At 40.0% G+C, this 288,358-nt stretch overlaps 4 protein-coding genes across 13 annotated transcripts in view; 2 read left to right on the top strand and 2 right to left on the bottom strand.

Moving 5' to 3' along the window:
- PSTPIP1 (proline-serine-threonine phosphatase interacting protein 1) overlaps nucleotides 1-50,104 on the top strand; it is a 57,536-nt gene extending 7,432 nt beyond the window's left edge. The window contains exons 2-15 of one of the 2 annotated variants that reach the window (XM_063347101.1): nucleotides 13,053-13,153; nucleotides 16,932-17,006; nucleotides 28,851-28,885; nucleotides 29,950-30,056; nucleotides 31,919-31,981; nucleotides 33,016-33,114; nucleotides 34,912-34,957; nucleotides 35,784-35,863; nucleotides 38,503-38,601; nucleotides 39,244-39,340; nucleotides 42,482-42,566; nucleotides 44,115-44,185; nucleotides 45,748-45,845; nucleotides 47,824-50,104. In XM_063347101.1, the coding sequence (XP_063203171.1) occupies nucleotides 13,053-13,153; nucleotides 16,932-17,006; nucleotides 28,851-28,885; nucleotides 29,950-30,056; nucleotides 31,919-31,981; nucleotides 33,016-33,114; nucleotides 34,912-34,957; nucleotides 35,784-35,863; nucleotides 38,503-38,601; nucleotides 39,244-39,340; nucleotides 42,482-42,566; nucleotides 44,115-44,185; nucleotides 45,748-45,845; nucleotides 47,824-47,955 (1,188 nt within the window). In that variant the 3' untranslated portion in view covers nucleotides 47,956-50,104. Of the gene's footprint in view, nucleotides 1-13,052; nucleotides 13,154-16,931; nucleotides 17,007-28,850; nucleotides 28,886-29,949; nucleotides 30,057-31,918; nucleotides 31,982-33,015; nucleotides 33,115-34,911; nucleotides 34,958-35,783; nucleotides 35,864-38,502; nucleotides 38,602-39,243; nucleotides 39,341-42,481; nucleotides 42,567-44,114; nucleotides 44,186-45,744; nucleotides 45,846-47,823 lie in introns of both variants that reach the window. The other variant, XM_063347100.1, reaches the window with a different exon arrangement.
- Nucleotides 50,105-63,842: 13,738 nt separating this feature from the next.
- TSPAN3 (tetraspanin 3) lies at nucleotides 63,843-87,417 on the bottom strand. 2 transcript variants are annotated; one of them, XM_063345507.1, is made up of 7 exons: nucleotides 87,261-87,417; nucleotides 75,152-75,343; nucleotides 73,943-74,017; nucleotides 70,112-70,213; nucleotides 69,605-69,757; nucleotides 69,216-69,299; nucleotides 63,843-64,569 (listed from the first exon to the last, which is right to left on the bottom strand). In XM_063345507.1, exons 1-7 carry the CDS (start codon nucleotides 87,321-87,323, stop codon nucleotides 64,477-64,479), a joined length of 762 nt encoding a protein of 253 aa, XP_063201577.1. In that variant the 5' UTR covers nucleotides 87,324-87,417; the 3' UTR covers nucleotides 63,843-64,476. The 2 variants fall into 2 exon arrangements, with proteins under 2 accessions (XP_063201577.1, XP_063201578.1); XM_063345508.1 differs by lacking the exon at nucleotides 73,943-74,017.
- Nucleotides 87,418-105,526: 18,109 nt separating this feature from the next.
- Nucleotides 105,527-226,459, bottom strand: PEAK1 (pseudopodium enriched atypical kinase 1). Of its 6 annotated transcripts, XM_063345427.1 has the most exons (9): nucleotides 226,272-226,459; nucleotides 202,793-202,867; nucleotides 172,220-172,390; nucleotides 164,561-164,652; nucleotides 140,702-143,971; nucleotides 132,367-132,483; nucleotides 130,288-130,484; nucleotides 120,638-121,386; nucleotides 105,527-112,933 (listed from the first exon to the last, which is right to left on the bottom strand). In XM_063345427.1, the coding sequence occupies exons 5-9, from the start codon at nucleotides 143,857-143,859 to the stop codon at nucleotides 111,776-111,778; spliced, it is 5,379 nt and encodes a 1,792-aa protein (XP_063201497.1). In that variant the 5' UTR covers nucleotides 143,860-143,971; nucleotides 164,561-164,652; nucleotides 172,220-172,390; nucleotides 202,793-202,867; nucleotides 226,272-226,459; the 3' UTR covers nucleotides 105,527-111,775. The 6 variants fall into 6 exon arrangements, with proteins under 6 accessions (XP_063201497.1, XP_063201494.1, XP_063201500.1 ...); XM_063345424.1 differs by lacking the exon at nucleotides 202,793-202,867; XM_063345430.1 differs by lacking the exons at nucleotides 132,367-132,483; nucleotides 202,793-202,867.
- A 227-nt stretch (nucleotides 226,460-226,686) lies between these two features.
- HMG20A (high mobility group 20A) lies at nucleotides 226,687-272,248 on the top strand. 3 transcript variants are annotated; one of them, XM_063346534.1, is made up of 11 exons: nucleotides 226,841-227,023; nucleotides 229,323-229,441; nucleotides 253,056-253,148; nucleotides 255,256-255,403; nucleotides 256,770-256,985; nucleotides 259,792-259,924; nucleotides 260,304-260,335; nucleotides 265,167-265,242; nucleotides 266,123-266,338; nucleotides 266,967-267,110; nucleotides 269,476-272,248. In XM_063346534.1, exons 3-10 carry the CDS (start codon nucleotides 253,060-253,062, stop codon nucleotides 267,101-267,103), a joined length of 1,047 nt encoding a protein of 348 aa, XP_063202604.1. In that variant the 5' UTR covers nucleotides 226,841-227,023; nucleotides 229,323-229,441; nucleotides 253,056-253,059; the 3' UTR covers nucleotides 267,104-267,110; nucleotides 269,476-272,248. The 3 variants fall into 3 exon arrangements, with proteins under 3 accessions (XP_063202603.1, XP_063202604.1, XP_063202601.1); XM_063346533.1 differs by lacking the exons at nucleotides 226,841-227,023; nucleotides 229,323-229,441 and adding an exon at nucleotides 226,687-226,828; XM_063346531.1 differs by lacking the exon at nucleotides 229,323-229,441 and having other exon boundaries at nucleotides 226,843-227,023.
- The last annotated feature ends 16,110 nt before the right edge of the window (nucleotides 272,249-288,358 follow it).

Here is a 288,358-nt window from a genome sequence, read left to right as displayed (position 1 = left end):
ACAACTTTTTTTTTTCCTTTAACGTAACAACTCTTCAAACCAAGGTGCTATCTGGGGCTTCTCTCAATTTGTCCAGACCTAATTAATTCCTAAAGTGAAAGAAAAATAAAAAATAAAGGAAAGGAAAAAAGAAAATAGGTGGTGAAAGACACTGAGGTCTGAGTCTCATCGCTTCATCCTATTTGCAATAGACGCTGTAATTACTGAAGGATTATTAACAAGTCAGGACTGACGAACAGCCCTGGGGGCTGCTGCTCAGCAGGATGGAAATCCCCAGGAGCACCAGAAGGAAAAGAGGCACCTGCCATTGAAAGACCCCGGCCGCACATTTGGTTAGGACTCATGTTTTTGATAAAACCTTTTTTTTTTGTGGGAGATTTTTTTTAGGGGAGCTATTTTGGAAGATAAAGCTAGGTTTTGATGAAAAAGTTCACATCGGTGAAATCTTCCTCTGGAGATGGAGGCTTCAGGTGAAATTTCTAACCAAAGAGTTGAAGAGGAGGCCAAACTCATAAAAATAAGCCCTCTGGGGTCCTGGGAGCTCTGCAGTAGGGAGACATCATCTGGAACAGGAGCTGGAGCTTTTGTTGCCCACAGTCTACCCTACCTGCAGCCTGGAGTCCAGGCATGCCTTCCCTCCACTCCCACAGATTCATCCACGAGTAAAACAGCTAGAGAAAGGAGAGATTAAAATGAAATTCCTCTTCCTTCTATAGACAGCAGATGGTGAACCATGTGCCAGCTTAGGCAGAGGGATGTCTCAATCACATATGCCTGATTCAGAGCCAGTGTCTTCCTTATATCAATGTGAATGTCTTTTCTTTTTGTTTTCTGTTGCTGCTGTTGTCGAGAGGTGAAATGTGGGCTTTTAAAATCTTATATAAATTTGCAGGGCAAGAAAACTGTTTCCCACCCCACTCTAGAAGTGATAGTAGTTCGTTTCGTATGAGAGAAGCTCATGAGAACATAAAACACTCCTAAAGCAGATAATGGTGAGGCTCTTTGGGAGTGGAACAAGAATTTTATTCTTACTGGTTAACAGACAAGGCAGTTTTGAGTGAACAGACACCTTGTGCCTGACAGTTGGGCTGATGCAACGCTTCTAGCAGCTCAAGGGGTTCAAAAGCAGCTACGCTGCTGCAGTCCCTTAGTGTGCACCCAGTTACATAGATCTTGCCCATTTCCTATACCCTGGGAGCTTGCACCAGAAAGGGGGAACATCCAGCTGAATACCTCATTGATTCAGCAATTCCTAAAAAACCTCAAATAAGTCAATTTTTAATTATTTTTGCATAGGGCAGGAGGGACATTTATGCAAGTGGGAGCAAACACAGAGAAATGCCTCCCAGAAGGAGGCAACTGGCATGGTTGTCCTGCCTGGACAAACTGCTTAACTTTACTTAAATTAATCCTGCTTCCCTTTAAGAATTTCTAAAAGCCTAAAGTTGATTTTGTTCTGTCAGATTGCACAGTTCCCCAGGACTTTGTGATACACCATACTAACGGAGTGTAAGAATATCTTGCATCATATTGAGTAACAGGATGTGTCGAAAACGATTATTTAAGTGGTGAAAATCTCTTGTAAAATGGGAACGGTAATATGTAGCTATTGGAATAATCCTTACTAAGAAATGAACTAAATCTTTAGTTCATTGCCCTTGTACAGCAAGTCTCTGGCAAGATTTTGTGAGGCTTTACCCTTCCCTACGTGCCAGGAAAGCCCAACTAAAAACCCCTGGCTCATCTTACAGGGGAATCAGAGAGTGTGGGTGCAGCAGTATGTTGTATTTGGTGCCTTTTTCAGCACTGACAGGAAACGATTCTAAGTTTTCTAAGACAGGGAGGAGAAAGACAAGTAGGTTTTTTTAATGAATTAATGTACCAACTAAGCAGGTCTGGTTCCTGTGGCTCTATACGATCTTCTGAACAATTGTCCCTGTGCCTGAGGAAGTCAGGGCTGTTTGCACGCTGCCTCAGTCCCAGCGGTCTGGGACCTACCCCACAGTGCTCGCAGGAGGAGAGGAGCTCTCTCATAAAAGGGAAGAGACCTGGAAGCGGATGAACTAAAGAGGAATAGAAACAAAAATAAACTCTTGACTATTATTTTGTATAAAGCAGAAGTATCCTCTACTTTTAAGAATCTATTTCTCCTTATTTTACTTCCAGTTTCTCTTGTGTAGCTGATATTATTCAATAAGAGACTGAAGCAATATCTGATTTCACCATTGACCGTGGCAAAACGCTGCCGTGCCTTATGAAAGGCAGGTGCAAACGCTCACATCAGGCCCCTCTGCTGGGTCCCAGGAAGAGGCCACCTTACCTTATGGATTTAGCTGCTGTCTAACTACACGGAGAAAATACACACATTTATCTGTGTCTCACCACATGGAGAAAATAGAAAGGGATGCCACCACCTCAAGCTTGTGTCATATAGCCACATCAAGCTCTGATTTAAAACTAGCAAGGGATTTTCCTTCCTCCTGTTCCCATTTCTCACTATCCCCATCACAAAGGTGTTCCAGAAGTTTCTTATATCCAAATTTTCTGAATGGATTCCTAGCTTTTTGTCACGCTTTTTTCTTGTGATGCACATCTGGCTGCTGACCCCTTCTCCATTTCCTAGCACAGAAGCATCAGGGGTCTCAACTGCTGCGCAGTAGGAGCATGCCATGTCCTGAGGGTGGTCAGAAACATCCTGAGACTCCCACCCGCAGGAACTTCAGGTCGACGCTGAAGTCAGTGAAAGCCAGTGGAAACAGGCACATAAAAGCATGACCTCAACCTGGTGGAATACGTGCGATTCAAGAGAGGGTGCATTGTTTTTCCTGAGTGCTTTACAATACCAGACACTTGGAATAAAACAATAAGTGACAGCATCTCAAAGTTCTTCTCCTACTCAGGACGAAGAAGGTGTTCTTGTGAAAGAGGGCAGCACAAGGTTTCCATTTCCTGACTTCGCTGATGCCCTTTGTGGAAGGTTCCTGAACTGAATCATGAAGAGGGATGGGCAGATGGGCAGCTGAAAGGTGGTGATATGGCATGTCTCTGAAGCTCTATTTCTGCCTTCCAACAGGCAAAGCTCTTTCCGTGTAACTTTTGAAAGAAACTGAAAGTTCAGAGATCACTGTCACGTTCTCCAGTCCTCTGGCTAAACCTTGGGGGTCTGATTTTGTGATTAATTGATTAATCCTGTTATGAGATGTAGAAACACTGCTATGCAAAGAAAACCAGAACAAAACAAAACCACCATAAAATCTTGTACTCTTACAAAGAGAGCAAAAATTAAGCTACAGTTTTTCTTCCCTAGGATAAATACAATTTAACTAAAGTATTAAGAAGAGAAGCTAAAGTGGAGGTAATAAGCACCAGCAGAGTCCTTTTATTAGACTGGAATTGAGACTTTGCAAGTCTGTTCCCTGTGTGCCATTAGTTTGCCAGCCAACGAGCCCTGCAAAGGTTAAGAAGGCTTCTGTGCAGCCATCACTTTGTAGCTATGCAAATCATGGGAGGATTAAAACGTGAAGGGAGCCATGACTGTAAGAATGCCTAATACATAACAATGAGCAGTTCAGGACGCCAGTGAGGAGGGCGAGGAGCATATTCCTCTCATCAGCAAAACTCTAAACCAACCATTTTCTTCTCAGAGAAAACTCACAATGTCAGAGAGAGTGGGAAGCTACTGGTTTGCTCAATGTCACCAATTTTGCAATGCTACTGTGAAGTTTGTGAAATCTCAATTTCAATTAAATTCTGAACATCCTGGCTACTGCAGAATTGAAGTCTGATAAGAATCTCTGCTTTCATTTGAAGTTCTCTAGCCTACCTCATTGCAGGGGGAAGCCCAAGATGGCAATCTAGCAGCTCAGCAATTGGAATGCTACAAATGCAATGTTTTTTTCCTTCTGATATTTGAAGGTGTCATTCAAAGTTCACATTTATGTTATGTCTGGCAGTAAATACTGCTCGCTCCCCATTAAAAGTACTGCATTGCAGATTTAGGTAACAGACTGACATGAAATTGCAAACCAAGTCTCATGTTGATGATGCCCAAGTCAACTCCTGAAATTATCACAGAAAAGTCCCAAGATGGCCACCTACATCCTTAGCAAACATTTATGTTTCTAATGTGCAAAGAGTGAATTTACAGGAAATGACAGAAATGTTACACAGCCAGCTCCAGTCCACCTAACTCTTCCTTGCTTTTTTCCTGCTTATGTGGAGAAATCGTACACTTTTTAAACAATGTACTGTTTTTTAAAGTTTGTATAAATTCTGTAGTCAGTACGATCCTGGAAACCATAAGCAATATCCCATTCCTGTCCATTCCAACCAGTTCCAGCCAGTAAGAAAAAGGAGCTCTTACATGGTACAGCAGCACACAGCATGGACGTATCCTTTTAAACTCATTAAGCAGTTTGTTATCACATGAAAATTTATAGAAAAGGATTCTCATCACACCAAGCATTGATCAGAGGAGACTGTTTTGGTTAGAGGCTTCCACCACAATGCTCCTCTGTTCTGGTCACCAACAACCTTCCTTCATTTATGAGCTCACCTATTAGGTTGCACAGCTGGGTTTTCAGCTGTTAACACATTTCCAGGACAAGGCAGCAGAGGGTCAGGCTGGGAACCCGGGGTTTTGTTTTGCAAAAAGGCTCTTTCATGTCCCACTGGTGTAGAGCAGAACTAGGACAGCATCATCACCTTGTTGCACCAGGGCCATGTAAGGCAAGACACCCCTCCTCAGTACCACAGCTGAGCTGGAGCGGGGATTGGAACAGTCCCTTGGACATCAGATATACAAATTAGTGGTGCTTACTGCTATCCCATTTTATTTCGCTATTTATTTCAGGATAGCTTGAGTGGCACAGAAAAAGAGCAGTACACTTCCTAAGACACTTGGTATCATGTGAAGCTATTCCTAGAAATACTATGAAGTTTTAAAGTATCCCAGGGGAAATAAAAAGGAAACACAAAGCAAGCGATTAGCTTACAGTGAAAGACCATGACATGATAGAAAATATCCATCCCAGTCAAAGGTACTTTGAGATTATAAATCATGTTTGACTGTTGGCTATTAAATGTTTGCTGCTCATCTACAGTAAATACTGAGCCCTTGACAGAGCCCTTGACAAGGAGGCTAGCAGATCAAGAGATCAAGATCTAGAAACACTCTTTTTAAGCAGTGCCAGTACACAGCGGTATGACACAATGATATAATTCATTGATATAACACAGTCAGAACAACTTACTTTCAATCCAGGACTGAGATACCAAGTGTGGTACAACTGTGGACAGAAAGGATTTCTTTCTGACAGTTGAAAAAGACTTGCAGATGCTTGTTCAAAACTCACTATCCCCTGTTCTCTCTAAACTTCCTCCTCACACCAGTAGCTATTTCATTTTTCAACTTGGAAAAATGAATCTCAAGTTTTTGGTTTACTAAAATTGTCAAGTTTACTTTAACTAAGCAAGATAAGCTATGATGCACAAAAGTTGTGCATCATGAGATACCCATAAGAAGTTGCAATTTCTTTTTCTCTTTTGAAAATCTGTATGAACACTTAGCAACATTTATCGTTTTCAGTCCCAAACCAATCTTGATAATACTTTTGATAAAAGCCTTGGGAACGATTAAGAGCAAAGACAAGGAATGCACTTTTATATACTTAAATATTTTCAAACTTAAGAGAAGGTGTTTTGCTTTTTTAAGATTTTTTGAATATTTGCAGATAGTACTTTTCAAATAATTCCTAAATGAAGGATTGTTAGGCTAAAAGAATACCTGATAGCTATGCTGTAACTGTCAGTGCTCGCACCATTGGCTTGCAGCCAGGCCCACCTTGGTTGCGCAAACCAGTTAATGTGCAGATTTTGATAACAATCTTTATCACCACAGCAGCTCAGCACTATCCTGCCATGCACCAAGCAATGCACCCAGTGTCTGCACTGTAGTTATTTCTTTTCCAGCCTTTCTCCCCCATCAAGGTAGTGCTCTTGCTGTGCTGTATCCTGGGGGTTACTCTCCCCGTGTGCCACCTAGCACCTGGTTCCTTGCAGAAATCTAGTGAGCAGCTTTGCAGCTGGAGGCACTGGGAAAGAGGCCTTTTTTTGCTGACAGCCAGAATGGCAGCTCCCCTGAGAGCTGCAGTGGCACTTACCAAACAGGACGTATACCTTCAGCCACAAAGCAGCTGAGATGCTAAGCTGCTGACAAGCCAGCTTGTGATTCCATGATTCTGTGATTATCTATGATTATCCTGCAGGAGCAGGTAGAGGTATGATTAGTGGATGATTAGTGGTATGTAAACTACCTATAAAAAGAGTTCTGGGTAGGCAAGCCGGATCCAAGGACAGTGTTAGAAATGCTCCAAGAAAACCAGCCACAACAGAAGAGCCCACATTTCCTACAGCAGAACCGCGATGACTTGAGCAATTCACGTCACTTTCTGAATATGAGTAGTTGGACACGCAAGGGCATACAATCTAGTGAGAGCTTTGCTCACAAGCCTGGATATTTTTAGAATCACAGAACGGTTCAGGTTGGAAGGGACCTTAAAGATCATCTAGTTCCATCCCCCCTGCCCTGGGCATAGACCAGGTTGCTCAAAGCCCCGTCCAACATGGCCTTTTGCTTCAGTTCAGTCCATTGTAATAGCTATTTACCAAAACCATTCTTCAGTAACCAGTAAAGCATTTCAGTCTTTCCTACTTGATATTATTGCAATAATACCCTCATGACTTCAAAACGTAGATGCTTGGTCTTCAAAAAGCCTCGCAGCCCCCTCTGAGCAGCCGGTAGCACAAGGCTCAGAGAAGAGATGTGCTGTAAGGCTGATTCGCAGCTAGTTAAAGACACAAGACGTACCAAGAGGTTACTCAGCTTTGTGCAACCAGCAGGTAAGAAGAGACTATGTCATCCCCCAGCTGTCTTTGTTCTGAACTTTCTCCCCTCTGGGCAGGGAACTGACACCATCAGTCTTCCCACCTGCAGCCTTCATTACCAAACCAAAATCCTCAGAGCCTCTCCCTCATGGCTGCAGAAACCAGCTCAGAGCCAGCCATGAATAATCTCTCCCACAATTAACTGCTGATGTTTACCTGCATGATTGCCTATGGAGAAACTTCTGCCGGGGGAATGGAGCAGTCCCAAGGCGCCCATCTCTTTAAGAAAGTGCTAATGGGAGGGAGCAGCATCATTAAGCCTCAGAGGAAAAAAGAAATGGAAAGGAGAAAGCATATCCCCGTGTGCTTACTGTCAACACCTCTGCTTGCAGTCTTCCATGCTTCCCTTCAAATATTCTAGGAAAAGATATTCTGGTCAAAGTAGAGCATAAAAATTGTGGTTTTTTCAGTCACGTGCTCCCCTTAACATTTCTCTCATCTCTGGAGGAACAATGTTGCTCGTTGCACTGGAGGGAATCAACTTTAGTAAATGGGAAGAGGAGAGGAGATGCTGCCTCTCCCTTAGCTGTGATTCTTCCCATGAGAAGAAAATCCCCAGGCCCCGAGGCAGAGACCAACGCGCATGTGGAGTATTAATGGAAAATCTCAGGACAATACGAATCTGCTTGCAACACTGAAATCCCTTTGTCAGGCACTTTCTTACAAGTGATTATAGGTCTGCTGGACAACACAGATTAACTAATCCTTTTTATTAAAATAACAACGAGTAAATCCTCTTTCACAGCCGCACATGCTTTGACTAAGTGGAATCACTTTCTTGGCAATGAGAAATTACTGGTGGTGATTCAAATCACCCTCTTCCAAGCAACTACACAGTTTTTTTTATAAACAAATTATGTTTTACACATTTAATGAATACATTTGTTACTTAATTAAAGCATTTTTCCCTAATTTCATTTAAAAAAATAGTTCTTTGACTATTCATTAGTTTTTTTATAATCACTACAAAGTCCCAGCTGAGAGGTGCCCAAGCACTAGCTGGGTAGTGCAACTATAGCAGCCTTTACAAAACCATTTGATGCAAACGCTAAGTATAATATCAAATGGTAAATGGAAAATAGAATAAAGGCAAGGCAGCTTTATTAAGGCTAGATAGTTATTTAATGTGATACAATTGTGCTACCTTGATTGTCTTGACAAAGAAAATGTGTGGTCTGTTACGGTGCTACACAGGAAATCCTAAAGAAACTAGAGAAGAAAAACAAAACACGACTGAACAGACACCAGCAGGAGAAGAAGAACTGTAAAGCGGCCAAAGACACGTTGGGGGGAGATGCTGGCGGCTTGTGCCAAAATGGAAATGCCTGAGCTGGAGGAAGGGATCTTGAGAGCTGGTCTCATGATTAATTTTATTCAATATATTCATTGGAGATACTGGCATAAGACATTAAGAATCAGCTGGAAATAGCTGTTGTTGAAACAAATAGGTATAAAGAAAATATTGTACAGGAGGTATCTGGTAACCTTCCAGCCTGGGGTAACAGAAAGGAGATAAAATTAAAGTTTCAAAGTGCAAAATGAGAGTAAGAGATCAGTAGCAATACACTCTGGGACCTTGTTAAGTAACATTGCGGGAGAGGAGAAAATTGCAGGTCTATCAGTAGATTGTAGCTCAGTTAGGTGCCGCTGGTATGATTTGATAGGGGAAGGCGGCAAATACGATCCTCTGATATACCAGAAGTGCTTCTTAGAGAGCAGTCACTAATGACATGGTACAAAGAATCCATTAGTCTTTACTGGAGTAGCAGAGCATTATCCTCATCCAACAGGAATTTATTCAACCTTGGACAGGTACTATAGGAACACACGGGAATCAATGGAATGAAAAACCAGTACCTCAGGAAAGGGCAAAGGAGGTTAGTTTGGACTCACGAAGAGGCTGAGAGACAATATAGTTATACAACACATAAAGGAAGAAAAAGAGCTGTTGAAATGAAAGGGAAATGTTTGTGAAAGTCAACTTAACCTTAAATGATTTATGGATAAGGTGGTTATGGTTGTGGTTGGAAATGAAGAAGCAATGTTGCAGAATGAGTGACCGTAGCAGGTTAAACTTGTCTAAACCTGGGCTGTCACCTGGCTACGCTTCCTCTCCCTCCTTGCCTGTGACATGCTAGTGGTGCAAGCTATTCATAGCACAGCCATTCTGCTGCCTGGGAGGCTGAGGCAGCCCTGGTGTAGATTTCAGATGCTGTGGCTTCTGAAATACAGCTTCCGTGTTCTTCAGGAACACACAGTGAGGACAATAAAGCAAATTTTGAGATGGATCCCCCCAAAATGAAGACAGATTAAATGAGTGCCTGTGTTGGGAAGTCCTTTCTAGACTCCTTGGAGCCAAATCCCTCTACAAGGGTCAGCCACAGGGACAAAACCCAGACGAATCTAGCAGGTAGGAACTGATGCCTCCATCAGAGGAGATTCCAGCTCTCCTTCAGATGTGGCTGCAGTGGCTCCATTTTTAACAAGTTTAAGTCTTACTCATGTTAGCAGGCAACAGACAGAAAGCAAAACTGTTGAGTAAGGCCGTGGCTGCTGGCACTTGGCATACACTCGTGCACACAAGGGCACAGTGAGAACACTACTCCCATACCCAGCTTGGCAGAAAGCCTGCCATCTAGGAACGTGCAAGCACTACGACAGATTCCACATTTAAACAGCTGTCTTAGAAAGACAGCTTGCATTAAAGGGCTATGCATTAAAGGGCTAAAATATTTCTATAATTATAATAAGCAAAATCTGCCTTTTGCATTTCTAAATTAATTGCAGTAAGGAAGTAGGGAGGCAAAAAGGTGGAGCACAGAAAGCGTCGTGAGCAGTGGGGAGCAGCACGAACCCGTTCCCTCTGCATTAGTGCCAGTAAAAATGTGGGTGCGTGTCCTGGAGACAAGCCTGTTTGCAGAGCTCCAACAAGACTGCATGGCTGTGCTACATGGGCAGTGTAGCTTGCAAAGGATCCTTTATCTCAGACTGTGAGAGTATCTCGTTAGACGTGCCACAAAATTAATTCTCTTGGCCACAGAGTGAACCTTGACGCAGTTTTTAATATGGCATTGCTTCTTCCCTTTTATGGCTTAGACCCAGATGTTCAAATGGCTGAATCAAGTCCACTAGGTAGTTTTATCAGGGTTACTGGTCAGCAGGCTGGCCCCCGGTGCACTGTTGTGTTTGTGTGCATGTTTTTGGGTTGATGATGAGTTGATGCTGCTTTCTCCATTTAGGGAATTTAGTAAGTGGTTCTCTCAGACATACAGAATTTGCCATCCTTTCATCATAGCAACAGTTTAAAAGAAGCGGGGGAAAACCACTGAGTTTTAGCTTTTACTAAACAAAGAGATATGTTAAACATAAGCGGGAGAGTAACTTTACAGTGTGCTTATCACTCTCCGTTTGTTGCTCGTGGCCTGACTGGCGATACAAACCATATGATGCTTTCACTCACCTCTGGGCAGCATTTCTGGGACAAGGAAGCTGTGTACACAGCTATGGGATGTAGTTAACCACATCTGGAAACATACAACCAAAATGTTTGGCCTGTGGGTTGGTTGTGGGGCACCTGACCAGTGCGGTTTCTGCCAGGCAAAGGGAACACTTTATGAGAGTTTTTTGCAGCAGCAATGCCTTCTGCCGTCGGAATGTCCTCAAAAAAAGGGAGAGGGGGGAAGTGAGAAGTCCATTGTCAGGGTGCTTTCCTCTAAGAATGGCAAAAACTTGCTTCTTTTCACTTACTTCACAGCAGGATCCCTCCCTGGGATATGTATGTGTGTGTAATCTGCCTTGTAAGCATTAGGAAAACTGATGCTTTGTTTTTGAGATCCTGTTTCTTAAGGGGTGATCATATGCATCAGATGAGCATGTGTAATCCTGTCATTTTCCTGGGGTTACAACAGTGATAACAGTGGATCCATTGCACTCTCTCCATATTCTTTTATCTACATTATTATCTCACCTGGCTTTGTAGTGCAGACACTTTGCTGGTAGAGACATTTGTCTGTGTCTCTTGTGAACCATTATCCTGCTCTTTCCTTTCTCACCCCTGCTCATGGTAAGAGTGTCTATTAGGGAAGAAGGAATTAACTGCTGTCAAGAAACTGTAGCACTGGAAACGTTACTACAACCTGTAGGTTTACAAAGACTGTCTACAGAAATTTATCCTAGCTCTTGAAGAAGCAAAAAAACCCGCTCCCAGGTGTGCAAATCTCCACAGAAGCCCCAGGGCCTGGGTGAGCAGCACCAAGGCTGCCATCGGCCACCCCCATTCATCCCCAGAGCTCGCCCTGTTCCTCTTCAGTCCCAGCAATAAGGAAGCAAAGCCACAAGTTCAAGTGTCCAACAGTTGCTTGCCACTGGATCCTTCCCGAGTCCCAACACTTAAACAGCCGTCATCTTCACAGTCATGGTGGAAAGCCATAAACTAATGCAATTATTAAGCGATAACTGCTTAGGGGACAGTGGATAGATGGATAAACTGTATTCAGTTGGTATATAAGCACTTGTATAGTACATAAACTGCTTGAGGGAAGGAACTTATTCACTCTCTTTATGGTTACACAGTCCATGATTTTACCATAATGCTATAACATAAAGCTCAGGTAACATTCACCACTACATTTTCAATAACATTATCACCACGTACCAGTTAACAGAGGCTCTCAAAGTAAAAATGGCTTGTCCTGATCCTGTTGTGAGTCAGTGGGAGGACCGGGAGTAGAACACAGAAATCCTCCCCCAGAGCCACACTCAGAGCATGTTGCAACTTTATTCCTGTCCCTGTCTGGGCTCCCAGCATTTCCTCAGCAGCACTGACTTCGTTGTGACTCTGATTTACCATTGCTGCAGTGCAATCTGGAAGCTGGGGAAAAGGTTGAAGAAGTGCAAGACTAATTGTTTTTCTTCTCATTATTTGGATATTTTTATCTGAGATGCACCGGGGTGTGCTCTGATGGATTGTGTGGGCAGGGATGAGCCTGATGCATGGACTTGTCTGATGGGGAGGGACCTGTGGTCCTGGACCACAGCAGAGGAACGCGGCCCTCATCTGCAGAGGGTGCAGGGCCCTGGTGGGAGATGAGAGCCCTGGCTTTGGGGCGGCAAACTCCATGCAGCTCGGTGGTCTCGCCTGTCTAGTGTGGCTGTCTGGAAATCACACATCGCCTTGGCTGGCTCCATTTCCCACATGGGAACACAGGGCAGGAAGGCTGCCAAAATACCCAAAGGCACAAGTGAATCCCATGTATTGCACAGGAGACCGGGTGGCAAATGCAAAAGCAAGGGAAGCAGCACTCATTGGCAAACATCTCAGAAACACAGACTTTTCATTTTCTGCAGACCCAGTGTCCACGTACATAAGCTCTCCACATGCCTATCTTCTACTTTTTTTTTTTTTTTAAACCCTGTCATGTTGAATTTACACCAGAGACTGATTCAAACAATGAGAAGAGTTGTTACAGAAATCGCAAAGGAGGACATAACAGCACATCACAACCCAAGTGTTGTCTAACAGCAAACTGTCTCCCTGTGCTACGAATCCTCTCATTAAAACACCCCACCACTGACTGGGTGGCACAACCACTACCCCACGTATCGATATTTGTAGGAGCACAAGATCCCTTCACTTCTCCGCTCACATCTAGAGAGCGGGTCACTGTCTCACTGAGAGCCCTGTGGCAGTGAGTGAACCCTGACCATTCCTTTTTGAAAACATATGGGAGGAGGAGCTCTTGTCCTTAAAGAGCTACTATACATCTCTGCTCCGCAAAGATCCCATACCCAAAGCTAAACGTGACTTCCCCAAAAAGACAGCTAGTGCTGCTTTCCACGCAGGAAAATTTGCAACCCACTTCACTTTTTCAGTATTAAAAAAACCCCGCTTGATTTAATGAAAGCTTTTACAGATTTTCACTTTGGAGAAACCTCACCCATACCCGTGCCCTTAGCCCTGCCCCAGCTGCCATTGCTCTGGGCAATTCTAAGGGTCCATTTGGATTTTCCAGAAAGTTAATTTGCTCCATATGACTGACAGTAGGCATCTGGTAAACCTGCAAACTACACACACAAATTAACTGGCCTCTTTATCTTTCTGTCTTCAGTGCAAGGAGTTCACCTTCCACACTGGCTATGAGGTGCTTGTACAGCGGCTGTTGGATGGGAGGAAGATGTGCAAAGATGTGGAGGATTTGCTCAAGCAGAGGTAAGAAAATGAGGGTGAAAAAAGTGTGAACAGCCTCCATTTTCTCTCCTGCTTGGCACCTGGAAAGAACAGTAGGCTGTTTCTGAATTTGGTAGTGATACTAGTTCACACAGAAAAGCCTGAGTGATTTGGATCCCAGCCTTTTGATGTGATTTTTGAAAGTAGATAACAAACAGAAATGTCAAAGATTTGAGAAGAGAAGGTTGAAAGAGTCAGAAATCCAGAGCTCCATTAAGACCCAGGTCGTTATTGGTCCAGAATCACACGGTAGCACACACATCCACAAGTAGCGTTACTGAATTTTCCCCTTTTCAGAGAGCAAATGACTTGCACATTTTTCTTTCTCTTTGAACATGCTGTTGCCACAGGCACTGTTTCAGTTTCCTGCAACTACCAAAAATGGGCCATTTTTCAAATACAAAGCTATGTAAGATGCTACCAAAAGCCTTTCCCAGTCACCCAAGACAGCCCACACCATTTGTCAACCTTACCAGACTTTGAATAGCAATGTTGTAGTTTTTGTGCATCATTTACATGCTTCTTGGGTGCTGCTCAGCAACAGCTATGGAGAGCTGACACTTTTGTGGGTGAGAAAACACACACTATGCAGCTGCTATGACTCCTTTGCCATTCATTTTTGTACTTCTGACTTAGAAAAACGTATCCGAAATTTGGTTCTGTTTTTAAGTGGCGTGGGTTCAACAGTTTCAACGTGTAGTATGAGGCACACACATGCTCACGCATGACCTGTAGGAAAGATCACACAGTACGGAATATCCACTCAGCAGGTAATCCTAGAGCAGTTCATCTCAGAACTGTCTCCTTATGAATACTGCTCTGCCTTCCTCAGTCACAGCCTGCTTTTTCTTCCCATGCTGTCCCCGTCTAGTTTTCTGGTTTTACTCTGGATTTCTGAAGGCTACTTTTTCAAGCATTGGGATTTTCAAGGGGATATGAGCTGTCAAACTGGAAGTTGACTATTTCACAGAGTGTGAAGAGTCTCCCATCAAAATCTGAAGCTATTTAAATTGTTTTTCTTGACCACCAGTGGAAGCATATCACACAGCACTGGTCACACCTGTCTGATGGTAGTTTAGCTTCAACTGTTTAAAATAGCTCCTTTGTGACTCATAACTTGCAGAGATCAGAATTACACTGCAGGCTTCAGGAAGGCTCCACACTGCAGCATGCATCTGATGCTATACACGCCTGCGTTTCTTTCCAAAACACTACAGAGGTTTCTGCAAGCTGCAGGACAAGGTTCTTCCCGGTTTGTGGTGGAGGCACAAAGGACTTTCCACAAAGAAAAAATACACATACAGTTATTTTGCAGATCTGAAAGCTGCAAGAACAATTGTTTCCATGAACTTTTGCACACCCCCGAAACATTTCAGTGAGCATGTATATGTGTGTGTGCTTGTTGGGGGAGGACGAAAAGGAGAAAAGATAGTGGGCACTAAGTTGCTGAAAGAAGGTATTATCTCCAGTATTTCTGGAAAATGTTTGTTTTGGCTTGTCCTCATGTCATTAATAGGAATGACCTAGGAGGAGATCAAAGCATGGGATGAATCTCTGTTCCTAGAGGCTGCCCATATCATGAGCTTCATGCCAGATTTTCAAGGAGGACTCCTGCAGCAGCTGCCCCGAGCCCTGATACCAACTGCCCTGGCAACACTAATGCTTTATCAGTTTTCCACCCGGTCATTTTTGCTCACAAATATCCCTGCCTAGTCTAGAGGAGGGCCTAAGGGGCCGGGGAGTGAGAAAACAGTTGTATTTCAGAACAAAGCCCCAGATTTAAAATGCAAAATATGTTCCAGCTCTTGATGGCTGTGTGCAAGAGTACCAGAAAGTGGGAAAGGCAGCATTTGAGATGTGAAAATATGGTGTCAGCCTCCTGTCAGACTCCTCTGGCCCTGGGCTAGTCCAGTCTCATGGCTGAGGTTTCAAGAAGATTTGACCCAAGGGTTTTGCTGGAGCCGGGACCAGCTTAAGAGACGGCTGTGCTTTTTTCCTGTGATATACTGTGTCCTGAGCAAGAAAAATGGGACAGTAGCACTGGAGTTATTCTCACCGCTGTACATCCACCGACACCAAGCAAAGTCTCTGACATGAAAGTGTTTCTTGTTCTTAAAATCAAAAGAAAATTAATCTGTTCTACTTCTGCAGAGTTATGTGTCTTTGGCGTATATTTCCATTTTAATGACATTTCACTCATCAAACATGAAAATCAAGTGGTACCTCTGTGTGGCCTGTCACCATATTTTGCACCCCATTCTTCTAGGAGGAACCCCAAAGCAGTGATGTAGGAACACCCTGCTAAAATGCAGCAATATCTAGTGCAGCATCACAGCAATTAACTAACCCACGTGCAGCATTAGACATACGGGAGCCATGGACAGAGGCCAAGAGCAGCCTCCACTCCGGGCTGTGGCGACTGTAGGCTGCTGTAGGACCAGCACTGCTATTCCACCAGCCTGAGAGATCTCCTTGGACTGGGGGAAAGCCCCCAGGCCGAGCCTGCCTCAGGTCACAGAAGCTGGTTGCAAATCAGTGGAATTGCACCAGAGCCACCGGTACAGCTGGCTACAACGCAAGGTGCTCGCAGCCGTCACAGGAACAGCTGGAAGGGCGGTGGGATCTTCTCAGAGACCCACCCCAACAGCCGCCCCTCAAACCCCTGGAACTCAGCAAATACCAATAATAAAACACAGCGAGGCTGAGTGGGAAGATGGATGTGAGAACAAACCAGCGGGGTTGCACGGCCTTGCACCCACATCAGACTTCCTTTTTTGAACAAAGAGTACATTTCTCTAAGGTGCCAAGTTTCAGGCTCAAAACCGTTTGAAACGCTCTGAAACCCCTTTTGACAACCAGACTTATCCTAAACAACACCAGCCTCACCCCCAGTCCTAGCCCCAGGCTATCTGTTATTTGTTATTGGCCATTCAGTAGTTTTTAGCAGCTACTCACAGACTAAAAACTCAGTTCCGCCCTGGTCTTGCACCCAGGAGAAACGACATAAACATGTTTAGTACAAATACTGGTCTTCTTTTTAAACAGAGAATAGAAATTTCTTCCAGAGCTGAGGGAGGGGAAAATGGCAAAGAAATAATTGTATTTCTTTATTAACCGTAGCAACAGAACTACTTTCCTGAGTCACTAGTTACAGTTCCCCATTGGGTGAGACGTTGCATCATATTGTCCCCTCCACAAAACTACCACAGCCTCACCTTACAACTAGCCGAGCTCCTTCCCCCTCTGCCTCCACTGCAGCTCTTCAAGCAGCACCTCGTGTTTCTTCTAATGGTCGGAAATTTTCCTGCTGCTCCCGGATCCCATTTATTCACCACCTCGCTTAAATGGATCCTTTGGAACCTACTCTTTGCTCCCCTCCCAGCCTTCCTTTTGACGGGTCAAGCCATCATCTTTTAGGTTTCTTTTGCAAAAGAGGCTCTCTGATCTGAGCAGCTTCACTACGCTTGATGCACCTCTTTCTTCTTCTTCTAAGGACCCAACTTTTTGGGGACAGAGTTGTACATGGCACTCCACAGTAATCAAAGCCATGGAGACAGGCTTCATTTTCCCTCATTTCTTCTAGAAATAGCTCACCAAAAATATTTTAGAGGTAACTAATAGCACTAGATTTGAGGAGATAGATAGAGAAATTAAAGAAATTGTATCTGTCACGTTTTATACCTTGGATGCAATTGCAAGATTTGTGTAAACATGATCCTGGTACCTTTAAGAGAAATTGAATAAGTTTTTCTTTTATCAGAGCACAAGCAGAAGAGAGATATGGGAAAGAGCTGATTCAAATCGCCCGAAAAGCAGGAGGACAAACAGAAATCAAGTAAGGAATTATTTTATTATTAGTGCAAATGAAAGCATTTTGGAAGCATATCAGACTCCTGTGTTTTGCTTATGAATGGGGGCAGAAGCTGCTCACTTCAGCGCGTTACACAGCACTTCACAATGTACAGGAAAAATGGGGAAACACCATAGTCCTTCAAAGCAGGATTCACAAAAATCTCTATTTGGGCATTGACAGTAGGTCTTTACTGAGAAATTTTTTAATTTCAGGATTCCTAACGATGTTTAATATTTGCTTCCAAAAGCAAATGGAAAAAAAAGGGAAAGGAAAAGGTTGTGAAATGGTTAGGATGGTGGCTTGGCAATCCTGGCAAGCTGGTGGACACTGAGAGACTGTGACAGAACAAAGTGCAAAGACACCAAAATTAGCTTCTGCAGGAGGAAAAAGGCTTAGCTGAGGAATACAAACTTTAAACCTCTTTGAAGGGACTTAATTTGAAACAAATCAATGGAACTACTGAAATATACTAATATGACACATATTTTTCTGTCTCCTCTACTACTGTCTTAGATCATGTATAAATTGCATTGGGAGGGGAAGATATACGTTGGCATGGAATTTAACTTAATAAACACTGTTGATAAACTGCTGCTATTATTGATGGTAGCAGCAATAATGAGACATTTTGTCATTACTGTAACAAGTAATAACACAGTAATAAGGTGGCAGAGGATGAAGATTTGGGGTCACAGAAGACAAGTCTGAAAGTGAAGACCTCAATCTAAACACAAAACAGCTTTATTGATCCCTGGGGCCTGCTACCCTCATACATCCCATATCTCATTTCTTAATTGCAGTCTCCTTTTTACGTCGATTTATCATTCTCAGCGTGAGCAGGTTTTCCTGCTCATATTTTCTGGGAAAACTTGACCTCAAACCCTTGCACCACCATGGCATGCAAGTGCCAGGCAATCACCCGTAGCACTTGCCATCAATTGGGTGGTAGCATACCCAAGGTGACAGGGAAACTGTTGCATTAACCCAAGCGGAGAGCGCTGAGGCTCGCTCCAGAGAAGGTGCAAGCCTCTCCCTCTCCTCCTGCTCCATCTCTCCCTTGCCCCCGAGCAATGCAAATACAGCAAGGTTCTCAGCACAGGCTGCTGGAGAGGGCTTCTACCTTCCCAGTGTCCCAATTCACAGACCTAATCAGAGAAAAAGAAGGAGAAGAAAAAATATTTTGAAATTAAAATAGCTGATTAAGGATGGATGGCTTCTTCCCAAACCAAAGGCTAAGATCAGCATTCCAGGATTAACGAAAGGCTCCACCTAAATTTCTTTACTGGCAATGCAGGCAGGCAGAGCAAATGGGTTCAGAAGCAAGACAGCTTTGGCTGCCCTTCTGTGACTTAGTGGATAATTCATGGGTCTGTCTTTTCCTAAGAGATTATAAGAGCTTGATTTAGAGGCAGTGCCAAGTCCCAGAGTTGGGATATGGATCCAAGCTCCCCTCAAGTTGGGGGAAGTTTGGACTCGGGCCCAGCTCCACTTTGATCCAGCAATTTTATAGCTTGGCATAGAGAGAAGGCTGAATATACCAACAAAGCATGCAGCAGAACTGATTTACTATGTTTCCATAAACCCACGCCAGGTCTGGGTAGCGACCAGCTTTGCGCTGATATTTTTATCAGAGCAAATGTCTCACTGTATCTATTCTGAAGCAGAGAGAGGACACTTTGCTTTCTGTCACTCGGCATCCTCCGGTTGTTTCAGGAGTTACACAGATGGGCGGTGAAGGGCATTTATCCAAAGTAAACACTTTAAAATCAGAGAAAACGAGGGTCTATTCAGGGCTGGAACAACTCATGAAAATTAAATATTTGGTCTTAATGCCTTAAAATGTTTGACATGGTGTGAAGTTTCTGGTGATTGCTATCGTTGATTGCTGACAGTAGTTCTGCTCCCAATGTCAGTCTTTCAGGGAGACCAGAGGGAGGGAGCCTGGGTACCACCTATTATAAGAAAAGCTTGAAAGGACTATGCTACACCTATCCCCGTGCATTGCTCTAGCTGCTTCCTCTGCATAGGACTCCCTATTATTGATTAGCACGCTGAGTCCTGATAGTATTACAAATACTTGACAGGCTGAACTGGGCTGTTTGCATCTTTGAACCCAGCTTTGGGTAGCAGCATTTCTCAAATGAAGTCTAATGAAGGTGTTGTTCAGGTATTTGTATCTAAAACTTGCATTTGACACTCACCAGGAAAAAAGCAGTTTCCAGGGGAAACATGTTACAGAACTTGCTGTGCCACGTTATGTATTGCAAAGGAGCAGGAATTACTAATTTTAGACCACTCGCTCATTTTCTTGCTAATGCAGAATTCATAGAATCATAGAATCTTCATGTTTGGAAAGGACCTTTGAGATCATCGAGTCCAACCATACACACACACAAAAAACCCCTACACTCTCTGCCCCTAGAGCATGCCCTGAAGTGCCACATCTACACGTTTCTTAAATACCTCTAGGGATGGTGACTCAACCACCTCTCTGGGCAGGCTGTTCCAGTGCCTGACCACCCTTTCAGTAAAGTAATTCCTCCTAACATCTAATCTAAGCCTCCCCTGCCACGACTTCAGACCATTTCCTCTGGTCCTGTCATTATTCACCTGGGAGAAGAGGCCAACACCCACCACTCTACAACCTCCTTTCAGGTAGCTGTAGAGGGCAATGAGGTCTCCCCTCAGCCTCCTCTTCTCCAAGCTAAACATGCCCAGCTCCCTCAGCCTCTCCTCATATGACCTGGTCTCCAGACCTCTCACCAGGCTGGTAGCTCTCAAATTATTATCCTCTAGTCTCAATTATTATCCTCTAGTCTTAAATTCAGTCATCTATTAAACACCTCAGCTTCTATTAAACACCTCAGCTACTAAGGCTTTCTGTCACTTTTCCTGGGAAATTATTTCATACCTCAGTAGTTCTCAATATCAGGAAGGTACCTGATACCCTTGCAACAACTCGATCAACAGAACATAGAAAACCTGTCCGCAACAACCACCTCGAAACTTCCAGTATCAGAAAATACCCAGGCCAATCAGTTCTGTTTAGCACAACTTCCGAAGCTAATGAATTGGCTGCAAAATCCTCCCGTCGCTCCACCAGGTCAAAGCGACGCTCTGCAGCTGCTATGGAAAGCAGAACAGGAGAGAAGCAGCACAAAGCCCGTGCTTGGAGAGAAGAGGGGCTGCTCAAGGCAGAAATTAGGCAGCGGTGGGGGGGTACTGCCCAGGTTGTTACCTTCAGCACAGTCAGGATCGGCACAAAGCAAGGCGAAGAGAATAAAAGCACAATGAATAAATACAAGCCGCAGGGAGAAGCCTGGAGAAGTCTGTGGCATGCTGCTTCAGGTAGTGGCTGTTGCTCTAGGAAACAGTTCTCTCCCAAGCTGCCCCCATATTTTAACAGCTTTCAGTTTTGAATCAAAGAAAAACAATTTCAACCTTTTTTAGGCTCTTCCCTTCTCCCCGAAGATTTTGCTTCAGCTGGAGGAAATTGCTGAACTCAGCTAAACATATAAATAGATTCAACTGCCCTTTTTTATTTGACTGAGACACAGATGAAAAAATATGCTGCTGACTCAAAAGAAAGATAGTGGGGAAGGCTCGCTGAAATGTAACAGCAACTCTGGGACTGCTCTCCATAGCTTTGAGAAAAACCTAGGTGACAGCAGCCATCAGGTTTCCATCCCATATGCTGTCCAGTGCTTGTTCCCTCGGCATCGTTACAGCTCCTCTGATGGAGAACTGGCCCGGCAGGGCCCGGTACTGCTCGTGCTTGGCAGAGACAACTACAAGCCGAGAGTTACCAGGACACTTCACTACTGAATATCAGCAGGAATGTAACATCGTGACCTGGGAAAAGAGGGCAGCCTTGTGTCTCTACCTGCAGGCTCCTTAGCAGCAGAAATGTGAGAAATCACTTCAACCCGAGAGCTAGCAGGGGACAAGTTTTTAGCGCTGCGTCAGGAGGTGTGACTTCAAACCAGTGTTGGAAGTGGCCATGGTGAGCCTGTAGAAAAATTCTACAGCTGTAGAAAAATTTCTACCAAAACTAAAATCAGAGAGACAGTCATGCCATAGAGACACATGCTGGAACTACTTTTTTTTATTATTTATTTATTTAAAAAAAAAAAAAAAAGAAAAAGCAAAAACAGGGTTTCTAAAAGAAGCTGGTGCTGGTTACCATGGTCATAGCAAACAAACACTCCAGCTTCCAGCTCAAGAAATAAAAGTTCCCTGTAAGTGCTGCCTAACAGCCAAAGGACACAATCATTCAATAGTCCAGCCCGATTCAAGCAAATTCAGGCGTTCTGGCTGCTTGCCCTTGCCTCGAGCACTGCAGCTGGTAGAAACTACTTCCTATAGGGAAGGGAGATATCCTCTTTCCAACCCATGACACAGATCTAACTCAGCAGTTGCTTTAGGTCTCGGGGAGTTCATGCTAACGTACAGAAGGATGCACACACTTGAATCTAAGCGCAAGACTGCAAGAAGGGTCACATGGGCTCAGGCCAAAGTCAGCCTAATATTCTGTCCTCAAGAATAGATCCCAAGGGAAGAGTAGAAGAACAGGGCAAACATATGAGGATATTTCTCCTAAATAATCCTCTAGCCTTAGCAATTGGTAGTTCAAGGGCTGCTACCCCAGCAGCAGCTTTGTACGTAATAGCCTTCAGAGTCTTAAGCAATGTACTTTCCCGTTAATTGCAGAAATGCCTTTCTCTTTGTAGCTTTTTAGCCCACCTCACTACAGTTGCCGTGTTAGATCAGACACACGTGACAGAGGCAGATGGGCTTCCTTACAGTGGGGTTCCTCAACACACATCCGCACTGGTGAGCTCAGTCCCACTGCCTGTTCAACTTCTCACAAACACACCCATGTCCAAAATAACACCAAGACTATGGAAAAGGCTGGCTGCTGCTTTCAAGTTGGATGTGCCAGCAGAGTCATGGATGCAGGCTATGCCCGGGAATACAGGTAGCTGGGGAGTCTTAGGGAAAGCATTGGCGGGAGAATAGGTATTGGAAGGGACCACGGGGGAAAATCAGTTGCAAATGTACCTCTTGAGTGGGTCAGACCTAGGAGAGGTTGTAAGGACCGCAGCCGCCAGGATGGAAGGATGGATGCTGCACAGAAACGGAGCCCTGGAGCTCACCTACCAGAAGTCAGTGCTAAAATGAATTTTAGAATTGTCTTCATTCCTACTTTATACTAATTTTAAAGCTCTCTTATCCCACTTTTTTAATTACAAAAAAAATCTGAATCACAATTTCATCGTCTCTAACCATAAAAGAAATTATGAAAAAGATGATTACAAAGCCACAGCCATGTATTCTTGGCAAATACCAGGTTACACCAATATCCAGTGGGGGAGAAGGAACTGCATGTTATGAAGTTTAAACTGTTGTATTGTTTTTTACTCCGCATATTCTGTGTTGCACGCATGGGAGAAGATGCAGAGAAACCAGGATTTTCAGCTGAGTTACAAACTGAGATCAAGTTTGCAAGCGTTTGCTGGTAGCGCACACAGTAATGATGTCTCGACACACTATAGATGATTCTCAGCAGAGCTCACGCGCCTTTAAGAGGAAACACCTTTCAGGTTGCAAGGTGACTGGGAATTTCCACGCAGTAGCTTTGGGCACCTCTTCAGCAGAACAACATGAAAACAGAATACACTACAGAGCCCGGTTTTCAGATACATCCTCAGCTTCAGCTGAAACAGAGCCTCTGGGAAATCTGTTCTTTCGTAAAATAACTGATGTAAACACGCAGTAGCTGGTTAAATTCTGCCTAGTCTGACTACAGCTATTTTTGTCATTTGCGTGCCTTGTCTCTTCTCATGTATATGATTTCCTACTTTCTTCTTTCCCTCTTTTCCACTACCATCTCCTTCAGACCTCAGGAAAGGGTAGTTCCTTCAAGCCCGTGTCTGCTCTGCCCTTCTCTGCAATGCCTGAAATAGAATATTTCAGGGAGTGTGAGGTGAGGGCATCTGTAACAAAATGCCATTTGCTGCTTCCTGTGTATAAATATAGTGCATCTGTCACATAATATATAGAATCCTCTGTATTATTCACACAAAGCGGGCATTTTTGAACACAAGTTATAAGTCATTTTGGAAGGTCACATCCTTCCATGGTTACTTATTCTCCACTCAAATGTTCTGAACGCACACAGAGTTTATACACGTGTACTTTGAATTTTCAGGACTCTGAAAATGGACCCAGGCACATGCTCTGAAAGACCTAAGCCTCTGATCAGTTCTTGTTAGATCCAACCTGGTGATGAGGATAGGCATTTTTGAGCAGTGCTGCTCTCTTTCCAAGAGACATGAGGAAATTTAGTTTTATGTTAAAGGTATAAAAGTTGATTGTTTTATCCTTTGATTTGAATGGCATAGGTCATTCAGGAGTAACATGGGTCTAACTTGTAGTCTACGGGCACAGATTTACAGGGAAGTGAAGGCACTTGGAGACGTCATCCTGTTTGCATCCCTGCCCCAGCAAAGTCTGGCGTGATGTGTCTGTGCTCCCTGTAACCAGCCCTGGGAGCGACGATACAGCCCCCTTCCCATTCAGGTTGGGGCTGCTTCCGCTTCTAACATGTATCTGAAAACATCCAAGCACCAGAAGCAAAACACGTCCGCAGACACACCACAGCACTAGAGGAACTCTCCACATTTGATACTTTCAGGAAAGATACGCTACACTCAACCTGACACTAAGCCCAGCCTGCTGCACAGGACAGCCTCCTGGAAGAGCTGATGTGACTACTCACGGTAGCGAGTGCCTTGCTATCACTAATTTATAGACAGACAGAAACTTGTACTCCCCTGGTCAGAGGAAAGGTGCTGCTCACGCCTTTTCTCTACCACAGGTGGCTTAGACGTCACACCACAGCTGGACCCGTACAAAAACCTTCCCAGTTGCACTGAGTGGTTTTGCCTTTCTGTTTATAGTTCCTCTGAGAACAAGAAGAAAACATCCCATCAAAATTAATTCTTTGATGTCTCCACCACATCCCCACTAAGCAACGTCAGACACGATTCTCATGTGAAATACTCCACTATGTGCCTGGTCTAGTGACTTAATTACCTCCCTGTTAAAGGAGCACAACACCTCCCCCTTCTTTTCTTTTTTTCTTTTGCAATGAAGACAAGAGTCACAGGTGCAAATTATTTGAGACCAGATGCTTCTGAACTTGTTTCCCCACACTTTGCTACCAGCACTGGGCTTCATGGAAAGAAATATTGGTAAAACCACATTGGGTCTTCCCTATGCGGCAGGAGCAAGGAGAGATGTTAACTGTGGTCTCAGAGGAGACTGACGTTGGGTTGGTTTCTTAACCATGTTATCAGGATCTAAGTTCCTGGAAGTGCTGGAGAAGTTCCAGGAGTGCTGGAAAGCTGTCTGTAGACTTCATCTGGCAGAGACTCCTCTCAATTTCAGAAAGAATATTTTTAAAAATTACAATAAGAACAGAACAATGTACATCATGTTGATGTTAAAATGGAAACCTACCAGAAAAGAAGGTGGGGTTATTTCACACTGCTGTTCACCAAGAAAAGGTAGAGAAGAAAGAAAATTAAAAAAGCTGTGGTTTTCCGTTTAGAAGAGCCTGGTTTACCTTCCTGTGTACAAGATGTAAAGGGACTCTCTGAATTACTCAGTTAAACCAGCCTCTAAAGGCAAAGTACTGAAAAAAATGCCCAAATCATCAAGCCTACAGTTAAAAAAAGTAAAAAAAAATAAATAAATTGTGGTGCAACAGTGTATGTAGTGAGTACACCTGTGACCTAAGCCCTGCCACTGACAGAGAGCTCGGCTAATTATATCTCTGGTGCCATAAATTCAGCTTTTGATGACTGTGAAGCAGAAAGTGCCACAGCCCTATCTACAGTACATTTCCTGGTTGTCCTCGTGGCACTATTGGAAAGGTGCCCAGTGCAGCCTGTTCTCCAGCAACAGCACTGTTCTCGAACAAAAACAACGTCCAAAAATGAAGAGTGAGAAAGCAAACAGGGAGAGCAGCTAGGACAAGTTTGCTTTGAAGTGCTGTCATCCCACACTGTTCCAATCGAGCCCCCCTCCTGAACCAACTATAAGATGATTTTGCACAGTGAATAAAATAGATTAATGTTCAGATGCAGTGGTTCCCCATTGCTCCTCATACCTATACCATGGTGGTGGGTGAGTGCCAAACGAGGCTCCTCTGCCCAAATACAGGATGCATTTTCTGCCTTGAAAGTAGGGGACGGGTTCCGCTGGGAGAAAAATCAAACCAAGCTCCCAAATGATGCGTTCTGTAAATGTTTATCCTGTTAAAGGAGAGCCACTGGGACTAGTGGTCAGTGCCCTAGAGAGGCAGAGTTGCCTTTTCAGCTTTGGTGTGCTGGGTAGATTTGGATAAGTTCACTTTGGCAAGTATTTTGCAATCCACAGAGCAAGAATGCTAAACAATGGGTGAGCTTTATTGTGATGAGCTTCTCCCCTTGGTTCCCCTGTTCCCCTAAAGCTCGGCTATTCTCCTTCTCCCCCTCCACTTGAAAAAACAAACACTGAAACGTGCACATTTTACAAGAGCAGCTCGATTCCGCTCTACTCGAGTAGCGGGAGACTACAGCAAATGAAGCCAGGGTGGCTATTCCAGAAAACGGTAAGAATATTTTAGCCACTAGATGGCAAAAATCACCAGAAGTTGCTGCAGAGTGGCTGTTGCACAGGCTCTGCCTGGTCCCCGTTATTCCGGATTCAAAGTCAATCCTGTTTCCACCAGAAATTCATTTTGACAAATCCAATCTTTAAGTGTCCAAGGGGGAGTCGTTTAACAAACACGCACAGTAAATTTGTGTTCGGCCCCATTTTCAATGAGGCATCTGCAGGAGGCTCCATGTAGGGATGCCCAAAGGGAAGGCTGGTGCTCTGTCTTTAGCTGGAGCGGTTTAACAGTCTTCCAGAATTTACATGGAAATGTCAGAAGTGAGCAATTAAAAAAAAACAAAACTAAAATGAAAAAAGAAAAGAGGAAAATCACAAATTTTCAGTTTTGCTTGAATTATTTTCAACCCCAGGTTTTCTAATTTGGCCACAGAACAAACAAAAAAACCCAATTACTACCATAAAGCTAAGTGGCATGATATACTGAGAGGATAAAACACTCTTTTAAAGTATCCATGAGAGTGAGATATCCTCACTTTGGATGCTTCAGAATAAAGCCCTTATCAATCCTATTAGAAAGCCAAACCCCCCCAGAAGAAGTAGGTAATAGATACTGTACACACAAAACAGCACAGACAAAATTAAAACTTGCTTGTATGTCTGCTGCATGAGCTGCTTCCGTTAAAGTCTCCAAAGCACTGAAATGATATATTTCACTGATAAAATCAGAGCATCTAGCAGCAACGAGGAGCTAATCTATAGCACTGCTGGTGCAGCCAGCACATCCTCGCAGCCCAGAAGCCATCAAGGAATACCTGATGGATCCATGGGTCAAATTTTGATTTATTTGTTCTCTCCCACACATAACTTGGCACAATGACATATTTGCTACTCCCTTAAGCCCCATAAGGATGGGGGAGCCGATTCACTGATTTTAGAAAATTATTACAAAAATAAGGAAGGAAATGGCTTAAGCATATTTCAATCTATTTACGGACTGTGGTCTTGCCCCACTCAGCAGCTGGGGAGTTGGTTGGACAAATCTCTCATACAAGGAGCAAAAGGCCAGAGCTTTCTGAAAAGGCCATTAGAGACCATGCAAGGGGCAAATCAGTCTCTCTCCAGCTCATAGCCAGATGCATTATTATACCAGAAGACACACTGGTCCTTAGAGAGAGCCAGCAAAAAGGAGAAAAGCTTCATGTATGGCTTATGATCAGGAACTACTCTGGTAGCTCAGAGGCTTGGACCAAAAAAGAAGCAAATTGATTTTGTCCTTGATATATACTGAGAAAGCGCTATTTTTCAGTACCCACTACAGCAATTTTGCCAGTCTTTGCATAACCAGAATCACCAGCAGCAAAGGAAAAAAATCTCTGCGAACAACAGATCAATACAGCATGAAAAGTGTACGTGCAGTTTGCAACTGTCCCCTATTTTTAAAATTCCAGTATTTACCTATTTCAGGAATTTCAATTTTTTAAATTAACTTAGCTGGAAAGAAAACTGTTTATTTCCTTTGTGTTGTGAAAATTCGGTTTCCATCAAAATTTCATGCCAGACTCTTTTATTGTAAAACGAACCTTCAAAATGTTTAAGTATTATTAGGACGATACTGAAAAATACTCAATCTAGCATGTTTTCCCTGACTTATCTCAGGAGATACACCACAACAAATCTCGTTGAAAGCTGGAAGAATCAAACAGTTAGCTCAACACTCATCGTTTCTGGCTGAAAGTCTTTTCCCTATAGCTCTACAAATTTAGATTTGGAAGTGGATTGCAGGGCAGTTACTGCTGAGGACAGGCTCAGCCTTTCCCCTCGCCTGTGCATTTCTCTTACGCCTGGCAAGGCAGCCTTGCTGCTGGGAGAGCAACTTTGATTAGCAAACAGATGTCCAGCCTAAATTAACACAGGGCAATTAGGATCCTTCATGTGTCTCTTAAGACTTCTGAAATGGCCCACGAGATAGAGGATTTCCCTACCCATCTGCAGTTGCACATGGCTGGGAAGCATCCTCTTCTGGGCTCTCCTGGTAGCCAGCCTTCAGCCAGGGAGACTGCAGGGTCTTCATTACCAGGCTTTTCCCCTGGGCTCCAGCCTAGGGTAGACCAGGGCTCCACGGAGATCCCAGAACTGTCTCCTTCAGAGAAGAACACACTCTGGGTCTTGAAGAGATGATTTCTAAATCTGAAAAACCTCCAAATCACACCTCAGCCCTGGCTTCTGTGTATACAAATGCTCTGCCAGCCGGCAAACCCAGAGCTAGAGGAAATTATTAAGTTGAAAATGCCATTTACAGTCTATGCTCTTTCCTCTCCCATCAGTTCTACGCTGGTATCTCTGCTGCTTTCTCAAAATGGACTCTGGCTTGCCAAAAAACAGGACATAAGACAATCTATCGTTACCTTTTCGTGCTCTTCCGCAACTCTACATTATAGGACCACTTAGTTATGTAGGTCCATCAGGACGAGCAGCATAACATCTCTTTTTGCTCATCTCCATGCTGTGCTTCACAGCCCAGCACCGAGGCCGGATTTCACAGCATGGTTTATTCATACTGTGCTTCTGGGATGCCAAAATACCCTGGGAACATCAGGGTTTCAAAGCCTCCGCTGGCTGTCTGCATCATTTGTGTCTTTTAAAGGAGAGCCACATGGGGGTGCTCGGAAAGCATAGTAGGGAAGATGCTGCATAGCAGAGCTGCTCTAGCTTCAAGGGTGACTGAGGAGGAAAAAAATGCTGGTGCTGCATGCAACACGGAGGGTGGAGCTGGTTTCGCTCTAACCTTCAGACTAGTGCTCCAAAACCCAATTCCCCTTGACCATCTTCATTTCATTCCGTTGACGTGTATCCATTGGAAAGGTGCAAGAATAGAGACATGTCTGTTAACGTCCACAGTCACAAATACAGTGGGATTAAAAAAGAGGGTGCACATAAGGAGTAGCGCAATTCCTTGCTTCGTGGAGCATTTTATTGTGTTTCCTGATGGTAAACAGATTGATGCTATTGTACTTGTTAGCATGGTCAACCTTTATTACAAGACTATTAAGAGTTTTATCTCTATGTGGATCTTTGAGATTCTGAGGGACAGTTTTTTCTCTAGATTCACTACTCATCCTTAGAAGCCTATGCTAATAAAGTGCACTTGTTTCTGCCCCACAGCACCCTGAAGGCAGCATTTGAGAGGCTCAAGCAACGTGAGTATTTATATCTTCCTCTCTTACGTGGGTAAGACAGGCACACATATTCATCCCCTCTGGGGTCTTTCATCCTCTTCCCCCCTCTGTTTTCAACTATTCTATCCTAGTCTGTAAGTGTGGAGAGTGGAGGACACTCAACTGGGAGTCCTCCAAGGCTGGGCACTCAGTCCACTCTCTGGTGGCAAAGAAAATGGCTCGTTCCTCAAGTTAGTTTTATGTGTATCAAGCCACAAAACATCAGGCCTGTTCTCTCTTCTGCACACCTCTGACATCAAACCAGCATGTTTTCTAAATGTGCCTAAGGCTGAAAACCTTTCACACACAGGAAACGCAACACCGTCATAGCCAATAGGAAGTGTACCTGGCTACCGGCACCTGCTGTTTAGATAAAAACACCCTTTTGAAAAGCAGCTGGTGAATTAAGGTATTTTTAGAAACTGGGTGGGGGAGCTCAACATTTCTGGAAAACGTGGGATTCTATTTCAGAGGGCACCAAAGCCGACAAATGTGAGAAGTTACCAGCCACTTCAAACAGCATCAGCCAGGTGCTCTGAAATTCAATCCATCTTTCCTGGCCCTTGGAAATTCTCAGCTTGCAACCTCGTCTAATGGCATTTGTGCAAGGCTGAACGCAACTGGCAAGCAGCTCCCAAGAGCGATGGCAATCCAGCAGACACAGGGGGTGATGGTGGAGATCAGAGCTCCTTCCCTCCCGCTGCGCCACATCTGACCTCCAGCCCCAGAAGGAAGGGGGGTAAATGGGGCTACGAAGAAATGCAGCTGGCTCTGCACTTGCCAAAGCTGCTCTGAGTGGGTGCTCCAATTCCGCAGTGAGGAGCCTTGCCCATGCATTTTGCAAGCACTGGGAGGACCTGCAATAAGCCCTATTCAGGGATGTAGGCAATGTCAGTGCATGCAGAAACATAGGGAGGCCTTTTTTAAGGCTGCCCTGCTCATGACAACTCATACAGCAGCCACATCCCAGAAACATCTCCTAAAAAATGTGACTTCATATTTAAAGGCCTTTTCCCTGACTGTATATGAATTCTGATTTGATTTAGAAATCGAAAGTGTTGGAAACTCTCATATCCAGCTGGCAGTAATGCTGAAGGATGAACTGAAAGGAATAGAGGAGTTCCGAGAAAGACAGAAGGAGCAAAGAAAAAAGGTGAGGAACTAGAGAAATGTTGAAACAGATCGGGTCAACGGTCCATGCTGATGACCTGTCTCCAGCCATAGGCTGTGAATACTGCAAAAGATGATAAAACATGCCCAGTGTGCCCTGTTCACTCCATATACTAGACTGTGGAAGAAAATCTCTTTCTGATCCCAGCTGGAAATAAAGTAGTGTCCTGAACTCAGGAGACAGGCTTTAGTCACTTTTACTCTCTCCAGTGTAACTGCAGATACTATTATTATTCCCTTAAGAACTTAATCCTTCCTTTTCTCTTTTTTATACACTTGCTAATTGGGATTCTTTGGTATGATCCTGCATGATCTCCAACACGTACTAAAACAAAGGGGTAACACAAATGTTTAAAAACATAAAAGCAAATTATTATCATGCTGAATGCAACACCAACATCTGCTGAATTACAAATACGTGGAGTAAATAGCATCTAGTTCATGCTGTATAACAAAATTTTGAATATATTTAATGCCATTTCAACCCCCATGACCTTACCAAGCTCTAAGTCCCCGGAAAAAGCAGCTCTCGATAGAGACAACAGTGGTCGCCCTTACACCTTCTCTGGTCCCACAGGGTTGAAGGCAAAGATGAGACAGTCACTTAACACTGAAAGCACTGACTGATGGAGGGCTAAAATAAAACATCCACTTCTTTGCTAATTTTAAACAAATGAAAATGCATATGACCATTATCCAATGCCATAAAAATCTTGTGTCTACAACCCTGACACACGGGAACTTGTAATAGCAGAGAACTCTGAATATGAGAGTGGGTAAAACCAGTGCTGCTACTGAGATTTGGGTTCTCGGTGATCTGATGAAGCAAATAAGGCATACAAAGACAGTGTGCATCTAGTTCATCAGCATTTGTATCCCCCCTCCGACACTTTGCCACTAGGATTTGCAAAGACAGAGGCTTTCTCTCCTGTTGAAAACAATAATACTAGAACTGAACTGGAAAGAGTTAAAAGGGCCTGGAAAAAAGGGAGAAACTGCTTTGGAGTCTTAGGCAGGCTTTTTTTCTCTGTCCAGCATGTGGCTGTGAGAAAGTCAACATTAGACATGCTAGATGGTGTCATCATTTTTGGTAAATGCCCAAAATGCTGTGATTTGTGTTTCACTGTAGCTGCTCTCAGGACTGTGCTATTTATCCCAATGTGAGGCAAGCCTCTGGGTAGCCTTGGAAAGAGTTTTGCTTGATTAGAATATAAAGATTAAAGGGCCAAACACCCCACTGAAGAAACCCATACCCTGCCAAGTAAGAGCATATCTCACTGTCACATAAGGCTGAGCATATCACAACAAAAGCCACAAAAGAGAATTCAGCACTGTCCTTCCAACACCAGCCAGATGACGAAAAGGAAATCAAATCGCATCAAGCACAAATTTGCCAGAAGCAATGGAATATAAACTACACAGGAATTGTGTGTATTTAAAATGGGCAACTCCCCTTGCTCACGTGGGTGGGACAGTGGTTTGGTCTGCAAAGATGTGGGATCAAGCTTTTGATTGTGAATGGATGTTACGCCAGTTAATCTCCTTAAAAAAAAAAAGGGGGTGGGGGAAGGAAGAAAATGAAGATCTACATCCTCTCTGCTATTAATAGAAACAACTGAAGCAGAATTATCTTGGATTATTTTTTTACCTGGCACTTCTATGCTCTGTGTCACTTAGAAACCTGTCATTTATAAAAGCAGAAAAGCAGAGTGAAATCATCTTCCCCGCAGGCACGTGGCTCATAGAAAGGCGCTGACAATGGCTTTCCTAATGCTGCCCCTAAAAAAAGGGGGAGGGGGTGAAAGTCCAAAGCATAAAATGCTTAGTTCCATGTGTTTCTTACAGTATGAGTCTGCGATGGAGCGCATGCAAAAGAGCAAATTGTCCCATTATAAGAAAACAATGGAGGTAAGCAAGGAGGTTTTGTGCAGGTTTTTTCATGCAAACTGTCTCCAGTGTGAGACAGGGTGAAATCTCTATTACATGTACCTACATCAAGAATGTGTGAGTGTCAAAGAGTGCAAAAGCATGTGTGAGAGATGCCTTCTACGAGGAGGAAGCTAATCTTCCCTGCTGCGCACACTGAAGAGTCAGAATTAAATCAGAAAGTTAATGTGGAATGAACAATGCCCGAGGTCAAACAGGATTTCATTCTTTCTAGGCAAGAGTACTTCCAGGAGCAAATGCAATTTTTCAGTCTGTGTAAATACAATTTTAAAAACGGCGAGGGAATCTTGTAAACAGGAGGAAAGCTCTCCAGCTGGAGAGCTTGCAGGTACAGGAACTGCAGGCAGCTGGTTTTGGTTCCCAATGCCTCTAAAGAAAAGTAGTTGCAGACCCATCAGCGCTACAGCTGGAACTGTACTAGCAATTTTTATTTAAATGTGGTTGTTCTAAGTGAATCTCTAAGACAGGGAGGTCTTTTGGTGCAAATAAGGATTTCTTTTGCTTCTGAGGGCTGCACAGAGACTGTTACCTATGTGTGCTGGCTCTGTCTCACAGCTTGGAGCAATGGGCAAGGCAACACACCGACTTCGGCCACCTGATGCTCCAAGTCACACTGTGGAAATGACACTGGCACCCTGGGAATGTGTGCTCCTAATTTTGCCTCTACACTGTAGCTGGGACAGACGCCTGATGCACCGATGGTGCTAGCGCTGCCTGTGAATCCGTAACCACCCCTGCCAGGAGTTGGCTGCAATTGTACAAAGCAAACTATTTCGGGGCTGCAAGAAAAGGGCCTGATTTACGCCCAATTTCCCACGTCTATTGCTTCATCTCCTTACAGTGTCATTGGGAATTTTTTCTGTTGCCCCAACTTGGGCACTGATTTGCTCCCCCAGACTGACCGCAAACCAGAAAATGCCTAGAACATGACACTGGAAATAACCCAGCCTTGCTCCCTAACCCAAACCCTCACATTTGGTTTCATTTTGATACAGTCAAAGAAGACCTATGAACAGAAGTGCAAGGAGGCGGACGAGGCAGAGCAATCCTTTGAACGAACAAGTGCTTCAGGCAACCAAAAGCAAACAGAAAAGGTACCTTAGATAAAAGTACTATTTAGAAAGAAAACTGTGGTTTTTTTCCTCTTCAAGGTACAAGAGAATACAATTGAACAACCCATTCTGCAGGATGCCAGGGGCTGCTTTCCCTTCTAATTAACCCCTTAGAATCGAAATTAAAACAAAGCACCTTCCCAAGGAATTCTTCCTTCACAAACTCCTTTGGTAACTGTGATCTTGTTCTGCAATAGGCCAAGTGTTCTTAAAAACGCTTGGAAGGGACTCAGTTATCTAATTAATTTATCCCAGGCTACAATCTAATTGTTCTATGATTCCTGCAGGGAAACTGAATGACATTTTTCTCCAAAATTATTCATAAAAAAAGAAACAAGTCAGAAGTATGTCATGCAGTTAGTCTTGCCTTTTGGTCGCTTACATTTGGTAGGCATAGTATCTTACATTAAAATGCATATTTTTCTTCAACATTTTTCTCCTTATGGTTAGTTTAATTTCAACTAAATTTACAAACTCAAAAATAAATCATTGGAAATTAAGGCACTGCAGTCCTTCATTGCATCGTCTTGATACTTGTAGCTGACAATTCACTAACTTTTAATGGGAACATTTTACCGTGGAACAGATGGAGAAAACAAAATAAATGAACTCCCTTTGGCTCGATAAAAATCAGTGCAGTGTAAGCAAAAAGGATCAAAAATCATCTCAAGGAGCGGGGGGATGGAGATTCTAAAAACAGCATCAGAACTTTACATTTTATTTCCAGCATTCGCTCATCTTTGATGAACAAAACCCTCCACATCTTAGCTGCACAGAGGGGATGAAACCCTGGCCCTAGTGAAATTCTGCCAGAACACTTAGCGACTTCACTGGCGTCAAAATCTGACCCAGCTCCTTTCATGCAGAAGGATCCCGGGGTGCTTCATTGCCGTTACTTCCACACACATGCCAGCACATTTGAAATGCAGAGAGGCATCTGACAAGAAACATGTCAGCTGTTTAATTCTGCACAGCACTCCCAAACAGTTTGGGCCAGGAAGCAAATAAGAATGAAGCTTATGTTCCCAGCTTACTACACATTTTCCAACCAGCTGTGATGAGGAATATGGTCATAAGAACCCCTACCTGAGCCTTGTCTTGAAGGGCAGAATGGAAGAACGTGTGATACTGATGTCTAGAGCCGTGCATTAATGTACTGTCATCACCATCTGTGCAGAAAGACCCGGGAGTACAGAGCTGTCAGTAATAGCTGTATTTTCATTTGTTAAAAGCTGCAGGTTTTTTTTAAAAAGAGAAGTGCTACTTAGAGTGAATTTTGCTTTTAGGCTTCTGAGTTGTTACGGGAAATAATCTGGCATTTGCTAAGTATTTTAAAGGCTGTGTTCTTTTCATCTGTGTATTACACGAGGAGCTCGGAAGATGAAGAATTTTAACTCCTGTTTATTTCTGCTTATAAATATCTATTAGAAAAGCACATCAAACACTTGAGAAAAAACAACTCAGCCAGCAGACACAAGCTTCAGGCTGGATCACGCTAGCACTGAGCCCCTGTGGCAGGCGTGTCTGAATGGAAAGGTGTAAATTGCCAGATTTCCCTTGAAGTCAGTGAACCTGCGGCTGCATCTGTGAAATTCTGGTCCCTTCTTCTCCATAGCACACATTTGACAGAACTATACATAAAGGTGGGACAGCCAAGAAGCGTTTGCAAATTCAAGCCTTTTCCCTAGAAGGGGAAAGGGAGCAGACAGCAAAAAAACTGTAGCAGAAGCAAAAAAATATGGTCAGAAATTAATTTGGGTATTTCTTTTCCTCTTTCAGAGCCAGAACAAAGCCAAGCAATGCAGAGACGCAGCAAATGAAGCAGGTGATGCCATATTTGCAACTGAACTAAGATTTTTCTCAGCAAAGATCCACCAGCACACTGATTTTGATAGATGACCATGCAAATTAACCAGGCTCTGTTAGAAGTCCAGTTTCCCGAAGCCACCTACCCAAAGATTAATGAAGAAGCTTCTAAAAACCTTGCAATATGATAGTCATGTACCTTTATTTTTCTTTGTGAAAATGCAAGACTCCTGCGTTCGTTAAAGAATTTATAGAAGACTTCCTTTAGGGACTTTGCCCAGGAAAAAAAAGCTCTCCTTGAAGGAAGTTTGAAAGCACAAAAGAATGACACACAGATTGCCATCATCCAGCCCAAACGAGATACACAGTCCCCAGGTTCCCTGCACATGAACATGGTAGAATTCTCCATCCAGAAACACAGCCTGTGTCCACAAGGACAGGCCAGCAGACACCTGAGGTGGTTCATGAGTTCAGACTTGTCCCTCACTGCTCACGTAAATGTTTACACTAAATTCCATGGCTTACCTGGCTGGCTCAGCATGGAAAGAGCCTAAGGATGCTCAGCGCCCAAGCATGGTCCAGGCTCTTCATCTCTGATTGGCGTTATTTCCCACTGTAAAGTTTATAGATGAATCCTTACTCTGGTATAAAGTTGCAAAGAAAAAACCCCCAAATATCCTTGTGGCCCACCAGTTTCAAGCTCACACATTCTTGTGATACTCCAGAAAATCACAGGCCTAAAGTGCAAGAACCTCAGCAAAGTCCTAATAGAAGGAAAAAGAGAAAGACTATCTCATGTTTTTTCCTAACTGTTGGGTTTCTATTATGTGTGTCTGTGTTTACAGAGAACGTGTACAAACAGAACATTGAACAGCTGGATAAGGTCAGGACAGAGTGGGAACAGGAACATATCAAAACCTGCGAGGTAAACATTGACTTTTGCAGCAATATATTTGTGTGCTCTTTATTTTATCCTACTTGCAGATATCAGTCTGAGACCTGAGATATCGTCCCAAGGGTTTTGCTGTTTGCTTTACGTGGAGTCTCAGTAGATGTCTGCAAAACTACTGCAAAAACTAGAATTGATTTAGAAATAGCTGCTAGCTGTCTCACTTGCTTACACTGTCCTTGCTTGCTCAGCATATGTAGGTAAACATAAAAGAAAGGAATAAGTGCAGAGGTGTGAGAAGTGGAGCAATATATGAACTGGTACAATCTATTTGCAAGCTTTTGTTGCCAGTTTTCACCCACAACTTACCATAAGAATACACTAGCTTTAGGGATGGTCTTCTATCACAGCCAAGATAAGGTTGTTTCTCAAATAACTGCTTTGTGACAAAATGTAAATTGAGTACGAAAATCAACTGACATGAAACTAATATGAAAATTCATTTTTAGTTTAAAAGAATGAACTTCAAACGAAACAAGAAGAATTCAACAAATCCATTAAAAACGAACAAACAAGATTCCCTTTAGATTGTTTTCCAAGAGGCTTCCAGAATGGCTTCTTGTAACGCACAAGAGGTTTTTGTGTTTGGTTTTTTTGTGGGTGTTTTTTTTTTTTTTTTTGAATCTCACAAGTTCAATGGAGTCTAAAAATGAATTTTTCTGGCTAACCTAAAAAGTATGTACTGTAGCATTTTGAGAGCAAAAATATCCAAGCCACTCAGAATATTTTGCACAGCGCTTTACATTCACCTGCAAGAATATTTGCCCTCTGTCACAGAGCAATCTTTCAACTGAAAGGTGGTAGTGGAAAAGTCTCTATTTCCATCGTGCTGAGGATGGACAAGGAGATTTGTACTTGGCTACTAAGTTTTGCACAACAATTTACAGGAGCTGGTTGACATCCAAATCAGCCACACATTTGGTCATACTAATCCTTCAAATACATTTCACCATCTGCTAAAGTATGATTTTGCTATGTTTACTTGTTGCAGGCTTTATTTCCACATAAAATAAAATGCCAGGAGCATAGCTTTCCAGTTCTCTACTTCCTCTTAAATATTCCCTTATCTGGGAGGACTGGAAAGTCGCATGGCTGGCACAGCAGACTTTCCATAGAAATTGTGCCAAGCCTTAATTTTCCCAAGATGCACATTTTCCCCCTTCTTAAAATGCCAACAAACAAGCAAAGAGTTCCACAACCTAAACCACTTCGTTTCTCCCACATGGCTAAATTCTGAATAGCCCACAGAGCTTCTGGCCTGGCCAAGGGCATCCTTAACGCCTCCTTTCTGAAGTGCTTGTAGACAGAAGAACTGATAGATTTTTCTTGAGGCACTTAAAACTAGTAACTAGTACAAAAGCAGCTTAAGATCACAAACTCAAACTTCCGTCTGCATAGCGGGGAATCCGGAAGTCCCGAGGTCAGTTAGCTCTCTAGCCGAGTGCTGCACATCCACAGCCTGAAAATCTTGTCTGGCAAGTGGCAGCACTGGGACGACCTTTGTCACAGGGGCTGAGCCATATTCCTTGGCATGAGATGCCCAGGTTCACTAGCAGTCTGTTGCACAAGCTGACGGGGCTTGAGGGATGTGTCTAACACAATGTCCAGCTGCCCTTTGCAAAGGGCTCGACAAGCCAAGTCACTACACTTCCCTCTGATAAGCTGCATTTCCCGACAGGAAACCATTTACCTGGAAAATTCCCAGTCGGTTCTCGTGCTATTTCAGCAGACCCGAAGGGCCTAGGCTCCAGCCATAGGCTTTTGTTCAGAATGGATATCGAAATACTCATTCTCTACCCTTCAGGTTCTCTTTAAAAGCTTCTTCTCTCAGAAACTGGTCCCAATGACAGCTGACTCCCTGATGGACTTTTTTCTGGTTTTTTTTTCAGATGGTAAGATATTAGATGGCAGGCAGTGTACCCAACAATGTTATGCTGAATATTGTATACATTTGTGATGTTCTGGACATAATTACTAGCAAATGGAGATGGAAACAGATGGCTGAAAGCATCTGAGCTTTTCACACCTCATAGAAAACCAAAAATTGATGTTCTACTTATAACAGCAGAATTTAGAGATCATGGTCTTTTTTTTTTTTCCCCAGTGTTTTTAAAGAAAGAGTTTATCTGCCTCTTCCCCAAACTGAGTTCACACATCTCCTCTCTCTTCCTCCTTCATTCTTCCCAAGCTGTGCAACAACATGAGAAAAATCAGACCAATGAAGGAAAGGAATAAACTCTGAAGAAAGAAAAATGCCTTCTCTTTACCACGAAAATAACCTTAGAAATGAACAGAAAAAAGTCCAGAGAGCCTCAAATAGTTTTAAAAGAGAAAAGTTTGGAAAGAGGTTTTAGAAGGCAGAGATGTATATTTTTTGGCTCTACCTTTAGCATCAATACAACCGTTTCATGCCAGTACTCTGCTGATCTGTCAAACATCAAGACCTCAGTGCGATGGGCAGATAGGACCCTGACTCTGAAATCCTTTAAAAAGGATCCTTCAGAACGGTTTGCAGACATAGAAACTTGGCCCAGAGGACCCCCAGCCCTGCTGCTGCCTGCAATGCAAATAAATAACTACCACGAGGCTACCTCACATCTCCTCTTTGACTTTAGGTCTTCCAGCTCCAGGAGTGCGACCGCATCACCATCCTCCGCAACTCCCTGTGGGTTCACTGCAACCAGCTCTCCATGCAGTGTGTGAAGGATGATGAGGTAGGGGCACCTGCCAAGCAGCTTCACATGCGGAGGAGGAAGAGGAGGAGGAGGAGTGCTCTGGCAACACAGCACTATCTTGCCCTTCTCTGCACATGCTGGCTGTTGCCAGCAAACTGGCTGTTGTGCATGTTTAGTGAGAGGGGGAGTATTCTCAATCTAGCTTGTTCCCTCTAGATGTAAACCAGATATATGCCTGGATGTAGATGGTCTGTGTCACACTAGGTGACACTTAGATGTCTCCTCCCCTCAGTTTGTTGGAAAATGCTTCCAGCTACCAGAATGCTCAGTCAAGCATATTTGGGCTCAGGCACAACTTTCAGTCATGGTCTCAAAATTGGAAGACATAAAGAATACACTAGTTCTGCCTTTGAATGGTTGTTTCCTGCTAGTAATTTCCTAATTGCATCGAAAAGCCCTGGACTGCCTTTGTCCTCCTTGCTTAGAAGGATATCCAGAGCACAAACAAACAATTGTGTTCACAAGAATGTTTGCACAGGGGACAGGCCAAAAAGCCATCCAGGTCAGACATGTGCCAAGTATAAAGTGTCTCTTAAGGGGAAAAGTATTAGAAGAGCATTAATTGTTAATTCAATGTGAAATGTTAAAAATTAAATTAGGTTCTTGGGTTCTGTTTTGTAGCTGTATGAAGAGGTTCGGGTAAGCTTGGAGAACTGCATCATCGAGTCAGACATAGACTACTTCATTAAGACTAAAATGACAGGGACACAACCTCCAGGTAATTATTCGTATTGGTCTCACCAGATGAGTCACCCATTGGGCTGAGGCTGCAGTTGTGCAGTACACGTCCGTTGGGGGTGAAGCCAGTTGGAGGAGCTTCTGCTCCGGCTACTCATTCCCACCCACCACAGCTCACTTCCCCCTCACTGTGCTGCCATCACTCCCTGTGCGGCACTGCAAGTGGGATAGCTGAATGATCCAGGTTAAAAATAATCCTCCGAAAAAGAAGAAAAAGAAAAAAAAAAAAAGTTGTTTTGGTTTTTCAACCAGGCTCATTTCACAGTACAGCTGAACGGGCACTGCTGAGGAGGTGGCAAACTGCCTTGCAGAGATGGCAACCTCAATTTCCTGCAGTGGTGACAAGTCAGAGCCAACTTATGGTGTAACTGCGTCCTGGTGTCCCCTCAACAGTGGTGCTGCCTCTTCATTTGCAGCACAGAGAAGACCAGACTCTGTATTCTGTTTTGTTCCCCCTGCCCAATAGGAAATAACATCCTTTGTCCTTCTCAGGAAGTTGTTTGTGTAAGGGCAAGACCCTAGTTGGGGGAAATTTTGAATGAAATTGGCTTTTCTCCAGCATCCAGAAGCAATGTAAAGTTCACAGATGCTGCCCGTTCAAGCCAAAGCAGCCTTTTCAACGAGTTCAGTGATCAGAACCTCTGGGCTGAAACGGAGACTGGGACAGCAAGAGCTAAGAGCAGTTATAAAATGAAAACAGTTATAAAATGAAAACACGCTGCTCTTGGGCAGGAGTTCTCCAAAAACACCACCAGAAGGGAGACCTAGCTAATGTTTCAAATGTCCAAACACAAACCACACCCTCTTACTTCAACAAGCAGCACAAGATTTTTATAGACTGAGTGAATGCTTGCACTTCTGTGCAGCTGCTGCAGTAAAGAAAGATTCACAGCCCTTGTAAAAGGTGAGAAAAACCCCTGTTTCATCTCTTCGTTAGCTGATGACACATATCTATGCTGAAAAGATCTCTTCCTCCCTTTATTTTAATTTGTGCACAGATACTGTTTCACTTCCGCTATCTGCTCTAACATCACACTGCTATACCAAAGAGAAAATCCCTCCTCAGCAGCGTCAATACAGCTTACTTCCACTCTCAATGGGGAATAAACTATACTGGCATAAGGAAATTTTATACTGATAAAAACCTTCCATGCTAGGAGTTGTATAGGTACAAACATCAGCAGTATGAATACCCTGTCCCAAGGGATAATTAACTCGTACAGGAACAGCTTACACCCCTTTGGTTTCACCGCAGAGTTCAGAGCTGTCCGCAACTGCTCCCCAGGGACGTCTCCAGCAGAGCTGGATGCTGCCCCTAATGCAGCACTGAGCTATCTGGGGCCTGTTTTTCACTCATCCTTTCTGTCATTACACCTATGATGATTAAGAACTAGGATTTCGGGCATTTTTAAAAACAAATATATTGATACTGGTGCACTGGATGCCATTTTGCTGCTATAGTTTATTCTTCTTCACATAGGGGACTTAAATTCACTGATATAGGAGCATTTACCAAGGAAAAACTACATTTTCACTGTCAGAAGGGAGAACTGTGCCTTGCAACAGTGTGAAACAACTTCTGCATACTAAGAAATCTGCAATTCTCAGCCACAGTTGGTTCTTTTTTTCTTTTTCTTTTTCCTTCTCCTATGTGAGATTTCTCATTCTCCAGTCACCTAGGCAATTTTCTGCAAACAGCTCTTGGCTATGTCAGGACTCATTTCTAATAAGAAATAGGTGGGAAAAACACTTGAGAGCTGTATGAAAGGCAAAGAAACCACTGACTTGCTTTTTTGTTGGGTCTTTTTGCCACCTTCTAGAAGGTGATAACTTCTGGAAGTAACACCCTAGTACCTCCACAGCTCTGGCTAATGAGTTTGCACAGTAGCACATGGTGAGTTGTTGATGTATCTTTATTTGCAAAACGCAGGAGGAAACCCACGTGTGGTTTTGCATTGTGTGGCAGGAGACCCTCATCCTCACCAAAACTTTCTGTCTCTTGATGTTACTGTTCACTCCCCTCTTCTACCTATCTTACAACGCATTATAGACTAGAAACCATACCAAGGTGACAATCTAGAAAGGTAATAGGAGACCCTTAAATTAGACAGAAAAGTCCCTAATTACTGAAAATCTTCAGTAATTCTTCTGAGCGTAAGGATTCTTCACGCTCACTAGTTGAACATGCCTGCTAGGCTTCTGATCTTGGCTGAGCCAACGTGAGAAAGTCAACACAACCTTTAGCCCAAGTCCAATGTGTTTCTTAACTTGCTGGTATCAGAACTGAGGTAATACAGTATCCCGGAGTTTACTCATGTTTGTTTGGCTTTAACACAGAGCAGGCAGAAAGGGTGTGTGGCCACCAGCTCTAAGCAACTACACGGGGAGCTGTGAGACGAAAAATAAACAAATCCATCTGTAAAACTAGACTTGGAAATGGTCTCAATTTCACCCTTAATGACACCATAGGGGAGAGTGAAAGAACTGTAACATAACTGCGTTTGAGAGAACAAACCCAAATATCTCTGGGTAAACAGCAGATCAGCTCTCAGGAGGTGGATGGGGGAGATATGAAAGCTAGGGAGACACTCGAGCACAAGCATAGACCAGGAAATTGCTCGTTATTGCTGCTGGCAATAATGTTCAGAAACGTCCCCATCTCCGACAAAAATTCCTGACTCAATACATTAAGAAAAAAAGAAACAAAACACGCTGCAGCTAATTGTATCATGAGCACAGTCCCAGGCTCTCAATGACCATGCTCTGCTCCCTTAAATCCTGAGCTTTAAGGCAACAGAGGAAATAGTCATGGAGGAAACTGCCTTCTTAATTAGGGTTAGCCACAGCTATTAGAATAGATCTTCAGGACCTTGACTGTGCTCATCTCAGGTCAGGCATGCCTTTCTATCAAGGACATATCTGCTTACAATCACCTGAATGGCTTTTGTGGAGTCCCACGCTCCCCCTGAGCTGCTCCAGCCACATCGCAGGCGATCGCAGACAGGGGCTGTACTGCAGCGTGTCCGGCAGCCCCTGATGCTCGCAACTGTCAGTTGCATTCTGGTGGGCGAGAAAAAAATTTTGCCTGTTTGAACATCTCATTTTTATTGCCCTGGTGCAGATGCCATAGGATATGAGAACTACTACAGCAGAGAACCAAACAGAAGCAACAGCAGCCCAACCCAGTCTTGCGGGATGATGAAGAGGTGAGTGGCAAACCTTGCCTCCCAGAATAGGTATTTCTCCATATGAACAGCAACGTATGATGACAGGAAACAGGACCTGGAAAGTTACTACTTCCTGCATTGTAGCAACAGGCAGCTACATATCAATAAATATAACTTGACAGAAGTAAACCTATTAAAACCAGGGTCAGAGTAATTTTGCCATGGCCTAGTGGGAAGAGAGACAGGGGACGAGTTCATAAAACAATTAGTTGGCCAGCAATGGAGAGCATTCACTTATTTCCTCCTTCCTAGTGAGTCATGGCACGCAGAAACAAAACCGCTTTGTTCAGGAGAGGGCAAAGGTGAATCTTGCTGGGAGCAAAGGCTGGGGAGAGCTGTCTTTTCCAGCAATACCTCCTGGCTCACTGCACCACCCAGCTGAGCACAACAAAGAGCTGCTCTCTCCAGCTAGACCAAAGCGAAAAACACTTAGCGGAATAACTGTGATGATTAGGGAGGCAATTTTTCTTTTTCTGATCTATTTATACTGGTAAATGCTGTAGCATGGATGCAGTTATATCAGCAGAAGAGCATGGTAGATCTATTGGTTTAAATATTTTATACTTAAATGGCTATTTCACAGTGGGAATGGCATCGTATTTAAAGCAGAAGAGCTTTATATTTTGACAAGCCTTATTACATGGCAAAGACAAGGAGGGGGCTGTGGTCTCCCGTTTAAAATGTGGTGCAGGCTTGTTAGTGAGCTGATAAGGTTTATACACAATACTTTGTTTTTCAGTCGGAATCCAGATGTTCTATACTAATGAGTTCTAATGCTGCATCCTATACAGTTACAGAAGACAATTGTGCTGCCATTTAGAATACAACCATGCTCTGCATGAGTAAGCAGCCTAGAGAGACTCAGTCTGAGTTTTTCAGAAACCGCTGAGTTCGGATGTGCATTTTCCAGAAATATTGAGTGTTCACCAGCTGAAAAATCAGACCCTTTAAATATGCCTTAAGCATGCAATGCTATTTCTACCTATGCTTGAGAGTCCTAACCCACATTCTCACTTAGTCTCCTGTACCCAGCTGCGATATAGAAAATTACTAGGGATAGATTTAAAAAAAAATAAAAATTAAAAATTCACTTAAACTCAGAGTTTTTAAAAAGGTTCTTTACACAAGCTTTGCGTTTTAAATTGTATCAGAGTTTTCCCTAAAGACAAAGAGATGGTAATATCTTATAAACCACTGATAATTCTCATCACATTAATATTGTGAAATAATTGGAGTTTTGCATCATGAGCCTTTGGATTAACAACAAAATACTATCACCTGATGCGTTTTATGCACAATTTAGTGATGGCTGATGGTTCAGTATTCTGCTGTGTTTTTGAAATATATTTTTAACTGAAGATAAATATATCTACATCATAAATGAAAGCAGACAGCCACAGGAAGAGGTGACATCTACCCAGTGCTGCAGCAGATGGAGGGAAGGTTGAGTCAGGCAGCTGAGACGAAGGAATGCTCATACCCAGCCCTCTTCACTCATTTTGTCATTGGTTTCTCTTGGTCCTGCAGATTCTCTGGACTACTGCACGGAAGCAGCAAAAACAACACAGAAAGCGTCACTCCTTCAGCCCCTCCTCTTGGTATGCCTCTTCAGGAAATAAGTTTACCAGATGTGCTTGTTTTAGATCACATTGTTAAATCAAGCTTTCACACGGAGCAGAAATGGTACAGCAGATATTCACATGTTGGCAGTCAAGAGTGGTCTGGAAACAAATTTAGCTTGGATGGGTATTAAACAGATTTCCCAGTTTAAAGTGCCAAATCATCCATATAATCTTCAAAACCTCTGTCTAGGCAAGGGGGAACTGTACATTCAGAACAATGCAGTTTGACTTAGATGATAGTTTTCTCCTAAGGTAGAGTACGGTACTTCTGAAAAGCCCAAGGGAATACCTAAAGTTTTTAACAGACCAGATTCATGCCTTATGAATGCAAATATGCCTCTTGTTTCGCAGTTACACTGTCTTTATTGTAACCCTTGCAACTAGGCATTTATCAGACAACATTTAAAACAGTATTTTGACTACGCAGAAAGTAACAGCTTACAACATTTTTATTGGTTTGACTTAAACCAAAAACATTTCAACTGTGATTCTTACCAAAGGAAAACAAAAAGCTGATTTAGAACAGCTTTAAAACATACCCAAATCAATTTCCTTTGTCAGGCCTGCCTGGGCACCCAGAAACGAAGCCCAGGCTATGTTACTTGCTGCATTTGGTGCTCGGCCTGGGGAGACTCTCCGGCGGTATCAGACACCAGCTGGACCTGCCAGGCACCAGCTCAGGCTCCAGCAAATGTAGGGCAACGCAGCAACGTTGAGCAGTTGAGGGTAGTTACTGCTGAATTTTCATAGCCTGGGGATGGAGCAGAGAGCGTTCCCCGGACAAGACAGGAATGGCAAACATTCTCTGCCTTCAGCTTTTTCAGCTGCTCCCATGCTTGTCTATCAAAATCTGAAAAGTCAAGGAGCCGACAGTTCTCCCTAGAGCAGGACATGGGTTTAGCTGTCCCCACCAAGGAGTCATATGTGGGAAACCTCCGCTCACCTCACCGGCAGGGGAAGCTCCCAGGCAGATGCTGGGAAGGAATAAGAGGTTTCCCCAATTATGACAAGCTGGATTAAAACAACCTCTTCCCCAAAAGTTATGTGAGTGACAAATAGCTATCTGGGAACTATGGAAACTACTGGAAAATGTCTGGTGATGCATCAGCACAATATTTTCCATTTTTCTCAAGGGAAAAAGAAAAGCCCTGTACAAGTCACTGAATTGCTAGAATTTTATACCACCTGTAGCGACCATTTTAAACCAGTTTAGTCACAGCATTTCCCTCTTTGGACCATTTGGATTGTGCTTTAGCAGGGTAAACATTTTTCCCAACCTGGACAAGCCTAAAGCTAGTTTCTGACCTCCCACAAAGTTCAATGGGTGTATTGTCATCTAATCAATGGGACACAGTTTTTGTGCAAGACTTTACCTACAGTTCACAGCAGCTTTTCTATACATGTACATCTCCAGACAGAGAGAGAACAGAAACCCTTGTATTTGTGAACCCTTGCATATGATCCCATGCATTTATAAGCAACCAAACTCTTTGTTTCTGTGTGGGTTTTTTTGTTTTGTTGCCCCCCATCCCCAGCAGAGGAAACAGACGGAGTCTATGCGCCGATTTTTGTAAATGAACAAGCTGGAATCACGTCACCACGCGACTACAGAGTACTTTATGACTACATAGCCCAGGTAATGAAAGACTTCAAAATAAATATTTCATAGCGTCAGATTTAAAATAGATGATGTTGATCCAGACATCTTGAAAGTGATAATTCTGTGAGTGTTAAGGTGTTACTTAGAGAATTATTGGTCAAGGTCACATGCAGAAGCCAGCAATCCCAACTGCCAGTTCCTGGAGCACATCACTATACCATGCTGCCTCAAGATGAAACAATAACATTTTTTGCAAGTGATCACATTAGCATAATCCCTCCTAAATTAGTGCTGAGCTGTTACGACCTCCTTCTAGAAATACAGGAGACTGCAAACGCAAGGAAAACTTTATTTTTTAGGGGATGATGGCTAAGTATGCAGTATTGTGCATTCTGAACTTACATCTGTGAAATCTTCTCCTAGGGAAAATGGCTATAGATTCCTCATGTAAGAATATGAGAGAGATGCTTATCTAGGAACTCTTCTCCATTTGATCTCACCTATCATCTGGAGAGTCCTGCTCCAGTTTAACACCCTGGCTTCAACTGAGGTGCTCTCCATGCTGGAGAGGACTGAATCCCCATAAGTGACATTCTTTTCCTGTACTACCATATTGCAAGTTGCAGAATCACGGGGGACGTAGTCCATGTACCAAAAGACTGTTATAAAGAGCAACCTGCATCCTTAACTGGGATATTGAGCTCTCACTGGCTTCAGACCTACCTCGACATAGTACTAGTAGTAAAAGGTTATGAATGGACCGGTTATGAATATTTTCTTATTCAGATGGACTCCAGAACCTCTTGGTCTCTTGCCTCCCCTATTGGGACTTTTACAATTTAATTACATGCCAGTTTAAAGGTTTGTTTTATTAGCTTTAGACTAGCAGAAGGAGCAGCACTCAGAAGGTCTTACTTTACAGTCCAGAGAGACCCTCACACCAAGGGACCTGCCATCAATAGCCAACACTGAAGAAATGCTGGCATGTGACAAAATCAGATAGCCATATAAATTATGAAAACAGAGAAAGGTCTGGAAAGGAGAGCTTTCTCTTAGGTATAGCAGTATTCTGACACCTTTATCGTATGTTCTTTGTTTTGCTTTGTTCTAAACCCTCTTTTATTATTTGCCTGAAATTTCACCCAAGCACAGCTGAAACTACCTCACTGTTAATGGCAGTTCCCCTGAGGAGAATGCTGGATCTCTGTCAGATCTTTACTCCAGGATTTGCCTTAAAAATATGACACACATGGATTTTCCCTGCTGAGAAAAAAGCCTGTTACTACTTTTAGTATATTGTATATTGAGGCCTCTGACTTTTTGAGTCTGTTCTTACCTATTCAGGTACATTAAATTTAGATTTAGCTGATGCATCAAACATATCTGGAAGCCTCTCTTACCCGGTTTTCTATTTTACCACACTGCGGGTAGCAAAGTGGTTTCCTATGGAAAATAGGACAGCACCACTGAACGGACTGATAGCCGCTGGAGAGCTCAGCAATAGCTTACTTGCAACTATTCCATTTGCCTCGGAGATAAAAGTTACCTATCTCAGGAAGAGTCGCTGTACCTCCACTGGTCACCTCTGTTCCGTATTAAAAAAACCTGAGAAACCTATTTAAAGCCCGGATTAGTAGAGACAATGTTTTTATCTCCCTTGGGAATTAAGCTGTGCACTGTTTTATTTAGCAACACCTGCAGACTACAAAAGGGTCAAGGTTAGCTGGTTTAGGACAGTTGTATTTAACCCTTTCCAGCCTTTCCCAACGATACAACAGTCAAGTTGCTCCAGAGGAGACACCATGGAGACTGGGGAAATTTGAGGATTTTAAGGAAATAGCCATATTAGTAAGTGCTTAATCTCTCATTGTCTGGTATTCTAGGCTCTTTCCCAACCCAAAGGACACTGGCAGACTGTTGATGAAAGGCAGGGTAAAAAAAATCCATCAGATACATGCTTGGGCCCTCCTGTACTCTCAGGCTCACCACATTTCCTTTCCCTGTCTCCTTTCAGAACATGGATGAACTGGACATCAGTGAAGGAGACATTGTAGTTGTCATTGAAGAAAACGAGGATGGCTGGTGGACAGCAGAAAGGAACGGGCAGCGAGGCTTTGTACCAGGGTCTTATCTTGAAAAGCTTTGATGGAAAGAAGGCCCAGTCCCCAGACTTTACAAATATTCTATTATGGAAAACAAACAGCACACAAGGTCTGCTTCAGATGACCAAGGGCAACCCATAATACTGTCTTCTACAATTACCAGTCAGGAAATAACCAACTGACCACGCTTTTCTCTTCCTCCTGCCTCATCCCAGCACATCCTGGCCTACTCTGTCTGCAAAAACCGTCTTCACCTCAGAGGACTAGGACTTGCGCTTCTTACCACAGTTCTTCCTACCCTCAGCACACTGCGCTGCCATCAGTCTTGCAAAGCTTGGCAAATCTGGGAGGAAAATCCTGCCCAGAACTTAACTGCACTAAAGGAAAAAGATCAAGGAAGCAAGTGCTGTTTCTCCAGGATGGAGGACCACCTCCCGCCAGCCTATGAGCCACTCTCATGGTCACAGTAGCCATGTTCTCTGCCATGGATCCTCTCCTCTCACTGCACAGGCCATGCAAGCATTTTTGATAGTGGGGTGCAAAGCACACTCAAAAAGCAGATAGCTTTGATGTCGCAGGGTCTTAGCTGTACAAAGCAAGGAAGAAGCTCTCTTAAGTTCCTTTCAACAGCCCTCTTTCAGCATGTGGGGAACCAGGGAGAAAGGTGGGTAACCCTGCACTATTCTTTATCAGTCACTGATGAAAATATGAAAAACAATGAATGCAGGTAGAGAGGAGCACCCAAAGGACCGAGACACATCAGTAGCAAGAAAACGTAAGGCATTCCCCATCACGGACATCTCCTAACACAATGAAACTCATGCTATCCATGGCTCTCCTTTGCACTGGATTCCAGGGCAGCAAAATAAGGACAGATGATGAGCCCAAGGCTTGCTTTTGCCTTGGTTGGATAGTTTCCCTGATACCTCCCTGGGATTTTTCACACTTAAAAAAACAACAACAAACCCAACAAATAAGCAAAGCCTCCAGCAGTGCTGCACTGCCCTGATCCCTCTTCCTCTGAGCACTAGAGAGAAGTGCCAATTACCTCCTCTGCAATTTGCATACCCATGTCATGAGTGCATTCTCCTTTCAACTTCTCTTTCCCCCTGGCTGATCCTCTGCTCTTCTGTCCACAGGCTCTTCTGTCTCTAACTGCTATCTACAGCCTCTGCATCTCTGGGATTGCTGGCATAGACATGTCCTGGTTCCTTTCCAGGCACTTTTAATGTGCTTGTTCTTCAACAAACCCTCTTTAGAGAAGTCACACTGTGCAGGTTCACTGTATTTCACACATTTCAGCTCTATCAGTCTTTCTAGTTTAGCGTTTAAGAACGTTTCCAACTGCCACAGTACTTACCAAGGGATCGATAGGTACTTTCTGCCCCTCCTCCCTATTCAGTATTTCATGATGGTTAAAAAAAATAAAAAACAGTGATTTAATCTGAAGCAGAGCGCGCTGTTTCTGGGGGCAGAATAACCTTGTTTGCCAAGGTTTCAGGTCTTAAAACTGAACTGAGTCAATGAAAATTAATCAAATTGCTATCCAAAAGGCACGGAGCAGGGAAGAACTGTTGGCTAAGACACAGCAGGAAAGACAAAGAAAAAGCCATAATGGTCAATGCAATTATTCCTTAAATGAAACAGAATGAAGGTCAGAGGCACTTGCAATACCTTATTCTACTTTCTTGCTTCAAGAATGGAATAGAAGTTGCTGCAGGCCCCTTTTCTTTACTTCCCTGCAGTCCTTTGCACAAAACCACTTGTCTTTCCCACATTTCCCCAAGTTATTATGCAGCACATCTGCATCAGTGATGACGAGCTCTTAGTACCTCGCATTAGCACAGGCTCAGAGGAACTGCAGGAACTTCAATGGTAATTACGGCACTCGGTTGTATGAACAGTAGTGCTCATTCAGGCTGAAGATGTTAACAACAGGTTTCCGTGACCACATCTGAACTGAACAGTGACAGAGATGGTCCACAACAGCCTTCAACTAGGCCACCACACTGTAAATGGTAGCTGTCAGAGACAACTACAACATCGCTTCTTGTGTACAGCATGAGAGGAAATCTAAAGTATGAGAGATTTAATATATTTGCTTCTTGAACACTCAGTTTTCCATGAAGAGAACTATAATAAACCAATAACTACTTAAATAAATTTAGGTGGATATTTTGTAGTTTATCTTAATTAAAGGGAAAAAAATAAACCTTCGAAATGCATTGCCTCTAATTACGTGCGACACATGGATTTTTGCTAAGACTCCTCGCCTCTCTGGGGGCCCAGACAGCCTCACACAAGACACTGCAGTATCCAGTCCGGGTTACCCTGAAATCTTGTCACAGATCATCTCTGCTTACATGTGCTACATGGTCTACGTCACTGACAGACAGCTAGTGGAATGGTGACTGCTGTTTCTACCCCATCAAATCATTTCATATTTTTGTTGTTAAACTCAGGAAACTGGTTTCCTTTCTACCTATCTCTTCTTCAGTCAAGTAAATACTGTTGTAAGTGCAAGAGGCTATAGATATAGATATAGTGTAATAGCATTTGGGTCCCACTTGCTAACTCCAGACTGTTCAGGAAATGAAAAAGCAGCAGCAATGTTTTCTCATGATTCCTCTGCTTTACATTGAAGAATTCGGCTGATAAGCAGCTAGCAAGCCATAGGGCAGTTTGCCCTATCAGTGTGGCAGCACTTGTCAGAAATAGAAGTAGAGATATCAAGAAATACCCACACCCTTTGAGTACACCCACACTTTAGGTGCCATCCACCCCCCTCATCAGTAGGAAAAGCAGGAAAGTCAAACGTAGGTTACTGCCTTAATAATATTACCTTAATAACAATGTTTCCTCTCCAGTTTGGTAACACTTGAGCAACAACATTGACCCACTCAAGTAATCATTTAATTTTCAGGTAAGACGGGAAACTGAAATGGGCCCTTTCTAGTGGGAGACATTCTTAAACTAACTCCAACATTTTTGGCTGAAATTCTTTTTGGACAAACACTTCTGATATGCCTCCACTTTCATTTGGGCTACCATTTTTTGGCAAGGAGCTGCCAAACAACACGTAGGGAGAAAACAACAGTGGCAAACAAAGTTGTGCGTTTGTCAAGTTAATTCCTATTTCAGACTACTTCCTTACTGGCACTGCTCTGGCTCTGGGTGGGCTCAGACACAAGAAGCTGTTCCCAGAGAGCAAGGAACACCATTTGCCAGCTGTTCTGAAAGGGCGGAACCTATAGCCTGTGGCTAGTATGTATATACAGACAAACTGATTAAAGAGAAGTTACAATAAAGTTACTGAGCTGTTTTTGACTTGGCACTCCAGGACGTCAGCTTGTGCAACAGACGACAAGTATTTAATGCTGAACAATTTCAGACCTGTAACTGTTAACTCTAGAAATTTTGCCTAGGCCATAAGAAACGGGCATCATCTATCCATTAAACACAACCAGCAAGAAAGACTGGGAGTCATTTCCCCCACAAACCACAACAGAATAGAAAGGGACTGAGCTTGACACCTGCTGCTCTTCTAGACAAATTTTGGATTTGAGGAACATGGCCATGAGATTGATATGAAAAAGTGTAGCGTTAACCTGTTCTATTATTCTTTTAAGCTCAACAAGAATTCAAAGGTTGGAAGCAGGCAAGCCAACCCTTAAACCAGACTCAGATACGCATATTATTTTCTTTTACCATATTATTATTAATTAAGGAGCAGAACAGGAAAACCTGTTTGAAAATAACATTTAACCAACAACAACCATACGTAATTAGGAAACATTTACAACAGCAGAGTGAGGCCCATCTCTGCACAGAACAGATTTCAGCTGCTGCATATGGTATTAAGAGCCCACAAGCCAGTAGTAAAACTTGGTCAAAGTAGTGTCAGACTAGAAACAGAGAGATCCAGGAGACCCAGCTCTAGGACAGCTAACAGAGTTGGTGCTTAACCACAAAGAAGGGACCTCCTGCCAAGCTCACAGCTCCATTGCTACCGGTGGCTTGCTTCTAGCATTTTTTACAACTAGTCAGCTGAAAGGAAGAAATCAACGTCTTTACAGCTCAGCAGTCAGCAACACCAGGAGCACAGTGGCTGTTCAAGGTTTGAAGCATTTGCCACCTCCTTGAGGACCATGGCTTGAACTCTGTATTATGAATAACCCCGGCATACTTCAGCTGAAGTGTTGAGATATCATATACGCAAGATATAAAGAGTAGCAACTCTTACCTTGGATCCCTCCCTGTCTTGCTTCTTCAAGAGGTTTATTCGAGGCCTGAGTTTCCAGAGGTAATTTTCTACGCAAAGACTCCTGATTGCAGCTCGGACATCACTGATTACTGAATGCAGTTTGAGTGGAAGCACACAGATGCCAAAAGGAGATTCGTTACAAGCCAGGCATCAGGTGGTATCTAATAGGAGCCAGGTTGGGCAGTAAGAAACATCTAACCTAAGCACCAGGGGGTAACTAATACACTTTCTTTTCTGGTACTGCGTAACCTCTTGGCTGTATCATTGCTAGCTGCCTTAACTGTGCAGGCTTAGAGAACCCAGAGGACTTTACATCAGTACTATACAAATAGTCTGCTCACTGAAAGATTACTGTTAACCTTCACTGTGGACTGGCAACGACTCTGCGCAGTACAGAATAAACCGTAAAGGCCTGAAGAGCAGCCTCTGTTGCTCAGTACCATCCCTTTTCCCTTGCTTTGTTGTTCTCCAGCTTGCAGGGCTGGGGCACTGAAAAGCAATGGCAGTTACCAGCCACAGAGCTACCAATACTTCACGTGTCCTCAAACAGGAACCACGCTCGTTGCTAGTGAGCAAGGAGAGCAGGAAGGTGCCCTTATCTTGGCCTTCACCCTGAGATCCACAGCTCCTTGCTGCCATGGGGTTATGGGCACATCCAAGTGGCGAAGCTTCTGAAGTAAAACAGAGCTGATGTTACAAAACAAAACTAAAACCAGCATTAGGGCCAGTCACCGCCATCCACCAAGCAGCATTCACCGGTTTCCTAAATTAACAACAGTACCCATCACAGATGGTTCTGTAGTGCAGCTGTGATGCGTTGGGCATGCTCACTGTAGCTGAGGTGAAAGGAGAGAGAATAGCTGGGGTTTTGCTCCTCAGGAGGAGGAAGGAGATAAAGTTGTGATGCTAGGTCACATGGGGCTTCTGGAGAGTAAATGGCTGCTAGGGGCCTGCAGGGCTGATGGACTGGTTTTTATAGGGGAAAGGGGACTTGTGTAGAGTAACTAGATTTTGGAAGAGGCGCAGGAATGAGCATCCTGCCTGTGACTAGGTTATTAACAAAATGACAACACCCCATCTACTGAGAGAAAGCGGAACAATAGAAAGGGCAAAGAACTTTTAGTCAAACTGTTAGTCACTATCTATTCTTTGTTAGCTATTCTCTCATTTCAGTGGCTAGCTCACGTTTTGGATGAGGGAAGCTGAGAGCCATAGTTACTTCCAGATTTGTGCACTCCTGGATCATGCACGGTGCATATTTGAAAGGACAGATAATGATATTTCCATTAAATTAGCTAGTGCACATGGTACAGTGCTCATCCTGTCCTTCTACCAGCTATTAAAGGACAGCTGACACCTGAGCTGGCACAAAGCTGCTTGGTGCAACATTAAGAGCAGATTTGCCGCCCACCACTGCTGTGTGCCATGTGGCTGTGGCATTTCTGTCTGACACAAGGACCCAAAAGGCAGATTTACAGTGTCGTCGTATTCTGACTGAAAGCATAGACTAAATCTTACTTTTAGACATAAAACTCTCATAGAAATCATGAAGACCTCCCAGCAAAATTGCGAGAAATCAGACTCACCATCCCCAAAACTTCTAAGAGAAAAGACAAAATCCTCCAAAGCCACCAGGTGAACAGAACTGGGCTTAGAATGTACCATTTTACAACCAGGGGTTTCCACAGACCCTCTTAAGGATAAAGAGGGTATCTCTGGCGGCGGGGGCTATCCTAAGAGGTTCTTTGAAATCAGAAGAAATTTTACTTATTAGATCTAAAAGAGACAGTGTTGTACAGATATGAAAACACAGAACAGCACATATAATCCCAGCTTTGCTGCACTTACTATAATTCAACTAAACCACCAAATCAAGGGCAGAAATACGCAGAAGTAGCCAGCATGTTAATTGGTGCAATACTGAATGAACTATAACTGCATCAGTGGTGCTTTGACTTAAATTCTCTTTGACTTTGAAATTCTGGCATTTGCTGCAGTCCCTGCCTCAGGGTAGATGGCCACACAGTACAGCTAAAGAAATTCTAGCCTAAACTTGAATGAAATTTCCAGAGTGTGGGATTACACATCTGGATTGTTCACAGAGCCCAGGCTAAAGCCTTTAACAAAAAAGTGACTGACTTTATAAAGCAAAGGTATGACCTTGAAAAAGTCATGTTTCCATGCAGTTTCCCCATGCATCATGGGCAGTTCGTAAAGCACCTTGACGTCAGGAGCTGAAAATCCTTCTAGCACGCTAAGTATTTTTGTGATTATTCAATCCCAGTCACAGTCTAAACAAGCTAGCATTGGATGGTGGTCAGATCAATATTTACAATGGAAAATCTTGGATAAAAGGACAAATTATATTGTTGTACACAGTGTCATTGCCTGTTTTGTAATACAACTGGAGAGCTCTTGGGAAGGGGGTTGCAGACATGAGATAACACTCACACTCAATGCAGGGAGCGTGTGGGGGAGTTTAGTACATTCCCTTCCACTTTGCGAGGGCACAAATGCTCAACAGCTGCATCTATGGAAGAATTGTTCTGAAATTTTAAGCCGAACAGTCCATGGAAGAACTTCTTGGGAAACTGGTGAACTTTAACCTTCCCAGGATAAGAATGTTAACATAAGTGTGAATGAGAAAGCTTTCAATGCACTGATAGACGTGAGAAACGCTTTGTCTTTAGAGAAGGGCTGCACAGCCCTTCTTGTGTCTGAACCCCTCATGAGGAAGGCAGACATGAGCGACAGTGACTTTGTTCTGCTAAGTGGCAGCTAAAGGTTTTACTACGGTCACTGCTCAATTCAGCAGCCATGGGGGGATTCAAAACCAAAGAGAAGCTCTTATTCTAGGGATAGACAGGATCTTGAGAAACACATCCTCCCTGCTCTGCAGGGTCCTGTGCCAGCGTTTTGAACTAGAGCGCTTATCAGCACAGGCCCTAAATTTAACTTATGTTTGCTCAGTCTGTGTCCTGTATCCTCAACGCACCATTTCTTGATGCTGACACCTTTATTTCCCACCCATGTATACTAACACTGCCAGACTAAGATGATGGTTTTAAGCTTTTAAAATGGATATTGTATTCAAAGTGCAAGAGCTGTGGACTGCAGGACTATTAGCAACAAGCATGTTTGCCAAGGATGGGGCATTCTCAGAGTTCTAGAAGTGCCAGGACTGTCTAGTTCTACAGTATGCACCAAGAAATGAAGTCCTGTCTATTGCCTGTGTGGTGTTTGGTAGAGGCCTGGCACAGGACTACACAACACAGTCTTTGCTGAAGATGACATAGCCTTCTCTTGCTCTTACTTGAGAGCATGTGAACACTACCCCTGTTTACCCAATTCGCTGGCAGCCTCACACAGTGGCAAGCATGACTTAATTTCATATCTTCCTGCTTCCTTTGTCCAGGTAGAAAAAAATAATTCAGAACTTGTCACATGCATAGTGATTAACTTTACTCACAAGAGAGAAGTAGTTAAATATTTATTAATATACAACAGTGATTTAACAAAATTAGTAGTGAATGTGACAGTGTTTTATGAGATTTTATGGCAAGGTACACTCAATTATTTAGCGCATAGAGGGCAGGGTCAGACAAGCTGTCAGGGAGACCCTCCTCTTGAGTCACAGGATTCAGAAAGGACCCCCTTGCTTTCTAAACTCCTTCTCAGAGAGGAGTCTAGGTGTATCTGGATCCAATCCTAGGCCCAGACTTGGTCAACAGTTTATGTCTAAAGGATTATATATGCACAATCAATCCCTTATATCGCTGAGCTAAGATTTCAAAGTTTAGCACGCTATTAGTCACTTACCAAGGGTCTGTTGCTGCAAAGGAATGTCTCAACCTCAAGGAGTAGAGTCTTAAGCGACCGTCCCCACTCACGGGGAGATCCTGGTGTGCAGCTCCCTACCATGCAGGAGAGCTCAAAGGGCTCTTGGTCTGTCCACCATTTGTCAGGGTAAGATAATTGACCTACAGTTACATTCGCATGGGAACGAAATATCTAGGTCCCCACTCCAGGCAGTGTTTTGACTGTGTTGCCAGCCATCCCCCAAAGTCCAGGTGCAACTCATCACAGCTCCCACTGAGGGTTACGGCTTGAGCAGGAGGCAGGGGAGGGGGGAAAGGGGGAGAGCAGACCACCACAGAACTCTGTTCAAAAGCAGTTTCCTCCTTTGGTCTACAAAACAGACTGCTTTTGCACACAAGGCATCCTAGGTGCTCCCAAGCCCTCACCACCACCACCCCCCAGTCAGTGGTTTGCTTAAGCATTTTATTTGCATGGAAAAAAATGAATTTCAGTTCTTCAGTCATAGCCTGATGCTAGCAAAGGTCTGACACTGCAGTTATCCTGGAAAAAAGCTAGTTATTATTTGAAATGAGGCAGGAGCCCATTTGGTGAAAGGAGCTGCTGCCTGAAGCACCACAGGTCCAGGATGAAGCTGTCCATTCTCTGGAGCGTCCACAGGAATAGCTCTGTGGCCCCACACTGCTGTGGCAGTTACCAGTAGTAACCCGTGTTTGCAGGCTTCTCTCTGGCAAAGAGAGAAGAGGTTTGAACTCAAAACCTTTGATGTGAAGCATGACCATTCAGGGTCAAGAGAAGTAAAAAGGAAAAATGTTGCCCATTGCATACTGCTAAAAAGTTGTAACTTTTCAGAAGTGCTTCTTTGCTTGCTCCAGCAGGATCTCTAAGTGAGTCTCTGTTAGGTCACCAGACTTGAGCTCTAATCATCTCTCATTTGCATGGTTAAAGTTCGTGTCCAGGTTTGGTCTACAACACCCATCCATGCTTTCAGTTTATGGGTAAACTGTACTTGATGTTCATCTGCAGTGTAAATCCACAACACAATACAGCTGAACAGCTATCCTGGAGTCTAGACGTGGAAGGAAATAACAGCTGCTGCCAGGCACAGATCCGTCAGAGATCACTGCAGTCACAGCAAGGACTAAGTCAAGGGTATATGCCTGGACTAAATATGTTATCATGAAAACAAAACCTGTACCATGAAGGCAATTGCCATGGTGAGTAGGTAAAGAAACAGGTGGGCAAACTCTGCATCTCCTGTTTACCTCTGCTACCGCAGACAGCTGTCAGGCCATTAAACCTGCCTGGGGGGGAACGCATGGCCAAGGAGTAGCCCTACAGCTGTGCTTCCTGCTTCCCCAGCACTGCCTTCTCCTCTATCTAGTAACAAGTAGCCTGGCAATTTACCCTTGTTTTTGAGCACTAATCCTTGTGATACACTATATGAAGGGAACATGACTTGTTGCAGGACTACCTCAGTATTTTTTTTTTTTGCAGATATTCCTTTCACCTGGAAGTAGAAGGGCAAAGTTTACACCTACTGCTATGTAGGACATGGCAAATTATGACACTGCCCCATCAAAATCAGATCAGCCTAGACTTCCAAAAAGCAGCAACAATGCAATTCTGGTATTTTGCTCAGAGATTTTGCTCTCTCCTGATCAGTCACAATACTGAACAGTATCACCAAAGAGATGGACAAACAGCAAATCCAAGAAAGACAGCCCTATGATAGAAGTGAAATATTAGTGCTGAAGCAGTCCAGAAATATGAGAATGTGAGACACTGGGAAACAGGGTAAGAGTGCCAGCATCTTATCACCCAACAGCCACGCACAGCCTACAGCAACCAACAAATACTGTTGCTGCTTTGTAGGTTGCTGTATCATTTAGCAGTTTGGCAGACAGGAGAAGCTTTGAGCCAGCACCAGTTTAGATGCAGTATAGATGTCAGGTTGCTCTCTTGCCTTTTAGCAACATCCCAAGCATACATCATGTTTACTTGCCCCCAAAAGACCTTTCTATACCCAATACAGATCCAAAGGAAACAGATCAGCTATGAAAAGGTGCAGGGATCAGCAAGGAAAAGATTAGCAAGATGACTTTTAAAAAAGGATGTGGAAGTAGACTTATTATATGTATGAAGGGCAGCTGTTCTGATCAGCAAGGGTGGCACTGAAGAGCAAAAATTGAAAAATTTAGCAGCTCAGGTGACAGTCTGCTAAGCACTGCATTCATCCAAGCGTGTGCTTGTGCTACAAGGACATAGCACACAGGAAAACCCAAGATGCACTGCACTTGGAGACTTCTATTGGATTTCAGTGGGATTTATCTCAGGCATAAGATTAAGTCAGTTACAAGATCTATTAACTGTATTGTGAAGGCTATCACTACTACTATTATCACAAGTACTTATCTCAAATCTCAACTGAAACTTCAAGTACTGAAAAATCTCCTGAGCTGTCCTCTTGCTGTAATCGAGACAGATTTTTTACTAACTTCAATAAATTGAGCATGTTAGACCATTTTTTCCCTGTTTAATAAGACACACACCTGATCATGCCTTACTAGACTATAGTCTGAATGAGACAAATTCTCATGAGCCTTGTATTATGTTGCTGAAAGGCAGTAATCACAGGACTTGCACTGCAATGTACTGAGAAGTCACTTGAATAGCAGCAAGAAGAAACAAAGCTCAATTAAAAAACACCCTTAAGGCAATTCTAATCCCATGTGTTAAAAAGCTCTGGATCAGGTTAGGCTTGCTGCTGCAGGCAAGCTACACACTTGTGTGCTCCAGGAAGCATACACATGTTCAATCATTCTGTGAGTAATTTGCTATGCCCTCTGTACTGAGAGCTCAGTGACTCTTCAGCAGAAGGCACCAGACCCAGGTGGTTTGGATGAGCATCCACTTCAGCTGCGCAGCCAGGGTGAACTAAACATACTGCTAGCTGTTTGAAGCTGGAAATCAAAGTTCTGGCAAGCAACACACAGAAAATACCCAGCAACCACCTTAAATAGAAACACCAACCTTTCTCTCTCCCCAAATCACCCAGTGTTGCTAGTATTAACAGCTTCACTGGCTGAAGTAGTAACTGCTGAAAAGAAGTAGCTACACTTCGTAGATAGCATTATCAGCACTTGATAGCATAGTGAAACATGGAAGTGTAATCAATGTACTACAGCATAATCAGTCCTACAGAGCTTCTATCAAGCTTATCAACAGGTATCAAAGATTATTTATTGGTTCTGTATTTCCCGTGTTGCAAGATCTTACTGTAACAGAGCTAAATTTTTGTACATTCTGCACTATAGTAGACAAGTTGCATCAGATTAAGGAGGGGGGTAGGAACATCCTACATATTGCATAAAATACACAGGGGAAACCTCTTGGGAGCAGCCAGCTACATCTTAAAAACTAAGAAATGCAACACTTGGCTTGCTAAAATAGTAGCAGGATTGCCTTATACCCAGCTACAAGATAGCCAAGAGGAAATGCAAACAGGAACTGAAAATGTCAGACACAGAAGCCAAGGAAAAAAAAGCTGCAACGAAACTAGGTCATCCCCTGTCCCCTAAAAATCACTGGCAGATACAAGCATATCAGAAACTACAGTGACACTAACATACCTGGCCAACGCAATCCAAAGCTTATTCATTCTCAGTGGAAAAAAAAAAAAAGTATTTCCTGATGTAGCAACCTGACTTCACTTGCTGCAATTTAAGCCTATGATTTTTTTCTTTCAACAGTTACAGAAAATATATTACACAGAATCACAGAATGGTGGTGTTGGAAGGGACCTCTGGAGATCATCTAGTCCAACCCCCTGCCAGAGCAGGGTCACCCAGAGCAGGTGGCACAGGAACACGTCCAGGTGGGTTTGGAATGTCTCCAGAGGCGGAGGCTCCACCACCTCTCTGGGCAGCCTGTGCCAGGGCTCTGACACCCTCACAGGAAAGAAGTTCCTTCTCATGTTTAGGTGGAACTTCCTATGCTCAAGTTTGTGCCCATTACCCCTTGTCCTGTCACCCACCGGGCACCACTGGCCCCATCCTCCTGACACCCACACTTTAAGTACTTATAAGATCCCCCCTCAGTTGTTTTTTTTCCAGACTGAAGAGACCCAAATCCCTCAGCCTTTCTTCACAAGAGAGGCGTTCCAATCCCCTAATCATCTTTGTAGCCCTTTGCTGTCCCCTCTCCAGCAGTTCCCTGTCCTTCTTGAACTGTGGAGCCCAGAACTGGATGCAGTTCTTCAAATACCCGAGAGATTTCCCCAAAGAGGAAAGGAGGAAAACTAATATTCCCTTTGCTAGAATACTGACCTTAAACATTGTTAATACAAGCAGATGATGTGTCTGAAGAAGAAAGGTGGCAGCAGTTAATCAGTGATGCTAAAGTTGAAGGAGAAATTAAGAATTCATATTTAAAGCATTAATGAGAATGGTGTTCAAATTTAAGTTTCAAGAGTATAAACTAGCTAGGAAACACAGGAAAAGGGGCAGTGAGAAAGATGAAGGACAATAGCACAGATCAGAGATACTGAGCAAGTCAAACTAACACAAGGCTTAGATAGAGTCTACACTACAAATGATATTTTTGAGCACTATTTACTAAACTACACTATTGAGCAAACCAAACTAGCTGGTACTAGAAGCAATGGACCTGTGGTACTCCTAGCATTAATTAAGCACAGGTTGATTTATGGAATTTTTCTCATTAAACTTAAGTAGCCCATATTAAACTGCATGCTGTCTTTGTTACTTGAGCTTATCTCAAACTAGTTAGTGGAGGTAACTTGATGCTACAGTGCAGATTAAAGTCCTATGCTAAACAGGGTTCAACAGTAACAGCTAGAAAAACAACTAGCAACTGAAAATGCACTACAGGAAAGAAAAGCTCTTCTATCTTGCTTACACCTAAGTTTTTAGTTTTTTCTTGTTTCTTTTTTTTGGGGGTTGTTCACTATGACAATGAAGTTTGCACTGGAAAATATTCCTTTGAATGTTCACAGGAGCCCAAGTTTCATTATGGTATAACTTCATTTAACAGGAAGAAGTGCCTCCTTCCTTTAAGGTAACTTAAAAGCAGAAAACCTGCTTATCAAAGTATTACTTGATGGACAGGCCCATGTTGTTTAGACTTTTCCACTGTTCTTAAATACTAATGTGGTTCCTTGTTCAACATCAAAAAACACACCAAACTTAAAAAACAAAATCTCATTGCAATGCAAACCTTCTGACTCAGGTGAAGAGAAAGCTAGAATGCAAACCTTGCTTAGACTGTTCAGCAATGAACAAAGCAGAAAGGCATATGGATTCACCAGCTCTCTACAAGAGAAACAGTTTGTAATAGCACACTTTCACCTACAGAACAGAAGTCTAGTCTTCTACTGTCATCTTTCTTAGTAGGTGAATAGCCTGCTAAGAGCAGAGTTTTAGTAACAGTAGCAGGCAGCCTGGATCCAGCATACGTGGGAATTCAGCCAGAAGAGTAGTAGAAGCTCTTCTCAGACACCAAACAGGCTTTTGAAAATGCATACTTTAGTTCTAGGAGAAATCAAGGGTCTTTAAGTATAAGGAAGACATAGTCCTCACATGAACAGCAAGAAGCTCAGCATATCGAGACACATTTTAATATTAGTGTTTTAATATATTTACAATGGAGTAAGTTCTCTCTATATTCACCCAAATATAGTGCTGTTTTACCATGGGCAAAGCCAAACATTAAGAAAGCCACAGTTTCTACTGAAATAAGTACACAGACCAGCAGTTCCATGAATGGGTGTAACAAACTACACCTGCACTTTTACAGTCTATAACACACAGTAACAGCATTCCTTTGACAAGCAGAACAACCTGCTTTGTTTTCATTGTTTAAAGCTTTTAACAGGACACAGATATATGAACTAAAGCTAGATAAGCCTCACATTTGTTATCTGCCTTTAATATCAAACTGTCTCCTTTTCTACAGGAGTCAAGATTAAGAAATTCTCCAAAGTTATACTGGGACTGAAGACTGAATTTCAGAAGCCTGCCAGATCAGTTTGCAGTTCTGGAATTCTAAGCAGAACAGACTTATAGCCAATCCAAGTCTTGTAGTTACTATGGTTAACAGTCAACATTAACCAAACTAAACTATACTGAACCAGTAACAAGTATTTAAGCTGTCTGGCTTCTGATCACCTTCAGAATTCAGGAAGTCTACGTAACTGGAAGTGATGACAGAAGGTATGGTGTCAGAAACAAGCATTATATTTCAATCCCTACATAAAAACTTGCGTATGCCTCCTTATTTGAGTACAAATCCCACTGTTTGCGCTAATTAGCACACAGCAACCCAAGCACATGTACAATACAGGATATTCAAAGACTCTACAAAGTAAAACCAGTCAGCTCAGACATGAATACAGCTGTAGTATGACTACTAAGGACATACCTACCACTTGTTCCCAACTTCATACATACAAAATGCAATGTATTATACCCTTGCAAGTTTGGGGGTTTGGTGATCTACAAGCAAGTACTTGGTGCTACACTGTCAAATCATCTCTTCTACAAACCCATGTCTTTCAGCAAGATTAACAAATACATGGACTGTAATCTCTCCATAACTATCCTCACTTCAAAGAGGTATCTTCAGGCTCTTGACTGTGGAGCTTTTCTGCCCTGTAGCTAGTAAGAGCCGACTACTTTTTGAAGCATCCTTAGCTTTGTTTTGTGCAATACAGAAGCCTGTTTTAAAACCTCCCCATGTCTGATTCTTACAAACCAGGGTGGTCTCAATCTTATTAGACTGTGATCTCACCAAGTATCTCTAAAATACGCAATACAACAGGATTCAGATAATCCTTAAATTCATGAACGCTTCTGATAGCGGATTCTGTTAATAGGCTTGCTACCACTTCCAGGAAATTTAACACCAGAGTTCCAGGGGGCCCTTCAGGTTATTAAGCCACATACCACACTAAGAATGAAAATCTAAGCCCCAAGGGCACCATCATCTGAAACCCACCATTAGAAATTAATATAGAATTCCAGAAGTATACTTCTATAGCAGTGTAACAACTCTGATAAACTTAAATGCCCCACAAGATACATTGGCCTTAAGAACAGACCACGCATATTAGAAGTATCTTTTCCTGAGTGATGTTTCTTTGGGTATGCTGATGTCACTTTGGCTGACCAAGTCTACTTTGATAAAGCACATAAGCAACTAGTAGAAATTCTGAACATTCCTGGTTGCTGCAAAGAATGATTCAACTGAAGCCATAGAAAGCAAAGCAGTGACTAAGCATCTGAATAACACAGACACATTAATGCATAATTAACATACAGCAGTTATAGTACTGCTATTCCCCACTGCTGTTGGGAGGTGACAGATTCTTCCTTAATTGCATTCACATGATGCTAACTTTCCACCAAGTTCAACCAAGTTGTGTTTCTCTAGTATTGTTTCAAATAAAAAGAACACATATGATACAATCAAGCTTCCACCAAGCCTTAAATACAGATCTATTTAAGTGAAGCCACTTAAAACTAGTGCTTTCGTGCTAGAGCTTATGCTTCTAGCACACTGGGACTCCATTTGAACAAATACACTAGAATCATAAACAGAAAACAAGACATGTTTGTAGGGAGCATATACAGAGATTTATTTAATCAGGTTCACTATTTACAGTTGAGATCACTTTCACATACTACTTTGCTACTCTACACAGCTACATTGTTTCCAAACCAATTTAAGATCTACAGTCTAACAGTTCACTCAACACATAAAACCGCTCTTCATAGAAAAATGAAATATTTCATTATAGAACAGTAGTGCATACATTATACTCCTGAAAAGCCAGCTTGCATTTTAAACCACTAATGTCTGAAAGATTTGATCTCAAAAGGTCAAAACTGCAGTCACACAATCCTAAAATTTTGGTTAGTCTTTTTTTGTACTTTTTTTATATATATATAAAGTGTACTGGACTTAAGTGTTTTTTAAAAGTGACACTGGTGAGGGGCAAGATTAAAATGTTTTTTTCTCAAATTAAATACAGCTGGCTTCCTTTGTACAACTTTGGCCAAGAAAGTTCCATGTAGCGAAGGCTTAAAAAAATCCTCTCTCTATATGCAAGATTCAGCCAGTTAATGCTTAGAGGTAATCTACCAAAGTAGACACACATCCTTTAACTTTCCTATCAACCAAATTACACTCAACTTGCAAATGGTTCTGAAATTAGAGTTTTACTATTATACTAAAACATTTAGATACATGAATAGCTGGCTAGAACAGTGGAAGTCACAGGTAATTATATGGGTGTGTGTAAAGCTGAGTTGTTTTGCCCATCACCAGTGTACAGTACGGCTGTCCTCATCTGTGAAAGGTGTGCTTTGACTAAGCTGAGGGCAAGAAAGCTATCGCAGGAGACCCGGCCCATTCACCTTCCACATAAGTGAGATACGATCGAACTGTGTGTTCGCCTTCTCTTCTAGGCATAGGTTCCACCAGTGATGAGAAGTTCGTAGGCAGGATCCCGACTCCTCCTACATAGTACTATACAGGCACACAACATGCCCAGAAGCTATGGAGAGAAAAAACAGGGAACAAGCTGAGTACAACGTACTTCAAGAGATTTAACCTCAGCACAGAAGGTGTCAGCATGCTCTGAAAGACTGTAATTCTCCCTAAGGAAAATGGCAACAAATGCATTGCTCTTGAAAAAGCTTCTTTTCCTGATGCAAAAAAAGCAAGCGCCACAAACTCCAGCCTTATTTTCTTGCAAGATTGTCTTGGACATCCTTAACAAAAGTTTTTTGGGTCAATCACTTGTATTCTGCCTCAACAATTCAGATGGAAGAAATTAATGTTTTTTTTTCATGAAAGGTACCAATTTTTGGATACCATATCTAGCATGAAGAATCAAAGTGAAATTCAAATGCATTAGCCTCTAATTGCTATAATGAGAAAGAGGAAAACTTTATGAATCTACTTCACTACTGAAGCCTCTTTCAAGTGCTCAATCTCTGTTAACACAACATATTAGAAAGCTTACGTCCAATGTGAATTATTCACTTTTAGACATCTTGCTGATGTTAAAATTCACAGTACTAGGACTGTGCTGGCAAGTTTGCCAGGAATTTAGGCTATGATCACCAAGTATACATTTACAAGCTTTAAATCAGATGGATGTAATCAGGGATGTAGGACATCACATTTTGCAGAAGCTGCACGTTTACTGAAGGTAGAATAAGACTGTACCTACTAAAAAAAAAATAATCAGGTATAGTGTTGTGTTCTATAATCTGCAGTAACTGATACAGCAAAAACCCAGTGAATATACCAGTACTGGGACAAATAAAAGTTTGATGCAAACATCACATGTGTAACAAGTTTTAAAACTAAATGATGGTACATGCAAAATAGTACTCAAGCCTGCTGAAAGACTGAATAGAGAATGTTTTAAAACTCCTAACTCTAAATAGCAGTTATTAAAAAGAGGCATGATGAAATTCTAGTGTAAGCTTTTAATTTCCTGGAAAGGAACAAGCTGTAAAGATTAATAATACTCTTTGTCTGGAGTGCATTATCTGCTTTGGATCTATAGCAGAAACCATCTCAGGTTCAAAAAAGCACATGCAGAGTAACCTAGAGTATAGCACTTCAGCCTGTTGGTAAATACAGCACCTTTTTCACTTTTCATCAGTACTTGGGTGGTTCCACTTCAGGCTGACTCCAAATAGATCTTATCATAGAAGAGTTTGGGATGGAAGGGACCTTTAAAGGCCATCTATAGTGCAACCCCCCTGCAATGAGCAGGGACATCTTCAACTAGATCAGGTTGCTCATATTGGTATATCCGTAAGAGAAAAAACAGTTACATGAGAGAATGCCTCTTCATGGGCACAGCACTTCTAAATGAAGAGGTAACATCCACAATTAAAAAAAAACACCTTAAGTTAGACTTGTGAGATGGAGGGTTTATTGTAGCTGCCAGCAGCTACAGAACTCTGAAGAAGGCTTGCAGCCTGCAAGTACAAGAACTTCATCTTTCTCTCTGTTCAAAACAAGGATTATATGAAGTACGCTGCATAGAAACACTTCCTTTAGTCTTTTGCTATAATTCATTCTAGTCATGTATGTCAAATAAAAGTAGTTCCATCACATTTGCAGTTATTCACACAAAGATAATCCTGCTCAATGACTCAAAGACATTCAATTTATACAGTCTTGTGTAAAATCTGAAACAATCAGGTACTATAATAAAACCTCCTGTAATCAAGGTTTTGAGTTACTATTTAAAACATTTATATCCTTCAGGAGGCCACTGGGTATATTCCTAGAATTCACTTTAAATACAGAAATAACTCCCATATTTGAACTTTCTCTACAGAAATGATTTATTATATAATCTTAAAAAATGTCAGCACCTCTGCAACCTTTTCTAAGGCATTTGATTCTGTTTCTTTTCAGTTGCTACTTAATATTGTGAGGAAAAATATTTTAGAAGTCTGTATTGAGGAAGGATCCATGCATCCTCCTCTTCAATCCTCTGAAAAGTTTAAAAATATCCCACAGTCAGAAGGTTTGTTTAGTTGCTTTTATCTATTTTTTAAATTTGCCAGTTAGCAATAACTATATCCAATCTTTCAAACCAATTTGCTTTTTTCATACAAAAAGGCTCACTGGCTGTACGTACATATGTCAACCTCAGTATCTTGTAAATGATCACTAACTACAAAAGCTATCTTTAAGAATGAACTTCGCAGCTAATCAAGCAGCACTTCTATTGCACTGCAAAGCCTTTGCTCCCTTCAATTTGCCTCCTATTTATTATTAGTTCTGTGCTGTCACTGTAGTTGAGACCAGGGAACTATTGCACATGCGAAGATCCCCATGGTAACTGAAACATGAACATACCAAAAATTACTTCTATGCAGAAAAGACTTAAGTTTTCCACAAATGCCAAGCCTTGCAAAAATTCTCCTCAGCCTTTTCATTTTAAAGAAAGTACTGAAGGCTAAATTTGTTGAATGTAAGAGGTAATGAACTTCGGACAACCTTATTGCGTAACATATGAAATAACAATCAGTTCAGAGTGGACTCTATGCAGTGAGTATAGGAAGAGGTAGTAAAATTCACCAAGATGTAAGAAAAACATAATTACTCCTCTAAGTTTACAGGACATGACCGAGGTAACAGGTCATTTGCTGAAGTTGATGCTTTTATATCCATTTCAATTATTCCACAGACTATTTTGCTGAGAATCAGGCTAAGTACATACTTAAATTCTTTATTACAAGTAAGAGGATGTCAAAGTGTATGTCTTGAAGTTTCAGGAGATAAATAATAGAATGTCTGAATACTGTTCAGTATCAGCTCGACTGAAACTAGTGTCTTTTTAGAACATGTGAATTTACAACCATTTGAACTGTAAGCAAAGATAGAAGAATATAAACTCTGATAGACTTAAATGTGATTACCACTCAATGAATATTACTAGAAAGAAATTTCAAAGGCATTCCCAACACCCTGTATTCTATATTTAACTTCATTCTATTCATTTTCTAAACAGGTATCATGTAGCTTATTTTAAGCAAGAAAATTTCAAAATGCTATACTGCAGCACTAGCAAAGAAATTTCTCTGATTAATCTTATTTTCTTGACAAACTGTTTATACAATACGTAGTTTCTGCCAATAGCTTGATTACTGACAGAGACGCATCAAAGAGCACCCACTGCAGAAGGGATACAACACAAGCTTGCCTAGAATTGATGAGCCAGGAATAACAGAAGGATGCAAGCAGCCACATTTTCATTGCAAGCATGTGTCAGAAATTCTGGCCCAATCCCAGAGAGGATTATAACTGTGCCACATTTTGGGGCAGACCCATTAACCTGCAAACTGCAAAAGTAGGAATAATGCCTCCTCTTGGGATTTAGCTCACCCAGCCTCATAACATACATTGTTCTCCTACACAGAAAGTCTGCCACAGTAGCCATGGCTGTGGAAAATACATTCATTTACATTATACAAACATATTTCAGCATTCAAGCAGACTAAATACTGCTTCAACAGTTAAAGTTTTAACAATGGCAATTAAAAAAAAATACCTTCGTTCAGAAGACTAATTACAGATATCACCAAATTTAAAGTTCCATAGCTGAAGTAATCTGGTTCTGGACAATTCAACAATATTACTGTACACAGTGTTACCTATGAGTATATCCTTGTAGCATTGAAACAGAAAATCAATCATATTTCCACAAGATTGCTTACAAATGATTATTTACCTTCAAACACACAATCCAGCTCAAAAGCTGCTTTAGAAAACAAAAGTGTCTAAACTGCCTAACTCATGAGGAAAAGTGTTTTCTGAATTTAAATGCTATTAAGAGCACAAAACTAACTTTGAAATTAATTTTCAAGTCTCTTGGGATTCAGCATATGTACTACATTTCTCAGAAGCCGTAACACTGCCACAGTCTGAAAATAATGTGATTAATGTACTAAGCCGGTCAAATTGATAAGCATTCAAAATTCCAATTTTACAGATAAGTTTAGAAGACAGTCCTAGTCTTTTTAAAAAAATCCAAATAAATACTGAGATATACATTAGTGTATTTCCTCAGTTACTTTTTTATGGCCAGGGTAATTGTAACAGCTAAAGTTATATGGGAGACAGCCTGTGCTCAATTTTAAGTAGGCAGGGTCTACACAATGCAAAGCTCAGTTGAACAAGAGCACAACATGCTGTCAAAAACCCTGGTGTATCTCCTGGGTGGTCTCGACATTATTTGTATGTCATGAAGCACAGTTAAGATGATGTACCTCTAAAATGGCATGAAGTATGAGCTATCTGTTTTAAAGTTGGAAATGAAATAGTATGAAAAAGTGTGAAATGCCCTCAGAGCAGAGTCATAACACTTAGATAATCAGTTTTCAAGAAATATTTTACTATTTACATTCTAGTAGATTACTACATGTAACACTGACTGTTCAGCTATCTTCAAATCTAACAGAATATATATCCACAAAGGTTTTTAGACCATGCATGGTTGAGAAATTCTATGTTGAAGTGTTTAGAGCCTTTTGACTGATGCTCATTTATCCCCCAAACCAAGGAGGGACTAAGGCTGTCATCATTCTGTGCACACTTGCAATAACCTGGAGAGTAGTTTAGAATTTCATGTGAGAAAAAGTTTACAGCTAAAGAATGTTCTCTTACCTGAATAGCAGCAAATGCTAGTGCTGCCCAGATGACGTACATCATGATCTCTTGAAGCTTCTTCACAACCAAAGCCTCACACCCCTGAAACAAGCAGACTTCTTATATCCACCTGTCAACCACGTTTAGACACACACGTCCCCCAAAAAACACCCCCAAAAGCATCAAACAGGGCAGAAAGAGAATCCAAACACTAAAGACGTCATTACTTCATATATCGCAGATGAAAAAAGGAGGGTTCCACACACCCTCCCCCCCAATCTAGAAACCACATTTATTTCCTGATAAAAGTAAATACACCCAAAACTTCATGCTCCCACTAAAAATAAAGTTAAATTATTGTCAGCAAAAGCATGTGGCTACGTAAGTTCATACTTTGGCTGTCTTACCTCAGAATAAAGGTCCATGGGGCGGGTCAAACTGCCAGTACAATTGCTGAGGGTTGCTTTGCAACAGCTAAGCGGCACACTGTTATTTTTAGTTTGTTTGAACCAGACAGTATTCTCCCAGTCTGAATAGTTATGGATCCCACAGCAGCGCAACTGAAAAATCATATAGGTAAAGAGCCTTATCAGTTTATCAATCAAGAAGTGGGATGAGACAGCAATTCTAATTGCATTACTAAGAACACAAGCACATTAAGATTCTGTTCCATTGCAGAAAAATACATAAGTACTAAAAGTTTGAATCCAAACACTGATTCATAGATAGCCAGTTACACAAAATGCATCTCCCCATCAACAATGTCATAATTCTACTAATTTTAACTGAGTTAAGCTATTTATTGACTAATCAGCTGTTTCCTAGATCTGTCAGAATGGAGGATGATGTGCTACACAAGCAGCAGAGCAACACCGCATCTGACTGAAAAGTTCCCATGTGTCTTGCAGTCTCACCTGTCTCTGTACATAGTCAATAGCACGACTGGCTGCATCAGGGTTTGTCCCATTGTACCCATTGTATACTTTCCGAATGCTGTGATCAACTTCATCCTCCACCTGTGAAGTATTAGGACAGCATCTGCATTAGCGCACCAACGCAAGTAGTACAGGGCTAGGTAAAATAATCTTACTTCTAATTATAGCAACTCAGGAAACCAAGGTAATTCCCTATCACCTGAAGTCAGCAGACTTTGGTAGTACTGCTTCTTAAAATTCTAACTTGACTTTTGCAAAGATGCTGCTAGCTTGCAGCTAATGGATGAGAAAAAACAAAGCAGCCATCTTCTGTAAGATTTTAGACAAAGTAGCTTTGCAGTGTATCTCAGAAAGGAAATCGCTTTTATTATGACACTGTGGCAGACATTCCATGAAGTTAAGGGCTCTCCCTAAGAGCATGCATTCACCTTTCCACTTCCTCCTCCTCCTTCAAAGTTCCAAACCAAAACCAGTATAACCATCTGGACTAACTCGTTCCCTTTGGGACCACAAGAATATAACTAAGTCATAACACCTGCTCTCCCCATTCTGATTGAAGAACAGGTAAATTCTCAAAGATGAGGTCTTTTGGCTCTCTGTTCAGTCCCAGTCCCCCCACACCTCCTGAGAAATGCTGATGGCAGTATGTTGTACATAGCAACAGCTACTGCAATAGCTCCTAAAGCTACTGCGGATGAGTCAAGCTGCTAAAGATGCTGTCAAGTACACGTGTTGGAAATGGATGCTACACAAGAATCACCACTTGTCACCCAAAAAGGCATCTTATAATGCCCATTTTGGAGAATATCTTACTAGAACCTTTTAAGTAATATGTTTCACTGTAAACTGTAACTTAAATGCACAGAAAGTTTGGTGTAGCTAAACATTCATACAATAGGAAGATTAGCTCCAATTTGTTTTTTTTTTTTTTCTATCACATTCAACCAGAATTATGTACAAGGAATGTCATCTTAGGGCTGAGCATTAACTAAGCATGCATACTGTTTAAATTTGCAAGTTACAGTAGGAAGGTCTTGCGAACACATCATTCCCTTCAATGCTTTAAGGGAAGAAATTTCTGCAGCAATAGTACAAGCTTCATCCCCCACCCTCCCCCAAGAGTGCTGGTTCTCTTTACAAGTAACACTGTATCAAGACAGGTATGATTTGAAAGTCATTGTAGCCTGCACAGGCAACTCGTTTCAGACTAGCTTAAAATCAATTGTTTGATGATTTAACACCTTTGATTCATATAACAAAACAGCTGTTCAATTTGTCACATAGGTTTTTAAATCATTTATTTCAGTGTTTGCTTGTATATCATTTGGCTTATGGTTCAATTAGGGCAACATTATGCCTGAAAGTCATGCAAATTATATACAATCCAAACAGAAGTCACTAGCTCTAGCTAACTGGCAGGTTTTAAGGAAAAATGGAGAGAGTGAACTACTCTACCCAGGGGAAAAAAAGCCAGTAATCCCTCAAACTGCTGACAGCCTGTTTAATCCCTACTGCCAGTTACTGAAAGCCTTACTTTTACTGGTAAGGTCCATTGCTAGCAGATTCTGCAGCAAGTCAGTCTATCACATATGACCTAGGCATGCTTCATGTTGTTCGTGTTGTTCTGAAGGAATAGAGTCTCAATTGGGTCCACACATGCAAGAGGCATGTTGGAAAATTAAGCGATTTTAGATCAGTCATTGTATCTTAACTTACAAGGGCACAATGCCACTTTGAGGCACTATACTCAGTCTATTGGTACCAATGGTTTTGATGAACAACTGCCATGACTTCAATTTTTCCTTTTGTTTGGAAGTTTGTGCAGTCAACACTAAAGTAATTCTAAGATGATCTGGGTGCCTTTTAAAAAAAAAAAAAACCACAAACAAAAACCAACAAACAACCAACTACCAACAACCAAAAACCCCACAGATCTATACATGCCATGTCAGAAACAACAGAACAAAATTAGGAAAGCACAGAGCTGCATTATTTATCCTGGCAAAAATAATGAGAAATCTAAACAGATTTCACCTTCCAGTTCACTGGTAATAAATCTGAGTTATTTCTGACATTCCTGCTGCACTTGAAAACAATAGTTTAAGATGCTAAGTACTGCAGGGTAGTAGAAAACTGCCATCTTTACTAAAAACACCTGTCTGTCCTTTCAAAAGATTTAAGGTTTAGTTTTCAAATACTGACTCCCAGAAATGGCTTAACATAAGACCATGCCATCACCAAGAAGAAATTACCCTTCCCTCTTCCCCTAAGCTCTGACCCTGTATTACTTACAGCTGTGAAACTATGATAGCAAGACAAAAATGAGAGGCAAGAGGAACGAACATGCAGCTGGGACCAATCCAAACACTTAAGTGTTTCAAGTGTGTGATTTCAGACGGGCTAGGGAAGAAAGATCTATGCATCTGATTTTATCTGCTCTGAATGCTGTTAACTGGAAAAGAGTGAGAAACTTTAAGACTGGAATGCAGAAGAGAGTAAGATGACCACAGCTTAGTACAGATCAGATCCACAGTAATTCCTGAATAACTACACTGTAATACACTATGTCTCTGCAAGTATTGGAGCAGAAGGCAACCATTCAAGTTAACATGTAAGAATTCAACATGTTTCCCCATTCTCAGTTGTACTTCCTTCCACTACAAGTCTCAGTCCCAAATGATCTTCTCAGTGCACTGCCAAGACACCAGAAATCAAGTACAGACCATGAGAAAAACATAACCTGAATTTAAGCACCACCGATAGAGCATTTCTGTTGAGGCAACCTATTCTAACTTATCAAATCAGATTTATAATGCGTAGTTCAAGGTCCTCTTGTTAGCTGTTTATTCAAGGCAGCCTTCCTTTGTAAACCGAGCAAAAACTCTATAGATTTTTACTTAATGGTTGTCTCACTGATTCTTCCAGGATAGCAGGAGAAAGCAAGCAGGAGAGAATACTGAACTATTAAGACCTGGGATGTTTAGAAGGCCAAAAAAAAGGCAATTGGTGTAATAGTTCAGCTTGCTCTTAAGATATCACTGGAATCTCCTATGATGTGATCATACTACACATTCACAGCTAAAAATGCCTTTTCTACTAATATTTTGGCAAAATTTGGTTGTAGACATAACAGAAGCCAGTGAAACTGTGCTAGCTAGAAGTTTCTTTTCTTCAAGCTACATTGTGGTATCTCTAATACCACGTGGTATATTTCTGCCACGTATTATGCTGGTAGAAACACAATTTTATTTCCCTGGTCCTTAACTTCCAGCAAACAGTGGGAGAAGTCATAATTTGTTTAGCCGTAACCCTTGTCAACAACATGTATAAAGCTAGACAGTATACATTAACACATTCAATCTATTTGATTTTATTATTATGCAGTGTTAGTTTGTACACCAAAACATAAGACATTTAAGTTATTGCGTATCAAAACAATACACCCTATGTTCAAATATTGCGTAATCTAAATAATTCATAAAGTCAAAGCATAAATAAATTAGAAGACCATCTGGAAAATGGAAAGGTACCAATTACCAGAATTCCCCTCTACTGTTTTACTGTTAGTGATTAGTATCGTTCAACTGTATAGGTATTTCTTTTGCCTCTGAGAAAACTTTTTGCTTTGAAGAATATTTATGTTTTAAATTTTAAGACACTGATATTTCAAATTAGCCCACTTAGAGGTTTAGTTTTATTCCCTTAAATACCCATTAACAATTCTACAGAATCAAATACAGTAAAGACTATATCTCTGTATTTTGGTCACAGTTCACAACAAAACATTTACTGAAATTGAGAAGTTATTACCTTTGCTCTGTAGATGTATCCAAGAACCACCACCACAACTTCAGTGACAAAAACCAAGAGCAGGATGATCACAAACTGTAAAATATAATCAAGTGTGGCTGTGCAAATAGTTTATACCTATTTGCTTTCCATGTAGATTTTGCTATTTAAAGTAATTTTTCAGGTAAGGTTTTGATTTAACAGTAAAGCAGGCAGCTGACTAAATGAGTTCAGAATTAACTTCATTCAATAAACTAGTGTCATGGCTTCACCAAGTATTAAGAAGCTACCCAGCCAGGCAAGTGCTGATCATTAGGACTGAAAACACCGCACTGGAGTGCTTTAATCAAGTGCTTCTTTCAATCTTTTTTCTATCAGATAAATAGGAATGTCACATCAAAGAAGCTACCCAGTCTGTTACTAAGAGCAGTAGATGGACTAAGGGAACATTTCTTCAGATTAAGCCCTGTAAGAACTGACAGAGACAGCAAGATATACATTTGTCTTGGTAAATTTAGGAGCACTTTAAAAGAAAACTGTTAAAGAAGTCTACACAGTATCAAAAACACTCTGACACCCCGCTGCCCCCATGGGGACAGTTTAAATACTGGCCTCTCTTCTACCTAATTCTCAAGACAAAATTACAGTTAAAATGCTTGGAAACACATGACATAAAATACTGCAGACCAAGTGTCCAAATTAAGCCATACAGAAAAATATTTAGGCATCACCAGGTCTAATGGCAAGTGTCCCTGCCCAGGGCAGGGGGGGTTGGAACTAGATGATCTTTAAGGTCCCTTCCAATCCAAACCATTCTATGATCATAACAACTCTCAGTTAAACTTGATGCAAGATACTTAAATCAAGAAGGCTCCTGGCTCACCATTCTCTGTCCAATTTCAGCTTTTCAACCAGAACAGATAAAGGTGAGATTTTAAAACACTTACGACTTAATGATATGGTTTCAAGTTTTTTTTTTTTAATGAGATAACCACAGTTCTAAAAAAGGTAAAACTGAGGAGCCTTCTGCTGCCAGAACCAGCTAATTTAACATCATTATTCAGAACAGAAAACTGAAATAAGATGTTCTTAACAAAACATAAGGGGAAAACACTTAAGGCCATAAAGTAAGATTAGAACAAACTTAAAATATTTTAGAAGTCTATTAAAAGAGAAGGCAGCCAAATATAAAACAGGCAAACACCACCATATAAAAACTTTGTAACTTACCGTAGCAAGTCCACAGCGACTTTCACGAATTGTGGCACAGCACCCAATGAGTCCAATAATAAAAAGAAGTGTTCCCACAGCTATGATAATAACTGCTGGAATTAGTGTGTAGACATCTTCAAAGAAGTGATCATAGTCATCATATGTGATGAACACATAGGCTCCCACGTAGCACAGTATGCCTGCTGCTGCCTACAATAAACACAATAACATGACAAGTTTCTTTGAACACCAAACTCTCCTTTCAGAAACGCTATTTTGCAACATTTATTTTCTCAAACACCATAAAGTGGCCTTCCTCAGAAAATAGATTCTTTTTTTTAAATTTAGACATCTTTGATAGGTTGTAGCATATGTTTATTTGGAACATCTCAAATGCAGGCTAGCCGGTAGTTTTCAAGCTACATTTAATCTAAGCAGATTTAGTTTTGACTACACTCTGGAAGTATTCTCAGGCATGTAGTCAAGAAAGGAGGGTAACCATGCTATGAAAACCAAAATCTTGCTCTCTGTTCTCAAATACTTCCCTCCCATGGATTCCAGCCCATCCAAACAGCAAGTTATTTGCTATTCAACAGTTTTTCACAACAGGTATGCAGCTCTTATCTGCCATTATTTACCTACTACTTCCATTTTGCTGATTACTACCTATGATTTAATGTTAGAACAAATAGATACACACATTACGAACTCTAACCTCTGCTAGGGAAAGATGAACTGCTAGAAACAACAGCCTTTCTGAAGCATTCACAGCACTAGAAAATCTGATTCTAACCAACAAAGCAGGTAGGAACAAATTTAAAACACTAATTATTTAGAAAGAACCAAATACCTAGAGACACATGCCACAAAACTTTTAAGAGATATTCTCAGAAGGCTCATTGCAGAAAATAGTCTTTATTACAAAGAAAAAAAAAATCACTTAAAGTTACTGCAAATAAGAACTGCAGGATGGATCTACCACTATATAGATTTAAAAACACTAAGCCAAAGCACTTATATCAATCTGATATGACCTTACCTCCCTTATAGTTACACACACATCAATAACCAACACATCAATACCTTCATTAACTTTAAGCTGAGCAGACCTAGTGAAGGACAGACAGCTGTTACTTGAGGAGCCAGCTAACATACAATTATTTCAAAATAAAAGGCCCTTATCAATATTTGCTTGACAGACAACATAACTTGAACATCGTACACACTTTTCTGGTGTCCCAATACAAGGCTAAGCTAAAACAATTCACTCAGAAGACGCAATGACTAAGATGTGATCTGGGGAATTTCATTCTGCTGTAAAGGGTAGTGTCACCATTACAATACAATCCTAGACACAAGAGTTCACTCAACTGCAATATTACACACTTCAGCTCTCACCTGAAGAACACTGCAGGCTGCCTCCAGCCCTCCTTTCCCACTCAGTGGCCTTGTAACTAACCCTATCCCCGCACTGACAAGAGGAGGGCAGATAGACACACACATAGCTAATTCCAGTAACTATAATACTACAGGACTGGGTCATGCTATTGTAGAATCAAAGAGTCAATTAATAATTCAGGCCAGGAGGGACGTCAGAAGATCATTTAGTCTTATTTCCTGCTCAAAGCAGGGTCAACAATGAATTCAGACTAGGCTGCTCAAGGCTTTGTCCGAAGTCTTGAAATTTAAGGCTGGAGATTCCACAGGCTCCCTGGGCAACCTGTTCAGTGTGGCACAGAACAAGACAAGACATAAGACGACTGGTACCTAGTATTTCATCACTGTTTGCTACTATGTACTAGATGTACTGCAATATTACTGCAACTACTTCCTATAAAACAATACTCCATGAACACTACTAGAATAATACTTTACGTATGGAACATCCCCTGCTGCGTGTTACAGAAACACTATGTCAAAGAAAAAGGTACTAAGAGCCAGCTCAAAAGTATCATCAGTTCTGCATGGATTTGAGCAATATATTTCAACTCTCTGCTTCCCTTTCTGCAGTGAAGGTAAGCGTGTACTCCGCAGGAATCTTAAAAGCATCCAGGAGGCTCACGTTCATACAATACAAGGTGCTATGTAGATACAACGGTACTGAAACTGAAAATTCATTAACAGCCAGAGACCAACAGCAAGACATCTTCTCCAGAAAAGAAAATCTGAAGTGAACAAGCTATTACAAAAATCGCCCCTTTGCACAAAAGATGCTGAAATGCTAATCCAACTATACAAATCCTGGCATGTTAGGTACAACATAGCAAAATGCAGACATACAATCTCTGTACACAAAGCAAAGATTCAAAGTAGTGTCACTGAACAATGGAATTACATTAACTGTTGCCTAGCAATGAAGCATGTGAATGACAGGACAGTGATGTAATCTCCCATTTCTAAGAACTAAAATGCTTGTTAAAAATACAGTATATTGCAAGGTGGCAGATGAAAATGCACAGCTGTGGCTAGCATCAGGCACAGAAAACATACCATAAAACTGAAATCAGAACCATTTGTAAACCCCTTTGTCCTTCTCTGTTGTGTGACATTTAAGTGGCTTCCTTCATTCCTAAGAAAAATTTGGTTCATAAACTGCATATAGATATATAGGTTCCCCTATAACCTTTTTAAAGATTAACTTTTAAAAAAAAACCACCTGTCTACAGGTGTTAGATTTGCTTCCCTACTTCAAGAAGTATATACCTTTTAAGAAACTTTGCTCTTCCAGTATTATTCCAGATAAGATGAGTCTGACAAATACAGAGATTAAATATTGTCTCAGAAACCAAGGCCACACTCTGTGCTTTTTATCAAAATTAATATTTTATAATGACTATCAGAAATGCAGATTTTTCTTTAGACTTCTCAGATTAAAGCAGCCTGGTCTGAAGACTTCACTAAATCCTTTCCCCACATGGTACTACAATGACTAATCAGCCATGACAGCATTTGGCCTTAGGTTTTGCTTCTAAAGAATGTTGTGGAACTGGTGTTTCTGTGGAAGAAGCTGCAGAATTTTGGGAACAGCAGTGTGCATTCATATGTCTATAAACCTTGCACTAGAATAATGAGGAAGCTGAAGATAAAGACATGAAGCAACCAAACCCTTAAAAATTACTGCTAACCCTTCCTCAGAATCACTTCAGCAAGTCCTGGAAGCTAAGGTGCCTGCTGGAGCTTTCATAAATTTTAAAAGCTATGAAGATTAAAAGTCCTTTCCTGTGTGTCACAGTTAAACATTATCTTTGAACAGATACAATACCTAGTCTATCACAGAACAGTGAAAACAGCAACACTATCCAGTTCATCTACAGAACAACAAGTTTCAAATGCCTTCTCTTTTCCTTTCACACCACAGCCACAGGATGCTTGGTGCTTTCTTCAGCCTGCTCTAAACCGGGGAGGGGGGAGGTCTCTACATCAGCATTTTAGCTGGGATTAGGAAAGTGCTTTTGAAGCAATCCTTTTGATTTTCACTTACTACCTTCTGGTTTGCATCACTGAAATCATGTTAGGAATGTAAAACAGGACTCGCTTTGGATGAAACTAAACCAAAGATAACTGCAAATAGGTGTTCAGTCATTGGGACCAGACTAGCCTGAGGTCCTTCCTCCCTTCCCACAATTCAGTAGTTTCAACATCCAGTCCTGAGCACAATTTGGTTTTGTTCCACATCCACAGCACCATGTTATGTTAATGTAAAGAAAGCATAAACACTGTGACTACAGATAAAGAGCTAGTTTTACCTGTACAAAGTATACAATCTACACTGATCATTGCTGCACCAGTTAGATGAACACTTGTTACCTGTTACAACCCAAGAATAAAGTTGAACGCGTGCTTTTTAAAAGAAAACAAAACCAACTCCCCAAAACAGTACCATCTGCATAAATCACTTGCATCTCAAAAAGGGAATCACCTAGAGAAACTGAAATCTGTATTGCAAGTAAAGACACAAGGATAATAAAAAAAAATAATCCAAATCTCAATGCTTATTATCCTGCAGAGTAAACAGGAAATCTGTAGAAGTCCAAACTCGCTCAAGTCGAAGATATTTGAATAAAAAGCTAACACATTTACAATCATGCATCTCCTGACACTAAATGGAAGCCAAATATATGAACTGTGCACAGTTCAAATAAGTCTTTTATAAACAGGGCTTGAAGGAAGAATTCTCAAACTTAATCTGCTCAAGGCTCTGAATAGAGATGTCAGCAGCTCCTGAATTTCTGCCAGGTCACATGTGTGCTCTAGGGAGATAACTGGTTATTCAGCATTTCCACATCCTTTTAGAGTTGTTTGCATCTAACTTGTAGTACTGAACCTGAAGTGGCATACTCTTTATTTTAGGATGAATTAACCTTTAAAAAGACTGACAAGACAAACACAGTCAATGAAGACTGTTGCAAAAGGCTTGAACAATTAGACATCCTTTTCATCGGAGAAAAAATTTAAAAATACATGGGCCTCCTACAGTTCAGAAAAACCTTGATATTATTGCTTTGGCATGGGCCTCTAAGAAGTTATTAAAAGCTGTACAAATATGCAAAGAACTGGAGGGAAAGTTGGATGATCTACTGACACAATGATAAACATCACTCAGAATATTACAGGAAAGCATATTTAAAATTTGGGGTTCTTAGAGTGAGTAAGCTTTCACCCCATCTTTGGGCTGCCCCACATCTGTTTCACAGTCAGCTTTCACCTTTCACATGCACAAGGCTACTCACTGTCTAGCTGCACCTTGAAACAGTTTCAGGTTTGGGTTTTTTGTTGTTGTGGGTGGGATTTTTTTTTTTTTTTGATTGGTTTGTTTGTTTCACAGAAAGCTGCAAACACACACAAAGAACTGGTTTCATGTTTTCAGTAATGCTCACACACTGCAGCAGTTTGCAAGCTAAAATTTTGGCTAGCTAAGATGATGACTGGTAAAAAGATATTTAAATTACTTGTTCTGTTGATCATTTATTTATCAACCATGGGCACTGCAGCTCCATTTACAAACTAATGCTTCCTTATACTATCCTACTAATGTTGCTCCCAAACAGACCTGATGAAAACTTGTCCAAAGATTTTTTTATTTTTTTTTTTACAAAGCATTGTGATTCCTGTTACTTTTGCTGCTTACCTTGCTATTGAATTTTCTTCACTTTGGGACCACAATAAAACCCACAAAAAAGAGGTTTTGAATTATTTTTTTTTTTACTTTTTCAATTAACTAGTCCAAAGAATAGTGTTTTACCCTTTAGAATCTGCATTTTATTCACTGTTTTAAGAAAAACACATACTCACTGAACAAGAAAATGAAGGTAGCAGCGAAGAATTACATGCTATGAGAAAACACTTACACCTGATGTCCAATTAGGTAAAAGGAATATTTCACCTTTTTGGTAAGGACACCTACTTATAAATTTCTACTACTGCCAATTTTACCATTGTTGAATTTTGGTAGTAATGCAGATACCATTCTAAAGCCAGTTATTGGTCACTCCACTACTAAAACATCTTTTAAGACTGGGATTGTAAAATACACCTATGGTATACTCAAATGGACCATCTGCATCGTCTTTGATAAAAAGAACCAAAAAAAAAGGTAAGAAAAACACTTCCACAGTAACAGTCCCTCACTTTTTCTGCCTGGATCCTGCCCTAGGACCATGTTCCCAACTTGTGTATTGCCTTATGTTACACTTCAGTATATCTTTGTTCTCACTGCCTTTCTAACCTGATAAAAACATGCTTTTTAAAAAAACAAGACAAACAATCCCAAAGAAACATACACTCCAGGAGAGATTTTTGAGGGTCTACCGTTCCATCAGTTCCATTCTTTCTAAGAGTTACATATCTCCATGCATACCAATGCCTGAACGTTTCCTACCCATAAGTAGGGACACTGGTGTCATGGTTTGCCACCCAGTTTTTGGACTTCTTAGAACAGTATCTTGAAAAGCATTTTTTTCCTCACTACTCCATTTCTCTAACATTTTCAGTTCTCTCCAACACTAGAGTACTGATAGCCCCATTACTGTCAGAGAAAGAGTTTCCCCAATCTGCTGCTTTAAGGTTTCCTTTTAGCTTTCTGAGCTCCAAAATCTAGTTCTTCAGTTCTAACTTCAAAAGCCCTATAGGGTATCTCTGCTGTTTATTTCTCTTACATTCTTTTCACCATTAGCTACTCCATATCTCCCTCTCCACTCTGCTCTGAAACAAATACACACCCATACTTGACATTACTTTCTCTACTTGCTTACCTTGGTGCCCATCCACCTTAGAACCCAATGGTTTCCTGACACCCTTGACTTTATTCTCATCAATAACAATTTAAGTGGAACACTGAGTTATAGCTGACTTACCCTTTGGGAGAAGAAAACTAGCAATTCCACTCAACTTAGTAAGATAGTTAGAAGTATTTTAAAGGCTTTTAAAACAAAGCCCTGTAAGAGTCAAGTAAGCCAGACTGCTTTGTCTGTACTAGCCAAATTCAATTCTGTAACGCTATGCATAAAAATTTCAAATTCAAATGCTTTTGCAGCTAAAGCAAAAGGCTGAACTAGGCTGCTTCTGCATTTGGCATTACATGTTTTAAGTATCACTAATTGCAAGAGGCAGTGCAACACCAGACTGAGGAATTTTTTTTTTTTTTTTTTAAACTAAAACAGATGTTAACAATATAGCCATTCTTTTACACCTATTTAGTCATCACATTTGTAACTCGGCCTGGTGCTCCACTGTTTCCAGATTCCTTGCCCTGCACAAGAACAATGATGATTACTCCATGCCATGGAGTTTCTCCAGGTAAAGCGATATTTCGAATTCCATGCATGACTCAAAGATACCGCATTTAGCTTTGCAAGTTGCTTTTGCATCTGTTTGGTAGTAGCTCTACTCTTAAGCACAAGACCAGACACAAAAAATCCTGAAAAATCTCAGACAAAGACTTGAAACTCATCCTGTAAAGAAACATAAATGATAACTACCATGTTACTTAAAAGCAAATCAAAGCCTTGCCAAAAATCGGGGCCTGGCCCATGTTTACTACCTGAATATTTGTGTCCAAATATTGTTAAAAAAAACTCAGAAAGGGCATGACACTTCCAGAGTTTTAAATCCTAATTTTTGATAAAAAGTTAATTTCTTTAATGTACGGGACTCCAAACTGTTACAGTCCTCCAAATACACTCACTTTACTACCATAGCAGCAGAAACACAAAACATTTCACATCCAGAAGTCACTTCAAGAGAAAAAAAAAAGGTTCAGTCAAGTAATCCCTGATCAGTAGCCTTGGGGATCATCTGTCACCAAAAACCTCTCAAGAAGTTTCTTCATTACCCCAGCTTTAAAAGTGCAGATCAGAAACAATTCTCAAGCTCCCACTGAAAGAGAAAAATTACTTGGCTTATTCCTACATGTAAGAGGAAGTGAGCTCTACTTTTCTACTTTGTCCTTCTACCGATACATTTCAATGAATTCTCCCATTGCTGTATTTTCTTTCTTTTCTACCAGAAACCCAAACCACACTACATACACATTGATAGCTGCAGCTCCTTTTAAGGATAGCATAGATAGTTCCTCTAAGATAATACTAAATAATTTCTAATACTATGGTTACTGTACTGTGTGCATACCCAAGTAGGAAAGTGAGCACAGAACTGCAGAAAGCATTCTTGCTGTACAGAACTGAAGCCTTGAGATTTCTCTAAATAATCATACCAAAGAATGTTTCATAATAGCTTAGTCAAATGAACTGTAAAAGTAATCATTACAAGTCAGTTAAATAATTGCAAGAGCAACTTAAAAAGTTAGTTCTCAACTACTGAGTTGAACGTACCACAGAAGCAGAGTTCATTCCTTTTTGCAAGGAGCAGGACACAGACATGAAGAAAAGAGTCTCAAGGTAAGCATAGGGTATTAGGGACCGTTTTAGCAGAGCAGGCTGTCAAAGTACATATATTCTTTGGGAATATAAAATAGACGGACTCCCTCTTCTGAAGCAAGACTACAAGCATCTCTGAATATTTTATCCATCTATCCTGTATCCTAAACATAAGCCTGAAAATACTTCCCTAGCATTCTTGTCTTCATCTCATTTCTTCAAAATGCTTTTGACTGAATTATGCAAGTCACCCAATGAATCCTTAATTTAAGAGTTCTCAAAATAAACACATTTGATAGTGATCTTTAGATATTTGTTCCAGGTAAACTTATTTCTTCCTCTTTCAAATGAATGCAAACTTTCACTTTAACAAAGGGGTTTTTTTAAAAAAACCATGCTATTCTCAAATACTTTATAATCATCTTTTATTTGTAATTGGTCAGATTCGACGTTTCATCATGAAGATATCAAAAAATATGTCTGATTAGCAACTGCTATTTAAACTTTTTTTTTTTTTTAAGATTAGAGTTTAATGTCTGTCTGTCATACCAGTCATCCTAATCTTTCCACACTGAAAACAAACATCACATCATGCCCTAAATCCTCAGACAGGTCAATCGATGTTGGGGTTTCCACTCTACCAAAAATATTTCTGAGAATAGATGTACTAGAATTTTCCTTTTTTTATTTCTAAGATGTATTGTCTTTCAAATCACAACCACTTCCTATACAATACCCTTCTTCAAAGAAAAGGACTCAGCACTATCTAAACAACAAAGAAGTCACTAGTTGACCAAAACAGATCTTATGCAAACTTAAGATGAGATAAAGATCAAATGAAGGACTGCTCTTCCTTTGCCATTTACCATATCTACTCCAAAACTAATTCATAACAACAAAACACTAAGAAACACATTAATCTGATCTGTACTCCTCTGATCTTTCTAAGAACGGCAAGTTTTAACTGATCCTTCTCATCAATGCATTTCTTTGTAAAGTACCTTTGAGCTTAAGCAGTCCTTGACAAACTATACAAAAATCAAATAGGTATTTCATGCAAGATCAACATCATGCTACTCTGGATGACTACTACTCATGATGATCATGTTTTCCTGCAGTACTTTGTTTTTAAGGTAATAGGTAGGTCTACACTAAATGTACTTGATGCTTGACACCCTTGCAAATACAACTTGGCTAAACTGTTCAGGTGCCGCACTAAAAACTTGGAAAGGTGTGTAAAGCCCATCCTCTTTTCTATATGACAAACTAGCACCTGTCCTGTGGCAAGAGGAAGATCATTTCTAAAGCCTATTTTCTTAAAAAAATATAAGAATTTAACAGGATGTGAAAAAAGCTTTCACAAGACTATACAGAAATAAGATGATTTTTTTATAGTGTCAACTAGAAAATTAATAAGTAGCACAAGACTTTCCAAAAGGAGATCAATTGGTAGAATCACTGGCAAATTGAGTAGAGTTTGGGTCATTAAAGTCAGCAGTCATAGTTGATGAATGAGTAGGTATGGCTATGACCTGTCAGCAAGCCTGATCTCCCTTTTTCAGAAGGCTTGAAAGAAATTTTTTTTAAAAAAAAGTTACATCCTAGACTACAGAGTTTAACAAAAACATCTCTGCTTTTTCTTCAGCAGCAGAAGTGATTTGATTCTGAACATCCTGCATTCATAAGACAGCTCAAAGCACTCTGAACATTTACATCCTCCCACAAATGAGACCCATGGTCAGGGGGGCAGAGTGTCAAGAAGTTATAATTCACTTTGATCGGCTACTCTTGCAAAACTTTAACAGCAAACTATGCAGAAGCAACTTGCTGTTACTACAGATGACCAAGAAGATGATGATGATGGTAATACATAAGATCTATATATGATACCCTATAGAGGCCCATTAAATTTATAAAAGCAATTAAAGGATGTTTCATAGCTACTTGACCAGGCAGTTATCTATTGTCAAGTCTCAGTGGAAATCTGAATGATCTAATTATCAAAATTGGAACTACATATGAATGACAAGCAAAAGATTTCTGTAACAGCACAGAAGCAATTACATTGTCAACTAGATGGGCACCAAATGTTAATGCACACAGTCAGCTCAGTCAACAAATGAAACATACTAGATCAAGAGTTGGAATTCTTTCTCTTTTGCCATTTAAAAATGTAGATGTACTACTTCTGATGAAAGTATGTAGATTTCCTATTCTTAGGCTATAGCTTGCAGAAATAAAGGAAAAACATTTATTTTTGTAATTCTCACTTTTAGAAAGCCTGCCTCATTCTACATGCAGCTGACGAGTGGTAAGGTTGTTCCAGCACAAGGAACCCAGTTACCTATCCGCCAAAGAGCTATCAACACAAGTTGACTTCTTAGGCTGGAAATAGTTTACAGAATACAAGATTGGTGAAAATTTAATTTGACATTAAGTACATCCTACCTAAATACAATCTGTTCATTTTAAACTAAGTCAAGGTTGTCTCAAAAAGAGTCATTAAAAATAGATTCAGTATCACACAAAATAACTTTGTACCCATAGACTGTTTAAGCTGAATAATTGCAAATTTCAACATACGATTAAATTACTAAATGCAGCAAATAAACAATACCTTTCAAATATATAAAATATGAAAACTATCACTAAGATTTTGGGGTGGGGGAGAAAGTTCTTACAGAATTTGTTTTCATTTATTCAAAATTCAGAGCCTAATTCAAAACAGAGCCTAATTCATATCAGCAACTAAAGAAAACTCTACTTCATGATGCCATCAAGAACACAACTCACAACTACATGTCCAGCCAAAAACTTTACATATGACGTAGCAGCTATCATATAGCTTTTTTAATGCTATTTGCAACTGTGCATGTAACAAAAAGCCACACCCAAAAAAAGTCAATTCCGAAGTAAATGATTGGTGTAATTACCTCATACTTCAAAGATAAAGAACAAAGCCTGTGCACATCAGTCAAAATTACAGACTCCGAATATACACCACTTAAAATCAAATATGCCTCATATTTACTGCTCATCTATCTGAACAGCTGTATACACAAATGCAGGTGAGACTGCACAGATACGCATTTTCCCTGACCATGATTCATTTTTAGGCATCCATGACAGGCATACCTTTGTAAAAATTTATACAAGAACATTTATCCTATAACATGTTAGGCTTCACATGACATTCAATATTAAATGATGTAGCTATACATAACTACATTTTTATGTTCTAATATCTTGTTACCCACTATTACTTTTTCAAAGATGAAACCTTTGAACAGCTGCGACAACAGATCTTCTGTTCCTGGAGCTGGGATTAGAGGATGAGAAATGCATCAGCTAAAAAAAGAAATGGAATTCTTAAAGTCTACAGAACAGTCTTTAATTTGATTTCATTTATTTAAAGCTGTGATGTTCTGACAGGCCAATTATTAAAGTGAATATAATGCCAAGCTACAGCCTGTATGTCCATCCTCAGAAAGGTCACTTACAGCAACCTACTGTCCCACCAACCCGGGTAAGCTTTTATCTTACTGTCAGCACAACTGTAGTTGTGGCAGGTTTAAGTGATGCATAAATACTACAATGCAACTGTGGTTACTGGAAGAAGTGAAATGTAAGACTTGCTTTTGGACTATGAAGTTTTTTATATATATATCTCCTAATTTTGTGTTAAAAATACGAGGAAGAAAACAGTGCTCCATACTAAGTATTTGGGACAGACATCCTTAAAGTAGAAGGCCAAAAACTAGATGGCCATAGCATATCTACAGAAATTAAACTGGCAGAGACCTGAAAACCTCAATAAGGCAACTCAAGCTGTATTCAATTACACAAGCATCTCTACCTCAAGATCTCTAATGCTCGTTAAATCTTTACTGCCAGGCTACTGAGGCAACAGCTTCAGCTTCATCCACCTCCTAACTCTGAGCCGGGGGGGGGGGGGGCGGGCTGGACTGGGAGGAAAGGGACTGCTCCCACTGCTAAAACACGGGTCCCCGCGAAGGCGCACAGGACGCCTGATAAACAGAGAGCCTTTAAATACAAACTGAACCGGCGCGGGGTGGGGAAGGGGAGCGCTCCCACCTCCTGCCGTACGTGAGCGAAGACCGGAGAGCGGCGAGGCGGCGCGGCCCGGGCCCGCAGCACCCTCAGGGCCGGGCCCTGCCCTCACCGCAAGGCTGAGGGAGAGGCAGCCCCGCGCCCGGAGACCCTGACCCGCCCCAGCCCGCCCCCGGGCTCACCCAGAAGATAAGGTTAAGGAAGACCAGGACGGTTTTGGAGGAGGTGATGCCGCACTGCCCCATGGCGCCCGCCGCCCCTCAGCCGCCGGCCCCGCCGCTCCGCTCCCCTCAGCGCCGCTCCGCTCCGCCGCCGGCCCCTCCCCACGTGACCCAAACGAGCTGAGGCGGCGGCGCGGGGAGCCTAAGATGGCGGCCCTTGGCGTCACGTGGCGGGAGGGGGCGGAGGAACCTAAGATGGCGAACCGCTCCCCCTTAAAGGAGCCGCCGCGCGGCACTGAGGGGCGGGTGGGAAGGCACGTGTGCGGAATGGAGGGCTTTCTCTCCCTCAGGAGGAGGTGGTGTCTCAGCCGCTATGGCAGCTTAGTGCGGAGTGGTCAGCAGTCCTCCTGTCCTCAGAGGTCCCCTGTACCACAGCTAATGACACCTTTCGGTAGGCCTTTAGATGGTGAGGGAAAAAGAGACCCGGCTCAGTTTCCAGCTGACGGCAGGGGTCTGTGCCCCCAGGATGCTGAAGGGTGGTGCCGGTCAGGAGTGCTGGGGGCAAGAGCTGAGCCAAGTCCATGAAAGAGCCCCCTTTTTCAAAATGACAGCAACGAGAACCTCGCTGGCAGGGCTGCCTTGATAACCTGCTACCGGCTGAGGGTGTAAAGGTGCATGGAGTTGGACTGTGAGATCTCTGGGTGCACTGATGGATTTTAAAGGAGAGACTGAACCTGGCTCCCAGTGACTACATGACCTGTGTACCAGGCATGGCAGGCAGGGAGAGGAAATATTTAATAGTGAACACCATGCATTTTCAATCAGGACGTTTGTCTAGCAGGAACAGGAATGCTTCCAAAGAAGCAAAAGAGCATGGCTGTTGTTCCACAACCCAACAGTGAGGAAAGTGCAACCATTGATAATTGGTGGACGCATCCAGAGAAGGTGGGATTCGCCAGGGAAGAACAAAGGAAAAGTAACTTAAGAAATTACGAGAAGACGTGCATGGTTTATGCAAGCTGCGCTTTTGTTGAGACTGCACGTGGGCTCTGGGAGTGAGGGCAAGGTAACACCCATCCAGGATTTGCTGCCCTTTTTATTCATAAGGTTCTTCTCAGTGTGGCCAGGATCCAGCCCTTTGCTGTGGGGGCCTTGTTGGCTAATCTCACTAGTCAAACCAAACCCCTCCTCCCCTGTTTCTTCTGCCATTGTGGTATCTTCTTGATCTTTCTTTTGTTCTGTTTCTCCTCTCTAATCCTCCACTTTTCGTAGAGGTACCTGTCCTTCCTGAGCTGCTCTCCCTGCTTGGTGAGCTTGCTCTCCTCGCTCCTTTTCTAGCTGATTTACTTCTTGGGTGGAAACGAAACTACACATTTTATTGAGGGCCTTAATATGCTAAGGATCAGTCTTGTAAAAGCAGACAAGTAACAGTCATATTCCACTATTCTGTTTCCATGGTAGCAAAGTTAGGGTTTTTTCCTTCTACAATTTTGGGAAGTTATATCCAGAACCAGTTCCTGGATACCATGGAGATACTAAATCTTTTTTGAGCTTTCTTTTCAAGTCCTTATTTATATGCTCATGGATGAAACTTCCCAGTTTTGCAAGTGTTATCAGACCATTTTCTGTCACTAAAAATTAATTTATATACCCAGAAGATATGCTTAAAGTTGGTTGCACTATTAATATGGTTTTGCATCGAATTAGTGGCATTTAAGGTGTGATTGTGTCCTGTAATTTCTACTTTTTAATGTGCTGTCTGTTTGTGCTTTATATATTACAATTCTGTGAAGTGGTATTTTTAAAAGCGTATATAGATTACACTATCAAAAATGCATTGAGAGTTGATAGAAAAAAAGGCTTTCTAAGAGGAGTTTCGTATAAAAAAGGATTAATGATGATATTTAAAAACTCTTAAAGATTTTAGTACATCAATGCCGTTACACAGTTTCAATGTTGCACTTAAACATAACAGACTGCTCTGATTTTCTGTATTAATTTTCTCTACTTTCACAACGTAGTACATGTTTTGTTACAGATTCATAGGAATTGTCATCCAGTAAATGCTCTTCGGTTTCTTTTTTGTATCTAGCGTTGATACCTGAGAATGATGAAAAGGATGCAAGAAAGGGCTAGGACTTCATGCTTGGAGAGGTGACAAGTGCTGTTACACGAGGGCCTGTGATAGGGTTGCAGCTTTATATGTGCAGGGAACAAAAGGGGCTCGTGGGGAGGATGGCAAAGGGTGCTGGGCAGAGAGGAGGAATGGAGAGACTGCAGTCAGTCCTTTGAATTGGCAGAGGGATTATGTAGGCTGGACTCACATTGCCTGAGATGGCGACATCAAGCACTAAGAAAAAGATAAATGCCAAGTGTTCCTCTAAGCGTGACTCCTGATGAAAAGTAAATATAACAGTGCCTGGTGTTCTTCTTTTCAATTCTGTCTTGCTGCTTTTACGCGTGGAAACCTGGCTGATAGAGAGTGTCAGTGTAGGCTCTTTGTCAGCGTTTCTGTCAGGCTCTTGTGCAGCAAAATCCTCTTGGTTCTTTGGAGAACATGTGCAAAGCTTTTGGGTATCACCAGTCTCCGTAACTTCAGATTCACAGGCTCTCACTGGTATAAAATGTGGGCCTGTACTGGCATCTCATAGCAAGCATGGCATGCCAGTCAAGTGACATTTAGAGGAAAGATGGGACAATTAGTAAGATGTCATCATAAATTACCCCTCCTCCCTACGTGGGAATGTAGGCAGGAAATTCTAGCGCTCTGCCTGTGCGGGTAGAGGAGGAGGGACGGCTTGCTGAACTGAGCCCAGGAGAGTGGGGAGCAAGGCATACTGGAAGCAGGTTGTAACAAGTAGTTTGAAAATTGGCTGCAATATCAATAGCTGGCTTGACTGAATCAGTCTGAACTGTCTCCAGCTCAGCTTTGCTGCTTAGATCTTCTCTACTTTCTTGATGTGGACAGGTAGCTTGACTTCTGAGATGTGCTTTCGTCTTTAATACAGTTTATGCCTCTTTGAAATTCTTCAAAGAATGTTTATTCAGCATTTCACAACATTCAGCTTGTGAGTATCATCATAGCAATATTTCCAGAAATGTATGCCAGAAATGTATACAAGGATATCCTGCACTTCCACTTCTTTTGAGAGAGTGAGAGGATCAAAGACTAAGGACAGATGGAGGGCAAGACTGGCCCAAAGTCCTCAAATGCAGAATGCAAGTGTGGTAGCATTTGATCTAAGATGCCATCCTGACACAGAGGTTGGCTGAATGACTGGTTGAGGTAAGTGGCTTGAGAAGTTGTTCTGCAGACTTGGAAGTGCAGAGACAAGTGTGCAAGCATAAACAGTTATGATGTAGTTTGCCCTTCAGTTTAATTATGCCTGATTCAACTCACCCTTTTTTTATATAAACTCTGAGAGTTAAATTCTGTGGGCACAGTGCACCTTGCATTGATGCAGTTGAGTCTAGATTGTTATAAATCACTGATCTAGACAGGCCTGTAGACAATTCCACAGCAGTGATAGTTTCCGTTTGCAGGCATGCATTAGAAAAGTAAAACTGTATTCTTGTTTTTGGGACAAACAATGTAGTAAATGTGATAGAAATGAGTTAACTCCATTTGAATGAATTAGGTACTACAGAAGAATCTCATGCTTTTCACCAGCTACTGAGAAGGTAATCATAAGCTTCTTTGATACTTTGAAGTATACAATAGCCTGGAAAGGTCTATGAACATTGAAGGATAGTAAAAATGACTGATTACCTGACAAACATTTTCCTAATCAATCTTTTCATTCATCACTTGGAATTACAGTTATAAAACAAGAGCATTCATTTGTCAGAGTGTTGTAATAGAGGTGGGAATCGGGACTGTCAGTGTTGAATAGGGAGGGCAGCAATGGTGAAATTCAGTCTTTCATGTGTTCTGAAGCAGGAGAGATCTCTTCCCACTTTGACTCCCACCCATCTGATTTTGTAGCTCCCAGGAATGCCACTCATGACTTGCAATCCATTGATTGCCCTTCACTGGTAGTAAATGATCTCATAGGAGTCACTCCATGCATTTTTTTCACTTCCTGAGGGACTTGTACACTGTGAGCTTTCAGGTAATGATAAAATGTTGGAAGTGATGTCCATTTTATTGCCACAGGAGGATGTAGAAGGAGCACTGTTCATGACAGAGAGGTGGGGGGAAAAAGGGTTGGGATTAGTTCATTTTTCTTTTCTTTATATCATTTCTCTATCATCTGACTTAACCTACATGAAATACAATTTTCAATAATGAAGACATACAGACACACACATATACCCTTAATTTAAATACAATTTTAATGAACTAATTATGTAATAATATATCCTTGTTCAAATACATTGGATGGCATGCAAAATGTTTGCGTGCTCTAATCTGATTTATTCTATCACACGTTTATTACCAGTCATTGTGGTGTCATGGTAAGTGTTGGCATGCTGGAGGGAGACCGTTCAGATCTGAGAAGCACCACAGAAAACCAGTTTAAAGCTAAAAGCCTGATGTTAGACAGAATCTGAAACAATTCTGCATATAGATCCAAAGGACCGATATAGTAGTTCAAAAGCAAGATATGAAAAAATTCTGTTGAGAAATATGTCACTGCAATTGGCAGCTTCCTCAGAGGTACATTAACATTTTTTTTTATTAAGAAGTAGGTATAGGTTGGCCTCAGAGTCTACTCTGATGCTGGAGAGCAAGTGAATCTTTGTAGTTCATCCATTTCATGCTCTGATTAAAAGGGAGAAATCATGGCACCCTCCATTCTGTTCTTTGGAGTCTTTTACACCAAACTACAAATACCACCTTCTCCCTTCTCACTCCTCCATCATTACATTTTCTGCATGAGCTCTCTGCCAACTCCAATCAGCTGGTTTTTCAGCGTCTATATCCTGGAAAATGGCTTCAGTATAACATTACTTTTCCTTTGGCAGCAGCGCCTGCTAACAAAGCCCTTCTGTCTCCACTCCTGCAGACACACACTCCTGCCCCTGCCCAGCCCCACTCCCTTTCCCGCTGGGCCAATGCAACTATTTGAAGAGAGGGTGATGCTTTTATATTCACAAGCAGCTGGGCGCTGCTGAAAAGGTGACTGGAAGTTGGGAACTTCTCAAATCAGACCTGCTATAAAGGAAAGGTTTGTGAAATCTCAGAGCCTAGTTTGATGAGATTTCCCTTTCTGCAGCAGTGTCAGCTTCTGCAGGCTTCTGCTGGCTTCTTCATTCGCCCTAATCCTTCCTCACATGGCAGCAACAAAGGTACCAGTATAAGTATTTGTGTAACCATGGAGACCAAGAGGAGGAAGCAGATTATGGTAAAAAATAACTCGGTGGAAAAAAAAGTTGTATTTTTAAACTGCGTTTTTCCCCAGTCTGTTCACTGGATGGTCCCCAAGAGAATGTCACCAACACACCTGTCAGGGCCATGCATAGGCAGAAACGAACAGCGGGCAAGGGTGAGTTGTTTATTTGCTTTCAGCAGAAATGCTCCTTGGACCTCACCATCCAAGAGCCTGCAATGTGTTTCACCTTACTTGATATTCACCAGTTTCTGTCTGGTTTTGACTGGCAATGTAAGCTACCTCCCCAGGTTGCTTCTGTAATCCATGGAAGGTGAAAGGATGGTTCATCCCATCCTAAAGAAGACGTTTAAGATTAAATGGATCACATCCTGGAGGGACACATCTCAATCCATTAAACACAGAGGACACAAAATGAGCAGCTTAGGTGTTTGGCAAGATGAGCTCTGCTGACTCTAAACTGTTACTGTTCCCTGCAGCTCTCAGCCAAAGGTGTGCATGATTTCTTATAGATTTCCAGTAGAGTTACTGCTATTAACTAAAGCCACATCTCTCAAGAATGATGAAAGACTCTTTCAAAACATTTCCTCTAGTATGAATTTAACATGCTGTGAACAGATACTTTATAAACCACCATCACTTGCTGGTTTTTGTTCAAAATTCAGCTAAGCTCATCCTCTGTAAGCATTTGTGCTCTTTGTACTGTGCCATACCTGTTTATTCTGTATGTCTGTGTTGCCTTTTCCCCTTTACAACATCCACTTCAAGCCAATTCACAACTCTCTCACCCTGGCTATCTAAGTTTGTGTTTTACCTACTAAGAAAGTGTTTCACAAAGAAAAGAGAAAGGTTTAAAGCTGATGTAAAGAGAAGACAATAAGTCAGTGACAGGCAGAAAGACAAATCAAATAAATAGGCTCCCGTACACTTTGGCCTATATAAGCACTGCCTGGGCACATCATCCAACATGCATGTCCTTGTGTCCCCATTACATGGTGGATATGACGTCATTTTGGTTATGTGGTGGCACACCCTGGGGGCATGGCTTGGGGGACACAAGGACTTGGGGTGTCTCTGTAAGGTGTTGTGGGGCCTCCCTGCCTCAGAAGCTAAGTACCATTGGCAAGAGTTCATGGCATAATCTGCAGCTGAAGTGCTTTTGAAGAAAATAGCATTAAAATATTTCATTCTTGTAACTGGTATTTCTCTATGTTGTTTGGAAAATTGATAAATCTTTTTAAAAAACCCCTCAAACTCCCTAAAACACAAACTATAGTCACAAACCAGTTAGCAGGGCTGCCTTTGCTTCTGCAAAACAGTGCTACCAAACTGTTCTCTTGGTGCCATCTGTAGCTGCTATGAGCTGCTCCAAGATTTAGCATCTGTTTTTGTACATACACCTTTTAACAACAATCTTTGCAGTTTACTAATGGTTAACACTATTATACTGAGAAGAAAGAGGGTATTGCAGTTAAAGCAATGGGTGGAGAATCTTGCCTGGATTCACTTTATTGTACTAAGAAATTCGCGTAACTGCTTTTTCTGATTTCCTCACAATTTCCTGAGGCTGTTGGTGTTCCTCGCAGGTGTATTACGAGTCCTTAGTTGATATCTAGCAGGTCTCAAGCTTCTGGAAAGCAGGACTGCTGTAACTGTTGAGCTCCCTCCCATGGATATTCTGCCTGTCCCATTATGGATGGTCAGGGTGATCTCTTTATGGTTACTATTGACTGCCTCGGAGCAGATGCTCAACGTAATCCTGACAGGTGTTAAGTGCCGTGACATAGCTCCAGAGAAGTGTTTAAACACATCCATACATTCAGCTGCAGTTCCAGAAGAGTGAAAGGTCTGGAAAAAAACCACTTGGTACTTTCCAAATGGGTAAGGATAATTAAAGGGAAAGTAACTCCTTCTGTTGTATTTCTAAAGGCAATATTTACTTCTGCACTGTGTAAATGTCTCTTTCCCCTTCTAAATTTTGGTGTTTCCCAGCTGGCAGATACTTTGTCCTCCTCAACTGCAACAGGGAAAATTAAACATCTTCCTTACCAGTTGTAGTTTGGTGAGTTGCAGTCTGAAATCAGCGCTCTGTGTAATTCTAGCAAGCCAACTGTCGCTCAGTATACAACAGTAGCAACAACATAAACTGGTGTCAAGTAGGTGAGTCTAGCTAGAAAAAATAGAAAAATGTCAAGCTTTGTGTGTTGTCCTCATCATTGTTTTAGCAGCTCTGTGTAGGCCAGTTTTTCAGGGGAATAATTTATGTCATCCAATATTATGTGTGTTTTAGTGCTCGCTTGAGGATGACCTAATATTTCAAACAAAATACAACTTCTGTAATGAGATACCTCGTTTCTGCCAGGATGTTATTAGGGTACCTGCTACAGTGATCTAATGAGATTGACCTTCATTTCATAACAAATTGCTCTCCTCCTGAAACTATTTTTAATGGCCTTCTTGATTTATGCAAAGGGACCTATAGCGATAGCCTTCGTTTGGGGAAATAAATGATTCAAATAATTATAAATTTTATGAAAATGACAAGTTACTTTGAAGAGCTACTGTATTTTTACCATGTTATACACTGGTTGAGTGTAACATTGTGAAAGTCTCATGTGTCTTTTTTCTCTCCGCCTCACTGCAGAGAACGAAATAAATGAGTTCAGTTCGTAATGGGTAGAAGGTAAACCCCATGTAATTGCCCGCGCTGTGCTTGAGCAGCTCGCAGGCCTTCACCTTGAGGGATCTTACTCCCTGGAGTGCTCTTTGCTGCCATCTACTGGACAGTTCTCGACATTTCAAGGAGACGATCAAATCCACGCTCTAATAGATTTCTGTTCCGATATTCAAAGCCGTAGCGCATGTGACTTCTAAAATATATTAGTGACATGAATCCTTTTTTTAAAGGGTGATGAAGGAGAAAAAGAGGAATCCGTATTCTGAATATTTCTGCGGATTGTCTTAAAATTATTGATTAGTTGAAGCAGGGTGGTTGTAGCATTTCAGAGAGAAGATGAGTAGGAGAATGGATACAATTGGCATTTTATTAATAAAATATAAGAATGCTATGCTATTCTGTAGTTATTTTAATCTGAAAAGCCTAAGTACCTTACTAGTATTATTTAATCCTCACCACATCCTGAGAAGATTTCTTTTATTACATGGTACCGGTTTTGTGGACTGATGTCATGTATTCACTGTAAGGCGGAAGATTTTCAGGCTTTGCATATGTATTTCCCATTACAAGCAAAATAAGTGATATAAAAATTATGCGACTAAATATTTTCTTAGTGCAGCTTATGCGTTTCTCCCATATTTTACATACTTTCTGCAGACCTGGCTGCAAATGTCACATTTGTAAATTCCGTTTCAAAAATCCCAACACCGAGACTGTTCTGAATAAACAGCTTAATCAAAATGTGATTTGAGAAGGAAAGAGTGAGGTGCAAATTAAACTTTAAAGGAAAGGCTTCACAAAAATAACAAGAACGACATATTTCCTCAAAGACCATACACGTTCCCACGTTAAGATAAAGAACTTTCAAGTCTGTATGTACAGCACCATCTGGTGACTTCTGCACAGCAGGATCCCAAAGCAGGGATTTATGTACCTTGCCACATCATAGACAGCGAGTCAGTCGATATCCCCCAGCAGACCTGCTCCTTATGTTCTCACTGCCAGCTAGAACTTCCTCACAAATGCAGAAATATGCTTTCATTCCTATTTCCAGGCTTTGGCTGTTCTCATTCTTATTTGTGCAGATGAGCACAAGAATTTGCTGGTGCTTGTGACCTTTTCCTCACGTCTTACTATATAGGCACGCTGTCCTTTTATCCGGGAAGGGCTCCACAGGCAAAGCTCACAGTCCTGGTAGTAGCCAGCAAGCACATAGATCATTATCTGGCACCTAGCCTTTCTTGGCTGCCCGTCTTCCTGCCTGGCTGGGACAGCAGTTCAGTCTGTGCCTTTCACTTCTGCTGCCCACTGTTCCAGTCTGTCCTCTATTTTGCAGCTGTCCCATATAATGCCACATTCACTTCGCTACAGAACAAACACAGGAGGAATCTGCCTAGATGGCCACTTTGCTGTAGGGTGTGGATGGCGTAGGGTGATGGTTGTTGGTGTTTACTTCCACAAAACCAATGAACTGGGTGATCCATTTGTAAGCATAATCCTTGGGTGCCTTAACTATTTGTGGATACGTGGGTTTTGAGCAGTCTTGTCACAGAAACAGTTAAGACTCCAAGAGGTTTTAGTTTTCCTGTAAGCAAAGAGCAGGTAAAAAGATTCGGAGCTTAATTCTCCAATGCATCATACCATAGTACCATTGATTTCAGTACAGTTCTATTTCATCTTAAACTCCAGGTAATTGACTGGAATATCTTTTTTTTTTAACCCACAAATCCTCTATATCCCACACATCTCAGGCAATCACCTCAGCAGCTGTGGGTCTCTGAATCACTCACATGAGTTTCGTTACCACTGAAGAAAATATATCTCCTTTGTTTCAGCAGAATAGCCTATGGACTTAGCAAAAACATCATGTGGCTATGTCTAGATACCGCATATGAAGTTCTTCCTCCAGCAGTAATCACACAAATGCTGCAGGAATGAAATGCTGTTACTAAGGCTCGTTTCATTTTTTTTTCATGTAGCAGCTTTCTTAATTCATTAGAGAACAGTTTCCTATAATTTGGCACAGTGGACTGAGCTGGTTACAAAATCACTCAGTATTGTAGGTGAGAAATAGTAGGGTGCCCTCCGTTTATCTGATGACCTGTTCTGCTGAAGCAGACAGGTGCATCTATTTTAGCAGTGGGGAAAGGATGAGGATCAGAGATTGCACATTTGCCAGTGATTCTGCATTGTGTAAAATCTCTCTCCCACACTGTCCAAAGTCCTTTGCTTTCTGATGAAACAAGCTGGCATGACATATATGTCAGCTTGCATGGCTGGGAAGCCTGCAAGTAGGCTGTGGGGATATTTTGGAAGAGTAGAGAACTTGCTGAATGTTAAAATATAGCTTTATACTGAGATTTAATTTGATAAGGGGTAAACCGCATTATAAGTACAGAAGCCAGTAGCTCCATAAACCATTGAGAAAAATCTATATTTCATCATTTGAAAGCTCATATTTTCCATCATCATTTTTTGTTGTTTTAATCCCTTGGGAACTTCTCTGTAGTGAAAGACACATATCTATTAGTTTAGGCTTTTAAAATATATTTATATACAAGCAATAGGGAGAACAGATGCTATACTACTGTTATTGATTTATTTTGGTTAAAAAGCAACAATAAAACCCAGTGCAAACAGAGACAAAAGATCAAATTTGGAAATTCCTAACTGTAATAACACAGTCCCTTTGAAATATACTTACAGGGACAGAGGTCTGCCATATGCAGGGGGATTCTCTGAGTCTGGAGTCCAGTGAGTTGCACACTGAACTTGGGCATTTTTCCTGACTGTAACGGCAATTGATTTTTCAAATCAACAGGGAAAAGTCATTCTGTCTTTGATGTAAAACACAGCTGCACTTACCACAAGGAAGGCGTTTTCCAGACATTTAAAGCATTCCAGAGCCTCGCCATGCGCTGCTGGGGTAAGCACTATGGCTGTTTTGTGTTTCAGAGGGTTATGTGCAGTTATAGCCTTTATTCTTTAAGTGACCTATTTGAGTAGAGAGAAGAACTGTTCTGTATAAGGGCAGCTATTTTGAACTTACGATGTTTTGAAGAGAGGAGGAAATGCAGTGAAGGATAGAACTAGGTCATAACTTCAGGATGCCAAGATTTTTCTCTTGATTTGCTTATTGCTTTTGTAAAGCAGGCTTTCACATTTAACTACACTGGAAGGAATAATCTCTTCTCTGCACTTACTGGATCAAAGTACAATGGAAATTCATTGAAATCGTAAAAAAATTAATTTTCTACATTTCTATGTGAAAGTATGGCAATAAAGACAAACCAATCTTCTCAGCTATGTAATTAGCATTTATGATTGGGAGATAATAAACAATAAATTGAAGTCAGTTAAAGCATTTCTCAAAAGCAGTTTAGAATCTTACTAAAATGACTGAAATGCAGTGCAACACAAGCACTTCTGTGACAAAATCAGATTCAGGGAGGAATAGCAATGGGATTCTTCATGATTGGTAGGATAAGAAGTAGGATTAGAAAGACCACTTTTAAAACCGAGGAGCTCAGTTCAGTCCAGACAATGTCCTGAGCCCACTGATTGCTCCCTGTAGAGAGCAACTTGAAATCTTCATTCCCGGTGCTATTTACAGCTAATAAATGCATCCAAATTAGAAATTAGTGAAGTGTTTTCACATCATACCCCTCATTAAGACACTTTGGGAATTGTGGAAGGATAAAATTATTAAAAAGCAATCTTAATAACTGGATGACTATATTAAATTTGCCTGCATCCACAATGTGGCATACAGCCTTGCTCTCAGGGATTGTGTGCGTGTGCACCCACGTCTCCAATTCTCTATCGTAGCAGTTGTGTGCACATGTGTATGTGGGAGGATGTGGGTGAACAGATAGCGCTTCGGAAATCTAGCCTATAGTGTGTGAAATAAGAAATTAGCAGTGACCTTGTGGCTAGTATTCAGATAAAATCTTTTGCTATTACGTTATATCCCCTTTCAAAATTGCTACAGACTTTGAGCGCTTATCTAATTACATCTGTGATAAGGCCCACTTCCCAGACGTGGTTAAAACAAGCTGTTCTTCATACCTTTTCATGGGATAACATAAATTCACAGCCATACCACTGTCTTCTTTTGACAGTTTGTAGATGTAGGAAATACTGCAATCAGATGTTTCTAATTTAATTCAATCCCTCATTAATTTGATCTCTCCTTTAATTCAATCTCAGCCTCAGGACCTAAATCATTTGTATTAAAAATAACCTAATGGCCACCCTTTCTTTTAATCAATGTTGACTGCTTTAGGCAGGTATTAGCAGATAATCTGATTACCAGATACACAGTGATTTGGCATTTAGATAATAACTAACAGGGAAAATTTGGAAAAGAATCAAAGGAGAAAAAATAAAAAGAAAAAGAGAAAGAGGGAATAGAGAAGAGAAAAGAAGAGAGCCTTACATAAACTTTACAGACACGTTAATGAAAATATTATGGAAATTATTTTTGCCAGTGACCGTTTTTGGTACAAGCCTCTAAGATGCACAGCCAGTGGTGTCAGCCATGGGTGACAGGCTCAGCCCAATAGGGAGAGTATTGACAGAACTCCAAAAAGAATGAGGTCCATGGTAAATCTAACATCATTTCCTCTTAGACTTATTTAAACTTACTAATGGGATTTATAGTTTAGAGGCTTAGTGGTATAAGCTGGCATAGCTCCTCTAAACTCGGGCTGCATCATTTGCAGCTTTCTCTTTCTGATTGTAGGTAGACACCATTTGGCTGCCTTTTAATGGGAAACCCACTCTCCTCATTGTCCAGTGTGTTGTCTGGGAAGAATGTACCACCTGACGGAGTCCTGGGCCAGGGCAGGAGTCAGGGCTCACAAGAAAACTTCTGGTGCACAGCTAAACCCAGGTCATCCATGGAGTAGTGTGGAGCAGCTCTGCAGTTGCTTCATAGCAGTTTGTGGGGAAGGCACCAGTTAGGCTCACTGGCTAGTTCTCCCATCATCACCGGCTGACTCACGTTAGAAAGGCCCCAGTTCTCTGGAGACTGAGAGCTGTTTGACAGAGGCTGACAGGGACTTATTTTGAGGGTACTATGCTGCATCTCTCTTGTTTTCTTACAAATACAATCTTGGGAATGCATCTGAAGTAGGTAGTTTATTGTCCACTATCTTTTCTTGGCAAATTTGCGATAGCGCTGTATTGCAAAGACAGCTAAAACAGCCCTTCTGGTCAGCCAGTAGCTCCAGAGGAGACTTGGACTGGTTATTTTCCACCTGCCTCCCCTGTGACTGCTCCTGATGCCGGAGTGATCAGGCTGAATGGAGACCATGGTCTGCTGCTCACCAGATGGCATTTTTCCAGTACATCAGCATTGGAACGATACCCAGCACAGTATGAGGGATCCCAAGCTGTTAAGGAGTCTGCCTTTTGACTAAAGCAGAAGAGAGAGCCTTGACAGATTGCTGTTTTGCAAGTTACCCAATAGCAAAAAGGTGTCCTGACACAGACACAGTATCCTGACATGTTCCAGTATGCCATTACTCTGCATAAATTCCCAGAGTTCTCACTGAAGCTCCATTCAGTGTATTTTACACTGATACAGCGATGAAAGGTACCGTATACCATCTCAGGAGGGACCGCGCTCCTCTGCGGAGTAATATGAGCTGTATGTGCTAATCACACAAGGGCCTTTGAGGCTTGCAGTAGAGACTGCTTGAGGTCATCAGCATAATAATGTAGCAGATTTGGGACTTAAGAAACCCACAGGCTGACACAGTCATTCCTGATGGTGCGCCAAGGCAGTTGACGCTGGACTCCTATTCATGTTAATGAGGCTCCTTCCCCATGACCTCCTTGTAAGAAAGGCTGCTCAGCAATGCCCAGGAACAGGGCTGATCCAGGGGAAAGAGGTGCTCCAAGGCAGAGTTGTCTCCTACAAGACAGAGGTATTCACACTGCGCCATAAAGCAGAATAGGATGGTGATGCGGCAGAGGACACTGGTCTCAATCTAGATGTATATTGGAGCTGAAATGGATGTCAGAGCTGCTTTATCTACTACTCCAGTGGTATAGCTTTGAATTCCTTTCTTTTTAGAGGCTGTATAATCGTTACTTTCTTGTTTGAGCAACTATTATTAAAATTGACAAAATGAATTTATAATTCTATAAAAATAATTCTGTGATAGATTTAATTGATGGAGGCTCCCAAATCATAGTGGACAGTTGTGAGTCAGTGGTGAATAGCACGCAAGCAGAAATACTGTAGGAGATGGTTTTGTTGAATGGGCCCCTGATTCTTGTGTACTTTTCCCCTCCAAATGGCTTGATGTGTCCTTGAACACATTCCTTTGCCATGCTGTGCATCAGTTCCTGGATCTGTGACATAGGCATTGTGCCCTCCTTGTAAAGTGCTTTAGGATCAGCACAGAAATCACACTGTATTTTCGTTTTACTTTTGGTGAGTGGAGAAAAATAAACCCTTTTAATTGTGGATAGAGAGCAAAATTCTCCAACAAATACAAATTCTTTAGAGAAGACAGACAACTGTGTCCAAGAACTAGTCTTAGTTCAATTTTTCCAATTGCTGATTTGCGGGAAGAAGTGATTAATCACAAAATGAAATCTGTTCAAGATTAGCATAAATTGCAGAAGGTTGTAAAAGACTCCAGATGGATTTGAATTATTTGAAAAAGCAGACAAAACAGCAGAGGAAATTTTGAGTTGGATAAACACAGACTAATTCCTAATAAAAAAATAAATAATCTAATGTTAACATCCAGAATTTTCAAAAGTCAAGGCTCTAGGCACGGAGATGTCTGTCCAGGACAAGCAAATAGGGTGCTGATGGGCTGGAGATGAAATACATTCTGGTATTTCTACAGAATACTGCTACTCTTCTTCCTAGTTCCTCAGTTTGAGCCGTATCACCTCAAAAACATGCAAAGAAAAAATGTCTCACTCACAGCAGTGTAGGACTCTGTGCTGAGGTTTCTATGCAAGATTTTGAAGCCTTCAAGGTCACGATACACACGGGGGAGAAATGCTTCATGCCACAGGGAAATGATTTGAGTGGTTCACTGCTGCAAAAGGGTCAGTGATGGTGAAGCTCTGGGTCTGGGTTTTATGAAGCACTGGATAGTATTAAAACATTTATAACTAGTGCCATTAAAAAATTTGTCATGTGGTATCCCGCAACATCATCTGACATCCTGTTGCTCCTTGTTTGAAGCTGAAGCACAGCCTTGTGTCCTGCGATTGCAACTTTAGCAATAACTCCCATACAAATACATAAGCTGGAACGTTAACATGGCAGAGCATAAACCTTTTTGCCAGTAATAAAAATGGAAAAAATTTGGAAGGAGGCTTTCTCCCCAGGGCAAGGGAAGCTGCATGACTGGCTCGCAGGTTATGGGGGCGTTCCTTTTCTTTTGGTGCTTGAGGTAGTAGCTGTACATGGGTAGACTACTGGCCCATTTCCAACAGTAACTGGATTTAAATTTAGTGCCTGTGTAAGAACCGGGAGAATTTTATTATCTTGATTTAATTCTCCATTTTCTTTAGAAGAACATTTATGTCCTTTTGCACTTTGGAGAGGTGCAAAGTTAATAGCTTGCTTCTTACAGATAAACTGTAGGGATTTCATGTTTTTTAAGGTTAATCTTCTGCTGTTCGCTGCAGTTAATCTGGACCATTAAGACTCCAATGGAATCAGGCAAAACCTTGTATCTGACATTAGATCTGTAACTGTCCCCTGCCCTGCGGCACACAGGTGCTGTCCCTAAATGGCAGCATGGTGCTGCCCAGGGTATGGGCTCTCCCCAACCCCAGGGTGCCAAGCTAGGTACTTTGGGTGATAGCAGTGACACTGCATATCCCAGCACCTCTGGAACACCACACAACAGCCTGAGAAAGCAGCTTTCTGTATGTTGGTGGAACAGGGGCTACTGGCTGGTACCAAAATAACAGACATTGGTAAATACCTTTGCCATAATTCTCCCCATTCCCGTTCCTTCCCCTTTTGGAGTATAAGGCGTAGTAGAGAGTGGCATTACCTTAAATGACTGTCAGTTACTTACAGCGTCCACTTCTGCACACGTCCTGACTCTGCCAGCTGCAATGTGACAAAATAACACCTTAATGACAGCAAAACAAGGGGGTGAGAGCAGGACATGCTAATAGCAAATGCATGTTCGATAGCCATAATTTTGGGTTCTCTGAGTTGATACACACAAATCTGCTTCAGGGCCTCCAAGCTGCCCTCCCAGTGGCTCCTCAAGTGTGTTTGCCAGACAGTGACTTTCGTGCTTAATTGAAAGTGTTGAACTGAGAGCAAGAAGCCTGTCCCCATCTTCCAAGTGGACGGGCTGTTAGGCTCTAGTGGTGCCTCCTGAGATAGCAGCAATACCAAGTGAAGTGCAGTAGATTTGAAGGCCCAATACAGTGTTTTCATGCATATCTTTTTCCACAGAGCTGCGTCGTAGCTCAGAATTGAAAGGAAACTACTGCCTTTCTCTGCAGGATAGACTGTGGCAAATGTTTAACTTGAACGGTTTGCATTGTGAGCTAGCTGCTTCTAGACGATTCTGGTTAAAACCACTGCAGGGTAAGGAGGATGGCATGACTCATGTATGGCAGCATAGAAGCTCACTACCTTGGGCAAAAGAAGCAGCCTGCAGAGCTCAAGTGATGCATGAAGATTTTCTAGAAAATAAAGGTTTACTGGATAGAGGAACATAGATCATTAGGGCCTGTCTACCAAAAGGTGAATTTCTGAATTGGTGAAAAACCTGATACAGACATTCTTGCATCAGCTGAAACTAGGCATCTGTTGGCTTCACTTGCATTCATGTCTGGCACAAGCTGAAATGAGAGTGCCAGACTGCGACAGCTTAAGGACACCCACAAGAGAGTTTGCACTGACATAACTAAATTAATTTCAAACAGATTTTAGTTAAACTAGTATAATTATCATGTCTTGACAAGGTTTCAGTCTATTTTTGAATATCTTTTCCCTCCAGAGTGGTGATTGCCACTGACAAATGGCATAATCTAATTCTGTTTAGTTTAGTCCATGGCACTTTGTTGAAGTGAACAGGGATTACTCTGGCAAAGCCAAAACATCTGTCAGGCTGTTAAACATGTTGCATATTTACGGACTCCTCCATAGTCAGTTAGCTTTGTATTTTTAAAAAGAATGAGGACAATCACTTAAACTGTTTGTGAAAGCCTTTGAAACATTGTCTGAGGAATAAATGTGAAAGGCCTGTAGTAGTAGTTACACTCTAGACTAATTTTGATCACATTGAAATTGATGACATACCTGTGCAAAGCCCCTTGAACCTTGGGAAGAATAGAGCCCTCAGGGGGCTTTTAGTTTTGTTTTGTTTTTAAGAGTATTTGTGAGCAGTGTGATTGTCATGCAGAAGCACAGCAGTACTCCGATGTATGGGGTGTCATCTGTTCCATGCTAATAAATCAGCATCTGCAGCCACCATTGCTGCCTATCAAATCAGCGTACAAAATTGAGCTGTTTGATCTCACTGCCACTGAAGTGTGTCTGCATGATCACGGAAGATGCATATTATCCCATCTGTTTTTTACAGACTCTCCATCAGGCTGTATGCTTCAAGGTAACGGATCAGACACAAAAGGAATGCCACTGCAGATGACTGCCTTAGAGGCATCCTGCTTTGTCACAGTGTATAAAAATTTGACCTAAGAGTCATTTTATTCCTTCACAGCAGGTCATTTAAGCCCTGTTCACACTAGGGAAATTGCTAACTTTGGCTCAGCTCCTTCAGTGATAACGGTTGCCCCAGTGTGGACATGTGGCTGTCTCCATTTTCATTAATGTGTCAGGTCACCTCTCTCCAAGAAGGCCTTACAAGACAGCGGTTCAATCAACAGCAGCTGCTGGTGGCCAGTTTATTTTTGGAGCTGCTGCTGCCACTTGTCCAGATGGAGCCAAAGTAGTGCCAGCCATGGTGAGACTTTTGGGGAAAACACTGGAGATGTCAGGTGGCGCAATGTCCCAGGCACTGGCAATTCCTGCGGCTGTGTGCCCGGCCACCGTGGTGGCATGGCTGGAGGTGCTGAGCATCAGCCTCATCGACCAAAGTTTGTGTCTGCCATGCTTGCACGCTAGCCGCTGCTGCAAACCAGCCAGCTATTGTAGCAAAATCTTTTGCTGGACTTGCCACGTGCATTTTCCTCAGAAATATGCATTTGCATTACTGCCTAGGAAGAGAGAAAAATGAGAAAACTGCAGCTTTGACTTTAAGTGTAATAAAACTAGTTTATTTACACAGTAACATGAATGCCACAGAGTACACAGCAAAAGTACCACAGCAAACCAGAGTGTAACTGCCCCTGATCACAAAGGCTTGAAGTTGATATACTTATTTATATAAAAATGTGTAAATATCAATATGAAGCACCAGATAAAGCAATGCAACCAGGAATTCCAAATACAAATTATCCACAAGAATGGAGTTGAAATAAAAATAAAATAAAAATCCCTTATTCAAGGGATTTAAAGAAATCCCATTTATAAAAGTCCATCAATTTTGGAATCCCTAATTTAAAAATAAATTTCCCCCTTTTATTAAAAACAAGAACATATTCTTAAATGCTCAGCATAATTAAGTTTTAAAAGAAAAAAACCCAAGGATTTCAACTGCAAAACCTTCTAATACCAACAAGCCAAAGGACAAAGAAACAGAAGTTTTTTCGAGTCTTTTTGAAGAGGTGTTATTTATGAAATGACTACATTCAAATTTACACACTCTTAAATATATATTATATATACAATATATAATATATATATTTTCAAGCAAAAAGGGGCAAAGAATACTTTTGGGATACAAAAATTCATATACATACATATATATATTAAAACATGCCCACACGCACTCATATATATATGTATGTATATCTATATATATGAACAAGTATTTCCTCCATATAAAAGAAGTTCCAACCTCTTCTAAATCCCTGAAATCTTCCCCTTGGATTTATGGAAAAAAATAAAATCTTTATAATCTGAAGTATAAACCCAATTTTCAAATTCCGTAGAGTGGCAAAATGCTTATGTACAGGTAAGTTGAGTATTTCATCTCTCACTGGCAACTCTGCTCGATCTGAAAGCATTCTGTGGTTTCCAACTAACTGCTGAGTGGAGCACCAATGCAAGGAGACTTACAGGAAATTATTTAAATTACATTCTACGTCTATTCAAAATCATCATCCTTCTAATACTGCATCCAGGTGAATAATAAAATTCATACAAATGTCTACAAAAAATTCTCTCCAACGCAGCAGTGGGAAAGACCTGCTCCTCCTTTTGGAGTTGAGGGTGCCCTAAAGAAATTTCTCCCCAGCATTTCTTTTGAAAAGTTTTTTTGTGTGTACTTCTCCCTTGAAGTGTTTGGAATCCAGATGGTTGTTTATAGAACATTTCCACAGGTGTATTTTTACAGAGGTACTTAAAATTCTCTTCTGCACTTCTTTGATGTTATCTTACTGCATAACTAAGTCATCATCACATTTCTTTCTACATGGACTGAAGGGCTCTGACTGTGCTGTAGGTTTTACAGGAGTTTTAGCAGAACCAACACTACCTCTGTGAGATCAGAGTGAAATAGATGGCCTAGTCATGCAGGGAATAATGGTCGTGGACTGTTTCTACAGAGAAACAGCTTAATTCCTATTTGGGGAAAGGGGAAAAGGAAAGTGCATTAAAAGGTCTGATTCAGTTTCCATTGTATCCCTCAGAAAAGTTACAATTGATTTAAATAAATACAGGACTATTTAATTTATTTTTTCATATTAATTTAATTGCTATTACAAATAAAAAAAAATAATTTAGGTGGGGCATCTCAGCATAAGAATTGAGAAACAGATACATTTTATTTCAGCAGCAAATACTATTTTTACATGCTAAAGTTCAGGACCTACACTGTGAAGCTGCTGAATAAATTCTCCAATAGCTGAACCCTAACACACATGGATTTATTTAAATAATATATTTTTCTCTCTAATATGTGGGAATTCCCCTGTGTTAAAACGTCAAGATGATCCATTCATACCTTGTAGGTGCTGCCAGGCTGTGTGGAGCATAAAGGATTTAAGGTGGAACATTTCTGTAAATGCTACATGCATTCTTGTCTGTAGGCCAGCAACATGATATCCCAGCTCGAGTTACCGATTTCATCATGTCTGAATACTGAAGTGAGACCAGGCTTCTATATTTGGACATTGCAGAGGCTCTGGGATAAAATTCTGGATTCCCTCATTCCTGAAAATTTGTAGGCAGGTTTTTAGCTAGTATATTCTCTTTATATTCACCTGGATCAGATCTGAGGTTTGAAAGATAATTAGTGAATAAGTAATTCCCATTTAAGAAATAGAAAACAAACCCATTTTCCATAACATCTCAGGAGGTTTTTAGAACTCCTGTTTTAACAGAGCTTTGCATTTCACACCGGAGTACGGTGTGCAGCACACCGACTACCTACATCCAGCAGAAGCAGCACACCTTACCTTCACCGCTTCTTCCAGACTAATCAGATTCCTCATCTCCTAGAAGCTGAGCGACTGCAGTAGATTGTCAAAGCAATAGGCTTCTTTTGATGCTGTGGTCAGTCTAGACCAATTGACTTGTTATCCACTGTTATTTTCCCTTTGCAGATCCCAAATTTGAAAGCCCACAATTTTGTTACTTCAGGTTTATGCTGTACTACAAGCAACTTAAAGGAACTCATTCACATAAACTCCAAAACCAAATCTCATTGAACAGATCAACTCAGTACCGTATGAAGTACAGCATTTAATTTAGTAAAGTCTTTTGCATCTTATTGTGGGCAGTATTTTTTTTCTAGGGCTATTAGGAAAAAAATAAGATTTCCACCAACTGTCAAGCTACATCTTAGTTTTTTGACAAGGCACTAAACATTGTGAATCCAATCACTGTGCTCTCTCTGTAACATTAGAGAGGTTTTTAATGGCTCTAATAGGATCAGAAACCACTCATCATAATTCTTCAAACAAACATTTGATTTTTCCAGAAATAAGTTTCCACTGGAAAAACCTTTAGAGTTCATGTTAAAAATATTTGAATGACAGCTTTTATTAATAGAAAAATATATATTTACAGTCAATACTGTTATCTTAGATTTGCAGCTCTTCCTATTTCTTGAGCTCAACTGAAAGTGCGACATTGCTAAAAAAAAATTCAAGATCTGTGCACATACTCAAGTAAGTTATAACATGCACAGCCAGGGGTTTTGTTCCTGTCATACACAGGATCCCAGTTACAAACAGAGCGGGTTTTTTTCCTTTTGCTTAGCAATTATGCTGTAGCATCCTTAGGATTTGTTTACAATCAGTTTAACGCATACATTCTCGGATATTTATGTGGCACAATCTGTTGCCAGGATGGAGAACCACCACAAACACAGTTACAATCATCAGTTATGGGCTTATCTGCAAAGTCAGCCTGGAGCTTCCCAAGGAATAGCTCAGGCCAGATTGTGTTCAACTACTTTGATCATTCTTTCTTTTTTAAAGAAAAAAAAAACACACAACATTACACATTGCTAAAGTTTACCCAGTGCTACACAAGAAAGAGATTGGTAGTGAACATCTATCCATGCTTGATTATACTGCAGAGCTAAAATGAGTATTGGTTCATCACAAAAGATACAAACTGAAATTAGATAGCTAGAGATACAAAGGCTTCGGACCAGCTGCATTAAATACATATGGTTGTAAAACATTCAAAATTCAACTTCGCATGTGCGTGTTGACATGAAAGTGACACTTCAGAACATGTGTCCGTAAACACGGAAACACCTGCCAACTTCAAGGAATGAGCCCCCTGCAATAGCAGGTGGTCCAAGAATTGCTCATACAGCCTATGTGAGTTAGGTGAGAGGTTATGTGTGCACACGCGCTACGAAACAAACACAAAACCAGACCACAGAGAACAAGAAGCCCTACTTGCAGCTCATCACATTGTGACTAATAGCTAGCAGATAGTACGCGAGTGACTTGTCATGCTCAGTGTATTTAAGCTATGAGAGCATTGCCCTCCTGTGTCCAGATAGAGCAGGGCTGCACCGAATGTGCGTCATTCTTTGTGGAGGTTCTTCTAAGAGCTGCTCGGCAGTAGTGTAGAAACTTTCTTTCCTGATGTAGTGGAAGTACCTCAACTACATTCATTGCACTTGGGCTTTTAATGCACTGTCCTCTTTTTCTGCATCAATGCCGCCATCCTAACCTTTTTGCCAAAAAAAAGAAAGGAAAAAATATATATCACATTAAAATATATTATCCTTATCCTTGCCTGATCCTTCACTGATACAGGTGAATCAAACAAAAGAATAATAATCAGAAGTTTCAAAAAAATCTTTAGAAAGGTCACAAAGACAGTCTATATACTACGGCACAATCGATGTAGGCTTCCAAAACTATTCAGCTTTTAGCTCTGATAGATGCCAGAGAAGAATAACATAGACACTTCAGCCCCTCCCAATGTACGGTGTGGATCCAGAGCTAGTTTTGCTGACTTAAGCCTGCAGGACTGTTTGTTCAGTTTCCATGCACCTGGTCCAAGCATGCATATGCTGTATAAAGTGGCTATTTGTTTCAAGGCTGAAGTGAACTGATTCCTCACAGTTTTAACAATTAGAATGAAACATCAATCCATAAAAAGAACACACGGGTATCTGCGTTTATGTGCCAGGAAAATAAAGGAAGGGGCTGCAGATCTAGCATCAGGTAAAGGCTGGTGTGTAAAGTGAACACTGTAATGTACAGCTTTAAAAAAATACATACAAGAAATTGCACATAGATCCATAGGAGAGAAGCACAGGCTCATAACTAGGGCTGTTCTGCTTTCCGTCACCCAGGTCAGAAGATTCGGTATCACTTTTTCCCCTGCATCCAGATAAATTCTTCAGAGTGATTCGGGAAACAAGTCAGAGCCTAGCAATACTGAGCAAAGATATTGTCTGTACAACTGCAGAGGTTCCATAGGAAACGGCTGTTAGGTCAGGGAAGGAAGTCAGCAGCGGCCTCTGAAAGTGAAAAGCTCCTTCAGGTTGAGCTTTTAAAAATTCTGTCTCTTTAATCTTCACTAATCCCTGCTCTAGTCCAAAACTCTGTCTGCAATGCTCTTTGAGCTATTCTGACAACATTCAATTTTTAGGGTGTTGTCTATAGCAACATTAGAAAACACTAGTTACAACAGACAAGAGATATGCAGCCAAACACCGCCGTGGGAAAAATGGATCACGATACTGTTAGTTGTGGCTGCCAAACTCAACAGCTCCCTCAATAATTAAACAACAGTGTTTTTGCCCCCTTGTTTTTACCCTTCAGAGAACTGTGTCTGCAGTAAAAGTGTCTCCATGTGGCCTGTTAGCTACACACAGACAAGCTCTAAACATTTCTATCTCCTGCCAACATACCAGCAGAGCCAATTTCAGTCCCACTTTGCAATATGGCACAAGTGACAAGAGCAAACCAAAATAAAACGAAAGAGGCGGCTGTTATTTTCATCCCCTGTTCCTAGCAGTGATTGTCAGAGAAGGTTATGTACGTCCTATCCATTTCAAGTCAGGCTTTAGTGCCTTTTGCGATGGAAGGGGAATTTCAATTGCCCACCATGGGTTGTATCATTCTTGTATAAATGTGGTTATAGCTACAGTACATCAACAGTCCAGACTGGTGAATGTCATGTAGGAAATGGGATAGACAAAGTGTGCATATTCTGCTTTTTAATGCAGAGGTCTTAAGCTAAGGGTAATGGTCTGATTAAGGCAGTGTTGTTGAAATCACGGATCTGTGGTTAGAAAGGGTATGGGTAATCAGAGACGGAGAAGGAGGGCAGAGGACGGAACGCAGATGCTGGCGGCCCACTGACACTTGCAGTCAGCAGTGTAACCACACCTGGGGAAGAAAAAAAGAAGGCATAAAGGCTAAGAGAAAAATCGGAATCTGTTTGGTTGAGACCAAAGGAAAAAGCAGTCCAGCCCACTTGTGGGGGACTGACTAAGCTGGTATGTGGAATGGATGCCAATGAGTGTTTTGAGGCATGGTCACATTTACATCTCACATTTACAACTAATCCGTCTCTGCTTATGGTCACTGCTATTCACTAACCAGTGCTACATATGGAAATGACAGAAACTACGCAGAAGAGGAGGGCAATTTATTTACTGTGGTGATAGAAATAGTGGTATCAAAGTTTGCTCTCCTTTTCAGCCAGATATTAATCAAGTTACATACTGTCTGATCCAAATGCAGTCATGTATATATAATCAATCCCTAACAAGCCTGCCAAAAAAGTAAAGTTTGTGTCATACTGGGTACAGGATGCAATTTCTCCAATTAGAACCTATTTGCTCAGAGTTGCTGGCTTTGCTGTCTAGGCTATTTTTTTAACACTTGTACAAAGTGTGAGCCCTAGGGCAGGCTGGAGTGAGGGCTGGGGTGGAGGTTGGGGGTGCTTCACAAAAAGCAACAGGCTCTACAAACTAGTGCTGCTGCATGATTCTCACAATGCGATGAAGTGAGTCTATAGTGGCAAAAGCCAGATATTGACAACAAAGCCAGTCTTCCAGAATAACTCCACAGTCCCTGTCCAAGGACTTCTCTGCAAACTTGATCATCAGCAGCGTCCTTTTGATATCCAGCCAGTTCTGAAGTACAGCATCTCTCCGGGCAGGGTTGGAAGATGTACTTAGAGCATGGAACAAGTCCTCACGTGGACCCCAAAGCAAACACTGAAGGATTCCCTTGGCTTCTGATATCAGGATCCTCTCTGAAGGGTTGGGATTTAGCAGGCAGCTGGCAAGTTGTTGAAGACCTTGAGAGTAGAGGGAGCGGCAAGGGATCTTGGGGAGATCAGCACGAGTATACTCCTTTTCCTTCAGCTCTGGATTCTCATCAAAGGGGTTGGGTAAGTGCAGCATTTCGTAGATGAGGATGCCAGTCTGGAACTCATCACACTTTTTGTACTGTGTTGCAGTGATGATTTCTGGAGCCAGGCGAGACTGATCCCGTAGGACCTCAGGATCCACCATATGACTCTTCTGCTTGGCCTGGGAGAAATTGCTCACTATTAATCTGGCGGGGCAAGCAGTGTTGGGACTGGGCTCCATAGACTCAGAGCTCAGAGGGCTGCCTCCTGGTCTGGAATGAACCAGCAGCAGGTTCTCTAACCGCAGATCACAGTGGGTGATATGATAGGGTTTCAGGTGCTCCAGGCCCAAACACAGCTGTAAAAGGAGTAGACAGACCTGCCTCTCATATAAATCGGGGCTTTTTGCATGGCGGGGTGCAGATTCTCGCACAAAGTCGGCCACCGTTAAGTATGGGACCTCCCGTGTGATGACCACAACACGGCTGCGTGGCTTGCTGATAGTCCCCTGGTTGCTTGAGCTGTCTTTCTGTGAAGCCTCTGTATTGGAAGGACTGTCTCTGTTCTTTTGCTCAGGCTCTTTCTCCTCTTCTTCCCGCTCTTCTTCCTCCACCTCTGGTGCATCGGCATCCTCCCATGGAAGGAGACGAACTGGCACTTCAGCGAGGAAATGGCCACAGTCCTGTTGGATGTTAAAGTTGATAGCCAGACTCTGCCGGATAGATAGGCTGTGATAATACTGCTGGGATTCCTTAGCTTTGCTCTTACAAATCTGGGGGAAGAAAATAAACAGAAAAAACATAACATAATTCTTGCTGGGTATCCACAGTCCAGCCCTAAACACAAGCACTGAAAAATATGTTACTGAACTGACCTTGGCAGACTATCTTAAGGCACGTGAACGGTTTCCATTGGATGGTAAGCAACTGCAGACCAATGTGTGCAGGCAGCTCTGCATATATTATTCAATGGGAAATAAATAGCAGCTGATATATGGTAAATGCACAGTGAAGCTTACTATGCAGTTACTTCTTTATCCATATCATTTTATTGTGTGTTTTTCTCTCAGCTTTGTGTGTGAAGCTTGAACAAGATAAAAGTAATCACGAGCAATAGGAGATACAAAGAAACATGCATAGAATATTTGAGAATATGATCTAATGATTGCATGTGACTGAGTTAACATGGCATAACAAGTTACCACCTGTCAGCTGAGTTAAGTGACTGGATGCATGCTCCTTGCCCGCTGCAACTGGAAAATGAATTCTATTAGCTGCAGCTGTGTCAAGCTAACACATCATGTCTGCAGCGAGGCGTGTACGTGTGCATGGCAGGGGCTGCTGGCAAGCATGCTTGCTGCGGCCCGGCTGATGAATGGAAACTCATTAGAACACGGTAACTTAATTGCATTCAATAATTTATCAAGATCCTAAGTATATATTTTTATTTTGCCATATCTAGCGGTATTTAAATTCTGTCCAGAATATCTTGTTGATATGTACATTATCACTATAGTCATTATCCTTATTAATTGTTTGCATTGCCATAACGACTGGCAGCTCCAACCTCCTTACAACAGTCACTGGACAACCTCTATTAGGGCCTCGCTCCAAGGCATTTACTGATTAAAATTACAGCCCTACAAAGCACACTTCAGTAGGCCTCTGTGGATGTGGCAATGCGTCCTTCTAATTTAGAAATGACTGGCCGTGCACATCTGCACCAAAAGGCATTCAGCTATTAGGGCAGAGTACGCTGCCTTTGCACTCATTCCCTTTTCCTCTGCGCCAGCAGAATTGGCCTGAAAGGCAGATCTGATCCGTATGTTGCCAGCTGGATCATTCCTAAGAAATGCCTTTCCAGCCTACTAAAAGCACCCCATAAGAGAGTTGTCCTTGATCGTCTCCTTTCTTTTTCTTCCTTCTATTCAATCCTAAGTCTATTTTACTTCACATTAAACTGATAGTCCTTCCCCTAGCTGATAGTAAAAATTATGGATTCCCATCCTTTAACATTACACTTTACACTTGGGAAAATGTAAATTTCCCCCTCTTCCTCATTCCTCCCATCTTTATTCCTAATCCTCTGATTCTTCTTGCTCTTTTCTGGTTTCTTCCAATTTATTACAACTTCCTGAAGAGTGGTACCCTTTACTGAATGCAGTATTCCAGTGAAGACCTCTCCAGCATCAAGCAGAACAGAGCTTTATATGTAAGGATCCTTATAACACTTCCCAGGGTGAGCAAGTCACATTTTTAACTCCATTGTTACTGTGGTTCATGCAAACCTTCAGAGCGGTGTCCACTCTAAATCTGAATCCATAGCAGAGCCAAACTTTCCCCAATGTCAGTTCTTAAATGCAAGTTTTTTATTTCAGACTCCTCTCTTTATATCAACAAAACAGAAATTAAGGACTAAATAGTATTATGATTAAAATCAATACTAAAATGACTGCATTCATGAAAACAGTTTTCCATCCTTATTCTGATGTTAAAGAAGATAACCAATAAAGTAAAAAATAATCTAATCCCACAAATGCCCAATAGTTATGGCTTTTGGACACTTTTACTTCTCTTTTTTAATACAGGGAAGTATATGGGTACATGAACATGCATGCAATATCTACAAAGACAAGAGAGCTGAGATCTGATTAGAGATGTATTTTCTGCTTCTTGCTTTTTGTTTACAAACAACATGAAGCGAGAAGTGGAAGAGGCAGCTGGGATACTTAAGGCTTATTAAATTGCTGACTGTACAAACACTAAAATTTGTACACTAGATACTTTGTAATTGACAAGGGGAATGGAAAGCAAGGCTGTCTAGAAGCAGCACCCAAAACCTGGAATATGATGACAAATCAGATACCTGTCTGAATTCATAAAACAGTTTCTAAAACACAGCCCTGCAGTAATCTGATCTTCCTGTAAGTGTCTGGTACTTTTCAGACTTCCGCAGTGAAATACAGCTGCATGAGTCCAGAGAAGTCCTGGGGTTTTGGGTTGCAGAGTTCAGATTCCTACTTACCAATATCTTATTAGAATGGGGAAAGTGTACTGAAAGCAGTGGAGATGAGCTAGGTTTTCTTATTCATCTGTTCAAAGACAGTTTATAGAATGTAAATTTTATTTACTGACAAACTTCTTGTACTAGCTTCTACTACTAGCTTCTACGGAGTTGTAGCTTCTACTCAGAACTCTATTTTATATTACCATTTTGCAATAGAGTAGCGAATGCTAGCGTTTAATACTATTAATAGGTAGTAATGCTCACCCTAGCATTTGGTATTGGAGTAACTCCACTATCACCTAAATCTATCATCTGAACGACTGAGATTTAAAATTTTCAAAATGGTTTGAGTTATAGTAAGTTATGCATCCAAAGTCTATATTTAAATTTAAAAAGACTTAGGGAACAAGTTGTGAAATTTGATGGCCTCATTAGCAGGTGTTTTAGACTGCTTGTGATGAATTGCTAAGGGAGTTGTTACAGAGCTTCTTTTCTGTTTGTGACAGCTAATGCTATGTCAAAGCTGTGAGTAAATACACAGCCTGGTTTTCTTTGCGTGATTTTTAAAGCTTTTGTCTGTTCCAGTCATCTACTCTAAAAAAATACGTAAATCCTGTTGCCTTTTACATATATAGGATGTCAAATTCCTATCTTTGGGCACAGGAGAAGAAAAAGGTGAAAATACTTTGACTAAAGCACCAATAGAAAGTAGGATCAATCAGTCATTTACCATTTACTTTAATGAAATACAATCAGCTGAGCCATGAAGATCTGGTATGTGATAATAGCTGAAAGGAAGGTGTTGATGAGGGCTTGGCAAGACTTATTTCTAAAGCTGATAAAGAGCTGGCTGTTCAAAACATGAAGCAATGTTGGTAAAAAGCCGTTCCATATAATGCAAGAAAGCAGGAACGGAAAGTAGGAAGGAATGGAAAGTTTCTATCTTTGTTTTCACTGGAGTGCACTGTCATCATGGATGTTTTCTCTAGTGCATCCATATGAATTAAACTTCCGTTGTGTTCGTATAGGGACAGGGCAGGTTTCTTTATATCCTACCATTTCAATCCTCCCCCTGCCCAAGAAGCAAGATTTTAATGTTTCAGAGCTTCTAAAAACTGTTCTGCATTAGCTTTTATTTTTCTTTTATGGGTCCAGTAGCCTACTGTGCCATCAGCTGACTTCCACTTTACCAGCAGGGAATCTCATTTCCACTCTGTCCTATGCATTTTACAGGGCATCAGTGAACTTAAAGTAAGATGAATATTGCGGGAAATGAATTTACAAGTGCTGAAAATGAGAAACACAGAAGATCACAAAGACTGCACCATCTGTGCTACTTTGTTGTACTGCACAGAGGGACAACTGCAAATGAAATTCTGTGTAGAATGAAAGCTTGCTAATCCCTAACTGATAGCTTGTTCTTGGCACAACCTTGTTTTCCAAGGAGGCCAGTTTGATCTCTGATTGACCTCATTTTCTTGATCTGGCCTTGGAACAGAGCTTTGACTTTTTTAACCATGTGCCAAAATACAGAATTCTGTGCTCCTGTGCCTGAACTCTGAATGGGCTAAAAGTTTAATATGCGTATGTAGCTTTATTTTCATCTGAAGCATGACGTTCTGGGATGACCTTTAATAACACTTCTGCCAAGAAGCTCCACTAGGAAGCTGTATTACCAAAAAAGTACCTTATCACACTGTGACAAACTAAACGTAACTAGAAAGTAATTGTCATCTGCAACTAGGAAACTATAATTCAGTCCAGTACTATTTACTTTGGCATTGCTCTATTTTATTCTTGGGACAGGAAGCTTAGCAGAAATCCTAAGGTTTTACTGCTAGAAGAACAACTTCTGCCCTGTAGCAATCAAAGCAATAAATTTTAACTGCTCCTTTTGAGCTGTTTGCACCTTTGCAATTCCCGTCATCCTACCTGAACTGCAATGCAACACGTGCCTGTGGCCAGAACACGCGTGCTGCAGCCATAACCCTGCTGGGGCTTTATGTCTGTATTGTTCCATGTGGACTCTGAATCACGATGCCTGTGTGTCTGTTTATGATATTGTACAGTAATTTCCTTGAGAGTTTAATACTGAAAGTGGAAGTAGTTTACGTCACTGACACAGTAATTAATCCTATCTAACTACTATTCATTGTGCATAATCACTGGTTGTTTTTTTTCTAAATAAAAAAGAGCCCTGTCATATCACTGCCTTGTTTGGTCTGTGTAGGGATGTAAAGAATTGAACTCGTCAGTCCACTTTGTACAAAAAGCTGGTGCTCTCTGCTGCTTTTACTTTAGCGTAACCTTTCCACTACATATTTGGAATTACTGATAAGACTGTGGTTTCAGGGGAATGTTTATCCATATTGTCCCAGATCTGCCAACTACTTAGAAGATGGTACTGCACTTAGTGAAGGAAAAATACCTCAGGGACTGGAATTTTATGGAAACCTTTCTTGTAAGGGAACTTCTATTTTTTCCATTTGGAAAAGTAGTTTTCTGATCATGACTTATTTACTGTTTTATTTATAATGTTTCTGTCAAAATAATTTCCACATGGCTTCCTGCAACTTTTTCACACAGGATGTTTACCAGGGGATTAGGTGAGAGTGAAGCAAAAAGTATAATACAATGCTCTGAAAAAAACACACCCTGATAAACAATGTTTCCTCTAATATTCACACCAACAGAACAAGTTGTACTCCTTCTCCACCAAATTTATCAGATCATCTTTTGCTGGTGCCCACCAGAATGTAAAGGTGCACTGGTATATTCATCTGCACAAAAGGTTCATTCTTCTAAATTTAACTCATCAGTAGTCAAATGGTTAAAGCTTAATTTTTAACAGTGCTTTTGTAATTCTACTTTTGGAGATACAATTTTTTTTTTGACTTGCATTAAGACTCTGTGCTGTTTGAGGGTGAATCTCTTGTTTTCTACAAAGAGAATAACAATTAAAAAAAACCATTATCACGTTTTTGTCTCAAATCTAATATTAAAATCATAGAATTTAAGAAGCGTCTGAGTTGTTAGCCACTGTTGCTTGGGTAGTTCTAGAAAACTCAAAAGAGCTACATGAATTTACACTGTCTGAAGATGTGGCTCCATATACGCTTTCAATGTGTATTTCTAAGACCTGATCAAAACCAACAGGAAGACTATTTTGGATTCAACTAGGCACACCAGTAATTCTAATCTCACTTTTTTTGCCATCCTGTGTGGGGAAAAAGGGATTTAAAATAGCAGTAATACACAGATTATTTGTAGGACGCAGATGATTATGTAATTTGGCTTACACAAAAAATACCCATGACAGTATATTTGTTAAAGGTAAATTCCCCAAATCTTTGTGTAATGTAATAGCCATCTGTTGTTATGAGATTTTTACAAATCTGATCCTGGACTGTTGACTTATAAGTCAAAAATCAACTTGGGGCAAATGTTAAGACAAAGTTGAAATTTACTATAACTGACTTTAGGGGGAAAAAAAATCCAGTAATCACAATTCAAATAATTCAACATATTAGCATAGAGAATGGAGTAATAAAAATACACACCAAAGAAACACACCACTGAAGAGAACCCAACTTAGCTGAGCATGCAATACTTAGGATATGTGAAAGAGAAAATGAAAAGACAGCAGTAGTCCTGTATGCTGGTCCTGCCTGGCTTATAAAGAAATCAGAGAACACATGTAATGAGAGTATCTTCCTATATCACATTAAGTACTAGGGAGGATATTTTCATGAGTAACTTTTCCTCTCATCATAGCAGCACAACAGCTTACGGTGACCTCCAGCTCAGAATATTTTGTGGATACTTCACTCACTCTCAAGACCATCACACCTAGTACGCTGCAATGAATTTTGTTAGTCTGAGAACTATTTTTAAGACATCTGAATTATGAGAGGAAAAAAATATAGCACATATTTGACCATGTTACATTGCTGTTCTTTCTTCTCACTGGCTTTTTACAAGACAAACATATTTAGGAGGACAGCAGATAAGAAAACAACTGCATAGGTCTTGCCCGTCAGAGAATGCTTTAATGGCGCATCCATACTGTGCAAATAGGAATGATGTTTGTGATAACCCAAACCTGCCTATATAGAAAAACACCGATTTAGGTCCTAGAAGCAACCATTTTTGCATCATTGTATTAAAGCCAAAAAGCCTCAAACTGAGTAACGCCAGGCTGTTGGTTCTGCAACCAGAGTAGACTGCCAGAAATATTCATGGTCTGGTTCTCAGCTGTTTTGTACCACTGGATGTGGCATCTGTATTTCATTTCACATCTTTTCAAAAAGTGGTCCTTGACAACTAAAGAAATATAAGTGGTTATGCCCACAAATCTGCCTAAAAAAGATGCCTTTTCAAGTTTCAGAAGAAGGCATCAATTGCACCAATCTCACCTTTTATTTTTTCCATACCTTTCTTGTAAACCATCACACAGGAGTGGCAGCAACGTTTTGTTACTGTAAAGCACCACCCTTCTGAGAAAGTCATCATGCTCTGTAAGGCATAATCGATTAGGCTCACACACCCGTGTCAGGTAATAAATGTTTTATCTCAGTTTCAACAAGGAGTCAGAAGTTCAGTGATTCGCTCAAGGTCGCACAGGAAGCCTGACAGACCTATGAGTCTCAGCTGTCCTTCTCACTGTCATCCTACCAGATAAGCATTGAGAACTGTAGAGATACAGCGCTCAGAAAGAATTACCTACATAAAAGTCCATAAAGTAACATCTAGTGAGTTAGCTGCCAGCTATTCATTAATATATTAGCACTAAATCTAGTAAATCTTATTTCTTTTTTGTTAGCTAGAGAATAAACTAGACACAAATCATTTGTTTAGTAAAAGGCCACAAAACTAACACTGACAAGTTCCACTTTTTTAAAAATATAGCTTATAAGGCAACACTGATGGCCAGACAGAGCTTTGGAAAGGCTGGTAATGAACGCTGGTGAAAATATAAAACCTTGTATGGGAACATAAAGATATATTAGCCTAGAATTTACATTTAAAATTACATGGCTCTGAACATGGAAATCTTTCCTAACTAAGAGTGATGATGTAGCATCATCTGCATGCAGATGAACCTAAGGATTTTGTTACCGCAAGTTTCCAAAAAACTGCTGACACATGTTAAAAGAATACATCTTTTCCTTCAATATTTCATTAAACAATGACCATGGTAAAGACCGAGTTGTGTTGATTTTGTTTTAATAATGTTGGAGCTGCAATAAAAGAGATGAAACTTAAACAGCAGGGTCCAATGCCACACAGGGCTCTTGAGAGAAGGAAGAGCCTGTATCTTGGGCATCTTACTTTTCACACAGTGCTGCTGCAAGCAGCATGCACTTATATTTGTAGGACCTATCACTGCTGGGTGCGTTGCAGATTATGGTTATTGTTGTTGCGTTTTGGCACTGATGTCTCGCGTTACCGTTTTTCAAGCCCCTCTTACCTTGACTGCGTAATTGTTGAGAGGATCTTTTGCATAAGAAGCTGGGTAGTAAACCGCATCGCCTGCCTCGCAGCACGGCTTGTCACTGGTTAGCCTAAAATCCGACCAGCTGTCCACCCCGAATCGCAGCTGGTCTTTTTGTCCAGCCATGAACAAGTCTTCACATTTAAGTGCCAGCTTCTTCAGTGAATCAGCATGAAGGCTTCGGATTTTACCTACCACCTCTTCTCGGTTTTCAATTCCTCGATAAAGTGCTTGCCTTTGTGGCTTCTGGACACCTTTGCCCTGCTTAGTCTGCGAGATGCGTCTCCCTGTTAGGGACTCCATGCTATTGGAACACCGGTCCTTAATACTGATAGTGGTTAGGCTGGAAACACTGTTAGTTGCTGAGGTGGTTGCCCTTAGTTTTTCTGTAGGCCTGTCCAAGGAATCTCCTGACTCGTTGTCCAGTACCTTGAGCTCCAGGCTGACCGAAGAGCAGGCGCTGCTTGCTTCCCAGTTGGTGTCAATGTCATAGGTGGGATTGGCCACACTGCACAGGTTGTTCTCCAGAGCCTGCTTCTGGAGATCTCTGGGAGTTGGCTCTGTGTTAGCTCTCAAAATTGTTTTCTTTGGCAGTGGAGGTGGTGTTGGCTGTAAGTTGTTCATTGTCTCCTGGTCTACTAGTCCCCCAAAGGCAATGGCATCATCCAAAGCTCCCTTGGGTTGCCTTGGCTGTTTTGGAGGTATCATGGCTGCTCTAGACTGCCCTGTGTAATAAGAACATAATAGTAATAGAAAATTAAAGTACTTTGCATCTGCTGCTCATATTTGCACTCTGCAAGGAAATTTAAGGCAAGAAACCCCACAAAAAAAAAGATGACTAGGACCCTCCCAATATTTGAAGACAACCTCAATACTTATTGGAAAAGATGAACTGATCAGAAAGCAAAATGACCAAATCAGCATCACGTATATATCACCACACACAGACAGTCTTTATTTGACCTTGGCCTATATATTAAAATCAGCTTCAGTGCTAGCAATGCTGGCGTTTTACTTCACATGGGATTAATGACAAAAACTGCAAGCAAAAACCAAACATCAGTTTTGGCACTCTGGCCAAATTCCAGTTTCAGTAATTATAGCTGGCCTCCCGTAATTCCTTCTGCAGTCAATCAGTATTATTTCTAACTTCATATTCAAATGTTCTAAAACTATGTGTGGATGCTGTTAAGTGGCTTTGTGTGCCATTTCTTTGGGAGGTGCATTTCTCTGGCAGGTGAGGTGATCTTTTTAAACATACCCTCAAAACAGTCTGTAAAGCACTTGGGATCCCTCAGATTTGAAATGTGCTAAAGAAGCTGAAAGCATTATTTCAGAATGCAAATCAGAGAACTACAGACACAAGTAATGTAGTTTAGATACTTCGGGAAGTCAGGATTGCCCAAGCAGATTCACAAGGTGAAAACAAGGATGTTAAGCCTACTGTCACTCACGTTGACAAATGTGTTGCCACTGCTTTCAATGAGAGTAGGATCATAATTTGAGATTACAAAACCAGAAATATTTTTTACCCTACAATTTAAAACTCGCATCCTTCCGCCCTAACCATAACTTTCTCTTAATACATTTCCATTAACTCATTTGCCACGTGTACCTTTGTTGGCAGTATTAAGTTCATAGATAACCTGACGTAGATTCAGTCAAGAGATTCCAGGCAGCAGGTTACATACAGGAAAGCACGGGATTTCCACTGACAGACTCATTTCAGACATTGGTGAGCTGCTAGGGAAGGCAAACTTCCTGTCACGTGTTTTGGATGGCTTTTAGAGAGGAGGTTATATATGTTTTATATTTAGAGAGGAGGTTATATATGGTTTATAACTGCCAGAGTCCTTGGAAATAAAGAATAAATAAATGACAATAATGTAAGAGAGAATAAAAAAAAAATAAACAGACAATACAAATGACCGACTTGCTGCTCTGGAACAACTAAACAGTCACTACTCATATTGAAATGAGATTTTTCCACTCTTAATAATCAACTACTATTTTCAGAGAAATTATTTTATAAGTTTTCTACCACTCCTGTGAGGTTCATTGACTATCATATTACGGTAAGAAGCCAATTTTTACAGTTGCAGCACAGCAGACGTGAAATGGATGCTCTGTATAACTGCCGCTCAGCATCTGTTCTAAAAAGGGAAAAGCAAGTAGAAAGACACTAGAACTATTTGATTATTTATAATATGTGCTGAATCCTTGTAAAGAGAGGACTGAACTGGAACGCTGAACCAAACTGGGGGGATCACAGATTCAGATTTGAATGACATCATTTTAGTCCATAATTAATACTAAATGACGTCACAGTCTATGAAACGAAAAAAAAGATAGCTTCCTTTACACTTTAAGATGTGCTGTTACAGTTTTTATGAATACTACAGAATCTAAGATCCTCTTGGCCGGGATGCACATTCTGAGCCACATGCTGGGTTAGAATGCTGAAAAGGACTTCCTAATTTCAGAAGATCAGAGAGGACTGTATTTTTATATGATTCCACAAACAGAATAGCTTTGGCTCTTGAATTCTTAACAATCATTCTCTTTTCTATCATTCCAAGGAGACGACATCACAAATGAAAGTTATATCTCTATCTTTTGTTTAAGCTCAAGAAACCTTCAGAAAAGCCTTATGGATTTTATGATAAGCCTGGATATTCCGTTGTTTAAAAAACTGAATTTTGGGCAGGAAATTCTGTTAGCTGATCGTCAGGGAGGGCTGCATAGGACTACTCCCCTGGGTCATCACTTTCTAGCTCCTCAAAATAAAAATGTTCAAAGGCTGGAAATACTGGAGAATCCCTGCATATCTCTCTCAAAACATTGTCACGGTTGCTTAAAAAATATTTAACACTCAGGGGACCCTCTACTGCTCCTTTCTGATCTTGGTATTGCTGTGTGTGTGCTCTGCAATAGCAGCTCTTCCTCTCACCATTGGAAACGCTGCAGCATGTAACACTGGTGCCAGCTGAGCAGTACAAGAGCTCTACCAGAAAGGTACCTTTTGCAGAGACAAAGAGTGGCAGGAATCACAGTGAAAAGCAGAACCGATGTCTGCGTGCCAGGCACATGCACCAAATACCACACTCTTTTGCTTAATTCTGAGACAAGTTCATTTCTACTTTGTATCCAATTTTCTTACTCATCCAAACATGTGTCCTCTTCCTCAGTTGCTTACTCTTGCAAAATCCGTGACCTATGTACTTCTCCTCCAGCAACACTCTGTGTTAAAGATCACTTGCCTATTTTCTCATCCTTACCCTCTTCCCCATAACTGCTGGGGTTTTGAGAAAGGCTATTTCAGGAGGCAGTTTCCTAATATGTGTTGCATATGTGACTTGCTAATCCAAGGACTGCACAGACGCTAGAGGGAAACAGCAAGAAAACAAATTAGAGCAAGATGCACATCTCAAGCAGTAGCAGGAGAAGCTTCTCCAAGAAAGGTAACATTTATAACAGTGTTTCTTCTTGATTCTCTTATTTCTGTCTGCTTTAATGGCCCTGTCCTCCACAAGCCATTCATACAGATGAGTGTTGCGACTGCCACCAGTGACTTTTGCTAGTTGTTGCTTTTGCATAGCTATTGGAGCTCTGACATCAAAATGTAATTGAATGAGGTTTTTCATAACCAGAAGTTGTCTTTGCAGATGTCTGGTGGGGTGGCAGGATCCAGAGAAAAGCATGTACAAGTCATTATGTAGTTACTTTTTCAGGTGTTCTCAGCTGAGGAAAATGAGTTTGTAAAACATGTCATGTTACAGTATAGTTTCTGCCCACAAGAACAGATTTTCCATATTGAAATCTATCCATCTCTATTATGTGTTTGAAAAGCTTCATATCTGGACCGTTTTTATGCTGAGTACATGTCTTTCATGCCCATTGGGCCAGTCTTTCCAGTGCAGCTTTCCCACATTTTTAAAAATTCATTGTCTAGCAAGAAAAAGGTTGTCTTAAATTTTGTCCCTGTCAACGGCACAAGAATGTTTTTTTGCATACAAGAACTGGCAGAGCATTTGCTTCTTTTTCTTGCCTATCATTTCCTTCTCCCCTTGCAAGCTTTAAAACCCCTCATTTCCCTACCTGCTGCACAGACTCGCCAACATTACAAGGTTCAGCCTGAGCTACGCTCTTGGGAAGCAAATGAAAAGGAGGAACAGGCACAATACCAGGCTGCCATTTAAAGAGATCTTTGAAGTGGCTTCCAGACTGTTCAAAGACAGAAACAATTTAACTCTTTATAGACAGCAGCTTTCTAGAGAGCTTTAGGTAATTCCTCAATTTGCTAACATTTTCCATTATAGAATCTCACTACACTATTTAAATATTAATACTTAAGTCTCTAGACACCATGCAGAGGTCTGAAACTCTAAATCAGCCCTAAAATAAAGCATTCAAATTTTATTTTTCCAGGTAACTAATTTATCATCAGATTTTGCATTGCAACCTGTTTATGTTAGCTCATCAAACTATCAAATCTGACACACTCAGCTTAGGTTTAATTCAAATTTATATTCCATAAGCAAGTTTTTCTTAGAATAATGGCATGCATAATTATTTTTTAGATTTCTTGATAGTCTGCGTATGTTTCTCTTTTGCTTCAGATCGGCAATGTGTATACACATTGTCAAGAGATTTCAGAACGGTGAAGGAAAATGCTTCTTTAATTGGGAAAACAACTAATGGTGAAATAGGCAAGCCAAGTGGGTGACACGCTGCATGCTCCCATCCTTCCTTGAATAGAATTATTCCTGAGATACATATTGCCCTACAATACATAAAGTTAGTCCCATACACAAATGACATCAGGCTGCTTCTGTACTTTCTCCAAACTCATTTTACTCTTGACATGGTAATCTATCCTACATTCTCCTTTATTCTTGAATGCGTTTGTCTGATTATATGCCATTACCATCTCCTATCCAAGGATATCGTCCCTTGCAGGAAGATGTGAAATAGAAAATGGAGCTGAAAACAATACTCTAGTATTCACAGTAGTAACTACGCTATTGCTGTGATCATTAACTCTGTTCTCTAATCCCCTAGTGCAGGGATTTAGATGAATGAACAGGACCCAGAGGGCTAAAATGGCCAAAGTGCCTCTCACCTCTGCCATTCTCCAACTTACCACATCAGTTTGACAAAAAATCCATGTGTTGCATTGCCAAGAACAGCAAAAATTAATAGATGTATGCGCAACGTGGGTAACCAATCTTCCAAGACCACATCTATCAAAACACCAGCAGAACTAACATCAAAACTGTGGATTCTGTACAGTGGAGACCAGCAAGAAAGAGGAATTTCGAGTGGCTCTTATGTGTCTGCAGGACACCCACTGTAAGATGGTGCTGGGCTGATGACACAGCTGGATCTTGGAGCAGCCCAGCAGCATTGGCTCTGGCAGCCTCTGCTGACCTGTTTCTCCCTACAGCCAGGAATGGAGTCAGGTGTCCCAGTATTTCTCATGTCAGTACATCCCCTTTTCGTGTTACAAAGTCCATCTATAAAGGCTGCTTAAAGTATTCACTCAGTAAAATCCACAGGTTGGCCACCTCCACTGTACAAATTCCCCTTCTCTACCCTTGTCCTAGTACTTTTTTATCCCCCTTGAACTTGGATATTGATTGTTCTTTGCAATCTGCATTTTCATTATAATACAGAGCCTGGAAAAGATTTCTCTGTATAAGTAGCAGATCAGTTATACTGATCTTTAATGCCAGTACAAAATACATCGCTCCGTAATAAACTCTTACCCTGGCTGATAAAAATAACCAAACTTGTCAGGTCTTGCTACCTGCTCTCCAGTACACCATGTTAAAGATACTACCTGTACTAATTATATATTGTACAAAATGCATCAGGCTGATACTATAATCACTGTCTGTCACCGAACTGTCTGTTTTAGTCAACAATAATTTTGTTACCTTATTCATAGCCTGGCTAAAGCACGCTGCCCTAGTCTAACTTACTGACTGAAGCAATACTCCATGGCAGATGCTGTGATTTGCGATTTTTTCCCATGTCAGCAATCATAAAACCTAGAAACTTAGCCTCCTTTTTTCACCTTTTCTTTAGGCGCAAGGAGAAAAATAGCTAATAATAAAAATAACCTATACTCTTTTAAATGATACAAATACTATCCTGAGTATATTGAGAATATCTTAATCTACTCACAGCAATGCGAATTCAATCAAGTCAATTTCTCCAACAAATTCAGACAAAGACAGAAAAATTTAAAGATTTGTAAAGGAAAGGATTTTAATAATCTAGTCTATCGTCTTCCTCATCATAAGCTACAGGGCTTACCTGAATTAACTTCTGTTAGAATAAGGATGCACCTTAATAAAGAAACATCTAGGCCCTACTTTACACATTTGAACATTTGTTTATGCATCTGGATTCAACTGTCAGCCACTGGATTTTGTTAAATCTGTTGATCGTTGATACCAAAGGCATCCCTCATCACAGTTCTGTGCACCACACGAGCATCCACACCAAGCCAGACTCAATAACAGGCATTTTCAAAGCTTTTCTTTAGAGTCTGCATGATTTTTTTTCAAACATTCTTCCTAAAACTGTGGGCACCGTGGCTTGACTGTGACCATGGTAGTTGCAGAGTAAAAATGACATACACATAACCTCTCTCCTATTGAAGTTTCCTCCTGTTTATACGCCCAGGAACACACTGGACTCTCTCATCCTATCATCATGGTGGGACCTCATACTTCCTAAAAGCCCCAGGTCTTCTATGTTGTATCTGATTCCCAGAGGAGAATCTTCTATCTTGTAAGGCTTCCCTGCATTATTATTTATTTTTTTTAATTCCTAGAGGTATGATTTTACATGTTCAATGAAATAACAAATACAGCCCATATTTTATACATGAGCTATTCTCAAACTTTGTATCTACAATTTGTTTCCTGAAAAATAATTGCTGGCCCACTTGCAGTTTTTGCAGGCAGGATTATAAACTGATAATGAGACAACTCCTGTGGGAGGCAGGGGAAGGCCAAAACCAAATATATTTGAGGGCAATACCTGATATAAACCACTGCCTCACTGCAGGTGAAAATTTACCAAAGCTTGCCATTATTTCTCTTCATAAAATTTCCTGTGACGTTAACAACTGAAGATTAGATGCTTATCAAAGTGACAACTTAATATTGTCTGCTTTTCAATAAAAAAACCAGAACGTGTATTAGATTAGTATTTAGAAAGTGAATTGTGCATTATGCTGCAAATTGAGATGTTGACACGATATATTTTACAAACCACAAACTGTAGTATGTAGCTATAAAAAGGTAATTTAGAAACAATTGAAGCAAGAGTCAAATGTGATGTAACTTCTTGTATTATCCTTTCTTTCAGTTACACACACCAGTATTTGTTAATTTTACAAAATATATGATTTTGCTGCTTAGGGGATGTAAGATGTGAAAACAAGTAGGAATTATTCTATATCCCTACCTAGTAATCTCTTGATAGCTATCTGAATTAGAAAGCGAGGTTGCTCGAATAAACCAGGAAGAAGTTTGAACGGCAGCCAGAGAACTTGGTGCCATTTAGGGTAGCGTTGCTTTTAACAACAAGCAGCAAGCTTGCCAAGCCAGACCAAGTCAAGCCTAAAAGTTAGTTTAACTCTTTCATACCTAAGATTTACTTCAGTGACAGCAAATCTGGAAGTGACTCAAGTATGAGAAGATTTTGAATAAAATGCTAAGGGGTTCAGTTTTATACTGTTTTATGAAGGAGCATTCACACCCAGGAACAGCACTGGCATAAATGAGGACTGGTGGAAGTGATCACGGAATCACAGCAGCGTTTAGGTTGGAAGGGACCTCTTGAGATGGTCACGTCCAACCTTCTCCACACCGGCAGGGTCAGCTGGAGCAGATTGTCCAGGACCATGTCGAGTTGGGTTTTGGGTATCTCCACAGACAGAGACTCCACAACTTCTCTAGGCAACCTAGTGTTTAATGGTACTTTATTTCCCATGAGTTTACTACTCCCAGTTTGTGAGGTGCTGTGGAAGGACAGAGATCTATAGACAGAAGCACATCTAACTCTGTACAAGAAGCAGTTGCCAACAGGTGTAACATCTCGCATAAGAAAATTGAGCTAAATTGAGTAAAGGTTTAAACAGAAGATTCACAATATATTACTTTGGCTATGAAATGCAAGTAATCCCTGGACTCTATGAGCACTCTGGCTAAAAAATAGCAATCTCACCACGAGGAATAAGTGATATTTCATACATTAAATGATACCTTAGCTTGATCCTTTTATATGTCAGTCTGGGTAGGAACATAGGGTATCCATGCTATAAATAGTTTCAACGTAGCTAGATCGACTGCCTGGATTCTATCTGCAATGTAGCTATGTCCTAAATACAGAAAGTATATATATACATATATATCTCTCTCTCAATGAATTTAAAAGAATTCATTATATCTTTGAATAATTCACTGTAAAAATATTTATTTTAGTTTTCATCCCTGATGTTACAATTTCTTGGTAGATATTAGTATCAGTCTTGGGCAGGATATTTTTCCTCTTTACTCTTTATAAACAATACCTAATTAATGTTTTATTAGCAGAGCACACTAAGTTCACCACTAATTCACATTTAAGCAAAACCATGCCACAATATCACTAAATGTCGAAGGAATGCATGCAGTTGAGGGTTTAAAATTTAGTCCTTGCTCCCTCAAACCTGTGTGGACATGCCAAACCCCCTGTACTGGTGAGCCATCTCTATGCAGTCAGCTTACCCTCGTCCAAACAATAAGTTGGTACGCTTACAGGATCAGAGCATTACTGAAAAACATGTATTCAGATATTCTTGAACATAAATAAATGAGGGGGTTTTGTTCTTTTAGAAAATCCGGCTCTAGGTATTCCTAAATTTGCAGCACTTCAAATCAAAGTGCTTTGGAAAATTAGGCTGATAATATTGATACTGTATATCGAAAGATATTTATTTGTCCTGCTCACTTACCTTCCAGAGAAGCCCTGCAGATATGTATCTTTCTAATATAAGTCAGGAATTCAGTGATAGTTGAACAGACCGCACAGTACGTTCAGGACATTCATATTTTAAACTTTTCTGAAGGAGCAAATTAAACGCTCAGACTAGGATAAGAAAGGTTTTAGGCAACAGAAGATGACTACAGATATTTTAGCAGTTATTGATGCTCTAAAATAAAATTAAGCCGTATCTTTTGTTGAAGTTTGGAAAATGTAGAAATCTACTTATTGTTTCTAAAAATATTAGGTAATTTGCTGTGTTTTAAATCCCCTTGATAAAAATTCCTCCAAATAGATAAAACAATGTGTCTTTTAGAAGCATTTGAAATGTTTATCATTAAGGGCAATTTAAAACCATAGGAAAGAAAACCTTTGAGTTTGTTGAATCTTCAGTTTCTTGTTTGTGTATCTCAGAATGAGACAACGTACTTTTATTTTCTATAAATTAATATTAAAAAGTATGTCTGTAAAAACCAAGCTTATGAAAGTGTATTGAGCTGTCCAGACGACAAGGTTCTTCACAGCCTGGAAAAGCATCCAATATCTGATCTAATTTAAATTTTCTTCTACAAGAAAACACTTACCTAAATTGCTGTAGGTAGCACTGCAAGGATTTAAGTCAGGAAAATTTGAAGCTTCTTCCTTTTCTTCCTCCCCTTGTGGGACACGAACAGATGATACTGGTATAACCGAGGCACTGCCGCCATTGTCTTGCTTCACAAACACCGCTCTAGGAACACGAGGGGATAAATCCTCCAGTGTCGTATCATCGGGCACTTGACTGAAAGAAACAGAACAAAATCACCTGGAGACCAAAGCTACTAGATCCTACTGGCAAAATACCAGATGAGGCATTACATATCTTCAGGAACGGGAGTGAACTGGTAAAGAAATAAGCTCCTTTTGCCCTCCTTTTTTTTAAGAACAGCTTCCTACGATATTTTTCTTAATAAGAAGAAACAACATTTGACTGAAATAGTTACACGTGGTCGTTCATGCCTTTCATACAAATGGGATAATAAAATGTTTAAATGTTTTACAGCTGACTACAATCACCATATATCCACATATATATGCAGGCATGATTCTGCATAAAACATGTAGGACTCATAGGACGGCAGCAGAGTTTAAGGTGATTTTTACCAATCAGAACAATTTTGCTTTAATCAAAGATACCAAGGTACAGCAAGGGGGCTGTTAAGTCTTAATAAATGCATAAAACTTTAACGATATGCTTTCATATACTCGTAGGATTTTGGGAACTGACACTTTTGGAAACAGACCAGTAGCTCATCTAAGCCAGGGATCTATTTCCCATATAAAATTATCCAGGATTAAAATCCATCTGCATTAGGCCAATTGCAAAAGGCCATGAAGACATTCCTCTGTGCTTGCTCTCAGCTCTGAAGTTTTAATCAAACTATGATGACTTATGGGACAAAAATGTGAAAATCATGGATTCAATCAGTTTCCATGGATATATTTATTGCAGTATGATTTAAAAATTATGCAAGATATTAAAAAAAGTTCAGATTTATTAAAAAAATCCCAATCTTATTGGAAACATAGAACAATTATCAATAATATGCCACATAAAACGTGTCAGAGCAAAAATATTTCTGTGCCTTTATGCTCTCTCACTCACAGAAACAAATAGGCATTATAGGCCAAATCTCAAGAGCATATGACCTGTTCACTGCTTCTCATTATTACAGCCTTATCAAATAGAACAGCAAGAATTTTAAGTACTCGTGACTTCCATAAGGGATAGAAGTAACGCACTTCCTTCAAAAGATGATCACCACATCATATATCTGTACAGATATTTAATTTCTGTGGTAAAGTTTTAAAACTTAATATAACTTCTGATGAACAGAAACAAAAACTATGCATTTTTGAATAGGCAGAGCATCTGAGTTTTCGTAATACAAATCCTTAGAGTGGAAAGAGTTAACAAATTGTAGGCATATGTCTCTCTATGTCAAAGCCAAAACACTGAAAATCATGATACACAATCTTCTCCCAATCCTAGACTACAAAGATTAAAACATGCCGATACTTTGCGTAACACAAGACCCCATGTACGGTGCAGCGCGCACATGCTGTTTCTACTCAGAGTCATGAATTTTAACTGCAGGCTGATACAAACAAAACTCATTAGAACTTGTTAGTAAAAGAGCAAAAATGGCATAAGTTCAAAAAGGTGTAATCTTTAATCAGCATAAACCATTTTGTTCATTTTTAGTACCATGCATAGGAATGGTGTGAAGAACATTCCATGTGCCGTAAATATATCCACATTAAAGAGTTAACCTAATATAATTTCAGAGTAAAGCATACATAAAATTAAAGCAGTAACAAGGCTCTCAAGATGATGAGAAATTAAAGACTTGTAGTTGCCGTAAATCATATACATACCTGCATTCCTCAATAAGAATGTTTTCTTTAAGTAGTTTCTAGTAGCTTTACAGTTCTGTCATTGCCACAAACCAGGGATTATCATTTCTCCAAGTAACTTTTTAGTATTGATTGGTGAGGTACAGAACAGACTCATTCTCCAAACCAGACACATGCAAGCACATACACTAAACCTAACGCTCAGAAGCATTTTGCCAAAGTAAACCAACAACTAGGAAGGAAGAAAGAAAAAAATACCAACTCACCCACTGTACTCACTCACACAATTCCCCATTAAAGGAAATTCTTTCAGGGCCTTCTTGAGTCTCTTAATCATGTCTTGAAACTCTGGCGAGCCATTGATTCCACAGTGTTCGGATGTGCTACAAGTTGTGCAAGCTGTAAGCAAGAGGGCTGAACTCTGCACAGAGTGATACACCTACTGCACCTTAATGTTTACCTTGGGGGGTTGGTCCCCGGGACTTGCCAGAGCGCCCCAGGAAACCAGTTTAGTTACAGCCCTGCCTTCTTAACTCTTCCCCTGCCTTCCTGGAGGAAAATAGTTCACGCTCTACTACATCACTGTTTTGGTATGACAGCTATGGTCTTAGTCATGTTAATTAGTTAAGGAAAAGCAGGTTCAAATTTCAAGAGGAGTTTAAAGAACTTGGACTAAGCCACTGTTAAAAGTAAGTGACTATCTCAAATCTGTATTCCGACCAGTTTTAGTGTCTGAATCTAACACGTTTAAAATCACAGCAATGAGGTGTCAGGCCATGAAATCTGTGGGGAAATGCTTCCCTGCATCTTAGCAGTAAAGACAGGGAGATCAAGAGTACCTACGCAGTGCAGTGACTCAACCAGCAAATTGCCAACCCGTAATCAGCCCGACAGAACACAGAAGGAACAAACGGGGAAAACATCCTCACCGCATTCCCCATTGCTTTTGCTTCATGAAATAGTCTAAACAGTTAAAACGACTAGTTTTCGAGAAAAGCAGAGCAGCTGATAAGCAGGCAGTTCTCTGAGATTAGAACCATTAAAGCCTGGTTTTGTGTAACTTTGTATCTGCTTGTTGATAGCAAGTGATACTTCAAGCTATCTCCTTATTTGGGATATTTATAGACATTTTGCCAGGATGGATTCTTTGATGCCTTGCATAAGAACACATATTTAGCTTTTACCATAGTGGGTGCAGCCTCCTCTGTCCAAGCCTTTTTCTTTTCCCTTTTTTATTTCAAAAACAAACTTCATAGGCAATGAATTACCTTAGAGAACTCTGCTCCTCGGGCATGTGTGGCTGAAACTAAACAACTGTTCAGTTAATGGAGGGAGCAGCCCTCTGCACACAGAGAACACATTTGTTTTCCTAAGAAGCCGAGATTACGTGCAGCAAAAAAACTTGCCATAAAAACGACAGTCCTTCAGTGCCACCGAATTCACATACTTCTAATTCACATGTGTACAAGCTCAAAATTGTTTTAAAAGTGTGGTTTTTTTCTGCAGAGACAAATGCCCCTAACTCCTTCCCTCAAGCTCTCCTCCTTCACAGTTTTTGAGCGATAGCCAAAAGATGATGTGGTCTAACTTGTCTCCGTCTTTTGGGAATAGTAAAAATCCAGACAGCAGCCTGCCTAGTGTGTTAATTTGTTTTAGGACAGTGGAATCACAGCTATTGTGTGACCTGTATTTTCCTCTATTCAGAGCACGCCTTCTCAATTAGGATGATTAATACAGCAATGAGAGGAGGGAGATAAAGTGGAATACTTATGAGAAGTGATTCTGAGAGTGCATTCCTGAATTAGGGTCAGATCTAGAGGTCAAGCTGAGAGAGTACAGTTCAGTGTAAGACAGCACATAAATCCAAGTGGCAGAAATTAGCGACAGAAAGACAGAGAAAAACTGATGTAGCCTTAGACCCAGCCGAGACTGATCTCCTCCCTGAGTGGACATCAGCAAAGCAGTAATCAATGGTAGTCCTACAGTTTGAGATGAGAGCTGGCCAAGGAAGATGACTTAGTTTTTCACAAAAAAATCTCTGTAATTTTTAGATATATTTAGTTTCAAAGAGATCCCTTCAAGATCCCCTCAGGCCCTTCGCTTTGAAGCTAATAAAGCTAATATAAAGCCTAAATTGACTGAATAATGCTTGAGGAAAAATGCAGAGAGGTTAATAGCCTGAGGGCGGTCAAAGGCCACCTTCCACAGGAACTTCTACTCAGAACACAGACCACTTTATTTCTGCAAAGCACTGAGCAAAGATGATCAGTGCCCAGGTTCAGTCAGAGCACATTATGGGAACAGAACACCCATTCCAGTGAGTCACGCAGTTCAGTTCCTCCTCACCACCATTAACCAGAATTAGTCACTTAAGAGGAAAGTGAAAATAACCTGTCGAATGACAATCTGAAATAACTAAACAATAAAGTTTATTCCTAATTCTTATTATTTAGAAGTTGGCTTAGTCCTGAAGCATGAGAATTTATATTCTTCTTTTTTTTTTTTTAAATCTTCTCTAATGCGACGTTTGCATGGATAAAGGGAATATATTTGATAATCCAGTAAAGACATCCTGCTAAGCTCTTTAGTGTCAGTGAAACTTAATGGCAATGAGTTCCACAGATTAACTGTGCATTACAAAAAAGACATTTTTCTTTATCCATTTTAAGTTCTCAGTCTTTCCATTTCACAGACTGTATTAGCGGAGTTAAGAACAATAATACACGACTAATAATTTCTTACTCTAAATTTATAAAATAATAAATGGTAAAATCCCTTCTACTTGGTTCTTTAATGGTCCTCAGTGTTTACAAATTTTCACATAAAATGTTACCAAACTTCTTGCTTAATAAACATCCATAATTTCCAATTCTGTTCGCATACAGATATTCTAGAGAAAAATCTCACAGAAGTTTTTCATTGATGAAACAGGGCAAAATAGATAGTTAATGCTTTTAAAAGCACTGTTAGGCACTGCTGAGGAAGGTAAATAAACCTTGCCGATACCCAGAAAAAAACAAGTCAACACAGATCTGAGGAGAAGGGGGAGTTGATAGTTCCACCTGGACTTTTCAGGTGAGAATTTCTCCCGTTTCAGTAGACTTGCTCAAGCAAGAATTTTCTTTTCAGTTATAACATCCTTGAATTCTCCTCACCAATTTATGCAAGCTGCACTTAAAAGATTTTGGATGCAGGTGAGAACCTTATCTTAAGACTTATACAAGAGGTCCTCTAAACTGGGAAGAACTTTGTTTTAAACAGGGCCCTACTGTGATTTAAAAGATTTTGTTCTCTTCTGAAGTAGTTTCTGAAGCAGCTGTGGAATCTGCAGGACTGGATCAATGACAATGAGAAAGTGGAATGTGGCAGTGGTGGTTATTCCTGCCTGTCTCTGGATGTGATCCTGACCTTAATATATGACTACAATTTTGAACACCAATGATTGCAGTTGTTTTTACCGAGTAATCTGTTACAACATTCACATTCCCCTCGGTATACAGAGCACTCAGAGTAATTTCATGGCTCCTGTCCCACTGAATCAAGACAGCCTACGTCTAAACTCCATTCCCTACACTGTTCAGGTTCTCAAGGTCCGCAGATGACGTGCACTGTGGCACACCCCTAGCCCCAGTCACCGCTATTTTTTTTTCTTTAAATAACAATTAGTGGCATAACAGATATTTCTTAAAAACCCACTGAAGAGAGAACCCATTTGGGGCCTGTTAAGTTTTGGTGCTCTAAATCACCTCATTGGAATTGTCCTAATCCGTTGCCTGTATGCGGAAATTTGATGCCTAACTCAGATTCTTGAAATCACATTTGGCTTACTGTAATTTAAAGCAAACAGTGTGAACAGTCATCAGCAACCTCAACGCAATCAGCACAACAAAAAGCATTTGAGGACCACGTATGCTACTGAAATGCTTCCATGGCAGGCAGGAACTGTGCAAGTTTTTGGCCAATTTTCTAAAAAATTTTAATCTGTCACTGACATTTATGTTAATTTCAGGAGCAGCAATCTGTCTGGAAGTTATTGAAGGTGAACTATTTGTACTATGAGTGTGGCACTGGGGTAAGATTTGAAGGATAACAAGACATTTCCAAGAGCTTTGATATCTGTATCGTCTGATATGTATAGAGCCCATGAAAGGGTCCAGTGAAATGCCCAGCGGCTATTTTAACAAAAAATAGCCTTAAAAGAATGCAAATTGCTGATGTGTGTAACTGCAATGGAGAAGCATGCTTTTTAAGAAAAACATTCAAAACACGTCTTTAAAATATGTATAAGCATTTCACTCCTTTGGGAAGCAAGATATAACAACAGGATAGTGATGTTCTGTAGCTGTGGAACAACGCAACTCATATCTATCGATTACGAGCTCAAATCCTTTTGACAAAGTTAACATCATTTTAGTAATTAGATCGGTAATCCCAACTTTAACTATGAAGAAATACTTTTTTATCTAAACCCAGAATGGAATGAATATACAGACCTCACTACTTGAAGGAAGTATTTCAGTAAACATATAGTTTTATCTTTAGTTCATCCAAGTCTGGCCCAAAGACCCTATAAAGGGAAAGTTATGGCTGACTTGGAGCTATGAAAGGGAACTATTCAGTTTAACACATAACTGAAATGGAAATGGCTGCGCACAAACCAGTTGTGCCTTGATTTACAAAGGCACTGCCATCTAAAACATTGCTGAATGAGGTTTTAGTTCTGTTCTGATGTGCTTTATGAAGATAGGAAAGGAAGAATGAGAAGGCTGTGCTGCAGTTTTCTTTTAGGAAATGTCTCAATCTGAAAAGCTGCTACTGGGTATAAACAGTGATGTCTCAATGGAGAAGAGAAAGCTTTATCTTGTGAAACTCCAAGAGCAACAGTCTGATCCACTAGATAACAAAGCCTTTGAAGAATCTTTTTTTTTAACCTTCTGTGTGGATTCCACACTGTGCTGGACCACTGTCATCAATTATGGTGACTTAGGCCAGAAATATATCATGTTATCTTTGTAGAGGTCAATTTTAGGCTTTGCCTGAGAACAACTGCTGTATCAGGAGCTACAGGTGTTCTAAGAACACCTGATTTTCATTCCAATTAATGATAAAGCTGATGCGATTGCTGATTTTTAGCAAAAATTAATCTATCTACAAATTTTTGGTCAATATAATACATTACTATTTGCTAGCTCCTTTTGAACAACCATATGTGCATCCTGGCATCAAACAGAAAGAAACAATTACATGGATAAAACAAAACTAAGTTCTTTTCTACAGCAGCGAGATAATTTTCAGCTTTCCAAAGAGCTGAGTATTTTGCAAGTGCTGTTCAAAAGGAAAAACTGACCTTTGTAGTGATACCTTCAGCCCTGTTTTGTGGTTATGTTATCAATCTTTAGCAGCTTTTTAATCCATTGCAAAGCAAGGAAATATTGTATCTTCATTTAATTTGCTTTCAAGGCTCCCCGATAATCTGACATTTTTAAAGCTTATCTTATTTTCCAGGTCATCAGTTTGTTTTTTTCAGTGAGCTTACTGTTAGCATTCTGAGTTAGAAAAAGTGTCATGTTCATTGATTGCTATCTTCATGTCTTCTGTTTTCCTCTAAGCCTCTGCCAGCTTAACTGAAGATTTTAAACATCTTTTCCATGCACATGTTTTAGCCTGAATTAACACTAACCTCTTACTAATACCTGAAGAGTTAACACAAAACAAGTACAGCATCTCGTCTGTTATGTCTCCTGCTTGCGCAAAAACGGAAGTTGACAATCCTGATTCTCACCTACTGGGACATTAAAAACAAAAGGCAAAACCCTTAAACAAAAAAACCCCAAACTTCATTTTTTGGCACTATAAGGTTTCACTTGGTCTCTTTAACAATATTAAAAACTAAGCAAACCCCTAAATAACTTAAGGCATCAAATTGCATCAAGGTAACTGAATACAATAACTGAAGGATAAAGACACCCACTGTCCAGTGTTCCTACAATGTATTTCCCAGCACCTCAGTGTATTTTCTTTGAAATTTGTAGAAACCATAGGACAATATTGTTAGAAAGAAGAACTTCCAATTCTGAAGTTTGTAAAATTCCAATTTTCACTAGGGAAAGGGTTTTAGCCAATATTATCATGACTTGCAGAAAAATAAAGAGTAAACATACTTTTTGGAATAAGTGAACGAGACAGGACAGAATGACCAACAGCCTTCAACAGGAATGGCAGAAAGTATTCCAGTAATAGTGCAAAAATATGAAACATAATAACAGCACCATCTCTAGGGTAGTCTAAGAACAAGTGCCAACTATGACCGCAGCCATTAGCCTGTTACTGCCATTTTACCAGTGAGATACGCAGCTGCTCCTTCCTGACTGGTCCCCCTGTCGTATCAGGGAATTGATCTGGCTGAAAAATAACTGCAAAGTTATTTTTCACTTGGATCACTTCCCCAGGCTGGTTTGCCACAGGTGACCACATGAACTGTCTTGCCAGCACAAAAGCTGGGCGCTGAGGAGGTAGGAGCAAGTGAATCTCCTGATGGCGGTGTATTTGGTAATGCTGCTAAAAAAAATGTTGGTACAACCTCATTTTTCTCTAGGTTTGCCTGGAGATAACAGAAAAAATGGGTTCCTTTAGAGGGGGGTTGAGAGCTTTAACTCACTCTCTAAAGCTGCCTACTTCTCCCCATTTAATTTAGGGTAACTCTAGAGAGACTAGATTCCTGTCAAGGGTTACTCTAGCCCTGGGTACATTCCCCGCTGTCTTTAGCCTTAATATGCACTGTAAATACAGGGACACCCCCTTTTATCGTCGCCCACACCCCTGGATTATTGTGGAACTATACTTCTTGCAGAGATGCTGAATGCTTACAGCTCTTACTGACCTTAATAGTTTGTGAAAGTGCTTAATGTTTCTGAAACTCACACCCACAATTTTTACTGGGATTTTTTAAAACCCTATTTTTAAATTTTTGTGTACTTTATTCCTTTTTAAAATAAAACTCTTGACCCTGATATTGCCATTCACGGAGTCTGAAGAAACAGACAGTACACTGAGATTTTGGAGACTGTCCTATCTTGTATTTGGGGCAATTACTTAAAAAGTTAATCTACAGAAACGAGCTTTACATCATACTGTGATAAACCCTGTCACCACCTCACATTGAAACCCCCAAAGCTGTCCACGTCTGACAAAAGGCAAACAGTCTGATCTTCATGAGAATGCTGTATCAGTGTTCCCAAGATGTGATTTAAAAGTGATTTAATTACACTTGGTGCAAATAGTCACTCTTTGTTAGTTTAAGACACAGTTATTTTACTTTAAGACAAGCAGCAATCAGTTTATGGTAAACTCAAACTATGCTCACACAGATTTCTATTAGTTTAAAGTCAACTTTAAAACCATTTTAACTAAAAATCACTGCAACTGTCTTGTGTAGACAACAGAAAAAAGAAAACCAAAGAACACTGCCACGATACATTGTCTGAAGGTCACACATAGCTCAAACTTTACAAAAAGTTTTAATTTCCTACCACTAGGTTATTGTTATGATGAATTATATAATGCAAGTTTGAAGCTACTTTGGAACTGGTTTGTATAACATTGGAAGACATGTTTTAATACTTCCACATCTACAGTCTGTACTCAGTGAAGTGCCCACGTGACTGAGTGCAACAAATGTCTCCAGCCCTCGTAGGTGATGCAGTGTCACGAGTTGTAGGAACTCAGTGGTATGTTGAAAACAATGCGTATCTGGAAATAAACACGGTTCTTCGTGTTCAGAGACAACCACGAAAACACGTGTACTCTTGATAAGGGAATAAACAGACCTTTAAACCAACAGACAGACCTAAAAGTTCAACTACTGTGAACTTACAGGAGTAAACCAAATATCTACTGGCCAAATACTTGCACAGAAATTGAACCAATGAATCATTTTAGTAGATTCTGTTTCAAAAAAAAAAAAATTAAAAATGAAATCACTGAACAAAATTGTCAGGCACAAATGGAACAAACCAGCTGTACTGAGTCCAATACTATTAGGGGACAAAGTATATTCATTGCTAAAGGCCTTGAAAAACAGAGAGAGATTATTCTATAGATAATTCAATTCTATTATTGCTTTTTTACATGGTTTATTTTGGGAGTGATGCAGTGATGTAGCATCAAGTTAATTAGCATCTGTTGTATTCTTGGGTATGGGAGATAAAGTTAGCACACCATCTTTTAATTTGTATTATACTTTTCAATAGTTGCCTTCTATTTCTGCAGAGAAATTCTTTAGTTTCCTATAACATAACACTTTCTTAAACTAGAAATTCAGGAAAATCTATCTGATTCAATGTAACGTGGCTATTTTGACATAGTAGTGAACCTGCAATACAAATTCCAAATACCAGGTACTGTTTCTAGTAATTTTTAAAAATCTTTTAGGATATCCAATGTAACGCAAAGATTTTAAAAACATGCTTTAAGTTACCTAAAATAAATATACCTTGAAAAAAATTACACTTAATGCAATAGAACTTAATTTCTCCCCTTTTCAGCAGTATGTACAGGACAGTTCACAGCTGAATAAGTGACTAAAAAAGATAAGCAGATTACCTGGGGATTTTCTTGGGAATCTGAGGTGGTGATGACTGACTTGCTATTTTCTGTTCTGAGCTCTCTGGAGACTTTTCCTGTGTTTCTTCTTTGTCTTTTGCTAGTGCATCAGCAATAGCAGACTCCACTCCACTCTTGTTTTGATGATCAGCCTTTGGTTCAGGTTGTGCCGGTTCACATCTATACATGAAAACAATCGACGGCTTCTCACTGGAGTCTGACTTTGCCTCACTGAACCAGTGATGACGTTGAACTGGTGGAGGGGGAAGCATATGTATAACAGTTCCATCAAGACCCACCAATTTTCCTTTCTCTCTTTCTTTCTCTTTGTCTTCCTCCTCATCAGTTTTTCTGCGGCGGAAGAAGCTCTTAAACGATATCCAGCGTTTGGGTTTTGCATCAGCAGCTCGGCGACCTTCTGAATGGAGGATGGACTCGGCCTCTGTTGACCTGGTAGGGCTGTTTGGTTTGGTCCAATTGCTGAAATGTCTTTGCAACAAGTTACTTGCATGATAGGGTGAAGAAGTGGACCGCGGAGGAGGAAACGGCGGTGCTTGCTCTGTTTTGGGACTTGTATTTGGGATAGCTCTCACTGGCTTTGGGGAGTGAGTGGCAACTGGCTGTGAAAGTGAATCTTTCTGCATTTTAATGGCAGCGTTTTCCGCCGTCTTGGATGACTCTATTTCAGACTGTGACGTAAACAGAGACTTGGGTCGTACCAGGGTGTTTTTATTAGCATCTGCATCCGGGGGTAAGGAATACAGTTCTTCTACACTACAAGACTTGGGTCCAGACTGAGGCGTTTCTGGAGGAGACTGCGGAGGCTGGATAGAAGCCACAATCTGTGAAAGCACCGTGCTCGCATTCTCTCTACCGCTGCTGCTGCCAACAGAAGCCTCTGGTGTTACGTCTATTTTTCCTGCAGGCTCTTGTGTTGTCTTTTGAACTCTTGATGGGGAGCTGTGGTCAGAACTATGACTTCTCTGTGGTGATATCTGACTTTTACTGAGACAGCTATTAAACTCTTGGACCTTTTGAGCCACAGAACCCAGCCTGCATTCAGAGCTATTAGTCACCCCCTTTGCTTGGGAAAATTCAGTGTGTTTACTTCCTATGGCTTCAGTCATTTTGCTTTCTGTTTCTATTTCTTCATATGTGTGGCTTATTACGCTAGTAGTTTTATCTTTGATGGATAGCTCTCCGCTGGTCCCTAGAAAACTTTTATAGATAGCCAGGTTATCATATGCATTTGGATTGATTACGATAGGAACTTTAATAGCATTTTTGGAACTCTTAGCATAAGTGGGCTCATCATGAATGATAATAGGAAAAGGGGGCATGCCAGCATTATTGTAGCTGTTGAATTTTATCTCCGATAAATTGGGAGACTTAACCGGGATAGTTTTTGAAGAAATGTTTGTAGCTGTAGGTGACGTAGGAGCTGACTTGTGGCTTGTCTTCCTGGGAGGAACAGAAGGTCCTGAGCTGTTAGAGATTAACTCCACCTTAGGTATCTTCTGTCTTGGACTAGTACTAGAAGTCCACACTTCTTGATATCTGATTGCACTGGATTTTTTCAGATTAGAATTTACTCGTATAGGTGATGCTGCAGAGGATGTAATAGGTGTGCCTGCAGTTACTGGTGAGCTTGGGTTAGATGTATTTTTGGTTTCTGAAGTTTCAGTCTGATTCTCCTTACATTCATTGGTCATGGCAGCTGATACATCTACTATGGTATATGGCTTGCAAACTGGTTGTTCCATATTCACCACCCTGTAAGGTTTAGCTTGCTCTTCCACAGGCACTAAATTTATAGTTACAGCTTGACCAGCAACATCTGAAGAACTTTTATTCTCTTGCTTATCAGTCTGTACGGCAATTTTGCCATCCTTCTCTTCCAGTCGAAGTGCAAGGACTGCCTTGTGAGTTTCCAGACTTTTCGTAACATTTCTGGGAGCTTTTGACACATCCTTCACTTGTTGATTATCACAAAGACTTTCATATTCTGGTTCAATCAATTTGAGGTCCTGAGGAGTACTAGGAGATAATCCTCCATTACAGAGCTTCTGTGAAGAACTGCTCGTTGTTCCAGACCGAGACTCTTCTGTCAAAGAAGAATCAGGAGATGTAGAATCAGAAGATACCATGCTCTGCATGCTCTCTTGCCCATAAAAAATCACAGTCTCTTCCCCATAACCATTTAAAATTTCATCATAACTGTCGTCATAATCTACTGCACAGATCCGCTGCAGAGACTTGTTTCTAAGGGGCACAGTATTCCATTTTTTGTCAACACAGAACTGAACAGGAGATAGGGTGTTAGCTCTAAAATTAGCAAAGCGAGGTTGGCCCCTCATACGAATTTCCATTGCTAGCAACTCTTCATCACTTTCATCCCAGCTCTCATGTTCTTCTTGCATGCTGCCAAAAAACGTATCATCCTCACTCTCATCTCCGCTAGAGAACTCTGGATAACAGAAACGTCCACCTTCATTACTTATTACTTCAGTGCTTCCACTCAGAATAACATGCTTACTGTGTGAATCCTTCATTCCACCCATCATGCAGCTTGGAGGAATCTTTCTTTCTAATGATCTTTTATAACAATTATTTATTCTTCCCAAGAAGGTTTCTCTTGAGTTCGTTTCGTTTCCAGTTAGCTGAGGTGTGGTATCCAAACCTGCAATCTCCTTCAAAACTTCTGTCAGTCCATTATTATTGTTACTTGGTATCTTACCTACACCCTCATTGTTGCCATAAGGCCTATGAACTTGGCTGTAACCTTCAATTTCATCCTCATTATTATTGTTCAGTGGTTTTTTGTTCAAGACACCTTTGTTTCGGTTCCAACCTGCAGGCACTGATTTATTCTCACAATGATCCGGTGTGCTCATTTCGCCGCATACACCCTGCCCATCTAATACCATCATGGTGGGTTTCACAGCTATTGTGGGTTTCTTTGCCACAGGTGGTCGGAAATTTCCTGTATTTCTCCCACGCTGGCTGTTACTTTGGTTTGCATTGGGTTTCAGATTTCCGTGTGAGAGGGTTTTTTTTTCAGATACTGGGGGTAACTGATGCAAGCTTTTGGGCTTGAAGCAGTTCTTACATTCACCAGGTTTCCAGACGTGTTCAGTGAAAGTGTTGCAAGCAGACATTTTCCCAGAGCTTTGCGCTTGATGCTGTGCTGTTCAGAGCATGGTAAGAATTTCATCCATATGTTTCCACTCCCTTCACTTAGTACGGCCACCGTTTGGAGCAGTGATCATTCTGAAACACAAAACAGAACGAGGATAAGAACGGGAGAAAAAACAGTTTGATCATTAAACTTAACATTTTCTACACTATGAACGACTCGGAATAAGCAAGTAGCCTTTTACTGATGTCTTAGTTCTTTTTACTTAAATTTACAGAACTACGTAACTGAAATGCAAAAAAAGTTGCAAATATTCTTCTCAGAGATAAAGAATTAAAACTTTGGTAGCTAGGCCCTGTATTTCTGAAAGCAGAGAAAGAAAGAGAGAAGTGGCAATGACTGAGGATTTAGAGTAATTCGCTTGACTAGTTCAGGACCATTGACCTTTAATGTGGCCCAATAGAACAAATGCTAGGAAGAGGATATAACAGGGAAGATTAGTGCACATTGTGTTCAACATAACTACTTAAACATGAGACAGGAAAGTAAGAGTATGTTTACTTCTCCTAAATGCAATTGAGATAATTTGTTTTAGCTTCGAATGTGAATGAGCTCAGCTTGAGTGACAAAATATGTTCAAGCAATTCCAAACTCTGCCCTTTTAGCCCTTTTTTTGTCAGAGTCAAAATGTAAGTGGATAGGTATTTTGGTTGAAGGGACAGGCTGGGCTGCAATCTTGGAAAAGTCAGACAAAAATGCTGGGGAAACTTTTCTAGAAAGTCACTGTTTCTTCTCCTTTAGCTTACAATAGTGGTAATAAACCATTCCTATATCCTCAAAACAAAGCTATGGATTTTTAGTCCCTGATTTATTTCACATGTAGCTTTTCTACCTACCCCACCCCCCCCAAATAACAATTGAAAAAGAATTGAAAATCTCTTTCAAAGAGAACCTTTTTATTTCCTGAAACGATCAGCCTTAAGTAAAAAACAAACACGAATCTGCTGTGTTTTATAGTCATTGGGGTATCCAGGATTTGAGAATTTAATGAATTAATGCCTGAAGATTTTAAGCCGCCTAAGCCAAATCCACAAGTCTGGTCTCTTCGTCACTGTTGCATAACTCAAATTATTGGAGTCATTTTACTGAGGTGAAAGAATCTGTATGTCCACTGCTACTTCTGTAAACACAGGCATCGAAAATCAATGATTTTATATTCTTACAGGCTTTGTGTGAAAATATACTTGCTGATCACATAGGCACCTTGAAAGGGTATTAATAAACCCATTCGGCTCAAGATGCAGCTCTCTATTGAGCCTGTGGTTAGGAACTCAGCAGCAGGACGGCTATGCTGGAATTCACCACGGGCACAACTGGTTTTCATCAGTGTAGCAAACAATAGAAACCATTAGTAAAACTGACACTTGCATGGATTTTTAGTCTCCTCACGTACTGCTCTGTGTTTTGGCAAAGGGCTGTCTTACGCTGGAAAACTCCAATATAGCAATCCTGTTCCAACACCAGATGGGGCTGAAGTCTAACTCTATTAGACTATCTTCAGACACATTCGTGGTATACCAGGGCTATCGGATTTCATATGCTGATTAAATATGTTTCCAGACAAAGCCTTTTGCCAAAAAGTCAGTGCCAAAAGCTTTCTCTATATGACGTAAGAGATAGAAAGTCTGCCAGACAGAGAGCTGCCCAAACTTTCAGCCTTTGTTTTTTATATATAGAGTCTGTATTTTTTTGATCTCTGCCAACGTTTGTCGCTTCCGCACTTTGCAAGCCGATATAGCGTAAGGAGAAAAATTACATTAAGAAATAATTCTCCTAAAATCAGAGTGTGTGAGAGAGAGAGAGAGTGCATGCACGCATACTAGAATTTTATACTCTGGATTAGCTCCTCCTTTTCGTGTATTTAACAAATAAAAAGAGTAAAGTTACACTAATGGGAATCTAAACTAAATGTTTTCTTGGAAAATATATTTCTCCCTTACCTAAAACCTCGGAACAAACAATTTAAACAAAAGGATTAGTGCATATGTGTGTGGTTTCTAAGATGTAACTGGGTGATATTATTTCTCTGAAATTGCATAAACTGCACGTGCTCTAGAATCCTGTGACAAACCAGACAGCTTTATGGCCTTCCAGGCTAAGCATTTTCTGCTAATAACGCTGGGGTAGAAATGAGAAAGCCATCTACTGCACACCTTCATGTGACTACATTTTTATGTTTTACCGCTGGCTGTACTCGCTCTCATTTGCTCAGATAGACTGATACTGATCAGTTTTCCTCTAACCCAAATGACTGCTATGAATTTGAACTACAGGAAACTTAGCAGAACACAACACAAGGCTGCAGTCGGGGTAAAAACTATGGCATGGTCATAGCTCTGTGCAAACATACATCCCACCTCCCAGGAGTACCACCTGCAGCAATTTAGCTTAAAAATAAAACATGTTTGACATATCTGCGTAAATGCAGACATGTAGCTTGTACACAGAAAAATACGTAAGTTGTGTATAGACTTTTTAAAAGATTTTTTGCTCTTCAGCACCTAATGGAAATGGTTTAATCACAACCACGCTCTCTCTAACATGATTTTTGACCCAGTCTGTGAAGCAGATGAGCCACTGACTTCTCAAGTTTGTAAACTACAGCTGGGTTTCCAATTGGCTTCGGCACATGCAGGATGAGCAGTTCCTGTAACGTGCTGTTACAGCTGCAGGCAGCGTCAAAAAGAGGAAATATGCACCTTCAAACAAGAGGAAATGTATCTTAAGAAAACAACTAAAAGAATTCCAACATTGTATTAATTTCATACTTTGAAATCAGAAGCACCCCTATACTATTACAAATTAAATTCATAGTGACCTTAATACATCTAAACAAGTATTTGCATTCCAAAAAAAATTCAGTTTCTTCATTTCTGTCCAACTAAAAGTGACTTTTCTGATGTCTTCCTCTCCCTTTAAAGAAAATACATTTACTGTTTCAGCTACAGATTCCCTGTTATTAGTGATAATTATAGTGAGAGTGATTATGAGGGAGAAGAGAAATTAAACGTTCTTTCAGTATTAAAAAATGTAAAATACTCTTCTCATATGCAGGCTATTGCTGCCATTGCTGTTAACAGCAGCTGCATCTTGGCAGGGGGCAGCAGAGACCATTGAAGGTAATGAAAATGTGCACAAATACAACGAGAAAAAAATATCCCGACATTGTTCATTTCAGAATTCTTACCCTACTCTCCGAAACAAAGAAGGTCAACAAGAGATCTGGGCAGTCACACATCAGATCTCTTAATAGTGATTAGGGATCTTTCCTTCTGTAACTTCCCTGTTTCCGTGACAGCCCAGGTACCTGCTAAGGAAGGAGAAGGTGTACTCTGCAGAGCTCCTGACTCTTCTGAAATGAGTAGTTTGGATGACAGAACTTACTTGAAGATACTTAATCGATGCAAAATCAAGGCAATAACAACCTCAGATGTTAAATACAGAACAGCGTTAGGCTTCTAAAGAAAGCATTAACAGTAAATACGTAATATCAACATTGTGCATTTCATCCCTGTATCTCAGAGCCTTTTACGTAAGTTGATAAACATAACTATTCACAATTTATACATGGAAACACTGCAGTGCAGTGACGCTAAGTAACTAAAATTCACCAAGTGAGTCAGTGACAGGAACAAGTATAGACAGACAAGTTCTGCTCCTAATGTGGTGCTGCAGCCAGCAGATCGTGATACTTCATTCACTAAATGGTTGAGTCAGCACAGACAGTTTATCAGCTTTAAAGGCCAAATCGCTCGTTGTGTAAATGAGAATAATGCTCCTCGTTTCAGCAGATACACAACTGCACGCAGGAGGGCTCAGTCTGGCCCTCTTATGTTGATATCAAACAAACAGAAAGGCAAAAGCGTATTTCACTTTCCAGGTCAGAGGGAGAAGATGCCAGATTGGGAGTTGCAGTGCGGAGATGAAATAATCGGCTGAGATACCCTCACGTCAGGAAACTGAACCTTGCATAGAAATGCAGAAGTATTTTTGTGGCTCTTATTTGTGGACATCATCTTTGTTGAGCACAGAGATAGTAATAAACATGCATTTCAGGCATTTTCCCTTTGTTCTAAGTAATTTCAGGCTGGCGGGTCTCCCTTAGATGCATGCTGGCTGAATCACAATGAAGGCCTTTCTCCAGTAATACTTTATACTAACATAATCCAATTAAAAGGAACTTAATTGGTGTGCAACATTCCCTACAATTTCAACATTTTAAAAATGAATAGTCTCAGTAAGTACCAGATGGTGACACGCACTAATTAATCAGGCCTGCTCAATGAATGAGCATATTAAAATGAATGCACCTATTAGACATGTGTTTTCAATGCTGTATGCTGCAAAAAAACTCCCCTTAAATGAATGCCTGCTATATTACTGAGCACTATGGACAAGTGTGCATTTCATCATTTGTAACTCTAACACTATCACTCTTTGGTCTCTTCTTAGATCACGAGATACTTGGTGCACATTTCCTTTTGTTTGCCCTCCTCCAGGGAAAAGGCATTTAGCTTTAGCATTGCTACTCGTGAAAACGGGCCTGCAATTTTTACGCTGCGGAATAAATTACTTTGATCAGCCAACTTATCAGACAACAGTCCAATAAATCGCTACTGAACAACCCATGAACCTCTCACCATTAACAGGCACGTCCTCAGACTGAAAAACTCAGCAATGGGAATCCAACCTAGGTCTCCTATACAGGAGTGCCCAAACACCACAAAACCACTACGGCTTTGTGGGTTTGTCTGAACCACTTACAGGGATCTGGTCAGTCACCGACCATCGTAAACAACGGTGTAAGTCTATCAGAACAAGAATAAAGTGGTGGTCATTCTTTGCCAGTATCTGATTTCGGTTTCTTTTAAACTTTAATATAATTGTAAACATTTTAAGAGAGTTTTTGGAAAAACTGAAGTGCTCCACATTGCTTCACACGTACGGTCCTGCTTCGGTGGCAATGGGCTGTAGAAAGGCTCCATCTCCCAGAGAGTGTCGAGACTTACTGATTCAGGGCCCCTGAACCATCTAAGCACAGATAACTGGGACCAAAACCAAATGTGATGTGCTAATTAGGGGGTTTTTGTCCTTCATGCTATTAAAAAAAAAAAATCCTCCTTAAATTTTTACATCATTTGTGCAACTTCAAAGGAAAGCAAAACCCCAAGTGAAGCTAACTGTTAACATCTGTTAGATACATGAAATATAACGTAGAGAGAAGAGCTTCACAGCCAGGGAATCATGGTCCCAGTTTGAAGGCATGTTGAGAAACACACTTGTTTACATTCAGTACCTGGAAGCACTGCGCTTTGAATAATCTTGCAGCACTTATTAATGACATGTGAATCAAGCAAGGGAAAATAAACAAAACGAAACAAAAAAAAGAAGATGCTGTATAGTACCACAGCAGAGTTTAGAAATAAAAGCTGAAGTATAACTTTGAAAAAACATGAGTAGTGCACTCCCGGATCTCGCAACACTTCACAAAGGTGAATGCGTGTTTTATAATATATATTTTTGTACAGGGGAACAGTGACTTACAATTTGGTGAAAGATGAAGAAATAGACTGTGACTTTTAAGTGAGATACCCTGTTCAGTCACAGCACTTACTTCACATGAGGTATGCTGGGAAAGAATGTGAAATTGAGTAGTGACAAATGGCATTATGGACTGCCACAATTTTATTCCCAAAGTGGACTAATGTTCACCAAATATTGGATCGTTGTTGTAACAAGCCAGAACTGTGACTATGGCAGATAGCACAGATGGAAATTTCCATTATGCTAGGCATTATCATTTCTGTCAAAAAAAGAAAACTTCTGTCTTGTTGCAGATAGTTTTTTCTTTTTTCCTTCCAGTGAGAACCGAGTGCCCTGGTAACTGTCCAAGGCCATAAAACAACGGTTCTGCAGAAAATGCAATGAATGTGCAGTGGATATTGAGGAGGCAATGACCTAGACTAAAAAGTGGACAACTTACTTTAGAACCGCTCTTCAACACCCTGGTACGACGCTGCTGGGATACAAGGGGTACAACGGATGGAAGGCACGACAGAATCACTTCTACCTGAGGTACTGAAAACCCCCTAGCTGTAAACTTGCTGCAAGACAGTATGAAACAATCAGGAAAAAAAACTTCCATCTATTTCTGGTTTTAACCTCCCACGCTATATTTTCCCTTGTTTAAAAAGAGTTTAAATTACATAAATAGTTCATAAAACCGAGTGAAGGAAACCCTTGAATGTTTTTTCTACCTAAACCCTATAAGAATAAAACATGATAGAAATAACCAATGAACTGGAGCAAAAACCTGCCTAGGGCTAGGCAATCTGTAATGCCTCAGAAGAAAGCAGGCATTTCTTCACAATTTACCTAACCCAAGTAGATAATGCCACAGAACAGGGAAAAGGCAAGAAATATCCTCAGGATCTGCCCAGGTAATCTGATGAGATTCTGCATCATCACATTGAGAACACAAATAACAATAATAAGGACAAGCTCTCATCTCACATTTGGTGTTGAGGTCCAGTAGACCAGCCAAGGCAGGTATTTGAATACAAACTCTTCTGAGTTCCAATAATAAGAGATTCTTAACTGCAGAAAACTATTAAAATTATATATTTTTTTTCCTTTTGGAAAAAATCATCATGTAGCATTAATAAAACTTAAATTTATAACGGCCATTCAGACATATATATGATATTACAATGATAATTCAGACAATGCTGCACATTCTTTAGGGATACTTTTAATTGCACAGAAAATTAGCTTTCATTTTTTACTTTTTTAAAAGAAAAACCCAGTAAGATAAGTCAGACTTATTAATAGTTTGTTTACCTCGATTCCTAAAAAGGGCTGTGTACAACATTCCAAGACCTAGCAGCGAATTAAGGGTAAGTGCATCAGCTGACAGGAACGAGCGTGATAATGATAATTAAAAAAAAAATCCTCAATTTCAGTGCATTTAAATTTGTCCCAACTCTGTTTAGCAAAATTATGAGAATTAAGCCCTTCACAGCATATTCAAAATGCACTGGTATGACTATACCTTGACCAATCTAATTATCTTCAATTTACCTTTCCTGGGCTTAACTTGAAATCCTGCCCTTTGACCTTTTTTGCCCATTATTTGTGCGCATGAAAACATCTAGAAGAATAACCTTTACTAAACCTCTCCAGAACGTATTCACCATAAACAACAATGAAATAACTGAAAAACACCGTACTGCTTCTACAGTTACAAAACCCCGTAATGGTTGTGGTTATCCTTCTGCTGAGCACAGCTTGAGAAAGAAAACACTGTGTATCATCACTGTATTATTGAATCCATCAATTCTGCAACTTCAGTTCACTTAAAACTCCCTCCCTTGGACTACTGCAACCTCTGGCTCCAAAGATCTTTACCCTGAACGCCTGATGCAGCAAAACCCACAACTGCCAAAACTATATCAGTTTCAGTTTTGCAAAGTAACTTGTGGATAGCAAAATACAAAACAGCAGTAGAAAGGACGTGAAGGATCTTACTAAAAAGTAGCCAAAGACAAACCAACCACAGCAGTATCAGGAGCAGACAACTTCTGCGAGAACGAGTGGATTGCAGGCAGCGCAAGAGGTCAGCTATAATACAGAAGATAAAAAACACTGCAGAGAAGCCAGTTGATTACTCTCCATCAGTCTCAACCCCCTCCCCAAGATCCTTATGAGTTATTAAATAAAGACATGAGAGAATTAAGTTTAAAAATAAACCGCTATCAGCCATTGTAAGAAATGAGACATCAAAAATAACTGATAAATTAAGAGCAGCAACACAGTAGGGCTGGACAGTGTAAAGCCATGAGCTGTGGAGAAACTGGAGAACTGGGTGGCTGAGCTACACGTAAGACTATGTGGCCCCTTAGCATCGGAGCCAGTCCAGCAAGGAGCTAAGCACAGTATGAATGGGACATGCTTTTTATCATGACTTCTGGGAAGGAAACTTGCTCTTCTTCCTACCAAACAATGAAAAAAATGGGCAAAAGAGAAATGGCACAATTTTATTTGAAGTTTTTAAGAAATTCTCACAAATTACTAATTGCAGGACATTCAAATGGTGCCACAGAATACGCAAGACAACCAGCAGATTACATGCGTTGAGTGTAAGAAAATCAATGACATGATTTACTGAATATTATGTTCAGTTCTATTTATGACATCGCAGGAAGAAATGCAGCATAAAACAACCACAAAAATATTTTAAGGGATGAAAAGCTTTCCATATTAAGTGAAACAAAAAGATTAGGATAGTTTAGTTCAGAATTGAGACAAAATAATATTATATTAAATGATCCATCACATAAAGAAGATAGACTGGGTGTTCCCATTTAGTGCCTCTCTCAAAAAAAAAAAAAAAAAAAGCAACAAACCCAATGCAGCATATTTTTAACGCAATAAAAAGAAAATTATTCCATATGAAATGCTTCCTGCAACAAGCTGGCACTGAGATCAAGAGGTCAGCTGGATTCAGAAGACAATTAAACATTTATACATAGGACGAGACACTGGCAGTTGTATTAGGTGGGGTAAATCCAAAGCTTACAATTTCAGTGCTTAAACAAAGCATTCACTATTTGAGTTGAGAAGAAAATTTGCTCATCAGCCGATTATTCCTTTATTGTCCATTTGGGAGGTTTGGGCAGCGTGAAGGATGGGGTCACTGCTGGAGTCGGGTGCCAGCCGGTAGCCAGCACTGTTTCACCGCAGCACGCTTCCCGGGACCATGCCGCCTGCAGGGTACCTGTCTCCTGACATCCCACACCGCTTCCCAGTTTCTTCACAGATCCCACTTCACCAGATCTGAGGCACTGAAGAACCATGGAATACAAGACGTTGTCTTAAAGATTCCTGGTCTATACTCTTCCATCCAACCTGTACTATGTCCCTCTTCCACCTCTCCACGGCATGTCCCTTTTGTTTAAGATTTCACCTATATAAGCCTTCCTTTGGCAAGGCCCTTCTCAAAATTCATCTCTTTGATCATGCCATGATTCAGTTTTTTCCTTTTTATGAGATCCTACTCTTTACTTTCCGTGTTTTTAGTTTAACACAGCAAAATAACTAGATGATGCAATAATACCAACATGCCATTATCCCCCAGTGGTAAGACCTTTCTCTAATCCCACACTTTGTTTTGTCACTCTCGTGCCAGGCTTATATCTCAGCCCTGGAAACAGTCTTGGTGTTCATTTCTACTTTTTATGACTACACAAGCATGGGCAATTGGGACCTCAGGCTATAAACTGCTTGGGCCAAGCGACTGTTACACTGGCACATGTCTTGCAATGATCCACACAAATCCGTAGCAATGCATAAGTAAGATGGTGGTAATTGCAAAGGTAAGGTAGCCAGATAGAAGTCTTACAAAGGCTTAGTACTGTTTGAATGTTGTCATACATAGAAAAATCAGGATAAGATGACAAGGGAATGACATAAAAGGGATTTTTCTCTACAACTAACCTAAACAATTTAACTTTTGAAGTCACATACATTACTAGTTTATGGTGGAAAATATAAATAAACATAAGCCACATACTGATATCTCATTATTTGGTGGAGCAAATGCCTGGACAGGGCTTGAAACTCTGTGAAAACTCCTTCAGTTTCCCATTCCACAGCAACCACCTCCTCCCACTGTCTTTCACTTGGTGCAGTCATTTTGCCTTGTTCCTTGCATCTGCGATCAAAGGCAGACATTCTAATTTGAGGATCTCTTTGATAATCTTGAGAAACTAGCTACCGGTAATTTTTTGGCCATCAAAACTAGTTCCAGCAGCTTATTCTCACTCAAACTACTCTTCTAATTAGTATGTCATTTATTCGTCCCAATAAGCTACTTTACCAGGCATGATGAATGCAGGAAATTTTAATCTGCAGTCATAAGCCACAGAAATGAAATGAGTGATGAGCTTTAAGTCAGAAGGTTAAAGATATTATTGTTTACTAGTGTTGAAGTTAAAAAGAAAATAACAATGACGCTTCACAACAGATATTCTTAGGTACTCCTTATGCTTTGTCTACAGTCCATCCCCATAAAATGAGAAGCCACCACTGATGAGAATGCTATTAAGGATAAAAAGCACCATCACAGGTGAAATTTTATTCATAAAAGGAATTAGCAGACACTGAAATTGCATGCTTTTAGCATTCATAATAAACAACAATTTATTGGTTTACTTATTCTGATGATTAAAGTGTTGTGTCTGGCTGTCTTTGAGGATAACACACCCCAAACACTGGGACTGCATTCTTTGTAATTTCTCCATGCATTACCCTGTACAGATCACCCCTACACAGCGCTGCTTGCAGAGCGGTATCACGCAGAGGTGCACAGGTCCTCACAGACAACTCAGCTGTACAGACGAAACAAGGCTTCTGTTTTGTCCATAGGGCCTTCTGCTTCTTTTTACCATTTGGCACCAAAGTGGATTTACCATAATGGTATCAAATACAACCACCTACATTACAAATGATTCACCGAGTATAAAATCCTAGTATGCTTGTAACAACAGCGTGGAACAGACCCAAAAGCCAAGAAAATCAGTGCCTCACTTCATTTAAAACATTGTATTGTGGACCACTGAGAAGAACCCAGGAGTCTTAGAATCATAGAATTATCTAGGTTGGAAGGGACCTTTCAGATCATTGAGTCCAACCATCAACCTAACACTGACAAAACCGTCACTAAACCGTGTTGCTAAGCACTACGTCTACCCATTGTTTAAATACCTCCAGGGATGGTGAAGTCTTCGTGCTCTTTAGCCTGATTATCAAGTTAGCAACATCACAGCTCCTGGAAAATCTTTCAAGTCCACAAGACATCAGTGTTCCAGGCACCTTGGGAGGGACTGTGTGACGCAGCTGTGTCCCTCCGTGGTGACAGAAAAGGACTAACAGCACAACACAGGGCATGTAACAGTCAGTAATCATCTTTTTAGGCTATCAAAGAAGACATGATATAGGGCAGGGGAAAAAAACCCAGTCAAACTAGTAATTTTATTTTAGTCCACAAAATCTGATTCCTTACTTAAAAATAATCCTTACATGGAGGAGCTGCACAGTGAAGGCATCATTAAATATAATCGAGGACAGAATCAGAGGGAAATGTAATAAAAATTCTGTATTAGTTTTTATCTTTACATTCAATGACTGCTTTTTGCAGCTAGGGAATTTGCTCTATTTACTTCATGAGAGAAGAAATAGCCTTTATTTTCAAAGACAGATGTTTAAACCTATCAAGTATGTAAAACGGCTATAATTTTTTCCCCAACACTGTAAGACAAAGAAAGGGAAAGGAGGAGTCGCTTACTGCTTCTGAGAAGGCTGACTTCATGCAGGCAAAACCTACCCTAAGAACCAAGCTGCTTTGATGGCAGCAGGAGCATCCGGCTGCATCCAGCCACTTACAAACCAGAGGTGGCTTCTCACAGGGAGCAAACAGTAGCCAGAGCTGAGCCTGGCACACCCCGCACCACTCCCCTCCTGTCAGCCCAGGGTCCCCACAAAGCTGCTCCTTCCACCTATGAGCAGCCATGCTGTCAGAGCGCTCAGATGCTAATTAAGAGGCTGCTGATCATACTTGAAAATAACTAGCTTGAAACCTAGCCAGCGCTCGTTCATGGGTCAGGACACAGTATGGAACAACAAAACCGGAGCACAGTAAACAAGCTCTAGCAAAGAAAATCAACACCATTTATTGTTTTCAGGAACAGTACTCTTAAATTCTTTCTTTAGTTCTTCTTTACAGATATAAATGTTTTCCTAGAGGAGCTGATTGCCAAACATAAATTTTGCTACTTGTGCTTGGCAGAATCCTAAAAATGCAAAGCTTTTTCTATCCAGAAAAAACACAACGTAAATTTTCTAGTCTTGTACTGCTAAGAGGACTCAATACTAACCTACAGGGCTCTGAAGGTAAAAGCAGAATCACGCTCATCTGAATTCTTTACCTTTCAAACAAGGTTTTTCTGACAGTATATTTTATTACTCGTAGTCCACGGGTACACCATTGTGCAGGAACGGATTTCACAGAAACCACCCTAAACCCAGGGCAATTACATTCTGCCACTGCCAACCTGAGGAAAATACAAAAGGCTGCTATTACCTGCCCTCTTAGAGGGTCTGGAGGGAGGTTTTATTCCTGCCCTATGCAACACTATGCCATTTTGAACTAAACTGCTCACAATGCTAAGAAGCATTTTAATGTGGACTAAGAGGAACTGGGAGACCAAGACCTGCTCCCCCATCCCCGTAAGCAGCATCAAGTTGCAAGGCAGTAGTAGCAATACTCTTCCCACTGCTCCCTGCCGAGGTCCTGGGCTCAGTCTCTATAGACAGGTTAGGAGACAAAACAAATACTCCATCAAATGAGGAAACCAGCTGAGAAATCTAAATCCTGCTCCCCCAATACTGCTTCCTCAACACTAAGCACAAGAAGGTGATGCGTATGCCAGGTCTCCCAAGTATGGCCCGCAGAAGAGACTACACGCTCTGCAGTACTTCATCTTGCAATTTATACAGAAAAAAATCTGTACGGCAAATTTCAAGGTTATGGGCTCAAACTTGGCTTAATAACACATGGTGGCATATGTTATCCTTACATAAACAGTATATGGGATCCCAGCTGTTAGTCAAATGGTGAATTGCAACAGTAATTGCCACAGCTATCCAACAGCGTTACTCATTTCTTTTGCCCTCATACTACTGATTCTACTTTGCCTTTTGTTTTTGTTAAATAAAAAAATTAGCAAATTAACCTCTCAAATCTTCTCTGTAAAACAAGCAGCTCAAACCTTTAATCACTAGGGACTTTTGTGAACTGTTATTAGCACCCTTGGACTGTTGCTCTCCAAAAGACAACACAGCGTTCCTAGAGCTTCATACCAGTGACAAACACAGAGGAAACAAACCCTTCCTGCCCTTGAAATAGATTCCTCCGCGTGTGGGGACCAGGCACTGTCCTTTTAAGTCCATATGGTTATCCAGAACTCATGACAACAGGGTGGTCATGACTTCCACAAGCTTCGCTTCTCTCAGTGAAGTCAGGCAAACCTGGTCTAAACTCTTCATTCCCAGTTTACAACTGCACATGATAAATACAAATTATTGGCTCAAGCCTTTTTTTGATGTAATCAGTGGCTATCTCTGCTTTCAAATTTCCTGCTTTCCCTATCTACGTTTTCTTTCAGACTACTCATAAAAAAACACCCCCTGACTAATTTTATGACAAAGATTAACATATGGCATCCCATGCCAGTAACAACTTCTTACCTACAATCGGTTTCAGACCTGTCGCCTATAGCCAGGCCTAATCCACATAATATATATGCTGCATTTTTATCATTTTACTTTCTTAATAACAGTACATCCAAATAAGAAATTAAATTAAAACATACTATATTTAAAAGTTAATTTAGCCTTTTGTATACTTGTTAATGAAGATACCCATTCATAGCTCACTAAAATTCAGCATCTGGGTAAAAGATGTACAGAGGCATGAGGAAGAGAGGACACGGGGTTTTGCAAATACAATGAACGGGTGTTTTATTTTAAAGCTATTTTAAAAAGCAAATCTTTTGGTTTGCAATAGCATCATGCAGCAATTCAACAGAATAAAACAGTCCAAGCAATCTGCATTAAAATTCAAAGTGTAATTTTTTTAATTTCCACAGAGATTTGTAGAAATATTTTTTGGCATAGCCAGAAAATTAATCACTACTAACTTCACCTTCTATGGCTGTTTTAAGTACCCCCTACTCAAACCATTTCTCATATAACAACCACTCAGAAAACTGTCAGCTTTTTTAAGTCAGCTGTTTTAGAAAGTCTTTTGTTGAAACCAAGTATGTTTAACAGTGATCTGAAAGCCTTAATTTTGATAGTTCTGCTGCCTTTATTGAGTTTGACATATTGCAATTTCTATGTTTGGATGCCAGAATGCAGTATGTAAAAAAAAAATTAAATTACAAAATTTCAATAATAGGATATTTATCAGCTGCTTACCGTGTCTGTATGCAGTTATAGGACTTGGCCCCTGTGCTGCTTCATACAAGTATGCTGAGAAGCTGAAGCAGATTTGCTCTGCACTGTGCAGGTTTCTCAATGTGTATTAACACAAAAATTTTTGCTACATAAAAGTATTTTTTTCCTCCTTTTTTCTGTAGAGAGAAAATAATTTCCTTACTTTCATATGGTATTGCAGGGACAAGAAGACTAAAGAGAAAAATGGAAAGACACAAAAGAGCTAACAGTGTTTCTCAGAATATAGTGGCTATACAGAGCAGCTCCATATAACCTGTCACACACTTTCATCTCTAGTTCTGCCAAAGCAAGATATTCCTCCCAAAGCAGGGCAGTGTTGAGCAGCCCCACTGTGACAGAGCCGAGCCACTCAGCCTTAGCTCTCCGCGAGCTCCCAGCTGGTGTCAGGACGCAGGTGCAGAGCCAGGGACACTCGCACCAGTTTAGCAGGGCTTCTGCTTTGCTCCCGTTGACTGCTGTTCCGCTGCCAGCCCCACTCCGCTGTGCCAAAGGCAATTTCGTACCAACATACTGTACTTCTGTTCCAGCAGAGAGTTCTTCCAACTCTGATATAATTCAACATGATTAACAAAAGGATGGTTTCATAACACTAATTAGCATTGTGTAGTCAGAAGATAGACTGTAGGCCTATATCTCTAATGTCCTATGTTAAATTTGTTCTCTAGACATAAAAGACTGGTACATTAACCATGTCTTATTTTCACATTTTTCTTTTCAGAGAAGCCTGGATGAATCGTAATGCACACAGATAGTCTGAAACACTCAGCAGATGATTTCGCTTAAATCTCAAGTAAGACAAATTAGACGGGATCTTCAATCACTGCTTTGGGACGTGTGGGCGATGTATTACATTTTACAAGTAAAAGCATTTGGAAAAATTCAGTTTTCACTCTTCAGCCACTGTACTCTCTTAATTACATGCTAAAGCTTGGAGAAATAAGAACCGGAAAGGAAAAGAGCAGAAGAGAGACTTCACAGAGATAATGAGATGGCTGCTTGCTGAAATTAGGCAACATCATCTTTAAGTCTGCAGAGCTGAGCTAAAGAAGGAAAAAAGCCAATTCCTCATACTGCCCATGCATTCCCTTTTAGCAGTGGAGCCGTTCTGTAGTAACTAGTTTTAAGTAAAATGTGAAGTTCTAGCAGCAAGTTCACTACTTGAGTGAGGGTTTTGATTTTATAGGGTGTGATGGAAGAACTAGTTTGAGGCTGTATAAAAGTAATAAAATAAATTCTGCCTCAAATCTCTGTGAACCTTTAATATTCCAGGATCCATAAACAAATGAAAGTCTCAAAAGACCTCCGGAATAGTAATGGTTGGTATGCCTATTCATTTCCCGCTGCACATTTTCTTTTTATACTCCAAAAATAAAGTATAAAGAAAGAAATTAGGAAGACCTGTCAAACTAATTTTTTTTAAAGTCCAATTTCAATCTTCCCTATCAAAAATGTGATTCAAAAACTCTTGTAGCTATTATTGTCCAAGGACACTAATTTTTTTTTTAAGCTGTTTGGATGGATTTGATGTTATCCCACACCAATGTGGGCAATACCTTTGTTTTCTCGTAGATGCAAACATCGGACTGTTACACCAAGAGTCAGCATTACTACTACTGCTAACCAGAGCTCAGGTGAGTACATACGGTGGTAACCACATTGTGAATCTTACATGTTCAAAGGTTATCCATCAGGTGGCTGGCTTAAAAGTTTTGCAAATAGAACTAAAGCACCACTGAGAGTTATTATTTTCCTTCAATATTATTATTGTAATGTACGGGGATAAATGTTAATACTCCAAGTACATGACTTTAATTGAAATGTGAACTGCTTGTTGATGTTGTCTCTTTCAGTTCTCCTTTTCTAATCACAAAAGTGGTTCTAAAAATTGCTCTGCCCAAAACATTTGCAAAAGAGATTGAAATCACTATCTGAAAGTTAAGCACAGTAGTATTTTAGGGGTTAAAATCACACTAATAGTGTCTTCTTTAAAAATACACCTGTGTAGTTTGTATATTGTAGTAGCAGAGAAGTATGTTACACGTATTTATAAACACACACAAAAAGAAAGAAATTCACAAGTACGAAATATGTTGGTATATTTCTGAGATCTTCAGACTGAGGACTACATAAGCCATACACGTCACGGGCAGAAGGCTAAAATAAGTGTGAGCAGATAAAAGAGGACTTAAAACTGAGAAGAGATGATAAAACAAACAAAAAAAAAGAAAAAGCTATATTAGTAATGAACTCCAGGAAAAATCATTTAGACAGCCAGCTTATCCCAGTGAAAGATATAAATCTACTGAAGGTTTAAAACATCTCTCTATAGGAACCAGTCTATCGGAATAGAGCTAGCAACGATACGCTAAAACCCAGCCAGATGCTTCTGGGTACCTATTGTGGCTGACTCCATGTGAGGTTGTACGTGTGAGGTTACATGGCTTTGCCCACAGCCGCGGTTCTAGGAACAATTCCACTGTTGCCTTGGCAGTGGGTCTGCTGCACCAGCACTGATACTGGGAATGTTTCACCATTACGCCACTGGAAATGGCCAAAGCAAAATTTTAGCCCATGGCGAATGTGAGCAGCGATGGCTGTTTGCCGCAGCACTTTGGCTGGTACGGGTGGCTGAAGGAGGCTCTTTTGTGTAGTATTTACCAAAATACATGCAGCCATGCAGACCTACACATCATTTACAAAGTTCCAATACAAAACTTCCAACACAGAAAATACAATCCAGCTTTTAAAGGAGCACTGCAAATCTTCAATTAATATAGTAACTTTGTGGACACAAACACACGCAATTTATGGGAATTTATCTATTTTAAAGAGGAGGAGGGGAGAGGTTAATAATACATAATGTTATAAGCAAGGAACTTCCAAACCCAGTTCTAAAATTATCTTCAGCTTTGTTAAATAAACAAACTCTATCCGCTCCCTTTTGCGTATTTCTAAAGTCTTTCTTCTTTCTCCTCTCCTTAGACTGCTCATGAGCTTCATCTGATCAAAATTCTTTAAGGATGTCAAGGGGATAAATACTGCTATTAACAGCTACTAGTTTCCATTTGCTTTTCAGAAATGGGTGCATTACATTTTGAAGCATTATATACACTATTAGGTATTCACAGAATGCACTATTAGTGACAGACAATATGCAGAGGAAGAAGAGGAGACTAAAACATTTTTTGCATTAACGGGAGGATCCTCCAAGTGGTTTGCAGTGTGCTCCAGGGCCACTCCATTGTTCTACAGTGCTAGGATTTCAAGCAGAAGACATTTAACTCTGCTTCTTCCAGGAACAAAATATAAATGAAGGGAATTGGGTATTTTATCCGATGCAGGTAACAGATTTCTACCTAGCAATTTTCTGCAACTTAAATGTAAATGACGCATGAAAAATGTATTCTTATTAAACGTTAAGCACAAGTGTTTTAACCAAAAAGTAGGGAACGCGGCAATGATCTCTGTGTTTTGTCATCACCAACAACTGCAGCCCTACATCACCAAGCCCTACAGCCCCGAGGAGCCTACAGTTCCTACCAACCTGTGATCAAATTAACAGAGAGCAAGTGCAGCTTCAAAGAAATTATGAGTCCTTTATTATGTGCATTCAGAAAGAGACAGCCATGAAGCATTGCCTTGCTAAATGTTATAAAAGTTCTTATAAATATTCATGGGCAGCATTTGTACTCGAAGCATTTAATCATTTCTTTACAAAAAAGGAATGGGGGGAAGGGGAGAGGAAAAAAATTACCATTTCCCCAGTTCCAAAGAGTTCAAGAGAACAGAAAAGACAAACTTTTGCACAAGTGCTCTATAAATTAGACAGCACCAAAACCAGAAACTTACAAACAAGAGAATCGTTTCAGGTAGATTTTTTTTTTTAAACTACATCTGAAGTTTTAAATAGTTTGCAGGTACTAAGCTAATCATTTTTTGATCATTTGCATTTCTTGAATTTTGATCATTTGAATTTCTATGTCATTAGCTTTTGAAAAACAAGATTGATTTGTTGCTTCTGACATTAGTATGAAGACAGATTTAGTTGGCTGTGCTCCTCTGCATTTTTCAAAACCCCACCGTCAAAGATGAGCCTAACGTCACAGCACAGATAAATATGGCTGCTTCGCAATGGCATGGCTTTGTGCAACTCGGAAACTCGATCCATTGATACACAGCTGTTGAGAGCTAAAATAGTGAGACTCAAAATCCTGCCATCACCCCTTGAAAGCACTGCATTTCTAACTATATTCTAAAGCACACAGCCTCTTGATTAAGCCTCTCTGACTTAAAGTTTATCAATACTACTGTGAATTAATAGAGATTACGGTAATACATGCTGCCAATACAAAAGCCTGTTCACAAGTGGTTTGTGCACAAAGAGAAAAGATATTGCAAACCAGCTTTGAAATAAAATTATAAACATAGTATAAAGGCTAAAAGATGTAGAGGAATAACATCTGAACTCCTCAGAAATCACCTAAGCAGACACAGCAGTGGGGGACCAGCTTAGACCACCTGCCTTGCTGCGATCCTGCCTCCAACGCACCAGACTAAGGTAATCGACTCCCTGCCTCTGACATTCTTTTACCTACTCTTTCATACCAAGAGCATCACTTTCGGAGAAACACATGTTGCGCTATAGCTTTGGCTGTGAATATCTTTGGCTATGGTACTTTTGGTTCCCTCTTGTATCAATCAAGTCAGATTGCTGTCAGATGTACCTGACTCTGCTCTCGGGTGTATGGGACAAGCCTCAGTGGAGTTATTCCAGGCACACACACCACATTTAGAAATACAAAACAAAATGAAAAGTGATGCTGCCTTTTACTTCCCTCAGGAAAACTGGCTCTTGCAAATGGTTTTATCATTTTCATTATATCCTGTTTGATTTGCTTTACCGTCTTGACTGGAACAATAGCTAAGACATAATAGAAAAAGATTTTTCCACAGGCTGGTTCTAATTACATTAAATCTCAAGTGAGATACGACATTTAAATAAGAAACAACAACTGCAGAGTCTGAGATAATAACATACCAAGATACTAGGCTTTTTGAGAGTACCATTAAAATGATGCATTAAACATTACAGTGGACTCCAATCATGTTTCAACACGAACGCCATTTCTTCTGTGGCACACCGCTGCAGAGAGGCTAGCAGTTATTGCAGTCAGTGCTCAACTCTGAACAATTAGGAAACATTATCCTTCATGTTGGAAGTCACATAGATCTTTGCAACACAAACTATGAGACACATGCTTGAACTCCTGCACGAGGTGAGGCGGTTGGGAATGCAGGATCACTACAGGATTAATCACCTCATGAACCCCAAGGTAGAGTTGAGGAAGTTTTGAAGAGCTCCTGGATTTTGTTGCAAGTTGTACCTTTAACATTTTGTCACGATAACTGGATTATCTTTTAATGTGCTTGGAAAACATACCATCTTTACATTGCTGAAAACCACTGAAAGATGAACAGGCTAAATGGAGACCGGGGCTATATGGGCTATAAACACAGTGAAACCTGTCATAGTCCCATAGTTTGTGTATTTAATGCTATAAGCCATCGCGCAGCTGTGCTTCCAGAATTGGTGCTTATGGGACCCTGCAGCAAATTCCCCTGCTGGAAACCAAAACTGAAGGGAACTTACGCGGGGAGGGAAGGAACTGACCTCCCTCTTCGTCGGCTACGTGCTAGTCCAGGTAAAGGGAAGGAGTAGGGTTGACCTGTGAGAATGAGGGGAAGACAGTTTGTCTTCATCAATTCCCTTTGCTTGCAGCTAGTTACTAAACTAACTTAACTAACATCAAACCATGTATAAGTGATTCACCAGAGTATGGCTAGAACCGAAACAGTTATGTACGTACAGATTTGGATATCAGTTACTTATCTGTTCAGCTGTTTTTCCATAGTTGTCACAGTTGACTTTCAAGGAAACTATCTAGATACTGAGGATTAAGAGACTTACTTTCAGTCAATAAACAGAATCTGTGATTCTAAATTCTATGCTTAGAGAATATAAAATTCCACAGTAGCAGTTCAGTAAGTAAAGCATTCTTGTCTAAATAGCAAAACATATATTAATTCTCTATTAAAAATGTAATCAAGTACACAAAAGAAAATTGAAAAAACTTTTTTCATCACACAAAAGTCATTTTCTTGTGTGTATATTTACACTTCAGGCTTGCAAGACTAAAAGTGCTCTTATGAACTAATTACCTATGTTTGTCTAGTGAATAAGCCACGGCATTGAAGAATGATTGCTCACATGCAGAAAGTTGAGTAGTAACACTTATATGACCACATTGCAAAACCATTTTCTAAATGCAGCTCAGAGATACCTGCACAGCCACTGCTGGAGATGCCTGTCTGAATAGATCTAAATCTGAAAAGAAAATGCAGACAGATATGAAGGTAATCAGTAAAAGACGCATGCAAATATTACTACCTATGAAAATATTTAATTAATAAAGAAGAAGAAATTTAAGTTGTATATCTTTCTCTATCAATTATTGTTTTTGTTAACTTCCTTTAGGCCCTTATGCTTATAAGACATTTGTAAACCAAAATTAGTTGAAGATGCTCACCTTCATGTACCCTCACCACTTCTCTTGTACTGGCTCTGCTGTTCTCCTGACACCTCTGAACCAACTCAGCTTTCAAACTGCAGCAAATCAACCTGTGGATGGGGAGGAAGAGTCATTTTCTGCCAGGTCAGCAAGTCGAATGGGCTTGTGAAGATAAGCGATAAGCACCAAGCATTCAGGCACAGAGGGGACAATGCTGCACGGCCAGGAGCAGCAGTCAGGTACCTGCTGTAGCTCCACCACCCTCCGCACCCCAAGAAGTGCTGGTCAGTACAGACTTCAGCAGATGAAGAGCTGCAAGTTTTACGTCGGCATCACGGCCTACACTGTTCTGAAGCTCCTGGGCTCACATTGACTGATTTACTGTGTTGCATAAAACTTTTCCGTTCTGCTCAAGTATCTTTATTCAAAAGAATACTTCGGTCATTTAAAGTTACCAGAGCAGTCTCTCACAACCTGTGCTGCAAGGGCCACATTGGCACCATTCTTCTGTCCCACTAGGGCCAAATGTTTACCTTGGGAACTGTGAGTGGCTCAGGGAAATCACAAAAGATATGACCTTGTTCTACCTGTTCTCAAGATACAAACTAGCATACTTCACGTGGGGCTATGGACTGGTGTTACCTATTTACAGATGCTCTTAGAATAATCGTGTTAATTGCCTTTTTTTTTTCCTGCACAGTTCCTGGCATATCCTTTCCACATTGGATACCACTGAAATACCAGTGTGTAATTTTACAAGGAAACTAAACCAAAGGCTATTTCTTCCCCAAAGAAGGCAATAATTTGAAAATTTGCTAATCTTGATGGTGAGTTGAAATAAAGGCTGATAACAAGAGAGGCTGCACAGAGCATAGGTCATGAGGACCCGAGTACTGAAGAGGGAAAGCTGGATGAGGAGTGCTTCCTGCAGCTAGGACATCCATAAAAGCCAATGCCAGTGCTGCGGTGCTAGTAATTCAGCAGCATAAGGACAAAAAAAGGGAGACTTACTTCAACAAATTGGATGTGATATATTGCACTTTTAGTGCTGTATCCCATGGCTACTGAATTACTGAATCTTCATTGACTATTTATGTCACATGCTCTCCTGATTTGCTATCGAAGTTTCTTCCTACACAGACTGGTGCTCTCTCATTACGACCAAGATTTACAGAGTACAGATTTCAGATTTTATAGAAGCCACTGTGCTTTCTAAAGATCCACCTTTTCTTCTAATCAACTGAAATAACACTTTTTGGCTATGACTCCTGGTGGGTTTGGTTTTTTGATTTTTTTTTTTTTTTGAGACTTGCAATGCATATTTCTCACTCAGATCTCTAAGGATGTTAATAAGATTTATCCGCATAGCCTGTCTCACTATTTGCCCCCCTTTAATTCTTTGAGATACAAGTACTTTTATGTTACAGGAAATGAGGACAACAGAAAGCTGCAGATCCCATGAATGTAAAAATTGTCTTGAAGGCATGGAACAATTCAGCCCTAATTACAGCCAGCTGGAGTCTGCTCTCTTTGCAGTGATACTTAGATAATTAACCAAATACTGACTGATGCAAGATTTGAGTACGTCACTGCCACTCAGATATTCAAGGTTAATTTTTGTATCCATCACTGAAGTGAAGCTTAAAGGATATTATCAGCTAAAGTCTGGAAAATCAGTGACATACAGCCATACAGTTAGGGAAGGATTATTTTTCCTTCAATGAGTGTGGTACTATCTTTCTTTAGCTGCAGAAAAAAATGTCTTTTCCATTAAAAAGCTTGTAAATTTTGCTTAATTTAATACTAGTATATTCACTCGGTTTAAGCCCTAAACTTAAATACACTGAAGCCACAACACTGATTAATAAAACAAACCCCAAAATGTTCTGATAGGCATTACTGTAGTAATAGAAGTTTATTTCTCACGGTATGCCATCTTTAAATTTGTGGATTTGTGTTTCTTCCTAAGTAAGCTTCGTACGGATGTTGAAACCAAACGCATATACTCCGAAGCTATTGGGAAAGAGGCTGGCAGAGATAGCGCTCAAGAGGCCTGAAACGTTTGGAAGGCAAAACTGCTAATGCATCCTTTCTTCTGCTTGTAATGAAATACATTTTTAAATTGTTAGGTACCTGAACTGTATTGGCAGCAAAAAACAAATCTGACGGAGGAAGTCAGCACAAACAAGAGGAAGCTATCATCCCCAATTCTGTTTTCAGCAGTCCTTTCCCTGAAAATATGCATTTTTAGACAGATTCAATCTCTCTGGACTGGTTATACAGCTAGTTAGTGCTGCACTGATCAGGAGAAAACATGGTGGTACCTCCTGCATCTTTTATTTCTTTTATTACTAACTCAAGAAATCTACCATGAAAAATTGGAAATATTTTAACCTGGTAAAGATGTTCCTAAAAACAGCAATACACCCCAGAAATTTTTGGTGCAAGACACGGTGCAACACGAAATGTAACTAATCAATAATTGTTAGATCCTGGGTAGGGCTATAAAGAAGAAAAACTTCATGCAATTCAGTTGGACGCTTGCAGTGCTCTTAAAAAAATCTGGGTGGGGAGGCAAGAATCTAAAGAATCTGGGATAGGGATCCTTTTCATTTTGTGTTTTATTTGTCCTCACATCTCTTATCTAGCATTGAAAAATAAACAATCCCAGTTATGTTTGCACACTGCCTAACATACTCCTTCAGTAGGAAAAGTCTGAATTTTGTTAAATATCTTTGGAATGCCACTGTAACGCAAATCACAAAGCGGCACCACAACAGTGCAAGTTAAACTGTAACCTGCAGTTTTTCTCTGGAGAATACACAGAATTTTATTACCAGAAATGGAAAGTAACGGAATAAAAATAAATGCTTAGCAAAAAAAATAGATTAACTCAAATAAAGAATGATATGTAAGACATGGCTGAAAAAGAAAGCAAGCCAGGTATTTTTGGAATTATTATGAAGTCCATTAAAACTCCTACCTATTCATCCATGAAGCATTTTTGCTTTATATATATATATGCTAATGTCCGTATTTAAGATAGTGATGATTGGGCTGAAGAAAATCCTGCTTTGTAAGAACAAAGGAAGAAAGACTATGCATCATCAGCAAGTGTTCCTGAAAGCATTTTCAGAGAGCTCTACTGAACAGAGTTAAGGAAATTGGTGTTGAAAAGGAAAAGTTGCATTCTGGATAAATTGCTAAGAATTGCTTTGAATCTGAGAAGCCTCCAATATTCCTATTGTTTGCTGTTAAAAGGTGAGATAAGAGATGCTGCTGAAGCAACTCAGCGCACGAGGTGGACGTCGTAGTGCAGAGGGGGAATGTGACAATGCCCAGACCCTGGGGACAGCGGCACTACCTGCGCTCAGCAAAACACCAGCAGCTTCCAGCATTTCAAGTACACGTGGAGGTGACGGCATGGAGGAAATGGCTGTGCTGGCAGGAGTGAAGACATCCTCCCTTAACAGTCTGCAGCGCTGCTCTCTTACCCCTGTTTCACAGGTATATTTTTAGACGTGTCTGCCTTCTGTTCTCTCATTCCCTCACTTTGCTCTTAGCATTAACAGACTGGCCAGAAGTATGATATTTACCTCATCGCCTATATGCCATTTCCTAATAGGGAGAGTATGGAGCTAATGTAACAACTCTGATTTACATGTTGTAGCAAAAAAAATAGCACCAATATTGTAGGCTATAGCTCTTGAGCATCCGGCCAGCACTTTAAAAAAATATCTTTTTATGGCAACTACGTACGTAATCTTTTCCAACTCAATACGACAGTTATTTATACAAAATGATTCTTGCTTGCAGCAGGTTCAAGTATGTTGATTAACTTTTTCAACCCTAGAAGTTGATAATTTTATTAATTAGCAGAACATGAGATGTGTTCAGGTTTTTTGTTGGTTTTTTAAATTTTTTTTTTTAAAGAATGGGAATGTGTTTCTTGCCAAGACCACATCACATAATAACAGGCTAGAGAAGAATGAAAGGACCCAGCATGAAAAATGCAATCTAATTATCACCAACTGAACAGCCGGTAAACGAAATGACAAAGTAAAATACACGAGTTTCACATGATGGAAATTAAGGGAGGATGAATTTGTTATGAATATCGAACAAATGAAAATTGGGGACCTTGCCATAAGCAAGGCCTCTCATCCCCCCCGTCACTGAAGAGGCATCGCTCCCACCGCGAGCAATCCCCTATCCCAACACAAAGAGAGCTAGAAGATCCCATACCCAGCAGCAGAGTTGTTTTGATGTAAAATACAGGAGCCTGCTCAAAATGAAGAGCAGCACTGCTTTGGAGCTTTACAAACTTATGAGATGTTTTTTCCATTTTGCCTGTCCTGCTTATTTGAAGTTTCCAGGGACAGCCATCACACCAGCATGAATTTAACAAACATGAGCAGCAGTCTCCTTTTATCAGATGAACTGACAAGGATGAGATTTTTAACATACCTGTGGTGGGACAGATTTAATAGACAAGTGAAAATGGAGACTAATGCAAGCTAGTGAAAAATCAGAATTGCCCTTTGGAAAGAATTGCATATAGGGACATTTAATAAATATTTTTATGTTGCTGTTGCTTACTCTGTCAATGTTTCCATTTTGAATCATCACCTTCAGACACTTAAACCTCAACTGAGAAAGCCTGGTTGGACCTGAAAAATCAGCCAGTCAGATCTCAGGGGAAGAACAAAGTCTTTGCTTAACCCCCTCAACCCAAACACGTCCTGAATTTAATGTCTTTAGCCACTTTTAAAATAGAGCTAAAAAACATGGGTTTTAAATCTTTCTTTTGTTCACTAGTTCAAATGTTACCTTATCTCTTTCCTGGTTTAGTGATAGAATTCTGCAATTCCTACAACGGGGAAGGCAGCTGGCCTGTTCTGGACCAGAAGCACACAGAACACAGTGCCTGTGCTCCCAATGCTTCTTCAAATGGTACGTACGAAGTAATTGATACAGCAGTGGGAGTCTGGCAAACTGTTCAGGAACAAAAGAAATCCACTACAGAAATGTAAAATCATTACAGGAATATTTTTATGATTATTATATTAAAAATACATTTAAGCAATAGCCCCTCCCTGTCTTCTCCAGGTACCTCGCTTTATCTACAGTATACTACGGCATACATCAATCACAGCAGACTCTGCTTCAGTGCCAGTGTTTTATGTTCCTTCCCTGCTCTATGTGCCAAGCCAGAGAGAAGAAACAAAGGCTGGTGTTGTTCCTGGAAAAAATGGGTTCTGCAGGAATTAGTGGGCAGTTGCCTTTCATGCACACATAGGCCTGCATTCTATATGAAGAGTTAACCTATGCAAACACATTTGTAGTATAATTTCTTTTCAATGGCAAGTGTTCTGACAGAAATGTGTGTGGGTACTGCATGTGGGAGAGGAGATTGATAATAGTTTCAGAAGAATTGCTCCCGCTGGTAAATTACTGTGTGGCTGGAGAATGAGGCAGGCTGCTGACCAGAGGTGTGTTCGGCCGCCTACAGCCTTCCATTGTTATTGAGAAGGCGGTGACTTCCTCACCATTGAATCTTTCCCCTTATTTTGCTCTTCCTTCCTGATGATAAATGCACTTTTTATTATCTAACCAATTCAACATTACTTTTAGAAATTTTATCACTCATTTAGATTTCACTTGGTGAGTCAAGCGGAAAAAATGTGTTCTCAAGCTGAGAGAAAACCCTCCCATTTGCAATCCCTGAGCCAAGAGCACCTCCCATGCAACATCCTCCAGCTGTTCTCAGAGACAGAAAGAATCTGTTCATGTGGCATCCTCAACCAGTTCCCACCTAGGCCAGGCCGAAGCATCCCCAGCAGGAAGGAGATCTGCCCAAACCAGCAACCCCTGGCTCTTCCCAGGCCTTCCCAGCACTTCCTCAGACTACACAAACCTCTCCATGTTCAGCCCCATTAAGATCTTCCTGTGCCAGCAGAGAAATCTATCACATAGCATTGCTATTCCTGTTCCAGGGCCCCTGATTGTCACTTTTATTGGCTAAATAATAGTAATTTGAATGCAGCAACAATCATGGGAACCTATTTCCTCAGCTGAAGCTGTTATCCCAGGTAGATTTACAGTTAGTGCTGTTTTGACAAAGGCTGGATGCATAAAAAAGAAGTTGCTCTGCCAGACAGCAATGTACAAGGTAACAAACAAAACATCACCTTTCAGTTTTCTGAGGATTTTTCCTCTAAAATGATGACGGTTGTAAATTATTTGTATCTTCTAACCGGCTGAATAAAGACATGCCAAGCTAATAACAGTGACATTAATGCTGAACATTTTCTAAAATCCTGCCTTTAAACCTCACAGAAATTAGGATAGAATTATCCTAGGGCACTAACAGTTCTCCCATTAAAGTTTTAACACAGATACATGGGTGGAATAAATACCGTACTTGGACTGGAAAAGGGAGAACAGCTATACTTCTAAGGTTCAGAAACGCAGTACTAATTTTTCTAACAAAAGTTACATAAAAATACTGTCAGACCTGTTCCCTCTCCCTCTCAAAAGCAGAGGGTAGTATAAGAAAGAACATTTATAAATGTCTGAAAATCTGGATTCTTAGCATTTTTGAAATTGTAGCAAACAAAAACACAACAGATTTTTATTCATGCCAAATGGCAGACACATGGAGATATGTCACTTTTGATATATGCAGTTACATTACTGTTTTCCACCAATATAACCAAACTAAGGAAAATTCTATTGTACACAGGTTCAGCGAGGCTTTGAGAAGTGCATGAAGACCTTCTTTTACCCTCTTCTTTCAAAACAGATCGAATCATCATCTTGGACTATTAAAGGTGTGGTAATTCCCCCCCTTTCCTTCTTAAACCTTCTGGTTTTAGTGATTGGTTACACTTCAGCCACTTTTACAACTTTTACAAGGGGACAGAGCTTACAATGGGGTAGCTTGGAGAAGCTATTGGCTTTGCAGGGGGGCTGGACTAGATGACTTCTGATTCAAACTATTCTATGATTCTACTCCCACTTTAAAACGTAGCACATTTTTGTATTCCTGACTAGTACATTGACCCAGTGAAGACATAGTACGAGTCTTAAGTATAAGACAAAAAAAATATTTTAGATGTTTCATTCCTGATTATGAATGGATGAAGGGCAGAGAACAGGATAAACAAGTCAGAACGGCAAAGAAAAGAAGGAAAAAAGAAAAGAGATTTTTGAGGAAATGTTGATTGTTAGCAAAAATGAGCAACCTTCATGGTGTACTATACAAGTTTATCTTTTGTGTGTTTCAGAAGTCAACAAATTACTTACCATGTAACTAAAACCAGGTACAGAGATGCTTCTACAACTTGTTCGGAATTGCAGTTTTGCTAGGTGTTTGGTAGGAAGTAAGTTATTAACAGAGTAATAGCAAAATCTAATTTTGTTTTTCAATGCTGAAGAGATGGGATGAACCCTCAGGAAGAAAGTTCAACTACCAAGTAAACCATCAGATGCTAAAATTCCAACTTCTTGCTGATAAATAAAACACACAAAATGACAGATTCATCCAATGTTTGGCTCTTCTAAGATACTCTGTTTAAACTCTGGTAGGAGTAAAATAATATCCTCTATAATCCATAGAAGTTATCTTATGATACTGAATTAGGGAAATAAAAAGATGTCAGAAAAATTAGTTACCGCTTAAGTTTGAGCCATTTCATCCATTCTAACACCAACGGTTGGCTTTGCAAAACCGTCTGCAGCTACTGGCAATAAATCCCACTGAAAATTTCAAAGCTTCCTACTTCTCCACACAAATTTGCTTCACTCCCTTCTCTTCATGGCTACCGGTCAGGACAGCAACATTTTCTGTAAAAGATAAACAATTATGTTATTTCAGACAAACTTCAAGCGTGATTTATTGTTAATTTTCCTTCTTTAGTCATCTCCTGATCTTGTAAATGCTACATAGAGACACCTGAATTCTTTTCAGAATTCTGGCTGCACAGCTGCCACACAAGACCCTTTTCCTCTCCGCCTTAGCATTCAAATTTGTTTTCTGACCACCCATCTCTGCTGCAGTCTCCTTTTAATTTTATCCACTCTATAGCCAACCTATAGCATGGGTTAGAGCGCATGCACTGAAGAATGGTCTATAGAAGCCAGCTGGTATAATTTATGACTTTTCCTAATAAAAATAGCAGGCAATCTTAGCAATTTTCTTATTTTTAATTACAATTTCCAAACAAAATATAAAGAATGAGCTAGGGGGGGGGGAAAAAAAAAGAAAACCAACTACATTTATTACATCTTTTAACAGAACAAAAGCACACTGGTTTATGTTACTTATGTTTGTGTATAGGCAGTTCATGGTGGCTAGACCTTCATTCCAGTAAGTTACTCAAATAAATAACCTTCATCTTAATCCAGCATAACTGAAGTCAGAGACATTTATAGGCATGTTCATCTCTTCATAGAGCAGCAGAGAGGTATTTGTTGGCTTTCTGACACTGTCCAGGCTGTGCTTCTATAACGTTCCCAGAGGGCTTTTAAGTTACTCCAGGAGACAGCACTGTTTCATTCTTTTGGGGTTTTGTTTGTGGGTTGGTTTTTTTTTCCTCTCCTTCTCCCCGCCCACCCTCCCACTATTCTGCTTCCTTGACTTCAAGTACAAACACATTTGTGGATGACAAAGTTGGTGGAAAGAAAGTAAACACAAATGCCCAAAGAAATTATTTGTATTACAAAAGCCACAGATAACATGGAGCAAAGCGCTTTATAACTTCTGTGGAAAGAAATGACAGTCTGGTGAGCACACACAGACCACACAATAGCAAGACAGCTCTCATGAGTGTGACAAGCAAAACCATCAACTGCTGAGTGGCATAAGCAAAATGCCTTGACAACAGTTATCACAACAAAACATTTTTTTAGGGCATTTGAAAGGAAGATACTGAAATAGCTTTGCAGATGAGCAACAAAAGGTGAGATGAGTAAGAGCCGTCATAACAGGAAACACGCATTATGTGCTTAAAAATGTAATTAATAAGGGTGAATACCCTCCTAATGAAGACAGATAAAGGAATAGCCACTAATTTAGTCTGAAACTTCAACTTGTGGCTCATCGTCTAAATGGAGATATTAAAGACAAGTCAAGACCTTACTCTGGATGGAGAAGATTTAATGCTCTCCTCCCAACCTGTCTGACAGTTACCAACCAATTTGCTTTTGCAGATGGGATTAGCCAGAAATATGGCACAGGGGAAGAACAGAGCCCTGCAAAGCCTCCAGAAAGGGTGGTGAGAGAATACCACAGTCCTCAGTTGTATTGAGAACCTCACTCAGCAGCAAAATTTTTTTGTGTATTATAGAGTTCTATGAATTCAGAAAAAACAGCCCTGAAGAATGCTGCTTCTGTAAATGTAGATAAACTGTGATACTATAATAAAATAACAATATTTACATCCATTTTCTAGCACCAGTTGCATGTAGGCATTTTTACTTCTGTCCTAAAATTCTGCAGTCTTTGTAGAGCACTTAGGTGAAGGGGTTTGCTTGCCATTTGCCTTTCCACCCACAACTCTGGCACAGCTGGAGATGGCCGAGATTCACTACCACAGATTTATACAAATCAGGTGTTCCTGGGGCTCCTGAAGAACATTTAGGTGCTTTTTAGAGCTGCTGTTACATTATATTTTATAGGTGCCACAGAAAACATTTTATCTCCAACATAGGTATATTGCATATTAAAAGGCAGCTAAGTCAACAAGTGGTATGGAGGTCATATATAAAGTTGTTATTGTACTCACAAACAGCACATTGACTTAGAAAATGGAATTTACTACTCCAAAAGAAAAGGATCAAACCCTGGCGCAAACCCTGACCACTCTATGTTTACTTACGTTTCAGTGCTCAGTACTATAGATTAATTTACATCATTTTAAGTTAACTGATAAAGATGACATGAAATCCCTCCTTTTAGCTGCTGCTCTATATTTATTAGGCAATTACTATGGATGGAGTAAACGAAGATATAGATAAATCCCTCTCCATTTTTCTCCTTGGCTTTCCACAGAGGCTGCAGGCAGTAGAAACTCGGTATGAAAAGAGCTGCCATGTGACTCAGTCCCATCCAAGCTGTCCTCACAAAACAAAGAGCGAGGAATGCTAAACAAATGAATCACAAGCCATTTCTGCAAAACATCCCCTACTTTCTAGCAACCGCCAAGGCTGCGAGCTATCTGTCCTGTCAATCTGAGTGACAGCCCAGGAATAAAAGGCCACCTAATTACGAGATTAGTATCAGGAAGTCTACATTTCAAAAACCACCATACAAGTTATGATTGCTGACTGTGTAAGGAGGCAAAAACTGAAGCAAATCCACAAGGAAACAAAGCCATTTGAGAAATATTTTTCCAATTAATGTTGACTGCAAGGGAACTCTTCATGGGCTGTGAATGACTGGTGATACTTTTGTGCTCTGTACATTGCCTGATTTTTATCATACGAGTTACTCTTTGCTTTCAGATTCTGACAGATTTGCCAAGCTAGGACGACTCTGGCAACACCTATGCTATTTAATGTATCTGCATGTTGATATCTTGGACAAAAACCCCAGTAAAAATACATAATTGTAAATATGCATGTTAGGTTATCCTTTTTGCATGATACAGTAGAGAGGAGAAACAGATTATTTCCAAAATGACTGCATCCGTAAAGCATAACACTATATCACAGGGTCAATATCAACCACCACAGCATTTCATTAAATCCTGGGATTTCCTTCAATGACATTTCACAGGCCTCCTGCCCACAATGGATGCATGACGGCTTTGCCAAAGAGGCTGCGAGAATCGCCTGGCACAGAAAATACTGATCTGAAGACAAAAATCTCCAGAGCTGCCTCTGAAGTGCGAGGGGATATTGCTGTTAGTTATTACTGTACACGTAGATAGGCTGCTCAGGTGATGGCTTTTTAAAGTGGCATTACCTGACCATTGATCAGGTTAATAAAAGAGGGACGCATTCTGTTTTTGGAGAGTAATAACTTCTTCACTTCAAAATTGTCTCCTTGAGTGAAGAAATGCTGGAGACAGACATCCACTCAAAGGACACAGAGAAAGGGAATGAATCAGTACAGGGAACGTGCCTTCTTTTCCAGATATATTTACGTTTTTAATATAAATCCATAGATGTACAGAGGAGACTCAGAAAAAGGGAGTTTAAAAGTAAAAACTTTTTTTACTTTTAAAAATATTAAGTATAGCATGAATATACTGTTTAAAATAGAACTGATTCATGGAGAGAAAGGAAGTACTTAATGACTCGCTCATGCTTAAGGACTCTTAAAAACAAGTATCTGTTACTCATGCATTTGAAGGATTTGCTACTCCTGAACTACTGATTTGAAAAGCTTTTGACACCGCAAGATGAAGACACATCCCAAAGGGCTACAGTGTAGGTTGAAAGTCTGTGTGCTCTCAGAACACTATTCCTTTCATTGAAGAAAGTAAAGATCAGCAAGAGGAGGAAAAAAGTAAAGGCATTAATTGCATTGGTTCTGGAAATGAAGTGACAAGGTTCTCTGCCCAGAAGAACCACCAGCTATCTTTCTTGTAGCTGATCATCCAGGCACAGGTTAAAACCGAACTCTGAATATACATCTACCCACCATTCTGTGACCACATCCAGCTGACCCCTAAATGGAACAGAAAATCCAACATCCTATAGCTGTTTCTAGAACACAAACCTGCTAACCGTACCTGGGCATCATCTTGGGTATGTGCATTGGGAACATATTTTCTTTTACCAAATAAAATACCTTGCCATGAGCTACCGAAATTAAAAAACAAGCTCAGGATATTAAACTTGGCATGTCTGAATTGAAATGGTTAAAACCCAAAACCAACTACCCTTATCCTCCCACCAAAAAACCCCGGTCATGTCAAGAAGAACTAGTGATTGAATTCTGAGACCACTAGGGACTATCTAGCCGGTCAGCTGCATCTTCCCTCGTGCAATCTTTCTTCATTAATTTTTGGCCTAGTATTACAGACCTACTATTATTTAATAAGATGAGAAAGTTTGCAGACAGAAGGCAGAAGGTACTACTAGTCATCCGTCCTTATGAATGAATCATGTAGTACAAACTTCCTATAGATTAAAGAAACACATGGTTTATTAAAGCTTGGAGGAGAGTTTCAAGCTTAGCCAAAAGAAACTTTTTTCTCCAGTGAAACCCCACCTGGAGTACTGCGTGCAGCTCTGGAGTCCTCAGCAAAAGAAGGACACGGACCTGTTGGAATGGGTCCAGCAGAGGGCCACGAAGATGACCAGAGGGCTGGAGCACCTCTGCTGTGAGGACAGGCTGAGAGAGTTGGGGTTGTTCAGCCTGGAGAAGAGAAGGCTCTGGGGAGACCTTATAGCGGCCTTCCAGTTCCTAAAGGTGGCCTACAGGAAAGATGAGGAGGGAGTGTAATGATAGGACAAGAGGTAATGGTTTTAAACAGAAAGAGGGAAGATTTAGATTAGGTATCAGGAAGAAATTCTTCACTGTGAGGGTGGTGAGCCCCTGGCCCAGGTTGCCCAGAGAAGCTGTGGCTGCCCCATCCCTGGAGGTGTTCAAGGCCAGGCTGGATGGGGCTTTGAGCAGCCTGGTCTGGTGGGAGGTGTCCCTGCCCAGGGCAGGGGGTTTGGAACTGGATGATCTTTAAAGTCCCTTCTAACGCGAACCATTCTATGATTCTATGAATTCACACAGAGCTGTACAGTCCTGTGTGGGTGGCTCTGGGATAGAAGACAGCAACAGGAACAGCACCTGTCAATAAAGCAACAGAAGTCTACGGCATCATTTTTATGGTTCTTTGCTGTAACAACAAGCAAAATTTCCTATCTCAACAGCTACTGACAATTTAGGCTTCTACTGGTATTTCACTTTCACAAAAATCTTATGAATATCTGAATGTGGCTTTCTAGAGGAGGACTCCTGGCACAGCAATACAAGCCTCAGGTGGCAATATGGACATAGGGATAGAGGAAGAAGGAAAAATCATCAACAGGAAAAATTGAAAGCAACAGTAAAAACCCCACACAACCCCAAACCCTCAAATGGTTGTTTATGCAACTTTCTTTCACAAATGAAACCCAAAACTTGCACTGGGATTACAATTTGAATTTCAATCCACGCCCCCACCCACCACCACACTCCTTTGCTGTTTGCCGAGTTGTATTAGAACCATCTGTGAGATCCTCCCCTTCCAGTTTCTTATGTCTGTTAATCTGGCAGCTGCACTTTATCATCTATTTAAAAAATCTTTGTTTCAAAGTTGTTGAGACAGAAGGTCTTTGACAGGCTAAAAATTATCTCTAAAATCAACAAAGAAACCACATCATATACTGTGCTTTACAGATTAAAGGGGAAGAATGGAAGTTGGGGAAAAAAAATATATATATTTAATGGGAAAATAAATGAAAGTTTTAGGGATCAAGAAAATTTTTACCAATGCAATTTACCTGACAAAAGCCGCAATTTATCTGACAATAGCCACAATTTACCAAAGTACTGCAAGTTGCCATTGCAGAACAGTTTCAAGATCATCATTATCACAGATTGACAGATTGACAGAAGCAAAAGAAATGCAGAGAAGTATTTCCTTACAGCATCTCGTTGGCAATGATAAGCAAGGGGAGTGCTAAGAGAAGGAGGAATGCTGATGAAGTATAGTCACAGAGTTTCAGTGATTTTCCTTATACATGATACAATTATTACAAGTTTTTGAATACGAGTGTCATGGACTTTAGACTTTCTTTTTATTAAAAGTACCTCAGAATCTAGTTTTGGCTGCAATACCCTGTACTCACCTCACCAAAAATCCTGAACATTGTGTGTGTTTGTATACACACGTCTACACGTGTGAAATTGCATCTTGCTGCTACACCTTTTAAAAGTGGGTTAAGACAGCAGGATTGTCTGTGTCAGTCATCCCAGGCAAGATCCATTCATCAGCAAGGAGAAAAAAAAAAAAAAAGTACAATATGCCTTGCAATCCTCTCCTTAAGCAGCAGCACACACAGGCTAATAAAGCTTCTTAAGCTTCAATCTCTCTCTATAACCCTCCTAAAACATATTTGTTCATTTATATGTACAGATATACAGACTACCACCATGCAATTCATCATGATGGGATAACCTCTGCCTGTAGCATATGGTAGGGCACATCACTGATGAAAAATGGCAAAAATCCTTGTGGCCTTCATTTGTTCTGCTATTTTTCTCCTCCAAAGTGTTTCCGCAGAAGTATTTGCCTACTTGCACAAGAATGGTACAACCTTTATTTTTGGAGGATTAACAGAGAAAGACTTTTCTTCCAGGTTTCTCCAAATTATCTCATAAAACATTTTTTCATTAAAGAAAATGCACATCAAGTATGAACATAAAATACTTATGTTTTTAATATTTGAGGAACACTACTTCTACTTTTTTGGTTTCTAATATTACGCACATTTTCTTTCTTTCCCCTCTGCAAATAAATGCTTTGCTCTTCACATGTTGTTGCTATTTAAAAGGTAACAAACAAACATAGACAACATTAAACTGGTGTCAAATAACGATTATATGTCTGTAAATTTGAGGAATCTGAGAAATTAAATGGACTTTTTAAAGTTTCCCCAGTTACCCTCAATACTGGGAATTACTTTCTTCACGTATGTAAAAAAACTGCATTGCATTTAACTCTATAAATCACATCTGAGACGTGTGCCTTATCATCTCTCACGACCTTTCTGATTCTGTTTTATACAACTTAAAGCCCATGTCTTCCCTGACCTAATTCTTAATTCCTTGTTTAATAAACAAGATCTTTTGAAGCTTCTCAATTACTCAGACTTTGACGAGACTTCTACAGCTTCATACACCGGGATTTGCCGTTTTCTTCCCACCCTTTCCTTTCAATCATAATAGAAACTTTTTAAATTTTAAATAAATTTATTAAGCAGTATTTCAAAATTGTCACGAACAAACTGGCTTATCTTCTCCCTTGAACTTCACCATAAAATAGCAGACAAATTAAAGATATTTTACTTGCACAGGCTCCACAAAAAAGATGCAAGTGTAATAATTTGAGTTGACGGATCATGCAAGGCAGACTTTAAAGCTGGTTTCAGAAGCACTAGAAACAGTACTGTCATAATCTAACTTTATAAACCTTATATGCAAATAAAAAATTAAAAATCAAGTAGTCCGGAAGAGATTGACATTAAAAGAAAATCCATATATAATTTCAAATAATAGTATAAAAAAGTAGATCTGCTCTTGAAAAGTGTTCTGGAATCTCTCAGGAGAATTAATGAAATAACCAGAGTGTGTGTTTGTGGTCAACTAGGAGGAGAGATTTTTATTAAAATACTTAACATTACTTTTGTTAGCACATAATTCACTGGCTTATTATCAATTCTGCTAAAAATAAGATCCCGTGTGAAAGTACAGCTTTGGTTTTGTTCAAAGTTCTGAGAGAACAAACTTAAAATTCCTTTTCTTTTTCCCCCCAAAAATATAATTTGAATGAAAAAAAATCTCTTACAAACCCGCTTTTCAGATCACCTTCGATCTTTACAGAATATGTGCATTTATATAGGCTAGAAACAACAACAAAACCAGCAATTTTAAAAAAAAAAACACCTCTACATATACCCCTCTTTCAAGGTATCGTGAATATATTTAGCCAAAATTGCAAACAAAAGAATGCTTGGGACCGTAAAAATAAAATTACAGCCTGCTGCAAATGCCATTTTTCTTGCTCTTGAATACATAACATTGATTCCCTGGTTTCAATTCAACAAAGATAGATGTGAAATGGCACCTTATTTCTTGATATAACTCCAGGGCTGCATCTCAAACAAGCCTGCCATTAACAGACTCCGGCTCTCGGCTTCAAATACCCTCCCCACAGGACCAACCGCTCTGGGATGTACGGCAAAGGTTACTAGAAAATCTTATTGAACTGTGATATGAAAAGAAACTGGCAGACTGAATCCGTGCGTGGCATTCTCCGTGTGAAATCTGTTCATAGAAAATGCTGCAAAATGGATTTCCTGAGAGAAGAGGACGAGAGTCTGGTTTAAGGCTGCTGAATAGGTTAATACATTTACAAAGCAAAAGGACAGGCCCCAACACCAGTGGACTTGGAAGAACTTTTGTAGAGCTCCAATTTGAGTACCGCAATAAACAGTCTGAATGGTAACACCTCCTTCTTGGGCATATTGCTTCCAAAAGGGCAGCAAGTTAGTGCAGCGCTCTGCAAGCCATTTCACCTGTAGGGGCTGACTGTCACTTATGCCGTACACATACGTACTGTTAATTCATTACGCAGTTTGTTCTTTCCTTACACTTAAATAGAGAATCCATCTCTGTTGATCCTGTGTGTCCCTTGAACCAAATCGAATACGTCACCAGCATTTAGGGAAGTGAAGTCATATGGCAGGAAGCTGGTATATATTATGACTGACCCTTAGCACAGACTTTATCAGAGCATTCACTAGTTAATTACAAAATTCCTGTAAAAATTTGGTGGATGGCAATTAAAAAAAAAAAAAAAACATTAACAATTCATTTGGTGGGAAAAACTGAAGAGCAAAAAAAAAATAAAAAATTTCAGATTGACATTGTGTTGCAAATAGTGTACAATTTGTTGTTAAACCAGAAAGTAAAAAAAAAAAAAAAAAAAAAAAAAAAAAGAAAGCCATTCCGAATGATGTGTGTTCAGGAATGACCTCTGTCAGAATGGAATCTTGATTTTTCAACCCTGCCATTTCCCTGCCTTGTCAAACACCCAGCTTCCTGATTCACTGACACTGAAACTACCCTTCTCCGAGGGGGAGGCGGAGGCGGGGGTTGCCACAGAAGTATTTAGCCCAGAAAACTAAGTCAGCTTTAGCACAAAACATGGCTTGAACCCAGCACGCCCCAGGACAGAGAGCTTGTGGCTGGAAGCGGAGTGCAAACAGCACCCGGACAAAGCCGGAACGTTCCAGAGATGTGTTGCACCGAGCTCTTCCCACAGCTGTGGCCAGGCAAAGAAAACTTAATTCAGCAGGAAGCTACAGAGAAATGCTTTAACTGATTTTTTTCTAATCACTAACGTCAGGCATGCAATCTTTACTTTAATGTTAAGCCACATACACAGGACATTAGTCAAAATTCCTTTTCTTTTTAATAGTTTTACCAGCTTTGACATTTTATAACGCTATTATTTTAAGTTTGGTATGGGCAAGAATTCACTGGTTTTTAGGAAAATTGTTTTCAAAAGATTATGCTAAAATATCTTCCGTGTATTGCTATAATTTGTGAAAGTTTTACTTAAAAGCAGGTATTAAGATAAATGAAATCGATCAAAAAATGGAGTACTTCCAAGAACGTAAATGATGGTTAAATTAAGGTCGTGACAAGAGCCAATCCACACATTCTCAATGAAGTACCATCTGACCTTCCAATGAGAAAGGCATTAATATAATATGTAAATCTAAAGCAAGAAGCTCCAGCAGAAAGCAAATTGAATTGGTCAGAATAGCCAGAAGACAAAGGAATGCAACAGTTACTCCTGGCACTGAATTAGTGAAATAATGTCAGAAAATGAACATCAGCTCAGTTAAAATGACGAGAACTGTAGGGTCAGTCAACAGTATAGGCAGACCTTGAAGACAGGTTAAAATTTACAGTGCTCTGAATATAAAAATCTAATTGAACACTGACAAATTTAACAAAACTGGTAGCATTTGTTGAAAAGCCACCTTGAGGCAAAACAGCACTCGGAGTGAGAGTAACACCCCGCAGCAAAGGTCTGAGGGTATTAGAAAGAGGCTCTGCGATTTCTCACTATGGTATTTCTCTCCCCTCAAGTATTTTAAGGTACTTTTTCTTGTTCCGACTGCAGTTAAAAATACTGATAGAAATAAAGCTGAGAAATAAAGCACTTAGTATTTCTGAAAGAGTATGTTCAAATACATACTAGGTATTTAAATGACACAAAATTCAGCAAGTCTTTGATGGTTCAAGTTTTTCCCCCAAAGTTACCTTGAAATTCTTTTATGTGTGACCTGCAGCGTCCTGTCTCCCTTTCTTCAGGGAGAAGAAAGTTGTGTGCTAAGTTGCGTGTGCAACATAACGTTGTGCTGTTTAACAACAGCTGTTCGACCACTTCTCCACAGCATATGAATCGGACACACCAGGGAGATTTTGGACCATAATCTGAAGCATCTCCATCTTTCAGAACACTGAAGAAAAGGGAGATAATTTCTTTAAACTCTTACTAGAGAGAGGCTGGGCACTGAGTGGTTTTGGCAGCTGGGCAGACAGAGCTGTATAAACCAGCTGCAGGTTGGCAACAACTGGTGCTGTGCCATACGGAACCAGGCAAGGACAGCGGGCAATAGGCAGTGACTATCACTCTAATTCTGGCCTGGGATCACACTAATAATACAGCTTGGCTGCAGCATCACTTCAGGCTTTGATATAGGATGGAGCATTTTCTCAAAATAAAAAAAAAAAATATTGAAAGGATGATACTGACGTTAGCATCAAGCTTAACACAGGAGTTATACACTTGTGTTGATAGAGGAACTCCTATGAAAAGGGAGAACCTGAGGAGCTTCAATTCTAAACTCTCTTGCCAGAGAAAAATGTTTATTTGAAACCTTCAGTTAAAGAAAAACAAGAAAGTTAAAATAGGATATTAAAGTACTATGAAAACAGTAATGACAAAGGAGTCACTAGATAACATGGAGAGCTGACAACCCACGCCTGAGAAACGGTTGACTGGGAATACACAGAAAGGAAGAAATAGGTAACAGCAGTAAGGGGGGAATCCTGGATCAAAAATAAGAACTGCTGCTGGACAGGAGCAATTTGAGAGAATCACAGAATGGTAGGGCTCGGAAGGGACCTTTGGAGATCAATTTGACAGGTCAGTGTAGAGCGCAGGGCCAAAGCGATGTGGCTCAATTAGCTAAAGAGATTGTCCAGGGTGAAATGACCTCAAAGAATGTTATGCTTCAATAAACAGTTACCAAAGCTACAGAGAAATCTGCTAAATGCTCCTCTAGAAAATGATTTTATTATATGTTAGTTCAGAATAAAACTCCAAATTGGAAAAGCTGAAGTAACAAGTTACTTTTTCAAACATTTTACTCCTAAACGCAATTTTAGAGACAGAGGAGTTGACTATCATGGAAAAGTAAGAGTGCTCCATCTGTGCAGGATAAATTATTAACTGGCAGTAGGTATTAACTGACCATAACAGACTTCTTCTGAGAAGGGAAGATACGATTCAGCTGATGACATTTGAAATAACGGAGGCAACAAACTGCACGTTAAGCAAAGTAGCCAAGTATCAAAGATGTTGAAAAGAAGATCAGAAGGATCATAAACATGCAAGGAAATCCCTGAGAGGACAGCAATGGCTTACAAGATGCCAGCAGCCTGGCAGGTCAGCCCCCAAGTCCAGCTCCTCCATCAGTCTGTCTGACAGTGGCCTGGAGCACAAAAGCATCATCAGCAACACTTTCTCCAAACCCTCTCCCAACCCCCAGCACTTTGCCACTTGGAGAATTCCTGAGAAAGAAGTGGCGTCTTTGTACTTAATAGTCTTGCATGGAATTTTCCTTCATAAATTTATCCAATTACCTTTTGAACCCATTTACAATTTTGTATGCACAACATCCTGTGGAAGGACATTCCACAGCTCAGCGGCTTTGTCTGAGGTACCTTTGTGCGTGTTTGGAGCTGCCAGGTTCTTGTTGGGAAAAAAAAAACCAACAAAAAACAAACAGATAAGAAATTTGTTCCTTTGTATCACCTCTATTTACTTTTTCCTATGCCATTATGATTTGTGATTTCTTTTGCAGGCCTCCCTCAACCTGTCTTCCGGTTTGAAGTGCCCTGATGTACGTAATCATTCGGAATGGATGCAGCTCCATACCTCCAGCTCTCCGCCCTGCATTCCTCTTTTGCATTCTTTTCAAGTTCGACTGGTGGCATATTCAGATGTGTTTGAGCAGAGGGTGAAAGAATGTTAGACTACTGAAAACAGAGAGGCGTGTTTAAAGGTAGAGAAATTTTTTTGGGGGAAAAATCACATAGAAAGTAAATGAAGGTTCACTGTGATGCTACATATTTGCAAGGAACAGAACTGTTCGAGCATTATTAAAAGATTTAAAATAGGGAAAAATTTTGTTTCTGTGCCTTCATGCTTTACAGAGCTGAAATAATTTCTGTGTGCTCTGTTTCTCCCTCAAATGAGCACTTCACTGCATTTTGTAACTTTCTAGCCCATCTATAAAGAGACAGCCATGCTAGAGGCAGTACACTAATGAGCCTTTGTATTCCAGTTGGCTTTGTATTTAACTAGAAAAGAAAAGAAATAAAGGCAGTGAAACAGATTGCAAATAAATGGGCAGTGGGTGGTGGTAGAGCAGGATGAAGATTGATCACTAGTTATCTTATACTTTTAAATTTTTAAGTGTAATACCTGGAAATTACTTTTATTTTCCAATATTAAAAGCCAACTGGGATCTTTATTATTCACTTCCAAAAGTACAAACTATTCCCCAGACATCAGAGAATGCATTTTGAGCTAGTTCAGTGGTCAGTCTTTGAAAAAAAAGGCTCCCCTCGGACTTGGGATGCCCTCAGGTCGCTGGTGCCTGCACCGAAACACCACGGAGCAACCTGTTACAGGCAACGCTGCTGCTCTTGCCTTATGACTCCCTGATCATCGTACAGCAGGAAACAGCTTGTTGCAACCGTTCTTTACTAATGGAGTATTTAATGAATTCCAGCTGAGGTCAGATAAGGTCACTACAGTACAGTCCCCCTGGAGTAAACATCTTGTGTTAAGAAAATGCTTCACAGTCTCCCCCGGCTGGCTCCGCACACGCAGAGTTCCCTGCTCTTCTGTAGGCGTCTACACAAGGTCTAGCTGAGTGCAAAAGGCTTGGTAGTTCTAGAGACTGATACTGTTCATTTGCTGCTACAAAATGTGTTCTACAAACATTTCTGAGAAACTGCCCACTTCTACCCTCCAGAATCTCAAATACCAAATAGCCTATTATATGTTTAAAAAAAAAAAAAAAAGAAAAAAAAGAAAAAAACCAGAAATCCCACAGGAGACACGCATGGACTGTATTCCACACAGAATTTTTAGGGTGTACCTCTTCAGATCAAAAATGTGCTCATAAATATTCTAAGTTGCACTACAAATGTTGGTTTCCATTATTTAATAAAAACTACCTGCAGGTGTCATTCATGAGAATATTTTAATTTTGTAGTCTGCCTAAGCAATCTCAATTTTTTGTTGCTATTAGGTTGCAGCAAGTATAGTTCACATTTTCCCAAGAGTAAGGTAGAGGAGAGGAAAAAAAGATTTTCCAGTGCTGCCGTTATCACAACTGAGCTTTCCTGCTTCAGAATTCAGTTTATAATTGAATTTTGGTGGCTGTAAAATTTTTGCTATCTTCATAAAATCTCTCTAATTTGGCAGAGTTATGAGGTTTTTAAAAAAAAATAAATCAATTTTTGCACTTTCAGTAGGCTATATGAAGTGTTAGTAAAATCCAATATTTACTAAATACATTTCAGGACACTGGGAACTAGGGAAGTGGTGTGTGCCTTAGATCAAAGCAGGACAAGCCTGGAAGAAATGCCGGGTTTTCCACATATGACTGTACTTGAAAATATGCACATAAATGGGAGAAAACCCACTGATATTTGCACACTATGTAACACTTCTGATATGTTAAAACTTTTTGGCATATGACTTCATGAACAACTATAATACCCCAGGAGGCAGTGGAAATATGACGAGTGTGTTATACTGCTGCTCCGCAAGGTTTGCAGTGGGAAATTCCTCACATCTCTCCACTGCCCACTCTGCATCAACGGATCAAACTGGGAGCTGCTGCTCTGCCACAGTTTTCCCACTGTAATCTGCCACCTGTTCTTCTCCCAAACCCCATCTGCAGGTCATTTTTCTACCAAATGAGATGGTTAAAATTATTTTTCCTTTATTCTTTTAAACCTAGGGTAATTTCAAATAGTGCAGCACTAACCAACAGGAATTTATTTTAACCGTTTCTTTAAAATACCAATGGTTTTGTATTGCTGCAGCTTAACAGCTCTGATTGGTTTCCTGTAGCGTCCTTTCACTTTACCTTTTTCACATACATGCATTAGAGCTTGCTGGGTGCTGAGAAGTATGGCCGAAACAGTAATTTCCATTATTTTCTTTTAGGCTTAGAGTCTTGAGCATTACACAATTTATATAGGCAGGAAATATGCCATTGTGAAAATAGCTACTTAAAGGGTAAAAATACTTAGAAATGTATACTAAGGTAACCATAAATCCTCTTTCACTTTCTAATTTCAGAAATTTGGAGGTGAATTTCCTTATGCAAGGGAAGCAAACTTATTATTCCTTGACCTTTGAGGAAGACAGTACTTAAAAATATGTGTACGCATATTGAACTGACATTCTTTTTCCTCTACCAGATACCGCTCTGAATAAAAGCATCCCACTTGTCAGCATTTTCCTCCATGCCAGAGGGCTGAGAGGGAACTTGACCTGGATAGGATTGTTTCCTAAACTTTGTTTGTAAAATGACCTAAAACATCACTTGGTTTCACACAGACTGCTACACATACTCAAACTTTGCATTTAAAGAGAAGGTGTTTAATATGTTTTTGCTGACTACGGTTTGAGAACCTCCCTTGTAGGAATAAAAAACAATGGAAAATTGTTGGCTGTAACAGGACGCACAATTAATAAAGTTTAATGAAGCTTACATCTATGTGTGAGAGAAGAAAGGCGTAAGACAGAAGCCTCGATAGCTAATGCTATCACAACATGCTCCCCAGAAAAAGACAATCCAAAGAGCAGAGTGACAAAGCTACCCAACCAAGAGTCAGGTATGTCTACTTCATTGCTCATCACACACACTTCTTTGAGTTTCACAAGTTATGCTTAAACTAGAGGTTCATGCTTCACAATAAAAATCAATTGCAAAAAGTATCCAGAAGATGCATTAGAGTCCTTCCTGCTTTCAGCAAAAAGTCCTCAATCTACTGGCTTGTAAGCTAAAGGGAAAGCACTTTTTCCTCTTGGAATGACAAGCTCACAGTTGTGTTTCAGCTTTGCTATGCACCATGTGCGCCTTCGGTAAAAAATGACAGAGAAAAACAAGGGGATGGAGGGGAAAGAAACAAATTGGAATTACATTCTGCTGATCTGAAATGGAAGCAGGAGCTCCTGGGCTGAGATGTAAGCACTAACACCCTGGCTACAAGCAAGGAGAGGCAGGTGCGTGGAGCCCACTCCCACAGCACAGAACAGTAAAAGATGCCAAACAATGGAAAAAGCTGTGATGTGAATATTCTCTCATTTCTTTCATAGAGATTTTAAACCTGAACCAGTGTCTTGATCTGGTTTACCACATGGCCAGAGCATCACCTGCTGCGCAGCAGTTTGGGCGCTGGTCACTTAGGCCATCAGTGCCCTGGAAGAGCAACTGGGCAGAGGGGCATGCTGCCTGACCTGGAACTCGGCAGCTGGCTTGCTCACCCTTCACAGCAGGCGACAGTCCCCATGAGGAGACTTCTGCCTCTCTTGTGCTAAAGCAGCCTACTGAACAGTGAATTCTCTGTCACGCAGAATAAAGGTAATAACATACCCTGTAATAACCACTTTTTCCTCTATGCTGTTATTCAACAAAACCTCAAACTGAGCATCCCTGTTTCAAGTTTTGCTGGTTATCTGGACTTCAAAGAGTTTGCCAACATAACTACACATCTTGGCTTGCTTTCTCACTTCAGAAAAGCTGACTGCAACCTTAATTGGGCTCCTCCTTAGTGTAACATACCAATAGCTTTTTCCTAATTATTACCATTAATTATCGTATAAAATCACTTAATTCCAGTAACTTTAGGACTGCTAACAGAATCCCAGCTTTGTTTCAGTGTTACAGGTGACAGCACAGAAGACAGCCTTTGCAACAAAAGGCCTATAGTTAGAAACCTTACACATACTCAGCGTTAATGGTATAAGCAACGCTCCTTATCTGCGTTACCTGTATCGTGGAGAGCGAAGTCACCCAAAGCTGTCATTACAGATGAAAGACTGAGGATTCACTCCTTGCCCTGCCTCCGCTGTGAGCCACGCGGTTCTGTTTCCTCTTCTGTGCCCATCAATTCCCAACACAGCAGAAAACCATCTGCTCTTGCCAGGTTCATGTTCTGCCGAGCGAGTGAATTAAATCAGCTGACAAAGATGGGAGGTGGAAGCACCAAGGAAGATCTGAGGTGGTAGCACGAAAGTGGGTGGGAAAAAGGGGAAGGGCTCAGGAACTTCCTTAGCAGCAGCAAGCTGCTAGATTGGATTACGTCTTTACAGATAACTTCGCTTTGAGAATACTTTCTGAGTTGCTACATCTATCTTAACTCTATCACTGTTATCTACCAGCCATGCAGTAGTGCAAGCACACAAACGACTGAAGTTGCAACTTTGTCTCTAGCATTAGAGAAAAATGAAAAGTGAAAAAACTGACAGCGAATACTTGATCCGTAAGGAATCCTTCTCCTCATCATTTGCCCTGATAGACCCAAAGCTGAGCCAATGGAGCAATGTGCTCATAGATACGAACACTGCAAACCCGCTCGTATGGTTCAGCCGGCCGGCCCCAGGATACATGGGCTGCACAAAGCTCAGCCAGGGACCGACACACCTGCATGTCAAGTACCAACTTCCACAGAGTTCCTGAAAAAGGCTGCAACCTGCAAACATGCTGGCTTACAGAAATCGCACCGAAAAACCTTGTTTCAGTGAAGTAAACTTCAGCAATCAAGTAGTTTGCCTAAGCCTCATCAGCATCGCTGGTGTGGGTACACTTTATTTACTCAAGAATACTTTATTGATTTAATTTAACTTAGTAGGGAACTGACCTGGGCTAGATCAACACAAGAATTTGAAACAAACACAAGAATATGCACTAATAAGTGACAATCATTTTTAATTAAACCTGCTCATGCTGCTTTTTTTTTTCCCTTCTGAATTTGCATAACTTATTTTTAGGCAAAACCTTAATTTTTAGGCTGTGGCTCCATAATCATTTTCTTAGCAGAAGACCAAACTTAAAACACCTCCTACCTTTTCTCCCCCAGCTGTTTGTTCCTATGCCAGCCCAACCACCCAAGACAACATTGCTTTATGCTGGCAGTTGTTCTTTTTTGGCAGGGTTTTTCCTTCTCCAGCTGAATCACTTCCCTGCTTCGGTTCACCAGGCGGCTGCACAAACACATGTGCTGGCACAACACCGGACACAGCGCAGAATTGGAAATGAATGACCAGGAAAAGATGGGAAATGGGGCATGACCAGGCTGCAGCACTACCATAGATAAGCCTAGCTTTAATTTGCCTTCTCTGCTCCCACAAGGTAAGCTAAAGAAACATTAAGAAATGGGAAAGAGCAACATAACATTAAAAGCAAGGGAGGGAGATAACAATGATGAGTAGGGAGCAGATTCTGAGTGGAAGTATTTAAGTGGTTAAATATTGAGATGATAGCTTTTAAACACTCCACAAGTCACAAAAATTCTACGTTCCAAAGAAAATTTAAACACATTTCATTTTGCCAATGCAGATATACTATCTGACATCAAAGTCTTCAGAATGGTATCATGTAAAGTTATCCAAAGCAATGATTTACTGCTCAATGCAGAGAAACATTTCTAGATTTTGCTAAATTCCAAGTTTGGCTACATGATCCTCTCACACGTACAAAGAGAAAAAGCTCTTGTGAATAATGCCATTGCTGAATGGCACTATTCTGAAAATTCATGAAAAGAAATACCAATTTGGTTAAACACCTGAGTTTAAGAAAATGTCTTAATTTATAATTAAAAGTGATATTGGAAGAGGATGGGTGTGGAATTTTATATTTAGTTTCTGAAGACAACATGCTTTGGTGTTTGCAAGTATGTTCTCAAGGATGCCAAGCTAAGAGCTAAGCAACGTCCTGGCAGTTGCTACAGCAAGCAACGAGCTTGTCATCTGATGCCATTAAACACCAGCAGGCATCAAGTCCCATGAATGGAAGGTTTTCCCAAGTTTCCAACGACTGCCACAGTCCACTAGGCAAGACTGCCCAGAGAGGTGGTGGAGTCTCCATCTCTGGAGACATTCAAAACCTGCCCGGACGTGTTCCTGTGCAACCTGCTCTGGGTGACCCTGCTCTGGCAGGGGGATGGACTAGATGATCTCCAGAGGTCCCTTCCAACCCCACCATTCTGTGGTTCTGTGACAACGGGGACAGCTAGCTGCCTGGAAGCCAAGCTGTAAGAAACCCTTCCCAGTCCTCAAAAGTCAGTTCAGACTAGCCTTCAGACAGAAGGCTGGCATTTCCATGGTCCCTGCTTCTGAGAAAGTCCATATGGCCAACTGCCACAGAGTTTTGCATGCTGACAGCTTACAGATAAGAGGTACTGGAGGCTTAGGAAATGATCGAGCAATAAATCTAGGCAGAAATTCTCTACAGTCTCATCTGAACCTCAATGTTAAAATTACTCCAGTGAGACATTTTGACATCATCAAAATGTTATAGAAGCTCGGCAGAAAACTTCTGAGTTTCTCAATGATAAATATGGTTGACAAGGAAAACCAGACAAAGGCCAACCAAAATGCCCCACATCTGTTAGATACTTACTGCCACTTTGTTGCCTCAAAGCAATATTTGTTTTCCTATGATTTTGTCACTAAATGTCAAAGCGGTAAAGACAAGCAATTGCAAAAATACTTAACTCCATTTCACAGTCAGTATTATTGTGCTATGGTAACTAAGAAAGCTCATGTTTCAAACTGAAATAGAAAGGTCGGGATATACGTCAACAGTCAGCTAAAAAGCAGTTTGATTCTCCAGATTTTGATTTTATTCTAACTGTAGCTGTGGCAGAGTTATGACTGATTCCACATACCACTTTTTCCTTTTTTTTTTTTTTTTTTTTTTTTAATTTCTTCACACTCAGGTAAATCATCTGCAATTTCAGTGACCTCTGAACCACTTACACTCCTCACTGTTTTAACCTGCCAGGTCCCTCTAGCCAGTGCAGGTGGCCTGCAAATCTTGTACCCCATCCAATATTCTATTACAATTGCCCCACTTTTTATTTGGCACTTAAAACAAATGCCATGACAGACTGTATCCTCCTCCCTTTCCCTTATCAGTCATTACATTGTGAATTTCCAAAGTAATATACACTTTTTTTGTGGTTTGTGATGTGCCTGGCATGTCACAGATGTTGAGACATAAACAACAACATATAAAAACAATAAACGTTTAACAGAAACATTCAGCACATCATCTAAACTATGTTGTTCAAAAAAGTTGTTCATAAACTACAGAGTTTCATACTAAGTTTTGATGACTGAACTGGTTCTTTTATTCCAACAAACTGAAAGTACAATAGACAGAGTAGCTGATTACATGCTGGAAACTACAGTTATTCTGTTAACTAATCTGCAGGATTTCAGCAGTTCTAAGCATACACAGTAGTGGAAGGTCCCATGCTTGTGACTCAGGCTACAATTTTTCTCCCTCCTATTGTTTTGCAAATTCTCTGCTTAATCTAAAATCCATTTCAACGAGAAACTTCCAGGCTCAGCGGAAACTTGAAGATAATATATTCCAAATGAGGGATGTTTTGAAAGGGTGTGTCTCTACAACATTTTAAATCAATTCTAATCTGGGCTGACACGGCCCTGCCCTGAGCTGCTGCCCCTTCCTGTGTAGGTACAGGGATGCTCGCATGATCCCACGGCAAGCCCATCCAGGGAGCTGATTGAGCTGGAAACCATTCGAGGGCCACCACAAGGAGCCAGAGGGACTGAGTGTGTGACAGTGGGGTGGGAAGGATACAGGACATGTCACACAGTAAGACTGTGGCAGTCCAGATTTAGCTAGGTTTAAGTGGAGATATACCACCAAGAGTCATTAATCGTCCTGAACAAGCCATGTCTTAAAGGAAATTGGCATTCTGAGGTTTGGTTTTCATTTTAAGGTATTGATTTATTTTCATAAAACATTTTAAATCTGTACATTAGCAGAGAAGTTATCCTACATATACTAGTAATATATTCTCTTAATGGGATACATAATAATGAAATTTTGTCTCAATAGATCTTTAAGACCAGATTCAAGCTTCAAGGATTATGAGTTCAGTCAGAATAATGCCTGCTTCCTCTGCCTTATGGCTGGCAATAATGTTTTGAAACTGATTTTGATAATACCTAGGCTATTACAGTAGCCATGCTGCAATCTAGGACTCTCTTCTGCTTCACTGATTAGCTTTGCTTAACAGTCCGCTTTTGTGTGGTAAAACAGCGGTAGAAATTACAATATATTGATGAAAATATGCTAAATAAAATTGTACTGCTTTTACAGGAATACGCTTCAGATTATATCTGAGTTATACATTCAGATTATATCTGTGTTATAATAAAAATCTCGTGGGTCTGTAAGAACAGTAGGAGGGGTGCAAGACAAGATTCAGTCTACTTCCCAGTGATGACTTTTCATGCTGTATACCCCATGGCACAAGTCCATCAAACAAACGGGTCTTCAGAAATGAACGCACTAAACGGCAAATCTTTTAACATCACCTTTCCATGCAAAGTATTTCTATCAGCCTATTATCCTTTTTCAGACAGGGAAATTCCCACCAAGTCATCAATAATAAATACATTCAGCTACCAGTTCATCTACTAATGAGTAGATTTTAGCATACAGTGCCTATTCAGAGAAATAAGGTCTGGAAGATGAGAGCATAGTCCTTAATAATTTACAAGACTCATTAATCTTATCCCAAAAGACAAACAAACAGAATTTGATATCTACTCAGATTTCCAGACCAAACCAAGATACAGCATTTCAGAAGCCATTACGATCTATCAGTCAATAAATGTTCTTAAAATGTTCTTCTGTGGAATAACTTCTCAGCCAAAGAATTACCCATCTTAAAAAGCCCACATTATTAGAGACAAAACAACAGGAACCTTTAGAAACTTGCACTGTTGATAATTAGATCAAAAAGGTTTGAAACTTATTCAATATGGCAGATGCTAAAGATCTTAAAAATTTGCCTTTTTAAGGAGACAGTATGTAGGTCTAGTCTGGTCGGACAGAGAATAAAATACCAATGCTGTACACAGGTTAAGCAAGCCCAGAGACAGAATTCACATTCAACACCAAATACTCCCCCTTTGACAGTAGAATATAGAGAACCAGGAGAGGGGAAATAGACTCATCCTGGGATTACACACTCAAACTCAAGCTCTGTACTTGGCCGTAAGGGTGATCCATATTCCCACCAGGTGTTAGTTACAAAGGGCAACACAGTGATTGGTAAGAGTATCTGGAAAAGAAGAATTATTATGCAATAGCTAGGCCTACTTGTTAAGGCCAGGACTGCAGGGTATGTCTAAAAAACAACAAGACCAATCCTTATACAAGTTGCTTAGTTTTGTGGTGTCTCCTGCTATGAACATACACCTTCCTTCTAGAAAACTGCTTTTCGCTCTGTGCAAACACTCACTAGTAACGATGGTTTGCCTACAGAGAAAAGTTATCTAGTTAGATCTCTGCTTGCATCTGATCCCATACTTATAATATTCTTTCTTCTGTTTTGAAGTCCTCCTAAATTAGATAAGCTCAATGCCAGAGCTGCTGGCTGGAACACCCAGTCATACTCTGTGGGAAAGGAGGGAGGTGCTGTGTTCTCCCACTGGCTTTGTTACACAGGCGTAGGAACCGGAGCATGGGAGCTTCTGCTGCTCCGCCTCATTTCTCGCTCCATTTAGACTAATCATATGCACCTAATTCCATGGGTCTTAGACGACGATTTGTTTCAGACATTTTATATGAAATACTGTACCTTCCCTTCCTTACCTACATAACTAGCGAAGTCTCCCTTCCACCTACAAAATCAATGGGCAGAATTACTATATGATCTAGGATAAAAATACTTCAAAACCAGATGTGCCTTAGAGCCCATACCTGTTATATTCCTTCAAAAAGCAGGACATAGAACACCATTTTACTGTAGATCATTCAGAAATTAAGGAACATGCTATTTCCTTAATTGCAATTTCCTTTTTATAAAATACCCCTTTACTCACGTCACTTTATATTACAAGCAGTGAACCACAGCACTACACTGCCTTTTCAAAGCTAATTGTGTATGACGCTTGTTCTTTCTTAAAGTTCTCTTTTACCACACTAAAGTTTACCTTCCATTTAAGGCTTTTAAACAGCATGTCATAATACAACTGATCAGGCTATTTGATAACATTTTGGGGCTACAAGGAGAAAAAAATGTCACTTCAAAACTGTAAAACAGAAGAAACTTGAAATAAAACAGGGAAGGTATAACTATAAGTTCTTTAAAATAGTGAGTACTGATGCAGATTATTAAAAGAATAATGGTTATCTTCCTGTAAACAGGAAGTTTTGCTGAGGTTTTGTATCACATACTCTTTTGGAACAGGACACACAGATTAATGAATAGGTAGTATCTTTTTAAATTTTCTTTTGCAAGTAGAGTGTATCCACTTAAACTTAATTAAACTCAGACCAACTGATTCCAGGCAGTTAAGAAAAACATCTTAGAAGAAAGGTGATCCGATGGGGCAAAATTATTATTTCAGTGCATGATCTGGGACACGTTGAAGATTAGTTATTAGCAACATATGTTCATGGAAGGAAAATAAAAAGATGTCCTGTTAAGAAATACAGTTTTTCCTTCTGGCTTTTATGAGGTTCTATCAAGCTCATTACGCATAAAATCTTAAATGCTACAAAATATAAATTTGTATATGTTAGTTTGGCAGTGCAACACAACTGAATGCCTCAGCCTATAAATATCACTCTCTGACCCACAGGATTCTGGCTAATTAAACATTATTTTTATTTTTAAAAAAGTTACTAATCTCCATTCATCATTGTCTTTAAAACTAGTGGCTACACTTAAATTTGTTCATCCAAAATGTCTCGTCTTAAGTGCCCCCTGCCCCATGTAGCTCTGGATGATTTGCAGTGTGTCAGAAGCTCACGGTAGCTGGAAGTCAGGCTCCCACCAGTGCTCCCCACCGCTCAGCTGAGACAGTCCCCCTGTTACTCCTCAGTATAATAAGTACCGTAAGAAAAGTAAGTATTGCCAGATTAACAAACCTTGCTTTCGTGAACACTAAGAAATCTTTAAGGTTACTGTTAATCAAAAGTAGCACACTGAGAATAGTAACTAGTGGAATTTATCTGGATACATATTTAGCACACACTATATTTCAGTTTCAACATACAAACCTTTTTTTCCACAGAAAAGTGCTTTTCTAATTTTTGAAAGACCATTCTGTCTCCAAAGAGACCATTAGGATCACTTTTCCATTCTAAACAGAAATTCCTATCTTCTCAAACAGCTCCAGCTCCTCCAAAATAACCAAACTATCCTGAGCTTTCTAGCGTAGTTACCCGCCAAAAGAAACATACACTTCTAAAGAAGGAACAGTAGAAAACCGAGAAGTATTATTTAACAGCAATGAAGTTTAAATGAGCAAAAAAAAAAAAAATCGTTGCTTTTCTTGGAATTACAGTTATCAAAGGTTTAGCCTAGAAATGCTCTTTTTTAATTAGGCTACTAAGATGAGCTGCCTTAACCCATTTGTTTTTTCCACAGATTGTTGTCTTTAAAGATCTGCTATCTGCAAGTTTGAGATGATCTGTGTTAACACTTCAAAGATTCATATTTGTGCATGTGAATGCTATCCTGAATTTTCTAAATCAATATTTCAGAAAGATTTGGGCTTTTTTACCTCAAAGTCTCAGCCCTCAGTAATTTTTATTTGCATATCCCATTATAAAAATTTTGATTTAAAATCTAAAAGACAACACAGTCCTGTCAGACACTTCCCAACATACGGTAATGGGCCATATAAACAGCAATTTTTGTGCTATATGTAGTCAAGAAAGACACAAACCATATATACTTACATGGAGCGGAGTATAAGTATGCACCGGAGTATCTAACGTTTCACCTTCCCAGCTTGCATATTACTCCAAAGGGATTTGTGCCGTTATGAGCCTTATTTTTCACATGTACTCCTCATCTCAGACACTTAAAAGTTTTAGAACAACTTTCTCCTCCATAACACGTCAGAACATTTTGACTACAGACCACACAGAAAAGGCATAATTTTACAGCTCATGTATTCCAAAGGCTACCAAGATGCTACTATATAACGACAAAGGTCACGGTGCTTTCAGCTACTCTCTAGGAACTGCCAAACTGCCAGAAAGTGCCTCTTTGAGTTCAACGGCAGTGGAAAATAGGGTTCAGTACGCACGTTTATTGTCTGGAAAGTTACAGCACAGAGACGTTAATTTACAAGGTGCATACAGAATACAGAATGTAAGTTATCCCTGAAGAATCCCAGGCTTTCTTGTAGAGAAAGGTGAGAAAGATTACGCATACAAATTACTTTTTCAACTGGCTTTCAGGTCAGTATTTTTTAATACTAACATTCATTTAGATATCTCCTTCATTAAGTTATTGACGGTCTGTATTTTTCTTTCCAAAACGGTGGGGATTTTTTTGTGTCGCAGCGTTTTGGTTTTTTTTGTAAGAGGGGAAGGTATGTACTCCCTGAGGATCTTAAGTTACTTCATTGCTGTAGGTTAATTTTCTTTAGTTTTACTCCTTTAAAACTCATTCCTCTGTTCAAAGAGATTTTTCTTCCCTGGTGGAAAATGAACATAACATCAAAGTTGTAATGCTACACTTTTCTCAGTAGTAAGAGAAAGTGATACGTGAGATACCGGATCTTTTATACTGGAATCTGGAATGGTATTTTGTGATATAATTTATGGCACAAAATCTTACAAAATGTTGACATTTTCTATTTTTTGCCATCTTTATGAAACTGCTCCCTCAATGTTAAATCCTCCACTTTAAACACAACACATAATGTAAACCCTTCCGCAAATGCCAGTCTTTCTGTCTGTAGACACACAAAAGCTCATCTTTGTACCGCTACCTCTTTCCTCTGCTGAAGAAAGCACTGAAATCAAATAGGAAACACTCTGAGGCACAATTGTTGAGGTGTTCCTGAGGGACAGTTACAGTTTCATGGCTTAATCACTCCAACTTTCTATTTTGTTAATAATGTAGGTGAATAAAAACGATCTCATACTACTTGTGCATTCATTTTAATGAGTCCCTGGAAAGAAATGCCTGGAGTGAAGCATGCCCAGATCTCCTGAATAAGCGAGACAATTTCTGCACAAAGATTTGAAACATCTTCAGTTTATATACATCAATGGCATCTTTTTGATCCTGAATCTCTATTCAACTTCAAAGAAAGAAAAAAAAAGAAAAAGAAAGTTTTACAGGAAGTTTCTTAAATATGAAAATCAGCGTCTGAGCTAACAAAATCCTCCAACCTCAGCTTCCCCCTTCCAAGTCTTAGTATATTAATCTCCTTTCCTTTTAGCTGCTCCAGTTCTTGCATAACAATGCCATTTCCTGAATTCAAATCTCCAAAAATAAACCTTAAAGCTGAATAATACTTTATTAAACTCTATGAATATTCCCTTAAGCAGGACATCCTTTTAAAACTGGGGTACACTGTCACAATTCAGCATCATTTTCATAGCACATTCAAAGTAAGAATCGGAAGCACTGCAGTAATCAACAACCCAAAGATATTACTGAAGCGTAAAACTACACTCTCCAGAGGAGATTTTTAACAAGCTACCAATGTTTTGTTTAAATTCTCATCACTCTGTACAGCAGCCACTTATTTCTCTGTGGATATGTATTTAGGCAAGCTCATAGGGAAATCCTGTACAGGTATTTTTAAAGGAAGAAAAAGCACACTGCTAGCATCCTCTGCCTTTCTGTACAGCATGAAACCACCTACCTTTCCCAAGTGTTCAAACCGTCAATGTTTAAATCTTAACATAAGTGGTTATTCCAGTAAAATACAAAAATTAAAAAAGTATTTGATCTCAAAAGATGCGCAGTTTTGATCTGCCTGCTAGGTAGTTCCTTTCATTCCTGGTATTCCTAGCGAAAAAGCTCACTAGAGGCTAAAACCAAGTAATTACTGTGTTCAAGCTCCTACTTGAACACAGGCTGGAGTTTCTGTGTGTTAGATATTATCTAAACTGTGCTACCTGGAGTGTGACTTGCAGGATGAGGAGGACGGCAATGAAGATTGTAGATGGACATGGTCTAGAGGAGACTTTTGACTAAAAGCGTATCACGAGCAACGAAAAAATAAATAATCTTCAAGATCAACTACTATGGGGGAAAAAAGTATTCGAGTTCAGAGGGCAAAATTTATTTCACAATTAGATTAATTAAAGCACACTACTCACTGTCTCAGATTTAGCATCTACTCAAGAGCCATGAGATATCTTTTCTCAAAGGGGCTGGAGAGTAAAATCAGTATTACTATTAAAAGATTAATTACCTGTTGTAGGTTTAACATTTAAAAAATGTCTTTGTAGCAATCCCCAGTGAAAAACACGAATGACATTCAACAGGACAAGACAGTGTTTTGCACATTGAAGCTTTTCAAGTTCAATGCATAAGGACCAATAAGTAAGGACCTAAACAAAACATACTACTTGCTTGATGGAGGAAGTACTCAGTACCTTTATAATCTCAATTATTTAGCACAGCAAGCGAATGCTGAGACCAGAGTATGCCACGGCAAGATGACATGCCAAGTAGTGAAAAGAGCTGACCCAAAACCTTACTGTGCCAATCCAGCCTAAGCAGTGCTTTCCTAAGGAATGAGGAACAGAAACCAATGCAATTTTTAAAAATTGATCTTGAAAATATAAAAACCAGGAACAGCTTTATAGCTCTTGAAGCGGTGCCACTATGACCAGCATCTTGTCTCCTCCCTCCCCATGCACTCCTTAAAATAAGTCCTCTAACATGAACCTGAACAATCAACTGAAATGGAAGTGAAGAATCTAGAATGACAGATTAGATCTTAAGGTATAATTATCTAACTCAAAAAAATAAAAGGAACCCTGAAAACAAAATTACGGTTTAATCCACATTTCAGTTTACTGTGTTATACCACCATCTCTAATTCTTACTATCTTAGAAGTCTCTACCTCGGTACCAAAGTTTTAATCTGAAGCTAAAAATTGAGTGACATTTATGTAGTATGAATACAGCAGTGTACAAAATATTAATGACAGAGCCTTTTTTACCCTGGAAAGGCAGAAAACATGTTTACAGGTTCATCAATGATTTAGACAGTGGGATCAAGTGCACCCTCAGCAATTTTGCCGATGACACCAAGCTGAGTGGCACGGTCGACAGGCCAGAGGGACGGGATGTCATCCAGAGGGACCTGGATGAGCTAGAGAGGTGGGCCTGAGCAAACCTCATGAAGTTCAACAAGGCCAAGTGCAAGGTCCTAGACTTGGGTCGGGACAACCCTCCTTATCAACACAGGCTGGGGGATGACATGATAGACAGCAGCCCTGCGGAAAAGGACTTGGGGGCACTGGTAGATGAAAAGCTGGACATGAGCAAACAATGTGCACTCGCAGCCCAGAAGGCCAATCGCATCCTGGGCTGCATCAAAAGAACCATGGCCAGCAGATCCAGAGAGGTGATCCTCCCCCTCTACTCTGCTCTCATGAGACCCCACCTGGAGTACTGTATCCAGCTCTGCAACCCTCAGCACAAGAAGGACATGGACCTGTTGGAGCAGGTCCAGAAGAGGGCCATGAAGATCATCCAAGGGCTGGAGCACCTCTCCTATGAAGACAGGCCGAGAGAGTTGGGCTTGTTCAGCCTGGAGAAGAGAAGGCTCCGGGGAGACCTTATAGTGGCCTTCCAGTACCTGAAGGGGGCCTACAGGAAAGCTGGGGAGGGGCTGTTTGCAAGGGCATGTAGCGATAGGACAAGGGGCAATGGTTATAAACTAGAGCAGGGCAGGCTTAGATTAGACATTAGGATGAAGTTCTTTCCAATGAGGGTGGTGAGACACTGGCACAGGTTGCCCAGAGAGGTGGTGGAGGCCCCATCCCTGGAGACACTCAAGGCCAGGCTGGCTGAGGCTCTGAGCAACCTGATCTAGTTGAAGATGTCCCTGCTGACTGCAGGGGGATTGGACTAGAAGACCTTTAAAGGTCCCTTCCAACACAACACATTCTGTGATTCTATGAAATATCTGAACTTAGTCAGTAATACTAATACTTACTTTCAAAATGATCTATTACTGCATACTCAAATATGTTTAAAGCGACAAGCTTTTGAATCTTTGTCTTCAAAAAGTACGTAAGCAGCTGAGCCTTTCTAAGCCCATCAGCATCTTAACAAAACATTTTTAAGGTGTAGATTCACAATCTGTGCAAGATAAAAATCTGCACTTCTGGTTGAGGGCACTATCCTCTCCACTTCTTCAGCCATGTGTTCCCAGCTGTAGCTGATGAAAGTGCTCGTGGGTTGTGTAATCAGCTGGATAGATGTGGTTCCTAATCTGGCTGGAAACTAATCCCCCACATGAGAAAATATCCAGCCAGATTAGGAACTTGATTCAGCTGGTCACATCTGCACAAGTGCTAATACTGCTGAGACCCCCTGTCTTTGGCAGTATTGCCTAAAGTCAGCTTAACAGAAGAAACTGCATGTACTGAACACGGTTAAGTACCTCTGGGATGGTCACTTGTAAACAGCTTCATGCTTTTAATATTACTTCACATCAGGATTATACAGAGGAGGCAACTTTAATTTCCTAGCATGTCATTTGACCTTTTTTGCAAGTTATTTCTGACCATAGAAACATATTTAGAGAAAACACTTTTCCAAATATTACGATAATTCTTAAGTAAAAACTTGAATTGGGCATAATATAACAACATATTTTCAATAAATTCTAAGACTTACTCCATTGTAATAATTTCATATGAATCACATGTCTGTATTAGCATTCTAAGAAAATGAAGTTTGTTGCTATGTGTCCTCCCTTAACAACTGCCAAAAAAAAAAAATAAAGGGAGACTCAGGACTACAAATGCATCATAAAATCTGCAAATTTTGCAAAAGGTACCAGCTAGTAAAGGCAGAAAGAGCCAAGCTAGCACACTGCTGAGGAAGACTTGGCAAAGTTGAGGAATCGCCTGGCCAGCCAAGCAAGTCTTGCGTGTGCAGCTCCATCCAGCCACAGCCCTGCTGCCTCCTCCTTGGGAGAGGTGCCAAAAGGCCAGGGTGGGATGGATACACTGGGTGCGATAGAAGGGGATGCTGGTGGTGGGAACAGGCTAGAAGGGGGAAATGAGGAACAAAAGGGCAAGTTTGTTGGAAGTTAAGCTCTATCCTCTACTCACAGAGATGGTTAAAAAAAATAAAAAAATCTCAGTTTTCCAAGAACTTGGGTTTTTTTGCCCCAAACTGGGAGGAGTAAAAACTTATTTTCAAAGAAATTAAATATTCCACAGCACTTTTCAGTTTTATGCTTATGCCAAGCAATACCACCATGCTAAACAAGCTAAAAGGTTCAATAAAATATATTTTAACTCTGTTGGGAAAAAAAAAATGTGTAAAGTAGCTTAGGAAAATTTTTTTGTGTATCATTTTGATCATGAAACTGACATTTTTCACTGGAAAAATTCTATCCACCTTTTCTAAACATGAACAAATAGACTTGTATTTCCACCCCAAGTCTTATCTTTCTACCTAAAATTTTCCAATGACATCACGCGCTTCCATTTCCCTGTAAGTCCCAAAAGGATAATCAACATCACAAAAGCTCCATCTGAACAGATACCAGATACATTACTGTATAATCTATTGGATAACTGATCCATAACTATAAAATATGTATTTACATTTGGCATGCGGAGATCAAACACAATCAAGTTCAGTAGGTGGTTTGGTCCAAGGAAACATTTCTTGCAAGAATTATTCCAAGCTTTTGGAAAAAGATGGCGTATGTTTTGAATTATACCAGTTTATTTAGAATATAATAAATCTGTAGAAGAATAGTTGTTTAATTTACAGATCACATATTCAATAAATTCTCGCAGAACCACTTAATTCTCCCCTCCAAGTAAAAGTCAGAAAAAAGAGAATGCTCATACTGTTTTAAATGGGTCACTTCAGTTTTGCGTTGTGTCTTTTCATCCTGAATAGAAAAATGGAAGTAATTTTCTTACCCTGGCAACAGCTTGTCTCTTGAATACACATTAATAGCTGGCTTTCAATTTTGAAGATCAGATGTGAGTAGGTCTCTGAACAAAATTAAAAAAAAAAAAATCAACAGCTAGTACTATTTTCTTTTGGGGAGAAATTTTGTACCTTTTTTCTTAGACTCTCACAAAAGTCTACATCTCAAAAAATTACTTTCCTGTCATTACAAGGGACAGAATTTCAGGTTGGTCATTTTTTATGTGGTTCTGAGTTTGGACTAAGTCAATAGGATAACAGATTCACTTAGTCCACCTCCCATATCAGTTAAGCTGAACTTGGGGGAAAATGGAAAATGACACCTAATTTAGCATCTGGAGGGAGGTGGTAACTAAAGTTATCAATATATGGATCTAGGACAACCCAACTGTATTTTGTGCATATATAACAACCCAAGAAGGAAAGAAAAAGAACTGAAAGTTACCAAAATACAACTGCTGCAGTGCATTATGTCAACAGATATTTACTATCACAAATTTATTTGTTAATATGTAGTGAAAAGATTTGGCACATAACAATGAAATCACTAAATAATCCTGCCAAAATGTTTTTGAGTCAAAACTCCTATGAGAACTTGATGGTAAGCAGGCAGGCTTTTTATTCTGATTTTCATTAATAATACAAAACAAGCAAGACTAACCATCACCTGCAACAAGTTACAACCTCACTGTGAAAAATGAACCATCCCAAATACTATAAAGACGATCAAAATTATCTGAAGGATAGTGCAGCCTAGGAGGAAGACCAGTTTTGAAGACAGGAATTATGGTTTGGCAAGTTTCAGTTTTGTTTCTATGCAGTAGAAGAATACAAGTGAGAAGCTACTCCAACAAGCAGTTTTCTCAGTTTACCAGAATTAAACAAATATTTTTCTGTTATATTCCTAATTCCATCAAGACAAAACTGCTAAAATTTTGAACAGTGGGGGGTACTATTTTAAAATCCAAAAATTTAAACAAAAAAGATTTTTCCAGAACTGCAACACCACTTGCAATACACTCAGAAGACAAATTCTGCTCATGTTTTCCAGCATTAAAAGGCAGATGTTTTTTCTTGCATTAACAACATTTGATTATAAAATAAATTTCGCCTCTGTGTGAAGAGAGGAGTGAACATAACGGCTCCCTTAAGGCACAACTTTGACATATAAGGGATATTACTTCAATTTCTTTTTCAAATGCTGTAGAGAAGGATGACAGAAAGAAACAGCTTCCAGTTGTCACGCTCCTAATCCATCTAGTCTACAGATGGCTTTGCTCCAGATTTCTCTAATAAACTATTACAGCACAACCCATCACTGTCCTTACAATATACATACTACAACCTGTGTGGTCTAATCAGACTAGTTCAGAGAAAGTGTTTTGGGTTTTGAATTATTTTTTTTTAAAACCTGGGATAGCATGAGAAGGTCATTTCATTTAAAGAACCCACAGGAATCTCATAACATTTCAAATATTTTTATTTGTGTGTGAAGATAGACATTTGTGCAGGATGTGGTGGGGAAATTTTGGGTTTGTACATTAGTTTATTTTGGGCAGAGGAAGATTGCTAGTTTCCTACCAGTGTTTTTGCGAGATTATTTTGCAAAACTGCCTGTAGTATTGATTGCCTGTTAAAATTTGAAGCTTGTGGAATTCATGAAGCAGAAGGTTTCTAATCCTAACCTAACCCTACCAGCAATGTAATCAGTCAACAGCAAAAAATATCAAAAGGGGAAACGAATCTATGTTGTTTGGGTGTGGGAGAATAATGAGTAAGTGCCACTAGTACATTTAAATAGAAAAGCTACATTTAGGGAAATAGACTGCATTCAAGTATGTATGGAAAGAGGGGGGAAAACAGGAAGAGGCATAAATAAAGGGCAGAGGAGTGAACAGAACGGTGACTGATTGGGTAACAAAACCCATGCAAAGTGGACCATCTTGGAGAGGTCCAATCTAGTGTGCTAGGCAAAGGACAGATCAACATTTACAACAGTACACAGGACTTAAAATTCAAAGCATGCTGTTTCACTAAGCCCAAGTCCTGAAAATAACTTTATTTTAACCACATCCTAGATTTTGTCACAAATGCTCATTTAGCCTACAAATGTTTCATTGCATTTTTAAACAACACATTACTGACTGCGTCTCCAACTGTTTAATTCAAATACAGGCATCAGAAATGTACAAAAATAATCCGAGACTATGGACAAGTAATGTTTTCTTTTGACAAACTCAACTCGGAACATTGTCATCTCCCCACTCAGCTCTCTCAAATCATGCTGCTGCTGTTCTGCAGATTTGCTGCTCCCTCACATCCACTGACACAAGTTGTTGCAAGGGGTAGTTATCAAACAGGGTGTTTGCACCCCCCGAACCGATACCACCCGTTCTCCTGACCCTCCATCCTAGGTGCCACACCCACAATGTTTCCATGGCCTGCTTTCCCATGCAGCCCTATGAATGTGTTTTCAGCACAAACAAGGTGGCGACAAATTGTGATAAGCAGATGGGAACGCCAAGACGGCTAAGGAGAGGAAAAAAACCATGTAACCTAACTCTGTCTTGGCGATGCTGACAACCTTCTGCATGGCCGCAGGTTGAACTGATTGGGGTAAGCAGTAACTCAGCTAAATAAGCGTCACTCGTCACATTCCCAGTTTGAGATCCATTTCTTGACACAGCTATAAGAGTACATGTGCTGGCATAGCACAAACCGAAGAGACGAGGGGCAGGAGAAGCGGGGCAACTCTTTAAGACAGCTTATGCAATATGTCTGCCAAAACACTAACCTGAGACTGAGGGTGCAGATTCAGGTAACAATTAAAGGATTACACGGCTAACAATAACCAGAAACGATCATGCTATTTCCTTCTCTTCCAGCCCTGGAGCATGTTCTGTTACCTTCCCACATGCTCCACTCCTGTGTTCATCTGACCCAGATGAGCTCTTTCAAGGATGAAAAGCAACGTAAATCTTTAACAAAAGTTATGGTTGAGCAGCATTTATAGCTTGCTGTTATTGCAAGGGATACTGCATATCTCCCTCCTCCTTACCACGTTCCTGGTACCAGTCTGACTCCCTCCTTTGTGTTGGTTATAATGTTTATGAGCCTCCTCACCGAGGCAATTTGAATTGCAAATCTATTGCTAAAACCATCTTTTCTTCACTGGATTAATTTTCTGTTGCTTTAACAAGTTGAATCAAGTTCAGTGGAGGGCCCACAGGTGCTGGTGACAGGGGAAGAAGCAGAAGCATGCAGCTGGGGAGAGCAGGGAAGATGGAAGGAAGAACTAGGCTATTATTTTTGGATTAATTTAGGTGCTGTTTCATGCTACAGCTGAGAGAAGGAAGGAAATAAGATCTATAAAGAGAAAAATACCGCTGCAGGGTAATTAAGACCTAGGAGTAAACACACCAAATGGTGTTTGCCACATGACAACAAACAAATGTGAATCAGAATGTGAATCAGAACTTGAGCAGAGGAAGGAATGTTTTCTCTACTATTCAGGAAGCACTTCAATTGTTTGAAAAAGGTGTGAGTCATTAACTCCTGCATGCACAAGTGAGACATCCAAAGCTATAAATACCTGACATACTTCAAGGGCTCTTTGGAATGGAAGAACGAAAATCTGTATGTACTTTTTCAAAATTACAGAAGCATGAAGCCGTGCATCATTTCACAGATTTTGATTTGTTGTGTTTAGGCTCTTCTGAATGGTATTATCCAAGCATGACAAGATATAACCTTGAAAGGACCCATTTTCTTGCTTCTGACACTTTGGATAGCTAAACAGATATTTGGGATAAAAGACGAGAGGTGCACAGGACTTGACAGTATCCTATGTTAATGCAACATTTTTGTATGTACGTAATTTGTAGTTTATCATAGCCATTAAGTGAAATTACCTTTCTGATGCCAACCAAGAATCTCACCGGCAACAGTTGCTTGTCATAAAAACAATCCTCCTCCTACTCATTCTCTTTGATTCCATGTCTACTTGTAAGAGCTCAGCATCAAGGCAGTAAGAAAGTTTTACTGCAATCTTGCAACATTGATTTTTATGTAAACTGTAGGATTCTTCAAACTGTAACACACACAAGCTCTTAATCTGTTTATAACTCTTAACATAATTTATTCCTTTTAAACACAGGTTAAAAGGCTGGTCAGACTTCAGAGGGGGTTTTCATTCTCAGGTGAAAACCACTATGGTATCACAGAACACTAGTGCATTAGTATTATCAAGCACTGGTGAAGGGCTTGGTTCCTAATCTAGATTTAGCTAGTCTGGCTGCTTAAAGCCAAATATTACTATAATAATCAAAGTATAGATCCTGTTCCTTCAGATCTGCAGCTTTAACTTTTTTTTTCCTAGGGAAGTCATCAAGTTGAGATGGTATTAAACTCCTACACAATCCTTCTAGAGAAAAGTATGTTTTCTCCACATGATGTATTCTTCAAAATGATTCTTTCAATGCCTTCTACCTTGGATAAAAGAGATTCCAAAGAATACTGATAGACTGACTATACATGATGATGCTACAGGTACCTTCCAGAAGGGAATCCTAAAACACCCCAAGAGTTACAGTTATAACCCGGGTTCAGGGAGTAAATGCACATTGCTCTGCTGTGACTGACAAACTCCTGGGAAAACTGATTGCACAACAGGAAGAGAGCAAAACATGGCTTAAGAGCTTGGACGCACATGACACTCATTCATTTACCCCTGACCCCAAATCTCAGAATAGAAATACACTAGAGAAACACAAAAAAATATGCTTGGCTTTTGTGTAAGCACACGGAAAGTATGATTTTTACAGTATCATAAATATTTAATTACACTTTTATATCACTAGTGATATCCTTTCTTTATTCAAGTTCCCCCCCCCAAATCCTATTAAAAAACCTCTTTACAACTGTATTTCTATTTTTCTTAATTTAATAAAAATAATTATGAAGGAAATACTTTCATGAAGAACTTATTTCCCACTCCACATATATTTAAGTTATTTTGTCTTCACAGAGATTGATCAGGTATCATTACAAGCCAAGGCTATACAAAGTGATCTGTAAAACCTTTCTGTTCCTCTGATGAAGAGCTTTTTGAAATGTAGAAGCCTGGTGCCCCAGACTATTGTTCCATTTGAAACAGTGCAGTCTGCATTTAACTACTGCTACACCACACACAATTTCATTACTGTTGAGAAACCAGTAAAATATAAGGTAATATCCCTTCCTTTGCTAGTAAGTTCCAAATTTTGTTAAATTCTGTCATTCTGTGCAGGCTTTTAGCTATTGCACACTTCATATTACAGTCTTTTCAGAAAGTGAGCAACATTCTGCATATTTCATAAAAAATAAGGCTGTTTTAAAAACCTAGAAGTCCAAAATAAATATTCACGCTTATTGCTTCAGAGCAAGTAAATCAAGAAACACTGATGAGCTCATCATCAAAAGTTTCTGCATGCCAGAGTCACCCAGACTGCAATGTGATAACACAGAGACCTGGGCAACTACAGCTGGATTATCCTGTTGATGTATTTGTACATAGTCACCAGAGTAATGCTAACAATTTGTGTAATAAAAGACGTTTAAATTAGCTTTTACCTTGCCATTTATGAATCTTACCTCTCCTATCACCCCAGGAAGCAGAAGCAAATTGCTACCGTACTGAGACCTGATGCATTTGCCTTTTTGTAAGTGTCTGAAGGACAGTAAAACTTAAATAGCCGTTGCTGTGAAGTCATGAGCTAAATTTGCAGCACATTTCATACGATGGTTCTATAACATGGCAGCAATAAGAAAAACATTTGTCTCACTTTCAAGAAGTCTAAAGTAGTGGTAGTGCTTTTCAGACTGGAATCACAAATCACTTAACACTGTGCAATTTAAAAAGAATCTAGAGGATGCAGGTTTTCCACAGCAGGGCCCCGTCAGGCTGCTGAGCCAGCCAGAAATCTTCCATGATCTTCCTGAATGCACATTCTTGGACTAAAGTGTGCAAAGTGGAAAAAGCTAAATATGCAATGAAACAGACAGACGTGTATAAACCCATCTAAACATTTAAGAGAAATATCTCCTAAAAAGTCTCGTTCAAATGATGGCAACATACTAAAGTGATTCTTCTCAAAACAAACTACTGTAGAAACCTAGCAGGGAAGTACATTTCTGGGTTTATGCAGTAGAGGTATACTGTCAAACCGAGGAGGCGCAGTCAGCTGCTGTTCACTCTGCCTAACAACTTCTGTCTTAAAGAATCGGGTTGACAGATTTTCCTACTGCATCCACGTATTGTTTTCTCACATTACCAGTCACCTGAAGAATGGAAAAAAAAAAATACATCATTCGAGAGTGGGCTGAAGGTATCAGTCAAGAAGTAAAAACTTGCTCTTGTCAGATGGAGTGATTTATCACGCTACTGTCTCAGTGAGAATGTGGTGAATGACTGTGCAAGCTCATTTCAGCGCAAAGTAAAACAAGTTAAAGATATTTAAATCCCTAACAATGATGTAAACTAACCTGCTTCACTCTGTACTGAAATCAGCTAAGAGGTATTGCAGCTCTGTTCTGCATCTCGGGTACAGGGAAGTAACCTATGCTTGAGGGATAACTGACAGCTAAGAGACAATACCCCCTTCATGGGTACCAACTTGGTCTAGAAGGAATTTATCAGTCTGCACCAACAGAGAGCAGAACCGAGTTCAGGGAATGTGGCTGGCAGGTGTAAGAACTTCATAAATATCTGAATCAAAAATAAAAGTCTTCAAAAAGCATCAAATATTCTGAAAAAGAAATCTTTATTAACCAGATATTTTTATTTTGTTTTAGAAATAGTAGTGGTAATGAGGCGCATGCTGTGGTCAGCAATAGTCATCCACAGGAAAGATTTTGGGAACACATCAGTGCTCCCGGCTCTCAGCTTTGCCCCATTCCATTTTCTCTTTGATGTCAGTAAGTTATTCATGTTATTAGTTCAAGCTTTATCTTTTGATCAAACTTTTGTAATGTATAATTTGGAAATTAGTTTCTTAGAGGGACAAGAGCTGTCAAATAGTAACCCGTATCAGATCAACACCAACAAAGTGGTAACAGTTTAGGACAAGTTAGAGCCAAAGTTGGAATTTCAGAGCATACGTGCAAATTATTATTTTTTAAAAACCACAGTGTTGACATTACAAGGGAAGAAAGGAGAGGAAAGATCGTATCTTCTGAGCCCTTGATCAAATTACTTCATAATTCACCCACTAAACCTATCCCCTGGTTCCCATCAGAGACAGCAATCTGAGACAGAACAAGCTTGTGGATTTTAGAGCATTAAGGGAGAGAAAGAGAACAAACTACAATGTTGCAACTAAATCTCTAGAGAATGTAGAAGCATTCAGAAATATTTCAACTAACAAAGTAATTTTATGGAATTTTTCAGAAATAAAATAGGGGTCAACTTGAAATGACCCACAATCTATGTGCAAGACATACAAACTAGGAGCATAAAGCCATGTAGTATCTGCAATTTCCTATGGTTTCTCTCAGTGAACTTTTTTCAAAGTAATTGTCAGAGATATTAGATTCCAGTATTTCGAAGATGGTATCTGGTAGTTCTTAATTTATCCTAGCCTCTTATCTTTGAAGCAATTCCCTTTCTGTCTCAGTGCCTAATTTCCATTTTACACATCCTATAATTGTGTTTGTCCTTTTGTCCTTTAAAGTTGACTTCTAAGAGATTCCCATCGTTAACACATCTACAAAGAACAAACAACTTGCTCTCCCTTTCTGGGCTCTTGGGTTGAGATATAATTATTAAAATTATAATTATTTTTCCTTACATATTTTAGAAAGTTGGAAATTGCTTTAAATTGCTCTTTTACAAAAAGTTGTGGGCTTGGACACTTCTTTCTTCTGGAAGGGATGTATGCTTTGCACAGGCTTCAGACCCTTAACCTGTAAACTAACTCATTGCTTGAGTTACTGTTCACTTCATCTTCTCTCAAGTCCTGGCCATTTTTGATCATATTTAAATTCTTACAGTTTCCCTTTGCAGGTTTAGAAACTACCCTTCTCAGCCCAGAAAACTTATGCAGAGTTTCTAAAATTCCTCACTAAGATTTTTAAACATTTTACTTCAGCCCATCTACCTTTTTTTCTCCTTTCTTAAATATATAGTGTTCTTTTCTTATTTTCTTAATGGGTAATGGACAATCATTTTCTTCTTGGATATGGACATGCTAACACTTTTTAACCTGTAAAACTAGAAGCCGGCAAGTCCTCACCAAGATTTAAAAAAAAAAAAAACAACATGAAAAATAACTCACAACATTGAGCTATGCCTATTTCATGATACAGACTCTTTTCTATATATGAAAGTATAAATAGTGTCCACAGCTGTGCAATTTATCCTTAGCCATTAAATGTCTCCACAATCTTACCATTTCTAAAAGTGTCTGCATTGCCTACAAATGAGCTGCTTTAATATAAACAGCACATGAACAGCCAGAGACCCTATAAAACAAAAGCCCTAAGCACAGAACTTAACTAAACTTAAAAGTGTCACCTTCAGCTTTAAAAAATAAGAGCCTGTAACTATTTCACAGTTGATAAATTTGCCAAGAATACTTTCCAATGTTTTAATCCCCCAATCTTGAATTCCTGGTTTATATGCCTTGAGAAAAACGAGAGCTTGCTTGAAAAAAATATACAGCCAACCATCTCCTCTGTACGTTGACTCTTCAGCGAGCTTATGTACTGGAGATACTTTCTGTCCTGCTGAAAGTTCACGAATTATCTAGTTTGACCAAAACACCCAATACCCTCCTGAGATCACAGATGATGAAATAACCTGGAAAGGCTGACAGTTTAAAACAAAGGATCAGTCGAACTGCTCGGCACAGAAAAAACCCAACGCACTTCACTTACAGCACTTTGCAGAGGAATAAGCGAGACTAAAATAAGCTGTACATTGTATCTTATCTCCACTTTAAGAATGAGCAAGTTTCTTAACCTCTTTGTCTCAGTTTCCAAGGCTACAAGTGAAGCATGACAAAGGCAGGAAGAAAACCCAGATATTTTTTGGCTCCCGTGTTTGGTTTTTTTTTTTTTTTTCTTTTCTTTTTTGCTGTTCAGCCATCTTATCTTCCTAAACTGTAGGCTTTAGTTATTTAATCATATATATTATTCTATGTGCAGCTTGGGGTTTTTTTTTTGTGATTCTAATCAGCTTTCCTTTTTGCAAATCTGGCCAATTGTTTGGTGATTAATTTTGATCGCTTCTTGCTTATATGCACTTGGAAATAATCAAGGAAACAATATCCCAACCAGTACTAGCTGAGGAAAGGACACATTCCTATAAAATAAAGTTAAACCAAACTATTTTTAAAGGTATGCAAATTATGTGAGAGAAGACAGGAAACCACATTTAAAGTGTAAATCAAAACCATTGTTTTGTAAAATTTCAGGAAAAGCTTTGAAAAATGGCTTTTTGTACTTCTCTCCCCCAGAATTTCTTTGTTCGCTACAAAAGGAAAAACAAAGCAACAGGAAAATGATGTCCCTCCTCTGCAGAAAACTAATGAAGTCTCCTCCCCCTTCCAAAGGGGATCACAGTTTGCCAGCTTTGGCAGCCACTGTAGTATTTAAAATAGAAATGAATCCCAAAATGTGATTTGGCAAACAACCACTGAAATACTCAGTAAGTCTGTTTTCCCTCTTTTCCACTTCCTTTCTACCACTCTTATAATATCTAGAGAAGCTTTCAAACACCTCAAAGATTAAACGCACGCGTAGCTAGCATCTAGACAAAGAGCCCCATGAACTTTAACACAGAAGCAACACATGAATCAGACAGACCTATCTTTGTAAGGAGAGGGCTCCTTGTATGGCCAGTGCCCAGATTACTGTGACATTTCAAACAGCTGTTCTTATTCCTACATACAGCTTGACTTTTAAGGGAGGCACCCTGTATGCCTTCCTAGACCCAAAAGCATCAGTCGATTTGTGATTAGTAAAAGCCAACACTATCAAATTTTGTAATCGCCTCCATCAATTTTTCAGCACACATAGGCAGGGCTAAGATTTACACAACACAGTAAGTTTTCACCTACAATGAGGTGAATCCTACAATCTGGAACACACGATATTTTGTAAATATTTTATAGAGAGCATGCACTGCTATGTTGAAAGAAAATATAAGGGCAAAAATGGCAGATGAATCAGAAAGATACAAACCCTTCACAGGGATATCTAAATACACTGCCACACTGAAGCATGCTAGCTGGAGTCAGTATGCAAGAAACTCCTCCAAAAACAACTGGTTTTGAAAAGAAATATTTAATATGAAACACAACTTGTCACAGAGTGAGAACAATAAACCAAATGCCACAGAAAGCACATTTTACTAAGGTCGGTAAGAAACTAGATGTGAGGAAAACACAACAGTTCAGCTTTAAACAAGTTTTCACCAAGAGGAGCAGATCACTTGGCAGGTACAACTGCTATTTCATTGGACTTAAATCTTTAAAACCACTGGCTTCTCACTTACTAGGAAGTGTTGTATAGAAATTAATCTATCTTATGCATTCACAGAATAAAAGCCGTTAAGTATTTCTGAATCCACAAAATGTTAGTTTTAACATGCAACTAGCCAGCCAACAGACTGCTTTATATAGTAGTTTCAATTTTCAAGGTGGGCAAAATGTCTTCAATATATGTATGCAATATCCTCACGTTACCAAAACATTCCTATTAAATATCTTGCAACATATTGCCAGCAAATTTCAGGGTGAAAATTTTCTCATTCAAAGATTAGAGAAACTTTCCAAGTGTTTTTAACCAACACTTTATCTTCTGTATGTTTTACATTTTAGAATTTTTATACTCCAATCCTGAGGTCTGACAGTCATTTCTACTTTGCCATCAATGAAACTGTTCAAAGGCAGCATCAGGAAGACTCAAAGATTGATTTCACAGATCGTTAGTCCAGGCAGTGTTTGTAAACTGCTGACCCAAAACCATGGAGAATTGCTAGGGCCTTGTGGATAGAAGGTAGACTTACAACTTGCTAGACAATCTAAATTGATTTGAAACCAGAGGTTAGCCTGTCAGTTTTTTACCTAAAAAACTTTTAAAAGACTTAATTCTAAATGAGTCATATTAGCCCACACAAGCAAATCAGCACATTGTTCTGATTTCCCCTCCCTCAAAATGCATCGTGTTCTTTCAGTACAATACTGCTGCACAAATAATTCAAGACTTAACAAAAGCTACCAGCAAGCTCTAATTACAGCAGTCCTTTTCTGTATATTCTTAAATCAAACAAAAACTAAATCAGCCTGCTAAAAAAAAGACACTACTTCCAAATCTCCAATGCAGATTAAGAAATAAATCTCTGCAATAAAGTATTAGCCAGATCAGCCTGCTTCAGAACCTGAGTGCAGAAAGAGCCTTATTTTCTTGCTGCAAGATAAGACTGTGGTGCACATATGAAAATTATTATGCAAAAGAAATGACAAAAAGCATCAATTAGTTTTACTGTAATTTTAATGCAGATCATTGCTACTAAACATTTCAGACAACAGAATTTTCACTTTGCCTTTTCGGCTGGTGTTTCCAACCGATTCAGCTCCACAAGTGAGAATGTTTGCATTGTCAAAGTTTTTGTCACAGTCAGCATTCTGTTAAGATCGCTATGCCCTATTTTAGATTTCAGTTCATTTTACAGAAGAGTTTTTAAAAAAATAAATATGGGTGCATGTCATTCTGCCAATCATTCTCATCTTATCAAGCTTCAGTTATGGCCTGACAATAGCAAAGGACTTGAATGTGTGTTACTGTTTTGCAGACAGCCTCTTTGATCCCTTGTCACAAAAGATGGAAAAAGTGATCTTGAAGTCAATGATGAGACTTGAAAGTATTTACTCAGTCTCTGACTTGGGAGTTTAAAGTCAGGATCTTCCATAACCTAAAAATCGCAAAACCCTATTTACTCTAGGTGCTCTTCTCCTACCTTAAAATTTAAACTTCTGATTAAAACCAATCTGAAAACTAAGCGACAAAATAAGCATCATCCCAGTTTCCAGGTTTTTCCTGTTGCCAAACAATACAGAAATTAATTCCAAAGATTACTTTCAAATCACATGCTAACTTCAAGTATTCAGCCATGAGAAAAGTAAATACTCATCAGGAGGTTTGACTGCAAGCTTCTGATACGCAGTATAGCTCTTCCAACTCACAAACAGACATATTTAACTAGCAAAACCTATGGTTGCTCTGAACAGACACATGACCTGGCATGTATTTTGACAGCAAGTTATACAAAAAAGGTGACAATACAACAGAATTACAAAACCAAAATATAACAGCACCAGTATAAGCCTCTAGAAATACACTTTGTGATATAAAGCCATAAATCTTTACCACTTGAACTAAAGACTTAAACCTCTTAGAAGCAGTAGCCTAACTCAGTCTAACTGATGAGGTCAAAAGACGTACCCGTACTGTATTATGGCAACTAAATAAATATTTACCATAACTGTTTTCAAAAGGCTGGGTTAGTGAAGTGAGTAAGACTATGTGAGTGTCCTGGGTCCTCTTTTAAACACTGGAAAAATTGACTTCATGCAAGCTTTTAGTTCTCTTATGTATTAAATCAGTGAATTATGGAGGTTTGGGTTTTGACTGGAGATGACTGAAAAAGCCATTTCACTCTACTACCTATCTGCTTCCAACACACGGACAGCTGGGATGCTTATTAAATGTTTCCTCAACCAGCACTTTAAAGGAAAAAAAGAATTAGCAAACCAAAGTCAGACCAAATTTCTGGAAAGAGATAGGAACTTTAGTTGCACTCCCCAGATAGTGAAATGCTAGGTTTATATGCTGCTATGATGAGTTTTTTAATCATCATTACCTTCTACTGCTCTACTCTGCAGATAAAAATGGACTCTTCCTGAAATACAAATATAACTGGAGATTTAACACTACTTGCTAAAACAGCATTAATAGCTGCTTCAACACAAATATGTCTATAAGATACACATATACACCTCCAGACAAATTTGAGCTCTGACACAGTTTTCAGTATGAGAAGAGTAAATGTATCCTCTTTGAATGAAAGTTTGAGGAACATATTTCTTCCCAATAACACTAAAAAGTCAATTTTGAGACATAAATCTTCTTTTAACCTGGGGATTTCAGTGCAACCTGTTGTAGAATGATCACGTCTGTCCAAAATCTTCGTGGCTAAAGGCATTTACAATCAGACAGTCCTCTTCAACTGTCAACAGAAATTATACACCTTAACTTCCACAAATACAAAAATGGATCTGTTATAACCGTTTTCTATAAAATTATAAATATATGGATACATGTAAGATATGAATTAGCAGAAGTTAGTGCATGAAAGTGCCAGAACTGACTAGTTTGCAGAGCCAAACAACAAAATAAGGCACATCTAAAATTGTTTCTTCAGTTCAAGGACTATTTTTTTGCCCCCAAAAGGCATATTCTCTTTTCTAAGTCATTACCTTTTCACCAGAATCCAAAGTAGGCTCTTCAACCCCAAGTTTGCTTTGTCCACTAGCCTCTAACTATGAAGTGAGAGAAGAAAAGCAGAGAAAATGAGTAATTTTAACAAAAGTTCCCAAAACTAACAGCTTCCATTCTTTGTGCCAGCATTTTCTCAGGAAGTTATAATTTTATACAGAGCAAATTCCAATGATTTTGAATTGTAAAAGTACTAAAGAAAATATTTTCTACTCAAAAGACTGCACATTTAAGCTTCCCATATGAACTGTGGGGGACTACAGGTCTTACGGAGCTAAAAGACAGGAAAATCTCCCAGGTCTTAGAGGGCTACAAGCGGCAAATACTTTACTAAAACCAAAATAAAAACCTGAGGTCATGCTCAGAACTTTAAAAACATAAATATTATGTAATAAAAAGCACTAAGCTCAAGAGAGCTTCTCATCTGAAAAATATGCAAAAATCCTTTCAAAAGGACACATTTATTCCAACACATCTTAAAAAGATTATGTTCCCTCTATTTTCACATTGTGTACAGCTTTTCCAAAAGGAAATACACATCACAGGTCCTAGCATACCCTGTAAAACAGCACAGACACATTAGGGTTGCACCAATTAGCAAAGCAGCATTTAGAAAGATAGTTATCTTAATAATGAGAAGTCTTCACTTTTCTCTTTCATGGAAAAAGTAAAGAAAGCTGACTTATATTTCAATAATTTTTTTTCCCTTATACTAACAGCTAGATTTCTGATTTTTCAGGTACCACTCAATTTCAAGAATCATGTCCCTTTTGCTCTCTGCATATTTTCTGGTCTTAAATGACACTGTCACGTACACCCAAGGATATGAAAGTGATGAGTTAATATGATGTATAGAATGCTTTCCTTATCAGCCTGAGAAAAGCTCCTTGTGAAGATATGATTGTCCTTTCTCCTTGTACTTTTTAAGCTCTCAGAATGCAAATTGAGATTTAGTTCATCTCTCAAACTAATGAAGAGAGTTTCCTTTTTGTGGTCTGACAGCTCTCCCACCTAAACTAGATCATAAAACCACTGCCAAGAAAAAAATAAAGCATGTTCAAGAAAAACTGTTAGAGGTACAGATTGATGACTGCAAATGCACCCAAGACAGCAAATCCCATCTAATTAGTCCTAAAAGGAGACAGGAGTTGTCTAGGCTTTTAACTGTCCACTGGAAATAATTTTTCAGAATTCTTGAGCAGATTTTGCAGGCAGGGCAAATATTTTACTGGGCTATATATATATTTATCTTCCCTGCAAAACAATTACCCCTGAAACTTCTGGGAGATCTCCTGGAGAAACAGTTATGGAAAAGAAACCTTGAACCATGTAGCAAAATCAACAAAGTTAAAAGTAGCTGGGATCTACAGATTTAAAATACCTAAATTACAGACATTTTGTAAATTGACAGAAGAAAGCAAAATAAAAATTACAAGAAACCCTTTATTGCCTCACATTCACAAAAAGGAAAGAAATAAAGTTTTTAAATTATAATCAAAACCGCTCCTATATCACTTGAAATACAAGTCTGAATGGACAAGCATCTCACTCAAGAGAAATACAAGAAGCCATACCCATCTGCTGTAGAGACTGACTGACACAAGACTGCTGATGAATGCTCCTCTATAATATATACGCTAAAAACATAACACCACTATGATTTTTGGGAAAGCAGAGCATACATTTGTTTAGAAACTGATACTGATTTTCGATTATTTTACTTGTTCAATATTTTTTTTTTATCCATAGCTCAGCATGTGCATTCAGCACAATCACTGCAACTATGAACCAACACTGGCTTCTTATTTTTCCAATATATTTTCAACCTTTTTTTGTGATTGTTATTTGATGAAAAAAGTACACCAACTCTTTTAGCCAGCAGAATATATAAAAAAAATTCAGTATGTTATCCATATAATACAATTTCAGGGACTACTGGCTGAACTTATAATGCCCTCTCAGCAAGCAGTCCTTGCCACTGAAGACAACGTTATTAATTATATGGATTAATATTCCCTTCTGCGTTCTACAGATTTAATTTTGTTTGAATGTTTATCAACTTTTATACGGAGGCACCCAAAGCCAGCTTTCTACATAGACAGACTGTGACTTAATATGCAGAGAATTGCAGGTACTCAACTCTAGGGGAAAAAACCAATTATGTAACATTTGAAATCTTAAGAAATCTAATTCCCACTTATATGTAAATGCCGTTGCTTTGGTATTTCACCTGTTTAATGGTATTTCCCATGAGAATTATTAGCATGTGCATGAACCTGCCATCAAGTGCCCTGGCAGTTGCGTAGGAACGTTTTAGAAAGTACTATTACACAGCCTTTTCCATAATCTCCTCTGTAGAGGGTTGAGCAGAACCCCCTGATAACCAGCATTGGTTATCTTTTTCAACATGTTTCTATACAACACTGTCTCTCAGTCTGCAAATTTGGCTTCAAAAGGTCTGTCCGTTGCTATCTCCATTGTTCAGGAATAGCTCTGTTGATTTACACTGATAAACAAAGATAATGTACAACCACAAGCAATGCAAAATCAATCTGCAAAGGACAGAGTAGGAAAAAAGCCTGTAATGTTATCACCACTATGCACTACAAAGAAAAATTACAGCCTTGTAAAAAAAAAAAGAAAAAAAAAGCTGGGGGGGAGAACTGGGATTCTTTTTTCTAATCCACCACTTGCTATTTACAATATTATGTAATCTAGTATGATTTGCAATACTGTATTTAAAGAATGTATTTACTGAACACCATACTGATACTGAGTGGCAATACCAATCAGAAAGGAACCTGATTCAGCTGCTCTCTTTGAAAGCAACTGCACAAACAAGAAAAACAATCAAACACTTCTCACATTCCAACAAGCAGAAAAACAGAGATAATTACACAGAACACAGGAGCACTCACCATGACTAAAGCTCCAGTGCAGCTGAGGAATCTCAGTCTAACCACTTTGCAATCTCACCTTAAACCTGCAAAGCTGTCGCAGGAGGTTTTTCATGGCAACTGTTACTAACAGTATCTATCAACTGCTAAAAACAGGTACTTTATATACCAGAGTGCAACATTCCTTCTGATGTACCAGTTTCTGAACAACTCTCCTAAAGGAACCGCCTTTGGAAGAGATTGGCTCCCACCCTGAGAAGATAAGTGGGTTAACTTGTAAGGAGCCATGAACCAGCATCTACCTGCCAACAGGTTCATGGAGCAAGATGGCAATTACGATACCACAGCCAGAACCAATATAGATTACAGGGTAAATGACATGTATGTTAAGCTCTGCTTGTACTGACATTTTCTGTAACAGGGATACTGCCTTTGCTGTACAAGAAATACTTACTAGGCAAAATTCATAGGCACAGGAGCACTTCACGCTTCAGCAAGCTTTGTCCTAACACGCCTTAATTTTCTGCACTTCCCAAGCAATCTTTTCTAGCCAGAGATAGTGACCTTTAAATACGAGTCTGCCTCGTTTTAAGAATGCCTGCCATAATACTTTAAAAATGTTGTTGTTACAAATGAAAGATACATTACTGACAGCTTCATTAGCAGCAGAGCAGGTTTGTGACTTTCTTGCTGATAATCTGATATTCCATTCCTTTCAACAACCAAGCTTAAAAAAATTACCACAGTATGAAAACACAATTTTACAGATATAAAGCTCTAAAATAGTCAGCATTTATGCCCTGGATGTATATTTAATGCCAAGTTCAGTGAATTGTTCCACTGACTACAACAGACTGCAAATTGTTGCACGATCAAAGCACACGTAACTGATCATATTGAGAGTTTTCATGTGCCCCACATTCTCTACATCTTCATTATGAGCTATCCCCCGCTTCTAAAAACTGAGAATGTCTACAGTTTACAGTACAAAAGTAATTAAATAAACTATCTTCTCCAAAGATCATTCCAAACAGTAGGAGTCACGTTCCTTAAACATATAGTTACAGACTTAAAGTCTGAGACTGGAGAATATTATGCAACCTGTTTTTAAGCAAAACTACCCAATCTAGACAAGGGAGGCAGAGAAAGACTATTAGCAAGGCTTAAAAGCACATGGAAAAACAATTACACAATATGACTTACTCCTCCATGGAAAACTCCTATACTAATATTTATTCTCTCTGAGCTTGTATCTATTTGCATTAAAATTCAAAGTTTATTAAAGCAACATTGATATAATTCTGAGCCTTTAGAGAAAATCAGTGATTTTAATGTGGTTCCAAACGGGCTCAGGAGCTACACTGCACAGAAGACTATCAGGGGCTAATACAAGGTAGACAGAAAGGCAAAACTTGCCTGAAGGAAAAAAGGTGCTAAGACTAGTTACTCAAGGACAGTTTCAACTCAAGAACTACACAATTTTTAAGTGTCTCTATTACCTTCAGACATGCATGTTTCTGAATTTACTGGCCAATTTGGGGGGAGATTATATATTTTTTAAACTGTGCTTCCTTCCTCTTGCTGCTTTAAAAAAGCCCGCAGAAAGGAGACCAAGTATAAAAGCAAAACAATGATATTCACTAAGAGGATATTAGGCAGCTGTGACAACAGCAAGAGCATCTGTGATATGTACAGACACTTATAGTAAGAGAGAATATATATGGAGTCCATGTAGAAGGACGTCTATATTTGTTCATGTATATAGCATGCGCTTAAATGTCTTTTAAATGCACATGAAGGTTTTTCTGACAGTAAGAGCCTCAGAGCTGGAAGGCTGGATATAAATATATACATGCAGAATTTACATCTTTTGTATTATACACTGTCTTCCTCCCTTGGTGAGCTTTGTAGAGAGGCCTGTATAAATACAGGCATGCATCCAAGAAAGAACATTTTAGGATTGTGATCTGCACTTATTTAATGGTTTTTACAAACACATGTAAGGTCAAACTGTGAATGTATCACTAAACAGTTTCCTATAGAACCTTTATCAAATAGTATAACAATCCAAATCTGCATAAACACCACTAAGGTTGCATTTGGCAAATTATGTGCTAGTAGCAATATTTTCTGAAATAGCACTAACTTTATGAAGTCAACGATCTTACTTTTTAGCACCATGCTGAACTGGTGTCTCAGACAAGATGTTACTAAAACAAGTACTGCTAGAAGCCTACAGTGTTTAGCCTGGCATGATTTTTATCCATTTGTTTACTGTGATTCAAGAACTTTGCTAAGAATGTCTCCTGCAGTCAACAGTGACTGCATTAAGATGGTTGAGCATTTTTCAGCATTTATGTTTAAGTGCATGCAATTTTTTTTAACTGAAATATTACTCAAGTAAAATGTGGGATAAAGCCTACAAATTGAAAGACTTTAAAATGTCTCTGCCATGTAATATTTATAGGGTTTTGCACTTTTAAAAGGATAAAATAATTTTTTCCCCATTTTGAGCATTTCATTTTGTGGGGAAAATCCCCTGCTATAAAGCCTGGCAACTAAGAAAAAGGCTCCTAAGCAAGAAGAACCATGAATTCTGAAGGCATTTTGAGGGTACACATAACAAACAAATGCTGTTAGATACTTCTTACACATTATATTCACACATATTTTAAACACCAACATAATTATTTGGTGATTAAAGTGCAGATGTTCAATGAACATAATTGTAATCTTTGTTACTGCTATTGTAATTAATGCAAAAGCACCTGAGTTAAGGCCAGGCCCATACATGGCAGGTATGAGTAGCACTAAGGGGCCCACTATTTAGAGAATTTTCCAAGTACTCACACAAAAAGGAATCTAGTTGGGGTGACAATTTTCCCCAGAATCAGAGACTTAAAAAAAAAAAATCAGTTACAGATTGATTACAAAATACTTCTCCAAGTGGTGCAGTTTAAAACTGATTTTGTATTCATCCTGCACAGCGATATGTGATTAGATGGAGGAGAGAAATGGTGAACGAAGGGGCTTCTGAAATTCTGTTGTTCTTGCAGTCATCTTGTTTGAACAGACAAACCCAAAAACATTTGTGGTAAGTCATTTTGTAACTCAGTGAGTTAACATGGTAACTTTTGTCATAGCTGATGGGGTCCCATAAGAAAACCAATTTAAAGAAAGTGACCTCAGAGCTACGCCCACTGTGTACTTTTCCTCTATCCACATTTTCAACAGTCATGCAATCTCAAATCAACTCAGTCCACTTAAAGAGATATGGGAAAAGAAATTGCTTTAGTGGCTCAGTCACTTATCTATCTTCGGAAAAACGAAAACTGAGAATTTCTCACATGGTTGATAATTTCTGCTTATGATTTGGAAAACCCAAAAGGAAACATAAAGACTACAACATTAAGCCACAATTTATTGAAATTGTAGCTCAAATATTGGACAACTAATTAGAATTGTTACCAAGTAAAACCAAGTCATTTATGTCACTAACACTGCAGAAATACTAAAGCTCTCATATTCCTCTCAGTGTATACTGTTTACTTGTTCCACTTCATCCTACTTTAAAATAGTGAAAGTCAACTAGCAAGTCTTATTCCAGTTTGCAGTCTGTATTTTTCCACTGTATGGCAATGGAAATTCTACATTATTCTGCTGATACATATGAAACAAACAAAGTATTTCAGCCTTAGGCCAATGTAAATCCCAGTGCAATACTTAGTCCTTAAACGGTGGTCATGTGTGGGAGCACAGAAGGGTGGGAGAACTGGTAATACCAATAAAAACTCTACAGACAAGGTCTCTGTACCAGCCTATCTCAGGTAATGCAATCACAGAAAGCGGCATCATGCCCCATCAACCCTTTCTGGTATTAGCATGGAGAATCTGAAGCCTCTTTCCCTTGGCTGTGCACTGGGGCCACGCATCTCCTCCTCCAAAATCCATGTTACTTTACATACATATAGAGCGGGTTTTGCCTCACTGGGGATTTTTTTCTGCCACTAACAGCCAGTAAACACTACATATGGCTTGCAAATAACTTGGCATTATTTCTTTGAACTTTGCCTTAACTAATAAACCAAAACACATTTTGAAGATTATGACTTCTGTATTGTAAGCTAAAAACATCTGGAGTTATCACACATTAATAGCAGAAAGATAAGAAAGTTTTATTTTCAGTTTTCCTGCGTCAGGTGTTTTCTTTATGATCTTTTTTCATGTCACATGTACTCCACGATGTTCACAGTGCTTTTCACAAGTGCAACACTATCTCCTCATTATACCCATGTCATTTGCATTTCGATATTCTGCCCATACCCGAATGTCAGCTATGACACACCGACTACACGGGAGGGAGCAGCTCGGCAGGATTCCTCAGGAGCTGCAGCAGCACAGGATGTGGGAATGGGAACAGTGTGGAAGCTGGCAGGAGACAGACCTCATCTCTGATCTGTACCTCGTAATCCCCAGTTTTAGACTTTTTGGGCTCTGTTTACGAGGGGTGGGGAGAAGAGAGTCTAATAGCCATATATACAAAACGAAAAACAAAAAAATGAAAGGCTATTTGAGTTAACACATCCTGAAATCCAATCTCATTAGAAAGCAACTAGAACAAGAAAAGCAGTGACAAGGAGTAAAGCTGCAGATGCCTTCAGAGAAAAGGGGAAACAAAACACAGGCAACTAGCAGGGATGGGAGGGACTAATTCTAAACTGGGATGAGGAGCAGCTCCAGGAAAAAGGGAAACCTAAGAGCAAAGACTAAGCAGGAAAAAGGGAAAGGAAGAAGAGACATAGGAGTGTAAATTCACAAACAAGGTAGAGAAAACATGTTACGACTTGTTAACTTATACCCAGCTTTTCACATACATGTTTTTCCTAGCATGATACAAAAGGTTAACAGCGATTACCAATGTCTGCAACCCTAAACAATCACTTACAATAGTTATCTTAATAATTTACTATCCTGTTTAGGCAAGGAGACACTTAGAATCCATTCAGCCAAATAGCATCCCCTCCTTATTTTTCTTTAAATGACTGATTCCAACTGATTTCTTTATTTGGAAAGTAAATAGAAAAGAATACATGTTTTGGAAAATACACTTGCAAGTAGATTCTCTAAAGAGCTGAAAAGTCAGAAAGACAAATTACCTAAGAAGCTGAAATGGTAGTTTTCCTCTTTGCTTGCTCTTTCACTGAAGCAACTGTAAGACTTAGCGACACATAGGGAAACGCTGCTGTTTCAAAATAACTGTATATTTATTTACAGAAGGAAATGCACACATTGCATCCATGAGTGAAGCTCTCTCTTTTATCAGTTGCTCATTTCCACACGCATGCAGCTGTCAGAAAGGCCAGACAGGAAAGCCTGTTGGCTCCTTGCTCTGCAGCTGGTACCTCCTGCCCAGGCTTGGGAATCCCACCCTACCTGCCACTGGTCTTCAGGTGAGGAAGAAGCATCTCAGCCAAACAGAACAACCCAAGAAAGTCATTTAGGAAGTCTGTGAATTAAGTTATCTATGTGAGATATCCTAACAATAAGGGAAATCCATCATGAAATGAATACATAAGATTAATCATGGAAAGTTACTCATGGAAAAATTGGTAATTCACTTCTCGCATACTTGTACGTATTAGAGAACAAAATGAGGTTTTCCTGAAAACATACTGTAGCAGTAGCTCCGCCAGGAAGATCCTTCATCTGGATAAATCATCTTAGCTACTTTACAGAAAAAACCTTTTAAGCCAGTGTGAAACTAGATTAAGGGCTTTAACTAGTCAAAACGACCAAATAAAATATCCACAAGTATTTCCTGCTCTGCTACCCCACTGGAATCAAACTGTCTAGATGGGGTTGTAAGTCAACCAAAAGTGACATTGAATTAAACACATCTAATTTGTAAGAAAGGTAGTTGTTCAGCTGGCAATTTTATACAAGTTTAAGTAAATTTTCTAACCATAGAACCTAATTATTGAATTCCCTAAAGCCTTGGCTCATAAAACAACTGCGTGTTCTTTCCTTCCTGCCCATATATCTTGTGCATTATTTTTTTCCCTAAATATCCGAGGATAAAGCACTTCAGCAGACATCGGACAGCCTTTGAGCCATGACAAATCAGAGGAAAAACTTTGGAGCCCCTTATGAAGGGATTCAAGAAGCATGAAAGCCAAACTCTACCAAATAAAATGGCAAAGACCTAAAGTAAACAGAAACTATGTTCTCTGAGAAGGGACCCCCATTAAATCCGAGGTCAGAGATCCACCAGGCAATGCTCCTCCTCCCTGTGCTCACCTAAGAGCAGCCTGGCCATTCTGTGTTAGACACCAGCTGCCTGATAAGTAATTAACCACTGCAACCTATTTACAGGTTACACTTGCTGTCCCAATGCAAATCCCAGCCTTTCCAGTCTGGTCTCAACTTCGCCCGCAATAAAAACGGGCAAAGAGACCGACCCACCGAAAAGTCCAAAATAACCTTCAAGAGAAAAGGAAGCCTGAAAGGAGGATGGAATGCAGATGTATACGTAAAGCGTTTTTTGTCGGGAATACACAGCGATAACAGAGCGAGGACAGAGCCCCGACGAGGACAGCATCCACCTGGTACCTACAAGCGGCTTCACCGCGGTGAAATTCCTCGAAGGTGCCGGCTCCCCAGCGGCGCAGCGCTCCCCGCCCGGCTCGGCCACCGCGCACTTACCACAGGATCACGTCCCACAACTTCCAGCCGAGGCTGGGGGCAGAAGAAACCGCCCTTTGCCGCCGGGCAAGGGGGGTCTGTCGGCGGCGACCCGAGGGCCCAGCCCCGCGGAGGCCCCAGGGGAGGCTGCCGGCGCCGACGGGACACCCTCAGCAGGGGCGGCTGCGCCCGGCCGCTCCCCTCACACCCCACCAAGCCGCGCCGTGGCCCCTTACCGCTCCCCATCGCCTCGCTGAGGTAAAACCCGACGAGGCCGCCGCCCCCCGGCCTCCCCTCACAGCGAGAGGCGCCGTCACCCCCCTCCCGCCACCCGGGCTCCGGACCGGCCCCTCACCTGGCAGGGGCTCCCCGGCCCCGCGGTGCCTCCCGAGGGGCAGGAGGCTGGGTCAGGGCCGGTTCCTGCAGCCCCCGCAGAGGAACCGGCTTGCTGGGACGGTTCGGCTGGGTTCGGGACGGGACAGGGCTGCCACCGCCGCGCCCGCGCGCAACAACCAACTCCGGGCGCCGCCGGCCGCAGCCCGGCCCCGCCCCCCAGCGCGCGCACCGGCGGGGGGGACACCCCCTCCCCCGTTCCGCCCTCCCCCTGGCAAGGCCGCCCATTGGCTACGAGACAGCCAGGGGGCGGGGCGCCGCCAGGCCGGGGGGAGTCGGCGAGAGGCGGGCGGGGCTGGAGCGGGAAAACTACAGCTCCCGGCGTGCCTCGCGCTCAGCCCCCCCCCCCCCTTTAAAATCGCTCTGTGCGTCTGCGCGCGAGGAGAAGTAGTGTGGTTGCGCCTGTGGAGAAGAAAAAAAGTAGTCCCAGCGTGTTGTTTGAATTCCCGCTCCGAGACGGGATGCTGGGCGAGGAGGGGCGCGGAGGGTGCTCCCGACCCGGCTGGGGCCTCGCCTGAGGTGGGGGTACCTCCGACAGGGCCGTGCTGGGGCGGGAGGCGGAGGGATCCGAGAGCTCTGGGGAAGTGGTGAAGCGTGCGCGCGCGGAGAAGGGAGGCGGCGGCAGCAGCAGCAGCGGCGGCGGCTGCGCGGGCTGAGGGGAGCGAGCTCCGGTGGGCGACCCCTCGGCCCGGCGGGAGAGCCGCCCTCCGGCAGGTCAGTAGGGAGGGCCGCGGGCCCTTCTCGTCTCTCCCTCTCCTTGCCCGGGGCGGGGGAAGGGTGCCGGCGGACGGCCCCGCTCCTGCCGCCGTGGGCAGTGGCGAGGTGGGGAGCGGCGCCCCCCTCACGACGCTGCCGGCGGCCCCGGGCCGGCCTTCCCTAGCCGCCGGGCCTGGCGGGCTTCGCCGCCGGCCTCCCGCCTGCCCTGTGTCCCTAGCTCGCCGGAGGGCTGCCTGATTGTTGCGGCCTGCTGGTGAGGGGAGGCTGGGGGAATCGCAGTGGGTGAGGGGGAAGAGCAGGGTGAGGGTCTGGGCACTTGGCTTTCTGTGTTCTTCCTTATAACCCTCGTCTCTTCCCTCGACTCCTGCAAAGTGGTGAGAGAGAATAACACTTGATGGGTCCTTAGTTCTATTTATTTATTGTTTTCGTTATGTCCACTTATTTTTCCCGTGTCAAGCAGGTCATTTATCACAGTGTGGTTTTCTCATGCTTCTTTCCAGTAATAGTCTTTCACGTTCAGTTGCCTGCTCCTGAGGAACTTGTTTCTTATCGCTAAGGTGGCAAAAAAAGCCCTAAGCCTAGAATTGAAAACACTGGAGCCACGTGCCCTGTGAGGCGCCGTTCATTCGAGTCCCCTGAAATACCAACACTAGAGGGAAACTGGCCTGGTCCTGGCTTCCTGGAGCCAAGTGAAACTGCTTAGTGTTGTCACGGTTTTGGACCTCTGAAGAGAGTTTAGGGGTAGATGTGGAGCTGGCTGTTGGAGGTATTCTAAGGATGGAACCCCAAAATCATCTTGTGAGTGAAAAAGATTAGTGTCACTTGATGTTAACTTAGTGGTATCTAGGAAAATGTGGGAAGGTAGGACAAATATAAATCCTCTTTTTTACTTAGTAGAAAAAAGGAAAATCCTCTTCACAGAGAAAGCAAGCTTCTGCTTTCTAGAGAACTGGCCTCCAATTTTTTTTTGGCTGAACTTGCCTATCGGTTAAAAAAACCTTCTTAGTGTGCATCCCCAATATATGTATATTTATTGATTTATCAATTATATACAGGTACTACAGTGCTGATATATACATTATAAAACATACTTAAAAGTTGAGAAAGGATAAGATAAAGATGAAATAAACACTGTTTTAAAATATTGTTTATTAATGTTACAAAAAATGTTTTCTTCCCACGCCTCAGTGGATTGTATCAAATGCTTGGCCCACTTTAGAGACCACTGTTCTCCAGCACTTAGGTTTCAGAACTTAGTTAGGACCACTCTCTTCTAAGCAAATAGAATCTGAGTGTCATGTCAGTGCTAGTGCCACTACGGGGAAAGCTTTCATTCATGTACAGTTAATGCCTTTTTCAGCAAGTAAAGTCATGTTAGATCTTTCAAAACATCATTCTTTTCTGTGGAAAGTTGTGTAGGTGGACTGAGCTTGGCTAAGGCCATGTAGTGACAGAACTGGGCACATGAATTTTGGGGGACTGTGCTCTAGCAAGTTTATATATATTATTCTGAAGTGATGATTCTTAATTTTGTAAGAATATAAACATAAACAGCTGTTGAAAACAAAGAATAACAAAGAATTTATTTTCATTAGTTTTGTGTGGTGTTGAGTTGTTGTTTTTTTTTAAATCCAGGCCATATGCATAGGGACAGAAACTACCTGGTATTTGGAAATGTTAGTGAGATGCCATTTTATCTTCGTTTTCTTGCACGTCTAAGTTATATGCTTGTTAGAAGAGATGAGATTCTCAGCATTTCTGGAACTATACCAGCTGTTGGCAAATACCGTAACTTTATAGTCCAGGAAATTGAAGGAAAGTAATTAAATTTTTTTTCTGTCCTTAAAATCTGGCATGTCTTGAAATAGAAGTGGAGATTACTAGTCTAAGGAGATCTAGGCTTAGAAATCGTGGCTAAAGCAGAGTATTCAGATGAGTCTTAAAATTTCTTAAGTTAACTTTTGTATAGGATACTAGCAGTTTCCAAAATAGAAGAACTGAAGATTGCATACTCTGACCCCACCATCTTGGTTGTAAATTGAATATTTCTTTTCTTTCGGTTGCTCATTGTGTGGCACAATAGAGCGTAACATGACAGGTATGCCTTTTATGGCTGAGAAAGGGGGAAGAGAATCATGTTTCTTACAGGGATGTTTAAGTGCCTGAGAATAAGATTCAGCTCTTGTAGTTAGTGTACCTGACTGTTAGGAGATGACTATAACAAATTCTAGTAATTTGCAATAAAGCAACCAAGAGGAGAGGGATTCTTATTGTCTTCCATCTTCTGTTCTTGCAGGACATCTTTCCTTGATAAGCCCAGGCTTTCTGTGTCTCATGACTAGGGACTGCGCAGAAAACTGAGATGACGCGCTGATTTCCCCAGTGCTCCTAGACTTCTGAATGAAAGCAGTGACTGTGAGCTGTGTTTTTGCGTTGTACCCACATCACGCTTAGTATCAGAGCACAGGAATTGAGAAAATTGTAAACTAATGTGTTCGAGTTTACTTTGTAAGCTTTCTTTGTAAGTGCATCTGTTAACAATGTATTTAAATAAAGGGTCGCTTAGTATCAAGATGTGCCCAATTTTGAAGGTATACTTCCTCACCTGCCAAAGCAGGCTCAGCCTTCCATAGTAAGTGCTTCTCTTTGATTAAATAGGATTTGTTTTAGCGCCAGTTCTTGTATAACATTTTTTTTCAAGCTTACTGCTGACTGGGCCAAAGGTTGCAGGGAAATTTAGAGCATATTTCACTAAAATAAGCTGATGTAGATTTCTGAATTCCTGCTGTACCTCCTGCCCTCCCCAGGTTGTGGTTGAAGAAATTTAAGTACTCCCACTCCCCTTTACTGAAGTGCATACAGAGCTGTGCTGATTTTTTTGAGTATTGTGATGTGTGCTGTGGGGAACTGTTAGATGTTGGAGCACAGGTGAAGAGGCTGCACTTATAATAATGGGGATACTCTTCTGATAATGATCTGTGAGAGAGAAGGGTAACTCAAGGGAACATGCATGTACTATTTTGATGACAGGAGGTGAATGAAGAAAGGTCATCTTTTTCATTTTTGCTAGTTATTCATGTACCCTAATAAAGAGCCCTTTCTGTCTATAACTTGATTAGCTTTGGAGAGCTCCTGAAACTAGGTTGCTTTCTGCATTCCTTTAAGCTTTTTTATTTTTTCACTTCCATGATTTCCCCTAGAAAGAGAGGGGGACTATTTCTTCTGTGCGTGGGTACTGTTGCTCTTCAGTTCTTTTTAAGGACGAGAAGAGTGGTGGATAAAACCACTTTGACACTAAATGTTCACTAGATATGAATTTATTAAGAACAGTTTGTTTTCAGAAACTACTATTATTTTCCCCAGTGGATTTGTTTAGGAAAGTAGCTATGGCTCATTGGTATCTATCTGAAATATACAGTGCAAGTGGTAACTAAAACTTATATTAGTAATGTAGGTCAGCCTCCATTGGCAAGATCTGCAATGTTGGCCACGTTGTGTTATTGTGTGACTACAGAATTGGCTTGTTCCTTTAACAGTGGTGTAGTTGCTCCAGTGGCATCAGTAGCACAGCAGTTAGCTCAGATGGCAACCACTAGTTTTTACTATGTGTAGTCTGATACTGGTCTTTGAGTTTTGAAGGCAAAACAACTGCATCTGAGTTTGTACATGCACCACAAGTGTTACTCCCAGTGGGATAGGTCAGGTGGCAAGCAATTTAGAAGGGACTATCTTTGTAATAATCTCTTCTATATAATGGGATTGTTGGGATGTATCTGTTAAAGCTTTCTGTATGCAAGTTAATCCCACAGTGGGTTAATTCTTATTAAAGGAACAACCTGCAGTGTTCATACCTATCTATTAGGGACAAACCTGAGACTGATGTTCTATTTCTGAAGGGCTACTCAATAACAGTTTGATAAGGACAGCTTTTGATGAACTGCAGCTAGGGCTAGTTTTGAGTGACTGTTTATCTAGGAGAAATCTTCATTTTGTGTTATGGGGGACAAAACTGGTTATGGTGGAATAACTAATTACTTCTAAATTCTAAATTTAGTAGGAAATCTTCCTTGTTCCTTGACTATACTCTCGCAAATGCTGATGCACTTTGAAGAAAACCTGTCTTTCAGAAATTAAGAACATTACTGACTAGATTTTTTTTTTTCTAATAGAAAATGTGTCAAATGGAAGCTTGGCTAAGTTGTCTTCAAAGAGGCTTTTTAATGATTTTGATCCTAGGAACAAATGATCCTGCTGTCCTTTTCAGGAGGCTAGGGCAATGGCTGACTAATTTCAGTCTTTTCCACCATACATCTTACAAGGTATAAGATGAATAAAAAAATAAATCTTATACTTCACTGTTTCTGAAATTCTTATTACTTGGATTGTTCTTACTGTTTCTTCAGGTGAAAGGGAATCTAAGACTTTGGAATGTGTCTTTTGGGCATTATGGCTGGGTTAAATAACAAGGTGAGCAGCTGCCACCCTTAGCTTGTAGTTCAAAAAAATTGCAATAGCATGTATGAAAACAGAAAGAGCTGTTTTAGTCATAAGACTGAGTAGTATAAAGGTTTTTTTTTTATTATGATAAGAATGTGTGAAGTACATAAGTGTGATAGTGAAGGTGTCAGTTATTAATTGAATGGCTTGATGGAATTAATTGAATTGACTGATGGAATTTATTTCTGAATCCTTTTACCATTTTTTTTTCTTCTGCTAACCAGTGCAGAACACGGGATTTTTTGGCAATTTAGTGAATTACCAGGGGAAAGTCTACTTTTATTTTATTGTTTTGTTCAAATATGAAAAAATAAATTCGTAACTTTAATGGTACAGTGGTGTCTGAGGGATTGTTTGCAGCCAAAGGAAACTCTCAACCAAGTGTTCTTAATTGCTCTTCAAAAGGTTTGTCATCTATAGAACTTGCTAGGATTTTAAGTGGTCATGTTTATGATTTGTGCTTTCTGCTTGGGGGTGTCATTCTGAAGGAGCTTGAGCCAGTGAATCCTCACTGCTGTCACCCTCTGATGCTAGCTAGTACTTTTGTGTGTTTTTGGCAGGTTGTTTCAAAGAGATTATGAAATGAAAAATTTTTTATTTAGCTGGTAAATTAGTTCAAGGACTTGGACAAGTTGAAAATCAAACAGCTTGCATGAACACTAGTGTATGCGTGGGGGAGGTGAGTGTGTCTGATTGTGAAGAAGACTGGCAATAATAATAAGGGAAAGTGGTAAGGCCTATGGTTTAACTGTATTATAAAACTGTATGAAGTTTGAAATTGAGTGGGTACTTAACCCTAGCTGCTCTGGATCCATACTGATACAATAAATGGTTGCTGAAAGGCCAGTTCTGTTCCTTTTCTTTATCCTGATGCTTATCTGATTATGCAGCAGTTCAGGGGATGTTACTGTCTGGAGGGGGCATTGCTTTGCTTTCACTTTAGCCCCCTGAACTAGTCTGCTGCGTTTGTGTGCACAGCTTCTGGCTTGAGAGAAACAGACATGTGGTTTGCGGGAGGAATAGGACAATCCCCTTAGGTGCTGCTAGTGGTGATGTGAAGTTAAACTGCACTGGGTAACTAGCTACTCAGGTGGTGTAACTGTTATCTGGTTTGTCCCCTAGATGTGGCAGATATCCCAGCAAGTGCAGGGAATGAGAGAGATCTTGGGATTTTTTTTTTTAATTAAAAAACCAAGCTTAATGGATGACTAAGGAATGTCTTTTATTATTAAGGCGGGACTTAGATATGTACATAAGCCTGCAGTACAGTTACTTGCTTTAGTTGAATGAGTTCTCAGACAGGCTTGACCAATTGGTGGTTAAAGTACGTCTGACTTAGCTGTGTCTGTCAGTAGTTCCTTTTATTTCGGGTAAGCAGTATGACATGATTTAGTGTGGGGTTTTTTGTGAATTTTTGTGTTTGTTACTTAAGAAAGAAACAATTTGTTTCTATTGGAAATTCCATGGCTGCTGTTTCAAAGCCCTGGATGTAATATGGTATGTTGTTTTCTAACTTTGGAGTACCGTTTGCTGAAAACAAGTAACTGACAGAACATCAGTAATGCAGATGAACTTCTTTTTTGAAGAATGGACTGTCTTTATTGTTTGTGTAAGAATAGACTAAGTAATAATCTCAGGTTTATGACTCTGGGGTCATAATTATTTGTCGTTCAAAGGCTGAATTTCTTATTTAATGAAGTTTAGTGTCCCATACTAGTGTTCAAAATATGCTGTGCCTGACAATATGTGGAAAGAGAAAGTGTCAGTCTCCATAGTTGGGAAAGCAGGGGAGAGAGCTGTGGCAAAACAAGTTCTGGTAATAGTATGAGACTACACAAGAGAGAAAACAGATCAACACCAAGCAAAGTACTGAAAACAGTAAACTGTGAATCTTCTTTCACACTTTTAAATCTGGAGTTTGCTAACATCACAGTTCTGCCAAGAAGATGGGGGGTGGGGGGGAATGTTGCCAGTACAGGATAAATGGCATGCAAAGGTAAGAGAAGAAAACTTAGTGTACACTTTAGTTTTAAGGGTTTCTTTTTTACTGGCATTTTCCCTTGGTACAGTGCTCCTCTCATGTCCCACTTCTCCACAGCTTTCTCTTAAGAATAGGCATAGTCATCCTTGTTTGCATTTTCGCTTATCCAGTGCCTTGACAGAAGACAACATCTGATACCTAAAAGATAAAAAAATTAAGGCTTATTGTAGAAAGATTTTCCATTTAAAGCTACCATATCTTCAAATACACATGCATGTTGTTGGAATATCTTATAAATCACAAATTGTATAGGATTTCTAGAGTGGACAAGCAAATCTTCAGAGTCTCCAAAAGTCATGAACTATATAGGCATATTAGAATGCTTTTCTTTGTCCTTCAGGATGTATTTCTTAATGAGCAGGTGTTACATAAATTCTTCCTTCTTGGATCTGAATATTTGTTATTGTCTCAACAAAGGAGGGCTCTAAAACAGGAGCTGAGGGTTTATTATTCAAAATAGAGTACCAAAGCAGTGATAAACTGGGAGAAATTTGGAAAACTCAGTGGAGGAAGTGTAGTGTTAAAAGATACAGTGTGCTCATTGTTTCTGTTGGAGTTTAAACTTTGCCAATGCAAAATCGAATAATTGTCACTGAAATCGGGAATGAACTTCTTAATGCCAATGTAGTCTTAAGAAGCAGGCAATTTTTTATTTGTCGCTGGGGACATGGGGGATCTCTCCACCTAACATGTCTACTGAATGCAAGATTCACAGAGACTTGTATCCATACAGAATATGCATGGTCATTACATTTCCCGGTACTCACTACCATATTCATTACATTTCCCGGTACTCACTGCCATATTCACAACACCTTGGCACATGCGCATTAAGTCTGTTAGGGGCTTCGTGGTAGGTTTTGGATGGTTCCTAGTGGTGTATGGTGGCTGGTTTGAGCTGATAATAGAGGAATCTCTTTGTGTGGATTGGGGAAGATAAATGGAGAAGCTTTTGCAACTCCCTCATTTATTTTGCAAGCTTGTTATCAGTCCCTCCAGTCTCTTTGAGGATGTGGTGTTCTTCACTGTTTTTTCTTCACAAGGAGTTATACTTACCTATTTACCAGACTCTCAAGTTCCTGGTTGTAACATAACCACAGGAAAAAGATGTTCTTCATGTGTGCCTCGTTAGTAGTGTAGTTATGTAAAAAAAAAAAAAAGGCATAGCAGGTTTTTTCAGTCCTGACATCTAGTCAGGTACCATCATAGGTAACCATACTGAAGTCGTCTTTTGGAGCAGATTTCTGGCTCAGGTTGCATTTACTGCAGTATGCTTTAGCTGGTATTGCACATGACTCGTGCTAGTGATGAAATGAAATCAAGATAACCAATATTTGACTAAATCCTCACTGTTTCAATATGTGGGAAGCATGACAGAATAGACTTCAACTACTCTTCTGCTGAGTTTAATTAAGAAAGTATATTTGCTGCAATTCACATACTATATGAAGAGCCAGTGTAATAAGTATCCCTTGTTAGAACAAATGAATCAGAATTTGTGGAATTCTAGTTCTGTTTCCAGACTCATGGGAAAGAATCTCGGCTTTCATCAGAAGAATAAATGTTTAGCTTTAGATTGGAAAGAAAAAAACAGAGAATGTCAAGTCATTTTATGAGATAATCCTAATTTTTTTCTGGTAATCACATTTCCTCCCACTTATGTCTATTTTGGGGCCCTCAGTTACTGGAATAGTTTCAAACATTCTTCATTTCTGACACCACTAGAATTTTAGTGAGAGCTGAATCTCAGGCTATAGGGTTATAGGAATGTAAGTGGCTTACTATTGGCTGTGCTACTTGCATCCCTTTTTCATCTGCCAGCTGCAATGCTTGTTGGATCCTTTGCTGAGCCATTTCACCCCATAATCTGGCATAAACTGATTTGGTAAATGAACTAAAAGTTATTCTGTTTCTTTAGCATGCTGAAACACATGACTTGTCCAGTGAACAGAGGTGCCAGGCTGAAGATGTGATATGAGTAGTTAGTAGTTAAATAGGCTTAGGCTGTCCTAGAGCTATAGCCTTAGGCAGTGGAGATCTATTGTCTGCACCTTCCAGTACTTGGCTTATCTTCATGCAGGCAGATGACCTTTCTGAATGCTTCTCTTCATGTCATGTGAAAACCACAACCCTACTGTCAGATTTGAGTCCAAAAAGTTATCTTGGTGATTGGAGGTGGCTCATGTAGTTTAATATGACCATTTATCATGTGTGGAAGTGGGAATTTCCATACACATTCTTTTTTTAATAAGCTGTGGTATTTAATTGAACCCTCTCTGAGTCCTTCCAACTCTTTATCTGAGCTGGTGGAAGATACCCAGCTTCCCCTCTTGCCTGCCATTCTCCCAGAGGGAAGAGTTAGGGAGTTAGAGCAGCTCTGTGAAAATACAGTAAGCTGTGGAGATCGCCATAACAAGGTGACAAAGGAGAAGGGAGCAAAACCTTCCCCTGTCTGCAGCAGCAACCTACTACTCTGTAACCTATCATTAAGTCTAGGCTGTGTCAAAATATGCAAAGCTTAAGAGGGGTGAAAATTGTGTTCATCTAATGCTCAAATTACCCCACCAGTATTTTGCCAGTTTTACCATTCTGCTTCATCAGTTGACAGTAGTGCATAAATCATTGTGTGGTGTTATTAGGTTTCTGTAAAATGTTCGCTAACACTAAACACTTAATTGAAACATGGAAGCAGAAGTCATGTTTTTTTTAAGCTCTTGAGTATAGAGGGGAAAAAAAGTGCAGAAAAAAGCTTCTGAATCACAATCGTTTGTGATCCCTGGCTTTTTAAATTTTAGTTTGAAGTCACAAATAAAGCCTGATTCATCCTGCTTTCTGAAATTTGATGTCTTTGAATAAAATGGCATCAATTTAAAACTTCTTTCTTGGAGAGGTAATGAGACAACTACTTTTTTAATAGCTGTGGTTTCCAAACCTGGTTTAGCTTTTTGTTTTTAAAAACTATACTCAAGCAAACTAGACTTTATATTTGGTCATGTTTAAGCTAGTATATCTCAGGACAGGAGTAAGCTGGGAAAGGCCTTCTTGGAAGCAGTGACACAAGAGGTGTTGGAGGTGACTGGATAATCCAGCTGAACATTGGCATTTAGTGAAGCTCTGAGCAACTAAGCTTTAGGTATAAGAACAGATGAGTTTAACAGGCAAGGTAGTAATGCATGTTGTCTTCTGCAGCTGGCACTGCTTGCTACAGTTGCTTTTGGAATTCAGAAAGGGTTGCTAGCACGCTGGAAAAAGGTCAGTCTGAAAATGAGTTAAAGGCATATTTTTCAGTCCTAAAAATGAATGCAGGTGCTACATTTGTTTAACTTCATGAAAGGACACATTTGTCAAATCACAACTTAATCAGAATTTATTGATGTAGGTTCTTAGCTTATAGGGTCTAGGCTGCAAAAGCGTAACAAAATTTAAGTGACTGCTACAATAGAAAGTTGTACAAATTTACTGTGTGCTAACTACCATGTGGGACAGCTGATGCAGTGGTGCTTCTCTTACTGTCAGTCTTTAAAACAAGACTGGGTAGCCATTATGTAGATTTGAATACCTCTTTGTGTTTCTTTTTTTAACAGAAGTTAGGTGGCCAGTGCTAAATGGGTCTGTCTGGGTGATCACAATCATCCCCTCTAGCCTTTTTATGTGGGTACGCTTGCAGCTTGACAGATAGCAAATAAGCTTTTTTAGTTCTAGCCCAGGAAACTTTCTTGAAAGTACAAAAGTCTTGCAAGTATTTGTATTAGACTAACCAAAGTAGTCTTTGTCTTGACATAAGATTTGATTTGATTGTTCATCTGTTTACATTTGGATATAAAAAGCTATAGAATTAATAACTGCATGTTAAATTTAGACTGTGGGACTTTACGTGAATTGCTTTGAGTAGTGATATGAAAATCATCCTAATATCAAAGATATTTTCCTTTCTTGAGAAACCTTTTCTGTTAATGTTGTCTTAACCTTATAAAAACTTAAAATTCATTACAGGTATGAAAAAATGTGAACTCTGGTATACATAGGTTACTTGCATTTTCTCTATAGAAAAATGCTTTAAATGTTTGAGGGTTTCTTTAAGTATGTTACTTGCATAATGTTATTGCCAATTGTAAATATGTACATTCTGTCCCAATGCCATTTCAACAAAGTATTTCTCAAGGGAATTACAGAAAAGGCACTTACCAGAAGAAGGGTTTGCAAAGCATACAGAAAATAACAGATTACAAGAAACTTTCCATCATGCTCCTAAAGTTTATGTTCTTGCGGTGCTGTTGGTGTGGAGAAGTATTGAAGTATTAATGTGCAAATAAGCATGCACAAAGTGTTTACATTTTTATAGTGAGAAAGTGGGAAGACACGGGATTTCAAATGCATAGTGAAGGCTAGAAACTAAAAAAGAATATAAATAAATATCTAACTTCTAAGTGTCTTTGTATTATAGACTTCTAGGAATTATGTTTAGAAAAAAAATGTTATTTCTTTATTGATACACAATTCTTTGTTCTCGAGTCTGAGGTCAGTAATTTTTGTCAGGTAAGGGTGTATAATTGACTTTTTATGGACACATTTAAATAATGCTATAAAAATGTAGGAATTTTCTGGTCTATAGCGCTATTGTATGGTTGGGTGTTTTCCTTCCAGCTTGTGTGAATATGGATCAGTGACTGACCGACAGAAGACTCTGGGCAGTGATGAGGCAGGACTGTGATAATGCAGCCCTGCCGTGATATATTAATTGAAAGTTATCATGAAAAACGTACACTAGTCTGTCATATGCAGACTTAAATGAGTTGTCAGTTTACAGTAGAAAATGTATCTGTCATACCTCCATTTTTGAGACTTCTTAGTGTCTCTGGTTCTGGACTTGCTTGATAGCATCTCACGGCTGTGGATGTATTTGTGTAGCATTGTAACTAAAAATACAGAAATTTGAGCAATTGGAGATTTTTGCAGATCAGAGAAAGAAGTTTCCTGGCATTTGCTGTGACTTTCTACTGCTAAATAACTTAGTGCTTAAAAGATAAATGAAATGCAAAGTAATCACCCCAAAGAAGCTAGACAGTACATCAGCAAAAGCTGACAAGGAATTAGAATGGTAATTGATATTTGAAGGAATAGACAAGAAATGACAAATCAATTGGGTTTTGGATGTTGAACATCCAAAAGGGGTTGCAAGTGTATTGTGTAAAATACTGCAGTGACAAGCCATGATTTGTAACTGCCATTGAGAAATTCAGAGTATGGGAGGCTTGTTGAAACCCATAAGGAGATGGTGCCATGTGGGAAGAAGGTGATGGAGTTAAAAGAAATTGTATTGATGAGAGGATGTAGAGGTTGATAAGATCTAATTTGTAAAGCCACAGTGAGAAATTAAGGCATCAGGTTCGTTGTTCATTGTCAGTTCTTATTGTAAAAATGAATTTATCTCTGTAAGGGATGTTGCCTCTACAATCACAAGCTGAAGCTAACATGCCTCTAGCCTTCATTTTAGAATTAAATGACCTCTTTGAGGTTACGGTATGGTCAAGTAGCTGATTCTTGAAGGAATCAAGAGATCTGAATATTCCCTGGGTTCATTCTTTCAGCTGAGTTCCCTGGCAATTTTTTGACTTGTCTCTGCCTCTGATTTTTGTGACCTTTCTCTCATGCAGATAGATCTACCTTCAAATGTGATAGCTCCCAGCCTCACTCGTGGCAGCAGTCACTCTTAAGTCTGAACCACCACACTTTTAGTAAGGAGGAAATATTTGGTTGTTCAGGTAGGGCTTGCATATCACTGTGAAGGTGGTTGCATGCTACTAGTGGCATGAATGTTAGTTTGTGAACCTTAATCTAGCTTTGGAACAGAATGTCTCTTCAAATTTTGATATAGTGAAGACTTAATTTCTTTTCACATTTAGACCCATATTGTCATGCAAATAATAGTATGTCCTCTGTGAGGCTAGAAATGAGAACTTATCTTTTGCTTAAACACAGTGAAGAGCTTGATGTTACAGTATCTTCTGAGTCCCTCAGTTGTCTGTCCCTATAATCTTGTGAAAGTGTATGCAGTTCATTATGCTCTGTCCTCCATTTGAAGGACAGAATATATTGAACAAGTGGCCTAATCAGTGGAGTGGCAAGCACAGCAGCCCTGAGCTAAGCTTTTCATTTGAAGAAAAGAAAAAAAAAAAAACTACTTAAAACTTCTACTGAATTAAACCTACTTCAAATCACTGAAAATTGGGGTCTGTGTAGTGAGCCTAACATGTAACTCCTCTCTGAAATAACTTGCCATTGTTTTTTGCAGTTTGTTGAAAAGGTTTGAATTCAAGTAAATACTGCTTATGGTACTCAGAGTTGAGAGTAACTCTGAGCTTAATACCAAGGTTGAGGGAGTCTTTGTGTAGGGGCAGTATAATATTGGAAGTCCAGCTCTATCTTCAGTAGTTGGAGAGAAGATCCTGGATCCCTTGCTAAAGTTGCTTTTGATGGATTTTTTTCTTGTTAATAGATAAGTGAAAACTTTCCTTCTCTGGTCTGGTGGTAGAGAGAATTGTCTTTATTCTTCTGTCTCTCAAGCTGGGGAGGTCTGGAGAGGTGTTGTCTGATACTCCTCTATTCTTGGTGGCCATTGTAAGGAATTTTTTGAACTGCTTTGATGGTCCTATCTTCTATTCAACACTTCTCTGTCCTGGCAATAAACAGTGCTTAATTCCTCAGCTGTTGGTAGCCTTTTTAACAAAAAAAAACCCAAAAAGCAGTGAGGGTGTTTGTTAGTTTACTTCTGTGTTGACCAGAAGCTTTGAGCCAGACTGTCTACCATGGTCGTGTCTGCCATAAAGATGACCTTCAGTTTGATTTTTTAGTAGGTGTTGGGACCTCCAGCAGTCCCAACTGTGGGACTGTGAATCATTAATGTGTCTGTGAATCATTAAATGTGAATGATACAAGAGATTTATTTCTTGATTTATGGAAGTAGGATTAATTCAGCATAGCAGAAAATGTGTACTCTTCTCAGGTTGTTTCCTTTTTCTTCCTCCACAACTGAGCAGGAACAGCCAACAAAGAAAACAGTGACTAGACACATGTCTTTCTCATTAATGTTTTGCTGGGTGGATCTTAGTGAAACTAGTTGGAATCTGCAGATTTTTTGTGTGGTTAGAAGATGTTTACATATAAAATGTATGATTATCAGGTGATGTTAGGAAATGTTACTGAGAAGGACATTTTAAATAGGAATACAAACAAGTTCATGGTGATTAAGACATGGATACTTGAGTAGAGGAAAACTTCAGTGTGAAATGGATGAATCTTTCTGCTTCTTGATAATTGAACTGTTAGCTATAAATGAAAGATACTTCAATTGCCCAAAAAATACAATTTTTACAAGCTGAAGTTTCAAGCATTCTTTCCTAATCAGCTTGATTACTTGGTATAGTTTTGAATAATAGGCTTCTCCTTTTATTTGTCTTTTATATGCTAAACTCCAAATACCTAGGGATATTGTGCTGTGGATGGGAGATGCTAAGTAGTGTCTGGTGCAGTAGTCCTCTGTGGTCTCTCAGGAATCTTTATTTAGACATTGCAACCTGCTCTTGGGGGATTACACATGGCTATTACTTATTATCAGGAAACAACAGGAGAGGTGACTAGTCTGTTTTGAGAACTATATACTTGTTGATGAAGAATCAGTATGTGCTACTTATGGTAGCCAGGTAAGGGTTACTTAAAGGTTTACTTATTTAAGAGTTTCTTCTGGAGTGGATATTTTATCATGAAAAACAAAATTCAGTTGAGATGTGAACTGAACCTGATGGATTCTTTTTAGTGAGCTTACCATGGAGTTTTGGAATGCCGTGGGCATATTTTGTCTACAGTTAAACATAGATGACCCTTTCTAGAGGTCAGGAAACAGTTCCAGGGTGGGAATTAGCTGTTTTGGGAGACTGTTAAAGACCAGTAAAGCCGAGCTTCCATTACTGTAATACATGTTTTATCTCAGGAAGTCTGTAAGCTCAAATATGATTGTTAAAGTTTTCATAAAAGCTGAATACTTTCTGCTTTTAAAAATGTAATATTTAAAAAGCAATGTCATGCTTTTGGGGTTTTGTTATGTCAGATGTGGGGAGGAGCAAAATATAGATGAGTGCTTTTTCAGAGCAGCCTTTTTTTAAATGGAAAGGGAGTGCTGGTGACTGAAAAGACAGTTGCCTAACTGAAAAGCCCCTGAGTGAATTTTTAGGATTAAGTGTGGTAATGGATCCTCAGGTAATCCGTGTATTTGCTTCTAACAGGCTGTAAAAGATAACCAAGGAAAGAAGTTTCCTGAATGTGCAGCACTGTGCCTGCACTTCTGTTGTAAAATGTTTGTTTAGGCTCCACAAATCAAAAGACAGAGTAATGCCTAAACTCTTGTTTTCTATCAGTTTGCTTTGTCTGTTTCTGAGGTTATACGGAGATGAAATCTATGTTATAGCCCTTCTGAAAATACAAATATTTTTGTTTTCCCATTATTTAATGCTGTGTAAACCAGAGGGTCACTGACCTTTTGTCAAGGATCATGAAGACTTTAGTTCTTATTTCTCTTTGCAGTATAATGTGTATTCAAGTCGGATTCTCACAACTACTTCTAGATGTCTGAAACCAAGCAATGACTAACAGCTAGGTGAGATGTCCAAAATAAAGGGCTAAGCTTGGTAGCATTTTAAAGACTGTTTCTGAAGTTTAGTTGTATTCTTAGCTCTTAAAGATTTCCTATATGACCTTCCTTAAAACAGCTATGCCTCTTTACCCATATATAGGGGGACTGGGATAATATTTATGCTTTAGCTCAAAGGAACCATGTTTATTTAACAAATATATATAGAAATGAAATCAACCAAAGGAAATGTAAAAGCAGTATAAATCTTTGCTGTTTGCTAAACATGGTAAATACTCAAACCTGAATGCCAAATATCTTTCAGAACGTTTATAACTAAACATGCTTTAGGAATCCTTTCAAATGTAAGTGCTTGAGACAGTGTTACATGCGAGACCTCCATCCTCATATCTTTTCAGTCTTCAGCCTATTTGAAAAGATTTACATTCTCTTTTAGGACTAAATTTATCATGTGCGTAGATAAACGCTATTTTGCAGAGCTTGTGCATGTTTTCCATCTGCAGGTCCTTGTTTCCAGCATCTGAGGAGCAGCTGTGGAAGAGGGAAGTTAGATGAGCAGTTTATTGTAGGTCTTAGCTGCACTTTTCCCAGGTTCTTGTTTGCTGTTTGGCTCTAAGCTCTAGGCCAGGGATGTTCTGCTCTTAGTCACTATTTTCCCTGGCTTCTTTTGACTTCTTGCCTATGATATGACATGATAGACAGAAAGAAGAGATTGCAGCATCAATAAGACAGTAGGAAGAAGTTATCCACTGTCCTCACAGCAGTTTGTTCAGGCTACTGGAAGTGGCTTAGGGATCAGATGAAATATTGCAAATGTTTACCTCTTGTTTTGAGCACTCAGCCTAGGATATTTAGGCATGCTGCTGGCACGGCTTATTTCTTTTCAATCCTACTTCAGCTGTACAATTAAGTATTTTCATTATGTGTACCACAGGTGTTCCAGAAACGTGCAGTCTGCCTCTTCCCATACCTCACACATGTTTCTGGATGTCTGATTCATGGCTTAAAACTGGAGACCATTCAGACTTTTCCAGTAGGCTTGTGCCATTGTGGGATTTTTCCCTTTGTTTTCCATTCATGATGCTAAATAGCATAATTTCCTGTTGCCTTTGGAGGATGAAGATAGGTAAAGGTTTATTCTAACTTGTCCACATTCTGCTGTTGATGTAAGTGAATTCTTTTATGAAACTGTGGAAGTATGTGTGTTCTTGTATGATTTCAAAATTTCTGTGTGCTTTCCCTTTTGGTGGTGAGAGGGAAATCCTGGTATGTACCTAGTTAAGAGCATATAGTTTCAGTCTTTCTTCCATTTCCCTAACTTTTCTTATTCATGTTTTGGATGTAGTCTTTCCCTATAGTGCTTGTCTCTACACATTTCATCTGTGGCCTCAGACAACTTCAAAACCTTGTTAGCACTGGTCAAAGGAGCTATCTGCTTCTCCAGGAGATGGGATGCTTTGGCAGGATCGTGCTGTCATTTCTATTTCTGTTTCATTTCTTTTCATGAATCCAGACAAGGTTTTGTAAGTGGCGTCCACTGGTATCTTGATACTTGCTTGAACCTTGTCTGGCTTTTTGTGCTTGTTTTCCTTATTATTTTTTCCATCCGTCTGTTTCTGAGGTCTATACAGTTTTTATCCTATGATGCCAATGATATGATGTGTGTGAAACAATCCCAAATTAAAGAGTCTTAGAGCCTTGGCTGAAAAGGGATTTTGGTGTGCTTCATGCAATATGCATCCAAACTTTCATTTCTGATACATATTAGTCTATTACCAGAGAGCTTTAAGAAAAGATTAGAAACAAAGTCCAATCCAGATCTTCACTATTCTTGCTATTGGAAACAATTTGCTAGTATCAGTTCTGTTGATCTTTTAAAAGGAAAGAAATAGCAGATCAGAGTGGATGGTTATGTATTTGTTATTTTGCACAACTAGGACTATCTAAAGATTGTGATTTCTTCTAGATGACAGGTTTTGGTTTCCTCAGTGTCATTTGTTTTCTGTTGGAATAACGCAAGGCAACAGCAAGAAAATCAGAGCAAAAATGTATGGAATCTGGCATGTCATGTTTTTTCTGAAGATGTGTCTTTTCTGAAAACAGGCAGGATTAGTTGCCTGTTTTGTGTGAGAATCATTGGTTCTTCCCACACTTCATTTCCTCTAACCTTTGTCCCTGTACTCGTATCAGTGCATTAAAATACCCAATTCCATGCTGTCTTTGTGGCTTTTTAGGTCAGAGTAGATGCTTTTGTCTTGGGTCATGAAGCCTGTGGTGAGTCATTCTTTTTAAGTATATACTCAATCCCTTTTTCAGTACGTTCTCACATCCGAAGTATTCAACCCCATATTCTGTAAAATGGTCAGTAAAGACTTGTTTTGGTGGGTATGTGCATGAGAAATTCCAGTCTGTATTCCGCTGTGGCAGCAGCCAGTGTTTCCTCTCCCAGAATTCAAGCGAGCTGGGAGCATATGCTGTACTTCCCTGACAACGTTTGTGATGAGCAAGGCTTTGAGAGAGAGCAAATGTGCTACAATAGCTTTGAAACAACTTTTTCAATCCCAGCAGGTGTATCCACTCTTCAATTATTTCATTTTCAAATATGTAACTTTTCGTTTCACTGGCCAGTCACAATCAGGATTCTTTGACAATTCAGAGTTATCTCTAGTTCAGAATACTTGTTTGCTATTTTAAATCAAAGTAGTCCTCAAGCATTAATTAATAGTGTTTCTTGTTTCACTTGTGTGATGCTGGTAAATGTTAGAGCTGGGCAAACACCATGAAAAACTTCATGGTGTCTGTTCATTTACATTTTTTAATAAACTGGCACTTCTATGTTTGCATTCCACAAACAGTGAAATAATTGAGTCTTACTGACATAAATGATCAGAGGAACTGAACTTTTGAAGGAAAGTAACTATTTACTTACTGGTGGGGAAACTAGCAGCTGGTAAAGTCTTGGAAGATTTATAATCACTGTGGTTTCAAAGAAGTGTCTGTGCTCAAGGTTTGGTTTGTGTGTCCGTTACATAGTTGGTGGTTGTGGGCTTTTAATGGCTTATCCCTTTTGCCTTGTTAATGTAACAGTAGCTATTGGAAAACTTTGTCCTGTGAAATATGAGGTCCTCAGACCCTAGAAAAATTTTCAAATGACAGAGCAGGTGAAGAGGTACACTAAATTGCCTATAGCAACTGGAAATTGAGAGGAGATTTTTATGGACAAACTACAAAACCAGTGCTGTCCCTGGTGGTCAAATAGTGGATGGATTTAGGTAGAGTGATTAAGTAAATTAAAATTATCAACATGTATTTTGATACTTATTTTTTGTGATATGAATGGTTTGTATTTTCTCTTGTGAGATCTGTAACACGAGGATTAAATGAATTTTGCAGAGCTGTATACGTTAGTGGTATTATTTTAAACAGCAACTGATACTACCATTGAGAAAGTAAATTCAGAATAAAATGAACTATCCTAATCTGTAGATGCTTAATACCTGCGATGAAAGGCTGGATGACAAAGCCTTTCCTCTGGGTACCTGTTCCACAGCTACTGATTTTAGCTGGATAGCACAACTAATTGTACAGTCATTTCACTGTGGGGTTTTGTTTTCCCTGAGTGATCTAAAAAGCTCGTTTATTGCTGATGCAAAATTTCTTTTAAGTATTTGAAGGGAGAGGGGATTCAGTGTTGAGCTATTCTTGCTTTTGTCTGCGGAGTTGAGTACGTACCTTTCCTGTGCAAATAAGGGCTTAAATTCCAGAAAACAGGAGAACGTTATATATATATATGGGATGTCTTGTATATGCCCCATCCAAATGCATTTATATAAAAAAGAGTAGAATATAGAATTCAACACTTGTGTTTGGTTTAAAAAAAAAAAACCACAAAAAAATCCATTTTCACAGATGTTTGGCAGCTGTAACTAAGGTTTGAGTATTAATAGCTTTGTTAGCATTTGCCACAAAGATCCAAATAAACTAAGCGTAAAACTAAGCTTTACATCTTTCTTTCTTTCTTTTTTTTTTTTTTCCTTAAACTGCTTGGAAATGCAGTGGAACTCTGGATTTTTTTCCTGCAAGTCTTTATTTTGGTCTCTGGTGTTTCTTTGTTTTTACTGGCAAGAAGTAAAAATAAAAGCAGTTGGCTGTTCGCTGGTATATATTTTCTGGTCTGACAGAAAAGCCTTCATTCCATTAGGTTTGGCTTGCAGTTTTCCTGAAGTCACAAAGACCTTTGTTGAATGCCTGTAGGGGGAAAAAGTCAAATCTGATTTTTGCAGTCAAGCATGTTGGATAATATGCTTCTGCTCCAGTTTGGTGGAAGAAGATGCTGCTGTCGAGAGAATCTGAACTTCCTCTGACAGCTCCAAAAGCATGTGGTTTTAATTGGAGATGTACTTGCTTTAGTTTTCTTTCTGATATTCTGGCTACATGTGGACAGACGGGAAGTGATGATCCTTCAGGGTTTTCTCTTAATAAATCTGAATTTAAAATATTTACACAATGAAGTGCTTGGGTTCTGGTGCACAGATAAGGAATACGATGATTCTTCTGTGACATAAAGATTTTTTTTTTAATCTGTTATTATCTGAATGGTAAAGGTTTGGAGCTATTTGTTCTGGCAAATGAGAGACTTCAGGAATAGGAAGCATGGGAGAAAAATCCTCCACTCAGCAGTAATGTTTCTAAAACTAGAACAGGCAATGAGGTAATTAGAACTCCTGCAGTGTTTTATAATCAGGCTGCAAATTGGATTTCTGATGCTAACTTCATATTTAAATATGCTTAACTGTAATAAATATGTATTTATAACCTTTTACTTGGATGACTAAATAGTTTAGCAATTCTTGATTTTATTTTTTTAATTTGCTTAAGATCATCTGATGCAATGTAGTCACTGAAAAGGCAACATTGCAAAGGACTCTTTTCACCCTTCTTTTCCAGTCGTCAAGGCCATCTTAAGCCTCCATGCAGCCTTGGGATGAGTAAGAAGTCAGTTTGCATTTGATAGTGACTTACTGTATGACCAGACCTGTGCAGACACTGTAGAGTCCAGCCTCATTTCACATATGTTGTGAATCACTTTACACAAGCAAAGCAAGTTACATTTTGTGGGAGCAATGAACATTTTGCAGAGTGTACAGTAATTGCTTTGCTTCATGTCTGGAAGACACTGTTTCTTCATCCGGCGTGAGCCATGAGAGTGCACAGTGTCAGAGGAGAATGCCTGCTTGTAGCTTGCATTGTTGTAACAGTCTGGCCATGAACATGTTCTATTCTCTCTAGTCTCCCTCTTTGAAAAATAAGAACGCAGATGTGCTACACTGAGGTGGTCTGCTAGATAAATATTGCTTGATTGCACATTTTAAATGGCATCTTTGCTGTTTGAGTAAAATGATCTGATTCTTTGAAGAAAAGGTTGAATCTGACAAATTTTACCCTTATTGCATGCATAAAAGACTCTTACAAAAACTTAATCTTTAGACTACATGTCATCCATGTGTTTAGGTCTGCTGCCCTATAATAGCATCGTTAACAATGCGACCATAGTAATGATGTAATGGAAGTGTCATTCATTCTGCCTAGCCCCTATCATGGATTTGTCCTCACCTGTGATTTTACAACTGCCTTCTTTTAACTTTTCCTGTCTACTGTATAGATGTGACTAGAAATTGGATCGTATGGATCTTTCAGTCTACTCAAAATACAGCTCAGCTACTTCATCTTTCCTGCTAGAATAACATTACAATTATATGGTATAGCCTACAAAAGTTAGTATGAGAAGAAATTAAGAAAAGGTATTCAAACTATACTGGTTTTGAAAGGTATTTGATTACCTACTGTTGATTCTTCCCTGTGTATTGATATATGTAGTAGCACTTAGATCTTTATGCTGTATCAGTGCTTCTTTTATTTCCCAAATAATACTGTCAAAACATGTTGGTACACTGCAGTATTAAGTATGATATCTCACTGCATGCAAGTGAGGTGTCCAGCTAGAAAATTTACACTGAAAGTTACAGAAAACTGTTGTAGATCTTCTGGACCATGAAGCCTTTGTTTCTCCTGAGAGATGAGGGAAGGGAGAGAAAGAAAAAGATAAATTAAGCCAGATTTTTGATGGCTTAGGGTAATGCAGAATCTTCTCTAGGCTCATAAAGAGGCTTAACTAATGTTGGTATAGGTGACTAATGGATCTTTGGAAATGTTATCAATGTTTAAACATTGAGAGCATGAAATGCTAGGAAGCTTGTTCTTCACTGATATTTTTTGTGGTCTTATCTTGGATTTTTGCACACACAATGCTGTTTTGTTCTCTGGAGCTCAATTTTGCACTCTTCCTCCTTGATTCTTCTACTTGTGTTTTTGCATTTGTTTTTTGTAATCCTTTTTAAATATTGGTTGGTGGTGCACGCCAAACCAGACACCCAAAAACTTTTCCAGCCTCTGTAGATCAGGCTGTTGCTGCTGTTCCACAACTGACCACTGTTACGCTGGATGTAGAAAATACAAGGGAAAAAAACCCCTAAATCTCAAGTTCCTGTGTAGTTTGCACTTGGAAGTAAAATCAGTGCACAGGAGAGCCTGGGGTGTTTGGAACTAAGCCAAAGTCAGAAAAATGTATTGCTATCTGTATCAGTTTATCCATAGTAGACTGGGAGGTGTATGCCTGCTGCTGGCACTGTGAGAACAAAGTTTCTTGTTGAGCAGTGTTGTGCTTAAAATGGAAGCAGAATCTCTATGGAAACTCAAAGTAGTGGTCAGATTGAGCATTACAGTTTTGGTTTGGCTGTAGTGTTTGCTAATTGCTGGATCTTCCAGAACTGACCTATCCCAAAATACATCACGGTTCTTCAAGCATTTTATTAAATGCTGTTGTTAATAAATAAATCAGTCTTTCTGTATTCCTGCTTAGCTGATTACTTCCTTGAGTCAGTACAGCTAGCGGTGTAGCATACAGTGAACTCAGAGCTGCTCTAGTTTGAATTGGTTTTATTTGGAGGTGGTGCTTACTTGCATTGAATTGTAGTGCTTGTAAAGGTTTGGAGTTTAACGTCCGTTTCAGTTTTATTTTTGCATTGGGTATAGATGGGTAAAAAGTGAAAAGGGAATACATGTGTTAACCATTAAAAAAGTGTAAAAAAATTGTTTCTTGTGCCTTGAATTGGGTCAAATTTTTCTTATTAGGTGCTTTAGCCCGAGTTAAAGTTGACAAAGCTGCACAAATATTCAGAATGAATCTAGATGGGACTTACAAAACATCCTTTTCGAGTCCTGTGAATTCTGTAAAGGCTTGAGAGCAGCAATTCTCTTCCTTCCCCATTACTGTTTTTTCGTCAGGTTTTTGTTTTGCCTGTTTTGTTACATCTCTGAAATGAATGTGTAGCTCTGCAGTGGGGTTGAAACTAATAGATAGTAGCTTTGGAGCAAAGGCATGGGACAGTTACCCATGAGAAATGTGACTGAAAGGCTTGTGTAGGTTCTCATCCATTCTCAGTGAGCTTTTGGGAAGCTGTCTTGTTTTCTTGCTTGCTGGAATAGATCATAAGCCATTGTAAATTCACTGATGTTAAATTTTCTTTAGGATGTGTCTTGGTATCAAGTGAAAGTGTATCTATAGTATATGGGTTAAATTAAAAAAAAATGATGAAAGAATGAAGTGTGTGTTCTTCCAGCTTCCTGTGTTTGTGTTCTGTTTATATGTTGTTAAGGTTGCTGTTTGACTGCCTCCCCACAGTTTGAAGGCAACCTTAGACTCTGCTGCTGCTGACTAGGTCCAGATGTGAACAGAGGTATTGGGGATGTGATGGGAAGGTCAGAGCGGGCATGAGGGACAGAAGCACTTCTTAATGGTATGTTCAGATGCAGAGAATATGTATTGTTTTAAGGCATGTGTGGGTGTGCTCAGTGCCAGTAGATTGACATGGTGAGGCTGAAAAGAGGTCCTTGACCCCAAGAAGGCTGCTGGAGATGCCTGAACAACAAAAAAAGCTGGTTTATTTTTTGAGACCTGCATAAAGCTTTCATTCATATATATGTATATTTGCAAGGTTTTAGTCTAATTGCTTAAGCTTCCTTTTTGGATTATATTAACTCTTCCCTTGACTGACAAAACTAGAATATTGTGTAACATAAAGCAAATCTTCGTTACTCTCTTACTTGACAACTGCATGAAGCAATTTGTTGTGTATTTAGTAGCTGTGCTTAAACAGCTTTCTGGGCATCAGAGAGGAGCTTATTCTTCAAATCAGTTGAACCTTCAGATTTTCTTGTAATACATAAAGCCCCAGCCTTGATGTAGATTCTTTTGTACATGTGAGGAAGTGTTGTTTGCGCCTTCTTCTTTAAGAATTGAAATCCTGTATGTTCCACCAGAGTATCTTGCCACTTTTCCTAAAAACATTGTATTATTTGAGTTTTCCTCCTTTTTATGCCAGAGATGCTCGTATATGAAAGAAAACATAATGCAGAGTTCCGTTTCAGACAACTGCAGATGTTGCTTGGAAGGGACATCTGGAGGTTATCTTAGTCCAGCCTCCCACTCAAAGCAGGACTATTGCCAACACTAGTTTAGGTCAGTTACAGCTTTGTGTAACTGAGCATTTAGCATCTACAAGGTTAGACTTACTGCCACATCTCTGGTAACCTGTTCAAGTACTGCACTGCCTTCCTGGTGGAAAATTTTTTTCCTAGTGTCCAATCTGAACTTGCAAAGCCAATATGACTAATGAGAGTTTGGTTCTGTCATCTCTGCTACTTCCTTCAGGTAGCTTTAGGCACCTGTTAGATTTGCCCTTAGCCTCCTCTGTCAGACTGAGCAAACCCAGTTTCCTCAACATCCTTATCAGGTCAGGCGTTCCAGGCCCCTGACCAACTTGGCAGCCCTTTACTGGACAGCGTAGAGCTTTGCCACATCTCTCTTGAGGCTGAGGCCTCAAAACTATACTCAGTTCATGGTTTGTAATGGTAGAGCAGGAATTAAATTTCTTCATTACGGTTTGAGTTTTTCCTATACACACCTTTCCTCTCTCTATATATCTCTGCTAGATGTCAAAGACCAAGAGGCAGTCTGTGTAGCTTTAATTCTTTTCTAGGAAAGGTATCAAAATGATAGGATTCTTAAAGATGATCTAAGGATCTCAACAGAAGAAAAGCAGAAGAGAAAAGGGTGAATGTCTGAAAAATGAGAGAAGGTAGCTATTCTTCTTTCTCGCACTTTCTTTCTGTAGGAAGGATAGTCTTGTTTGGAAACTTAAATGAACTTCATGGTGGAAATTAGATTGACATAATGCCTGCTTTGTGGAGACCTTCGATTGATCTACTGTGAGCATTAACTGAACATTTGCTTAACTGAACAAATTGGAGATTTACCAGAGATTAATTTATCAACATCTGTAGCAGCTTATGCAGGTGTAGAGCTATTGCTAAAGGGGGTAGACATTCCTGTGTTTTCAAAGTGAGGCATAAAATGAATAGAGCAGAGCTCATGATCTCCAAACAGAATGTCAGATGTATGATTATGCTCTTGGTTCCTGAGAGTAGCTTTTTGAGTCCTTTGACCAATTCTAACCAAATATAGCAGTGGAATAAATGTCTCTTGCATCCAGAGTCCTTTGAGGAGGAGCACAGTGCTCATCTGTTTGGGTGGCCTGCTGTATTCACTGGTTTGTTGGCACAAGTTTTGTGCCATATCAGGTGTAGTACTTGTGAGAGGGACCTGCAAGTGATATAAGATGCAAGAAATGGTGTCATTACTTTTGTTTGTGGAAAACCTTTACCTGTGGAAGTGGGGTGGGGTGTGGGAAAACACATATAATATTAAAAACATGGAGCAGGATTTTGTGTCTTGGATCACTTTAATTTCAATGCTGAGTAGAAAGCATACCAATCCAAGAGAAAGGAGCATAAGATTATAATTCATATCAATGTCTCCAAGCTTAAAGCCCAAGTATACTAGCTGAAAGGGATAGCAATACTCAAGTTGAATATCTGCTAGTTCATCAAAAGTGATTTCTAATTTCGTCAAATTGATGAAATTGATTAATTTCTAGTTCATCAAAAGTGATTTCATGATTAACTGTATGACCCTTTAAAATGGGCTGAAACTGCAACTTGTAATCATGGAGTGAGTTTGTTAAGGCTCTTTGTTTTGGGATTTTTTTTTTTTACTGTACAATACAACAGTTTTGTATTTTAGTGAGAAAGGGGATTAATTAATTTAATTGTTCTTTTGATTTCTTATCTTGCATCAAAGTCCCATGACAGGCTATAAGGATACAAAAGAAACTAACTCTAACTTGGAAAGTTTGTATTGAATGAGTATTGTGTCTTAAACTGCTTGCTTCTGTAACTGTTCTATGGGAGTTGAAGCTTAAAATGATCTAGTTAACATTGCTGTGTTCTCTTACTTAGCAATAACACTCAACTGTGTGCATAGATATATTGTGAGAATGTGGAAAAGGAATTACAATCTTAATTTGAAACTTCAGGGGGGACTTAGTTTCAACTTTCTTTTGGGGTCAACACAGAAACTTGTGAGGGTGCACAGTTGAGGATGAACAGAAGGAGTAAAATAGAATTCTACAGTGTGATTTCCAGCAACACTGTGGCATTGGTACAGGGCTCAGTTAAGAGGGAAACTCTGAATTGAAGCATCATTTCTGATCATTCTTCTCTGACCTTAAGCACAGCTGCCTGTAGGATCTGTCCTGAGGCCAACCAGCTATGACTGGCCAATTGGTTTATGGGGTGGAAAAATCCATGGTATGTTGTGATGTTTAAACTGAAGTGCTGCTAAAGGGAAACAATGAGATAATTTTTTTACTTTTTTTTTTTTTAACCAGAGTTATGGAGAACTTGGTGGCTGGCTCCACGCTTCCTTCTGTTTTTGCAGATGAAGATGGATCTAAGGAAGGTAGTGAAATTACAGTAACTGGGTAAGCAACTACTTCTTTTTAACCATCAGCTGATAGATACTATCTCTAGGCTTGCAGGGAAACTGTTTCAGTGGGAAGAGGGCATTCTAAGTAATTTAAAAAACCAAACAAATAAAACCAACAAAAATGAATCCTACAACACTCCCTTGTGCCTTGATAGAACATCACAGGACTCTATTTAGGAGAAACCAGGACTCTTCTGAACTGATGGAAATGATGACACTTTTCCTTAACATCTCTTATCTTTAAAAATTTGCTTCCCTAAGATTTTAGTCTTTAAGACAAATTTAAACAGCATGATAGGGGCAGAGGGGGAGAGTATATATTTGCTACAGTGCTCCCTGTTAAATAAATTATTTCTATTAAAGATTAGTGTTCGCTGATCTCTGAAAATCACTGAGAAACGGCTGCCTTTTGTTTTTGTCAGACTGACTCTGTTTTTACAGACTGAAACAATGGCCTCTTGAAATATCAATGACAAAAGAAGTTGTCTTTTAGGAATACATAGGATTCTTGCTGTGTTTTGATACTTCAAGTTTCTTTTCTGTTTTGTAAAGCACCAAGCAATAAAATTCAGACTTTGCAGGCAGATAAAGCCCCATAAAAATGAATATGGAGGCATTTACCTCAGTCAGGTCTGAATTTGGATTTATGTATCTGTGACTTCAAACTCGCTGGTGCCAAATGAGGTACGTGTTCAAATAAGGTTTGTGTTTAAGAGGTATTAATGTGTTGAATGAGTTTCATCAGCTTTCACTACAAATGGCTACATCACATTGAAGTTTTTCCTGTATGTGTAGCTTAGAAAGCTTCCCTGCTAAGGGGCAACAGATAGGAAAGCTGAAACATTCTTCAAACTGTAACAGTGATTCTAAGAAACTGTATTGTTCTATTTTTTTCTGACACTTACCAAATGTAATTAACTTATATGAGTGTGTACGCTTTGTTCCCTTTCTCCCTCTCTAATTGTTAGTAATATGAACTCAGCCTGGTATCTGAAAGTCAGGCATGGATCTCTCCAGCCCTTGTGTCTTTACCGGTAATTATGTCCCGATTGCTGATGATAGTGAGTAATGAAAATATGCTGTTCTCTCTAGTTAAAGACAAATTTTCCTATAGGCATTCAACTAACAATTCTGTTTACATATTTGTTTTCTATAGCTGTATTCTACATTAGCAGGAACCACTATTTTGAATATTTAAAATGCTTGGCGTGCATGTAAGCAGCTGTAGATCAGAGTAAATGAACAAAGTAGACCTGAAGCATACACTGCTGTTATAGTAATTCTCATGAATGTGACTGGGCAAGGTCAAGTAATCTTTAGCCTGGCTCAAGAACAGATTAGAATCTAAGATGAGTCCCAAAATTTTCTATTAATTTGTCCACAGAGTGCAGTGATGAGAATGACTATTGAGTTGTTGCTGTCAGAAATCTACCTTCAGAAATATTTCTGCTCACTTGCTTTCCCCCCACCCTGTCCTCAAGACAGCTTGACCTTTCTTGGAGTAAGGTTAATTGATATAGGTCTCACAGAAAAAATAAATAGCAGCCATTCAGGAGCCTGTTGGGAGCTAGTCATATTTGTGTTTTAAATACCCACATGTATCAATAGGAGATTGTGGTGAATAAAGTTCAATCCAAAGTCATACACAACCACAAACCTTTAAGTGTATTTGTGGAGAAATACATTAAATGCATCCAGAAAGGTGCATATTGGTTGAAGATGAGACCATTCATTTCAAATTCCTTATGGTATTTTTGAAGAAGCGTGCATTCATGTGTTCTGATTTCTGATCCAAACGTTCGCTTCCTTGACAAATGTTTGTATAATCAAAAGCTTGACTAAAAAAAAAAAATCAAATTTGATTTAAAAATCAAACTGTCTTTGAAAGCCCATAGCAACTATGGTAGTTGTAACAGTTGATTGGATGGCACAGCCAGTTCTACAAAAATGACTCTTTAAAAAAAAAAACTATTATTTTTTCTTGTTAGTGTAAGCACTGAATATACTTGCAACATTTTTCCATGTTCTAGAAGATTAGGAAGGAAGTGATTTAGCAATATGATGATTAAACTTTTTTCTTTTGCTATTATGTGCTTTTTCAGATTAGCGCATTCTGAGACTTCATTCAGTGGTGGAACTTCACAGTCTGTGAATAACCCAGATTTGGTGGAGGATTTGTCACAGGTTCAGCAGCTGCAAAATGAGTCCTCTAATACTGCTGAAAACACTGAGCAGAAGCCTGAGGAGGAGGTGAGATGAAATAATAGTGACTTCCCAATGAAGCAAAAGCATGGAGTTTTGTCATTGTAGTTTCTTACCTTTTCAGAATTTTTTTTTAATAGGATCACAAATTCTCATCCATTTGCCATTTTCATCTTTTGATTCTCTCTGGTTTTCTCCTGTGTTGCACAGCTGCACACAGATAGCCAAGGAAAGCTGGCAGTCATAATGTACAGAGAACAGCACACATTCAGCCAGCAGAGTCCACAGACTCGTACTGCATTCAGTCTTTTTCTGAAGACTTAATGTTCAGCTGCCACAACTTATTTTGTCTCTTGTGAGCCAGGAAAGTGAGACTATTGTACCCTTCTGGGAGTAACTGATGTATTTGAAAGCATTATGTTTATACTTTAGGCTATACCTTGTGTACCATCCTGCACTGATTTTTTTGGTGACTAAATCATGAAGGAACTGAAGTTTGACATTAAATTGTTTTGGTTTTTTTGATAGATGCATTTGATATTCCTCCTTATAGTTTGTCTTCAGCTGTGAGGTCCTTGTTTGAGGAAGTAGTAAAATTCCAGAAAGGAAACTTAGCTTTAGTTTCAAAGGTAACATGATGGCAGGAACATGTTGATTTGGGGAGAGTTTAGAAGTACTGAAAGAGTTGTGTGTACATAGCATAAGACAACAGCATAGTCCAGAGAATGCTGTTGTAGTAGTATGAAGCTGGGAGGATGAGTGATAATTATATCATTCCTGTGAGCTCACAGTGTGCCAATGTCCCCTCCTTTGGAGTTTGTTCATCTTTCTATTGGAGGCGGTTAGTGGGAAAGAAAGCCTATAGAATAGATTAGAATAGGAAATATACTGTCCTGTCACCCACATTTTGGGCACATAATGCACGAAGGTGAAAGATTTGGAAGGGGCAAACTAACTTGTTAACAATTGTTAACTGATACAAAAAAATCTCTCCAAATGTAATACTGAGGCAAATGACTGGAGGGGATGGTAAGTGAGGGTGAGAATAATTAATTAAAAATACCCAAACAAACAACTAACAAAAAAAAATATTGCAATTGCATTAGCTAGGATGATAATTTTTTGGGTTATCAATTCTCATGGTTTTACAATCAGAAGTTGATGCAAATGTTATTTTATTGTCCCTGTGGACCAGGAGATACTGCAAACAACTCTTCACAATAAGATGACTTTGGCTTTGCTTAGAGGACAGTCAGGATTGCTCTAAAGTAAGGTTTGAAACTTACATCCATGGAGAGGATGTATTGTGGCAACACACTCCTGATGAAAATGTTTGAGATATGAATATTTATTCCTTCCAGAGGTGGTAATTCTTTTCCCTCAATCTGAATTTTCTTCCATTTTCATTTTGCAGCAGCAAAGAACTAAACGAGGAGGCTGGGCCAAAGGGAGAAAGAGGAAGAAACCCCTTAGGGACACCAATGCCCCCAAATCCCCCCTTACAGGGTATGTGCGATTCATGAATGAGCGTAGGGAGCAGCTTCGAGCGAAGAGGCCTGAAGTCCCTTTCCCAGAGATCACCAGGATGCTGGGCAATGAATGGAGTAAACTGCCTCCTGAGGAGAAACGGGTACCATTAAACTCCCTTTTCCTTGTTGGATTGTGATTGCTGTTAAATGGGAATATTGTTGTTTAGTGAGGAAGTTAACATAGGGTTTTTATGAAAGTTGTGTTTAGGAATATATTTCAAAATAAGGGGCACAGATGCTCTAGAATTCAAATAATGAATCCTGGTAGGGCTGTAGCATCTCATACAGGTGTGACTTGAGGAGAACTGTGTCCTCTAGATAGTGCTAGAATATGTTCAGAACAGGGAGGAGTGTTCTTGTGAGACATCCCATAGTTTATGCAATTCATCTGGATGTAAATGGTGTATGTAACTCAGATACAGTTGAGACCTGCCACTTTCCAGGGCCAAAGCCATTGGAAGGATGGGGCAGGCATTTATTCACTGTAGCTGAGGAGAATTTGGTGGGATTTCAGAGCTGCTTGAAGGATTTTGCAGTTCTGTTTATTTTACAAACTTATCAATGCATATAAACATCTGGTGTCTTAGAGTAAGACAAGCAGACCCAGAAAGGACAGTGGCCTTCTGCACTGTCTGATGTGTGAGTGAAGCCCAAGGCAATGTTGGGTCTGGATCTTTAACTGCTTCTGGAGTGGACATTGTTATTGGTAATGGGTATCTTACTGTCCACACCTGATTGCCAATTGGAGATTAGAGCAAAGCAGTAGTTAAATCACAGTGCAACTTGATGCTATTGTATGACTTTATCAGGACATTTAAGTTTTTGAAAATACTTCAAGGAAAGTTTTTATCATGGCTGGATGAAAAATGGAACGATGCAAAAACAAGAGTTCCTTTTGCTGCTTTTTACTAAGACTGTAGAATAAAAGTTATACAGAGATATTATAAAATGGTGCATAGGCTTAGCATGTTAACCATAATGGAAAATGTGTGTCAAAGCAAAGTAGCTGATGTGGTAACAGATCAGTAGTGAGAATGATGTTCCTGTCTGCTGCAAGTGGGTGGGAAGGGAATAAGGGCAGGGGGTAGAGGGGCAGAATGTCTTAACATATTATCGTGTCTGAGACAGAATTTTAACCTAGGAAAAAGGAGGCTGAGTTCAAATCTCTATTCTGTCCCCAGGGAATCTGTCCTTTTTTGAGTAAAGCTGTGAGTCTCTAACCTATAGTGGGTCAGGGAAAGACTGCTGAGTACTTCCTTCCCTTCAGTTTCTCCTTCCCCTTCTTTATTAAGGCAGTGAAGGCCACTGCTGCTTCGGAACACGCATCTCTCATACAACAGCCCAAAATTCTTGTTGAAGCTGAGTAAGCTTGATTTGGTTAGCTAACAACTATGAAGTCATTCTCCTGAAGCAAGCAGTGGAGTCAGAGTATACTACTGCTGTGCAGGTTAGTGTCCCATAATCCAGGGGAAAAGCATCTCTGATATGGCTGATCTCCAGCAATAATAGCAAACTAGCTGTCTGATAGAAAAGTCTCGCATTTCCCCTGTTCCAGCCCTGTAGTCGTGCTACTTCCCTTTGTATTTGGCGAGCATAAGGACAGGTCAGTTGAGCTGACTGGACTGACCAAATAATGAGTCTCTCCCAGAAAAAGACCATTGGTATACTCATAAAACAAACACCCTAATATGTTATTCCCTTGTATGGGGAAATATCTGATGAGTTGTATAGATCTGTGCTAGAAAACCTAGGACGCCTACTTACAGATAGTGTGGCAGAACTCATTCTTACTGTTTCAAAATAATCCATCTAAAACACGGGTTAAGGAAGAAAAGCGTGTATTGTTTTTAACTCAGTTACTTCACTCTTTCAGCAGCACATTGCTGGACATAGAAAAGAAGAATTAATGTCTTATGGAAGATTACAATGTCCAAAAGCAATGCAAACCCAGCATCACCAAATTTGCACCCCAATCCAGAATGTTAACAGTGTCCTCAGCAGGGTCAAAACAGTGTTGCAAATGCATGGAATTTATAACTGTTACGTGTATTGTTGTGATGAGTTAATGAAAATAAAAGGCATACCAGGTGACTAAGGTTCACTGTGATTTAAAACTTACTTCCATTGACTTTTAAAATCCTTGAGGCAAAAAAAGGGGAAGGTGACTTTTTTTTTTAAAGGATCACATTAGTAAGTGTTGCAACCACCCCCTAATTGGCTTTCAGTTCATCAGCTCCCCTGAAGAATTCTTTGGTTAAGCTCATTCTGTTATGCAGAAGTGTGAAGTATCTTCAGGCTAGAAAAAGGATTTCTTTTAACCTAAATGCAGATAGCTTAAATTGACATAACCTAGGCTCTTTTATCTTTATGCTACTCTTTTCCAATAGCCATGAAGTTTTGTTCACCTCTCAGATGAGCGAAGTGTGCGGTTGTAGAATGGTAGTGCTTTTTGTCTGGAGGGCATGAAAACAAGAGTGTATTGGAATGCCACTGTTACAGATCTGAACCTTAAAGCATGATCTGTTAAGGTGTTCTTGTTTGGTGACACTTAATCCTTGCCACAGAAAGGCAATTCTTAAGTGTTTGGTCTATAATGTATAGGTAATATTCAGTTGAGTTGAGTAGCTTAGCAGGTTACTTCTAGGTCTGACAAAAAAAGTTAACAGAAAAGTGATTTGAATTAAAAAAAAAAAACATAGAGAAAGAAAAAGGGACAGCAGAACACAGTAATTTTATCCAGAAGTCTTGTCTTTGCATCTCACATACATTCTCATTGCTTCTTCACTCCTTTCCTGTTTGCATAGGTATAGGTGAAATGGATCAGCACTTCATCTGACAAGTTGTTTTTCTTCCCTTCCTCCTGAAGGGGAGGAAACTCCCTGAAACTCTTGGACTTTTTTGTTTCAGCGATACCTTGATGAAGCAGATAGAGATAAGGAGCGTTATATGCGGGAGCTGGAGCAGTATCAGAAGACTGAAGCCTACAAAGTCTTTAGCAGGAAAGCACAGGACAGACAAAAAGGCAAATCACACAGACAAGGTATTGAATGGGACAAACATATATGCCTAGCGAGAACAACAGAAGATTCCCAGCTAGTCATGTAGCATGACACTCGTTAGAAGCCTTTCGTTTAAGGCTTGCTAAAATGTAAACGTGTTCTTTCTATGGCATTTGCATCAGCTGTGTGTAAACTGATTAGATTTATGTAAATTTAACAGTATCTAGATTGTATTGGAGGATGTGCATTAAAAGCATCCAAGTTAGACACAGATTGTATGTGACTTATTAGGAAAGCTGCACAAGTTTTCTGTCTATAACTTGTGTGATTATGTTTGTGTAACTGCTTTAATTCTTTGGTTATTGTTTTCTCAAGTCTTGTGCATCTTGGGGTATTTCTTGACTCTTTTTTCTTTTTCAGATGGAGCAAGACAGCAAGTCCATGATCATGAGGTAAACATCTTCATTCTACCCTTACATCGGTGGGTAGATTTTCAGATGATGAAAATTTCTAGTGACGTCAATAAAAACCAGTTTATGCCAGTTGAAGACCCTAGTCAGAGGTTTAGAATATGAATTCTTCCTCTTTCTATCCATTTTTTGATCAAAAGTTAGAAACAACTGAGTCTTATTGTAACATTAGTATGATGAAAATGAAATTTAGTAACTCTTGGACTTATGATCCTACTTATAAAGTGGGAGTGTAGGGTACACTTAAAGCATAGATCTGTTCCGTAACATTAAATAAATCAGTGGGTGAGAGCGAGTATAACTGAGCCTTTAAGTATCTGGTGTTTTAGAGTTTCAACTTGCAAAATTTTTACTTTGAAAGTTTTTGAAGCAGAGAATTTTAATTTTTATTTGGTAAGTAAACATTGAGGTAAACTTACAAATAGATCGTGACCTAGGTAAACCTTCCAAATTAGCACCTTTAGGTTGCTGTTTGGAGGTACTGATTTTCTGCAGCCGCATGAATGCTTGAATTGAATGCATGAATTTCCTTGAGAAGGAAATGGGTGAAGTAACAGAATCATTGAGAGATCTCTGGTTTAAACCTCCTTCTGCCCACCCACCTCCCTTTCCATATGTAAACATTGGAAAAGAGTAATAATGTCTGGAGATAAGATGCTTATGCTTTAGTTGAGACATATCACAAATCTTGTACATCCTGGCTGACTATGGTATCTCTCCCCTTGAAGTGCTAAAACTTTCTCCTCCAATTGTATTACCAAGGGCCATGGAGTTTCTGTTATGGTTACCAATAAATTGCAAACAAAAAGCAATGAAAGTCTTGTTTATACACAGTCGCTTCACTTGTAAGCAGTAGGCCTTTCTGAAAGATCTGTTTTTTTGTGAGGTTTTTGCCTTGGGAAAGCAATCAAGTTGCTTTTTAATGTGTTCATTACAATAGCAACAAGGATGTGCACAGCCAAGAGGCAACTACTGGTCTTGTCTACTTTAAGGAGAATAAGTTTCACTTCCAGGAACATGCTTTGTTACCATGTTTTCAATATGTCTTTTTATTAACTCTTAAAGGAAGTACTTGCAGTAAATTAAATCTTTAGAAGTACACGGTCCCCAGGATTTCTGATTCTATAGTCACTGTATCTAAATTTGTCTTTAATTGTACAAAAACAGATTACCGAAGGCTTCAAGTTCTAGGTTGACTGTAATGTTTACATGATCTTTGAATTATACAGGTGTCAAACTACAAATTCAGGGTCTTACCTCTTATGCTTCTCACTCAAGCTGTCATTGCTGAAATCTCACATCATAATGTGGTTAAAAAGGAGTCTTCCATACCCTGTGTGGCTTTTAAGCTTCATCAGGTAGTTAGTTATTACACAGTTGAGCTAGCAACATGTTAGGCAGGCATCCTCTTCTGAAAGCCTGCACCTTTGACTCCTTAGCATTTTTCACCCTTATGTTATAAAATTCCACATGCTTATCTCCTGATATGCTTTCACATCTTTTCTGCAAAGGAGTCAAATGCACAGACAAGGAAGAAGCAGAAAAGATTTAGATTGCTTTTAGAAGTATATACTCAAGTTGTTACTGGAAGTCAGACTAAAGCTTCTTGTTGTGTTGCTGCTTTCTCTTATTCACATTGACTATTATTATTGTGTCTGTGATTAGTAGGTTAAGTTTTAGTTATTTCTTGAGAGAATATAAGAACATATGGTCAAGGAAACCCTTCTTGCCTCACTCCACGTAGGTGTTCGTGATTTAGTTTCTATGAATCAGTGTTGAACTAATTATAAATATTGTATATAAAGATGACCTCCAGAAAGTGTGGCAATGAACAATTCAAATACTAATTATAATAAAGTGAAAAAAGGATGAGGTTTGGGAAGATGAGAGCGAACTTATAATAGGAACATATAGCCATGAAAACCATGGAGACACTGTCTCAATGAGCTTATCTGTGGGCATGGTACAGAACATATTTCTTCCTCCAAACCTTAGTTTCATAAATATGGCATAACAATATAGACTGGAACTATTAATTGTCATCAGAAGTGACTGAACCATTGTTAGTTCTTCTCCATTGTTCTGTTATTGCTTCTTTCCTCAAGCTGTTTGAGTCAGAGTAGGTCTAACTTCATGCAGTCATGATGCAGTCAATATCTTAATGGCAAGATTTCAAAAACTTATACATACAAGTCTGTGAGATTAGACATTGCTTGGTAGTATCTACAGCCTTGGAAGATAGGGAAATGGCTGCTGTAGTATGAGCACACAAGAAAACCATCTACTCTGAGAACTTTTTTTTTTAATGAAGTACTATGTATATTGTATCTGTTCCTTACATTGTCTGCACCTGACCATACAAGGAAAGAAGCACTTAAATCCACCCCCCAAAATCACATATTTCTCTTTACCATACTTCACCATGTCTCTGAGAACTTCAAATCTGATTTGTTCTGGAACCTCCAAAGATCAATCTCACTTTTAATAGCCAGATAAGAAAGTTATTATTTGTTGATACTCTGGAAGCATCTCTATCTTATTTAAGGCAAACGATAGAAACAATTTTGGTTCTCTTTTAATTTGGAGGATGACAAAATGGTGTGCAACCTGATCAGACTGGGCCTTTTCAATAGGAGGTAATCAAAACCTTATGATTTTAATCATGAGGGAACCTCAGAGCAGCTTAAGTACTTCTGAGTTCTCAAGAGGATCTTTTATGTGCTGGGTAATGTATTCTGTAATGGAAGAGCGATGATGGTTTTCATTATCACTCTTCTGTTTAGTAGAATTTCTTGGTTGCCTTTCAGAAGCTGAACAGAAGTGATCATCTGATCACTTTAATATTTTTTTGTTTTTAACTAAAGAACTTGTATCCTTGGTCTGCAAATAGAATACCCTCTCCTCTTCACAGTACCCTCTCCTCTGCTATTTATTCTCTAGGAGCCAGTGTTCCTACAAAATGAATGCTTTATGCAGACTTCTGTACATGACTTCTCATTTCTAAATATCTACTTGTGAGTTTTTCCCCTATAGTAGCAAGTACGAAAGCTATAATGAAGAGCATGTGTGATCATGAACTCCTAGTGACATGCTACTGTGTCTCTCAGAGCTGGGAAGGTGTGTTCCCCTTCCATCTAGTCCCACCTGTTTCTAGTGCATCTTCAGTTGATTAAGGCCAAGTGAGCTTTGAGTTCTCACTCAGCAAATGCAGAGCTTCCCAGGTGTAATTCTATGAGACAATAAAACTCAGCTTATCTTTTACTTTAAAAACAATCGTTTGAGAATCTCCTCAGGTAAAGGCAGAGTATCGGAAGTTCCATCTAGTCTTGTCTGTCTTGGTTGACTGCCAAATGCCATTCAGCTCACCCCATCTAGCTCCTTTGTGGCAGACACCAGTATGATGCTCTGAGCTGAGGTGCCACAATTCCCTTATCAGCTGTCAAACATTTAGGTTTTCTGCTGGGCACCAAATCATATTTGACACTAAATAATTTTGCAGGATGAATTCATGGTACATTATCAGCTGAGGTGTTTGAAAGGTTTGAAAAGCTTTTCTCCACAGAGTTTCTCTCATGCTTAACTTTGTTTCTATTTTAACAGGTTGATTGTAGTTGCTGCAGTTTATCAAATCCAATTTGCATTGTCTTTGTCAATAGCAATACAGACTTTAAAACAAGCATTAATTCTGTTTGATTTTGACATGTAGAAATGGTGACTGAAGTGTATTATGGTAGCTTTTTTCCTTGAGTCAAATCAAGTTTTTTTTGTCTAAAGTATAGAGTGTTTCCTGTTTATTTTAAAGAAAGCCTACTAAAATCACAAACTATAAATTGGCATCGTATCTTCTACACTGAAATGCTCTCTTAGATTTTAATAGCCTCAAGTTCACATAGTTGAATTCACCAACTTTACCAGGAATTAGGTGAAGAGATCTGAAAGTTGACAGGAAACCCTTGACTACAGGCTTTATCTTAAGATGACAAACTTCTCTTGTGTCTTAAAGTGAAAAAAATCTGCAGTCATTGGTTTTGCAGTGTTCAGGAGACAACAGTCCAGTTCCTTGAAGCCCTCCTCACATTAATGCATACCTGCTGTAGCCAGGGTGAACGACTGCTTTATAACAGCAAAATATGCCTATACATATTCATCGTTATCCTTCCAAGATACTACATATCCTGCAAGCAGATTTCTGCATAGATTTTTACAAATCATGTTTGTACACTTCCTTTCATTAATGGCAGCATCCATATAAATGTTTCAAAAAAGACATCTCTTCCAGTTTAGAACAGACATGTGGAATGGGTACACTGTGGAAAAGTTGCTTACTTTTCCTTTAGCTGTTCTTTTTCCGGGCTGTTTTCTTTTCCACTTAGGTAGTGAAAGACAAAGAACCATGAAACTTACTGGGCATTTTGCTTGCTTTGTCTCCTGTTGATATTCCTGTATAGGTTATTTCAGAATGTGTCAGTTGGTTGATGGTGGAATGCTTTCCAGTGGAAAATATATACGAATTCATATAGTTTTAAAAATGAATGATTCTGATGTGTCATTTCATTAGGGCAAAAGGGTATATTTTTAGTATGCTATATTTCTTGATAATGGTATATGGCTTTTATTAAACCTATATCTTAAAAAGTTGAGACCTACCTTTTGTCCTTTCTTGGTAGGAGCTAGAAGTGTCTCCCATCTATCCATCTCTTTATCTGCCTCAGTTTTTGGTCTCCCTTCTCTTTCTACTTTCTTGATCAAAACAATTTCATGAATTCCTGAAAATGAACAGTATTTAGTGATGTATTTTTCTTTTCTTTTGTAGAAGGAAGCAGATACAAAGGAGAGATCTGTTTTTGATATTCCAATCTTCACAGAAGAGTTCCTGAATCACAGTAAAGGTAACTTAAACTTTTGCAGGGCCACCACCTCTTTGCTTTTCCAATGTTTTTGTGAGGTGCTGTCCAGCTGAAGAGTCCTTGCACTCTCCTGTCTCAGCCCAAGTAATGGCTTAGGTGTAGTTGGTCAGTGTTTCTGATATTACCTTACCACTATATGAACACAGTGGCTGCAACAGCAGTTTTTCCTGGCTTTGTCTTCTGAAACTATCCTTTTTGGAGAGTGTTTCTGATGTTTAAACTCCACTTGCTGTTTTTCCAGCTATTCCAAGCTGGATCTGCTGTTCTATAGGATAAAGAAATACCTAACAAACAGTATGATTAAGATTCATGGTGGTTAGCAGTATTATTTTTTTTTCTCCTGGATATGTGGAAGATTCTACTGATATGTTTTCTGTTACTCTGTTTGGTTTTCATAGCTGCATGTCCCAAGAGTTTAGGACTTTTTTGCCAGATTTCCTGGAGACTTTCTTGATTGAACAGCCTTCAGATTCAGATACTTCTCCTGATGATCAACAGACATGTATTTTTGTAACTAGTATCTTGTCTGTAGGCCTCTTCACTGCTGCTAAGCTGTATCATACTGAATGCATTTGAAATCAGTCTTGCAGTCTTCCTTCCTAATCAGTTCGCCTATTCACTTACATGCTGATGCTTTGAATGTCTTCTATTTTGTCTGTCTCTCTAGAAATTAAATCTATTTAAGTACTATTGTATGCACCGTTGGTGCTTCATGATATGATGCTTTTTCATCTATAAACCAAAACTGCACCATTTGTAATCATCAGTTAAGCACTCTAGAACATTCTGCTTCATTGCCTACCAGTCATAGATACATTTTTTATAGCTTTTTGACTACATGGGAATGGGTTGATATTCACAGCGCGCGAAGCTGAGCTGCGGCAGCTGCGTAAATCCAACATGGAGTTTGAGGAGAGGAATGCTGCTCTGCAGAAACATGTTGAGAGTATGCGTACTGCAGTGGAGAAACTGGAGGTGGATGTGATACAAGAGCGTAGCCGCAACACAGTGCTACAACAGCATCTAGAGACTTTACGCCAAGCACTCACAACCAGCTTTGCTGGAGTCCCACTACCAGGTAAGACTTATTTTTCCTTGTGACTGACATGTGAAATTTAACTTCAGATGTTTATACGATGCTGTGAATTTACAACACGTGGCCTGCTGTTATAGTTCTATGATCTTGGCTGTTTCTGAGCTTTTGTTGTATTAAATAATGAAATCTTAAAATGCATGCAGGGGAAGGTTCAGTGTCAGTGCTTCAATTCAACATGGCATTTTTTTCTTACTATTCTTACTCTTCTTTTCCTAATAAAGAATCCTTGCTCTCCTTCACTCGTTTTGTGAGAATGTTTTGTGAGAAATTCCTTGATTGAAAGAAATGCTGCATCTGAACTGTCAGATGCCAGGGAATTCACTTAGATACTATGAATACCCACCTGAAGGAGTTTGCTACAATCAACTTATGAGACCCAAACCAAAGAAAGACATGTTTTATTAGTCCTGATATCCTTGGTACTAATCACTTTGCAGAGTTAGGAGGATATAATTTTACAGAATCTGTCACAAGAGATAGTGCATGGCAAAATCACCTCCTATAGCAGTTTTTATGTTGGCACAAATTACCCTTAGCATAGTCTTAACTTTTTTGGAATTTCTGCCGTCATCTAAATATTCTGTGGCTCATTTTACTATGTTAACTATAGGTAGCGGGGAAACACCCACAATGGAAACTATTGATTCCTACATGAATAGGCTGCACAGTATTATTATGGCTAACCCACAGGAGAATGAGAACCTCATAGCCACAGTTCGAGATGTGGTAAACAGACTTGAACGCTAGTGACTGGGTAAGTGTTTGCTCTTAGGTTGCTTTTGTTTTGCATCTACTCTGTACCTCTGGCAATTGTTCTGACACTGATTCTTGGGGGCTGATCTCACCATATTGTACAATCAAGAAGTTTCTTCCTCAAAGCCACAGGAGCAGGTTGACTTAATGAAAGTCAAATGGGGTTGAAAATATCCAACAGTGTTAAGGGGTTCTGAAATTCCCCTTAGCTCCAGCATCTTTTGTATGAAGACATAGAGCTGTTTGTCCTATTATTTGTTGTATTTGTATAAGGTAAATAAGAATGCTGGTGTAAAAAAAAAAAAAAAGAAAAAAAAAAATTATTTGCGTTTTACTAACAGGGTGACTAACTTAAAAGACGGTTCCTTTCTTGAGTGAAGTAAATCTGAAAAATTCTGCATTAATTGTAGAATCTGATGGTCACAGAGAAATTTTATTTGTCTTGAGAGGTTACTGGTGAACACAGTTATAAACTGAAAATACTGTACAACTACCTGCTCTGTAGCACCTGTAGTCAAGTTCAGCTGGATATGAAGGTTTACATGTAAATGAAGGAAGCACTGATGTATCGTTCAGGCTGTATGTAGCATTTGCTGAGACTTTAATGATCATGTGGCTTATGCATAGATTATTACTGAACTCATGATTCTTTATTTTTGCTTATGTTTAACAGCTTAGAAAACTTTAATAAGGAACCGAGTAGAAAAACAAAGCAACAAAGAAATATCAGTCTTTCTGCACTACTGTGCTTCCTTGCATTTCCCACACCACTTACTCCCCCACTTTCCCTGTGATGCACAGCACTAGACAGCAATTAGGTGTTTGCCTACTTCTATTTTAGCTATGTACATATCTGGATTCTTTAGGCACTTATTATGTAGAGATCTACTGTGCATGTCTTGAATAGTGTTTAGAAATGCAAATAAGGCTGCGTTGTGCCATCTGCAAATATGAAGACAGGGCTTTTCATCCTTTCTGAATCTGACCTTTTGTGATACTGTGTAGAACAGTTAATTACACGTTCCCCATTATAGTGTGGCTTAAGCTAAAAGATCATTGTCCTTCCAGAGGGTAGCCAGATGGAACGGACTGTAGTTCCAAGAGATGACTGAGCTCCCAGCAGAATAAAGAAGTGCCTTTACTGCTGCTATTTATGAAGGGAACAGCTTGTCGATCCAGGTCTGGGATTTTTCAGTAGCTCATCAGCCTCCTCATTTTTGTATACTGTTTTCGATTAGCACTCTTAAGCTCAGAAAGAGAATCAGGGAATAGAGGCGTTTTGCAGAGTGTATAAGAAGGAAAGTAGTTTCTCATCAATCAACTATTAGAAGGGCATGCCAGGCCCTGAAACAGATGTTTGTCCTTTAAACACCTCGCCAGAAAAAAAATATTTCAAGGCTACTAAAATCTAGACTTTGGTTCTCATGCCAGGTGGAGTCTTACTTCCTAAATGATGGACACTTCCTGTGTTCCTAAAAATGCAACTATCTTTTTCTTGGATAAGCTGGTTTCAACTGTAATTGGTTTGGGAATAATAATTCTTGGTTTAGAATTCCTCCTTCCACTTTGTATTTGAAAAATAGGACTCCATTCCTTTCTTCCCCCTCCCACCAATACCATCCCTACTTTCAGCAGTGTGAGGCAATTAAAATTGTGATTAATAGTCACCTAGTTTCATTATATAAATACATACATGTGACTGGTTATGATGATCAAGTAATTCATAGGGCTATTAATTACACTGATGTTCAGTTCACAATGATTGTATATATTTTTTTTTTTCACAAAAGGAAGAAGGTTGGGCTTTATTGGATGCAGACCTAGAAAAACGTAGGGCTTCCCTAGAAAAGAAGGAAGCTTTGGATAGATTCAGCTGGCATCCAATAAACTGTATTGCCCCTTTGTTAATATGCATATGAAGTATATGCTCCTAAATGTAATGTCTATCAACCAAATGGTCTGTTTCAGCTTGAGACATTACAAATCGATTTCATAGAAAAAAATTTATTATGATATTCTTGAAAACCACTGTCCTTCACAGAACTGAGGTATTTTTTTTGGTGGCTCAGTCCATTGTATTTAGTGACTATTTGACTATACTAGTGAATGTTTATACTGTACTGCATGGTAAAGAACTTCTTTGTGCAAACCGTATATGGGGAGAAAAGGAAGTTTTTCAGTATTTAGCACTCTGTTCTTTGGATGGAAACAGGAATTCAGTTGCAGTTCTGTCTCTATAGGCTTTTTTGCTATACTTCTTAATATTGTGTTTACAGATAAATCATACAAAAAATAATGTCACGGTGCCTATTTTAGTCCTTGCAGCTCGCAGTCTTCTAATGCTTATTTTTCTGTTTCATCTGCAGGTCTCGTGACCCAGGGATGCTTTACAAAATTTTTTGGCCAGTGTGGAATAAGAAGCCATGAGGGAAAGACTAGGGGTGGGAGGCAGAATTGCAGGTTTGTCCTGGTCCCTGCCTTTGTGGTTTGTCAGCGAGACAAACAGATCAATGCATTAAAAGGTCTTAAGAAGCCACGATCACCACCCACTAAACTTTTGAAACTGTCTTCTGTGTAAACATTTAAGAGCATGCAACTTTTGTGCAATCTTCAGTTTCTTATTAATTTTGCTGGGTGTGAGGTGCAGATGTTCTGTGGACAGGCTGACTATGGAGATGAAATCTCGCGGTTTGTGAAATGAAGTCAGCCTACGTGTTGTAGTAATAACTTTGATGTGTTATATTGCCTACTGTCTTCTAGTGTCTTTTAGTTTGGTTTTTGTGTTTATCTTGTGGGATTACCTTCCTCCGCTTTAGTTTTCTTCTTTTGATCTTGTTATCTGATACTTGCAGTACTGGATAGCAGTGCTTACGTTCTCTACTATAACAGGCTGTCTTCCTTGGTGCACTGTCTTGTCCTGCCCTGCCTGCCATGTTTATATAAGCTTTTCTTAAGCAGAATCCTGTTTTTTTTTTGTTAGTCTGCAACTTCTACGGTGTGAGTTTGCTCACTGCTAGAGACTGGCTGTGGTTGGTGCTTTGTGGCTTGATTCTACTATGAGGCAGACTTCCTCTCTCCCTCCTCTCTCTTCAAGAACCTGTCTTGCACATAGGGTCCTGCTCTACTCTGAAGGTCTCCTGTTATCTCTTGAAAATGTTTGGTGGAGCATTTTACTACCGCAAAGGTCAGATGTAATCAAGATAGAAAGTGAAACGCTAGTTCTTAGTTAGCAGGGAAAATAGGAATCTCCATTTTAGACTAAACCCACAAAGTTTGCCCTTCCTCTGATATGTTGCTCAGTCTAACTTAATGTTACTGCCTTGATTTTGAGAGAATGGTCTCATGGTGAAAGCAGTATTCTATAAAAAGAGAAATGGGCGGGGGAATTGCATTTATTTTTTTTTTCCTGCCCTCCTGAAATCACAGTGCTGGGAAGGAATACGCCTTGAAGCAGCACATGTATTTTTGCATTAATTATTGGAGCAGAGAAGGCTATTAGCAGGTAGGTCCACATAGCAGTCCACAGAATTCTACATTACAGCCCGTAAGTGCTTTCACCTTTTGTACAGTTAAAGTACAGCCTGTGCAGCCTGTAGCATTCAGCATATTATGTTCCAGTGTGACCTAAATGGCCTTTCACTTACATCAAGTAGAGCTCTGCCTGCTGGAGTCTGTAATCGTGCTGAGCTACTCTGCACCTCCTGTCACAGATGAAGGCACCTACTGTCTGCACTGACTTATGCAAATCGTTTGCTGCCCTTTGGTTCCTGTCAAATTGTTAATTCAGACTTTGGTTGAGCACTTGTTGGACATCTCTGGACTTTACGGTAGTGGTTGAAATCCTCTTTCTTCCACGTGACAATCTCCTTGCTCCTCCTTTAGAAATCTCTTGAGATTTTCCTGCTATGAATTGGAGATTGCTTTCATTACTGGAGTGCATTGCAGTCAGCATCACTTTAATGTATCTCTAACGCAAGTATTTGAAGATTAAAAAGCAGTTTCTTCTTTTCCCACGCTGTACACATGGACTTCATGCTTGCCTGAAGCCACCTCCAGGTCAACACCTTGTATGTCAGGTCTCCGCTTACTCATGGTCTTATTGTTGTAGCCAAGCAGCAAGGATTTCCATGTAAATTCAAGTCTTCCTTCAGGGAGGAAACTCCTTTCTCTTGTCTTCAGTCTCATTTTCAAGACTTCACAAAAAGGAACCTCAATTTGCTGCATTCACCTCCATTTCCCTTAGTATGGATGAGACCAACAGATGTTGGCATGAACTTCTTTAGTGGATTCTATAACAAATATTGTGCGGGGGGAAAATCCTACAGGTTATTAATGTCTCCAGAACAAGCACCGATACCTTCATCTCCTGTGTGTATATTCTTTTTTAAAATTGCTGATATTTGACTTGTATTGAGGTGGCCAAAAATGCACTGCGTAGCCAAAAGTTGATTTATAAAATTCTAAAGTTCAGTCTGTGGTATCTTACCTAATACCTGGAGTTGTATCCCATAAAGACTCCAGAAATTGCTATGTAATATGATGGTAGGATGCAATTCCAGGCTGTGACATACATATAGCATCAATAAGGTATGGGTGGCTGCAGGCTGCCCCTGCTTACATAAATTCAATGCAACTCTAAGCTTGTGACATACTGCTAATACATCATTCTGCTGAGTAGCATGCGTTACGGGTTAGGAAATTTAAGGTGATATTATTATCTGGGGGCTGACAAATCTTTTGCTTTTTCCCATAAGGAAGGGGGGAAGGTGGTATACCCATCTTGAAGCATTTGGGGAAAGAATTTCTTACTCACCAATGATGTGACAGATGATGTTTTGTCTCACTAAGAAGCTTCTTATTTACATTGATTAACCCTATAAAAATGGATTTTGTCTTTCCACTGTTTTCTGAGTGTCACTTCAGTTTACATTTTTCAGTGTTGGCTGATTAAAAAAAAAAGTAAAATATTAAGTGGGTGTCGAGGAGAAGAGCAGAATAAAATGCTTTTGTCACTTAGAGAAATGTTAAGAGAAATATATGAAAACAGAATCCATTTGCTGGATTAATGTGTTTGGAATTGTTGAGATGCCAAGTTTTCTGTACAATGTTTTTGTAATTAAACTTTGGAGTTCCTTTGTTTTTAAGAAGTTGATGTGCTTGTTTGACACTTGCTTCATTAAAATTGTTCAACATTGAATCCATTCTGATTCAATTTTAACTACATTTTCAAGAAAGAACTATTACTAGCATTTGCTCTCTTGTCTGAGAGATTTTGGCAACTCCACATTAACGGTTGAAAGGAAATAATGTGTCCGTTCCTGACTCCATCTTAAGTGTATCTCCCTCTGAAAAAGCTAAAGGAAGTAATTACAGTGATGAAAACTTCAGATCTTTAGTTAGAGCTAACTGTCATCAGAGCCCTTCTTGTCATCATTGTTCCCCGATTTGAGTAACTTTAAAAATGTTGTGAGTCCCTTAGCCCTTTTTTTGACATCCTTGTTTTCCTTTGTCCTCCCTAATTTCCCACCACTATGTTTATTTTCTCTCCCTGTAAGAACTTTCTGTATCATACCTATTCCCCTCCACTTCTTTTTCTTTTCCCCTATTAGATTTTTATCATGTATCTTCCCTCCTGCTTAAGGGTATGGAGCCAAACTGTAGCCTTGTGAAATTTGTACTGGGGGTGTAGGTCCTCTGTGGAGGAGTCTGGATGACTTCTGCCTGCACTGCTGCTCTTTCTGAGGTCACAGTGCTGTAAAAAAACATGTCTTTATGTTACTTTTGTGGTCACATATCATTATTTTGATTGCCAAATTAATGCCTGGTCTTTCTGTGTACCAACAGGGCTGCTTCAGTTGCTATCTGCTATCTGGGACAGACTGCACATTTAGATTTACACTGCTTTGGAGATTCTGTATAACACCAATTATGCAATGATAAAGATATAAAAAAGAATCAAAAGAATATAGGGAAATCTTCTACAGGAGAATAGCTGCCAAGTGACACTGGCTAATCCAGAGTTGGAGAAAGTAATAGCAAAACAATTGCACACCTGGAGGAAAAAAATAAGAGCAAATAGCATTAAGTTCATTATAAGAAAAAAATACAGTTTCTCCCTAACCTGTGGTGCTGTGCGTGGTATTGGGAGCAGGTGGTGGTCAATCATGCTCAATTTAAAACAATGTAGTGTTGTGTACTACTTCCACTGTTTTTTTTTTTTTTTTTGTTTCTTACCCCCCGTTTACTCTGCTGCTGGTCAGTTGGACTGATGATTAATCATCATTTAAGGGAAGTTAGGGGGATTTGAGGGCTTTGGGTTCTTTTAAAAGGAAAAAAAAAAATCACTTCCTCTTTCCTCAGGCAGGTTCCTGGTGATAATATATTTGAAATCTGAAAAAGTACACTCAGGCCTATCCTCTACTTCTACCATAGAATTTTTCTGCTTGTGAAACCATGAATAGTTTTGCTGCTTCTTTCTTCCTCATTGCTCATAGTAGTGAGGGGTTTTTTTTGGCTTTTTTGAATATATCCATGACTTGCCATCTTAATTGCAAAATCTCTGGATTTTGTATGTATTGTACCATTTTGGTATGTGGTAAAATATCCACATCCATTATGTAATACAAGGAGCAATATTTATATAAAACATTTATTGTTATATTAATAAACTTTTAATTCCTATGCTGGGGGGGTTTGGTTTTTAGCATTTAATGTGTAGGCACTGCTGGCTTGTGTATCTGAAGATATAAAAATTGGAGTTTGTGAAGGTTTGAAGCTGAAATCTATTATTACTGGCATATGGAGACCTGTGCAATGCTAGTTTTTGAATATTTGTACCAAAGTAATGACAAGCTAATGCAGCTAGGGTGTTTCTAAGCACAATTTTGGAGGGCAGCAAGAAGAAAAGGTAGTTGTACAAATCATACTAGACATGAAAACACATGGCTACCTACTCTTAAGTTTTCTAACTTAGAAAAACACATTAGAGAAGAGAGGTGTGATGCCAATGGCACATACCACTGAACTATAGTTAGTGTGTAATCTCTATTTTGAAGTTATTTTGGGAATATGGGATGAATGGTCTACTATTCTCTTATTTTCTTTTACTTACGTTTCACCCCAGAATGAGGACAAATGCAACACAGGTTTATTGTGTTTGTGTCTATCTGTAGCCACAACACAGTGTTCAGGCAGCTCTGTAGCTTTGAAAATCAATGTTTACTTTAAACTATCCAGGTTTTATTTGCATGTATTTCCTAATAAGGGAAACTGGTGCTGAAATGCCATCAGTTCTGCTAATTACTTCATGAAGTGCTGAAGAAATATTTGAAAAGATCTGCATAGAGGTGGAGAAATAGAGAAACAATGTAGGAGAGGGGATTGTTCAGTTGAGTGGAGAATTGGGTCATGTGGAAGTAGTTAAACTAGGGGTTTAGGTCCTGAAGTGCTTAAGCATGAGGTCAACTTTCTACTTGTGAATGGTTCCACCGAGTTGACTAGACTTACACTCATAAAAATTGACTCCCCAAATTACTTGCCGCATCAGTACTATATATCAGAAATAGAAAGAAAAAATAATAAAGCACACTTTAAAATAAAAATTATGAGGAAGCATGTGCCCTTCCAAAAATATCTGGAAATACTTATTTAATGAGAATACATTTAAGAAAGTACTGAAAACAGTGTCCCCAGTTAACCCACTACTGGGATTTGAAACCATTGCATGTTGTTAACTGGGTGTGTTCTATTTAGAATTCTCCTTTTCCTTTATCTCCTTCATGCTGTGTCTTTATATCCAGGCTTGTGTCATCAGAAGCTAAGCCCCCATCCTCCTACAAGTATATGTAAATAATGCATTGATATCGGAAACTGTTCTGTGTAGCAAAACTACTGCCCTAAGTTGCATGTTTCAGGGGAAGAGAACGTTCTCTTTTTAACATGGTAAATAGTACAGTGGGATTCTGAAGGGGCCTGCTGGGGGCTCCAGCAGTTCATATTAGTGACGTGGCACAAATGATTTTTTTGCAATACTAAAAGGAAGGTTGTTTTACATTAGAGATTGTAGAAACACAAGGTTCTCCAAGAAACTGTACGTACCAGTACATTTTGCTAATTTGTTAGTCAGGTTGCTTGTGAAAAGGAAAGTTTTGATTAGAGAGTTGAGAAGCTCTCTGGCTTTAATTTTGATTCTCCTGCTGGTAACTGGAAAAGATTCCAGCTGGTCACAAGTGCTACTCTTTATAAAATATGAGCTTTAGGAAAAGTAAGTGAAGGGAATTATGAAGAACATAAGCAGGATACTTTCAGACTTACTAACATGCATATGTTTAATTTGAATATTGTAAGCATAAATATTTAAGCAATTTGTTAGAATTCATTCCTTATGCGCATATCTGCATTCAGGCCTGGCAAGAGGGTTCTGGTGCTGATTTACCCTGGCCCCGTAGCTGGCTCTGCACCCCACGTACAGCATGGTTGAAAAACTCAGTCTTGTTGATATTAAATCATAATGGTGTATATATTATTGAAGTGATGCAAGTTATTCTAAGATACAAGAGGATTCTAAGATCATCTGCTTTCTCTTTTCCTGTTGATGAAATGGTTCATCTCCTGAAGTTGTTAAATACTACTATTTACAGGTTTGTAGCATTGCGTGCCTGTGCTCTGGAAGGTGAAAGCCATTCTCATTTTTCCCGACAAGTATGTCTGTGTGTTGAAGTCCATCTGATCTTTTTGGTCTAAATACTTACATATAAAGAGTTCTGACCATCCAAATCCTTTGCTACTAGATATCTGTCTGGCTTCCTTGAATTGAGTAAAGAATGATACTCAGATCAAGCGAATACCTGGCTGTCTGAGAATCAGAAGGAGTTCTAGTTTTCAATCTGGAGTAATAGTACCATGGGATTTCTCTTTCTATCTCATATGGGCAGTTTTAGTTTTATTAAATCTGTTCCAGTGTTAGTCAAGAGAGAATTCTCTCATCTAATTTATGTGAAATAATATTGTTTAAGCCCAGGACACTTGCAGAGAAATCCCAAGCTGAAATTTTAGGCCTATAAACATACTGTTTCAACCTCTCCTCCTTCAAAATGGATGTTAACAACCGTATTAGTATTCTAATTCTTCTCAGAGGAAGTTTCTTTTCCTCTATGACACTTCAAATTCCTGCCCGAGCTGTTTTTGTTTCTTTAATATTGGAGGAAGAGAAGTAAATTGTTTGGACTAGGGGAAGAGATGCAGGAAGTTTATCAGAAGTGCAAGCCAGCAGATTGGCTGAGTCCAGGAGAGTGAAAAGCTCTGGAAAATTATTCTAACGCCTTTCCTGGAAAGGATTGTGGCTTCTTTAGCATCAACGGTGCATATGCGCTGAAACAGCAGTGCACATGCTGTTTTCCTTGTGTGTATGTATGGATTATGGAGGGTGTTGACATTGTCCTCCAAAGATTTCAGTTCTTTTAAAACACTTCTACAGAAGTAGAGCATCTGCTCCCTTAGAAGAAATGTAGCTGTGTTATCGGCATGTGGCTTTCAAGCATATGCTATGAACTTGATATGCAGGAGGCAAGGGCATCATTTTTCTTCTGCTTATTAGCATTAATAATGAGTGGCCCTGACATACGTAAACGCACTGAGTCAAATTCTGTTTATGACCCGTTTTTTTTCTGAAAAAGCTGAGTAAGAATTACCTTCTACCCTCACCCTATTAAAAATCTAAAAGACAGCAGGAATAAGAGGATACAGGAATAGAATTTGCATTTACTCTTGAGGTTAATGTTCACCTGCTGCTAATGCAGAAATGGTTGAGTTTTTAGCCTCAGTAACTTTGGATTCAGACTTGAAAATTCCATACTTTCTTAAGGTGCTTTTGAGCAGAAAAAGTAGCAAATGTGAAAATGGAATTCCAGCTGCACCCTAGTTTCAAGACTTCACAGTTACATGGTAAATGTGCATTTCCAGATGTCTGAAACATCTATCCGCAGAAGGGAAAGAACCCATTTTCTGCTGGGGGAAGCAGTGCCCTCTAATGATAAATCTTGGTATCTCAAAATGAGAGTGAAAAAGGCTGTTAGTGGGAGCCAAAGCCAGAGAGCTTCTGTATGTGGAAATTTAAGTCAGCTCCCTGGTTTTGTTCTAGGCAGACGGCAGTTTCGTGGGTTTTGTGGTTTGGGTGGGGTTTTTTTGGTGGGTTTTTTGAGAATTTTTTTTAATAATTATTTTATTTCTTTGTTTCATGCAGATACATTATCCTTTTCCTACCATGCTTGGAGGTTTGGAGGCTTGGTCAGGGTGGAAGTGGGTACAGCAAGCATTCTTGTGTTAAAAGGAAATGCTGGTATGGCAAATATAACATGAACTCAGTTTGCATGTCTTTGAAGTTCTGACAGCAAGGAATGGCTGTGATAAAGGTTTCTAGTTGGCTAAAACTGATTCTGTGTGTTGGCTGATATGTAAAATCAGCACAGCCAACTTCTCTAGCTTCCTAACTAGCAGGAGCTGTGAATACATAAATTCCATGTAATGGAAGCTTTGCAACTGTTGGTATTTACATAGTACTGTGTCTTTGCAGAGCTGGTTTTCATTTTAGGAGCCTGCAACAGCTTCACACTTAAACAGCACTTCCAGATCTCTGGAGCTAGAGCATATACAGCATTGTGGTAGCAGCTTCTCTATGATCTTACTCCAGCCAAGAGCATCGCTGCCCAACTGTGTGCTTATTCAAAATAGTAGAAAAAATACTCATCAAAATAGTAGAAAACTACCCAGCTTTTTTCTTGCTGAAAGTTTTCTGTATTTTGTGACTTGGCTGAGCTCACGTAGAGGTCTGGCAAGCACTGGGGTTTGTGCAAAGTAAGCAGAGGCTCAGAGCAGAGAGAAGGGAAAAGCAGGAACTCCTTTCTGGAGGTGTCTTGCTTGCATTTTCATAGAATGGTTCGGGTTAGAAGGGACCTTAAAGATCACCTAGTTCCAACCCCCCTGCCATGAGCAGGGAAACCTCCCACTAGACCAGGTCGCTCAAAGCCCCATCCAGCCTGGCCTTGAACACCTCCAGGGATGGGGCAGCCACAGCTTCTCTGGGCAACATGGGCCAGGGGTACACCACCCTCACAGTAAAGAATTTCTTCCTAATATCTAATCTAAATCTTCCCTCTTTCTGTTTAAAACCATTACCTTTTGTCCTATCGTTACACTCCCTGATAGAGTCCCTCCTCATCTTTTCTGTAGGCCGCCTTTAGGTACTGGAAGGCTGCTATAAGGTCTCCCCAGAGCCTTCTCTTCTCCATGCTGAACACCCCCAACTCTCTCAGCCTGTCCTCACAGCAGAGGTGCTCCAGCCCTCTGATCATCTTCGTGGCCCTCTGCTGGACCCATTCCAACAGGTCCATGTCCTTCTTGTGCTGAGGACTCCAGAGCTTCACACAGTACTCCAGGTGGGGTCTCACGAGAGTGGAGTAGAGGGGGAGCATCACCTCCCTCAATCTGCTGGCCATACTTCTTTTGATGCAGCCTAGGATATGGTTGGCTTTCTGGGCTGCAAGCACGTGTTGCCGGCTCATGTTGAGTTTCTCGTCCACCAGCACCCCTAAGTCCTCCTCCTTAGGTCTGCTCTCAATCCATTCTCTGCCCAACCTGTATTTGTGCCTGGGATTGCTATGGCCTTGTTGAACTTCATGAGGTTCGCACGGGTGCCCCTGTCAAGCCTGTCCAGGTCCCTCTGAATGGCATCCCTTCCCTCCAGCATGTTGACTGTGCCATGTAGCTTGGTGTCATCGACAAACTTGCTGAGGGTGCACTCAATCCCACTGTCCATGTCACCGAAAAAGATGTTAAACAGCACTGGTCCCAGTGCTGACCCCTGAAGAATGCCACTCGTCACTGGTTTCCACTTGGACATTGAGCCATTGACCACAACCCTTTGAGTGTGCCCATCTAGCCTGTTCCTTATCCACCAAGTGGTCCATCCATCAAATCCATGCCTTTCCCATTTAGAGACCAGGATGTCATGCAGGACAGTGTCAAACGCTTTGCATAAGTCCAGGTAGATGACGTTGGTTGCTCTCTCCTTATCTACCAATGCTGTGGCAACATTGTAGAAGGCCACCAAATTTGTCAGGCATGACATTCCTTTGGTGAAGCCATGTTGGCTGTCACCAATCACCTCCTTATTTTCCATGTGCCTTAGCAGAGATTCCAGGAGGATCCGCTTCATGATCTTGCCGGCCACAGGGGTGAGACTGACCGGTCTATAGTTCCTCGGGTTTTCCTTTTTTTCACTTTTTGAAAATGGGGGTTATGTTTCCCCTTTTCCAGTCAGTGGGAACTTCACTAGACTGCCACGACTTTTCAAATATAATGGAATTTTGGGTCACTGTTTCATGAAACTGTACGCTGAAAGGTTGTGGAAGCACAAACTATAGAGAACCATCCCCTTTCCAGCATCTAAAGTTGTCAGTAACTGTAACAATCTAAATCTTAACTCCTGACTTCATGCTTCATTGCCCTTATCTGTATGTTTTCCTGTCCTGCCTTTCTTTCCCTCTCTTACCTGCTTCCTTTGTGCTAAGCTGTTTCAGCTTAAAACCAGCTAAAATGGACTAAGTGCCTCTGCCAACAGAGTTTTTTTTCCTATAGAAGAGTTTTGCTCGACGAATGTCACTGGAGGAGTAGTGAATTTGGAAGGGGCCCACAACTGCTGCAGCTGAAGTGTTTAGAAAAGGCAAAACTATGGAAATAAGTGTTTTAAATTCTCTTGTCTTCTGTGAAATGGGAGCAACAAATCAACCCAGCAACAGTGCCATTCTCTTTGTTACCAGTTTCCAAGCCAGATAATGACAAAACAAACGGCAGGTATAAAATCAAGGCTGCTTAATCTTGGAGGAGTGGTAGGGAAAGGGGCAAGATCAAGTTACTTATAAAAGAAAATACACAATATAACAAGTTCCTGGCTGTCTCCCTTGGGGTATGCATTCAACAGTAGAAAGAATGTTTATGGCAGAATATGTTGTGCTGTTTAAGCATGCTCCAAAGAACGTATCCTTTCTTACCTTGTAGAAATTCTTCCTAATGGAATTCACTCTCAAGCATCTCATTTTTTTCTTTTTTCTTTTTTTTTTTTTTAAGACTGTAAGTCAGTAGAACTGATGTATGATGTTACCCATGGGCCAGCTTATACAGGGGTAGCTTAATCTGGGCACGTCCTTACCTTGAATTGAAAGTCTGTTGTATTTAATGGGGTGTTAACTCAGTTTATTCTCTGGGATTTGTGCAGTAATTTTATTGCCTGCAAAAGGAACAATTTGAAGCCAGATCAAGTATAGGTATACTCTCTAACATACTTGCTGAGCTTGGCAATGATGCCTTGACATGCTTGCCTTATTCTGCTGTTTGTTTTCTCATCACATCTCTTGCATCTCTTTTTCTGCTAGTCCTTCTTTCAGTTTGAGGGTTATCTCCCTTCTTTCAGGAAACAGATCTATATGTACTGCATCAGGTCTTTTTTCAGATCTAGTATCCCATCTTGAACTAATGCAGCCCTTTGATTTCTGCAGGTTTTCATGGGTGTAACCACAGGCAGGATTTGGTTTCTACATCTTCCTCAATATATCCCAACTCTGACTTAATGTTTGTCCCTTCCCACCTTCAGTCCTGGCCTCTCCTGGGACTCTTCATTGCTGGAGTTTGCTTTTGGCTTGCATGGAGTCGTTCATTTGCTGCTTGCTCCAACTCTCAGAATCCTTTTGACGTTGTATAAACTTCCTTTACTCATGTAAGTGACGGCAGAAGGAATTCCAAGGTCCTCCTTAGGAAGTGACTGTTACACAGATGCAATTCTGCTTTGGTATCAACCAGCAATACTGAGTGTCACACGGTATTTCATAGACAATTGCTGTCTAAGCATTCAATTTTTTAATTAAACTATGCTGTAGACTACTGCCTACCAAGACTTAGAACATTCTGGTTTTGTTTTGCCCTATCTATTTTGTCCTGATTCAGTCCCATACAACAAGAAAAGTTGTGTTAAACATGCTTGGCAGTGCAGACCAGCGTAAGAACAATGGTGGATTCTGAAGTTAGTTTTTACTAATAAGGCTCTTTGGTAGTTGAGTTCAATGGTGTTGTAGCAGAACCTACAGTGAATTACAACCCAAGACAATGATAAAGAAATGGGCTCCTCTAATGCTGGAGCACCAGCAGAACAGAGACAGAGGTGAAATCAAAGACAAAGAACAAAAATCAACTTAAAGTTGACTGACTGTGCAGTGTGATAGGCTTTTATGAAAACTTCTCAGACGCAGCTGTTCTGTGAGGGAGAATGGCGTAGATCACTGTCCATGCCTTAGGACACAAGACAGAATCGTTCAGTCCTCTTACATAAGTGGTCTTACAACTTTCTCATGATAAGAGCACAGACAACAGTTTCATGAACATAAAAACCAATTTGTATGTTGCTAATTTACTAGGCAGTACGTGTTTTACGCGAATGAGACACACAATGTCACTTCAGTTGAACTAGCCTGAATACAATATGTGGTGTTCACGCTGGTTACAGAGGACAGACAGCACTAACTTCATCATGCCTATGCCCTGAACTAATATGAAGTATCAGGTTCTTTTGTCTCAGTTCAGTTTGTTGTCTTACGGTTTTGACATATTTAATCTAGTAGTAGATATTTCACAACTAGATCAACAGTTTTGTAGAGCCAAAGCTTCAGAGGAAAGTTTTGGCCCCCTTGAAGTTAATGAAAATTTAGTCACTAAATTTGCTGGAGCTGGGACTTCATCTGCAGCCTTCAGCAATTATGTATGTAGTTATGGATTATCAATCTGTAGGGAAGGTGGAACTGGCTCTGCAGCTTTTCCTAGACTCATCCAGTATCTCCAATCCTGCAACACAGCTTCACAGAGGAATCTGCATGGGGTGGCTCCTAAGAAAAATCAAAGAGGAACTCCTGCAAAGCAATACAAGACTGAAAAAGCATACATTTCTTCAGCTAAAATGGGAACGCTCTTTCACATATAATGGGGTCACTATTTCTCTGCTGAGTTTCTCATATCATTGATACTTACCAGCTGGGTTCCAATTTCATGATAAAATCGTAGCACTTTAAAATCCTAGCAATGAGAGAGTTTCGAATCACAAAAATGTCAGTCCTGCCACTTAAAGGAATGCTTTTGTTACTTTCCATCGCTGCTGCTACTTTTTCTTAATGATAGGAAATTTCAATTAATCTCTGAAGTTCTCTAGTAGTAAATTCCCCAAATCCAGTATTTCGCTCTCCAGGGTCAATGCTTTTTCACATCACAGGAGATCTGTTGAGAGGAAGGTGTCTTCAGGGTGAGGTGGGAGAACTGAGCCTGGATCCAGATAAATCTAGGTTCTGTTTCCAGGCTCTGAGATAGACTCTCTGTGTGTGACAGCTGCTATTTCTGTCTCACGGTCTGGTCAACATACTAGTGAAAGATACTTGGATAATTCAGTGATGGGGATGATAAAAGAACTGATGTAGACAGAATTCTCGGGCAGGTCATTTGTGAGAGCTGCCAAAAAAGGGCCTGTGTCTTAACCTATGTGTCAGCAGTGTCCAGGAAATATCACTGTGATCTAAACAGAAATCTATAGACATTATTCTGTTAAATCATCTACCTCCAATGATAGTTTTGGATATGTTTAAGAGGATTAGGGGTTAGAAATAGTAATTTCTTGTTGACTTTTTATTATTATTTAAGGTAGCCTTGCGATATCTCTGTTTGAGATGTGCTGCCTAAAATAGTACAAATATTGTAGTTGAATCTTATTTTCATTATTCTTCCTCAAGCTCTGGCCTTTAAGAATGCAAGCAGAAGTTATAACTATAAAAGGGGGTGGAAAAGGTCTCATGTAGTCTTCTGAAAAAAGTTCTTTTTTGTTTGCATGGCATAGTACTCAGAAAATGCATCAGGAAGGTATAGTGGATAAAACAGAATGAATGACGTGACTGAGTGCAGGAGCCAGAAATAACCTTGTGACTGGGCTTCTTCACCTAGGCAGAAATTATCAGTATAATGAAAGTGTGATTTTTAACCATCTTTATGGTTAAAGACATATATTTGTGTCAAAATACTTAATTTTCTTGTAGATTCATTAATAAAATGAAGCGATCCAATATTAAAATCAGTATCCATACAGTCTTACATAATTTAACTGTATCAGTTTAGAAACTGTTTTTTAACATACTAATGAGCCCTGTCTGGGTGCATTGTCGACAGAGACTGCATAGTAAATAATACCATGACAGAAAATTTGTTTCTCAGGATCCTAAATCCTCCACTCTCCACTATATCTATATCTATATATATATCTTCTTTTCACTGGACTACTTAGTCTCTTCTGAATTTCAGTCTTGCTCCTCACTCAGGTCACGGTGAAGTGCGTTTCCACTGCTTTTTTGAAGATTTAGAAGAAATGACAGGTTGCTTCAAGGGGTTTAACTGGGGAGGCATAAATACTGAGTGCTGTTTCAGCTAAAGGAGGAGTGTCACTGCCAGGAAACATGCGTTGTGATTAGGAGCTGGTCATCATGCTGGGAGGATGGAGCTGTGTACAGAAGAAAAATAGTCAGTCAAAATGACCTTTTCCCACCTTTTCTCTTCTACGCAAGGGGCAAGTCACATGTGAGAAATCTTGCTTTATTAACGTGGTAAGTTGGGAGAAGAGGAGAGAACATGATAAAACAGATCAGATTTAGGCTTCACTGGTAGATCTAGAGCTGGCTCAGTTGCTGCCCATGAGGGAAAGGTTCCCATCACCTCCAGGTCTCCCAAGAGACATTGTTTGCTGAGCTTCTGTCATGAGAAGGTTCAGAGCTAGTGTCAGTCTGATGGTTCATTAGTTTAAATGTCTGGTTTTGGGAGGTATGTTCTCAAGCAAAGGCTTCTAAATATAAACTAGTCTTGTGAAGTTTTCATCTTATGAATATTCACTTGTTGAATTTACATTTTGTTTTTCATCTCTGAGCTTCTAGAACAGAGCCGAAGAGAGGACAGCCCTCCCATCTGTCTGAATAAATTCTATGATGGAAAGATTTTGCAAAAACAATACCTTGTTGTTTAATATGTCCGTATTCTCTAGTTAGTGTCTTTCAGAACACTTTGAAGACCCAGCCGTTGTCACTTGCAAGCTCTAATAATCTAGCAGTTGAGCAGAATTTTGATCTCCTGTGGACCCTTGAATGTATTGACTGAAGTGGTGGAGGTGCGGAGGGAACTGATAATACAATTTTGCATGGAGAAACTAAGGTTATTTGGGTAGCTGTTCTTGATGAACTTGGGAGAGAGCAAACACATCTGACACATGCTTGTGGGGCATCTGGAGTGGATGCTCTGGAACTACAGGGAGGACTATCTGTTAGGATGGAAGGTTATCACTAGGGCTTGCAGAGATACCCGCCTTCTCTATCTAGACATGCTCACCATGGTTCATGACCTCTTCTGAGGGCAGTAGCTATTGCTGTCAATCCTGTGCTTTCATGTACAGTGCAATCGTTTGAAAGAGAATGAAGTACGTAAATAAGGATGTGCACTCTTTGCAACACCCCTCACAATATTCTTGGATGCTTGATTGCTTCTAAGCAGAAGGTTTTGTTATAGTGTTCTCATTTACTTTCCTTTTTCATCTATATATCGAGTTATTTCCTAATCTGGCTGCATATGGTGGCTAATGGAACAGAATTGATGCAATTGCTCCAAAAAAAGGCTTTTAGCCAGTAGATATTCTAATTAAAGCAAACCTTTTTTTTTGTTTGTTTTAGAGAAGAAAAAAAAAATCCTTCAGAGCGCCCACTTTCTTTGTATCAGATGAATATATATGGAATAATTTGCCAGCCTAATGGAGACAGAAGTTGAAATATGCTTGGAGCAGTTATATTCAACCATATGTAAGTGCTGGCACTACCTGGAGCTTATTTCTCCCACAAGGTGATATTTCTACCTTGTAATCTTGCTGCTTCCTGCTGTAGGCAGTATTAGGGAGAATGTGTCAGAAAATTTGTCAAAATGGCTTTCTGTCAGAAGATTCCATTTTAGTTATGCCTATGGGAAAAAATGCATAGATTTAGTTGAAAATTCATAGTTCTCAGGTTTGACCAGCTTGAGTTTTAGGGGCAAGTCCATGTGCCCAATTTCAGAAGCACTTGCATTTACAAATCCTACCCTCAGGTTCTCCAGGGAGATGGTTTCTTTGATCTTGCCTGCTTCTTCCAACTTAGTCACTCAAGCAGAGATGGAGGAGAGGAGCTTTTCCTAGTAGAGCTCTGCTTCCAGGAAAAAACCTCCACCACACCTATAAACATTATTATTAAAACTAACCAATTGAATTTCACATGTGTGGTAGGTTCTCAGTGACCAAAGCCAGGTGCAGCCGTGAAAACAGTGGGAAGGGGTCTAGGCTGTAGTTAAGAAGCTGCACTGCCATGATGTGACAAGGACTGCTCATTGTACCAGCCGGGTCTAATCTGGCGGGGGTGGGGGGTGGGGGGGGAGGTGGGCAGGGAATTACCTTATCTCTAAACCTCATCTCTCTTCCAAATCCACCAGTAATGTCAGACTGAGAAATTGGTGCTTAGAAGAACAAAGAGGTATCACGAATGCAGCTTCCACTCCAAGTGCCAGCAGCATTTTTTTTTTTTTGAAAAACTTCCTTCTGTATTAGCGAATCTACTTTACAAGCCTTACCATTGCCTGACCCACAGCCATCCCCAGGAGGAGAATTGCAGCTAATACCTACTCTAGCCTCCAGGCTTGGTGAAAAGGCATGGTGGATAAGTGTGCAGGAGGCTCAGTAGATGAGAATCTCTGATTTTCTTCCCTCTGTAACTGTCCCCGTGCTTCAGAACAGCTCTTCATAATTATTTTCCCTTACTGCCCTGAAGACTGAACAGCCTCTTACTCCCCAGTTGGAGCATTTAGGCTCTCTATTAATGGGGAACCATTCCCTATCACTCCCTACAAAGCCCGATAAGTTATATCCCTCAAAATCCTTCCTATCGAACATTCCCTGGTTTAAAAAAAAAATAAAAAAAATAATCCTTTCTCTGTCTTTCCCTTTCCTCCTGTTCTGGCACCTGATCTGGCTGTATCTGTGAGACTCCAAAGCCTGTAAGTGATGCTGTTTGCCTCTGAGTCAGAGAGGCTTTTAAATCTGAGTGTAAAATGAGACTCCTACAGGAGTAAACAGAGCGATCATATACCTCCTTTGAAGTTACCATTTAAATAACCTCCAGGGCTTTACTAATGCGGGAAGCGAGCAAGAGGAAATAATTCCCTCCTTCTCCCCCCTCCTGCTCCTCTCTCCAAGTCAGGGAAAATGAAAATGAATTCCCTGGCAGAGGAGGGACACTAGTTTTCAGGGTATGGCAGAAGAGATGAACGGCTCTCACTTGCAGCTTAGTTAATGAGTCAGCACATATTCATTCATGGACACAATTTATTAACCCATAAACACTGCAGATGATGGTGTTATCACTGTGATAAAGTAATTTTAATTTGCTGTATAATTTATAAGGTAGCTGCTGCATCGGAGGGAAGCCTGTGTCTGCTCATGTGTCCAGGTCCTGGCTTGGTGCTAGGGAGGGAAGGGAGGATCAGGGAAACAATAAGGAGGGGTCCTAGCAGGACTACTGGAGCTGACCTGGTTGCAGACTGTATTTTGCTGGTTTCCCACCCCTGCATGTTGTTCCTGGTGCTGTTAATTCATGAAAAGGTGGATGTGTGTTTTCAGGCCTCCAGGTCTACATCTGAATTGATGCTGTGATTTTTTCTGAAGGCAGCCAGACAAGTAGCAAGAGCACAAGTGAGTGTGCGTGAAATCTGACAGCACTGGAGGGGTGTTCAGCGATGTGCTGGAAAGGAGGTCATCCTGTGCTGAATGGGATACTGTAATTTTAGATGGCGGCATTATATGCTCTTGAGATTATACTAAGGTCTTCTCTGTGGGCTGATGGCATATCACTACCAAATATGAGTGTAGTGTAGCTTTCTGAGACCTCTGTAGTTAGTGTATGTTGCAATGATATAATGGGACAGCTTTCCAGTAAGACAGCAGGTTTACCCAGTACTGGAGGGACTGGGAACTGAGGAACCTGGAGAAGTAACACTCATACTTGCCTGGATATTAGTTGTTTGGCAGGTAATTTAACTCATCAATACCTAAATGATTTCATTCCTTGTTCAGTCATTTATTAAATAGTCAGATTTATTAAAATAATTAAATAGACTTTATTAGTGTAGCATATTAACTGTAGAATGCCTTAAAGACATCCTAGCCTAAGTCTGAACGTTACCAAGCTGCCTGAGGTCAGCTTCTCCTGGGATCAAGGATGCAGTGCTTGCGGATTCCTGCATTTTCAGATTGCTCTTAATCAAGTGTTCAGGGCTTATCTTTCATAAGGAGAAATACGTGTTTGCCTGGACATGTTACTGGCCAGTCCTTGGCCTGACTGAAAATATGGGGAGTTTCCAAGGCAATTATACCTGCAGTAATCATAATTTGTTCCTTAACCTAGGAGTATCTGCCTCTGTGTCTGTGTTTATATTAAGTTGCTGAACAATTTGATTAGGTGCTTTGAATAAACTGTGTAATTATACCATAGATATTCCTGATGCATACATTATTTTCATTATCTACATTATCACCGGCCCTTGTTGTAGTGCAATAACACTTAGAGGCTGCTATTAGAACTTCAGCTCCGTTGTGTTAGATATTGTACAGACATAGTAATCTAAAATCTCTGTCCTGGGGAGATTACAGCTTTACTGTACTGTTGTACACCCTTATAGATGTTAGTGCCCATAATAGTTCCATGGGTTCCGTAGTGGAAATGGTCTAGCAGACCTTCTAACCCATGAGTCAGCATTGTTCCTAAATTTACCTTTGTCCATATTCTTCCCGCATTATCAGTGCTTGTTACACAGAATTTTAGGAATAGTTTCAAGTGTACTTGAAACTGGCCACTTCTGCTGTCTCAGTGAGTCCTGCTGAGGGTGGAAGATTATACCCAGGCCATCCACTTCCATATCTGCAGCATGGGTTTCTGTTTTGTCAAATGTATTTTATTGCGAGCTGAATTCTTTCCCAGCTTTTTTGTACTTCGCCAGATTCCCTTGACCTTGTGCTCATGACCAATGATGAATTGTACAAGTCCCCATCAAAAACACTGCAGAAGTCAGAGGAATGCCAGCCTTACTGTGTAGTACATTAAGTCAAAATATTTT

Source organism: Chroicocephalus ridibundus, chromosome 9 (assembly GCF_963924245.1).
Source record: "Chroicocephalus ridibundus chromosome 9, bChrRid1.1, whole genome shotgun sequence".
NCBI lineage: Eukaryota > Metazoa > Chordata > Aves > Charadriiformes > Laridae > Chroicocephalus > Chroicocephalus ridibundus.
Note: the sequence above shows the minus strand (reverse complement) of the source record. Positions and strands in the feature narration are given on the sequence as shown.

Excerpts from the sequence above, each read along its gene's own strand:
- HMG20A (XM_063346533.1), top strand. The coding sequence starts at position 253,060 with ATGGAGAACTTGGTGGCTGGCTCCACGCTTCCTTCTGTTTTTGCAGAT. Across the intron at positions 253,149-255,255 it reads AGTGAAATTACAGTAACTGG|ATTAGCGCATTCTGAGACTT; the intron begins GTAAGCAACTAC and ends GTGCTTTTTCAG. Across the intron at positions 266,339-266,966 it reads TGCTGGAGTCCCACTACCAG|GTAGCGGGGAAACACCCACA; the intron begins GTAAGACTTATT and ends TGTTAACTATAG.
- PEAK1 (XM_063345427.1), bottom strand. The coding sequence starts at position 143,859 with ATGTCTGCTTGCAACACTTTCACTGAACACGTCTGGAAACCTGGTGAA. Across the intron at positions 130,485-132,366 it reads TGTGTGAGTGAGTACAGTGG|TCAAGTGCCCGATGATACGA; the intron begins GTGAGTTGGTAT and ends TGTTTCTTTCAG. Across the intron at positions 121,387-130,287 it reads TGCTACCTACAGCAATTTAG|GGCAGTCTAGAGCAGCCATG; the intron begins GTAAGTGTTTTC and ends CTTATTACACAG.
- TSPAN3 (XM_063345507.1), bottom strand. The coding sequence starts at position 87,323 with ATGGGGCAGTGCGGCATCACCTCCTCCAAAACCGTCCTGGTCTTCCTT. Across the intron at positions 74,018-75,151 it reads GTCGCTGTGGACTTGCTACG|TTTGTGATCATCCTGCTCTT; the intron begins GTAAGTTACAAA and ends TATATTTTACAG. Across the intron at positions 64,570-69,215 it reads TAGCATTTGCTGCTATTCAG|CTTCTGGGCATGTTGTGTGC; the intron begins GTAAGAGAACAT and ends TTCTCTCCATAG.